The sequence below is a fragment of the Vitis vinifera genome, chromosome 12 (genome assembly GCF_030704535.1).
Source record: "Vitis vinifera cultivar Pinot Noir 40024 chromosome 12, ASM3070453v1".
In the NCBI taxonomy this organism is placed as follows: Eukaryota; Viridiplantae; Streptophyta; class Magnoliopsida; order Vitales; family Vitaceae; genus Vitis; species Vitis vinifera.
Window position 1 is genome coordinate 450,558 of NC_081816.1, and position 278,118 is coordinate 728,675.

Genomic DNA, 278,118 nt, shown 5'->3' on the forward strand with positions numbered 1-278,118 from the left:
TGAAAAATTAATAGACTTGTCCATGTTTTCTAGCTTTTCAGATCCAAATTAATATCTTTAATTTGGTCATAATGAGGTAACCTTAGATAATGACCAAACGAGGGTTTATTTGATTCTCTAGCTTTGCCCTAGACTAGGCCATATGTAGATCATGGAGGGTTTTCCATGATAAGAAAATTGCCTCTTCCAGTAACGGCTAGATTGCAGTTTTCCACATTTGTAAATTCCTTTCCATAGTTTTGAAGAGTCTTGTAGCTTATGATCTCCAGAAACTCAGTTCTGAGTGTCAAAATGTTTAATCTGGCAAGATTTGGGTAAGAGGATTTTTTGAAGAATCTTGCCCTAGCCTTTCAATAATGTTATTTCTCTTTGAATCCAAGTGCCCAACTACTCCAACATGGCTATTGACATAGAAAGTATTCCATTTGTTATAGAAATTTCAGACTTAAATTCTGACAGTAAACCCTCTTCAATGCATTAAAATGCTGTCCCTACACATCCTGGATGGTAATGAGGATTCTAGCACTTAGGAGTTTATGCATTCATAGAGATGGGCCAAGATAATTCATGAAGTAGGAGATAGCACTGTTGGATTTCTTATTACACAGTTTTCCTGAGCACAGAATCGTAATCCATAGCCTGCATTTGTATAGTGGTGGCAAAAATTAGCCAGGTTCAGTCTTACTCAGTGGCAGTATGCCTATATCTCATGTGCATCCAGACCCAGAAATATTGGATTTCAGACCCAACCTTATTTTCGTAGCCATCTCCAATGTGAAAAACTGGGTTCAAACAAATGAAGTATCACCATCTTTTATAACTAAACCTGTAGTTTTTTGACAATAATCTTTTGTTGGAACCGGCTTTTCCTGTATTCTTTTCGGTCTTTTACTAAAATTATTCATACAGACACTGTGCTACATGTATGTTTGGTGAATAATTTGAAATCTTCTTAACTGGTGGAAACCAACTAGAAAATCATGGTTTTCCACCATTTTGATGACGATTCAAATGTTCTCTCATTGTTCTTAAACATGAAAAAGGCCAAAATTTGACATGCTTCATTACTTCAATTAGTGTAACGGCAGCAAGCAGACAAAGATTGTGTTGACCATTGCCTTAATTTTTTAGCATCCGTAGACTACATAAACTGCCCTATAAGGCCAGCGCTTAGGATTCTCAAAGAGCTGTGGGAACCTATATAGAAGTATATGGACAATTAAATAACTGGCATGGACATGGCTGCAGAGTGGATCATAAATCTTTTGGTGTTGAATGCTATTGCACCTAGCACAAAGTTTTTGAAAAACATTTAAAAAGAAAAAAAAATGGGAAAAACCTTTTGGTTTTTTTTTATTTTTATTTTTGGCTTCTTCATCGAGCACACACCATATTTTCTTGGGCTCAGTTAAAATCCTAAAGAGAGAAGTGTATTGAGCCTCAGAAAGAAAACAAAAATAAAAGTGATTTTGCTACATGATGATTTCCTAAGACTGTGCATGTGTTAATTGAAGTGCAATACTCTAACATTATTACTTCTACACATACATCAACCTCAGTTTTACCAGCAAGAAGCCTCCAAATTGCGCCGTCAAATCAGGGATATACAGAATTTGAACAGGTAAAGTTCATGAGATGTTATGTTTAGGCTCTTATGTGATACTTCTGAAATTGGAAATTTTGATTGGAAGAAATTGTTATATATTTTCAGGCATATTCTGGGTGAGGCTCTTAGCTCTCTGAACTTTAAGGAACTCAAGAATCTGGAGACCAGGTTGGAGAAAGGTATCAGCAGAATCAGATCCAAAAAGGTACCTACTATATGTTTCCTTTGTGACTATGTTTTCTACTGTCAAGTCTTTTCATCAGTTCAATGCCCTTTTCCTGTGTTCTAACTTGCTCTTATTCTGCCAGAATGAATTGCTGTTTGCTGAAATCGAGTATATGCAAAAGAGGGTAAATAATGCTTCCTACTTCATTTGTTTGTTTGGGTTTTTTTTTTTTTTTCTCCTTCTTGTTCTGAGAGTAATATTTGCATTTCAACACACTCAGCTGCAGCTGTCTTCAAATTAGAGCTGTTTTTGACTTGAAGTATTGGCTCCATTTGGATTTTTAAAAATTTGGGCAAAGTAGAAGGAAAGAAAACTTTTAATGTAATTCAAATCAGAATTTATATTTCCAAGTTTAGGAAGCTAAACCATACTTATAATGCTAATTAATTCCAAACCTATATCACTCAAAATTAAAAATATTCATCCTGAATCTGATTTGTTAATATTCAAGTAAACTTTAGTCAGAACCTACTTTATTATGCCCTAGCAGAACCCATCTAAAACCCTAGCAGAACTATGAATGTTTTTGCCAAAAAACAAAGAACAAAAGACACTTTCAGTACTGGCAATATGAAATAGGACTGGTTCGAACTTAATTTGACAACCCAGAATCCATGCCAGTTCCGGTTGTAATTAAACTCACAGAATTTTCAAGTACAGATATTTACATGTTACTCACAAAGTTGATGTTTAGTGAAAGTTGAAACTGTGGTTGATGAAAACAAAATGTTGGTTACCTTGTGCAGGAGATTGAGCTCCAAAACAGTAACTTATTTCTGCGAGCACAGGTCTCTCTCTCTCTCTCCCCCTCCCTCTTAGAGCAAATATGCATGTGAACTAAGCATATTCTTTTTTGGTTGTAGATTAATGGTAATAATAGAAATAAGTTTTGATGATACAGATAGCTGAGAATGAGAGAGCCCAACAGCAAATGAACCTGATGCCAGGGTCTCAGTACGAGAGCGTGCCGCAGCAGCCATACGACTCTCAAAACTTGCTCCCTGTTAACCTCCTGGACCCTAATCACCATTACTCTCGCCACGACCAAACAGCTCTCCAACTAGTGTAAGATTTCTATATTCCATTCACAGCTCTCACCAATTTTTTTGTTTTGGATGCATATTAAACATATATATACTTACCATATCTTACTAGCTACTCCTAGAGAAAGAAACCTACGTGAATAAGACTTCGTTTTTTGGAACATGAGAAGCATATAAAAATACTTTGTATGTTTGTTGCACAAGAAATCACAATTCAACCCTTAAACCAAAAGAAATAACAAGTTTGGCACGCTACTACTTATAAGAGTAAGCGGATGTTTTGTAAAATTTAATACTTATTATTTAATGACTTAAACTAAATTTAGGTCAAATTGTTATTTAGTGGGTGTTTAGTAAAACTTAATAATTATTATTTAACAACTTAAGTCAAATTTAAGTTATTAAAATAATATTTTTTACTTAATTTGATAAAGTTTACCTAAAATTTATTTTAAGTTATCAAAGTGACATATTTATCATTATTAGTTGTAATCAATATTTATCATCATTAATTTTAATGAATATTTATTTTCATTAATATTAACTAACAAATTTGTTTATTAAACATCCATATCTAAAGTATTGTTGATATATAATATAACTTTAAAATGCATTTACTTATATATATTATTGATGTGAAGTTATGTTTCTTAAATATTCTCTCATCAGATGAGGGCAACTAACAAAAAAAAAATTTGAAATGAAGAATAAGTTAACTATTTTAACTTTATACTTAATTATTTTTAATTTGAAATTGTAATATTAAGTTATTTTATCAAACATCTTAATCTTTTTAATAACTTAAATTAAATTATTAAGTCACTTTAAGTCATTAAATTGATTTACTGAACATTCTCTAAGGACTATTTGTCTACTTTATTTATATCTAAAAACTTATTTTTCCTCAATCTTAAAAATTAATAAATTAATGAAATATCATTTTATTGTTGCTTTATCTTATAATGGATTAGTTATTATCATATAAATATCCTTGTTTGTTATTTCTTGACTTGATAATACTCTTTCCATTTTGTTGTTTTACTATCTACTCATTTATCTCTATATCATATTTATTATTTCTCTGTTTCATAGGAAAACTCATTTGTCTCATTAATAGAATTACTTCAATAAATTACCTATTACTCATCTACTTAATATTAAAAATCTATACATATCAATAAAAAATCATTTTATTATTTTGTTTAATTTATAAAATCTATACATACCTATTTATAAAATTTTCTTTATTTTATTCATTTTTATTTGCTTATTTATTTTTCTATTTTTCAATCTATTTTATTCTTATTTATATTTGCATAATTTGAAAAAGAAAATTTGATACTCTATCATGTCCAAAGACCCACTTTAAGGGTGTAGATTACCCGTTACTAAATTTTTGTGTAAAGTACTAAAACATACTATAATCCTCAAAAATTAATTTTTTTAAAAAAAAAAACCAACACATCAAATCAATATGATATCATCCAAACAACTTCAAACTTAAATTAATATTTTTATGTTGTTTTTGTGATCCAAAAGTTATTTAAATGACATAAATAATTATAATTATTTTATTTTATTTTTTGTAACCGAGGAACTAAGTCATTAGGACTTTCCATGGGGACCCAAACCTCGAGGTGTTGATTGTTATAAATAATAATAATAACAATAATCGGGTTATATATAAATGAAGAAGAATTGATAAAGTAGTGTGTTGTCTTGAACAATGGGTGCAGGTGAGAAGTGGTGCTGTATTTGTGGGTCTCTTCGTGGAGTAGAATGGGAATGAAGAGATATGTTTTCCTGCAGATTGTAAGTGTAGTTAACTTTATGTGAAGTGATGGTGAGAAGCAGTGTGTCCAAGTAGAGAAACAAGTGAGAGAGCCCTTTCCCATTTTCTCATAAAACTCTCTTTTTAAATAACTCTGTTGCCTGCCACAAATTAAGAAGATGTATTAATTCATCTTGTATGACTGAAACACTGAAACTGAAGATGAAACTGGAAACTACCTACATTGCTTCAATCCACTTGCTCCAAATGCTTTATTAATTAATTTAGTAGGTGATGCTGCTGCTGAGCTGATTTGAAGATCACTAGAGACTAGAGTAGTGATCTACTTCTCTCATCTACCAACCACATATACTCCATCTTCACACTTGCTCTTACTTCCATTTTCATCAACATTCACTCTTTTCATGCATTTCTGCATCCTCCCATCAACAACAACATTTTTTTTTAATTTTATTATTATTATTATTATTATTATTATTATTATTTCCAAAACCCAATTTTATAAAAAGAAGGTGTTTAGCAAGTTGTTTTTAATAACATGTTTCAAAAAATAAAAACCAAAAAACTTGTCTGGATAAGTTATTTTTTAAAAAAAAAAATTCTATTCTGATTTTATAAAACATTGTAAATTCAATTTATACAATATTATTTGAATTTAGTTAACTCTTATAATTAAAATAAAAATAGTTTTGTAATTAAAAATTAAATAGTTTTTGGTAAAATATGAATAATAATTAATATTTTAATAAAAAAACATAAATTATATTTTTTTTTATAAAAAAATACTATTTTAATATATGTTAGAAAAATATGGATATTAACATCTTTGTAAAAGCATAATTATTTTAAAAAAAATATGAATAATAATTGTTGATATTATTTTATTTTAAAATGAATAAAGTTTAACTTTTTAACATGTAAATGAACCAAGTTTTTCATTACATACACATATTTAGTACTCAATTATAGATACAATACTATGAAATGGTTTGATTTATTATGCAATTAAATTGATTTTTTTATTACAAGTTATTCTTAAAAATTAGAAGATTCTTTAAATTAAGTACATCTCACTTAATTTAGTACTTATTTACCTAGTGAGAAAATTTAGAAAGAATCCTTGTATTCATATGAGAAATGGTAAAATCATGACTCCTAATATATAAATTTTAGTCAATTATTTTTTGTAGTGATTAGATCTATTTTTTGAGTTCCAAATGATTTTAAAAAAAATTATTAAACTCATTAATGAATTCAATGCAAAGTGGTTTGAAGTTCAATTCTTGTGAAAAAATTTATAAAAATATCATTATGTGCCAAAAATAATAATAATAATAATAGAGCTATTGTGAACCAATTTTTATCCATAAACTTTTAGTATTAATTTGGTCACTATTTAAGTTTTAAATTATTTTAAAAAGTTATTAGACTTGTTAATGAATCTAACTCATTAAGTCTTGTTTGAAGTTTATTTGTCTAGTGAAAAAAAAAAAAAAAGTATGGTTCTATATAATTAGAAATTAAAACAACAATCATTTTAGATCATTTTTTTTTTCTATTTGAGTTTCAAGTTATTTTTAAAAAATTATTGGACTTGTTAATAAATCCACTGCATTAAATCTTGTTTGATTTGAAGTTTATGCTTAGTGAAAAAAATATAATTATATTCAAAGAGAAAACTAGTTAAATCATTTAAAATGAATTTGGTCTGTCTTTCTAATGTTATTGAGTCCCATAGGTTTCTAGTACTAATTAAATTGGTTTTTTAGTTTTAAATTATTTTTAAAAAGTAATAAATTTTATGTATCAAATTATAGTTTGGTTTGGAATTTATTTTCTTAATGAGAAATTTTAGAGAAATTCAAGAAAAATAAGAAAAACACATGTAATTTAAAAGATCGTATTTAAGGATCTTTTGTATGAGCATTGATTATAGAAAAAAAATTATATCATGTTCAATTTTATTTACTTTTTATGACCTCGTAATTTTCATGTGCATTCCCATTGGTGAGACTCGTTTTTATTTATGAAAAAATGATTTTTGAAAATTGGAGTCATCATTTATTTTTGTTGTTTTTAAAAGAGGAAACAAAATAAAAAATGAAACTCTAAAGTGACTCATTTGTAGGAAAAAAAAAATATCTACAAGAAAATCTGAGTTCAAAGCCCTAGATCAAGTTATTTATTGAAAAGGTACAATAGAATAACACTCCTCTAAACCCTTAAAAGGTATGTACTAAACAAGTAAAGAAAACTTTAACAATTAATTAATTAATTAATTTTGGGTACCAATAAAAGAATAACATAAGTAAATACAACAAAGTTCCGTATAAAATAAATGATAAGAGAATTGCACAAATTGATCTATTAAATTGATTAAAAAATAATTTGATTATTTTAAACATTGTAACACATTTTTAAGAAATTTCAAAATTAATTTATTTACAAACAAAATGTTTCAATTTATTTACCACAAATGATTTCATTCAATTTGGTTTTATTTATAAGCAAAATGATTTTTATTTGTTTTTGTTAGAAAAATTATTTTTATAAATTACATAGAAAAGAAAAAAATTACAAATTTATTCGAAAAAGTATTACAATCCAATTTTTATTTAAAAGAGAATGAATTTTATAAATTTATCTAAAAAGGTGTTTAACTCGAAATTTTTATTTAGGAGAAGTGATTTTTATAAAAGGATATTTCAATCCTTTTATTTTACAAATGTATCTACAAAAGGTGTTTTGTTCCAGTTTTTATTTAGGAAAAGTGATTTTCACAAAATTATTTATAAAAGATAATTCAATCCCTTTTTATTTGCAAGCAAAATGATTTTTGTTATTTTTACAAGACTTTTATAATTTTATTTACAAAAGAATGTTTCAACTCAATTTTATTAATAAAAATGATTTTTAGTAGGAAAAAGACTTTTTACAAAGTGATTTACAAAAATACTTCAATCTTTTTTTTTATTTACCAAAAATCAAATAAAAAAGATTTTTTCTTTGTTTGGTTTAAGGAAAGGTACTTTTTCAATTTTATTAAAAGAACTTTACAAATTACTATAATTCTATAAAAATGATTTTAAATTTATTATTTAAAAAAACCAAAAAAAAAGTTTCAAATTTATTTTATAAATAATTAGAAGAATGATTTTCATAATTTCATTCACAAAATGTATTCCAATTTTATTTTTATTTAAAAATGAATTTTACAATATTATATAGAATTATGTTTTTTAAAAAATGAAAATTTCACAATATTATATAGAATAAAGAATTTTACTTATATTTTATTGAAAAAATATTTTTTACAATTTTTTTTAAAAAAAAAAAAATCTTTTACAAATTTATTTACAAAAAAGGATTTCAATTCAATTTGTTTGTACAAAAATTATTTTTACCATTTTTATTTTATAAAAATTATTTTGATAATTTTATTTTAAAAAAAATTCATTCATCTTCTATTTACGCAAAAAATATTTTTTAATTAAAAAAAATGTGAATTTCACAATTTTATAAAATAAAAAAAAATTTACTTCCATTAAAAAAATTGATTTTTCTGTCACTATATATTTAATAACTTGAACTTATTTATTAATTAAAAAAATTGTGATTTATTAAAAAACAAAATTAAATAGTGATTTTGTTAGAAAATATGAGAATTTATCGGATTATGGGAACTTGTGGATGATCATATGTATATCTCTTTGTGACTCTCTATAAAAATGAGATACTTCTAATAAAAATTTATTCTATTCTTTTCCTATATTCTAATTTCTCTTTCTTGTTTTCTTCTCCTTTCACTTTATATTTTTAGAACATGTTATCGGCATTACTAGTCTCTACAAGAGAAATAAAAAGATTCTTCTCTTCAGAGAAATAGAAAGATTCTTCTCTTATGAGAAATAGAAATATTCTTCTCTCTTCTTTCTCATAAAAAGGTATGTGATAAACTTATATCATGATTTTTTATTTTATTACCCTTTGATCTCTATTTTCATTTATTTTATTTGAATGCATAAATATTACAATCCCTATAACCAGAAGTTATGGGATAAATAAAAATTATAGGGTAAATTCATAACCAGAAGTTATGAAAAATATGTGCAATCCTTATAACTAGAAATTATGAAAAATATGTACAATCCCTATAACCAAAAGTTATGGGGAAAATTATAAAATTACAAATACATGACCAGAAGTTATGTATATGATCTCTGATTATTTATTTTTAATTATACGGTATAACTAGAAGTTATACCAAACAATATTATAGTCAGAAGCTATAAAATAAATAAATGTTCATAGCCCGAAGCTATGTACAAATCTACATAATGAAAGTTCATAACCTGAAGTTATACACAAATCTATCCAATGAATAGTTCATAGCCTGAAGCTATGTACAAATTTTCATATTTTCTTGTTTTGACAAAATGATCATAATTCAAAGTTATGAAAAATATTGGCTTTTAATTTTTATTTTGTACTCACTTATTTTTTGCAACTGGAATTATGGAAAACAATTTTTATTAACAATAGTTTCATAGCCATAAGCTATACATACAATTTCTAATTCTCTTGTATAACCAGAAGTTATTTAAAACAAAATTGCCAATGAATCTTGGAGCTATGATCAAAGAAGAAAATCAAGCATCCTTATAGGATCGCGCAAAAACACTGATTTTCCTTCATCATCATCTTCCTCAAGGTTTAACAAAAAAATGAGCTTTTAATGAGAAATCACCAATCTCGTCGAACTAGATTTGAATCATTCCCTAAAGTGAATGCAATATTGTCCCAAACACCTAGACGATGACGAGGATGTGGTCGTGATCGTGGAAGAAATCCCCAATACCATGTTTTTTATAGTATTAATTCACCAAATTCTTAGAAAAGGAAAGTCTCATTGCACCACCAAAAGTGGAATAATACTGAGGTAAAACAAGAAAATGCGAAGTGTTTACAAGATAAACCTCCTAAGAACCATGAGAATAATTGTTATAGATGTGGTATGAAGGGGCATTGGTCGTGTACCTGTAGTATGCCCAAACATTTGGTCAACCTTTACCAAGTATCAATAAAAGGAAAGGAAGTTGAAATGAACTTCATCGATAATGATGGCACAATGGATCTAACCCATTTAGATGTTTTAGATTTCTTTGAGAATCCTAATGGGAAAATTTATCATCTAATTTGCGATGGAAATGTTTGTTATGATTAAACGTTATGTTTTTATTTAGTTCTTTGCAAATAGGTTTATTTTATTATCATCTTTGAACACATTGTTTATTATTCATCTTTTATAATTTATTCCACATTTTATTTAAATTATTTTCTTTATTTATACTTGATGATACATGGATCTCTTTCATACCTTAATCCATCACTACAATTAGTTTGATTATTGAAATACTTTCTAGTTATTTCATGTATAAATTGTTCCACACTTACAAAATCAAATGTGTGAGATACTTATGAAATATATAACTTTAAATTATCTTTTCATATTTGTTTTATTGTGTTATATGTCCTCTCATTGCTTTTACACAACTTATTAAGTTATCATCGATGACTAATATTTTTACATTGATTTTAACTTTTTCTCTATGATAATATTTATTCAACTCTATAAAAACGAAGTCTTTATGATAATGTTTTATGACTTGTTAATTTGATGAAACTCTTGTCTCATTAATTGCACAACATTGATGACAAACAATGATAATACTATATCAAATGATAGAAACCTAATTAAAGGCTCCAGAAGAGCTTATACTATGTCACTAGTAGTATTTGATTTCATGTCAATGACACTTTATACGATACTAGAACCAAAAGAATCTTGTAAGACCAACTTGGTTCCCCGGGGTAAAAGGTCATATGGATGTACATTACAAAACCAGAAGTTTTTATTTAGTGACTAGTCTACTTATACACTTAAAAAGTAGAATGACATGTGCAGATTATCATTTTAATGAGACAATTTTCCCATCATTAGGGGGAGAAGAGCCAGTTCTAGAATAATGGCGTCAAATTATTTGGAATTGGAATGCATTGACTTTGACTCATCTTGATCCTCGTACAAATCAATGTGAACTAGAAGTTCAAAGGATCATTCATTTGCAAAATCTTACAAATCAATTACCAGATGCATTCATTGATACAAAAAAAGTGACAAAGTCATATATCCCAGCTACAAATAATTCAACACAGATTGATGTCCCTGTAAAACAGTTAACAAATTAATCTAAGATACGCCTGAAGCATGGTAAACCTATCGGCTCAAATTATGTAACTCCTTGGAAGAGGAGAACCCAAGAAAAATTTGGCACTCTAAAAGAGGCCATAAAAAATAACTGATCAGTTTAAAATTGATAAATCTATAGTCACAGAAGAGGCACAAATAATGTAGAAAGCCCCTGAAGAGGCACATATTGAACAAGAAGCCCCTAAAGAGGCACATATATTGAACAAGAAGCCCTTGAAGAGGCACATATTGAAAGAGAAGCCCCCGAAGAGGCACAGGTACCTGAAAATTTTGAGATCTCAGTAAGCTATGTATACACGGGAGAAAATTTGGATCAAAATAATATTTTCACTTTCCAAGTGGCCTCTATAAGAAATGGTGAAGATCCTGAACCATGAAATGTGGAAGAATGCTGACATAAAAATGATTGGCCAAAATGGAAAGAAGCTATATAGGCAAAGTTAAACTCATTAAAAAATGAGAAGTTTTTGGACATGTAGTCCAAACACCTGAAGATGTAAAGCCTATTGGGTACAAATGGGTATTTGTACGAAAACGCAATGAGAATAATGAGATCATAAGATATAAAGTGTGATTAGTAGTACAAAATTTCTCGCAAAGACCTGGTATTAACTACGAGGAAACATTCTCTCCCATCATGGATGCAATCATATTTCATTTCTTAATTAATTTGGCAATCCCAGAAAGACTAGATACGCGTCTCATGAATGTTATTACAGCATATTTATATGGATCCATGGATAATGATATATACATGAAAATCCCCGAAGAATTTAAATTGCCTGAAGCAAATTGTACAAAGCCTCGTAGCATGTACTCAATAAAGCTACAACGATCATTGTATGGATTAAAGCAATCCGGACGCATGTGGTACAATCGCCTTAGCAAATACTTGCTAAAAGAAGGGTATATGAATAACCCTATATGCTCATGCATCTTCATTAAGGAATCAGAAACCGGATTTGCAATTATTGTAGTGTGTGTTGATGACTTAAAACTTGTTGGAACTCCTGAAGAGCTCACAAGAACAACAAATTACTTGAAAAGAAAATTTGAGATGAAAGATCTTGAAAAAAAAAACAAAATTTTGTCTCGGCTTACAGATCGAGCATTTTCCAAATGGAGTTTTAATACATCAATCAACATATAGTAAGAAAGTTTTGAAGCGTTTTTATATGGATAAAGCGCATCATTTAAGTTCTCCAATTGTTGTCTGATCACTTGAAGTGAAAAATGACCCATTTCGTCCTTGCGAAAAATGATGAAGAATTACTTGGTCCTGAAGTACCATATCTTAGTGCTATTGATGCATTTATGTATCTTGCCAATTGTATACGTCCAAACATTGCTTTTTCTGTCAATTTATTAGCAAGATATAGTTCCGTTCCAACTCGAAGACATTGGAATGGTATCAAACATCTATTGCGTTATCTTCGTGGAACTACTAATATGGGTCTATTTTACTCAAAGGAATCAAAGCAACAATTACTTGAATATTCAGATGTAGGATATCTTTCATATCCACATAAAGGTAAGTCACAAACAAGGTATGTGTTTAATTCAATGTTTTCAAAACCGGACTAGTGATTGAACCGGAAAAGTTATCTGTTCACAGTTCACTGGTCGGACCGGCGGTCAAGCCGGTGACGTCATAAATATATAATTTATATATTATTAAAATTAAAAATAATTATAAAAATTTTAAAATATGTATGAATAAATTAAAAATCAATAATATTATCAAATTAAATCATATTAATATTTTTAATTTTATTAAATGAAATATGTAAAATATTTAAACTAATTTTATAATTTTTAAAAATATTATACTATTTTTATTTAATATTAAAAAAAATTAAATCCAATATATATTATTTTGTTTGGCATATTAGATAACAAAAGTTGTGTAGCTGAGTGGTGTCCTAGGATGGCTATAGATCTGGGGTCCAAGTTCAAATCATCTTGGGTGAGATTAGTTTTTTTTTTTTTTCATTGATTAAGTTGGTTAGCAATCCCACATCGGATTCTAAGAGAAATGAGAATGCAAAGGATGCCTATAAAAGCTATCCACATAGAGGGTCAATGCATTACATCATTTGGTGGGCTCAAGACTTAGCCCACAATATGGTTGAGTGGGGTGTGGGCTTTGTCATTATGAGACAAGGCCCAACATGGGCTTTTGCCAAAGCTTTTTATACAATGGAGCCTTTAAGATGGTGGTTCGATTAGAACCGTTTGGTTCGATTAGAACTGTCCGGTTCCACCTGCTCACCGGCCCAACCGTCGGTTTAGGCAGTTCGTGACTGGTTTAATTCTTAAACAGTTCAATAGGGTAAACCGGACCGGAATTGTTACCGATCGATGGTTGAACCAGTTGGACCGGCCGATCCGATCCGGTTTTTAAAACATTGGTTTAATTACAATGTTACTGCTATTTTATGGAGATCTGTTAAACAAACAATGGTGGTCACGTCATCATATCATTCAGAAATACTAGCAATTCATGAAGCAAGTCGTGCATGTATATGGCTAAGGTCAATGATCCAACATATTCAAGAAACATGTGGACTACATTTCATCAGAGGCAATGCAACCATATTACATGAAGATAATACTACTTGTATTGCACAAATTAAAGGAGAATTCATAAAAAGTGACAGAACTAAGCATATCTCCCTAAATTTTTCTATACTCATGAGCTCCAAAAGAAAAGTGAGATTGATGTTCAACAAATTCGACCATGCAATAATCTAGCAGATCTATTCACAAAGGTGTTACCTTCGACCACATTGAAAAAGTTAAGATATGACATTAGAATGCGAAGATTGAGAGATCTACCATTTGAAATGTTGAAGAAATCATAATTATGTTTACATGAAGGGGAAAATGTTGATATGGATATATTGCACTCTTTTTTCCTTTGTCCAGGTTTTGTCCCACTGGATTTTACTGGCAAGGTTTTTAATGAGGCAGTTACCATATTCTTATGATCATCCAAGGGAGAGTGTTAGAAAATATGAGAATTTATCGGATTATAAGAACTTGTGGATGATCATCTATATTGATGTACATCTCTTTGTGACTCCCTATAAAAGGAAGATACCTCTAATGAAAATCTATTATATTCTCTTCCTATATTCTAATTTCTCTTTCTTGTTTTCTTCTCCTTTCACTTTATATTTTTACAACAATTTCACCAATTTCAATTTTATAAAAAAAGTGATTCCCATTTATTAGAAAAAAAAAAAAGTGTGATTCATTATTAAAAGGATAATTTCATACTTACCAAAAATATATATAATTTAGTTTTTAAGAAAAAAGGTTTTCCAATTTGTGAAAAAAAAAAGTTTATTCAATAAAAAATATTTTGGTTTCAATTTATCTATTTATTTATAAAAAAATGATTTCAGATTAATTAAAAAAAATGTGATTTCATACTTTAAGGAAATTGGTTCTAGACTTGTTAAAAAAGAATATTTTAGTCTATTAAAATTATGAATTTCCTTTCATCTTAAAAAAAATAATTATAAATGATTAAATCTTTATAAATAAATAAAAAAAAGTTCTAATTTAATTACTATTACAAAAAAAATTTAAAAAAAAATCCGTTCATTAAAAGGATTTTGCAAACAAAAGGATAATTATTAGTTTATCACCAAATTTTTACATAACAGTCAAAAGGAAACAATAATAAGTAAAACTCATGCTCACCAATAAAGCAAGAAAAAAAACCTAACAGAAAAGTAAAATATTTATAAGAATAATGAACAAAAATGAATCAAATATAAATAACTCAAAACTAATATTTACATGCATGACAAACAAAATCAAACCAATATATACAAAAAATAAATAAAGAGGACGAGGATGAAGAGCAAGTATATTCTCTTCATATCACGTTTACATGAGTACATTCTATATTGAAATGGTTCACAAAACAACAGAGAACTAGTAAAGGAAAAAGAAAATTTTTATATTGGAACAAATATAAAAATTTTATATGGTTCACAAAAATATTTTGTCTTGAGGAATCCTACCTGAGGTTAAGATATGATACTAGGAAACAAATATGTCTAGATGGACTTCTGTATCTTTGATTCATTCATTTTTTATCTTCGTTTTTTCTATTCAAATCATTCACATATATTTCCAAAATTATAAAATTTTGTGTTCTTCAACCATTATAAGGTTTGAATAATCAATTACCAATAAATTTCATTTGAATGTCATGGAATTAGCTAATCAAATCTCTATGGAGATAACCTAATTGTTTTAATTAGTTGTTAATTACTTTTTTACTAAATTCCTTTTTGGTTCTAGGAACCAAAACTAGATCAATCAAGGATCAAAGACAAATGTGAAATGTAATTGTGAAAGCAATTAAACCTTGAGTAAGGAACTATAATTGGAAATAATCATTGGAATATGTGGAATTGTCTTCTAATATTATGATAATATTGTTCAAAGTAAAAGCAAAACTATATAAGAACAACAAATAACATTATGTGCCTTCTTCAAAAATTCATCATGCTCTTTATCAAACATCACTGCTAATAGAGCCTCTTCACCTTTCATTGTTTTAGACAATTCGAATTGAACCAAAAAGGAACACATCTTATCACACTATAAACTAAAATCATTTCTGCCATAAAACTCTCCATGCTTGAACTTTTTCATCATTTCAAGTCTTAATAACCTTAATTTTCATATTAGTTTATTGTGAAAAATAATCTTAGAAAAATAAGAAGAAGAAGAAAATAGGAGAATGAAAAATGCACACATACAAACCATACAATGATTTGCATGATTCAGCTTAAAACCTACATTAATGGATAAAGAAGAACTTTCATTGTTTGTTTAAGGAAATCACACTTATAAAATTTTCACTTCCCAACATATTTTTTAATTTTTCTCAAATGCCTATCTAAATTTACAATAATGAAAGAAATTAAAAAAGAATTGGTAAAACAAATCAAAAGAAAATTCACTTTATTTCAATTATAAAAAGGTTAAGTGGTGTTTATTTTTTTGCTAAATAGAAAAAACCAAATATTTTGATTTTTTCTATTTAGTTAAAAGTAACTCGTTGACATCATCTAATATAATTAAAGTGAACTTATTGATAACAAGTTCACAACAGGTTACTTTTAACTAAATAAGAAAAGTCAAATATTTTGATTTTTTATATTCAGTCAAAAAACAAATATCGCCTTAGTTTCTAATATTAGTAATAAGAGTTTATATATTTTTTGTAACCTATCCTCCTTGTCACAAGCATATGTATTTTATAAATTATCACAAACTCAACTTGTATAAATTAAAAATCTATGTTATATTTTAATTGTGTTATTATGTTTTTTAATAATTAAATACAAAAGAGATAAAAATTTATAAATAAAATTATCAATATTTTTAAATAAAAAATTAATTATACATATATCACCATTTTTTTATACCTTTTAATATATCCAAATTAAATATATTTTAATTTTAAAATATTAATGGGTTTTCAAATTCTATATATTACCACAAAATTTTTAAAAATACTTGAATATGTATATTATTTCTTGAAGTTCTATAGATATTTTTATGAGTTTTCATTAATTTTTGTCTCACCAATTTTTTTGATAGGCATAAAGTTTTTACAATTTTATTGTTGAAGTGTGATTAAAAAGAATAAAAGTTCTAACTAGATAAAAATAAATAAAAAATTTACTTCAATGAAGTACATATTTTTCGTTTCAATTTTTTCTAGTTAGATATATAATTTAATTTAATTGTATATATAATATATTATTTATCATTTGTATAATTCAATAACTTTAATTTAGTTCAATTTAAATATTGCCTCATTTAAATGCTAGTTTGATATTTAATATAATTTAATTAGCTCAGTTTAAATATTAGTTTCCTATTTAAATAATTTAATTTAATTGTTATATAAGTTGATTATTTTTTTAATTATGATTGTTCATCCATTATTATAATTCTTTTTTTCTTCAATATTTTCATTAGTTTTGATCAATTTTGTTCATACCAATTTTTATTTTTTTCATTTTTTTTATTTTTGTCTAACATTTCTGGTATTTTCTTCAATTTCAACCATTAATATTCCATTGACATTTGATACTTTTATTATTAGTGATACAATGTTCCAAATGAGCTACAACCTACAAGCATGTGAGAAGTCGAACATTATCTTTGCAAGCAAAATTATGAATTGGGAAGAAACGACATGAGATGAGATCAAGCATGGAGATAGTTACTAACCTTTGAATGGCGGAGAAATCCATTCTCAATTCCCAAACAAGATATCCTGGTAGGGAGAGGCTCCTTCGTGGAACTAATGCATGACCAATGCCACCGAAAAAGTAAAATAAAATATTAGGGGGAATAGGCTTGGGTAAAATGAGTAAAATCAAATAGAGCATACGCCCCTCGCACCATTCCATCACTCTTTCAACGTCCCTACTCCATGGTTTACAGTCCCTTCTTTCATTTCCATTCTCTGTCAAATTGAATGCTCTACTGGGTTTATCAGTATCATTGCATAATCAAATCAAACCAAACATAAATCATCATTAAAGGGACTGCTTAGATCTTCGTGCTTAAAATTCCTCCAAATAGTTTAAGCTTTTGCTTAATTGTGGTCTAGATAATGGAATGTTCAAGAAAAATACCTAAGGAAAAGTGAAAACAAAATAATGTATATTTAATTTCAATAAAATCTGTTCTTCCCTTGGACTAGTTCTAGTTTTAGGGCAAATAAGATTTTGATTGGTTGGATTGGGTGTCTCTATGCATATATTCTCAACAAGATTAGGACATTCTTTTTGAAGTTTCCAGTTTTGAAAAAAGAAACCATTTATGTCCTTTGGCACATGAGTGGTGTCCTTCCACAATCATGTGAAGAGCTATGTTAACAAGATGAGCAACTAGCGTCGAAATTTGAAAACATCCCCCCTTAATCCCCTAAACACACGTACCCACACAATGGAAGCCAAATCCACAAAATACATCATCAACAGTGAACAATAAAACCTCCCACCTTCTGGGGTCTTTGTTTTTTCATCAGAAACAATAACTAAATAAAACTGATTGCAGAAATAGAGGAAGGGGGGGGAGGGCGGGGGGGCATCTCGATTCTAGACTGATTGAGAATCATATCAAAATCCACTTTCTGGTCTATTTGCACCAACAGACATAATTCCATTAATCCAATCTCAATTCTTTACCAGGTCTGGGTTTGAGCATTGCTATCTTGGAAAAGCCTAGAGGTCTCGCCTCATCTTTCATCACCTATCTAGAGGGGTACTGAAGCAGACCTAAGAAGTTGGGTTTGCCTATTGTCTCCACATTTACCACCAAAATCAGGAGAAAACTAGCACTTAGCATCTACCAGTCATAACAACCTGATGGCTGGAGTGTGGGAGTTTGGCTGGCTGAATTCCCTATTACACCAGGAGAAGCAACATCAATGAGCCCAAATAAACATCACAGTTCCACGGTCTGTGTCCCCTGCTTGTCTGCAACGACATAAAGGGAGTGAAGACCCATTAATCCAACCCTAACCCCAACTAACCACAAAATGGTAAGACCTTCAACTCAACCCCAATCCAGCATAACTGTCAAAACCAACCCCACTTAAAAATCAACACCTTACAGCTAGTTTCAGCACAAGGCATAAAAAGACTAGCCCAATTGTATGCCTAACCTTAAATCCAACCCATTGCCAGAACCTAGCCCCTTGTGAAAGGTCGACCAGCCTAGAGATTACTCCTCCTCTTTCATCTAGTCATATGAGATGCTTTTCTATCATTCAATTTCTACAAACAAATTTCACATATTCTAAAGTTAACCCTAAATAAATATGATTGTGATTCAAGGAGAAAGTAAAGAGTTTAAAAGATTAGTTTGTAAAAACTGCAAGTAGGCTTGGCACTACTCTTGTCCTTGAAGCATCAGAATGCAAAACATTCCATTTCCATGGAAGACCATAAAAGATGAACCACCAAGTAGTCCTTTCTGTAGGCAAAATAATTGATCAGAACCTCCAGCCACTCCAAATTGAATTGCACAACAATAAGACCATGAACCAAAATAGGAACCAAATCCTCATAAAAATAGAATCATTAAACTGCTTTCATTATTGAGTTAAGTAATTTGGATTGCCATAGTAAAAGTGATATACAATAGTGCTATATCTAGCTTCATCATTATCCTTATATATCTTGAAGATCGACAATACAAACTCCATTGTGTGAATCTTGGTACCTTCATCTATTTTCTATTTGTGGACATGAAATAACCATGTCATACCATTCAGAGGTAATGCGAGCAGAGACTGAAGGCAAAACCTTCTTCCCTCTGTATCATTATATACCTCTGTTTCGGTCCCAAAATTAATATAAGATGTGAGGGTACTTTGTCCTCCTCACCCCTTGATTCTACATTTCCTAATAAATTTGTTTGAGAAATTTACATGACTAGTCCATAAACTTCGTACCTCAGGGAACCCAATCTCAAGCCACGGCTTTGCAGGGCCACTGAAATGTACAACAGCAGCAGCTTCTAATCTCTCTCGGCTAACTTCTGAAGCTTGACAACCTAACCCAGCCACATGCCATGAAGAATCAATAGGATGCACATGACCCTTAAAAGCCATCAAGGCTGGTGGAAGTGCTCCTGGATACCATAGTCCCAACCCAGAATTGAGGTTCTGCAAAATAGTATCATTTCATTATGATTGAAAACAAAGATGAAATCTATACTTTTGCATTTAATAATTGCAGCACTGAATCACAAGACCCCAGAAAACACCAAATAATATTTCTGATACCACATCTTGATGAGGATGGTATTATAAAACACAAGACATGCAGTTTTTAGTGTGTAATTCATTATCCATGATTCTGTGGGATAATTTTTCTTTTCCATATGTTCTACTAGGAGAAAATGCCTTAAATTTTATTCCCTAGCCTTTGTTCATTTCTGCATTATATCACCCTGGTGCATTAGAAAGGACGGGGTTCACCATCTCTTATTAGAAAAGACAGGGCCCTACAGTCATTTCCTTTTCGAAAACACTAAAATATATTCCTTTTAACTACCATTCATTACCAGCTTTCTAAGTCAAATGAAGAATTCACTCACAAGTTCAAGCCATCGATGGTAAGCTTTTGTGATGTTGGACCTCCTCCAAGCTTTAAGGTCAAAAACATTCATCCCATACAGCCATGCACAATGATCATAATGGAAGTTGGATGATATAAGTGGGTTTGAAAAATTCAAATAGTCCTTCAATTTTCTTCCTGGGCAACAGTTAGATCCACACCATGAATCAAAAACAGCACCAACAACTTTTCCATTGAGATCTAATTCCCACAGAGATGATAAGTCATGTTGTACTACAATATCATCATCCAAGAACACTATCTTGTCAAGATCTGGAAACAGCTGCATAGCCCACAAAAGTCAGATAATAAATCAATCTTCACTAAAGATGCATAGGCAACAATATCCGCCCAATTAATCAATCCAGTTGAGAAATTTATTAGGAAAGTCAGGGGTATTAACCTCAGGAATATAAATCCGTAGATGATTCATAAGGGAGAGGCAGCTGGGGCTTAGAGCCTCTAACTTCCTTTTATGCTGTCCATCAAATTCAAAGTTGTCTTCTTTTAAATTGTTGTAGTAATGACTCCAAATTAAGCGGTGAATCTCTAACATCTCCTTAACCCCAACATTCACTTCCTGGGACCAATCGTATTGATGCAGTCCCTTGACTTCCACCACCGCTGATTCAATAGAATTGGTAGCAAACCATGCATGCATTGGAGTGTACGTTTTCTTGTCTGTGACTATATGAAACACCAATTTTTCAGGGTTGGCTGCACTTTGGACCGCAGAGGAGATGACAACAGAGGCAGCAAGTACATTATCAGTTAGGAGAACAAGGTGGTGGAAGGAAGAGTCAGCAAGGCGGGAAACAGATTCAGGCGGAGGTAAACGAGATCGGGCCATGGCATTTACCGCATACTCTTCAGCCAGTTTGAGACAAAGGCAATGTACACTTTTGGGAACACCATGCGAAGCTAAATGCCAGTAAATTGACTCACGCTGTCTGGCTGATTGAACCTTACGCTCCATCTTCAAAATCTGCATATTCAGAAAATAAATGGAGGATTGGTGCTTTGACATTGTAATGCTAGCACAACAAAAGTTCTTTGCTTAAAAAGCAAACTAATGGCTGAATAGAGCTTAAAAATTCATGCTGTCATCCTCTCCAGTTCAGTGTTCTCAGTTCAATTCCATTAGAACACACAGGAGGTCTAAGCTATTCTCCATATTTGTTCTCTGGGCCAAATAATTTATTCCAATGAACCACATTAGCTAGGTAAGATAGGCTAATTAGCATCAGAAGAAAAGTCAGGTATAATGTTGGTTAACATTTTTCAAGACAATATGAAATTTATTTTTGCAAGAAAGGAAAGATAAATACTTTTGACAAATGATCTTGCCCTGGTAGTAATTTGTGGCTACAGTAGAGTGGACAACATGCATTCAGACCAATGCTAAAAGATATGCAGACAAAACAATGCCAAAATGCCCTTGGATCATTTTAAATTTAGAGTTCTCTCACCTCTCCATTCACATTATAATACAGGATATCTGAATCAGAAACACATCCTTTAGGTTGCAGGGTGCGTCAGACTTCATGAGTGGAAAAAAAAAACACCTCTTTTGACCAAAAATTGCATTTCTAAGATATTGCTACAACATGGTGGTTCAGAACCTATTAGCATCCTATATGCTGGTATCATCATTAAGATATTTAAGACAAGGGTAATATTAGCATACGTTACCATCGGTATTCTCCAAGGAACTATTGTTTTACTATCAATTTTCTCCTACATTCATGACAAAAATATCAATCAGCAATGTAAAACACGAGTAAATACTTTAGCGCCACCAACAAATTTTTTAATAAAAATGATAGGTTAAAAGATGAAGTAAATACGTTAGCAATAAGGTGCATCTGCTAAGAACTGAATTCCCCAACTTGTTATCACAACCAACAATTCAAGTGTTTGTGAGAACATAGATAAGCGATACCATTCATAATCAATGTTGTTCATGTGCCCAAACCGAAGAAACTTAAAACTCCTTGATACCATAAAGAAACTGATTAGAATAAGGAATTCTAGTGAATCTGGATCACCTTTATATTATAGTATTGTGTCTTATATAGGATTCTATACAGCAGATGACTTGAGAACTGGTGCAGTTGTTGGAAAGTAGTTGCATTTAGCAGGAGATATACAAGACTTAGTCCTTGGAGTTAATCTTTTAGTCCAGATATTTGTATTTGTCTCTCATTGCAAATCACGTGGGCAAAAAAATTACAAGAGTTGAAAAAAATAATTGAAGGTGTCAAGATCTTTTAAAACCAGGAAGTAATGGAGAAGAGAACAGTGAGAATTGAGAAAGTGTTACATATAAATTGAGTAAAACAATGGAAGAGTGGTGAATGCTCAATTGGACAAGGAAAAACAGAAACAAGTTATTGAATTCGAGGGAAGCACATAGGAATGTTGTTCAAATCATGACTTGTTGTGTTGTCAACAGCCCCACTCTCAACCATCTTTCCCAAAGTAACATAGGAAATGAATATCATTACCAACAGCCCCAAATGTCCAACAATACATCAGTATTTTTATGCTTTTCAATACTTAATATTAATTAACTTACCAACATGTGTGCAAAATCATAGTTCAATCCGGCAAAATTAGGATCAAAGACAACTCTGGTAGCTAATCTAGATTTTGATCGTTAAAATTTTGAAATTTCCATTTTTCTTTGTGGTATCTTCAAAGGCTCAATTAAAAGTTCATTCTTAATAAGAATAATCCAAATCTAGATGATCAAAATAAACACCCAAAATATAGGCCAGCTTTTTGAGTCTAACAACTTAAATCACTAGGAATGGCATAATAAAATAACTGGTAATATCAGGAAATTGGTTTATGTCAATTGAAATTGAATTAAATTTTTTGCGGGAAGATTGTAAAAGAAACGCCATATTATTTCAATTCAGTGCAGCCCCCTGACACCACATCCAAATTTTCCCACTAGTAGCAACTTGCAATTAGTTTACAAATTTTAAGACCATCAATCGATCCACCCATGTTGAAGGCGTTTTAATCCTTGTGGTCCTAGCAGATGTCTTAAAAAGATAAGAGTCATAGCAGGACATGGAAAGTAAAAGTATTGATGAACAAGACGGTGTCACTGTGTCAGGAACCACAAATGTAACTACAATTTCTACCATGCCAGCAGAACACACAGTCATTGATGAAAAATAATGAAATGTACCAACATTCAAATGCGTGTATAGGCCGTAATCGTGAGAGGGGACCTTCCCTCATTTATTCACACAAACAACCAACAAACAGAGTGATAATTAGATCTGACAACAGTCCGGCTTCAATGGGGTGAATATAAAGCAAAGTTCAGCTACTAAATTCATAATTAAGTCACAATTATACTCCATGGGAAGATTACCATCAAATTAAGATTCTTGGTTTTGCCTTTTTGAGCAAATGGCCCCACATTAGACTTAGGTCACGTTCAGTTTGGTACAAGAGGCAGACCCTGACCCACAACCAGAAGTGTTTTTTGGTATTGATCTAGACTTCGCTGACTTGATGACAGATAATAATGCAACTTTACCTAGGCGGGTAGTGGGTGAAAAGACAAGGAGAAAAAATGAAGTTAGAAAGTGAGAGTAGAGTGTTTGTAGTACCATAGCCTTGGTCTTGAAAGCAAAGGCCTTAATGTCATGTCCATTTGACGTCATATCCTCCACTAGTTGATTGAATGACGCGGGTGAAGTCGTCTCTATTCTTCCCCCATCTTCTCCTTGACTTGCCTCCACTAGTGCTCTCGTCAGTTCATCTCTTAGCTTCTTCACATGTGCCCCCGTCACCACAGTTTCAACAAAAACAATCTCCACATTATCAAAACCGTGTTGACGACATCATCACATCACAGTGCCATAGGCAATTCAATAGAAAGAAAAAAAAAACACCAAGTGGACTAGAATAATATGATTGCAGTGCAACTGACCACGAGTCAAATAATGGAATGGCTCGCAGTAGATTACCGACAGTTCCCCAAAATGCTCTCATCCATGGACTGTACCGGATGCAATGCAAAATGCAACGTCGAAAGTGACACCAATAAATTTATTGAAGGACGAAAATACCCTCCCTCAGATAAAATCATAAAATAGCAAGTGGGGACGTCTGACGTGCGATGGGTGCGAAGGAGACAAAACGTGGGGACACTAGCCCAAAAAGAAAGAAAGAAAGCAGGTGGGTGCCACCAACTTCGTTATGAAAATGGAGAGAAGTCGTAGAATTTTTTGAAACTAGTACAGGAGAAATCAGCAGGATAGTCTTGACTTTAATAATAATAATAATAAAAAATTTGTGCTTATCAAATTTCGTTTCCATCGATTATGACTTTTTACAAACCAAAATCTTTATGCATAAATTCTAGAAATTTTAATATGAAAAACAGTTATAGGGCATTGCTACATGACTAATGATGGAAAAAGAGTGACCTAGTTGCCCCAACTCATAGTAACTATGAACTGTTACCAAATTATTCATAGAATGTATGAAAAGTTCTACCCAAACCAGAGCCCCACTTAGAAAAAAAGAAAGTACAAAAACGAAAAAAACATGACCAAAGGTATGAAATGAAACCACCATGGAGCAGAGGGTATAACTTGGTGTCGCCTTTAGATCGTGACTATCTGATGGGTGGTGGTAAAGACATGTTTTACAGAGGCATATTTTTGTCCATGGACACGTGGCAGTCTACTACTACTACTAGTACATCTTATTCCACTGCGTCCAGCAACACTTAAAATTCCCGTGTCGTCCCACCTCAACTCCGATGAACCACTAAAATATCCTACAATTTAAATATTAAAGGGTGTTTTCGTCATTGAAGGTAAAAAAAAAAATACTCACCGCAGATAAATCACTCCCGCCGAAAACCCTCAACCCTATGCAATCTGCTGCCATGGAACAAAACAAAATCATATCATTACGATTAATAATTATATTTACCAAAAAAAATTAAAATGTCAATAAAAGTTCATGAAAAACAGTTTCCCTAAGAAACATAGGGTGCAGGCGCTTAATCAAACTGGTGAGACTCTCACCACACATCCTAGCTAAGAACTCCTTTTTATTTTAATAATTTATATAGAAATAATCCAAAAATAAATCAACTTTTCAATCGAGCAAGAAATTACCGAGGGAAGAACAAAGAGTGGCAGATTCGAGTACAAGAAAAGCAATTCTAACGAACAGAAAGGGCAAACAAATTGCTAGCAACAGAACCACCGGCAAGAACGTCCGATTAGAGAATCGGCGATTGGCGGCTGCCGAGGATCCCTTGCCGGAGCCGGAGTTGGGTATGGCGACTTTCTTTATTCCGGCGGAGGATATGTAAAACTTCATCTCCTTCAGATTCTTCCGATTCCCCCTCCCAACACTCGACACTCCGTTTCATTCCATCAACTCCGATCCAAGATGCTCCGATTCCCGCTTCTGCTTCCTGAACAAAGCTCCCATCTCAGATCCCCACTTGCTGAGTCCGTACACATATTTAGCGAAGCTTTGATCTTGAAAAACCACATTGAATTCAGAGATCAGTAGTGCAAAGTCACGCATTGAATTTGAGTTGTCAATTTACCTGATTTGAAGAGTTTGGGGTTCAAATTCGCTAACTGATTCTCAATGATGAAGATCACGCTCTTGTGCTGTGTTTTTCATTCGAAGCTCGGTTTGGATAGAGACGGATAGAAAGACATTTAGAGAGAGAGAGGAAAAGCCAAAACTAATGCCGCGTTCGCTCCGCGGGAAATATATCGAGTATAATAATAACAGCTTTCCATTTGAGCCCTATTTCTTTATCTTAATTACGGACCTAACCCTTATATATCTTCTTTTATCACCGACAAATCGTGAATGTGACCGCCTCTTTGCCCTTATGCACACTCAATTAGCGCAACCCTCGGACCTAACATGTCTGTCAGTTATTACTTATTTGGGATCTTTGGTTGAAGAGCTAAAATAACCCAATAATAAAAATATTTTATGTCAAATGGATATAAAAAATTTGATAACGGGTATTTTGATCATTTCAACCAAATATATATTAAAATTTATAAAAATGAGTCATCATTTTCAAAATCAAAAACAAAGGATAGTTGCCCCTTTCAAAGTAAAATCAAACAAAAAAATATATATTTTCAAATAACAATTTTTAATTGTTTTTAATTTATTTTTACTAACGGTTTAAAAAAATAATTATATAAACATATATAATTATTAAAAATAAAATTATGAACATAAAAATTATTTTTAAAATATATTTAAAAATATTAAAAACATTTTAAATTCTTAAATAGATTTTTATTTTATAAAATATAACAGTTTTCAAAAACAGTTACTAAACAAAGCCTAAGGTACTCATAGAAAGTAAAGAATTTATCTTTATGATGACTACGGGTGCATTTGTTTTGTAATATTTAGGATTTCAATGTGTTGCTTATTAAGTATTTTGTCATAAGTTCATGTTGTTTATCTATCATGTATTTTGACTATTAATCAAATATTTCTCCAATGAACTAAGATTAAATTCTACTATTTTTATTTTGAGTAATTGTTGAAATACTTAAGAATTGGAATATGTGAATTGAACAAGGGTTGAGTTTTGCTCTATTACATTGTCAGCCATATTTTTCGAACATTTTTTTGAAATAGCTAGGAATTTAATGTGTTGAAATTGTGTTGTGGAGTGTGATTAAATCAGGGTTAAGTTCTTTTGTGTCTTTTTGTGATCCATGTTTAGGAATATTTGATGATTTCAAAATATTCACTTAACTTGTTTTGGAGTTAAGCTTCTTTGAGAATATCAATCTATGTTTAGGATTTGTATTAAAAGCGCAATTTGGGTGAGTTAGTTTGATTTGATTGGCATAAGTCTTGTTAATCATTTTTAATACTTAAATTTAACTTGAATTAAGTTTTTTTTCAACTCAAACTCAATTTAGGTTTGGTTTGTATGAAGTTTTGGACAACCGGAGTCTAGCCCAAATTTGATTTAATGTTTTTATGATATTTATAATGTATATATTATCCTATATAGTATGAAATTATATTATATCATCTACTTTTCATTTTTTTTTATCTATAATTATTGTTACGATCTTAAAATTTTATTCTATTTATTATTTAAATTTTCATATAAATATATAAAAATAAGTTTTTTTAAAAACATGGATTTTGAATTATTTTACTCAATTAATTCAACCAATCTGAGTTTAACCCGATCAACTTGAATTTAAAGAAATGAGGATGAGTTAGGCATGAGTTAAGTATCTTAAATTAGAGGTTAGATTGAATTGGATTTAAATTAATTGTTTTTTAATTCGGTTTAGACGGGAATTAGTCATCAATCCAATCAACTCACCTTAAGTTGTAACCATAATTTGTATGTTAAAGTTGTTAAGTAAACTTTATGAAAAAATAATTATTTTGGATACATAAAACATAATAAAAATAAATATTAAAAAAATGATAAAATAATGATCATATTATTATTTTGATTTATGATACCAATAATACTTTTAAAATAAGTTTAAGTCATCTTGTGAATTGTTTTAGTCAAGGTCTTCAACTCACTACTCTCATATGGTAGATGAGTCACTTGTGTGATTACCAACTTGAATGCACTCATATAATTACATAAGTTATACTTATTCATTTTATTCCACCACTCATAAACATTATGTACAAATTGAATTTGATAATGATGGGGGTTTCATAAGTAACATCATATTTATATAAATGAAATTATTTCTAACTCCCTATTTATAATTTGACTCTTTCATAATAAGACTTTTAGATGCTCAATTAATTGATTCACTTACCTAATATATGATCACACATTATTGGAAAAAAGCTACGAGAAGTTGGAATGGAAACCTAATGTAAAATGGAGATATCAATGGTGGCTATCACACCAATACATGGAAATGTTGACAAATAACACAAACATGGAAATCCAATGGGAGATTACTTGAATGGGTATTTATTTATTTTATTATTTTTTGCGTGATTGGTTGAATGAGTAGAAAATTTCTCTCACACAATATTTGGATTAAGAATGCTTTAATTCATGATTTTTAAGTTAATTGTCAACCTTTTATTTTCTTTTATTAATTTACTTGTTCGTCCTCGTCTTAGTATATTAGTTTGTGTGGTAGTATATTTTTATACGAATGCATTACCTCTAATTTTACTTTGTGACTACCTGAATTTAGACTTAAGGTTTTTATTTATTTATTTATTTTTGCTTCAAAATTATTTGAAATAAATTTGTTAATTCAAAAAGTCTATTTTATTTTTATTTTTAACATAAAAAATAATTTTTTGTAATATATCAAATAAATTATGTTCTAGTATTTTGATTAAAATGTTAATACGACTTACATAATATTGTTCTATTAAAGATTTTACATCCTTGGTGACCCGTAAAGGGTAAAGACACTTAGGTCTTATTTGGCAACTGTTTTCGTTTTCAAGAACATTTTTTTGTTCTTCAAAAAGAAAAAAAACAATAAAAACACATTTTACAACTAGAAAACGGTTTTTTTATTTTCTTATTAAAAAAAATAGGGTGTTTTCAGAAAACAACTTTTAGTTTTTTTAACTTCTTTTTTTGTTTTAAAAATAATTATACTAACATGGTGAATGACTAAAAATAAAGGACAAGATATAAAAATTATTTTTAAAATATACTTAAGAACATTAAAAATAAATTACAAATATTTTAGGTTTCAAACAAACTTTTGTTTTATAAAATATCATAAAAAAGTGTTTAAAATTTGTTCTCAAAAATTTTTTTTCACAATTATTTTTTAAAAGAGTTACTAAACACAACCTTAATATTCTATGTTTATAAATAATGTACTCTCAAGAAAGTTTTGACATCATCAACAAGAAGAAATAATAATAATAATAATAATAATAAATAATCATGTAGGTTTTCATCAAAAGGAACTTATTCTTATAACATCTTTGAAAAAAAAAATGCTTTAACAAGACTTTTTTTAAAAAACAAAATAATAAGTTACTAATCTCTAAAAAAAATTGTTTTTGAATTAAGGGATAGTAGCCTATAAAATGCCTTTAAATATATATATAAATTTGATGATTTTTTTTATTAAGTAAAACAATTTTAGTCTTGAAAAAGTAAACATTTTTTTAGTGATATCTAGGTTATGTTAGTTCCTAAAAAGTATTAAGGAAATAAAAAAAATGTTAAGAAAAATTATTTTCTCATGTTTGATTTTATTATAAAAAAATATAAAAAAAAATTAAATATAATTAAAATTAGTTGAAACTTATATACTTTTTTAATTATTTAGTCTTTATATAAAAGAGATAAAATAAGTAAAATGAGTTTAAAATGGTATATAAAAATAGTTTATTGATTTTAAATCTATTTTTATTTTTCTCTACTTTTGCTTTCCTTCTTATTTTCATCTTCATTTTCTTTCCATCACATTTTCCCCTATATTTTCTAAGAACTAAACATAGCCATAGGGGTTTAAATATGTTGTAATGGTGTTTACCCATTACCTTTTTTTCTCTTTTAACCAAATACTCTTAATAATGTTTGTAATGGTGTTTAGAGTGTAATTAGAGTACGAATAAGTTTTATTATCTTTATTTTGATTAATTTTAGGCTATTGCATAATTGAAATATGTTCAATTGAACTATAGTGGAATTAAGATTCTTTTAAAAATAACTTAACTAAGTTAAATTGTTAATTAAAATGTTTATCTAAACTATTCTACAATTATGTTTTACTTTATCAAGAACTTAGCTATGATTTTTAGTCAAAAGATTCATCTAACATATTTTTAATGAATATTTTGACCTTTTCAATCAAATATATCTTAAAATATATGAAAATGAGTCATCGACCAAATTACCCCAAATAAATTAAAAAATAATAATAATAAAAATAAAGAATTCAAAATCTTCCTAAAAGAAGTAAAGGTGAAGGATTCAAAACCGAAAACAAAGAATAGTTCCTCTCTTTTAAAGTAAAATCAAACTAAATATGAAAAACTAAAGTACTCATAAAAAGTAAAGAATTTATCTTTTATTGAAATAATGAGAATGTGTACATTTGTTTTATAATATTTGGGATTTCAATGTGTTGCTCATTAAGTATTTTGTCCTAATGTCATGTTGTTTATCTATTATGTATTTTGAATATTAATTAATATTTCTCCAATGAACTAAGATTAAATTCTACTATTTTTATTTTGAGCAATTTTTGAAATATTTAAGAATTGGAATATGTGAATTGAACAAGGGTTGAGTTTTGCTCTATTATATTGTAAGTCATATTTTTCGAACATTTTTTTGAAATATCTAGGAATTCAATGTGTTGAAATTATGTTGTGGAGTGTGATTAAATTAGGGTTAAGTTATTTTCTGTCTTTTTGTGATTTATGTTTAGGAATATTTGATGATTTTAAAATATTCACTTAAATTGTTTTGGAGTTAAGTTTCTTTGCCAATATCAATTCATGTTTAGGATTTGTGTTAGAAGTGCAATTTGGGTGAGTTAGCCCAATTCAACTAAATATTTCGATAATCATTTCCAATACTTCAATTTAATTTGAATTAAGTTTTTTTCAACTCAAACTCAATTTAGGTTGGATTTGTATCAAGTTTTGGAAAACTGGAGTCTAGCCCAAATCTAATTTAATGTTTTTATAATATTTATAATATATATTATTCTATATAATATGAAATTAAATTATATCATATCCTTTTCATTTTTTTAGAAAGATATATAAAATTATTTATATTTTTTTGTTTCTATCTTGAAATTTTGTTCTATTTATTATTTAAATTTTCATATAAATATATACATATATATATATATATATATATATATAAAAGGTTTTTTAAAAAACATGGATTTTGAATTTTGCGACTTGATTAATTCAACCAATCCGAGTTTGACCTCATCAACTTAAACTCAACTTGAATTTGGAGAAATGAGATTGAGTTGGGTATGAATTTAGTATCTTAAATTAGAGGCCAGATTGAGTTGGATTCAAATTGATTGTTTCTTAACTCGATTTAAACTCGAATTAGCCATCAATCCAATCAACTCACCTTAAGTTGTAACCATAATTTGTATGTTGAAGTTGTTAACTAAACTTTATGCAAAAATAATTATTTTAGAAAATCAATTTTGGATGCATAAGACATAATAAAAATAAGTATTAAAACAATGATAAAATAATTATCATATTTTTATCTTAATTCATGGTATCGATAACACTTCTGAAGTGAGTTTGAGTCACTTTGTGAATTATTTTGGACAAGGTCTTCAACTCACTACTCTCATATGGTGGATGAGTCACTTGTGTGATGTATGTTGTTAAAAGTAAAACAACAAGATGTAAGAATGAGATGTGACTTGGGACTTTAACTTTATATAAAAGATTTATATCTTTTAATCTTCCCATAAAAAATTACATGGGAGGTAGGCTCATTATCTACAAATTAATGGGTGATAGTGGATTACCAACTTGAATGCACTCATATAATTGCATAGGTTATACTTATCCATTTTCCTTCACTACTCATAAACATTATGTTTAAATTAAATTTGATAATGATGAGGTTACAAAAGTAACATCATATTTATATAAATGAAATTCTTTCTAACTCTCTAATTATAATTTGAGTCTTTCATAATAAGACTATTGGATGCTCAATCAATTGATTCACCTACCTAATATATGGCCACACATTATCGGAGAAAAGCTAAGAGAAGTTGGAATGGAAACCTAATGTAAAATGGAGATATCGATGGTGGTCATCACAAATATACATTGAAATGTTGACAAATAACACAAACATGGAAATCCAATGGGAGATTACTTGAATGGGTATTTTTTTATTTTTTTATTTTTTGCGTTTTGGATTAAGACTGCTTTAATTCATTATTTTTAAGTTAATTGTCAACCTTTTATCTTCTTTTATTAATTTACTTGTTTAGCCTCATATTAGTATATTAGCTTGTGTGTTAGTATATTTTTATATGAATGCATTACCTCTGATTTTGCTTTGTAACTACTTGAATTTAAACTAAAGGTTTTTATTTATTTATTTATTTATTTATTTTTGCTTCAAATTTATTTGAAATATTTTTTTTTTAATCCAAAACCTTTGTTTTATTTTTATTTTTAACATAAAAAAGAAAAACTTTTAATATATCAAATAAATTATATTCTAGTATTTTGATTAAAATGTTAATACAACTTACATAATATTGTTCTATTAAAGATTTGATATTAAAAGGAACTTATTCTTATAACATCTTTGAAAAAAAAAATACACCTTAACAAGACTTTTTAAAATAATAATAATAAGTTACTAATCTCTAAAAAAAATGGTTTTTGAAATGCCTTTATATATATATATATATATATTTGATGAATTTTCTTATTAAGTAAAACAATTTTAGTCCAGAAAAAGTATTTTTTTGGTAATATCTAGGTTATGTTTAGTTTCTAAAAAGTATTAAGAAAATAAAAAAAAATGTCAAAGAAATTATTTTCTCGTGTTTGGTTTTATTATAATAAAATACAAAATATGATATTTTATCGGATTATGGGAACTTGTGGATGATCGTCCATATTGATGTATATCTCTTTTGTGACTCTCTAAAAGGGAGATGCTTTAATGAAAATGAATTCCAGTTTCTTCCTACATTCTAATTTCTTCTTTTCGTTTTCTTCTCCTTCAATTTTATTATTTTACAACATGTCATTATGACGGTTTGAGTACATAAAAAAAGAGAAGAATACTTGAGGTAGAAAAGAAAAATAGAAAAATGCTCAAGATAGAAAAAGAGAAGAATTCATCCACAAAATTTCTTATAGGTATGTAGCTTTATTCTCTTTGAATGAAATATGAATAGTATGCATTGTATTATTATAATTTTTATTTACTTTATCTCGTAGCCAGAAGCTATGTGAATCATATTTCATATAATTATAGATTTTAATTATTTAATAACTAGAAGTTATATAGAAAAAATTTCATAACCAGAAGTTATAAAAAATATGCACAATCTTCATAATTACTTTTTAATTATATTATATAACTGGAAGTTATATAAAACAACATTATATGACCATAAACTATATAATGAATAGTTCATAGCTTGAAACTATATATAAATCCAAAATTACAAATACATAGCTAGAAGCTATGTATATAACTCATAATTATTTGTTTTTAAATATACAGTATAATTGGAAGTTATGCAAAATAATATTATATAGCTAGAAGCTATAAATGAATAGTTCATTACTTAAAGTTATGCACAAATCTACAAAATGAATAATTTATTACTTAAAGCTATGCACAAATTTACATAAAAAATAGTTCATAACTTGAAGCTATATACAAATTTAAATATTTTCTTGTTTTAACAAAATAATCATAGCATGAAGCTATGAAAGATATTAAATTTTAATTTCTTTTAATTATATTGTGTAACTGAAAATTATACATGAATAATTTATAACCTGAAGTTATATACAAATTTACATATTTTCCTATTTTGATAAAATAATCATAACCTGAAGTTATAAAAAATATTGATTTTTAATTTTTATTTCATAACTAAGAATTATTGAAACAATTTTTATTAATAATTGTTTCATAGTCAGAAGTTGTGCACTCAATTTCTAATTCTCTTATATCCAAAAGTTATACAAAACAAAATTGATAACAAACAACTATGTAGCTAGAAGTTACAAAAAAAAAAAAAAAAAAAAAATTGTTGTATAACTAGAAGTTATATTATAACATAATTGTCAATTGTGTAATGTTATTATAATATTACTTAAATTTTAATTATTCATAGCCTTAAACTATGAAGAAAAAGTTAGTAAATTAATAATTGTTAAACTTGTATAGTTAGAAGCTATATATATATATAAAATTATTTTATTATAAACTTATATTGTATAGCCAAAAGTTATATAAATATTATTATTTATAACTAGAAGTTATGAAAATGTGATTGTACTAATAAAAAATTATGTCAAAGTTGTTAATATGTACTTTCTTATAGCTAAAAGTTATAGAGAACTAACAATTTTGTACAACTTTATGAAATTCATATAACCAAAAATTATAATGAAATATATTATAAATATTTCTATCAAATAAGTATATTTATTTGAAATTAGAAAGTTAATGAAATAGGAAAAGTTTTTTATGGAAAAGATTTTATGAAATAGCTAAGAACAATTTTTCCTTTTATAAAATATTATTTGTAGAGATTTTATTCTAAAAAATATATCGAAATTTTAACAATAAAATTTTTTCTTTCTTTTCTTTGATTAATTAAATAATAAAATATTAGATTATTTTTTATTATTTTAATATTTTAAAAAAAAATTAAAACTATATAAACTACTTCACATTAGTTATGTCTTTTAACTTTATATAAGAGTATCATAATAAAAGTACTTTAATCATTATATGGAAAGAACAACAATTAAATTTTTTTTTATATGAAATAAGATATGATTTAATTTTTTAAAATTTAAAAAATGAAAAGTTAGTCACACTTTTTTTAAACATTTTCCAAGGTTTGAACGTGCATAAAGGGTCCTTATTGACTTGTTACTATTGATTCGGCCTTGAGTATTATATCAAACAAGGATTGAAGTTCCACTTTGATTCTACGTTTGAATTTTTGCCATGTCATGGAGCCATGACTCTTACCAAGACACGTGACGCATGTCATCACCCATACCATAACGCATGCCAAGGCTCTTACATGATGTCACGACTTATGCCAAGACACATGACACATGCTATTGCTCGTGCCACATATTTCGGGCCTCGAGGCTTAGAAAATGTTAGCACATTAATCTTAAAAAGGTGTGCATGTTACATGTAAGAGAAAATAAAGGAAATCAGAGACAATATATTTCAAAGGCGAATATCATGTTTCGTTACTCCACAATAGTTAATGCTTCTTGTATGACTCACATTTTTTTAAGGCATTTTGAAGACTTTGATTAAGGGTTGATTTGGTCCTTCATTGTGACGCTTGGCAACCCCCTAAGATTACACCTTATCAGGATTTGGATTTATAGAAGACATGGGAAATGAATTTCAATTACTAATACGAATGGTATTTGTTTTTTGTGCATCTATTGATTTTTAACACAACTATTATATGTCTTTCTTATTTTAATAAAATTTGTGATGTTTGAAATAATAGTTTACAAATTTTTTTAAAAAAAATGTAAGAAAAAACTATACATTAAAAAAAAAACTAACAAGAAAATTTACAAACAAAAATTTAGAATTTTTTTATTCAAAAAAATTATAAAACTTTTAAAAATTATGACCTAAACCATTCAAAAGATTAAATTAATTATTGGGAGAATTATCTTTTGGGGGTAGATAGGCCCCCAAATTAACAAAAGGTACATATAACTCTTCAAATTGAGTTGAAGGATATGAAATAGTAACGGATAAATATACCCTTTAAGAACACATATAAAATATTTTATAAAATTAAGTTAAATAATTTTTTTTCAATATTTTTCTTTCAAAAATATTAAATTAAATAATTTTTTTTAAAAATATTAAATTAAATAATTTTTTTTCAAAAATATTAAATTAAATTTTTTTTCACAAATATTAAATTAAATTAAAGTATTTAAAAAAATATTAAATAAATTTATTTTAAAAAATATTAAATTAAATAAATTTATTTTAAAAAATATTAAATTAAATAAATATATTTTTCAAAAATATTAATTTTTTTTCTCAAAATCAACAAAGGGTATTTTTGGAAATACTGAAGGATGATATCCTTCAACTCAATTTTCATACTTTCATTGGGTTTTAGACTCAATTTAAAGAGTTACATAAATCTTTTGTTAATTTGAGGGCTCATCTACCCCAAAACATAATTCTCCCTTAATTATTTGTGTGATGATTTGTCTAAACAATAATTTAGGTAACATTAAATATTTATGGACTGACAGTAAAATAATTTTATATGGTAAACAATTGTAATACTTTAGAAATGAAAATGGGGAATTTAAGTCTGAAGTGACGTCTCAAAGTTGGAATGAGAGAAGAAGTCAAAGGTGGAATCGACGGGGAAATTGATTGATTGCACATGGTAAGGGCTAAAAATTAGGAATCATAAATATGGGCCATGGAGGCTTTCAAACTTATGGGCCTAGTAACATGAAGGGCTAGGGCCCACCACGTACGAAAATCACAACCAGATGGCCCAATTCATCTGGACACGTTGCAAGTGTTTTTCTCATCCACGCAGCTGATATCACTCACTTACAACCCATCTGGGTGGACACTCAAGTACTAGAAATATTAAAGTAAAATAAATATTTTTTTTTAAAAAAAAATGTAAATAAAGATATCTTTATACTATAAAATTCAACATGCCCGTTTCTTTGTAACTTTTTAAAATTTTTTTTTCTCCTTATCTTCTTCTAATATTTGTCAAATTATAATTTCTTGATAAATATTTGAAGGCAATAATATGTTTGGTATGCGAGGATGACAAGTGGAGAGCATATTTTTTTCTCATTCATTTTTATATTCATTTTTATACTTGGATAACTCAATAGATGATAAGAGTTCATTTGTTAGTTATTTTAAAATGTATTAATAATATTTTTAACACTTTAAATTTTTTATAATTTAAATATTAAAAATATAAAAACGTTTTCTAAAATTAATGTGAAATACACTTTAAAAATAGAATAAAAAATTATTTTAATAAAAATAAAATTTCACTTATAAGTGAATTTGAATTTATCTCTAATAAAAGGTATTTTGACTCTTTTGTATGCAAATTGTTTTAAAAATCATTTTTAAAGAATAAAAAACCCAAAAACTTGTTTGGATTATAAATTCAATTATTTAATTCTATTTTATTAAAAAAATTATAATTACAAATAAATTAAAAAATAAATAACTTTTAATAAAATATAAACAGTAATATTATAATAAAATCATAAATTATATATTTTTAAATATTAACATCCTCACAAAAGCATAATTGATTTTTTTTAAGTAAATAATAATAATTTAAAATTATGTTAATACTATTTTATTTTAAATGAATTTAAAAATAAATAAAATTTATTATTTTTAAGATATAAATAAATCAAAAATTTTATCATATGCATATATTTAGTAATAGTTATAAACATTGTATTCTGTAATTTTGAAATGTCTGAGTGACAAGGAAGGGAACTGTCAAGTGATTTGAGTCCCCCTCCTAATCGTTGTCCTCAAGTCAGTGGGCTTGACCCTCAGTGCCCCTCCGTTGGTGAATGCCACGTTGCCAACTTGATATTCAAGTTTTTGGACAGCCATCCTCCTTCTCTGTGATGTTCAGGCTTGTATGACCATTTCTAGCATTGTCGGTCGTGCTGATCAGGACCGGCTTGTGGCCATGGGGAGGCAGTCGAGCAACTTCGACGGGTCCCCGAATGAGGTTTTTGGCTTGTAGTTAAAAGCTTGGTATTAAATATATTTTGTACTTTGTTTATACAAGACATGTGCATAGGTGGCAAATGAAAACCAAAAAAAGGACAGTTATTTAATGTGTTAAAAATAATATAATTCAAGTGTAAAAATTGATATAAATATATGATTAATACAAAAACCGATATACGATTTCTTTTGTTTTTCTTCGTCTTTTTTTTTTTTACTTTATTATTATTTTTTTTGATAAAATTTAATATTTATTACTTAATTACTTAAATTAATTTTAAGTTAAGTTATACTTAAATTGTTAACTTAAGACTTATTACTTAATTTTTACTTTAAGTATTAAGGTTGTTTAATAAAATTCATTTTAAATCATTAAATTAACACATTTATCCTTATAAATTATAATTAAGACAAAAGAGGTTAAAAAATAATAGAAATCGTGGTAAAAGAGTAAAAAATATCATAAAAGTAATTAAGTCAAATAAAAATTAAAAAAGTAAAATAAAAATATAGACTTAAGACTCATTTAATTATTTTTATTTAATAACTTAAATTAAATTATTAAGTAACTTTAAGTTATTAAATTGGTTTACTAAACATTCGTTAAATTATTTTATCAACATACTTAATTTATTTAATAACTTAAATAAAGTTATTAAGTTATTTTAAATCATTAAGTTAGTTTACCATACCCTCACTTTTTTCCCTTTTTTCAATATTATTTATCCTTATTATTTAATATTATTGTTAATGTTAATATTAAAAATAGCAGTTTTGATATAAAATAGTATTTTAATATAAAATAAGTATTATTAATTAACAACAATAACACTAATGATAATATTTTAGTGAATTAGAAAAAGAAATAAAAATATACAAATAATATATATTTATATTTTTTTTAAATACCTTGTCAATTTAATTTCTTTTCCCTTATCTTTAATAAAGAATAAAAGAGTTAAAAATAAATTATTGTATTTATTTTTAGATTTTATATTATAAATCAAATAAAAAGATTTTTCTTCCCTTTTATAGTACTTGAATGGGACATTCAGCATATTCACCCATATGCCTTGTTGCATGGATAGAGTACGACTGGAGTAGGGGCTGAAGGAGGCCCAGCCAACGTGCACACACTGCATTGGGCATCTTAACAATTATTACGAAATAAGTGGAATACAGCAATGCATGTGATGTAAATCAGTAAATGCCACTTCTCAATTATTGAGATTCCATTAATGTTGTAATCACTTCCAAAGACCAATCACCTTTCCCCTACTTTTTGTAATCCGATTAGGTATTTTAGGGTCCATTTAATATTCATTGCTTAAAGAAAATAAAAGAGGGGCCATCAAGAAGTCAATTCCATTTTTGTTTTTTATGTACTTTTGTAATAAATATTCCTTTACAAAAATTATATTCCAAGGAATTATTTTACATGTCATAGATTTATAAAACATTCATAGAATAAGAATATTGTCCATACAAAATAAATAAATAAAACAATGGTACCATACAAAATATTCGTTTTAACTTTTTTCCAAAAACATCCTAAAGATCAACTAATTCCCTACACAAAATTTAGATCGAAAAATTTTATTTCTATTGTTGGTATTGGAATTTATCTCTTGCAATTATTCTTTTGTCTATTCATGTGGAAAGTCTCTTAATTATGAGTTGTCAGTTGTCTATTCAACTTTATCAATCCCTTCTATCATAATTAGTATAGATATTTGTTATTGGCATAAGATTTTCACATTATTAGGACTCTTGATCCAATGAAGTTATGGAGTCCGTCAAATCTTAATCCATAATGCCTCTTTGTTATTCAAAAAGAGCAAATAAAACTAAGTTACCACAACCTTAATCATGGTTTAAAATCATGGTATTGGTCATCGACTCGACAGGTCTCGACATCTCATATCAATATTCGATGATACACAAAAGATTATAGTTTAAAAACAAAAGTTACACCAAACGAAGGTCTAAGTCTTCAAATAAGCATTTTTACATAAGTATACCCATCACATCATCCATGGGCCTAGAAAGCAACCCGAACCTTGAGTTTAGTTTTAGGGTTGAATTTGGCCCAGCCCAAGATTGGATCATCCAAGGTGCGCCATGTGCGATTAAGGAGCCGAAATATCACACGATCACAAGGTCATTATCGAAAAAAAGAAAAAAATTGTCTGATATTTTCATAACCCTAATAATTGCTTTAAGATTTAAAAGGGATGATTACCTCCTCTATATTCTTATTTTGGATAATTTATTTACTAGGCAAAAAAACCTATAAGTCATACACAATTGTCTGATATTTTTATAACCCTAATAATTGCTTTAAGACTCAGTGGGATGATGATCTCTTCTCTATTCTTATTTTGGATCATATATTTACTAGGCCAAAAAAAAAACCTATAAGTCATACCCAATTGAATGTCTTATCACATCATCCCAACAATGCTTCTCATAATACAAAACTAACCATCATTACAAGCATTTCAATTTGAAATTTTTGTTGGTCACTAAATGGATTATTATTAATACATTGTGGTTTACCAAATTTTGAGGGTTTTGCATTCTTTTTCCATTTCAGTACAATTACTAGATGCAATATGCAAAGTATTACCTTTAGTTGTTATGATATTTGGAAGAGTTGGCTCTGACACACTGATCCACTACAAGTATAGAGGGTTATGAGGTGTAATTATGGAGGAAACGATATTTAAATAAATTTTCATGTATGCAAAAAAATTAATTCGAAAACTCTTAGAATTTTTCTAGCTTGCATTATTGAACCAGTGTTGTTTTTATTTAATTTTACCCACTTTAGTTCTTGCAATTGCAATCCTTTGGATATCAATAATCTGCTATACATTCTATTTACCTATGACTTGATAAGCATTGGTTAATGCTCAACATGCATCGCACGTGGACACTCATTAGTATATATAAAATACCTAATTACATATAATTATATAAAAATACATTTTCTTTTATTTTTTCTCAATTTTAATATATATAAAAAAAATTAAAAAAATTACCACTGCTTTCTCGAATTAAACATATGATCAATTGAAAAAAAAAATGGTCTGAAATGTCTATGTAATATCATAAATGTATAGCATTAAAAACTTTCATTATCAACCCAAATACAAAACATAAATCTCATGTTTCTATCATATAAAAAAATCATGTCGAACATTTTAGAGAATGTGTACAAACCTGAATCCATTATGGGTGTTGAAGAAGTATGGTTCTTCTAAAGTGATAGAGGAAGAAACCACCTTATAGTTTTTTCTCTGTGATGAGAGTCAGGAGAGGAAAACATTCTGTATTTTCAAAAGGGTTGAGTTCACACCAAACCCCCTTTTTGAATCCTTATATATTAATTTCATCTATACCTTGGGGCCATACCCATTGGGTTGTTGGATCATATGTGTTTTAGGCTCATCATGTAAGACATATGTGACTTGGACTCTATACACAAGGTGGTCCATATTTTATAACAAATATAAATTAAATATATATATATATATATTAATAACTTAATCATAAACAAATATTAAATATATGTGAGTCCAGAATTATTCTAATATATAATTTATAAGTTATTAAAATTTAAAATAATTCTAATAAATTAAATTATATATAAATAATTAAAAACACTCTAAAGATTTCATCTTAGTTATTATAATTTATATAAAAATTATTATTATTCTCATATTTTTAAAACATAAAATGAAGAGTATATTTAAATGAGACTTAATAATTTTAAAAACATAAAAACAAACTTTAGTGCAGCAATTAACTTGGAACCTGTAGACAATTTTTCTATATCCACACTCAAAATACAGGATATGTATATCTAAAATTACATTTTTTTTTTCAATGTAATTGCTCTCTATGAAGAAACCTCTTCTTTCTTTCACAAAAACAATATAATTGTTCTCAAGGAAGAAAAATTAGTCAGGGAAAACCCTCTTCTCTCTTCCACCATCTTTCACTTAGACTATATTTGTTTCCGAAAAGTACATGGAAAAAAATGTTAAGAAAAATAATTTTTTTATTTTCAATTTTATTATGAAAAATACGAAAAAAAGTAAAATATAATTAGAATTATTAAAAATTTTGTATATTTTTAAACTATCTAAGATTTATATAGAAGAGTTAAATAAGTGAAAAAGTTTAAAATAATATATAAAAATAATTTATTGACTTTAAATTTATTTTTTTATTTTTCATTCACTTTTTATTTTCTTTCACTTTTCTTTTCTATTTTATTTTCCTTCAAAGTTTTTGGGAACAAACATAGCCTTAATCTTTTCATATTTTGAGGTTCCATACTTTGCACATAATTTTACAAATTTTTTTATTAAATATTAAACAATATTTGGATGAAAATTGTGAAGCAAATAAGTGAAAACGGGAAGAAAAATGGTTTAAAAAGAAACAAAAAATGGTGTGGGGAGGTATGACCCCATGAAAAGTGTTCAAATCTCATGATTGAACATCTTTTGTGGTGTCCTAATTTTTTATGTTTAAATAATATAAAGCCTTTTGAACTTATAGATGTAGAAACCATTGGATAACTCGATCGCTTATAGATGATTTTTTATTTTTCATTGCTTGAAAACAATAATTTTATTCGATTTTTGCTTGAAGATAAATAACTTCGGTATATAGTGGCATAGGATTTTCACATTATTAAGACTCTTGATCTAATGAAGCTATGGAGTCCGACAAATCTAGTCCATAATGCCTCATTGTTATTCAGAAGGAGAGTGAAGCTAAGTTACCCCAACCCCAATCATGGTTAAAAATCGTGGTATCAATAATCGACTAAATAAGTTTCGAGGCACATCGATTTCGACTTCTCAAATCGGTATTCGGTGATACACAAAAGATTATAGTTTAAAAACAAAAGTTACACCAAACGGTAGCATTAGTCTTGAAATAAGCATTTTTATATAAGAATAGCCATCACATCATCCATGGGCCTATAAAGCAGCCCGGACATTCAGTTCAGTTTCAGGGCTGAATTCGGCCCAGCCCAAGATTGGATCATGCAAGATGCGCCATGTCCGGTTAAGGAGCCCACTGGCTATTATCGGGAAAAAAATGATGAAAAAAGAATTGCCTGTGATTCCCACCGGCTAATTTGGCCTCAAACCTCAGACCCGTCGCCACTAATATCAGTTGGTTGCTTCAATCTCCCTCTGTATTAGCCAGCATCAGCATCAGGTTCATCCCTCAGCTCTCTTCGCTGTGGCACTATAATTAGGGTTTATGGGCAGTCTTTTATCTATTTCGTTTCCTGCTCGTTCCGTTTGCTTGATAATTGGGTTTGTGATATTCTTTTGTATTTTATTTTTTCCATGTTCGTAATTAGGGTTTTTGATTTGATTGTTTGTGTGAAAATTATCAAATCTATGTCGAACAGATAAATTGGTTCAACTTTCAAATGCAAATCTGTGGCGTGTATGGTAATGAATAGTGTGGAGTTGGACAGAAAGTATATCGCCATATGGGTATGCCAATGTCGAGTGGTTTAAATTTGATAATTTACCCGACACCCAGGTTTCAAAAAGTGAGGGCATTTTTGTGGCTAAAAAGCTCTGTTGTCGGGTTTGTCCGCAGCACTCTCGTCACACTTTCTTTTCTTCTGCGGCTTCCCAAAATATTTCTTATCGTTTCCAGTTTTCAGTTTGCAATTTTATCCACAACGCAAAATCGAAAAATTCCTTTTCAAGGTAACTGTTCAATTTTCAGTTTGCTCACTTTCTTACCAAAGTTAAACAATTTCTACAGAGATTTGAATGACATTGCGAAATGGAATTATTCGGTTTGGTGATATGGTAGATTGATTAGACAGAAGCCCAGTCAATTGGATATTCTGTGCATTGATTTTGGGTCTTGGTTTCATGGAAATGGGTTTTCTGTGTGAAGCCCTTTACTTGTATAAAAGGGTTTTGTTCGTAAAACAAATTCAAGAAGAATCCATGTTCTATTTGCTCTGGGGATGGGTGAATTGGGGTTGGGGTAACTCAGTTTCACTTGCCCTTTTGGAATGCTTGAAGGTATCACAACTTTTGCTCTGTTTGCTCTTAATGGAGTATTTCATCTTTTCAGGGGTATATGTTAGTTCATCAACTCCTTGTGTGTGTGTGTGTGAGAGAGAGAGATTAACCAGGTCATTGACTCTATGTGTGCTTTTCTTAGTCTATGTTTCCATTATTGTTGCCCATGAGGCCATGGTAGATTTCAATTTGTATTGTCACAAAACTGAGACATCCTGCATGAAAATATGTTAGTTTTTTCTAATAAAGAAGTATTTAAAGAAAAAGAAAATGTTATTTTGCAGGAGAATCTCTTTTGGGACATTATCAAACAAATTGCTTTGTTACAATACAATAGAGCGATGGCACTAGTACCACGGTTTGTACAATCCTCTCCACTCTACCTTAGTCCAAACTTTATATGCCATCTCAAACCTTCCTTTCTATTGAGGGAGAACCCTGAAAAGGTCCCTAAATCTAATTTCACTAGAAGAATAGGAGCTATAGCAACAATGGCTAAAGTACTATTAGCAAGGGAAGCAATTTTCAATGTAAAAATTGCAAATGGATTTGATTTCAAAATGGTAGCTCCTGGTCAGACACTTGAAGAGGCAGAGAGTGGAATCAGAGGCCACGCGCTAGCTCTGCTACAAGTAAAAGCTCTGATAGAGTCTGAGGCATGGAAAGATATGCAGAAGGCACTACGAAAGAGCTCCTCATTACTTAAACAGGATATCTACACCATAATCCAAAGCAAACCTGGAAGTATGAGGCCTCAGCTAAGGAAGCTCTATTCAAATCTATTCAATAACGTGACCAGAGTAAGCAGTGCTTATTATATCTTCTTTATACTCCAAGGGGAGAGCCTTAATCTACATGAGGGAAGCTCTAGTCCTTCTGAGTTGGTCTTCCCACGCATTAAATGGTTTATAGAGCCATGCTCTTTAGTCACTCTTCACTCTAAATTTAGTGTTTAGCAGTTACATATTCATAGGTGTCATTGATTGAAATCAATAATCATATTTCCAGGTGGGGGAGTCTATAGATTGAGGGTTGATTATTAATCCTTGGTTAAGAAATGATTTTAAATGCTTTGTGTTTAATTGGTATTAAAGTTTTGATTGCAAGTACTGGAAATTTTAAATAGGAGTTTGAATAACTACATTATTGAATACGTAATTGTGTCACGAATTCTTGTTTGCTAAAAAGACAATGGGGGCCCTCCAATCTTAAAGTATTTGAAATTAGAAGGGGAGTTATCCTTACAGTTAGTTTGATTCTTCTTTCAACATGCATTTTGCAAGATTGCAGGGCCTCAGGAGAGGTGATTCATCCTAATCTACTATGTGGTGTCTCTGTTTAGGAATAATTTCAGTGTTAAAAAACCATTCTTGAGAATTAACCTCGTTTGGTATGTTGACATTGCAGCTAGATTATGCAGCCAGAGACAATGATGCAACGCAAGTTTGGGAGTACTATGAAAAAATTGCGATAACCCTTGATGACATTTTGTCTAGAATTTAGTAATCAGAGTTTTCAGTTTTTCCCCAACTGCTGAAAAAGGAAGCCTCACACAGTTGGTGCCACAATCACCCGTGGGATCCCATTCATTTAGAAATGCAGTTGATGGCTGCATTCTCAAGTCAGGTCTCGTGCGAAGTTTTGGTTATGAAAATGAAAGCTCGGCCGGGGAAGGGAGGAAAAAACTCAGAAAGGTCCTTGTGGGTGAAAGGTGGGTGGCCCATCAAATTGCTCGCCGAACCCCTGATTATTCTGATGTTGTCCAGCCAAGTAACGCGATCAGGTAGGCAGATAGGCAGATAGGATGGAACCTTGCGCTTATTTTGCAATTTGAAAATGTGGAACATATACACCATGTGCTTAAAATTCTTTTCTTTCTAATTTTTTTTCCTTACAATTCTTTGATGAGATTTGTTGATTTGTTGATTGGATAAGAAACAGTAGCTTTTGTAGGTTCAAATGTTATTGAAAACATAGTGGTCTGACCACATCTCCACGAAGTTCCAAAATGCATGGCATGCCTTACAGGAACTGGTAATAACCCCAGGAATACATCAACAAAAGGAGGGTCGTGGACTGACTGATTGTAATTTTTGTAGAGATGGTTGGTAATTGCTAGTTTTCTTTTTCATGGAAATTGGCCCTCCTAAGTCCTAACCAACAATGGAACAATAGGGAAAGAAGCTTTATGTGTTAGGCCCCCATTCAGAGGGAGAGAGAAAGAGAGACAGAAAGATGGACTGACTGATTGTAATTCATGTAAATATGGTTGGTAACTGTTAGTCTTCTTTCCATAGAATTAACCCTCCTATCAATGTACAGAAAAGGGAATCAAGTTTTATGTGTTTTTTTTTCATGGAATTGGCCCTCCTATCTATCAATGGCACAAAATGGGAGAGAGAGGGAAAGAGGGAGAGAGAGGGAGAGGAAGAGAGAGAGAGAAGGGGGGGGGGGGGGGGAGAGGGAGTGGGAGAGGGAGGTCACAATGGACGAGGAAAAGACAAGTTATGAACCCCATCTATTTATTTTTATTTTATAAAAATAAAAAAAGAAAAGAATTCATCCAAAATTAGTTGTATAAATATGAACTTCGGATCTATCAAGATTGTCTCAATATAAACCTTATTGGCATCGCTAACCATCCTTAAATCACATCTGAAATAACCACATTGTCAGTTTTATTTTAATTATATATATATAAATAAAAAAAAAACCAATAATGAAGCCATAACCATAAAGAAACCTACCTAAAATCATGGGCAGCTTTAATGGCTGCCAGGATTCTTGGATTCAATGGGACCTTTTTCAAACACTTCTCAATTTCCTCAATCGTTCTCCCCTATGAGTGTAGCTCGTCCAACATCCTATCCTATCAATATTTACAACCCCATTGGTCAATAAGGATCCGTTTGGTTGCCAAGAAAAAAACCAACCATTTTCTTTTTTCTCGCCTTTGGTCAATCCAAACGGAGGGTAAACACAAATGATTTAATAAAATGAAGGACAACAAGCAATATAAACAAACAAGCCAAAATGAAAAGAGAACAGAATTACTAGAAACTTGTAGAAAGATTGAGAAGGAGAATCATCAGAGAACAAACCATGAGAGAGTTACAATGCAAGATGGAGAGGAGCTGCTGGAACGATAGGGTCAGACCCATCTCCACTACCACATAATTGTCGCTGTTCCAGTCATTTTTTACAGCCAGAGATATTTTCCGGCAGCAGCCACGCCTCTCATTCGAAGATCTTTTCAATTCGACTGGGAAGAGGTTGTATCGTGACCAGTCCATGGGTTGATATCATGGTACCAAGTCATCATAGCCGTTGAATCTGATCAAAGTTCAGGGGTGTTCGGTAAATTAATCATTTCACGTTTTTTTTTTCTTAAATAAAAATAAATGATAATTTAATTTAAGTCTTTTTCATTGTAAATTTATCTTTAATTAAATTAATATAAATAAAATTTAATTATGTTAGGTATTAAATTATTTGTTTTTATTAATATTTAAAGATTGTATATTGTTATATGTTAAATAAATTATTTCTTCCTTACAAAAAATAAACATTTCTTCAATTCTAATTTTATATAGTTATGATATGATATTTAAAATATATAAAAAAAACCTAAATTTTATAAATTAATTTTATCTTCGTCCATTTAAAAATATTTTAATTTATTTTTCATAAGTTAGATCATTATTTCCTAAAACAACCTTTTTTATTTATTAGGTTAATAACATCCATTGACAATTTTTTTTTTTTTTTACTATGAGAACTATTTAATATCAATAAAATAAGAAATTTAAATTAAAAAAAAATTTAAGCTAAAAGATATAAAAATAAACTATTATATAGATATATAGAAAAAGCCAAAAATACAATGAGAATCCATATTTTATTTCTTTTATTTTTAAGTTTTTTGGTTTAATTATATTTAATTTTTAAGCAGTTTAGTTTTAATTATATTTAAAAAATTTAAATTTCTTACTTTATTGTTGATGTCAATTAACAAAATTTGTATTCAATTTCATTAAAAAAAAAAACTGAGAATATGAGTAAATTTATATAATAAATGATATAAAATCATTATTAATTTAAAAATTAGAAAGATTTTATTTATCCTTAAGGGTCATGTAGAATTTTTCCATAATGATTTGTATTTCATATTACATGATAAAAAATTTATAATATATTTATTTATGAGATGTTTTTATCAAATTAAAATAATAATTGATTTTTTGATAATTTTATTTTTAATATTATCAAGTAAAGGGTATTTCAAGAAATAATTATTTTACTTATGAAAAAATACATATATTTTAAAAATAAATGGATAAAGATAAATATGTAATTAGTTAGAAAATTAGATTTTTAATTGAGTTTGGTGACTAAGAAAATATTAGAAAAATTTTAAATTAAATTCCATGGGTTAGTCTCTAATTTATATATATAGTGCATATTTAAATTTATGATTTTTAATTGAATAATTTTCAGATTTTTAATTTGAAAAATTAAGAATATTAAATTCTATATTTTCAATTTTCAAAATTAGAAGAATTAATTCTAGTAAATATTTAGATGAGTTGAGTTATATTTTGAAGAAATAATTCAAGATATTTTAATAAATTGATGATAATTAATTTAGTTTGGTTTATTTTGGTCGAAACTTCGAAAAAAAAATAGTAAATTTATTTCTAACCCAAATTTTATATGCTTTTGTATTATCTTTTTCAATTTTGAATAAAAGATCAAATTATAATGAAGGAGCCACTATAGCCTAGTCAACCCCACTAATACTCCATAATCAGACCCCATATTTTCTGCTTGATATTGGGTACCATTGTATGACCTTTTGTGTTTAGATCAATCCCAAAATTCCCTCTTATAAGACAGTTTTGTTGTTGAATTTTAATGTTTTGCACATTCCGGAATTTCACCTTTTATAAAAACCTTAATGTTGCATTTCTTGCATGCATTATACCAAAGTTCTTCCATATTTGGAATATCAATTATTGTTGTTTTGAATGAATAATATCAATTATTTCAACTTAACACTTCTTGCATGCCCCGATCTTTCCTTTCTTTGAAGCACCATCAAATATATTATTTTTCTTAAAGAATTTTCTATTACGCTTAAAGTCGGATCTTTTGCGTGAACTGGATTCAACTACATAAATTTGTTCATTAGATTGAACAACCACAAGTCACTCAACTTCCAATTCAAGATGACAAACTATATCATCAAAGGTCTTGACACTCTCATTATGTGTCATGTTTACCACTATGTGTCCCCAACTCTTTGGTAGAAGATTTGATGATTGCCTCAACTTGTTGTTCGTCAGTGAGAATATGTTCAAATGTCTTAAGCTTTCTTATCATTCTTTTCATCTCCCTAAGATGTTGTTTCATTGTATGGTTCGATTGCATCTTGTAATTTCCAATTTTCATTACAAGTTCTATCAATTTGTAGTTGAAAGTCCACCATACTTTTCCTTTAGAACTTCTCACATCTCATGAGTAGTTTGATATACTTCATACTCAATCAAGAGATCATCTTCCATATAGCTTAACAACATAATGTTAGCTAAAAAATTCTTTTTCTTCTGGGCCACATAAGCCTCCTGATCCATTCTATGTTAGGCAAAGTTCCCATGTACAAGTTCTTGCATGACGTGATTCAGTGTTTCAAGAGCCTCTTTCTCTTTATGGATATATCGAACTTTGCGATGCCAAATCTCATAATTATCACCATTCAATTTCTCAGTCTTATTTAGTTCGGTTATGATGTTCTTTGTTGCAATCGACATATTTAACTAAATAGAGATATAACACAAATTTTATTAATTGATACTTTTATGGATATTGATACTCATACTTATTCTAATTATCTTCTAATATGTAAAAATTTTAACTTGTAATAGAAACAAAAGTTCAATATGTTCCCAATCAGATCCTATATACAATTTTATTTATTACAAATTATAAATAATATATACAAGTATTACTAATTTTAGGTTAGAAATTACGTAAATTCCTTTAACCTAAAACCTCCCACTCCATAAAATAATATTGTACAACTAGCATGTGTGGACAATATATTTACAAAGAATGGAAGACATGTGAATAAAGAAGGTGTACTAATTTATCAAAAAGATAAATATACATGTAATGTCTTGCATATAAAAATATTTATATTTTATATACAAAACATGAAAAAAAAAATGTAAATATTGAAGAAAAACCAATCTTCTCCTTTAGAGCTAAAAGGAATAATATTTGGATTATACACAGTGTCTTTTATAACTCTACAAGTTGTTTTCAATAACCATAACCTTTAAGACTTTTATGCTTGATAGAATTTGAAAAACTCACACTTCCAAAGTTATGAGAAATAGAAAGCATTGTCATTTGTCTAATGACATTCTTCACAAAGTATATTTGTCAATGTTCCTTAAAAGGGCTACTAAGTCATCAAAAGACTTATGTGTGAAACCTTGAGGCCCTTCTTGAATGAATTCTCATATATGTTCTAAAACTTTAACCTTGGTTTTTGTTAATGACATTTGTAAAAATTGCTTTTTATAGCCTAACAAAAAATATATTCCACTTCCAAACTCTTGATCATATTAACAACATGATCCACACGTTTATATTATAAAATGACTAGGGTCTCTCTTGTAGTTCATAAGCATATCCAAAATGACCAATGTCCTCTACTCCTTAGTACTTAGGGATGGCAATTTTCTAGGCTAATCGGGTAACCCGCCCTGTCCCGCCCCTATTGGAACGGGTGTAAAATATAATAAACGAGTATAGGTCGGGTATGAGAATATTTTTAAAACCCGAATCGGGTTTGGGACGGGTATGGATTTTGTTCCAACCCACCTCGCCCCAAATATACATTTACAAAATTACCCTTCAACTACTACTAAAATGTCAAAAAACTCCTCATATATATATATATATACTTCATTCTTTGCCATTTGCCCTAATTCTGACGGCCACTCCTTCTTCTTCTTCTACCTCTGATACAATGGTCTTTCATTCTTCCCATTTGCCCTAATTCCAATCGCCGCTTCTTCTTCTTCTTCCTCTAATGCACTGCTTGAAACCCTATATCAAGGATCAATACTACTTTTTCTTCCTCCCTCACACCAACTAAAATACTCTGAAATCAATTCCATCTTGTTCTTAGTTTAGCCTCAAAGCCCAAAACTCCTTTTTCGCAACATCAAACTAGTCACAAACTTCGATCTCCTTGCCTTAAATATGTGCAACACAATCATTTAGAGCATCACCTTGAAGTCTTTGTCTGAGAGCACAACACAAAAGGAACGCAAATGCCTTTGAAGTAGTGGATTTGATGAAGTCTTGGCTCAAAGATTGGCTTAAGGAGGGATTCACATCCATGGCTGATATTGACCCATTTTCTCATTTGGTTTAGTTTTCATTCTGTTCTCTTGTAAATGGTTCAGATGATTTTTTGTTTTTTGTTTTTTTTTTCTTGTGTGTTTTGCATTAATTTTGAATCATTTAAGCTAACTATGGGCTTAAAATTATTAATTGTTATGTTGTTAATTTCAACTTTGATATTATTTTTTCATATTTGGTATATTATCATAATCAGTGAAAGGAAAGTGCATTTGGGTATGAGATTTGCTCATCGCCAATTAGGGTTAGGGCTCAATGGACATTCGGGACGGGCGGGGATGCAGTTATTAATTCTTTTGTTAACGGGGATGGGAACCAATCAACCTGCCCCGACATGGGTTTGTGTCGAGGATGGGAAATAATTGTATAATCGGGTGCAGGAATGGAATGGGAATGACCCATCCCAAACCCGCCCTATTGCCATTCCTATTAGTACTCTCCTAGTTTTCTTCATTCATACCATTTTAAACCTGATCAAAATGATTTAATTTTATTTTAATGAGTAACATATACTCATATTTTTATTAAATATTTGAACAAATAAAAAAAATTAATTAGAAGGACCCAATTATTATTAAAAAAGACATTTGTGTTTTATTGGCCTTTTTATTATTATTATTGTTTTATGAACATATCAACATTCATCATTTGACTAAAGAAATCATGTTAGATACCAAGTCTTCGGTCATAGTCTAACCATATCAAAAGGTAGTCAACATACTTGAAATTAACAATATAATACCCATAAATAACATCGATATCACATTAGGCACCGGTACTATATAGTAGTAATAGGGGACTTTATATATGGGAGAGACTTAGGTTTGAATTGTGGGTGTTGCATCATATTTCAATTTTTTTTTAAATTATTATTATTATTATTACCCAAGGAGTCCCTCTCTTAAAAGACAGCCTGTACTGGTATGGTGGGGGTGGACTTTTGATATATATGTATATATCCCATCATTTTATTTTGATATTATCCACTTTTCACTGCATTTTTTTATATGTTATCCACTTTTTTTCTATATATTTTCCACTTTCCACGGGATATTATTCAATTTTCACAGCATTTTTTTTTTGGATTCTCAACTTTTCATTGCTAGATATTATTTGCTTTTTATTGCATCCACTTTTCTTTGTTTCGATCTCATTTTATTTATGAGAATACAAATCATGAAAACATTTTTATGGATTAGGTGTTCTTTTTCTTTCTCTTATTTATGTCATATTTGTTGAAGTATTGAATGTTTTAAGATTCATTTTATCAACTTATAACAATTAAGAAGAATAATGTTAGGACTTTTTTTTTTCTTCTTCTTCTTCTTCTTTGATATTTTTGAGATATTTTAACAAACACCTTTTATTCAATATTTTACATTAAAAAAAAAAACTAAAGATATAAATAAAGTCTTTTATGATTTATAATAGATGATTTATTACTCTCAAAACCCATATTTATTTGTTTTACTTTTCTTTTTTTCTTTTTATAGTCATTTAATTTTTATAACACTTAAAATTTGAAAACTAAGATTCGATTTCCATTTTTCTTCATCAAATCTTCTAACTTCTCAATATCTACCTCTTGTTCCAATTGTATAGATTTTTTTTTCTCGAATTTGTTGTGTTTCTTTTAAAATATGAGCCTACCATAATATAATGATCAAATGCCAAAATTAAAAGAATGACATCTTGAATTTGTTGAATTACCAATTTTCCTAAAAGATTAAACTTATAGGATTTGGATTCAATAGGCATATTATGCTCCTTTTAACACCCTCCTTTATCTGTGTGCTCATACTTGTATTATCTCTAAAAATAGAGGAAATGTAAATTGTAAATTCGAGGGAAAGATACCAAAAAATTGCAAAGGGGATGAGAAACAAATGAGGAAAACAAACGTTTAAATTATGGAGAGGCGGTTCAAAACTCAGATACCATATTAAATTATTTATTTTCTTAAAAACTTAAACTTGATAAAATTTTGATTCAACATGCATATCATGCTTTTTAAGAGACTTTTTATTACTTTTCTTTGGTGGCAATGCCAGTGAGAAGAGACTAGTAGTTTGGATACTAGTCTTTCATGATAGTAGCAGCTCTAGTGAGTAGACCATGTTTACATAATTTGTAAATATCACATGTTTTCATCCATATTTTGTAAATAGTACATGTTTACATAATTTTCCCTTTTCATATTTACCATTTTTTTTTAATTTTATATGTATTAGAAAATAAAAAATTAAATTAAATTATTATATATTTAGAGAATGGTGGGATAAAATAATACTTGAGACAATACTTGAATACATTTTGAACTTTTGTTATTTAAAAAAAAAGAAAATTAATTCATCTATAATTAGGAATTTCTTAGACCCATTTTATAAAGGCCAAGGGCAGTAAGTACTTGAAAAAAAATGTCTTATTAAAATTTATATATTTTATTATCATCTCCAATACTAAATAGTCGTTAATTATTAATTAAATTTCTATTATAATATTACGTGAAAATAAGATGAATATTAACTTGATAACAATTATGTGGAATTGGGTTTGTTTTAATTATTCCATGTTCATGTTCCTTGTTTTCTAGATAATTTACTAAAATTATTCATTGCTTTAGATTTTGAATTGTGAGTTTCGGATGGAACTTGGAGGAAAGTTGAGGGCAAGAGAATAAATAAAATACAAAGAAAAAATAAAAGAAAAAAAAATAATCATATTCTGCAATTAATAAAATATTTTTACATTTTTGTCCAAATCTAATTTTTATTTTAATATAAAAATTAATAAAGCTGTAAATAGATAAACTTGAGGGTGTTTGGTAAATCAATTTAATGACTTAAAGTAATTTAATTTAAATTATTAAGTAGATTAAACATGTTTTATAAAAAACTTAATACTACAACTTAAAGTTAAAAGTGACTTTAAGTATTTAATTAAATTATTTTTAATCTCATTTTTAAAATTTTTTTTTTATCTTATTTGTCCACATCTAATGAGAGCATATTTAACAACTATAACTTATTCTATGATACTTTAAATATGATTATTGATACTTAAAATAATTAACTTATTCTTAAGTGTTTTTTTTCTTTCAAAATTCTTTTTTTTTTCTTTTTAACATATTACTTATTTTTTAATTTAATAAAAAAGTTATAATATTTGACTGGTTTTTTATAAAAAAAATATTAAAAAAACAAACAACTTAATATTTAATACTATAAAATACTAATTAATTTTAAGTTTTATTTAGAATTAAGACAGGAAAAATGACAAATACCAAGTCCAATATATGCTTTGTTATGTCACTATAAAACATTAAGTCTTCAACAACAATGTAAACTTAGGGTAGTACGTAGAGTTAGATCTAAGAAATAAATTTATCAAGCTAAACTAATTGACTTAGCTCATCAAAAAAATTTTCTATAATTATTAATTATGTAATTGTTAGAAAATAGGTAATTAGATAGTAATTAGTGTTTAAAATATTTGAAAGTTTTCTAAGTTAACATTTGTTTGTACATATTTTATTTTCGGATTTATATATTTGTGAATGAAATTATATTTTTTTGAAAAAAGAAGAGAGAAAAAGGACAAAACATAACCTATTTAAATCATATTCGGTTTTTTTTTTATGACAACTTTGCTAATTTATAATAAATTCATTTCTCATTGAAATCTGATAAACTTAAGATGGTTTAATTTTTTTTCTTTAAAGACAAGAATTATCCAATTTTCTTTTTTAATCATTTTGATTTGAATTTGTATAAGAATTGGGTTAAGTATGATAACAAAGTTGAAGGTTGAAAAAAATGACTTTTTCCCCTTAAGACAAAAAGGTCTTAAACATTAAGAACAGTAATCCCGCCAAAATTGATAATGAATTCAAAAATAGTTATTGGACCATAGGGTAATGTTGGGATGGGCTTGGCATGGAGGGAGTTGCAGTCCTTTTAACTAAATGGGCCGAAACGGTGACATAAGACGCTGCCGCTAAACTTTTGGCGGTCCAAACAAAATTTGAATTTCGCAAAAAAAGTTTCTAGATTGAAATTTCGAAACCTGAAAAGAAATCCAAAACCTCTTTCTCGCTTCATCTCTATCTCTCTCTCTCTCTCTCTCTCTCTTCTATGCCAGATGGGCAGTAGTGGCTGGCTCAGGGGACTTGGTTCTTCCTTCTGTAATGGTGACTGCCTCAGGTACTTTCATTTCTATCCTTCTCATTGTGCTTCTCTTCCCCCCTCCCCCCGTTTGGTGACCGAGAAAATGAAGGAAAAAGGGTAAGTGGATTTTCTCTGTTTGCAAACGTAGCTCTCTGGTCTTCTTGTCATGGGTTCGTTTGACTGGGGAGAAAGGCAGCATAAAGGATGAGTCAATTTTTTTTTTCTCCTTTTGCTTTGCTGTTCTTTCATTTGATTCCAATTTATCAGAAAAAATTGCATGGGAATGTGTGATTGGAAGCTCATTTTGTGATTGTTTTCTCTCTCAGGTTCTATCTGTAGATTGGATCAACAATGACTGTTTCTTTGGCTAATTCGGAGGTTCTAGATCTGTAATGTACTCCAAATTTCGGAAAAGAAAAAGATCATACACTTCATCAAATTTGTGAACCCAATTGAGTAATTATGGTGAGGGAGCAAAGGGTCGAGTCTTTCTACACTCGGCTACGCGAATCTGTTTCGGCTTCTTCTTCCTCTCCTCTGCTTGTGTTCCCGTCTACATCGGATGTCGATTCGTTGTGTGCCCTGAAAGTAATTTTCCACGTCCTTGAGTCAGATTCTGTTCGATATGCATGCTATCCAGTTTCATCGTTCAAGGAGATCCATAAATATGCGGGGCCTAGTTTATGCTCATCGGATCAGCCTGTTTCGATCCTCCTTTTAAACTGGGGATGTCAACGGGATTTGCGAAGGGTTCTGAATTTGGGGCCTGCTGCTCGTGTGTTTGTGGTTGACAGTCATAGACCAATCCATCTCCATAATTTGAGCGATCAGAATGACCAGGTGGTTATTCTTTATACTCAGGATGATGAAAACCAGACTGATTTGGCTTATGATTTTGATGTTTCGGCTTTGGCAAGTGTCAGTGATTTAAACAAAGAGGATGAGGTTGAAGGTAATTCTGATAGCGATGATGAAAATGAAAGTGATAGTGAGGAGGAAGATGGGGGTGGATCTCGGAAACGGAGGAGGGTTTCAGAAGAAAGTGAAGCTGATCCAGTTCAGCTCCTTAGGAAGCTGACAAGGGAGTACTATAATATGGGTACTTTCCATGGTAAGCCTTCTGGGTGTTTGATGTTTGAATTGGCCCATTCTCTGAGAAAGAACACAAATGAATTGCTATGGTTGGCTTGTGTTTCCTTAACCGATCAGTTTGTTCACGAGAGGCTAACAGATGAGAGATACCAAGCTGGGGTTATGGAGCTTGAGCAACATATCAACAGCTCAGGTAATTTGGACACTATTACTTCGGTGACTCTTAAAGATGGAACAAAGATTCGAGCACCTGATTCATCTAGAATTGCCTATGAAGATGAACCAAGACTAATGTTGTTACAAGAGTGGAATTTGTTTGATTCTATGTTGTGTTCTTCCTACATTGCCACTAAATTGAAAACTTGGAGTGACAATGGGATGAAAAAGCTCAAGCTGCTTCTTGCTCGAATGGGATTTGCCCTGGTGGATTGCCAGCAGAAATTTCAATACATGAATCTGGAAGTAAAAAGGAAGATGAAAGATGAGTTTGAACGATTCCTACCTGAGTATGGACTCACAGATTTCTACTACAGAAGTTTCTTGCGGCTACATGGGTATAGTTCAAGGGTTTCTGCAGCAGATGTGGTATATGGGGTTACTGCATTGCTCGAGTCATTCGTGAAATCAGATGGCTCTTCTGCTTCCAAGCAGTTTGGGGTGGCTTTTGATGCATTGTCCTTGAGCAATCTAGATAAATTGAGAAATGGGATGCAGTATGCAATTAGGATACAGAGGGCGATTCTTCGACAAGGAAGTGCAGCAATAACTAAGAGTGGTGCTATAAGGAGTGGAAGAAAATTCAGGTGGGTGAAGCTTGAGGATTCAGCAGATACAAAGCTTTTAGGGTACCCACAAGCATTAACCAAATTCTGTTACTTTCTGATGGATGCCTTGCGAGAGAAGGGAGCAAAAATGAAGCCTTTGCTTTGTGCTTGCTTATCACAAGAACCAAATAAGGTATTAATAGTGGGAGTTTGTGGGAAGCCACGACTTGGGGCAGTTCAAGGAAATGCATTTGGGATTGCATTTAGAAATGCAGCTGAAGAGATCGGAGCTGATTTCTTCCATGAGTTGTTTGAATCTTCATGGATTGTTTTGGATGCAGTTGCAGTTAATTCCTTTATGATCAGGTTAACCGAGAAGCTTTGATGTAGAACTAATATCCAAACTTTGCCTAACTAAATTTCCCTTGTTTGGTTAGTTACTTCAAGCAAGTGCGTTTTCTTGAATTTGGAATGTTTAAAATAATTCTCTAAGGAGAAATCATAGTTGATTTGTTCAACCATAGGTGGTTGGCTTCTTTCTTCTTACTTCTGTTGTACTGTGATTTTCTTGTACCATCAACCGAAGTTGGATTTCTCCAATTGCGCGATACATATTTATGTAGTTTCTCTTGAAAGAGTTTATCATTTGCAGTAATTTTTTCTGTTCATTATCTTTGTGTGCTGCTTTTCTATCTTCTGTCATGAGCAAGAACATAGTATTTTTTATTGCCTTAGTATTTGACACGGATAAACCATATATTCATACCCCAAGTTTTTGGGATCAAGATTTTTGTTGAGTTCAGTTCGGTTTATGGGATCTGGTATTGAAAATAATGATGTTAGCATTAAACAATTAATGATGGTTATCACAAAATTTAATGGATGGCTGCCCATGTAAAATGTATTCCACATTAACATAGATATGAAACATTTGAAAACCTGAAGAATGTTAAGCAGTTGGTGGTTTCTGTTCAATGCAGGGAATTGTTCACATGATAACTAAATTGATCAAGGGTCTACTTTTGAAGCAGGTTAAATGCGGAGTAACTCTATTTTGACTTTCAGTAAAAAAAAAAAAAAAAAAAAAAGAAGGAAAACTACAGCCTTTCTTGCTTATACCTAGATCATGCTAAGAATTTAGGATTTAATAGTTTAAGTAATTGTAATGTAAAAAAGTAATTCCTGGAAGAGGAGGTACGCCCCCCCACTTCCATGGTGGAGGCAGTGAGGATCAATCTGGAGAATTGAAGATTAAGTATCCTGTCAAATTAGATGTCCAATCATTTATCATAACTTCTGATACAAGTTGCTTGTGCAGCACTAGAAAACTTGTTAACTATTATGTACTTGGTCCACTTAAGCAAATAATATGATAGCTAATCTCTTTGATTAAAACAATATTAGTAATGACAGGTTGTATGCTATTCTATGATTTAGTAGGTTATTCCCTTTCCTTGAGTCAAATTTCTAGCCAAGAGGCTTCCATGTTGTGGCAAAAAGCAAAAGATTTTCATGCCAAGTCTAACACAAAGGAGCTTCAAAAAGAACCCTCAACCAATATTATTTACATGGTATTGTGGATTATCCAGTTTAGTGCTTAATTTATAGGCAACCTATATTCTTTTGCAAGGAAGTTATTGGTAGAACCTGCAATGGTATATGTGCTATCTTTCCTTCTAAATCAGTATTTTGTGGTGGCCTAACATTTTTTTTTCATTTAATTCAGTTTTTCTCTTGTTCTTTCTTATGTGAAGCTTATCATTCCATAACTAAAAACCACAATATTTTGTTGTAACATGTGATCATGGTTGCAGGTCATTAGCTTGCCATGCGGAGTTTCTTTTCTCTATCTTTAATTTCATTTCTATTTTGTTCACTTAAACTATATATTATGTGTTCTTTAATTGCAACTTTTGATGCATATTTCTTATAATCTCGAATTTAATGTTTGAAAGTCAAACATGGGTTGACTTCTCTAAGGACGTGGACAAAAAAAAAAAAGAAACATCAAGTTGATGTTCCCATACCAATCTTATCTCAGAACAGTCATTAAGCTTGAATGGTTGGTTGTTTCTCTCCTTCAAAACCTCTAATGATATTATCTGCTATTGGTTTTATTCTATTTCTCAATGTCAGTGATGCATTTCCTATGTGCTCTTCCCACATCTGCATGTGAAATAAGCAAATACATCTTGCACAACACTTTCTTAGACAGATTTAAGGTTATCTTTTGCAGAACCAGAGACTTACAAAAGGTTGGCTGGGTAAGAGAGGTTTCCATGTTCATTTGGGAGTTGAGATCTGAAAAGCGAGATATTGAATATGACATTATAGTGGTACAGCAGTGTTAATGCCTGCACAGTTAAGTGGCTTTTAATCGTGTTCCAATTGATAAAATCATAAATGTGGATGCATTTGTCCTGCAATATATTTTAAGTTTAACTATTTTGTTGATCATTGAGAACAACTGACTGCAGGTGTGTGTTTAGTATGTTGGAATTTTGATATTACTTTTGTGTCTGATCAAACAAATGGCATCTTATTCCCTAAAAATTTGGTCGTTCTGCATATAATTATAGCTTACTGATCTGCAGAGTTAAATTTAAACTTCTTGGCTTTTGTAGTGGTGTGTATTTCAAAATCTAAGTATTTGAACTCTTGGTTTTCCCCTTTCTTCTCTCTTTCCACTTTTATTGCTTTTTTCTTAAAAAAAACAAGGTGAATCAAATGTCCCTTGTTGATTAGGAGATTAAAATATGCATGACCAGTATATGTAAGTCTACCCAAGCTATGGTAAAGCTCATTCGGACACAATGCTCGGTGAGTGGAGGTGACCGATCCAAGAATTGGCTGATTGGGCACAATCATTGCACACAAATTGGACACAATTTTTGCCATTTATTATGTTGCAACCTATTTTCAGTCTTGCAGATCACTATTTTTTTTCCCTTTCTTGGTTGTTCATCCCTCCTAATATGAAACCCTGGTTGTGGCAAAGCATGGCAAACATGAACAATAGTCTTCTTGTTGCTCTCGCCTTCTGTCTTTGCTGCACAACCTCTGCACTTATTTCTGGTATCACAGGAACAATTATGAGTTGCTTCTCATCGTGGGACATTGAATGAACCTTGTAGGATGATGCAGTTGTTTTGACTTGGAGGGCAAGGTACCATCAGCATTCTTAGCCAAGTTAATAATTGAGAAGTGGATCCACCCCTAGGGCAGTATTTTCACATGCCTGATAGCTTTTCATTTTGCTTATGTTGAATCTTGTTGTCTATGTTTCGTCCATTAGCACCCTTCATTAATTTTCCAACAGAAGATACACATATCTGTTTGGTTCCCTTTCAGCCATTAGTACCCTTCACTAATTTTCCAACAGAAGATACTCATATTTGTTTGGTTCCTGGATATGATTCTGTATCTTTTGTTTTACGCCTCAGATGTCTTTTCCTATTATATTGGCCCATGTTTTGAATGCAGGTAGAAGAGGATGAATGGTCCTGGTTGATGAGAATTCAACTGTGTGGAAATTAAGTAAACTGTATTCTGTAGAAAACAAGCACGAGTTAGCTACTTAACAAGTTGGCCTTGATCCATGAGATTAGTAAGTTGGAACTTTTCCTTCTATGATCATTTTCCTCTATCTGTGTTTTTCCCTATTCATTTTTATGAATGGAAAATAAACTGGAACTAAAGTGATTCTGGGTAGATTCTAATAGTTCTTGTTGAGCACAGCAAAATGCATGCGTATACTCATTGATGTTGCTGTTTGTGTGAAATCTTAATTTGTGCTTTTGTATGGAATGCTTGCAATGTTGGATAAAATCTGTCTTTTTTCCCTTGAAAGAATTGCTAATTGTTATTTGAGCAGCCCTTTTTTCAGGATCATATGTTCAATAGATGTTCTTTGTCAAGGCAAAGATAGTCTCCCTTAGCCAAGGTTATTAGTTCTTATTAAGCTTGAACAGACAGACTTTGTTTCAGTTAACAATGTTAAAGTAGAAAACTAGCTCCAAATTCTCTATGGGCTTTTCACTAAGTGTTACTCCTTTTTTTTTTTTTCTCCTCTATTCTTGTCTGATTCTAATCTAACCTAAGATTATGCAAAGGTATATTATTAGTAGAAATGAAGGATACATTTGAATGTTTATGGAATGATTTGATGTTAGGAACTGATTATATGATATGCTAATGCAGTAAGTTAACTAGATATGTAACTGAATTATGAATTGCCTTTGGTGAAACAACTAGGTAATAGTATGGTGTCGCCTTGCTCTAGTGTGACTAAGATTGGGTGTCGTTAGGTATTCTTTGAGCTTGGAAAAGGCATCTTTGCAAGCACTATTCTAGCCATGCTTCGATTCTTTGATGATTTCTAGCTCATAGTTGAAGTCATGAGGTATTTTGAGGCACAGGGCCCAACCATGGAAAAATGCTTAAAAAAGATTTGGGAAATAGTGCAACAATTTAGTTATGTCACCACATCCCAAAATCCCTTAGACCCTTGACCAAAAATCAGCCTCCTTAGCCATTGCTACTTCTAATGAAATGACCCTTCATGAATCTACTAAGAAATTAGTGATGACCCGGGCCTTGAGAGTTAGAGGTGGTGTATATTTAATGGCAAATTTGTTATGATAAAGCCCTTAAAAACAAAGATATGGTGTAACATTTGATTTTATCGTATATAATATTAATTTCCTTTTCTATCCTATTCACTATTATGACATTTTAAGCATTCAAGCCTAATTATTTGTATATGACTTGAGTGCATTAAGAATTTCATGGAAAATTCAAGTAATGAGTTCCTTAAAAATTAATAAGTTTGTTCACGGTTAGTTCATGGATTTAGATAATCCATTAGAAGTCATAGTGCATTATCTCCCAATGGTTATCAAGATGGTTGTCCTATGATGAGTGCATTAGTGTTTATGATTACACATTAAACAAGATTGAGTCCATGACCATTGGGTTATCATGATTATTTTAAGTTACTATGTTGCATGAGTTCTCAACCTGGAGAGAATATTGTGATAGTGTTGAGGTCATCGGTGATTTTGGACTTACGAGTGAGATCTTAGAGTTATGGATTGAGTGATTAGCAGTTTAGGCAAGTGATAACAAATATTTTCAATGATGACATCATAATATCTCATGAGTTTGGGATAAAATGTCCTTTTGAGTGATTCTAAGCATTTGTGATTATGAATGAATGATTTTTAAGTGAAATTTAACATATGCCCTTAGTAGATGAAAGTGTTAGTTGATAATAACGTAGGTGGATTTGAAACTCATGAATTGAAGAGACAATCCTAAGAGGTTGATAGCTACAACCTTGTTGGATTACAAACATTAGTTTATGGGGAACTTGCATGAAATAGATGGTAGGTCACATATTTAATTTAATGTTACAAGATATTGAAGTGCAATTCATTCTCTTTAGTAGAGTGTTAATTTAACTTAAGAATTTGATTATGAGGGAGCTAATGTTTTCCTATAAGTTTTAGTAGTCCTCACTCGATCTCACATTCTTAGTGGCACGTGGTTTGAAGGAAATTTCTATTTAATTATAAGTGTGTATAAGGATGTATAAGCATAAGCATATAACTGCTTTTGCATAAGCAGAAGTTTGCATAAAGTGCTTATAATTAAGTGACTTATGGTTTCTACTTAGACTATTTAACTAGTTGAAGTCTATTAGGTTAATTAATTAAATAGGAACTATTAAGGTTAGATTAAGTAACCTAAGCCTATGAAATGACCTTAGTCATTTAAGTTCAATTAGTATATACCTTTTTAGGGTTTGGACTAACTAAGACATTTTGTTATCTTCCATTCTAAAGAAAAAAAAAAAACTAGCTACCTTTATTTCTTAAGGAAGAGAAGGCTATACCTTCTTGTGCCTAGGTATGAAGAGAGGACCATTGGGTGGAAGACTCTAATTGCTATACATCAACTTTAGAAAAGGGATTTGAAAAGCAACAAGTCGTTCTCTTGTGTGAGGATCATCATCTATTAGACATGCAACGAGTGTTCTAATGGATCACCTATCATATTGAACATGATGAATTTGGGGGATTACAAATCCCATGGATGCCTCCTCCTTGAGGACAACCTTGGTGAATAATGTGGTGGTGATACCATGTACTACTTGTAAGATAAGGGGTTTGATGGGTATGATAGATGTGTGGGTTGTATCAATTAGGGTTTGGTGGGCGTTTTTTTTTCTCTTATGGAATGGGACTACTTCGTGCTCACTTGGCCTTGGTAGACTCTTGCTCAAGTAAGTGGCTTCTTTGATGTCCTGTTTCCTTGACTTTTTCATGATGGTTGTGGATCAATGAGGAGCTTGGACGCTACTGATTTCTCGTAGTTCTCCCCTTAGTTGACCATTTTCATTGATAAGTTCTTTATCACACTTGTTTTGTTCCATGAGCTAACGTGTTATTTCTTTTCTTTCTCTTTGAAATCTACACTCCATTTCTTCCATTTGTTCCTAGATATATGATAACAAAGGATCATTATGAGGACACCTATTATTGGTTGATGGTTGGACCATGACTAAGTTGATTAAGTGAGGACTTTTATGTTTCATTCCCATTGATGACATCGGTGTGTTATGTCCTCCTTCAAGTAAGGTCAAACTAGGCATCACTTGCCTTCTACGGATCAAAGAGATAGATAAGTAAACAATGGCTAATTAAACCAACCTTTCTTTGATGGTCAAGTCAATCATGAAGTGATGTAAAAGGAAACATATAAAAAGATACATTGTTTGTGTACTTTTTTCTAAAACTGAGGTCTCCTTTGATGAATGCCTTTTGGTGGTTTGATTATAGCAAGTTGATAAAAGGAGACATTAATTGCGTATCACTTTAAATGATTTCTATTATGTTTGTCTTTAAGGCTTTGATCATCATGCAATGATGATAGAATGACCTTTATGATTTTGATTGTTATGTGATTAATGCAAGGTCATGACCATTATGCAATTAATGCGATAGTCTTCTTTTATGTGAGGTCACGTATCGCAAGTGGTTAGTACCATACGATTGGTGGTCACCCCTTATGCATGGATAACCTTGATTGTGGTGTAATGATGACAATAGTATAGTCATACTTATTGTGTTATAGTATCATGGCTTCATGATAGACGATGCATGGAAGTAACACTTTGTACACTTTGGCTGTAGTGGATTATTTTTGTGTCTGTGCAAGTGTTGAGATATTAGGAATGCTTTCCTTATATCATTCTTTCTTTATATCATTTAGTATTGAGATATTATGAATGTTTAGATATTAGGAAAGTTGAGATATTAGGAATATTGAGATATTAGGATATTAGTTGTTATTTCCTTATATCATTCTTTCCTTGTATCATTCTTTCCTATTCTTAGAATGGCGATTATCCTCTATATATACTCTGTACATGAACGAATGAAAGGGTGAATGAAAAAAAACTACCATTTATCAATTTGAAGATGGTATCAGAGCCATGGAACTGAAATCCTAGATATTTTGTCGCTATGGTAGTCCGACAGTGATCAACCATCCTAAGACAAACCCTAATATTGATAAGTCAACCTTCAAATGCACTCACTGCAATAAGACTAGTCCCACCAGTCTGGATATCCCACAATTTCAAAGCAACAACTCTTGGTATGACTAGGAAAACAATGAGAAACCGAGGGTTTGAACCGTGGACCTTTAGATCATGTTTATGCTATCAATACTTTGTTATTAATGATAATAATCGTGATCAACGGAAGAAGGATTCCAAGAAAAACTTGACTGCAACTATTGCCAAAATAAAAACAGAGGCTAATGTTGTTGAGAAAGCCTTTGCATTGGTAGTCGCTACTGATTATGGTGGTAAGTTTTTAAATACTTTTTACACCTGTTATTAATAGTGCATAGATAATTGATTCTGGTGTTATAGATCATATGACTTTTGATTCTAGATAGGTTTCACCTCTTAGACCTTTCTCACAAAAAATTGTTTCCACAACCAATGGTAACACAACCCCAGTCATTGGGGAAAGATCCTTAACTCTTACTGAAACTTTGAATTTGAATTCTGTTTTAGTTGTTCCATCTTTAAATTACAATCTTTTGTCAGTTTCTCAAATCACTACAACCTTATCTTGTATTGTCATTTTTTGGCCTGAATTTTGTGTGATTAAGGACATCCAAACAAGATAAACGATTGGTTATGGTATTAAGCGAGGAAAACTCTATTACTTGGACTTGCAGTCAAATGATTCAAGTAAGTTGCAACAAGCCTTGATGGCAGATGGATCTGAGGAGGAGAAGAAAAAGTCTGAAATTTGGTTGTGGCATCGACGTCTGGGACATGCTTCCTTTGGTTATTTAAAAAAATTGTTTCCTAATTTGTTTGCAAAGAGTGATATTTCTAGTTTCCGTTATGATATTTGTGAATTGTCTAAAAGCTATCATACTTCGTTTTTGTTAATTTTGAATAAAAATTCGTTTTCTTTTATGGTTATACATTCTGATGTTTGGGGCCCATCCAAAGTCCCAACTTTGAGTGGCTCACATTGGTTTGTTACTTTTATTGATGATTGTACCAAAATGACATGGTTATGCTTGATGAAGATCAAAGATGAAGTGAACTTGTTGTTTCAAAAATTTCATAAAATGACTGATACTCAGTACAATGCAAAAATTCGGGTTCTACGTAGTGATAATGGTGGAGAATATCAAAGTTCTGATCTTCAAAAGTATTTGGAAGAACATGACATCATTCATTAGACTACTTGTTCCAATACACCCCAACAAAATGGAGTCTCTGAACGAAAAAATCGGCACTTGTTAGAGGTTGTTCGTGCTTCCTTGATAGCAACAAAAACACTGATATCTTATTGGGGAGAAGTAATCACATCTGTCGCATACTTGATCAATCGGGTACTTTCTAGCTCAATTAACTTTCAAACACCTCTCCAAGCTCTTACTAATGTCGTAGTTGCCCTAACCGTCCCAAATCTACTTCCTCATGTTTTTGGTTGCGTGGCATTTGTGCATCTACATAAGCACCAACGCACCAAGTTAACTTCCCATGCATTTGAATGTGTGTTTGTTGGATATGCATTGCACAAAAAGGGATATCGATGTTACCATCCTCCAACTCGACAAATGTATATTACAATGGATGTGGTGTTTCATGAAGATTCGATGTATTTTTCATATGAGTCTGAACTTCAAGGGGAGTACCATAAGGAAATTCAGACTCTCGATTATGATTATCATATCTCTGAGGAAGATGAATTTAGACAATCTGAACTAGTGAACCAGAAAGTGGGTGAGTTGGATATGAGTGGTCAACAATTTGGGTTCGAAGATGTCTTCACTGAAATACCAAACCAATCTTCGTATGTTAAGGGTGTTCTTAATTTGGAACTTGATCCATTCATGAAACGGTTACCACACCGTCATAATAGAGGTATTTCTAAACCTACATATGAACCTGAATGGTCTACCAAAATCAAATATCCTATGAGCAACTATGTGTCTAACCATCGTTTGTCTGAATCAAATAAGTCATTTGTAAATCAATTATCTACTGTAACTATTTCTAATAGTGTGCAGGAAGCCTTAGTTGATCCAAGGTGGAAAGCAGCCATGAATGAAGAGATGAAATCATTGTAGAATAATGAAACATGAGAACTCGTAGAATGTCCATTAGGAAAGAAGCCAGTTGGGTGTCGTTAGATCTATACTGTGAAGTACAAGGCAGATGGTAGTATTGAACGATTTAAAGCAAGATTGGTAGCAAAAGGGTACACTCAAACTTATGGAATTGATTACACAGAGACATTTGCACCTATAGCTAAGGTCAACACAGTTTGAGTATTATTGTCTTTAATTGCAAACCTAGATTGGCCATTACAACAATTTGATGTGAAAAATGCCTTTCTGCATGGCGAGTTATTTGAAGAAGTATATATGGATCTTCCACCAGGATGCATGGTGTAAAAAAAACAATGTCAGAAGGTGTGCAAATTGAAAAAGTCATTGTATGGATTGAAGCAATCCCCGAGAGCATGGTTGGAAGGTTCACAAAGTCAATGAGAGCTTTTGGCTATCGTCAAAGTAATTCAGATCACACTTTGTTCCTAAAAAAGCAACATGGTAAGATTACGACACTCATCGTATATGTGGATGACATGGTAGTTGCAGGAAATGATCTTGAAGAAAGAAAAACTCTGCAAAATTATCTATCTAAAGAATTCGAAATGAAAGATCTAGGTCCTCTGAAATACTTTCTTGGGATTGAAGTTTCTTGATCAAGTGAAGAAATTTTTCTGTCTCAAAGAAAGTATGCCTTAGATCTTTTACAGGAGACTGGAATGTCGGGATGTCAACCTGTTAATACACCAATAGAAGAAGGTCTGAAATTGTGTGTTGAGCCTAATTAAGTATCAATCGATAAGGGAAGATACCAGAGACTTGTGAGGAGATTAATGTACTTAGCTCATACAAGACCAAATCTTGTTTATGCATTGAGTGTAGTGAGTCAATACATGCATAATCCTGAAGAGCAACATATGAATGCAGTCATGCGTATTTTGAGGTATTTGAAGAATGCTCTTGGGAAGGGAATTTTGTTCGCTAAAAATGTTGATCATCAGAGTATAGAATTATATACTGATGCTGATTGGACCGGTGCAGTGGAAGATAAGCGATCTACATCTGGTTACTTTACCTTTGTAGGTGGTAATCTTGTGACATGGAAAAGTAAGAAGCAGAATGTCGTCGCTCATTCAAGTACAGAAGCGGAATTTAGAGGTATGACTCTAGGACTTTGTGAGGCATTATGGCTGACACTCCTTTTACATGATTTAGGTTACCTATCTAAGCAACCAATCCGATTGTTTTGTGACAATAAAGCCACATGTGACATTGCTCATAATCCAGTACAACATGATCGTACAAAGCATGTCGATGTGGATAGATTCTTCATTAAGGAAAAGTTGGATGATAAGATTGTGGAATTGCTTAAGATTTGATCAGAAGATCAATTGACCGATATCCTTACCAAAGCTGTTTTAAGTCAAGTGTTCTCAAAATTTTTAAACAAGTTGGGGCATGTGTGACATCTATGCACCAACTTGAGGGGGAGTGTTAAGATATTAGGAATGCTTTACTTATATCATTCTTTTCTTATATCATTTAGTGTTGAGATATTAGGAATGTTTAGATATTAGGAAAGTTGAAATATTATGAATATTGAGATATTAGGAATATTGAGATATTAGGAAAGTTAAGATTTTAAGATATTAGTTGTTATTTCCTTATATCATTCTTTCCTTGTATCATTCTTTCCTATTCTTAGAATGACGATTACCCTCTATATATACTCTGTACAGGAACGAATGAAAGGATGAATGAAAAAAACTACCATTTATCAATTTGAAGATGTACCGAGCATCCTGAAGGGTATAGTGTTGGACACCTTTAAGTATGTCCTAAGGTATAGTGTTTGACACCCCTTAGGTTATGTTTGGTTGGCTAGGATATCATATCCTATTGGATATGATATGTATATCCTAAAAATGATATCCTTAGACGTAATATTTAATGAACATAATATCCTAAGTTATTACATCCAATGAGATGTGTTATGCCATGCCTATTTTTGGTCTATAAATAAATTAGAAACATTGACTCAATTGACTTTATCTTTTAATTTACTCCACTAAATCAAAACATAACATCCCATTTACAACATTAAATCAAATCTCCTATATATTTTATGATTTTCTACACAGTCTTAAAACATTCTTAAACATGTTGGAAGGTAAAGAGTTAGACATTTTGATGATGGATGTGTATTGTTGTGTAAGAATATTTTTATCACTAACAAAAATTTTAACATAAAAAAATTTATAATTCAATGGATGTGTGTAGAATTTAGTTGATTTAAAAATATGAACTCTCAAAACTATAACTTATGTAGGGAGATTACATTTGCATCCACCAAATTGATCTTTGCATTTACCCTATTTATACATCCACCGACAATTTTAAAAATACCTAGAACACCTTTCTGATTCTTCTCTTCCATAACCATCTTCTTCTTTTTTCTCTTAAGTTATTTCTTCTCAACCACCAACCCTAAGAGAAGATCATCGTCTATGAAGTTCATTTGATAACGTAAGAGTCTACAAAGCACATTCATAACTAATTTTAATTTGTTTTATACATTTTGTTTGAAGCCACATAACATACCACATGAATATCTTTTAGGCTTATTCTTTATTTGTTTTTTTTTTTTTTAAATTTTTTTAAATTTTTTATGAAACATTGAGTGAGAAGTCAATAGAAATATAAATGAAAAAAGAACACTTATTTTGTGTTGTTTAAACCTAGAAGGTCAAAAATTGTGGAAATGTTTATACTTGAAAGGCTAGACATAATAGAAATATCTAGACATGTATGACTATACAGAGTTCAATTGTTTGGCAGATAAGATGTCCAAAGGTACAATTCATAGCACCTATAAGAGTGTTCAAATGTACACTTCTAAGTATTTTAAGTCTGTTTTGAATTGGACATTTATAAAACATTTGACTTTGCATTACCAAACTCCAAAAATGTGGAAAAATTATTAAAACCATATGTCTATAGTTGTACCATCATTCAAAATGATCATTTGCTCATCCATTTGTGAAAAACATGACTTTCTTGATAAATTTTGTTAGGGTTATGAAGAGATTAGAAGAGAAAAACCAAAGGAAGTTGGGGATTTCATCAATGGACTTTTTTGTGTTAAAATATTTATTAAAAGGGTGGTTGTGAATATCAATTTGGTTGATGGAAATATAATTGGGAAATTATATTTGTAACTATCAAAACTCTTCTTGCATCCGCATTATTTTCTTCTTCTCAACCAAAAACCTAAAAAAAATTATTTTCTTATATTTGGTTGTACTACGGAAAATTTCAAAGAAAATCATGTTCTTTCAAATCATTTAATCTTTATTTTTGAAGAATTAAAATTAGTATGAAGTAATAGATAAAAATAATTTATTGATTTTAAATTTATTTTTATTTTTCTTTTCTATTTTATTTCTCTTACATTTTCTTTGAATTTTTTTTCAGTAACCAAATAGAACCTAAGAGAAAATTATCTTATCTAAAACTTATTTGATAACATAAGATTATTTGTAGGACGGTTCATAGTTGATTGTAATTTTTTTATTTTATTTTATACATTTTGTTTAAATTCATATAACATACCACATAAATATGTATCTTTTAGTGCTTACCTTTTATATAATTTTTTATAAAAATTTATTGTAAAAATAATTGAAAAACAATTAGGAAGGATTTAGAAGTGAGAAATTATAAATAAAAAAGTGCAATATAAAAATAAAAAACTTATTTTTTTATGTTTGGACTTAAAAGGCCAAACACTATGAAAAGGTTTTGACTTGAAAATCCGAATAATAAAGAAATGTTCAAAACCAAAAGGTTAGGCACAACAAAAATGTCTAATGTATAAGACCACGTAAAATTCAATTATTTCGTGATATTTCCTTTTTTTCAATATATATATATATATATATATACTTGTATTATTATTGGATATGATTATTTTTTTATACATTGATCATAAACATAATTTGCTTGATAAATTTAATTAAGGTTATAAAGAGATTAGAAGATAAGAAACGAAAGACGGAAGAAGAAAAAGGTAGGTTTGGGTCTGTTTGGTAACTATTTTTGAAAAAAAATTTTAAAAATAGTTTTTAAAAATGATTTTTGAAAATTGTTCTATGATGTTTTGTAAAACAAAGTCTATTTGGAAGCTTAAAATGTTTTTAATATTTTTAAATATGTTTTTAAAATAATTTTTATATCTAATATTTTATTTTTAATCATTTTATATGTTTGTATAATTATTTTTTAAAATAATCATTCAAAAATAATTAAAAATAATTAAAAAATATTATTTAAAAACAACATGTTTTCGGTTATAAAGAACAAAAAATAAAATATAGTTTTTTTTTATTATCAAATGTATTTTTCTGTTCTTTTATTTTGAAAAATCTAAAACTATTCTTAAAAACAATTACCAAATAAACCGTTAGGATTTCATCAAGCACATTTTTCTACAAAAAAAACTATTTCATTAAAAGGGTGGATGTATATCCATATATATAATTAACGCTTATAATAAATTTGGATGTTAGTCGGGCCGGGTAAGGTAGGCTGGTGTGAAGCCCATTTGCAGCATGGCGCGTGTCATCACGCGGTCTCTCCATCGTCAAGCCAAAGCAACACTCTTCCAACTGATCTAGGGCCTTGGATATCTTTATCGGATCGACAATCCAGGTATTTTTTTTCCTTAATCAGATTCTGAAGCTGGTTTTTTTTTTTTTTGTGTTTTTAATTCTGAATTTCTTTGTTTATGTTTGGTTGCTGAGAAAGTTAAGAAAATTAGAAAAAAAAAAAAAAACAGAATTTTGGATGTCGCGTTTCTTCTTGTTGTGCTTTCTCGCAAGCTGAGTGAATGTTATTATTTTTTTGAGCTTCAAGGCCATGAAGCATCTATGATTCCAGATATCAATTTCTTTGAGACGAATATTCACTTCCAAAAATCATTTTTTTTTTTTAGTTAATTAAAACTCTGTACCTAAGATTGCGGGAAATGAAGGTAATTAATTTCATCATCCACAAACAAGCAGGTGAATGTTTTTTGGAATCAACTGATCCTCATTTCAGGTAATGCTACAAAGAGCAGACGCAGTGAAAAAAAGAATGCCCCATTTTTCATCAAATTATATGGCATATGGCTCTGAATTTGTTGACTGAAAACAAACCATTTTATCTGTCTTCATAGTCTGCAAAATGGCTGCGTAGGGAAGACATTTTTGTTCTCAACATTGAACTTGCTTAACTCACCATTTTTCTTTAACAATTTTGTACTATTTTCGAGATGGAGAACTTATGCATCTAAAGGTTGACACCGATTGATGGAGTGTGTGGTTATTGAAAAATTAAAGTGGAAGAAGACAATAGAATTTTGAAATTTTGAATTTATGCTATTTTGGTTTTCTAAAAAAAATTAAGAACATATCTCAAAGAAGTCAAACAGTTGTCTAAGGTTTGGCTTGATGAAGGTCTGTGTCTTCTTGGGTTTGAGACAGTGAAACATTTAGGTTATGTTTGGTTTTTGAAAAGTTTGAGGGAAAGAAAATAGAGAGAAAAAAATTTAAGGAAAGAAAAATTTTGTAAAATTATTCTCTAATTTGGTTGTCCATGGAAAATTTAATGTAAATAAAATTAAATTATTGAAGAATGCACTTTCTCCAGGTTTTCCTCACCTTTGTCTATGGAAAATGAGGAGGAAAATCTTTTAGCACTTTTCCTCATTTTTTCCTTATATGTTATATGTGTGTGTGCATTTTCCTCACCTTTTCCCATAGTATTCAAATATAAGAAAATCATTTTCTTTAACATTTTTTGACCTTTTCTTAGTGATTTCTAAGAGCCAAACATAGCCTTAAGACAAGAACTTTTAATTCTAACGTTTTCCTATATTTTCCATGGCCATCTAACGGAACATTGTGGAAATGCAGATAGACCTGTCATATTTATCTTTTCCTTTGTACAACTATTGCAAAATGAATTGAAAAGTTTTGTTGCTTTGCTTTTCTTTTCTTTTGTGTTTGCAGCCATCATAACATGTTCCTTCTGTTTTGTTTTTTGGAGTAGTGTAGGCTTAAATTCCTTCCTTTGATCAGATTTTGCACAGCTGATTGTATGCTTGGTGGAAGGATTTCTCATTCTTCTTTGTACTTACTACTTCATTGCAACGGAATATTTGTCTGATAAACAAGTTATCTTTGCTTTCAGCAATGTTGAAGCACAGCAATAAATCATTGAAGCCATGGCACAGATCGCATAAATGTCCTGTGCCGGTTCTGATTGTACTTCTGATTCTAATAATTGTAGTTTTAATGTTGTCATTTCACAACAATGGAAAACAGCCCAGTTCTTCAATTGGAGTTATGACACAAAGCAGTGATCCTCTGGTCCAATTCCACCCCACCATAGAGTTCAGGAATGGAACAGATGTTATATGGCAAATACCCGATTCACCTAAGGCTGTTCTCTTTCTGGCCCATGGGTGTAATGGCCAAGCGGTTAACTTTTGGGACAGATCCCCCAGCTGTCCGGATTGTGTTGGTCTTCCTGAAGAAAGGTTAATAGTTCTTCACTCTCTCAATCGAAAATTTGCTGTTCTTACCATTTCAAGTGCTGGGAAATGCTGGTCATTTGGGAAGGAAAGTTTAATTGTTAAAGGAATCATCCAATGGTGGATTGAGAAAAACAAGCTTGAAAAGCTTCCTCTTGTGGCTTTGGGGGCCTCCTCTGGTGGGTACTTTGTTTCTGTGCTTGCCACTAATTTGAGATTTAGTAGTGTTACACTGATGATTGCTGAAGGGCTGTTTCATAAAATAGATATTATGAAGGATTATCCACCCACCCTTTTTGTTCACATGCCCAAAGATCAAGCTAGGAAACAGAGAATAGCTGAAAATATGGAGATTTTGAGGAATAAAGGCATTGATGTTGCAGAGGTTAAATGCATGGAATTCCCCCTGTCGCCATACTTTTTGGCTGACAGAATCCCAGGTGTTGATAAGAACATTTCTGCCAAGTTGTTTGGGCTCTTGCGTGACAAGGGCTTTATCAATGTGAATGGATATATGAGGAACGATGGGCGTGCAACAAATTGGAAAAAAGTTCTCAGTGAGAGTAATATTATTTTTCCAGATTGGGATATATTTGTCCACCACATTCAGGAAGAACTGAATCTGGCATTTGCATATCATGAAATGACAAGCTTGCAGTCAGAGCAGATTTTTAACTGGTTTGAATCTCATATGACTTGACCAGGACTCTCTCATGTCACATTCTTCCTTTTTGGCCTTGGAAGAACACTATGAGCTGTATGCCTTCAAGAAAGTCCATGAAATCTAACAAGTAAAATGTACAACTTATTACCAGTGTTTACCCAAAAAACACTTAAATTGGGAGCAGATTTAGAAAATTTGCCCGTCAAAATCATTCTCATGAACAAACAGATCTGCAGTGTCACAGGAAGAAAATGTATTGTATCATCACATAAGGTAAGCTGAACTACAAGTTCTTTATTTATTGGAAGAGTAAGTGTATTGCATGAACCTTCGATTTCAAGTACACTTGGGTATCCATGGAAATGAAAACAATAGTAATTAATGAAATTGTACTTGAATCTCTTTTGTCATACTTATACCTTCGCATGGTTTCTCTGATTAAGTTGTTAATGTTGTTCATCTTTCTCTTTAGCCTTTCAGCTTGAGTTGACAGATTACCGATTAAGTGTGATAGCTTAATTTATGTGTAGTTCTGCATACATCTAATTAGATGGCTTGAATTAAATATGTTAATTGATGGGCCTGGTTTGTCATTTGGTTTCACCTGTTTCAAAGAGATGTTAGAATGTAATTTCCCAGTTGCCACAGATGGACCTGTTTATCTGAAACTGAATATCGTTTGTGAAAAATTATTTGGAGAATGAACTAGTTTTAGGTAGTGATCTATTATCAATGCTATCTTTCTCTGTATTTCTTTTTAATGTAATTGGGTCTCTTAAATATAAGAATTTAAGTTATAATATACTGGTTAGGGAGGAGAATAGGATCTTCAGGAGGGTGACTAAGAGAATAAATTGTGTCAAGATCATAGTCATTGATGCATTATTTTGCCAAGTACAATTGGCCCAGTCATTGCATGCCACGTGTCCAACTTAGGCATAATTGTGGCTTGGATAATCATAGCATGCCATGTGTCTTGGATTTAGAGTCACATGATGAAGACAGTTCTCCACTAACATGAAACTGGATGCATCCTATTTCGAGGCTCTAATGCATGAATATCCATACTCCTATACTCACTATCTCTATATTTCTCCTTGTGCCATAGAGTTACAAGATTTGTATACAAATGCCTATTTCCAATCATTGTCTCAAAAGGCTATTGAAGCTTTCACATTGAGGCTCGCCTCAAGGTGAGGCTATGCAAGTTACCCTTGAAGCTATAGACTTGGTATAGGGTAATTGAGGCTTAAGCCTTTGTTGAGGCTTAGAGTCTTGAGGTTATAGCATTGAGGCTATTGAGGCTTAAGCCTCATATATTCAAAAGGTTATAATGGGTTTGGGGTCTTTCTATGCTTTTTATATACATTTTATAAGAGGTTTAAGCCTTAGTTTGTTCTTTTATGGATTTTTAGTATAGATTTATAAGTTTTATCTTGCATCCAAGACTAGGGTTAAACCTTCTAAAAATTAAGGGCTTAGTTGGCTACCTATTAAGCCTATAAATGGAAAGGAAAGGAAGAGATTAAGAAGAAGAAAGTAATGAATTGTTGGTCTTTGTAGTGATTGAGCTTGTATATAATCATTATATTATTATTAATAGATTAAGGAAAAAGGATCACTATAATTAACGGATTGGAAAGAAAAATGGGTTGACATTAACACTCATGGAGATGATAATAAAACAATTGGATATAATTATAATTCATTAGAGATCCTACTAGTGATGGTGATGGCAATTTTGAAGATTATTTGATAAAGGCATGAGAGAGACTTGGATTTTAGAAGGGACAAGGAGGAATTAAATTAGAAATTTTTGAAAATGCTGGAAAATTAATTTGATTATTTTGAATTGTATGATTTTATTATTATCTAATTTTCTTGAATTAAGAAAAAACAACGAAGGTACCTATCTTAAATAACTAATGGGGTTTGCTGTTTTACAGTTAATTAAATAAATTAAAAGAAACTCTCCAACCAATAAAACTTAAAAGTTACTTCTGAACTTCTGAATATATCGAAGTAATATGATGTATGTGAATGTCATTATGCAGAAGAGCAGTTGCAAGTTATGGTCACAGATATGGACTTGAATATGTTTGGATTAACTTTATTAAATATGTTCCAAATATTTTTGAAGTTTTAAGCAATATTTGGATCTTCCATGTACCTCTTATTATTTTTCAATGCTCACATTTTACCTGTGAGGAATTGAAACATAAGTATTTGTGAGAAAAGAAGGTTACAGTTAAATACAGACATTGTACCAGTGAGAAACTGAAACATAAGTATTGTAGGAAAGGAAGTGAATGAGAGAAAAGATAAAGGGAAAAAAAATCCAACATGATAAAAGTAGGAAGAGCTCATCAACATATTAAATGAAACTTCTTTTGAGCCCATTACTTGTTAGTATCTGTAAAGGATTCAAGTTCATTATGAAATATGAAAGGACATTTTTATAGGATCTGTATTGACATGCATTGTTTTATTTAAGAGCCAATTCAGCTTAATGAGCAGCTATTGGACATTGTAACCAACAACGCATTAAGATGGTAAAGCATGAATTTGAACCAGTAGAAATCAATTGCTCAGAATGATACTTGATTTTCTGGTAAGGAAAAAAATAATGGAACAGAAATTCAACATCTCCTCAAAGCTTAAGAAGGCAGACATTGTTTTGGGAAGGAAAATCTAGTCTAAGAAAAGCTAATGACATCAACTTTATTTAAAGACTTTTGCAGTGCTTTCTGGTCGGAGTATAGTTGGGCCTCCGGATGAGGTAGGCCAATGTCCTAGCCAAAAGAGGGTCTATCATGTATGAGAACTGTTGGAAAATCTGCCAGTTGGAAATTCTGGCAGATTGTGTGGCAGATTATTGAATATTTTTACAGCCCATATGAGCTGTAATAATTCTATAGTTGTATATAGAATCTCTTAGGATTTTTTCCTTTCTTAGCATTCTTCACTTATCTTATTTATCTTTGATAGCATGATCGTAGGCATTATTTCCTAGGCTATTTTTATACAATTATTCTGTATATATTCATATGTAATCCTATACAAAAAAAGGTAGTAGAAAGCATTTTACAAAAAGGTTCTAGATCTGAATGAGAACATGGTATCAGAGCTAGAACCCGTTCTCATTTAGTTTGATTCATATGGATGCTTGGGAACCTACTAAAGTTCATAGCATTTCTAGAGTAAGCTGGTTTGTTTTGTTTGTTGATAATTGTACTCGATTTATTTGGGTATATCTCATGAAACAAAAATTTGAGGTTAGCACAATCTTCCCCATTTTTCATAACATGCTAAAAAATCAGTTTGATGCCAAGGTCTTAGGAATAAGGTCAGACAATGGAAACTCTACTGTGACAAGAAGTCAGCCATCGGCGTTGCACTGATCCAGTGCAACATGATCAAACTAAGCACTTGGAAGTGGACCGACATTTTATAGAAGAGAAACTTGAAGATGGGCTGATTTGCACTCCTTATATTCCTACAAAGGGGCAGTTGGCTGATACTCCAACAAAGGCGTAGCTGACTGATATTCTAACAAAGGGGCTTCCTACTTGACAGTTTCAAACTATCTTAAGCAAGCTAGGAATGAGAAATATTTATTCCTCAGCTTGAGGGGAGTGTTGGAAAATCTGTCAGTTGGAAATTCTAGCAGATTGTGTGGCAGATTATTGAATATTTTTCCAGTCCATACGAGCTGTAATAATTGTATAACCGTACATAGAATCTCCTAGGATTTTTCCTTTCTTAGCATTCTTCACTTATCTTATTTATCTTTGATATCATGATCGTAGGCATTATTTCCTAGGCTATTTTTATACAGTTATTCTGTATATATTCATATGTAATCCTATACAAAAAAGGTAATAGAAAGCATTTCACAAAAAGGTTCTAGATCTGAATGAGAACAAGAACTTTAGTTGAGCTAAGGGTGTTCTAGATTATTTTGATGTCTGATGGTGACTCAATGAAAAGCTCCTGGCTTAGAGCCCTTGTACTTAGTGACTAGTTCAAGCCATAGAAGTATGCAAAGGGATAGGTCTGGAATAAGCCTTTTATGAGTCCTTTAATCCCCATTTCTTCTTTAAGAGGTGCTTTCTGGTAGCAGGGTTTGATTATCCTTTTACAATTACCATATAAGTCTTAAATTTCTTTTGCCTCTCCATTCCTTTATCAAAGTCTAGTATTTTTTCACAAGTCAGTTTCTTCAAGTGCAAGCATCTTATGGGTCTGAGGTAAGCATCTGTGTTCTTGGTAGGCAAAGGGGTAAGCAAACATGGTTGTCTTTGTCAATAAGAAAGTTAGAACATGCATGGTAAGAAATATTATTATTGTTCTTATTGAAAGGTTAAAATGTGATTGTGTTTGTTGATATAGAGTGTTACTTATAAAATATTTTTTTGCAGTATTCTTCTGTTGTAAAGAGTAAAAACCATTTTTCTTGTAAATTGTGCCTTAAATTTATTTGTGTGTTTTCTTAACTGGACATGAGAGGCATGTGTAGTGGTGGCCAACACTGCATTGGCAATACAAAGAGTTTGTTTAGACTTTAATTGGCTTGATCAGATTTTTTAGAAGAAAGATGTTTCTTAGTTCCTCAGACAGTCACTAAAATAGCTTTCTAAATAAAGAGTCTGAGATGATTCACAACCTCAATTGTGATGTGAATGTGGAATGTTCTGGAGCATAATTGGAAATCAAGTAGGTGGTATCATAGAAAATAGATGAACATGTTATAGTTCCATGAAGTTGCAGCTTGCATGTATTTGGTGGGTTAACAAACTCAATAGCAATAATTAAATCATTTCTAACATCCTTTTCTGGTAGACTTTGGTGGTCATTTGAATCAACTTGAATCTGAAAGGCTTGCCTCCCACCCACAAACTGCAGAGGACACGGACTTAATGAAACTGATTCCTACAGCTATGCTGTTGACTGTATCTATAATTGAGTTTGAATATTGTACTTGGTACACTTCAACCAGAATCTGACTAGCAAGCTACTGCTGGACAGGCTGTCCATTTGTTTCTGATTTCATTTCTACTAAATTTTGGTTCATCAAAGGCTGGGATAGCACCATGAGTTTGATCTTTGTGGCTGTGGCTTCTCTGAAAATTTCTCAAATTACTTAAGTGATTCTCTGAACCCACTCTTGAGTTTGTTGTACTTTCTGTTTTTACCAATGATATACACGAAAATACTTTGGTAGGTTTACATTGACTGTTAGTTATGGAAACATATTTTGTTTAACTGGTACCTCTGTATATATATATATATATTTTACTTGTTATTAGCATATAGAGTGAACCTGATATTTCCCAAATCTCCAGTCTAATCCTTTGCCAACAAAAAAAAAAAATGAAAAAAGAAAAAAAGAATTATTAGTTAATCACTACAAATTTCCAAATTACCCTTGTCATTCTTTGGCCACCAACTTGAGGTTATTTTTCTCCCCCTCTTTTCTTTTGATGTCTCAAACCAGATACAGGGGCTTCTATCTCTTTATAGGCTTATTTTAATTGTTATGTGGCGTGAAACCATGAAATTCAAACTCTATGATAGTATGACCACATCACTATTAATCTGAATGTTGTCCTGAAGGGAACCAAAATTGTATTGAACCTGATTTCCAATTTTCTTAAATGAAGTGTCACATTCAGCATTAGAAGTACCAAAAACTGGGACTACTTTTAGCACACAACATGTGAAGATCTGCCAAACAAAAATCAAATTGGGCAAAAAACTGAAATAAATCTCAACTGATTTCAGCTTTATGCTACCTCTTATTACAGATTGAGGAGCCAAGCATCAGGTATCATTTAACTTCTTGTGGTAGGCCAAAACCCAAATGCAACTTCACACAGCGACTTGAAACGAGTTAGAAATGGAGGCTCAGTTAAAATTCCATCGTCTAACGATCTCTATTCATGGAATTATATAGTTGTGGTTACTAGGTAGAGAACATAGCATAGTTATTCTGTTCTAAGGTGCCCTTTTATTTTTCATTCTTACATTTTACTTCAGAGTAACTCAATGGGGGGAAAACACTATTGTAATTTTGTTGGTGTGGAGTAATTGTTAGGTGCTTCAATTCATTGTTATTTTGTATATATGTTCGTTGGATGACTTGGATGGAGAAGCCATCTGTCTAGTTGCAAACACTTCTAATTCAAGGAGATTTCTCTTGCCAAAATTTTTCATTCGAGGAGGTAAAAGTGATTCATTGGACAGTTAATACCAATCTTTCTTTATACTTGTTCCTTGTTTGGTCATGAAGTTGAATCGTCAAGAAGTTAAGATAGATTTGGTGAATAATGTTTTCATGCAGTTGGAAGGTTTTGGAGAATCTTGGTGTGCTTTCACTCTAAAGGTTATAATTGGTTGCTAAACCCCATGCCATTTATAGTTATTTTTACTTGGAAATTTGTTTGGTAAGTTGTGTTTGAATGAAAAAACTTGTGTTTAGTTTGGTAAGTTGGTTGTATTTTGGTTGGACATCTATGGGATAACAAGTATGGTTACCCTGACAGAACCTATTTCATGTCTGTTTACTCCTTTTTCTTGTATTAAAAACAGTCTCTGATAAGTTGTGAATGCTTTGAGCATTGGATGGTGGCATGGGGCTGCTTGATGTTTTCTTAACCAAGGTGGGTGGGGTACAGAGAGATTATCATCATCATAAAAATCATCCTGAAATCATATGTAAACCAAAAATTGTTGGCAGGGTACCAATGACTTGATTTCTTGATAGGCTTATATTATGTACCTTCCACTAGGATAAGCTTTAGGCTTTATGATATTTCTGTGAGCTTTGAACACTGTATAAACTGATGTTTTTCTTCAAATATTTTCTGAACTTCCACAAGGACTACTACATTTCATCTCAAGTGTAATTTAAATTTTCTTTTCTATTCTTTAATTGCCATCTACTTCAATACTTGTTTGCTTTCTTGGACAGCAATGTTTGATCTTCTTACCCAAAAACAAAGTAATTCAACAACTCAGCAACCTTTACCCGAAATCAATGCATTCTCCTTTATGATGTCAGGAGCTTGTGGAGAATGAATGGTGCCAAAGCACTAGATGGTGGACCTCATGGTTCTCAACAAGAGCTAAAGTTCACTACTTGAATTTTAGGATCTTTGAATCATGGAAAACAATAACACATCCAGTACTAGGTAACTTGAATTTAGGATCTTTCAAAATCTCCTTCTATTGAGATAGGCAACACACCATTTGAAAAGGGGTGTAGGTGTATCCCTGTATGAACTACAATCTGGTGCATGCTCTTTCCCTATCTTGTACTCTTGCCCACTATGCAAAACTCTTTAGATTTTCATAAAAGTTTAATCCCATTTCTTTGCATTGGTTTCAGCCAATCTAACAATAATGCTTCCTCTAATTGCCAAGAAGTGTAGGAGGGGACATGAGAGAACAGGCCATTTTAAAGATCCCTATTTATTGCATTAACCTGCCTTGTAAAATGAAGTGTGGATGGGAGTAAGCTACAAGAAGAATCCGATAAACTATATGTTTGACGCCTGGGATATATATGGGCATCAAGGAGTCATAGGCAATGGCATAAAAATTTAGCAGGTTAGTGAGACCATTCTTAATGGCAGTTATTGGTGCCTTTTAGCTTGCATTTGATGAGTTTGAATACTCTGACAGCCTTATCACCAGTCTGCACTGTGTATTTAATATTGTATGCCCTAGAAGTAGTGTTATTAACTATGAAATATTGGTGATTGTGTATTTATTTCTTCCTGCTGTGCATTATGGTCTTATACTTACAGATTCACATGTATACTCCTTGGGGCTAGGTCGTAGTTGGCATGACAGTAGGATTTCATTCCTTAGAATGATAGCTAAACCATGATCATGCATTATATTGCAAATCAATTAAGCAAGTTCATCTCTTTACCAAGTGGAATTGTGTGCTTTTCTGCATATTCCAGCTGTCATGCTAGCATTATTGGTGTTTACTTCATCTACAGCACCAAACCTACACTATGCACTGACTCAACACAGGTCTTATTTATTGTTCATTTAATGGTAGTAAAGTCTGATTTACTGGTGGCTACCATTGCTCCCAGTGCTTGATTTTGGCATCCGTGGTAAACCAGCAACACCTATTAATTGAACGCTATTGAGTGAAATTACCTGAAGCCACTTGTGCTTTATATTCTTTAGAATTTTGCCCTTGATATTTGCTTCTAAAACTGTCCTTTAAATTATATGCATACTTCTTTTCCTGTTATATTTGCATGATGATATGGGAACCCAACTGTTAATCTTATTTGAAGCTTAGAAGAAGCATGAACTTACTATTAAAACAAAAAGGTAACATGGTAATCCATTTCAATATTCTGTAACATCACAGATATCATAAGAAACTAGAAACACAAAATCTCAAATAAGACACTAACATCCAAATAACACACTAACAAATAAAATGCACGCAGAAACCCATAAACTAAATCTCATAGGCGCATATTCAGATCAAGAAGAAATTGAGGGTAACTAGACCTAAGTCATTTTCAGGCTCTAGGCTTGAGTTTGCCCTCATTAGCCAACTTGAAGAGGTGGGCCTGTGCTGCTGCAGCCTTGTTTGAGCTGAGTGCTGCAGCAAAACGGTCCCTAACTTGCTTGGTTGTGAAAGGGAACCTCTTATTCACCATGGAGTTCAGCAAGGAAGCAGTCCCTTCCCGGTATAGTTCCCCCAGCCCATCAGTACGTGTGTTTGAAAGTGCTTGCTGCAAGCTGATATTTGCCCCAAATCCTGGAACGCTAGCTACGCCAAATGCTCCACCCAGAGTCCCCCACCAGCCCAACAGACCCCATATCGCACCCGGGTGTGTACTCCAATAACTACAAAATAGATTTAACAGAGTTATTTATGACAGAAAACACATTCCCTTCTTTTGATTTGCATTTCACAATTAATCTTCGTTCAAGTTACTGTAACTTACTTGCATGTACCAGTGAAGGGTGAGTTTGGATCAGGAAGAAATGGAGGTGTGGGTATGGAGATACCAGGTGTACCCGGGTCAATAGATATTGGAGTGGTTGGTGGGCTTAAGACAAGCGGTGGCGAACCACCAACACCACCACCAGTAGTTGGAGGAGAGTGGTAGTATCCACCACCACCGCCACCTGTAGGAGTTGATGGAGTTGGATCATGTGTTGGGGTTCCATAACTTCCTCCGCCACCTGTAGAAGGTGTGGGGTTGTAGCTTCCATGTGAGGGTGTGGGGTTGTAGCTTCCGTGTGAAGGTGTGGTACCTCCATGTCTTGGTGAAGTTCCAGAAGGAGGAGTCCTGTGTGAACCTGCAATCAGCATAAGAAGCATTAGTGGTCCAAATTTCCCGGTGAAGAGGAAAACACTTGATTTAACGACATGGTTGTGGTAGTGGTCGCCTGGTAGGTGGTCTGATCATTACATCTTTTCATATGTTGTCAAACACGGTACAACTCCCATAAAGCATGGAAGCTACTGATTCCTAGTTAGTAATAAAATAATTTTGTTTCTCAAAAGACAGTTGATATAACAGTTAAAAAGAAATCTCATAGCACAGTTGGTTTGAGTGACCTAGGTTGATTCTTGTTGAAATGTGTATATGATGTACAAAGGAACACCAAAAGAGCATGCAAGAGTTGGGACTTTCCTAGAAAAGAGTACAATATAACTGGAGTAACTCATCATACAAAGTGTGTAGCTCAAGCATCAAGATTGTGTGTATGTGTGCGTGCTATGTTAAAAGTGTTTGAAAGAGAGAGGGATAGAAGAAAGAGACCACTGGGGGGTCTTCCAGCATGTGGGTCTGGAGAGTAATAGTTCTTTTGATCTTCAACACTGGTAGCGATTACAGGAATGAGCAAGTTTTGAGAAAGCAGTGCAGCAACCAAAATGGTGATGAATGGGGAAGCCTGTTTGTTTCTTTCCCTCTCCATCTCTGTGTGGTTCCAAGAAAAACCAAGAAGAAGAAAGGAGTGAGAGTGGGATGAGCAGCTTCTGAGGAAGAAGCGGTGAATATAAAGGATAGACGAGTGCAGTAAATATGAGCAGGTGAAGGAGTATGTGGTTAGTTGATGTGCTGCAGGTGCATTTATATGTACCATTAATTACTCCCATCTTTGCAATTTTGGTTGAAAATTTGAACACATTTACCTTTGATACAGAAGCTCATCTACTCACTTAAATTTCTGCTCAACCTCCCTATTTAGTCACTCCTCTGGAATGTGGGTTTTATTTATTTATTTATTGGGATTTACATATTTGAAAAACATTGAAATCGGAAATATTCTGCAATAAAACTAGTCTCAGTCTCACCTTGTGACCAAAGGATTGCATTCTTGAATAGATACTTTCAGCCTCTAGGACATGACACCACACACCACTCAAGATTGATTCCTTAAAAATAAGGCTGCAAACACCTCAATGGCCCTGTTTGTCTAATAGATAGACACCCTTAACATTATAGACCTTGGTGATTTCTCTGTTGTACATAAAATAATAATCATAATAATTAAAATTATATATATATTTTTTAGGAGACTTGGATGAAGGAACAATCTTGTTTAAAAAGTTAAAATACTTTCAAAATACATTCTCAAGAATTTTTACAAGTTTATAATAATAATAATAATAAACAATCAAGAAGTGTGAGGGTAGTCTGGTTTAAACAAATAGATTTTTCATGTTTAATTTATTTTTTATTTTTAAAAAATTGCCATTCTATCTCAAATGATAATATAGAGAGATAAGTAGTGAGGCAAACTGACCTAAATGGGACCATTAATTGTGACATATTTCATATGCCAACTTTTGGGACATGACCCTAAATCCAAATCTACCATGTGAAGTGGTCCAAGCCAAGCCCATTCCCCTAATTTTGGGTGCCCATGTTCGGGCTGGGTTTGGGTGGACCCATGTCAACCAGGTGTTTGGCCACCGGCCCATTGCCTGGTATGCTCTACCCACACCAACCCTAATTTCATTTGTATATTTGTATACACAGCTTTAAAGGATGCATCCATTATGAAAAAGCTTTCTTCAATTGCTTGGCATAAATGGGACAATACATGAGGGTTTGCTATGGATACTTAATTCTACTATATACAAATAGCAAAGGAAAAAAAATTGCGTAGAATGGGAGTGAATGGTGAAGAGTTAACGAGGATGAGGACACTTGGAGCAGATCCACAATTGACAAGAGTGAGAAGAAGAAGAAGAAGATGGGGAGGAGTAAGGGTGGTTTTTTAATTAAATGAGGGTGACAGAGAAGTAGTTGTGGTAGCACAAAAATGATAGGTAGCAGTAAATATCAGAGCAAAAGCCGTGTCATCTCTGGGATGTGTTGGTTTTATCTGCAAACCCTTCCCTTTTGACTTCAATTCTATCATATATGACTGTATGAGAGAGAGAGAGAGAGAGAGAGAGCTGGCCCATGCATGTACTCTCACAGTCACACCCCACTGGCATCAGTAAATGTAATGAGCGACGCTAATCAAAATCATCTCATCCCCTGCTGCAGGTCCATTAACATGGAGAATGGAGGACGGGGGATGGAGCCCTAGGGCTCTACAATTGTTGTCCCATGATGGCTTGGTTTCATATGCATTAGATGTAGATGGTTGAACTTGTTGACATTGTTGTATCATATTAATTGGTGCATGAGCTAGCCTTGTATTTTTTTTGAGATCTTGATGACGTTGATCACAAGAGATGATTGAAGGCCTTTCAATTTGTTATAAACAAGGTTTCTTGTTCAAAATTCATCTTCAGATCTCATTTAGAAATCGATTCAATTATCTCTTGAAGTGGAACCTCATCTTTGACAATTATACTCGCAGGAATGTTAAAATCCATTTTTTATTTATTATACAAAGTGGGAGAGTTTGGAACTTATTGTTAAGTTCATTTCAACTTCTCTAATGATGTTGGTATGACCGTCGAGTTGGATTTAATAGATGACTAATCTAAATCCAACTAGAATAAAGAAATAATCAATTTAAATCCAATTTAATCCGATCGCCAACCTAGAGGCATTCAATACAAACTCAATCCAACCTCGTTTTTCTAAATACGGATTGCTTGAATTAGGTTGGTCCGTTGTTAGATTGTATAATTCAAAATAATATTTAAAAAAATTTCTTTTTTATATTTATTGAAATTTAAATAATAGAACAAAATTTTAAGATAATAATAAAAAAGAATAAATAAATTTATATATATTTCTAAAATATTATAAAATATATGATGAGATTATAATTTAATATTTTTAAAAAAAAAATCTGAAAGGAAAATGAATATTATTATATAAGATAATATACATCATTTATATTATAAAAATATTAAATCTAATTGGGGTTATTGAATTGTTTTTGGTGTGGTTCATTTATCGGTTACTTAACATCATTCATCTACTCTAGTGAGTTGCCCTTTCCAGCCAAGTTGTCTCTCAAATAACCATTGTTATTCAGTCAATCCATTTTCTCTCCATTTGTCAATCAAGCCTTCGAAGATTTGAGGATCAAACCTTTGAAGATATGAAGATAAACCTTTAAAGATTCAAAGATCAAGTTCAAAGCTTCAAAGATTAGGTTCAAGATGTTCGCTGCAAGATACAAAGATTAAGTTCAAAACTTTAAATAGTCTCATTAACAGAGTAGTGAGAGAGGGTTTTCTATCAGGCTACAAGATAAGGGGAAGAGAAAGCATTGGGATCAAAGTTTCGCACCTGCTGTTCGCTGATGATATGCTGGTTTTTTGTGAAGATTCCCAAGAGCAATTGACTTTTTTAAGTTGGTTATTACTGTGGTTTGAAGCCACTTCTGGTTTGTGCATTAATTTGAACAAAAGTGAAATTTTGCCAGTGGGTAGAGTGGAGAATGTTAAGTTATTGACTGCTGAGCTTGGCTGCAAAGTGGGATCTCTCTCCACCACTTTTTTGGGGCTCCCTTTGGGTGCTTTGCATAAATCGGTGATGGTTTGGGATGGAGTGGAAGAGAGGATGCGGAAGAGACTTGCTTTGTGGAAGAGGCAGTTCATTTCTAAGGGTAGAAGAATCACTCTCATTCTGAGCACTTTGGCAAGCATGCCAACCTACCTTATGTCCTTATTACGTATGCCAAGAGTGGTTAAATTAAGACTTGAGAAAATTCAAAGGGATTTTCTTTGGGAAGGGGGAGCATTGGAGAAGAGGCCCTATCTTGTAAAGTGGGCTATTGTTTGCTCTCACAAAAAGAAGGGAGGATTGGGGATTAGAAATCTTCCTACTCTCAATAGGGCCCTCTTGTGCAAATGGAGTTGGCGTTTTTTGGTTGAAAGGGATTCCTTTTGGAAGCTTATAATTAGTACGAAGTTTGGGGTTATAAGAGGAGGGTGGAGTACTCGCAGGGTTAGGGAGGGTTATGGGGTGGGACTTTAGAAGGAAATCGGTAAGAAAGGTTTGTTGCTACTCAACAATGTTTCATTCTTTGTGGCGGATGATAAAAGGGTGAGGTTTTGGAAAGATATTTGGTACGGGAACTCTTCCCTTTACGAGGTATTTCCCTCCTTGTTTGATTTAGCGGTTTCTAAAGATGCGTGGGTAACGGACTGTCTGGATTCAATAGGGGAAGAGGAAGGGTGGATTCCCTGCTTCCTTAGACCTTTCAATGATTAGGAGGTGGAGGAGGTGGAAAGATTCCTTTCGACCATTCAAGGAAAGAGACTAAATGCTGATGTGGAGGATAGGATGGTGTGGAAAGAGACGAAAAATGAGATTTTCACTGTAAAGCCCCTTTACAATTCTCTTAATCATAGCTGTGCAGTCCCGTTTCCGTGGAACATTATTTGGAGTCCGTATGTTCCTACAAATGTGGGTTTTTTTTTGCTTGGGAAGCTTCATGGGGGAAGGTTCTCACTTAAGATCAATTCAAGAGGAGGGGCTAGACTTTAGCAAACAGATGTTCATTGTGTTGTACTGAAGAGGAGACGATAAATCACATCCTTGTTCATTGTTCTAAGGCAAAGGTTTTGTGGGATCTCATGTTTTCTTTATTTGGTGTTAATTGGGTCCTTCTGTTTACGGTTAGAGACACTCTTTTAAGTTGGTATGCTTCCTTTAAGGACAAGAAGCATAGTAAGGTTTGGCGGGCAGCTCCTCTTTGCTTATTTTGGACGGTTTGGAAGGAAAAAAATAAGATAGTTTTTGATAATGAGATCCTGTCGATTCAAAGATTGAAAAATTCCTTTGTAATCTCTTTTTCTGGGCTAAATCTTCTATAGTTGTAAGCTCCTTAACTTTGTTTAACTTTGTGGACTGGTTGGGTTCTTGTTGAGGACCGGTGAGTGCTTGTCCCTTTTGTTTCCTGTTTTTTAGGTGACGCTTGTATACTCCCTGTATGCTTTGGGTCGCCTTTCAAGCACCCTTTATCTAATATGTCCTTGTGCATTTATCTATCAAAAAAAAGATTAGGTTCAAGATGTCCTCAATCCAAGATCAAACATTCATACCCTCAATAAATGTGAACTACACCAAAGTCCAAATTTGAATCACGACGTGCCAAATCTAAGTCCAAGTTGAATACAAGTTAAAGCCCAAGCTTAAGCCCAAGACAAGCCAAAGTCCAGACCCAAGCCTAATCTTGAGACAAGTCAAAGTTCAAGCTCGGTCCAAGACACATTAAAATCTAAGCCTAAGTTGAAGACAAGCTAAAGTTCAAGCCTGGCCAAGACAAGTCAAAGTGTATGCCTAAGACTAAGATGCTCCAAGGTCAAACCAAACCAAAGCCCAAGTCAAGCTTCTTCAAAGAAGAATTAGAGGAAAAATTAAAGATTGTACCCCACTCTTCAAATCCATAAATTTCTATTTCGAGAAAAATTCATATGTACACCAAGTATTATGAATATTTTCATAGGAATTGCTTATGAAACATTTCAAAAATAGTCGCATATTATTTATGTGGCTTCATTTTAATAAGATTTTCGATCATTAAGAAAAATAAACTACAAGGTCTATTTGGTAATTGTTCTTAAAAAAAAAATTGTTATTCTTACAAACAAAAAAAAAATGGTTAAAAAGCACATTTGAAAGACTTTTGACAAAGAATAGGTTTTCCATAATTTGTTATGAAAACAAATTTCAAGTGCTTTTAGTTATTTTTTGTAAAATGTTCTAGGCAACAATTGAAAGAAGAAAAATATTTTGAAAACTTTTGCATTATACATAGATGTATAGAAACTTTTTGGAAAATAAGTCAAAAAAATAGTTTTCCATAATCAAATGTTATCTCCATGCACCGCCCACATGCGGTTCCACCACCAATCATGCTTGTTTCGATGCCCCAGAATCCGGTGATCTTTCTCAAAAGTCAACTCCGGGCAGGAGGATTGGAGGCCATAGATTAGATTTCTTGATTGCTTATAATAGAAGAATAATGGGTTAGATGAGAAGATTATGACCTTCTAATTGGTTGACTTTCTTAGAATCTCAACTGGGTTTGACTTGGTGATGTTGGGGATGAGATCACAGTTGACTTATTCCTCCACTATATATGAATATAACCCCTACCTGGCTGGTACCAGTATATATGCCTGAAAGTATGAGTTCTGGGTCAATTTTCTCCATTCCATTAATGGCTATGGAAATGACCTTTGTTTTTGCTTTGGCAGTCTCTCATGTTCCTCCAGAGGAGAAACAACAACCTAAGCAAGAAGAAACTACCTCCAGGGGAAATGGGACTTCCTTGGATCGGAGAGACGGTGGAATTCTACAAAGCACAACGTAGATATCGATTGTATGAGGAGTTCATTCAACCTAGGATTGCAAAATATGGAAAAATCTTTAAAACAAGCCTAATGGGATCACCAACAGTAGTGGTGAACGGAGAGGAAGCTAACCGCTTCTTTTTGTCAAACGAGTTCAAGTTGGTGATAAGCTCATGGACTTCTGCATCGGTGCAGCTCATGGGCAAGGACTCCATCATGGAGAAACAAGGGGAGTTCGTCGGATTATAGCTACAAGTCTCAGCTTTGCTGGGCTGGAGACTCTAGTGCCCAAGATATGCAACTCAGTTCAGTACCACCTAGATACAAAATAGCATGGCCAGGACACCATTAGCCTCTACCATTCAACCAAAGTTTTGACGTTTACCATTGTGTTTTGAGTGCTTGTTAGGGATCAATGTAGAGCCGGAAATGATACAAGTTTTTTAGAGGGTGTTGGAGGGGGTATTTTCTCCACCCGTTAAGTTTCCTGGCTCTAGGTTCTCGAGGGCAAAGAGAGCAAGGCAGGAGATAGAAAAGATGTTGGTTGAGATAGTGAGAAAGAAGAGGCAAGAGAAGAAGAAAAGGGTAGAGGAAGGTGAGGAGGGAGGGATTTTACTATCAAGGTTAGTGGCTGGACTGATTCGAGGGGAGATCAAGGAGGAGGTTGTGGATAATGTGGTATTGCTAGTATTTGCAGCTCATGACACAATTTCATTCACTATTGCCATGACATTTAGAATGTTGGCTCACCACCCAACCTGCTATGCTCTCCTCTATCAAGTTATAATCTCTTATCATCAAAACTAAAACATGTATTTGTTTTCAAAAATTTCTGATGATCATCTTCTTCTGCCAGAACATGCTGCTTTGATGAACAACAAAGGACCGGGCCAGAATCTAGCATTGGAAGACAGAGAGAAGATGAAGTATACCTGGCAATTAAGTTGCTCGTGAAAGCATGCGACTGTTCCCTCCAATCTTGGCTCCTTCAGAAAGGCAATTGTCGACATTGAATATGAAGGATACACCATTCCCAGAGGATGGAAGGTAATGGCACTCTTGAATGATCAATTGAGCATCAAGTCCAAATACCATATAAGTAACAACTCCCAAATTGGCTCGCTGCAGGTTCTATGGACAGCCTATGGAACGCATTACAATCCCAAGTATTTCGGAGATCCTTCCACTTTTGATCCAAGCAGATTTGAAGACGCCGTGCCACCATATGTTTTTGTTCCATTTGAGGGAGGACCAAGGGTGTGTGCAGGGTACCAACTTGCTAAGCTAAATATCCTCATCTTCCTGCATTTCGTTGTCACTCACTATGATTGGTCCTTACGCTATCTTGATGAACCAATCACCATGGATCCCCTCCCATTCCCTTTCCAAGAAATGCCCATCAAAATTTCTCCTAAGCCAATAATATAAAGCAACAAACAAGATTGCAGTTTGTACACTTTGTACTTGTACCTACTTCAAAATGTATATTAGCTACTTTCACTAATCAATCACTAACACCCTTCACAGCAGATATTTCATGTAATTCAAATGAAGATTGAAATGTGATTCATACTCCATGTCACAACTGACAACAGAAAAGAAGTTCTGAATGGGCCAAGGGTAGAGTTTGAGTCATCACATCCATCAACTATTAGATTCTAGTTCTGCAGAAGTCATGGTTTTTAAATCATGATGCTGTCTTTTATTACCTGTGAAGTGTTTTGGAAGACCACAACTAAGAATAAACGCATGTATTTGAATACTTGTCATGGCCCCCAAAGGACCAAATCAGCCTTATCATGTGTGTTATTCGTAACAGTAAACAAGGGTTGGCACTAAGGAGAATGAGGCACCTGTCCTGAAAAAGTTTACTTAGCATACCCAAGTAGCTTGGAGATAAAGCTTAGTATACAATTAGACTTGGTATAACTGTTGGTGTGGCCTTTTACTTTCTGTCAGAGTACCACAAAAATTGAACTAAATATGCCTGTGGCATGATGACAAAACCTTGCCTAAGAATTCTCTTTTAATGCTTTAACTGATCAAAGTTGTGATTTTTGAATGGAGGAGAGCTTTTTGGGCCATGCCTAAGAGGCCAGTGTGGCAATGTGGAAAAGGTATGCCACTGATGTAGGTTCAAGATTGGAAAGAGAGAACTGATACATCATAGATTGAACTAGATCTGGGGTTTATGAGTAAAAAATGGGATGAAAATTACAAACTACCATCCTTGGAAAATGGAATCAATGTCATTGTTTGCCCATATTAACCAGCTACAGATGAAGAATATTGAAGCATGCTTAAGAAACATTCATCCGTTCCCTCCCATGGAAGTCTCTTTTGAGAAAGCATTCTCGAGATTGAGTAAAAAGGGTCAATAAACCCAAGAGATAAGAGTGCTCATCCGTCATCATATTTATTCTTCCTAATCCATCACAAAACTGTCTGCACCTCCGACTTTGAGGGGTTAGCTTTCATCCAACCTTTTTTTCTTTTAAATCTTTATACATAGTTTTTCATTCATGTTCTAACTTGGCAAGAAGGTTCATCAACCCAAAGAAGATGATTGTGAGAAAGGATTAGATTTTTTTATGCATGTTTCCACAATTTCCCAAGTCTATTAAGGGAACTCAAAATTCAGTAGACTGCCTTATGTCACAACCTGCTCCATCGGGAGCTTAGAAAAAGCCTAAGTCCGTAACACTTAGTTGACCTGATGAATTCAAGTTTCCAGCTATGATCTTGCAACACAGACTTCAAGTAGCCTGAGATTAATACCTTTAATACAAAGTCAGACAAAAATAACATAGTTTGACAAAAAACAAAATTGGCATCTAATCTGAGCCTTTTTATGATGCACTATGATTCCAAAGAAGCCTCGTATTGACCTTATGCACGTACAGTGAAGAAACCATAAAAGGAGCCTTGTTTTCATTCAATTTAAAGTGGATCTGAGGAGCCCCATTCAACCAAATATATTGGTATTCCACTTGGAAGTTCTCGGGCTAATGCAATGTACCAAGTGGCTTAAGTTAAACATCTTCACTATCAAAGCCATTTCATGGTAACTTCCACACCCATTCCCATAAAATGGAAGGCCATGAAAAGTTTCTTTCTAAACAGTTAAACAAAAGCAAAGAATGTCGGTATTTATACACCTACACATTCAGCTTTGCAGGGGATGCATGACAGGCATTTAATTTAAGTAAAAATGCAGGCAAACCGGCAAGCATCCAAGTTTATTTATTTCTCATTTGTGTTGGTAGGGGAGCATCCATGTTCAGAAATAACAAGCTGCCTTAACATAAGTCATATTCTTTGCTAAATTAGACAAATCAACAAGTTTCACGAGTACACATTGGTTCAAAATGAATTAGAATTGAACCTTCTAGATATCGAGTTCTTTCTCTTAAATTTTATCTTGTGGACGGTTCAAAAATGAACCTTAAGTACAAATTCACAGGGGAGTTTATAATCTATTCTGATTCCTAAGAACTCTTGAAGCACCCTACTATGGTGTTTGGTACTGCATCTCCAAATAAGCACTAGTTCATAAAGCAAAAGAACCCACCATGTGAAGATCATACAAAAGAATACCAAACCAACCAGAATACTAGGAAATGAAAACAATCCCTATCAGGAAAAACCTACTTCTAATTGAAGGCTAACAGAGCAATCCAAATTTAATGCAAGTCTAATCCCAGAAAGAACAGCATTTACTCTTCATAATTTTTCTAGCCACCTTTGCACGGGGGTGGGGTCATTCATCAATAGCATATCTTCTTAGATTTCCTTTTCCTTTCTTCTCGCCTTTCCTTTTGAAGCTGTCAACTTAGATTTTAGTCAATATTAGAGAATCACCAGTGCATAATAATTATTTTTACGTGCGATTCCCATAACTGAATGATGATATAAGTCAAAATGGGTTGCAGGAAGATAAAAGAATAATTGAATTTGTATATATCCACAATATCTCTTAAAGAGGTGGTGGATTTTTCACACACTCCTGTGCATCTGGCAGTAGACTGTGATTGGTTGGCTTCAACCCTCTCTTATAACACCGGTTCACAACAAAAGCTTCCAGTTTCCTTACCTGTAAATGTTTTATTCCATTGCAATAAATCAAGAGAGAAAGAAGAAACAGAAACCTACACTTCTAATGCCAAAAAAGTAGAAGCAAATAATTTAGGAAGGAGGGAAACAACTCTTAGGCAACATAAAAACCATAAGTCTTGCTTTTACAAACAGTTTTATGCACCATTTATGAGTTTCTCGAGTATCGATCGACATGATGTGAATATATGTATTCTGCATGATATACCAGATAAATAAATTACTCAGATACTAGTACATGATATGTTTTGGAGTCCTAAGGAAATGCAATCTCTCCATTTTTTTTTTTCCATGGATTTTTAAGGCAAATACCATCCACCAAAATAGTCATTGCAATTTACAAAATATAAATGGAACATCACAGGAAATTTGACTCGATCACTCATAATTAAAGAAAACAATCCAGTTCTCAACATCCTAGTGGTCCTACCCTGAATTTAACCAGTGCTGGTTGTTATGGGGCGGTCAACACCCTAAGGTTTGGGTCCCCACGGAGGACTTATGGGCTTGGTCATAGAAGGTTCCTCGGTTATTAAAAAATAAAAAATAAATGTATCTCTTATTGGTTAATATAAACATGGAATGCATAACATTTATTGGGGGAAGTTTATCTAAAAATCTTATATCCTCATCTAACATTTTAGACCAAGTGTCATTCAAATATCCCTGATTGGTTACTTTCTCACCTTTTTATGGCAAATAACTTCAATTTCAAGCAACCATTCCAAATATCCGTCACTTATTAATTACAAGCACCAAGGATTTAGATCCAAATATCATTTTAAAACCTTTTAGGAACATATTTTTATTGTTCCAAAAACAACACTAAGGTTTCCAAGTCACTTATCCTAAAGTTACTCGGACTGGCGGTTGCGGAATCTTCAATGTGTAAGGGAAAGGCAACCAAGTTATCTAAGCCTTTAGAGGATTGCATTGGATGGGATTCAACTTAGGTACAGAGTTTTGGTATGGAATTTGGTAACACAATTTGACACTCAAATTTCTAGTACAAATTCTTGCTCTAATTATGACTGAAAGAATGTTCATGGTGAATTTCCAAAACATCTAACCTCTTGGGCACTAGCCACGGAAGGCATCCTTTGAGGCCAGGAAAACCCAAGAAATGAGAAATCCTGAGCCAAAAGCAAACTATACCATATAACAGCCACAAACTGACAGAGAGTAAACAAGAGGCTGGGTGAATATTCAGAACACAAACAAATCAGACACCAATTAGGGAGTGGAAACACTTATGTTCAACTGATCAATGGTAAGGAACCATATAAAATAGTAGACCAAATTAAGAAAGTTGTCTTAGATGACATAAGCAGAACACTGTTTCTTAACCAGGAAAGAGCCGTAAAACAGGCAATTAATGAGGTTGAAAAAAGATCTGAAGGAATTTCCTCAAATCCAGAAACCAACAATAAGCACCTCTAACCCCATCCTCAGAAACATGGAGGAAAGAAACTTCAACAAAACCAAACATCCATGGGGATAGCTTGGCTTGTTGCAGGCAAACCTTGTACATGTTGGTGCTAGTATTGTGGTGTTTTGTGTATACAGCCTGTATACATAGGGTGCACCCCCTCTTTTTTGGCACTTTTTAATACATGCTCTTGTTATCTATCAAAAAACAAAAAGAACATCCATGATCTCCCAACCATCTAAGTTGTGCTTCATATAGAAGGCCTGAATCCCACAAACAATCCTTGGTGCAAAATTAAAGTCTCATCCACTTCACAAATAGCAACCAAAATGGGAAAGGCATCCTTCAAAGAACATTTTCCACACCTCCAATGAGCCCTAAAGCAATGTTTTCTCCACAACAAGCCCAAACATGGTAAGTTTCTTGAAATTTTCACGAAAGAGCCCTTCCAAGGAGTAAGGCTGCAAGAAAGTATTCGTTCTATACTAACTGCTTTGCTAGTATAATACCCCTCCACAAGGAGGAAGTCCATTGTTACCATGTCCTATTTCCTAAAGAGACACATGTAAACTACGACTAAAGCTTTTAAAGGTCAAAGCGTTAGGTGAGGAGTAAGCCGCAAAGTGTTGAGGTGTAAGCCTTTTGGAACTCTAATTTTCATAATTAATAAATATTTAATATAATTTAAAATATATGGAAAATAAAATAAAATAAATGAGAAACCACATAATAAGTCAATTTAAGTCAAAGAACCATACTAATAATTCCATATTTTTGCTTAAGTCTTAAAATAAGAAACATAATTCAAACACATATAGGAAACCCTATCAACTTAAGTCCTCTACAATGTTGTTATCTTCACTAAAATACAAGTGACATCCATTCTGTAAAAAAAAATCTATAAAAAAATAAATTAAATAAAATAAAAGACATCTATTTTGGCAATTTTGCCATTTATGAAAAGGAAATAAAAGACACTGAGAGAGAGAGAAGCAGAGCACATTGAAAGAGAGAGAAAGTCCCACATAAATGGAAAGAGAATAAAGAAACAAGAGAAAGAAACAGGGAAGAAACAAAAGAATGAAACAAAGGAAGCGAAACACCTAATAGCACAAAATACTAATGAGAGAGATCAAAGAGGATGTCAACAATGCAGACGAGAGAGAGCTATGATGGAAATGCCAATGAGAGAGAGTTGGGATGGTAACATCAATGAGAGCACTGGAAAGGATAGGGTTTTCTCTCATTTGATTTGTGTGTGTGTGTAAATTTGGGTCATATCAAAAACTCCAAGGCCTCTGTCTCACACCTCAAGGTGTGAAAAGCACATCTGAGATGCTTCTCAACTAAGCCTCAATATATATATATATATATATTTGGGTCACATCAAAAACTCCATCAAGGCCTCTGTCTCACACCACAAGGTGTGAAAAGCTCACCTGAGATGCTTCTCAACTAACCCTCAACCCCTAAGGCATGTACCTTTGGCTTCCCTTTTTTTGTCCTCTGCTTCATCATGTTTTGAACCACTTTGCCCCATAACACACCTAAAGAACGCCTTTGAAAAAAGTGATAGCAACATTGTCATTCATCAAAGGGATGTTTCATTTCCAAGAACTTATGCATCTTAAAGTTCAATATCAATGCAAACTTTATTTTATGGCCATTATGTAAAGTGAAGATAACACCCAAAATGGGCAGAAAATTTTTTCCATTCAGAAGGACTACCATGGTAAATATAACGCTTTTCCATCAGAAGGATTTCATATGTTTCTTGAATCAAGCATGGTAGTTGATATAGATGCTATGAGGAGAGCTAGGAAACATCTACCATTATGTGAAAATGTTGAAACAAAACCAAGTATAAATGGAAGGAATACACATTGAGGTGTGACCAAATCATGCCTCACAACATGGATAAGCAAAAAAAATAGAAACTTCATAAGAAAAATAAAATTGTGAAGAACAAATAATATCCCAAATAAAGAATATGTGCATTTCTAAATGGTGTAAATTCAAGAGACATAAATAAATATAAGTGGTTGACTCAAATTTTTTTATTAGCACAAAAACATGAGAACATGATCTACTGTAACCAGAATGGATCGATGCAGTATCTAATACTTGAGATTTGAAAGATTCAGTTGAGAAGAGAAAAATATTGCTTACCTAACAAACTTTTCAAAACAAATGACTAGCTATCCACATCATAAATTTGGACAAGCAGCTTACATATTGCTGTTAGTCCGGTAAAGTTACTTTATCAAAGTTTATAATAAATTTTAATATTAAATGAATCAGCAAACCAAAGAGAAAGTTTTTAGAAATCCTCAAAATCTTATGTGATAAACTGATGTGATATGGAATTGGTTGTAATTAGTAGTTTTAAAATGCCCAAGAAACAAGAAATACTAGATTTCAGAATGATTCAAGGAATCTTATGAAAGGGTTAAAATGGGATGGGGATTTTAGTGTTTCTGATAAATGCACAGCAAGTTCTCTTTTCAAGAATATGGATGCTTTGCGGCAACAGGTAACTAAAAAAATGAAAGTAAGGAAAGACCAACCTGCTTAACAAGAAAAGGCTCCTCCGCAAGACTCAATGGTTCTGTTAAAATGGTGAGAAAACCATTTCGGTTCCCAAAAACAATGTCAGTGAATGGCCGATCACCCACCTGCCATAGATATGATTATGAATCCATATAATGCAAAATGAGAAACTAACTGAACAACTTGATCAGTTTTCTTAATTCATGTCTACCATGATAAGCAAAGAGGATGCACAACCAAAATGTTTCTCAATCTCTTCAGCTGTTCCAGCAGGCTTCTTCACCCCTAGTTCAACATACAGTGGACAGGAATTAATGCTAATTTATTCTATTAAATTGAAACATGCATCTTTTTCATTATTGAGAAGTCCAAGGAAACAAAAGAAATTTCACTTAACTGAATTTAATATAACTGTTTTGCCTGAGTTGAGTTGAATTTTTACTTCTTTTTTTTTTTTCAAAGAAGCAAAGAACAAAGGCCATGGCACACACTTCTTTTTTTCTTTTTCTTTTTCTTTTGGTTTCTGTTTATTTATTTTCCATTTTTTTTCTTAGCAAAGGAAGAAGCAGTGAACAAAGCAACTTACTATGCCTTATTACTTCAATTCCAATGGCCCCCTCGAGCACCCTGGCTTTTGATCCATCTGGGTCATACTCGTATAGCCCTGATTCACCAAATCAATAATATAAAACACTGCATTGGGAGAACAGCACCACCAACAACAAGAAAAACAAGAAAAAAAAATGTGAAGGATCGGGCTAAAAGACCAATAAAGTTATTGAAAACGTCACCAACAACAAAAAGAAGGAAAATTGACAAATGGGTCAGGCCAAAACCATCAATGCAGTACTGAACTCCATCACACGATCAAGAAACAACATCATTAAGAACAACGACGGGAAATTTGCAAGTGAATCCTTCTAGAATTACCAGCCGAGTTACTGAATACGCCAATATCGTGTCCGAACACCGATTTGCACTGTTGCAGAGAAGACCCAATAGGTTCCCAAAGTGTTAGAGAGTAAGGTTTAGTAAGGGTGTTGTCCTTGTCAAACACCACACCCTTGAAACCCCTTCTATGCAACTCAGCCCAATCAATGTACCTAATATCAGGGACGGCAACGTGTGGCAGTGCTAAATGGCGGTCTTTGGCGAGCACGACCGCCGAGCAAATGATTCCCTCAAAATTGAACCTTTGGCCCAATGCTGCTTTCAAATCCGCCCACCACATGTTTGTGAAAATGACCCGACTGCTGTTGATTTTCCTCTCTTCAGGGTCCTGGGTCGTCTTGCTTTGGTTGAAATTTTCAGTAGAAGAGTACAATTCATGTAAGAAAATATTGGTCTGGCTGGGGGTGTGACTGGGTTGTGAATTGCTCTTGTTTCTTTTTATTTCTTGTTCTTTCCTGCAACTGTTTGTGGGATGGAGAGTGAGGGCGCAGATCTTTGTGAGGTGGGTTTGGTGCTTGCAAGGCCAGGAAGGTAGATTACGATGATAAAGACGAGGACATAGGTAACGATGATTGTGAAATTGGTTAGGGATGGGGAATTTGCAAATGTGCCATGGAGCACAAGAGCAGGACTGCATCTCCAATGTTTTTCCTTTTTTTTTGTTTCCTTTTAACTTTGCCCTCTGTTATTATTATTTTATTTGTTTGCTTAAGTTAGGGTTTTGAGCCTTTTGACAGTTGACACCACTCACTCGAGACTCTATGCCTTGGAGTCGCCTTTCTCCTGAAATTTCATGGCTTAAGTACCGTATGTCATGTAAAAGAAAAATTCACCATAGAATTGACCGTTTTTGAATGCGATGATGGTTAAAAGTATGGTTGTGGGGATATGTGGTTACAAAACCGATTCGGTGTGTACCAAAAATTAAGAACAATTACTTCATATTACATGTATTATTAAGTACAATCCCATTACTTTGTATATTAATTTCATGAATTGTATATGTATATGATCTATTCGCATTGTATATATTTTCATCCAATAATTTAGATTTTATAATATATTTTTAAAAGTCGGGTTTTTTATAAATCGATTCGCATTATTTTTGTTTTTTCTGACAATTTAGATTTTATAATATATTTTTAATAATGAAGATAAAAAGTTTAATAGATACCTCTTTAATACCTTAAACTTTTATAAAAATTAATTCAAGTGAAAGAGGGAAATAGAAAAATCCCTGCTAATTCACGTTTTCTAGATTTTTATTGAATTTTAGGGTGAAGAAAATGGATGGTTGTAAGAAGGAGAGGTTGAGCATTAAAAAAAGATTAAATAAAAAAAAATGTTTTTGCTTCCCCTATTCATGACTTCTCTAGTGGCTGCCTCAGCTGGCAATTTCCACCAGGCCTTCCATATTACTTGGAGCAAATGCCAAGATACTTAACCTCTCTGGACAAGGCTTCTGGGTCTAGGTTTCAATCTAAGAATGAGTATCTACTTGGAAGGGATCCACTTGTACCTGGCACAGTCACTGCATGTTATGTGATAATTAACCAACACTACCCCCTGCCATCGTCGATTTGTCATTTCTAACAATTGAGATTTCATAGCTAACTTGTATATCCATTCCAGTTATCTTCTCTAGGACCAAATCATGATGAGCTCGATTACAAGGTCTTGGGCAACCTCTCAGGAGACCCATATATACTTCATACCAATGTGTGCTGTTCACCCAGGAAAGAAAACAGGGAACAGCTGTTCTATCTCTGGTTTGACCCCACGGCGACCTTCACACATAACTCTCATCTGCAACCCTCATTGCAACATGTTAGGAGCACTCACTTTGAATCTCTTAAAATTTACTTGCTTGCATCCTATCTAAAATGGCAGTATTCCACCTTTACCTTACAGTTTCTTGGTGGATAGCACCCCAATAAGAGTATTCAACAACAGAGAATCCATAGATGTTCCATTCCCCAACAAACAACTCATAAGAATTTACTCAAGCCTCTGGAGTGCTGATGACCGGGCAACAAGAGGAGGGCTTGTGAAAACTGACTGGACAAAAGCTCCTTTTCACTGCCTCCTACAGGAACTTTAAAGCTAATGCCTGTGTTTGATCATCCGAGTCATCTTGTGTCCCTAAGTCCACCAGTTCATTGCATTTAATGCATGGAAGGATCAAGAGCTTGATGCTATAGACCATAAGAAACTTTGATGCATGGTTTACAAACACTGCACTAACTTGAAATGGTCTCATCAAGGTCTGTCTCCCACCTGAATGCCAACCATTGAGGTTTCCCTGATAGACTAAATCACCCTGCAGTAATTTCTGTGATTAATTAATTTTTGCAATAAAATTCTTTGTGCTCTGTGAAATACATCCATGTAACAACAATCAAATAAATTAACTATCTAAATCTCTTTTTTTTTCCACCCTCTCTCCACTGCCTAAATCTATTGTCAACTGTAACAAAATCTCAAGTTCATGGTACCACATGGGAGCGTGTCAAATTGTCAACTTTTATCAGAAGCCCTAGCATAGTGTCACAAGCTGATTCAGCTGATTAAACATACTCTATAACCCTAATAACATGTTTTTTGACTCCTCAAGCACTCGGCCAAAACCCAAATGCATCTTCATGTGCTACTTTTCCTCTACTTAACCAGGAAGTCCTGGTAGAATATAATGTGCTACTTTTTAAACATCACTACAGATGACACTTGTGCACAAAGTAAGATAGATATATATGCCCTCTGTGCATGCTCAATAGCAGGACTGCCAAAATCCAACCAAGATTTTTAACCTGTAATACGAAAAACAACATTTAAAACATCTTCGTACCAAGATGTGTACAAGAATGTTGACCAGTTTCCCATTCAGAAAATTTTCATGTTTATTCTACTGTAGACCTACTGGTTATAGAACTGGGTTCTTTCATCTCAATTTCCCTCAAAATGTCTATATATACATACTTCTACTGTAGATCTACAGATTATACAACTGGGTTCTTTCATCTCAATTTCTCCAATGACCAACCCCACCACCTGCTTTTTGCTCCCGCATATCTGACCCCCATGACTTCTTTGATTTGATAGTGGCAAAAAAAGCATAGAAAGAGGCTTTTGGTACAGCATCACCACACCACTTATCCAACCAAAATTTAACTTTCCTCCCATTCCCTACAATGAAATGCCCTTTGCTTTTAAAAACCTCCCTTTTTTTCCTAATAGCCTTCCAAAAACTGACCTCATACCCCTCCCCTAGCACCCATAACATCAACCCACCCCACTCTCTCCACACCCCCCCTCCCACCCCACCCCACCTTCCCCCCCAACCTTCTCAGCTATCTCCTGCTTCCACATAGACTCACTTTGCAAGGCAAATCTCCAACCCTACTTGATGAACAAAGCTTCATTTAGAGCAGAAAGCTTCCTGATGCCAAGACCCCTCTTTTCTTAGCCATTCATACAATAGACAAGCTGACTAGATGAGGTTTTCTCTCTAAAGCTCTACCAACCCATAGGAAATCCCTTTGGATCCTCAAGTCTTAAGTTCACCCTTATAGACATCACTGGTAATGACATGGGGTAAATAGGCAAGCTAGGCAGCATACTTTCAATAAGAGTGAGTCTCCTCGCTTTCTATAAATATTGTCTCTTCCACAAGGCCGGCCTTTTCTGGAATCTCTCCTCCACCACGTCCCACAGTGTCACTGATTTAAAAGGGGCTCCCAAAGGAAGGCCAGGTAAGTAGAAGGAAGCCCCCCCACCTTACATCCCAATTCAACAGCAAACTCATTTGAGTTTTCTACCCTTCCAAATGGAATCAATTCACTCTTCTCCATATTGACTTTTAACCCAAAAACTGCCTCAAAGTGTCCAATTCAGATACTTCAGCTGCTCTACCTTGGCCTCACAGAAAAAATAAAAAAGGGAACAATTGATAGAATCATCAACATATAAAATATTAGACATCTCAACTCCCCCTTGTCCAACCCTGCCCATCGAGAAACCAGAACTGACCTCCTTCCCTTGCTTTTATCAACTGGCGACTGAAAGCCTCAATAGCCAAAACAAATCAATACAGAGAGGTGTTTCCCTTGTCTTAGGCCCCTAGAACTCCAAAAAAAATCAGTAGGCCAAAAAGGAGGCCAATGACATACACCACCTCATCCATCCATCCCACCCACTTTTGCCCCAAGCCCATTTTCTCCACAACTTCTCGCAAGAAATTCCAATTCATAAGCCATAAGTTTTTCATTTTAGATAGTTCTCCAAGTGACAACCATGATTTTGACATACAAAAACAAAAAACAAAAACAAATTGTAAAATATTAAGATGCACAACTATCTCGTACTTCATATTGCTTGTGCTCAATCAAGCATATGCTTCCCAGAAAAGATGGTTAGAAGGCTATAACTGATTCTGTTAGGTGTGCAGAGCATAAAGTTGTGGCCCTTGCAGTAAACAAGCTAAGTCAAGCTGTATATACAGATTTTGCCTTCACAAAATCCAAATTCATCCAAACAGAGAAAGCTTTGCCCCTATGCCCAGAGATCTACACTATAGTTGCAGAAAGGAAGCAGATCGGTAAAATTCAAAAATAAACAGCACAGATGCATTAAAATGGCACCTAATATGAAAAGGGAAGCACACAGAATCATGGGATTCAGGACAATATAAGACCAATTACAATGTTTATATTAAAAAGATGATTAAAAATTGTTCTACTTTTATACTTCATTGAAAATACAAAGGACAATTTCTTTCCCCAATATCCATATATATACAAATATATTCTCTGAAGAAACAAACATAAGATGAGAATACAAAAGGAAGAGTGAGCATCCTACTTTTATACTTTATATTGCTGCCATGCTTAAGAATCTAACTGTGGCAGACCTAATATTGTACTATATGATATTGGTTAAACAACTAAAAGGAAAAGGACTAACAGTATGGGAAGGCACTTCATTGATGATTGTTTTGAAGGTTTGGCAGTGTTGTGAAAAAATGGCATGACAGCAACAGATAAGGAGATGAAGACTACAAATAAAAAATTAAAAAAAAAAAAAAATCATTTTATAGGTTATAAATAACAAAATTCTTACAAATAAAAGGGTTTATTGATCAAGCAATGAAAGAATCCAGCATTTTTCTCATAAGCAAAATGACTTCATGGGGCCCATGGCACTAGTTTTAGGTTTCCACAGGGGAAATTTCCTTTTTCTTTTCTTTTCCTCTTTTTTTTTTTTCTTTTTTTTTTCTTCTTTTTTTTTTTTTTTCTTTTTTTTTTTTTTTTTTTTTGTTGAACTAAGAGAAACTAGGTCCTCTTCAACTCTTCTACCTTACCAGGAAACCTTCTTCCCCTTCTTAATGCTAAAAGCTAGTTGCCGACCCTAACCAGTCACCCTAGCAACAAAACGAATCCTTTGTTCTCTTAACCACCAACATATCCCAACCATCGAACTTTTCCCCATAGATAGATACACTAGACAAAGATGTTATGAAATGAATAAGTAATAAGCCTGTTTAGTAGCAAAAATGAAAACAATTTTGCAAATTCATATTCCAAATTGTTTTTTTATTGCCACAGTATTTTTCAGAATGCTATAAGAAAGACTTCCCATGTCTTCAGGGTAATTTATTTTCAGGACATACATTTGAAGACAGTTCTTTGGAAACATATCATCAATCCCTGTTTTCTGTGTGGTCTTTATTATTTCTATTCATGGAAAGGGAAAAAGGTTCTTCTTTCCACAACCAAACAGGCACTATTTTTTGAATAACACCTAGCCTTGTTTATTACTATTTTATTCTATTGTTAAGAAGCAAACGCTTCCAGGATTAGAAACTGTTCAAATTGCTAAGACTGCTCATAAAATTCACAAATCTTTCTAGCAACTCCTGAGTCACAAAATAGAAAACCAACAGAGACCATCCAATCTCTCAAGTATGCCATAGCATGTGCAACAAACAACTATGTTGTTTATGTTCATGATAGAAGTGATATATCAAAAAGCTAAAATTCATTAATTTTTCTGCAACATGTTTGGATTGAAGCATGGAATATAAGAAAGATTTAAGTTAAAAGTGGAAGGAATCAGGAAGATAGAATAAATAGATTTTAATACATAATAAGCATTGTTCAGCTCTCATTTCTTCATTACCCAGCCTTCACAAGATTACTTCTTTCATGTTTACACACCTCCACTGTTTGCAAATATGTCTAAGTGTTTCAAAAATAACTACCACAACAACAACTAAGAATCAGCAGAAACCTAATAGAAACTTCTAAGATTAACTGTAACAACCTTATCACCAACAGCAAGAAAGAAAGGAAGCATTGAGGACAAAGAAACAAAAAGATCATTGAGGAAATTCAGACATCATTGTATCTCGAGGTTTTATATTCATTCCATTAAAATATAGAAATTGCTCCAAGAAAAGGTTTACAAAACTTTTCCTCTTAAATTCCAAAATTAAAACCGATGAAAATTTAGTTCTTCCATAACTGAAATACAAAATAAGTGACCTTCTAGAATATTCACAAAGCAATAACAAGATCAGAACATAAATGAAAGCAATAAAAAGATTAGAACATAAATGAAAAACTGAATAATAAAACACAAATCTACTATCTCAAGAAAACAACCATACTTGGTTATAACGCAATGCTGAATTTAAAATTCCGGAAGATCAATCTGTTACAAAAAGAAGTTCAACAGCATGATATTTCTTACTTATTAACTCTATCCTTCTTCTTATTTCCACCAGATTTTTCTCCAGATTTCACATTCAACCTATCTTTCTTTTTCTTTTGTTTCTCCTCATCTTCCTTCTTCACCTTTTTTGATTTCTTCAATGGTTTCTCACCATTTAAATCGCTAAGGGCCTGTTCTTTCTTGGTTTTTTCTTTCTTTCTCTTCTTACCGACAATTTCACCACCACCCAACTCATCATCTGCACTCTTGTCACCCTCATCATCATCTTCGTCCCCATCACCGTCCAACTCATCCTCTTCCAACAGTCCACCAACATCACCATCCATGTAGCGAACCTCATGAATCCTCCCTTTCTTTCCCACCTTCTTCTTTTCTCCTTTCTCAACTCTCCCACTCTCCTCTTCCTCCTTCACCTCCTCGCTCTCCTTCTCCAAAACTCCTTCAATTTTCAATCTCATATCTGGCACCGCCTGATAAACAGGCAAAGCCAGAGACTCCAACAACTTCAAATGCAGCGACCGAACCCCAGCCAACTTCTTTGGCACCAACTCAACAACCCCATCAATGGCGGCAACCACATTCTCCACAATTTGCTCCTTCTCCATAGACAGCTTCCCCACCCTCACTACACTACAAGTCCCGGTCCTCAAATATAACAAAGCCGACCCGCAAGCCCTGTCAATCTGCTCCTTCCAGTTCTTGTGACCCAAATCCACCGCCACCGGAATCTTTCTCTTCTTGAAAAAATGCTTCCCCAACAGCTTGGGGAGCAAAGGCACAATCCGTTTATCCGCCAAAAAGAAATCATAGGAATCACAGAGCTTCCGCTTGGCCTCAAAAGGCCTGAAGTTGGACTTAAGCTTGGAGAGACTCAGAACCTTCGAAACAGGTATGTTTTCAGATTTCACTTTGGTTTTTGCTGCTTGGGAGGTGAGATGGGAGTTTGGTCTGTCGTCGACGATGAGGCACAGCTCGGAATTTGGGGGGGTGTGAAGTGGATGCGGAAGTGGGATTTTGTGGGGGTTTGTGCGGCCTTTTGGTGGTATTTTCTTGAGGGTGAGGATGAGGTAGATGAATCGATCTTCGTCTTGATTCAGGAGTTGGGGCTTTTGGCCATTTGATTTCGAAGCTTGCCACTTGAGAAGCGCTGTTGTGGCTTTCTCGATCGTCTCTGCTGCTACTGCTGGCGGAGAAGCCATTGAAGAGAAAAGAGAGGCGCTCTCTAAAAACCTGAAAACCTAAAACTCCACCCCGGAAACCTTTACTTAAACCTGGAAAAAGTAGGGTTTTAGTAACGTAGGGTTTTAGTGGCCTCCTCTCCCAGCCGTTGATCTCGTCTGTTAAAAATATATTATTATAAAAATTATTTGAAAGATATTTTGAAAAATATTATAAAATAGTGAAAGAAAAAATTATTAAATAAAGTATTAATATTTATTAACGTTATTGAAAAATATATATATACTTGATATTTAATTAGTAATAAATTAAAAAAATAAATTTTGATAAATAATATTACACCATAAAAATAGATTCATATATAAGATTTTTTTTTTTTTTTTTAATATATTAACGTCATGGTGATGATTATATAAAAAAATAAAATTTATTAATATTATAAAATTTTGAAATTTAGTTCATAATAATAAAAATTTTAGGAGGGTAATATTTTATTTCACCAATTCATTTTAAAATTAATTGATTAAAATGATAAAATAATCTTTATATTTATGAATTTAACCTCTTTTATATTTTATTACAAAAATAATTCATTTTTTATATAAATACTTTTAATTATTTCAAAATGATTCATGTATATTTTAAAAGAAAATATTAATTTTATAAAAATTAAAAAAAAACAAAATTATGAAGGGTTAGATTTTTAAAATTAGATTTTTAATTATCCTTTTAATCAAATAATCTTCAAGTAAACAAAATCCATTCATATGGGGCAACACATTCCAATTAAGTTTCCAATTAAGTTTTATATGCATACAATGTGAACTTCCAGAACATAAAATAATGACAAGATTAGAACATAAATAAAAAGCTGAATAATAAAATCCAAATCTACTAACCGCACCTAATATTTATACAACGGAGGCTAAATAAAACCCTAAAACTCTAAAATCAATTCGGTAAAGGTTTTGGTAACATAAGATTTTAATTTACACCAATATCTCACACCAAAATATCTTAAATATCCTAATGGTTGGAAAAAAGATGGGATAGTTAGGGTTAGGTTTTAATGATTCGTGTGGAAAGAGTGAATTTATTTATAAGTTATCACCACCAACATTTTGTGTTAAAAATATATTATTATAAAAATTATTTTCTGGAAAAATTATCTAATCTTGTCATTATCTTTCAAATAATTTTTATAAAAATTATTTTATGTTCTGGAAAAATTATCTAATCTTGTCATTATCTTTCAAATAATTTTTAAAATAATATATTTTTAACTAAATATATTTAAGAAAGAAAACTATATAGATGAAAAAGGAAAAACAAATATGATATTTTTACTTCAGTTTTCTTAAAGCAACGGCATGACGGATCAACGGGTGGGAGAGGAGGCCTACTTTTTCCAGGTTTAAGTGAAGGTTTCCGGGTTGAAGAGCAGAGACGATCGAGAAAGCCACAACAGCGCTTCTCAAGTGGCAAGCTTCGAAATCAACAAGCCAAAAGCCCCAACTCTAGTATGAGACCTTGATGAGACCATTTCAAGTTGCATACAATGTGAACTTCCAGAACATAAAATAATGACAAGATTAAAACATAAATAAAAAGCTGAATAATAAAACACAAATCTACTAATTGCAATTTTGCTACCTAATATTTATACAACGGAGGCTAAATAAAACCCTGAAACTCTAAAATCAAGTCGGTAAAGGTTTTGGTGAATTTATTTATAAGTTATCATCACCAACATTTTGTGTTAGATGTATTTTTAGTTTTTCTCATTCTTAACAAGTTGTGAGGGATCGTCACTAAAGTTGTGATTGAAGTCTTTTTGTGTGAGAAATGCAATCAACTTAACAACTTCGAAATTGCAAATGGAGAAATGAATTGACCCGCCCTAATCCATCTTGATGACAGTGAGTCCGGACCCAACTTCTACTCGACTTGAAGGGTTGAACCCAACCAATAGCCTAAGAATCTGTATTTTTTATTCATTAATGGTAGTTATAAATATTCTAAATATAACTGTTAGAAAAAAAAAAAAAATATCATGCAATCATTATTCTAATTTATTTTTCTTATTCATAATGATATTTTATTATAAAAATGATTTTTTTTAATTTGATATTTGATGTTTTATTAAATAAGTTTCTCAAATTTGAAAATTTTAAATAAATTTTTTAAAAAAAAAAATTTGTGCTATTTAATTTTTTATAAATTTAATCTTATTTAATTATATATATTAAAGAAGTTTTTGCTTAGTTTTTATCACACTAGACCATATGATTTAAAAAATTCTTAGTATATAAAGTATAGTTTCCTAACCCTGTGGTTCCGCCATTGAAAACAATAATTTATGAAATCACATGTTAAATGATATTGATTCGAAAATGGGAGGTTGAATAGACGTTTTGAAATTAGATTCTTTAGAAGAAAGCTTCGCTTATATCTTTTCAAGAAATAAAGTTGCTCATCTACATACTAGTCCATAAATTGGGGTATGCATTAAGATTAAGATTAGGGTTGGTTCGAAAAGTAATAATATTTTCTTATATTTGATTGTATTATAAAAAATAAAAAGTTTAGTTAAAATTTTATATATTTTTAAGTATTTAATTTTTATATTAAAAATTTAATATAACTAAAATAGGTTTGAAGTTACACATAAAAATGATTTGTTGAATTTAAATCTATTTTTTATTTTTTTCTATTTTTTTCTTTATAATTCTTTTTTCCTTACACTTTCTTTTAAATTTTCTGAACCGAACATAAGTAAAAACACTAAAAATTGCATTTGTAGTCTTTTCATATTTTGCCCCTCCAAGCTACAGGCTGCAAAGGAAGGAAAACAAATATTGCATTTCCTATTCTATAAATATTAAATACACACTTCCATATGTAAAATAAATATTGCATTTCCTATCCTGTAAATACACACTTCCATATGTGAAATATACATAGTGTATATTAAGACTTGCTAATCAAATGAAAATACCATGACTTCATACATTCCTTGTTTGAATTTTCGAGCCATCATCGGCAAATCAAAAAAGAAGAATTTATCATTCCTTGGTAATAGTATCCCTTCCAAGGCTTAATTTGCAATATCATTTTATCATTTTGCTAACACTTGGTATAATTTTTGTTAATAATATAACATTTGATATCACATTGATAAGATTGGCATAATTGTTAAATCAATGTTTGGATTAAAAATAAGATTTTTTTTAAATATACCTAGGTAAAATTGAATGATCAATTGTATGCTCTAATAGTATTATCCAATGCATGTTATATATATTTTTAAATGCATATGTTCTCCTATATATCTTTTCCAAATCATGCTTTAAATTGGGAATGCTCTAAGATTGAGTAACCTTTTATTTGGAAAATATTCTTAAATGGAAAAGGAGGAGATTCATTTTCATGAGAAATTATATTATGTTTATTTTTTATTTTTTTAACTTTTGATATTATGTGATTCCCCTTATATACCTTATTGAAACTTTTTGTTGATGACAAAAGGGAAGAGAAGTAATGGTAGGTTGTTAACTTGGGAAAAAATGTCAATATTGCTTTAACAATTCTATTCGTATTGATGTTATATGCTATAATTGCATGCATCATATTTAATAATAATATCTTATCAATTGTTAAATTGCTCTTTATGCTCTTTATGTTTGATTATATCATTTTGAGCACCCTTAATATACTCTTTGAAGTTTCTAACATTGGAATATTTTATAAATTCAAAGAAGCATATATTGAGGAGGAGCTTTTTAGCAACTTTGGTTTTGTCATCATAAAAAATGGGGAGATTGTGAAACCAAGGTTTGGTTAAATCTCGGTTTTTATGATAACAAAATAAGGTTTAGAACTAATGATTATATTTCAAGTGTGATTAGACAAAATGATTTCCAAAGTGGCAATCACAAAAACAAATCAAGCCAAAGAGAAACCATGAAGAAGAAAAAGACCTCAAAGAGAAGTGTTTTTCAAAACTCAAGCTTCATAAGATCCATTTGTAAGGTTGTTGGTGCACTAGGATTTTCATGCATTACATTATTTACTTATGCACCAAAATCATCCAAGAGTTTTTTCATTTTAAATCCTTTAAAATTGGATGATTTCATGTTTTCAACTAAAACTTTGTATCAAATGTTTTCCAAAATTGTTTAAAAGGTTTTAAGTTTTTTTTTTAAAAAAAATAGTTGTTGAGCCAAAAATGGTTCAATCGATTGAACCGGAAGAGGAACCGATCGACTCCCAACTTAACCGGTCGAACTCTAACTCAACCGATCAAGGGGTGCAAAAAAAACCTTCTCTCTCTTCCAGAACGGCTGTTCAATCGGTTAAGGTAGAACCTCAACATGTTGACTCCCGCCTCAATCGGTCGAGGTTCGGTCAAGGGGTGGTTGAGGTCCAACAACAACCTACCAAGTATTAAATGTTAACGGTCAGTCAATCGGTCGACCCCTAACTCGACCGGTCAAACCTCTAACGACTAGTTTGGCTTTTTTCTCTTATATGAGCTTAACATTCTTAAACCTTTCTTGAATATATTTGAGTCTTGAGAAAGTATTTTTTAATGCACCATTGTTCTAAAACTTACATGTCATTAGTGCACCTTTCAATCCTAGTTTTCTTGTATCATTTGAGCCTAAAGTTTTGTATTATGATGTTGTGAAATCATTTTTAAATCTTTGAGAAGAAAAGTCCAAGTGTGAGGTCTCACTTAGGGATTCTCGAGTGTGAAGTATCACTTGAGGGGTTGTTCAAGAGTGAGGTATCTCTTAAGAAGTGTAAAGGGTGTTTTGAGCCAAAAGTCCAAGAGGGTAGATTGGAATCATAATCCAATTGTATTGCTTGAAGGCTTGGTTTGAAAGCCTTGAATTAGTTGAACCTCAAGCTTGGGATTGAAGCTAAAGGAGAGTGGATGTAGGCTGGGTTGCGCCAAACCACTATAAAATCTTGTGTTTGCATTCTATCTTCCCTACTCTTTTACTTTATATGCAATTGTTTTTATATTGTTTTATTATATATTTGCATATAATTATCTCTTACATTAATTTTGTAAAAATATATCATCACATTATTCACCCCTCCCCCTCTAGGGTGATTACCTTCTATTGGATTAGTCTAATTTTTCTAACAATGAAATAGGCTCCAAAGCCCAGCCCAAAAGTCAATCTAATTCAACCTAGCCCATTGTTGAAGAATTAGGAAATTACAAAAAATAGAAAGTTACAACTAATTACAAAAATGTGAAAATAGAAAGAAAATCTATTATAATGAATTCTCTAATACCCATTACATGTGTTTGTGATAGTTCACAAAGCAATTAGTTTTAAAAGCTTGTTTCTGAGTGTTATGGTTGTTGATGTGACAATTTTTTTTTATAGGAAACAACAATGAATTATATTGAAACATGAATTAAAAAAATACAAAAGATGAGGAATCCCTCCACAAATGAAAGCAAAAGCAAAAAGTATTTAGTAATTACAAAAAACAACATTTCCTTACTAACCCACACCCCTAGAGCTATACACGGTTGACATAGCATTTCAATTTTTTATCTTAAAAAAAATTAAATTGAAGTGGAGGGAAAGGATTGAACCAGGATCTCGTGCATGGAAGGACATGTTATTTATTATTAAGTTTGTTACACTAAGTAAGGTATTTGCACAGTTAGATAATAAAGTTAAATATTATATAAATTTTAAATTATTTAATAAAAATGATGAAAAAATAATAATTTAATAAAAAATCAAATAAATTTATTAAACTTTTAGGTATTTGTGTTTAAAGATATATTGTAATATATTGACCTACATTTTCCACATACATTCCTACTTATTGATGTGACTCATTTTTTATTTATGAAAAAATAATTTTTAAAAAAGTTTTTGGATTCGCCACTTATTTTTATTTTATTTTGAAAGGGAAAAACAAAATAAAATAAAATAAAAACTCTAAGTGTGACTCCTAAAAAGAAAAAGCAAGTTCGTGAAAATTAGAATTTGAGTTCGAAATCAGGTTACCTATCAAGAAAGTACAACTATACACCCCTCTAATCATTAAAATTAAGTCTTTACTAAACAAGTTAAGGCAGGTATGACAATTGATCGGGAAATCGATGGATACCAAGGATTAAGACATAGAATAAAGCAAATCCTATACGATCATAAATGAACAAGATAAAGACAAAAGTGTACTTTAACAATGAGCTATAACAAATCAAAATCAATATGTACTATTTTATATATATATATATATATATAGTTAGTGCAAATTGCATAAAAACACCAAAAGGGGTGCAGTAAAGTACATATGGTGTATACAACATAATGCCTAATAGCACTAAAACGGATAGGAAAAACAAAAATACTCTCTCCCTCAATCTGACCTCAACTAATCAATAAAATCAACTAAGGACATAGAAGTATGTTTTATAAACAAGTTTGTCAAAGAAAATAAGCTGCACAAAAACAAAAGCTTCAACCTTTGAATAGAAAGTTTCATATTTTCAAAAGATCGTCTATTTCTCTCATTCCAAATTGTCCATAAAAGGCACAAAGGCTTTGATCTCCACATTTTCTTCTTTTTTTCTTCCAATAAACGAGCTCTGTCACCTTAAAAAACTAAAGCATGAATCACCCAACACACCCTAAATAGAGATAATAAGAGCTCCCACAACAACCTTGTCTTTCCCCAATGCAAGAGAATATGGTCAATTGACTCCTCATGAGCATAACAAAGGGAACATTTATGGGATAAAGACCACCCTCTTCTTTGCAATTGGTCTAAAGTCAAAACTTTCCCCCATGTTGCCTCCCAAACAAAAAAAATTATGGTTTTAAAAACCGGACCGGACCGGCCGGTCCGACCGATCGAACCGTCAACCAGTGAACTATCCGATTCGGTCCGCTCAATGAATTGTTTTGCCTCTTGAGGGTTGGATGCACGGAACTTTGATTTTATTTCCAAATTTTATCATATAAAATCTTTAAAAAAATGTAAATATTTAAATTCTTGTTTATTTTTATAATAATTATAAAAAATAATATTTAATTAATAGAATAATTTAAAAACAATAAAATACAAAGACAAAAGGATAAAATTAAATATTATAAATTTTTTCATTTTAAATATATCTTCTTTCTTAAATATTACATATTTCTATTTAATAAAATATTAAACTTTATCATTTAATTTAATATACCAAATATAAAAATCAAACATTATTAAAATTTGTAATTTTATATACATTTAATTTTATAATTATTTTTAATTTTATATAATAAATAAATTATATATTTAATTATTTATTACATCACCGGTTCGACCGCGGTTCGACCGGCAGTCCGACCAGTGAACCGTGAATCGGTAATTTTTCCGATTCGATCACCGGTCCAATTTTTAAAACATTGAAAAAAACCAACCTTAAAACATCTATGAGCATAACAAATGTACACTTATATAAATTTTATAAATGTACAGTTGTTATTAAGTTGTATTATATATTATTTTACAATAATAGTATGATAATATGATTAATTTTAAAATATATTTAATAGTAAAATTATGATCCATTTTAATTTAAATGTATTTAATGATATCAAATAAATAATAATATATATATATATATATATATATATATATATATATATATAATTTTTTAATATTTATATATTTTTATATTTAATAAATGTATAAATTATATAAAAAGACCTATTAAGAAAATTATGTTTTTTATATTTTTGGTAATAAATTAAATAAAAATAAAATAATTAGAATTAATTTATTTAAGAATTGAAAAATGGAAAAAATCTAAAAAGTAATATTATAAGTTGAAACGTGAAAAAATGACGTGGGAATCTTAAGGGTCTCCAACGGGCCGAGCGGAGGAGTAAGGGCCATGGCCCAACCCGGGGCAGGCCACTGAGCCCGTTGACTGGTCAACGGGCCAGGCCAGGCCGGGCCGTTCGTATATCTAAGGCCCGTGGCCCAGCCCGTGGGCCCTCAAGCTGGGCGAGCTGGGCGGGCTTGGGTAAAAATTAAAATAGTTTTCAATTTTGAAGGGAGGGTTCAAAAACCCCTTCCCTTATGGATCCATAAGGGAGCTAGCCACCAATTGAGCTAGCCCTCTTTTGTGTAAGTATTTTGCATTAGTTATATATATATTACAAATATTGTATGATTTTTGAAAAAAAATAAAAGTGAGCTGGCATGCCTGCCACTCATAATTCAATATTATGACCGTTGAACGGTCTTGAAATTTAAAAAAAAAAAAATTTCATCTTTGTAACAAAAAAAAATAAAAGTGATAGTAACATAATTCTGAGTTGACATTGGTGGTTCAAAGAGTTCAAATTTGAAGGAATTTCTGCTTCGGTTTTCCAATTTAGTAACATACTTCACCTTTACTTTTATTTATTTGTTACATTTTAATTTTACATTTATTATTTTTAGCATAATATTTTATCAATAATTATAATTATGGCAAGTGGTTCTTGTTCTTCATCTAATGCATGTGATAGCAAAAAATTTACTTCAAATATATGGAATTTTTTTTATAGAATATAAATAAATTTAGAAAATAATAAAAAAGAAATAAAATCAAAATGTAAAATTTGTAAAAAACTTCTTAGTGGTGGCTCAAATGCAGGTACAAGTCATTTAAAAAGGCATCATGAAAATTGTAAAACTAAAAATAATGTAGATATTAGAAATTATATGCAATTAGGTAAAGATGAAAGTGGAAATTTAAAAACATTTTCTTATGATGAATCTTATTGTCGTGAAGAAATGATTGGTTATATAATAAGAGCAGAACAACCTTTCAATTTCATGGAAACTCATGATTTTACGGGAACAATGCAACAAGCTGTTAATCCTCAGTTTCAAGGTTGTTCTGGAAATACAGTTAAAAGAATTCTTATAAAAAATTTTGAAACACAAAAAGAAAATTTTAAAATTTTTTTTTGCAAATTTTGAAGGAAGAATTTGTTTAACATCTGATATTTGGACATCTTTAACTCACAGTGGTTTTTTATGTATAACTGCTCATTATATTGATAATGAATGGAAATTAAATAAAAGAATTATTTCATTTAAAATAATAAATCCCCATAGCATCTTTAATAAATGATGAAATTATAGATTTTGGCATTCGTGATAAAATATTTACAATAACATTAGATAATGCTTCTAATAATGATGCAGCAGTATCTAGATTAAAACGATATTGGCAAATAAAAGAAGATCAATGTAAAATATTTCATGTGCGTTGTTGTGCACATATTTTAAATTTAATTGTAAAAGATGGATTAAAACACGTTGATGATACATTATAAAAATTTAGAGGCATTGCTACGGGTCTTAATAGTTCTCAAGCAAAACATGAATTATTTTTTTATTGTTGCAAAATGTTAAATATGAAAAAAAGAAATATAAATTTGGATATGCCCACTAGATGGAATTCCACTTATAAACTTTTACAAACTATTATAAAATATAGAAAAGTAGTAGAACTATATGAAATACAATTAATTAATAATGATTGTGAAGCAGATATTGATGTATTAAATGATTATGATTGACATATTGCAGATCTTTTAAGAGATCATTTTGAAGTATTTGATACTTCAACAAAAAATTTTTGTGGTGTATGTTATCCATCTTCAAACCGAGTTGTCATGCAAATAACTAATATTTTTATTGTACTTCAAAAATATTTAAATTTGGATATATTTAATGATGTAATATTTGCAATGATAGAAAAATTTAGAAAATATTGGGGAGAAATACCTTTAATTTTTTATCTTGGTTTAATTGTGGACCCTAGATTGAAATTTGAAGCTTTGGATGAATGGTTAACAATTATTTATTTTAATGACCAAATAAAAATTGAAGAAATTAAAAATGAAATAAATTCATTATTATATCATTTATATAAATATTATAAAGAAAAATATGGTGATGATATTAGTTCTATTAAATTACCACCTACATCTACAAGTTCTTCATCTTTTTATAAAGGAGCTCTAGAAATGTTAAAAAGTCGAAAGAAGACAACAAATAGTTCTCCAAACAACACAACTGATTTAGATAGATATCTTAATATTGATTTAATTTCATTTGAAGATGATGAAGATTTTGATATTTTAATATGGTGGAAATCACAACAACACAAATATTCTGTGCTTTCTATCATTGCTCGTGATGTACTAACAGTTCCTGTGAGTACAGTTGCATCAGAAGTTGCTTTTAGTGCAGGTGGAAGAGTAGTTAGTGATAAACGATACAGCTTAGCACCGGATTCTATTGAAGTAAATATATGTGTGAAAGATTGGGCAATAGCAGATAAAAGAATATTTGATTCTATTCAAGAAGAAAATATGCTTGTCGATATGGAAAAACTAAAATCATCAAGATCTTCATGGATTTGCGACAGTTTGCCATCACCGCCAAGAGATAATGATTAAAATATTTTACTAAATGTATGTCATATTTTTATTTTTATTTTTGGGTTGAAAAGTACAAATGATTGACAAATAAGTAGGTGTCAACCTAGTTGAGATGTATTTATTTTGTAGTGATGTAAACTTTTCCCACATTTTCAAATGTAATGTATATATTCAATGAATAAAATAGTTAGCAATGAATATTTTTATTAATGTAGCATTTTCTATTTCTTGAATATATTTTTATATATATATATATATATATTTTTAAGTGGTGGGCCTACGGGCGGGTCAGCTTGCCGGGCCGGGCCTAAATTGGGGCTCATGGCCTGGCCCATCCATAAATGGGCTCGGGCCGGGCCTGGGTCGGCCCGCGGGCTTTTTGGAGACCCTTGTGGGATACTGATAAAATATTTGGAAATAGCGGTTGATAATTTGATATGGGATGCAATTGGATATATCGAGGATATTTGGGCCGGATATTTTAAACCTTACTTCCAAGTTCCAAGTACAAAATAGAAAATGACGTGAATCGGGAAGGACAAAAGCCCTCCTTAAACCCAAGGAGGCAAAGGACACAGCAGGGCAGAGGGGGGAAGCAAAACCCACAGTAGTCGTGACGGAAGGCCAACGCTTTGCTGCATTTTTCTAGGGTTTCTCTTTCACATGGCTTCGATGCTCATTCCTACGGAAGAGTTTTTTCTTGCAAAATGGTCACTTCCCTTAAGGTAATACTCACAAACTAACCACTCTTCATTTCGTTTCTTCATTTTCTTTCTTTTCCCTACTTGGAGAGAAGGAAGGAAAATAAAAGAAAATGAAAAGCACCCAACTCAAATGTGCCGGATGTTTTGTAAATTTCTTGGGTTTTACACTTGATTAAGGATGAACTATTCTCTTGTCTCAAGCATTGAGTTCTTCTTTTAAATTTGTTTTCTTTAATATGTATTCTTGCTTCTGGTGTGTGTTGGGTTTTCTATGTTTCTGGTGAAGTTTCATTCATATGTTATATACATACCTAAGTCAAATAAGAAATTTTTGTGTGGGAAGTGGCATAGTCTACCTATTAATTAATTTAAGAAGCTCCGATGACTGCAGTGGGCTGATTTTTTCTTGACATTGAGGTGAATAATCATGTGTGGAAGTAGAAGATCTAAGAACCTCAAATCTCTTATCTCTTTTAGATATAGTATTGTTGGAACTTGGAATTCAAAAAGAAAAAAAAATGTCAGAAAATTGGGCCTAGACACATGACATCAGTGTATATAGGACATTTGTATTTCACTCAGGTGCTCTGCTGTGAATATCTGTTTGACTCTTTATATATATGTATGTAAATATGCACGTATCTATATATCAAGTGGATGAAATTAGACACTAAATTCTTCTTAGAATGATTTTTAATGAATTTTTAGTCTGATGTGATGATAGAAGTGGAATATTAATGTTGGTGCTGTCCAAGAGAGTGCTTTAATGCTGATTTTCCAAAGCTGCTTCACAAAAAAACAGATCTCCATTTTGTGAATGGAGAGTTCGTTCATATCAATACTATATCAACATTTTGTCTTCCTGTTTGAGTCTTCCCTGTTGAGAAGTTAGCTCCTGAATGCATGGTTTTTGAATGCCACAATGTAAATAGAATTTACTGTCTACAGGTTTGGCAGAAGTTGGTGCACATTAAACCTTTTGTGGTGTGAGTTTTACCTTTTTGAACTTGAACCGGTGCTCAAAAGAACTTTCTTTTATGCTGATATTCTGATACTAAATGGAAAATTCCCTTTATCCTTTTCTTAATGCCAGATTTGAAGATAGAGGTGATGCCTGCTCTATCAGCTTTCAACTGTTCAAGCTTTATACATGAGTGAATATTCTATCCCTTACACCACTACTGGAATATGTGAACTTATAAGTATATAGTGTGTGGAATGGGGGAATGAAGCCATTGGTCCGTGGAGCTCATTTTTTTGGTTGTTTCATGTTCACATCACCTGTAATGGTATTTACAGATCAAATTTTTTTTGTATCCCTGCTGTGCTGACAATGTTACTTCTCATTTTGTTTTATCTTATGAACTTCCGAACTGGATCTACTGCTGTAGTTGGAAACCTAACATATTAGTTCATCAAATGAAATATCACCTATCATTTATATGAGTTTGATAATTGCCAGAATATAAGAGATTTTTATTTGCACTATGCTATTATTCATTTTTACTGCTTACCATGGAGCCATGGATGGCTTACTGCAGGGTTTTAGCATTTTCTATACTTTGTGTCCTTTAAAGTGGATGCTCTTACATTATAACATAAACTAGATCTTGCATGCATGGAGCTTGTCATATCAATCTATGCTTTCTTTGACAGTGTCTTGCCTTCAAGAATTTTTCAAAGAAGAGGTTGTGATAGGTAACCAGGGTTAACATCTGAATTGTTCATGCAGATGAAATGACATTATCCATTGGAGAATATTAGTAAGTTTTACTTGGTTGTGAAGGACCCTAATTGAGTTATGATGAATCTGGTCTTGGGCTTAGTGATTTATTATTGACGACAATGTCTGCAATTTTGCATTCCCTTTTCTCATCCCAGTGAAATTGAGAACTGGTTTTCCCCAATTCAAGTAATTGAAGAGGAACACCCTCAACATGTTTCTACAATCATAATTATTGATGATGGGTTCTTGTTCATGGTATGATAGGCAACTTTCCGTTCTGATTTGGCTTCCATTTTTTCATTATAAGACTCTCCTCCTAAGCAAAATCTCAAAGTGGAGATTTTTACTTCTACAATATGCATACATCCATATGAAGTTAAAAAAATACGTGAAAACCAACTATAAAAACTTGAAGATCAAAACGTCCCTAATGAACTTGTAAGGAGAGAATGCTAGAGAGTGGAAGTATGATTTGTTGAGGAAACTCAATCACCATAACACACCATGAGATCATTTCCATATGTCATTTAGAGTCCGTTTAAGGAGGAAATTTCAAGAGAAATAAGTAGCATAGAGAAAGATTTAAGAGGGTTCTCTGGAGAAATAGAACCTTCATTGGCGCATTTCTTGCACAAACAAATCATTTGTTTTGAGACTCTTGCCATAGAAAAAATTGAGAGAATTTTTAAGGAGAGAAATAAAACTTATGAGGAGAAGTTTTAAGAGAGAAGAATCTTACAAAAAGGGAGAGAATAAAGGGGTGTGGGTAGGGAGGGAATATGATCATGAAAACAGTATGGAAGTCAGCAAGAAGAGGAACACTTTGAATACAGAATGGATAATAAAGAAATTAAAAACAAATGGTCACTTTTTATTTTTTAAAATTTTATCTCATAATATTCCTCTATGCTCCCTAATGTTTTTTACTTAATCTGCCAGATCTTTTTTGATTTATTTCCAGACTATTGATTTAATGGCCTTCCAATTCCATCATACTGATAGAGCCTTAGTCTTGGTTTGTTGCAAGGCATTTCAAATAGGAAATGGTATTAGAAGTTGGGAATAGAAGCAATAATCATAGTACATGAAATATATGTGAAATTTAATCTATGCTTAAAAAATTGGAGTTGAATAGGAATTATAGAAAAAAGATGCAATGAAACTCACGTAAAATAATTGGAAGGATTAAGAAAATATAAAAAATAATTAAGAAATTATAGAGGACCCTGCTGGAAATTTTTATAAAATCCTTCCATGGTTCAGAAAATGTTAAGAAAAAGAAGAAGGAGAAGAAAAAACAAACAGATTGATATGGTAACATTATTGCATGAGTTCTGGAAACAAAGATTGTAAGGTTATATCAATATTTTTTAAGGTAATTCTTGAGTGCTTCCCAACTTTTTCTCGGGTGTTTTCCAGGCTGGTTTGAAAATGTTTTCCATGAAGCATTCTTAGAAGTTTTCTCTATTTCAACAATGCAACCAAGGAAACACATTACCTATTGGAACTAACTCTTTTGCCCCTCATGTGCTATAAAATATGTTATATTGACAATTCGAAGTATGTGAAGTATTTATGTTAGATATGATTGTGTTTATGATGTGTATCAAACACCCTAGATTTCTTGGCCCTACACAGTCATCACCAAGCGTAGTGAATACTGCAGGGCCTGACCTAAAGGTGATAAATTTGGTAAAGGTTCTAGAAGAGAATTGACATGACAAGCAATCATTGCTATCATTGTGGCACAAGGCGCTTTCTGACCTAATTCTAGCATTTAGGGTTCCAAAATCACGGTTTTACCTTGTTTGGTGATTTTTGCTTCGATCACGTCTTCACTTAGAGATTTCAGAATTAGAATTCGTTATGTCTGCCATGATCCAATGGGTCAATTATTTTTGTGTTCTAGTTATAGGTTTTTTTCCCCATTTTTAGGAAAATTTCACTCTCCTTTTTTTGCTCTTTCGAATTCTTTTACCCTATTTTGGAGAGATTTTTGGTATTAAGAAAGAAAACTTTTGGCAATTTTCTTGTTCTTTTCTTTGTTTTTGCTATTTTTATGCAAAATCAACAAGCTCATATCCCTATTCTTGGTGTTCATGCACAAATCAAGAGGTTCAGGCAAACTTCTCTTCTATCCCGTAGCATTGATTTACGTATGGGATATGGATCAGATATTGCGTATTGGCTAGATGTGTACCTTATGTTCTTAAATTCACATTGGACATCCTATCTTAGTTATAACATTCTCATTGGCGACCCTGTCTTATAACATTCATATTGGATGTGCTATCCTAGTTATATACTTAAATTGGCCTAGAATATAAAATGAGAAAAAATGAAAAAATTTTGGATATAGGAATTGAACAAACTTAACACCTAGATATGCACAAACACCCTACACTTGTACCTGAATTCATAACAGGAGCAAGAGATAAGGTGGGTCTTAAGGCATGCATTGTGCACCTCATATACATGCCATATTTGCCTCGAGGCACTTACATTAAGCATTTTCTTGAGGTGGCCTCTTAGGTTTCTTCATTGGCTCCTATAGCTTTTGAAACAGTCCTAGTATTGTATTATCATTTGCATTAGGAAATACAAAACTACAAATTCTGAACTCATCATACATTGACATAGTACTATAATTGTATGAAAAATGAATACTTAATCCCTTGGAGCAGTTGCTAAATTTTGAAAAAGGATATATGAATAAGTCTTAATGGGTCATACCACCATAGGTCCATCTTCTCATTATTTGCTATATGATTAAGCTGAAAAATGACTATTTATTCTTGAACCATTGCCTATTAATTTGATCAGCTTAGGAGGGGGTTGTTTCTGTATTTAAGAGTTTGGTGCTCTTCTTTTTCTGCTGAAGTGTCTGTCTTCATGTGGATGGGAGTGTGGGATAAATGCCTCACAGTGAATATTTGAAGAGTAGGGAGTGGTCAATAGGAATAGGTGTGTGGAGTGCAAGAAGGAATTGAAACCGGTTGATCACCTTCTGCTTTATTGTGCATGTCTAAAATAGGAAGCTCTTGAATTGGTTATTCTCAGTGTTAGATCTTCCTAATGGTTGGTACTTTGGAGTAGCGGATGCAGCTAGAAAGCTACTTGGAAAGTAGCACCTATAGGGTGGGATCCTTTGGTGCATTTGGAAGGAGTATAAATGAATAACTTTGAAAATGAGGAGTTTTCTGGTTGTTGAACTTAAAGAAAGACTTATTTATCCATCTTCTTTTGGTGCTGCTATTCATGCCTTTTCTTAGATCTTCTTTTTTGCAAGCTTTGGGTTGTTTTTCTTTGTTTGAAACCTCATGAGGGCCCTTCTATGCTTCATTTTTGTGCTAGGCTTGTAAATTTTTCTTTAATAATATGACCATTTGTCAAAAAATAATTCTACCATTCAAAAGCAAAAAGGTTCATGTACTTTAACTTAAATCAGTGCCCTACTGCTTTTATTAAAATATTTGAAAAATTTTAGCTGCTAAATCTTTCTGCATTGCTTCTCTGTTGCTAAAGCTTCTCCTTTTATTCTCAAGTTAGAATTACTGAATATCTAGTTTGTTTCTCCAACATTGAAGAACTAATCCCCTGCTTTTCCAATCATAAAGCACACAAGAATACTAACATTACAAATCATAATGTCTTTTTACCTTCCAAGGTGATTTCTTTGAGTACTGGATGTACAGCTGATGACTAAGAACATCTCAATGTGTTGAAGTTAGAACAAGTCTCTTACTTAAGTTGCTTGTCCCCAAACAGTTTCCAGGTGGTTGTTTCTTGGGAAAGTTTTCATGTCTGATAAATTCCCTAAAATGTCTAGGAAACTGCTGCTTCCTTTTTATTATTATTATTATTATTATTATCTTGTTCTCACAGGGAGAACTTGGAATGTCAAGGTTAAAATCATTGTACCCAAAACGTTTAACAAGTGGTATTTTAATAATAAAATTCTACATAAATAGCTCAATTGCATTTGTGATGGACCTTCTTGTTAAAGAAATGAGTTTGATTATAATCAGTAGAACAATTTTTAATCATCTTTTTAATATAAACATTGTAATTGGTCTTATATGCTCCTGAATCCCATGATTCCGTGTGCTTCCCTTTTCATATTAGGTGCCGTTTTAATGCATCTGTGCTGTTTATTTTTTAATTTTACCAGTCTGCTTCCTTTCTGCAACTATAGTGTAGATCTCTGGGCATAGGGGCAATATGTCCAATGTCCAATGTCCAATATAAGCTTTCTCTGTTTGGATGAATTTGGATTTTGTGTAGGCAAAAGCTGTATATACAGCTTGAACTAGCTTGTTCACTGCAAGGGCCACAACTTTATGCTTTGCACACCTAACAGAATCAGTTATAGTCTTCTAACCATCTTTTCTGGGAAGCATATGCTTGATTGAGCACAAGCAATATGGAATATAAAGTATGAGATTTTTGTGCATCTTAATGTTTTGTAATTTGTTTTTGTCATCATGTTTTGTTTTTGTATGTCAAAATCATGGTTATCACTTGGAGAACTATCTAAAATGAAAGACTTTAAGGCTTATGAATTGGAATTTCTTGCTAGTATTTAATGAGAAAATGGGCTTGGGGCAAAAGTGGGTGGGATGGATGAGGTGGTGCATGTCATTGGCCTCCTTTTTGGCCTACTGATTTCTTTTGGAGTTCCAGGGGCCTAAGACAAGGGAATCCCTTCTCTCTGCATTTATTTACTTTGGCTATTGAGACTTTCTGTCGCCTGTTAATAAAGGCAAGGGAAGGAGGTTTTGTTTCTGGTTTCTTGATGGGCAGGGTTGGACAAGGGGGAGTTGAGATGTCTCATCTTTTATATGTTGATGATACTACCATTTTTTTTTCTGTGAGGCTAGGGTAGAGCAGCTGAAGTATCTGAATTGGACTAGTTGAGGCAATTTTTGGGTTAGAAGTCAATATGGAGAAAGAGTGAATTCATTCCATTTGGAAGGGTAGAAAACTTGAATGAGTTTGCAGTGGGGTGTGGGGGGGGAATCCCTTCTCTCTGCATTTATTTACTTTGGCTATTGAGACTTTCTGTCGCCTGTTAATAAAGGCAAGGGAAGGAGGTTTTGTTTCTGGTTTCTTGATGGGCAGGGTTGGACAAGGGGGAGTTGAGATGTCTCATCTTTTATATGTTGATGATACTACCATTTTTTTTTCTGTGAGGCTAGGGTAGAGCAGCTGAAGTATCTGAATTGGACTAGTTGAGGCAATTTTTGGGTTAGAAGTCAATATGGAGAAAGAGTGAACTCATTCCATTTGGAAGGGTAGAAAACTTGAATGAGTTTGCAGTGGGGTGTGGGGGGGCGGGGGCTGTGGGGGTGGGTGTTGGGTTTCCTTCTACTTACCCGGCCTTCCTTTGGGAGTCCCTTTGAAATCAGTGACAGTGTAGGATGTGGTGGAGGAGAGATTCCAGAAAAAGGTTGGCCTTGTGGAAGAGATAATATTTGTAGAAAGCGGGGAGACCCACTCTTATTAAAAGTATGCTGCCTAGCTTTGCCTATTTACCCCATGTCATTACTAGTGATGCCTGTAAGGGTGAACTTGAGACTTGAGGATCCAAAGGGATTTCCTATGAGGTGGTAGAGCTTTAGGGAGAAAACCTCATCTAGTCAGCTGGTCTATCGTATGAATGGCTAAGAGAAGAGGGGTCTTGGCATCAGGAAGCTTTCTGCTCTCAATGAAGCTTTGTTGGGCTTTCTGCTCTCAATGAAGCTTTGTTGGGCAAGTAGGGTTGGAGATTTGCCTTGGTAAGTGAGTCTATGTGGAAGCAGGCGATAGTTGAGAAGTTTGGGGAGGAAGGGGGAGGTTGATGTTATGGGGTGCCAAGGGAGGGGTATGAGTATAAGTTTTTACTCCTATCAGGTCTTTTAAGCTTGCATGAGTCCTGACCAAGGTGGAATGGTGTACTTGGGGCTGTATCCTAACACTTTCTCATATTCAAGTTAAAATGTGCCATTCTTCGATACTAATTAAGAGCAAGAAAGAAAAATTGAACATGTTCATGGCTTTGGTTATAAAAAAATGAAAGCCTTGTAATAAATATGTCCACATTTGCTACCAAACTAATGTCTGAATCTGCTCTTAAAGAGTATGGGAAGGGTTGACGATTTGGTGGTTGGGGGTTACCGACTAAGCATTTAGCATGAGCAGTTGAATTCAAGTACGTGGCACCCATGATTGCCTAAGAAAAAGTAGAGTTGGATTCTTTAATTGCTATATGGTTGGAATGTATTTATTAATGTAGGCTATGTTTGGTTCCCTGGGAAAAATTACATTACTAATTTTGATTTTATTAAGAAAAATACAAAAGAAAGTTGAATATAATTAAAATTATTAAAAAATTTATTAATTTTAAATTATTTAATCTTTATATAAAAGAGTCAAATAAATTATTTAAATGATTTAATTTTTAAATAAAAGATTCCAACAAGTAAAAAAGGTTTTAAATAATATATGAAAATAATTTATTAATTTTAAATTTATTTTTTATTTTTTTATTTTTTTCTCTATTTTTTTCCTTGTATTTTCCTTCAAATTTTCTAAGAACCAAACATAATCTTAAGTTATGTATGATTTACAAAAAAGTATTAAGGAAATAAAAAAATGTAAAAAAAAAATATTTTCTCATGTTAGTTTTACTATGAAAAATAGTAAAAAAAGAAAAAATAGAAAAAAAAGAAAAAGGTAAAAGTAATTAAAATTAGTAAAATTTTAAATTATTTAATCTGTCTATGGAAGTGTTATATAAGTAAAATGAGTTTAATGTAAGATATTAGATTTATATTTTCCCTTCGGATAAAATGGAGTATGTTGTACATTTGTATCGGTGCCAAAGCAACTCGATTTTTGGCTCTGGTGCCAAAGTGGCCTCCCCAAAATTCGAAATACAAATGTACAACACATTTGATTGATCCTCAATATTATTACGTGGGGATGGGAATGATGGGAATGAAAATAAAATGGTGGAAATGGAGATGTAGAGGAGGAAATAAAAAGGGCATATCCTCTCCGTCCATTCTCCTTCGTATTGTTGTTTTTTGTTTTCAATTTCAATCATAAGAGGTGGAAACAGGTTGCAGCCCAAAGTCAAACCCTCGTTCACATTTGTTAATGGATTCTAATAAGTACTTTTAATATTTGTAATATTTTAAAATTTTTTATCATTCAAGCATTATAAATGTTAGAAACGTTTTTTAAAATTACTGTCAAACTCATTCTTTAGAATACGTTTGGTAGTCTTTTTAATACTTTAAAGATAAAAAAACTTTAGTGTTAAAAAGATTAAAAATGCTTTTTGGAATCATTGCCAAATGTATAATTAGAACATGTTTGACAGTAATTTTAAGAAAAGTTTCTACTTTTTTTTAATACTTGAATGATAAATTTTTTTGAAATTTTAGAAAGATTAAAAATGCTTTTTAGAATTACTATCAAGCTCTTAAAATGTATTTGATAATGATTATTGGAAGCGCTTCCTAAATTCATTATGAAACAAACTATTAGTCATTATTATTAAAATTTCATTAAATAACTCCTCTATTTTGAGCAAAAAGGAAAATAAGTGAAATTAATAAATGAATAGGATAAAGAAAAATATTAAATAAAATTCAAATGATGGATATATATTTAACTTAAACTTTAAGGGTGACGAGTGAATTAATTCTATAAAGTAAATTTATTTTTTCGTTTTACTTAAAATTTATAATTATTTTTTGTGATATTTGAAATATAATTATTTTTTATATTTTAAAAATTCAAATTCAAATTTAAATTTATAGGGGTTTGTTTTATTTTTTTAAATATTTAAAACAATGTATAATTTTTTTTCTTTAATTCTCTTCCTAGATCCGCCCCTGATGAAGAAAGTAGGATCAATTAAATGATTTTGATTTTCAAAAAAAGATAATATGACCAATATTTTTAAAATGAGCCAAAAATGTTTTTATGTTGCAATTTACGTGACATAATGACATATAAAGGAAAGGAAAAGAATATTTATGTACACAATATTTATGAATAATGGAAAGGAAAAATGTATTTTCATACACACCTATAAATAAATAAACCCATAAAATATAATCTTAAGTTTATTAAATATGAATTTCAAGTGGTTATACAAAAAAATTAATATTTTTTACATATTTTTTATTAAATGTATTATCTTTTACCATTTAGGTATTATATTTTAATGATATAAACATTATTTTATACTATTTTACATACTACATTGATTTGATCTACGAGTGTTTGATTATATTAAATATTATTTTTGATCCGTGAGTAAATAAAATTTGAATTGTTTTTAAAGGGCTTCTATTTATAATTATTTTTACATGTGTATGAAAACTTACTTTTTTCCTATAAACAAACCCCTCTTGCACAAGTCATTTACAATTAGACCCCCATAATTTGGTAACAACTTGAATTATAGTTTATATAAAGGAAATTAAAAAAGATATAGACATTATTTTTTCGCCCTCTTAGAATTTTTGTCTCCCACATTATGTTTATAATATTCTTATAAAAACAATTTTTTTTAAGAAATGAAAAATAAAAATAAATAGTTCCATTTATTTATAAATAAATCTTTTTCTTTCTAAACATTTATTTAAAGAATTGTTTTACAAGCCGACATATATCTCAGCAACTCCTAAGATAATGAATTCGGAATCCTAGGCTTCTATAAATATCAAGACACCACCTTAATTAATTAATTAATTAAGCAAAAAAAACCACAAAGCAATTCGTTACGGATTAGAAGTATCAAGATACCACCTTAATTAATAAATTAATTTTATCTCATTATTATTAAATAAAATGATAATGCAAATTTAAATTCTGTTCGATTGTATGATTTAAAAAGAATTTTTTGTTTTTAAAATTAAAAAATTGTTTTTAAAAATTTATAATACTGTGTGGTGATTGTTATGTGGAAATAATTTTTAAAAATAAAGTGAAATAAATAATAATTTTTTAAAAATAAGTAAAAATTATTTTCAATCATTTTTTAAAATAAAAAGAAAACATTGAAACATTTGAGCATGTTTTTTTTTTCTTGAACTTTTCAGAAAGCATGACCGAACCCTTATTTGATGGTTGGTTATTCTTCCGGTAAAATCCAAAAGTCACATGATGAGATTACTAATGACAAGAAAGGAAAAAGTAAGGAGATGAATGGTGCAAATTCCTGAGTTTCTGCACTCAATTCAAAATCACTACTCCCTGAAGGCTAAAGGGTGCACTGTAACATCCTCCCTCCAATGTTGTTTCATTTTGAAAATTTGTCTTTGACTCTACATATCTCTCTCTTTTCACTTTCCATATTCCCTCGAGATTGAATACAAACACCAAACCTTTCACAATCGAGATCTCGCTCCAACAACCAGTCATGCCTTCAGGTCCAAAGAGAAGAAAAGCAGCCAAGAAAAAGAAGCAACAGACACCCATCTTCCGTTCATCACCTACTATTCAAGGTAATTCCTAACTTTCCTCTCTCATTTATGTTTTCGGCTTCTACAGTGCATTTTGCCTCCTGGGTGTCTCTAGATTTTTTTTCTTAATAGTTGTGAGTGTCTTGATCCTTAGGAAATGTTTCTCAAAACCATCATAAACTAGATTCAGAAGTTGAGGCAAGAGAGACTGATTCTTCAGCTTTTGAAGTCAATTGTACCCACATGGAAGAAGAATCTGCAAACTACATAGTGGAGGACATCCAGAAAGAAGAATTTCAACTTGATAATGAGATTGTGAAAGAGGTTGGTGTTCATGAAACTGAAAACTCTGAATATGTGAAGGAAATCGATATTGGGGATGATTCAAGTAGCAGTAGTTCCGAGGAGGAGTCCAAACAAGAAGAGAAGAGCCCTGAGTTTGTGGAACAAGAGAAATTGGAGGAGAAGCAGGAGGAGGTTTCTGACTCATTTGTTGCCTCACTTGGTGAGCCTGAAGATCTGCTTCAAGCAGTGGAAAACCCAGTTGAGAACTCATTAGTGCCTGATGTGCCTGGGGTGGAATCAGAAACAATTGAGGAGAAACTATTACAGTCTCTTGATGACTGTAATGGGATTTCTTCAGTTGGAGCAGAGATGGTGGCAAATGGTACCAAAGAAACCGAATTAGCAGCTGCAGAGGAGAAGAATGGAGAGTCTGCAGGCGTTAATGATTTGGCGTCCAAAGAAAAAATTGATGATTTGTTGCAAGAGGCAGTGGTCGTTCCTGCTGTGGAACCCAGTGCCGCCGAGTCCCAGATTCCTGAAAGCACAGCATATCAGGTTGCTGCAGTTGATACCAGTAATGTGGGTGAGCACCACAATCAGCCTGAGATTCCAGAAAGCACAGGATATCAGGTTAGTGGATTAGATTCGTAGTGCATAATTGTTCCTCAAACATATTTCTTTTTACTCCTAAGTTTGATTCTTCCTGTTAGCCCCTGCTACATCAAATCCAACTAATGACTGCTTTTCTTCTGTTTTGAATCTTTGAATAGCCGCCCATCATATCTGTGACTCAGCGCACCCTGCACCCCACATCTTGGAGGAGTTGCTGCGGCCTGTTTGATGTTCTGCGACGCTCTGATAGATAATTCTAGGTGAATTGACTCTCTTTGGAGATGTAATCTCCTTTGCCTGTTTGATTATTTAGAGAATTTATATGCATTTATTTTGATCATGGGGATGATATTTAGCTACCTATTGTGTGAGATTGATTGGGCAGTTTGTATGATTTTCGGGGTATCCTTGCCTATATGGTAATTACCTCAGTACTATCTAGTTTTCTCTGGTTCTGAGGTGTGTGATAAACAGTTATTATAAGTTATAACTGGGATTTGTGAACATTTATGAGATAGAAAGAAAAATAAAGAACATGGGAAGAAAATTAATGATATATTTTTCATAGATTTGTGTGATTAATCAGCATTGTTTGTGCACCGTGTTTTAAGTTTTTAACACAAGTGTAAGGAGCATTGGACCCTTATTTCCTTTATAAGATGGGTTTCTAGTTTCCTGACTGACGAGAAAAGGAGAGTAGAACAAAAGCCAGTTTTCATCTGGCAGAATGGGCTGGAGAAAGCACTTTTTCCTCAGGATAGAATGAATTCTCTGAAACTTTTTTTGCACTCCATAACACTTGACAGGCTTTAGATGTCATACTTTTCAAGCTTTTGCTTATAAGCTTGAGGAGACAGCAATTGAATTCCAGGACATTCCTTTGACAAAAAGACTTGTCTAAGGTAGAATTTGTGCTCCCACTGTGTTTTTATTGATTCAAGTTGGAAAACGATGAGTTGCGTGGGCTTTAGGCAAATGGCTGAATTGAGTGGGATCAGTAAGTTATGGCACATCTGTCCGGAGTCCAGGCTTATCATCCCTTTCACAGATTTTGCAGTGGCCTTTGTGTATAACAGAAGACACATCTCACATCTTTTTTCTCCTCAGTTTTGGCAAGAACTAGTGGGTGTTATAGAGGAGATTAATAGTTCCCCCGTGAAATACGAGGATATTTTGCAAGTCAGGATAGGAGGAAACCGTGAAAATTGCGCAAAAAGCCCCGCGGCAAAAATGTCCCATATTGTTACATTAGAATCTTTTCACCTTCATGCGGGCATACATATTAATGAGGGTTCAAGTGATAGGAAAAGGTTGCATGAATTGTACCGCCATTTAGTATGGTATGAATGAGGAATCATGGAAGTAATGGCATGTTTAAGTTGGAAGGAAGGAGTTCAAGGACCTTTTTTTGGGTCGTCTAATCTCTTAATGGAGGTGGGGTGTTGGATTAATGGACCCTCATTTTGGAGGGATGAGGACACGGGGGTTCCAAAAGGACATGAAGCATTGGGGGTGTAATACAAGTTTGTAAAACATGTAGGGATTGAAATCTTGGCCACCATGTGGAAGTTGTCTCCATATCTCAGAGACTGTCAGCAGTCAGCTATTGTCTATCATCTCCATACCAATTGCCATCAGATCTTACTTGATTTCAAACTGTGTTTGATGGAGTAGGGTTCTAAAGAATTGGGTTTGGCAACAGAGATCCAAGAGGTTTCCTTTATCAAAAGGGATTCCAATAAAGCATATGGAGAATGCTTCACTCTTACTATCATTTACAACACCTGTTCCACAACAATACTTTGACAAGAGAATTTTGGTTACAGCATCATCAACATGCCCTTCAAATATTGCTCGCAAGATTATTTTTCATTTTCCTTATCTTTCTCTGTTTGAAATATCTCAATAGCTGAGATTTCAAAACAAAGAGGAAAGGGAACTTAAACAAAAAGAGGATTCTGATATACATTTCTTTTGATCTTTTTCTCTTTCAACTCATTCTTTTTGAACATGCTTTAAAGCTTTAAATTGCTGTAGGGCACATGTGGATGGGGGAAAAGCAACTTTCGGTGGACAGCATATGCATATCTTATGATGAATACACGCACTTTCCCACACATTTATCAAATTGCTGAAATTACTTTATTCTTTAATTTAAATTTCATAATAAAATTAATGGAATATAAGAAAATATAAGCAAAACATTCCCTATTTATTTATTTATTTGAAAATAAAACAGGAAAATGGGTCTAAAAAACACTCCAAGGATTAAAGCTATATCATTCACCTATCATTTCAAGAGAGAATAAACGATAAATATGGTCATATCTATAAATTTAAATGAGAGAGACAGGACATGAACAATGTCTTCCTACATGTGGGATGTGACCATGTCCATTTACATATCTACCCATTGCATGTGAAAGCTTCAATGGCTCAAAATTAATATTTTAAAATAATTAAAAAAACACAAGATCATCCAAATTACTTTAATAAATTTTTTTAAATAGTCTTTAAAGCTGTTATTTTTTCAATCCAACTGCGAGTTTAGTCATCAATGTAAGTGTATTTTTGTATCTTATGTAAAAGTACCTATTATTTTCTGATTTTGGAAACAGAAAATAGGAGGCGTGTGCACTAACAATTAGCTTTCAGTGTTTGAAAGAAAGAATATGCATGCTTAAACACATGTTTCATTGTTGCTCTTTGTGTGCAATAAAGAAGAATTAGGACTTTGAACCAAACAACATCCATAAATCAGTGAACGAGTGCCTCTAGCCATCATTGGTAAGAAAGAGTACGATATGTATCTAAAACCATTACAAGATGGCAATAATTTAGAGAAGTGTAACATCCAGCAACTGCAATTCTGAGGTATGACAAACATATGGTACTTAGTTCGATGATTGTCAGAAGAATGAGCAGTATCAACAGTTGTAAGTCTAAGTCCCAACACGATGACTATTGACTATTCAACCCTGTTTGTGAGCTTCAATTTCACAGGATACTAGACAAAATATACCGCCATTTGCCCATCACCCATAAGAGTTTAAGCCTTGTAAAAAGTTGATTAAACACCAATTCAGCAGTATAAATGGACTCCCATTATCTTTAGCTTCCACCATGGGAAGGATACAAGTTTTCAAAATCAAGCCATCCTCCATTATTTATTTATTTATTTTTTGATAACCGTGGATGTCCGGGCCAGCTTACACGCACCTCGACTAACCCCATGGGCCTTGAAGTTAACAACCGGGTAAACCTCCAATGGCCATGAGGGGACTCGAACTGGTGACCATTGGGGAGTCAAGGCTGGACCAACTGAGTTACCCCTCAGGGTTAAAGCCATCCTCCATTATTTATAAGCTCATTCTTTTAAGAAATTCCGGTAGTCTAGGACTAAATCTTTGACCAATCTCATGGAGCCACTTCCATTGAAGAGGTTTTCAAGACAAGCATCCAAAAGTTTTAGTTGAGAAAAACATGTTCATGCAACAAACCAGGCCTAAATGGCACTATATTTGGCAATAAGTTTTCTACTTAGGTAGAGGATGATCTTCCAAAATCCTATCAACATTCCTGATACATGGGCTACAAACAAATTGTACCACAAAATAACCATGCAATTTCAACACTTTGCCACAAGCAATTAAACCAGCCAATGAACAGTATGCTAAATGGAGGATTGAAAAGGCAAAAGAGAAAAAAAAGAAGGCTCTCCCACATTGAGAGCATACAACAGGATATTGGTTCAGTAAGACATATTGCAGTAGCAGTACTTCATATTATTGAAAAAAAAGGTTTATATCTAGCACCAATCAAGTCTACAAGCAAACACGTAACAACCCAGACCAAAATTAGAGTCCAGCAAGATCCACAGGCTCAAACGAACAAAAAAAAAAAAACCACGTAGGCAGTTCAAAAAATCCTAACCTTAAATCTTTCTTCATCTTGCCCTTTGCTTTGCTTTCTACCAACCAATCTCACCTTTGCCTTCTATAGCGGAGATAGCACACCGCAGCTGCAGCAGTAATAGCCCCGGTGAATATTGCCACTTGCCACTTGAACCCCAAAGGTCTCTCCTCCACGTCCCCTGTATCAGAATCCGATGCAATCCCATTAACTCCTTCATATTGTGTGTCCTGTAGTGTCTTGGACGCCACCTTTAATTCCCTTGCTTCTTCCAGCGCTTGATCCAGTGCTGATTCCGTATATTGCGCTTTCTCATTGCATTTTCTCAGAGCTTCCTTCAATTCATTGCTCCTCATCTCCTCATCCTGTTTCTGCTGCATCTTTAAATGCTCAATCGATGCTTTCAATTCCTCAATATCTGACTTCAGATTAGATATTTCCCTCTCTTTCTCATCAATTTTCTCTTTGGTCTCTTGTTCTATCTTGATTTTCTCCTCATTTGTCTTACTTTCTTTCACCTCCATAACTCTAATTTTCTCCTCCAAATCCCTAAGTCTGCTTTCATTCTCACCTTTCTCTTTCTCGATCAATCCCTTCTCTTTCTCAAGATTCTCCACTCTCAGTTCCTTCTCCTCGAGAATTCTCTTTAATTGCATAACCTCTGCATTTGCTTCGTCTGCTTCGCTCGATGCCGATATCAGATCGTGCTGCAATCGCGACACCTCAGTCTCCAGCTCCACTGCTCTTGCCCCGATCACATCCAAAGCCTTCTTGTCCGATTCTGATCGTTCGATCTCTCTCATCATTTCCTCCAACTTCTTTTCCATCTCATCCTTATCGCTTTTCATTTCTTCACTTTCCGCCGTTAATTTTTCGACTCTCTGCTTCACTCCATCATATTCACGAATCAGGTCGGCCTTCTCTTGCTCAAGAACTCCAACCTTTCGAGTCAACTCCGCAATCTTGATATCGTTCTCGCGATCAAGATCGTAAAAATTCTCGTTCGTTTGATCGTCGCCGTTGATTGCTCCGCTGATGAACACCTCATCTGCCATTGTTAATCCTGCAGAAATAAACAGAACAGAAAATGAGACCAAATCCATTTGATCTCCGATAAAATCATAGAGAAATAAAATAAAACATCAAAAGTCGGGATTGGAAGTTGTTATCCTGAGCATGGCAGTAGAGCTTAAACACGAAGTTCGTTTTCTCACCCTAAAGATTTTCTCGAGAAAAGGCTACGGAAACTTTCCGAGAAAATTAAGAATGCAAAGATAAAATGAACGGAGCAAAAGAACCTCTACCTTTCTTTTAGAGATTGATTCGATTAGGGTTTCGAACTTTCACTTTTCGTTTTCAAGCGTCGGAATATTTTCTGATGAAAAAAAATGGACGGTCCAAGAGCCCAACACACTGTTTATTACTTCATCTGAACGTGTAATTGGGGATTTTATTTGGGAAATCTAACCAATTATTATATTTTTCTTTTCTTTTTTTCTATTTTTTTTATTATCATCATATTCTTTTTGGAACGTATTAAAATTTGCTTATATAGTGTTTTGATTTTATAAAATAAAAAGTTTTCTAATATAAGGTCAAAAATGTAATTTTAAGTGATGAATCTCCTTATATTAAATAAAATGTTTTAAAAGTTTTTTAAATACTTTTATGAGTTAATCGATTAAAATGATGAAAATATCTCAAATTTCTAAAATTAACTTTCACCATTTTTTAATCCGAAGAGTAACCCATTTTTTATATAAATATCTTTCAATATTTTCATTATTTACATATGTGTTTTAAAAAAAAATGTTATTTTTGTAAGAAAATGATGATGGTATTTTTGTCCAATTTTATATTTTTTAAGTTGAAAAATCTTATAACCTATTTGGTAATGTTTTTTAAAACAGTTATGAAAAACAGTTTTTGAAAACCATTTTTTTAAATTGTTTAATAATGTTTTATAAAACAAAAATTTGTTTAAAAACTTAAAATATTTTTAATCTATTTTAATATTTTAAAAATATTTTTTATGTCTATTATTTTATTTTTAATCATTTAAAATATTTATATAATTATTTTTTAAAACCGTCATTTAATCAATTAATTTTAGTAAATTCTTTTAATTGTTTTATTCTTTTATTTTAGGATAAATTAAATATGTATAGTATTTAAATGTAACTATATTGAAACGTAAGTTAAATTGTTTAATTTTAACTGATTTTATAATTTTAAAAATATTACATTATTTTATTTAATATTATAAAATTTTCAGAAAAAAATATGTTTTTTATTGTTTGCTTTATTTAGTGTAAAGACCTATGTCGGTGAGTGGTTCTCTCTAGCATTTCTTAAGATCCAGGTCTTAGTTCAAGTCCTGTGGGTGGAATTGTTAAATTTATTTTATTGATTCCTTCAACTTTAATGTCATAAGCATCAATCCCACATCGGATTTAAATAAGAATGAGAAGGCTGTTAACATAATCCCTCCGTAACAACAAATGGGGCCAAGAGCGAGCCCAGCAAATGGTACTAGAGACTGGGCTTTTGAATTGGGCCCTTTAAAAAGGGCAAATTAGGCCTGTGTTAGTGGGCTTTTGAGTGAAAAAAAACCAAGGTTCAATGAATTGTTGGGTTATTCAAAAGCCAGTTTTTCTAAAGGGGTTAATTCCTATTAATCAATTAAAAGAATTTATCCTTGAAGCTCTAAGGAGTAAAGATGAAGGTAGTGTTTTATCTTCTCATACTTATTCTAAGCCTTATTTCTAGAGGATTGAGAAATTGAGAATGTTTATAGACTTTCAATTACCTAATTTCAAACAATTTGATGGCAAAAGGAACCCGAGACAACATGTCACTAATTTTGTGGAAACCTATAACAATGCGGGCACTCAAGGGGATCTCCTAGTCAAACAATTTGTTCACTCATCAAATAATACATTGACCTCGAGTCTGGCTCAATAGACAATTGGAAACAACTTGAACAAAAGTTCCTAATTATGAACATGATAGAACTCATAAATACTCGCTAATGGAAGGATGAACTTGTTATTGACCATGCACTTCTCTAAGTGTGCCATTTAGATTAGTGTCAATGCACTAATCTAAATGTTACTAAGGCTATTTTTTGTATATGGGAATGGAGAATGTGAATGAGTATTTTGTTTTCATTCTGTGTTTCAATACACCTAGAAATATAAGGTTGGAATGGGTATTTACTTACATTTTAATGTTAGACAACAATAAGAATGGAAAAAGAAATAAATTGACAATAATATTGATACATATACTTTAAAATATTTTTTATATTCATTTATGAAAAAAAACTCTCAAACTATACATTTTAAAATTATTTGGATGTTGTTGTCTTGAATTGGTTTTTAGAAATAAAGGGGAATCATTTTTAAAGAACTTGTTTTTTAAAACAAAAGGAGGACATAGAGAAATAAAGAAAAATAATAATAATAATTAAGTGAGATATAATTAATATTTCAAATTCTTTAATTATTTTTCTAATTTTTAAGAATAATTTGAAAATATTATATTCATAATTGAGCATTAAATATATGTTGTTATTTATTTTAAAATTTATTTAAAATAAAACAATATTAACAATTATTATTTAATTTTTAACAAAAGAAACAATTATGTTGTTGCGAGAAGGTTAATATTGAGATTTTTATAATATTTATAAAAATATATATAATTTTTTATTTTATTAAAATATTACTACTCATATTTATTAAAAACTATATATTTTTAAATTTCTTTATAATTAATTTTTTTTTTTTAATAAAAATTTAATTAAATTTAGTTTACAATATATAAATTGAATTTTTTTTTACAAAATTAAATTAAAAAATAATATTAAAAATAACTTATCCAAATTAAGGTTTTGGGTTCTTAGGGCCGTTTCGCAGTGTGGTTTACAAACAATATTCTAGAAATAATTTTTAAAAACAAAGTAAATTAGTGAAAAATATTTAAAGAATAAATACGAGTTGTTTTTATCGGTTTCAAAAACAAAATGAAAAATATGAGCTTAAAAATTAAAAACAGTTTTTAAAACCACGTTTCAAAAAACATGCTCTTATTTTTTTAAATGTATTTTTAAAGACAACTCATATTAAAGGAATCAAAATATTTTCTATTAAAATCTTAATTACAAGTGAAATTTTATTTTTATTTGAATCAATTTTTATCCTGTTCTCATTATCATTTTTATTCTCTTCTATATAAAAAGGAATTAAAATTAGTAAAATAAATTTAAAGTAAATATAAAAATAATTTATTAATTTTTCCATTTCCCCTCCCTATTTCTTTTCCTTCTTGTTTTCGAGATATTCTAAATATGACCTAAACCATATAAAAACGAACCATTTGGTACCTACCAATCTTTTAATGGGCTGTATATTTCCATATCTTCCAAAGCTAGATATGGTTGCAGCCAATTTGAACTTCTAAAATCAAAATAAGTAGCATATTCTCCGTTAATAACAATGTCACAAAAATGAACAGTAATGTACTTCTTCAAAAAGCCAACCTTATGATCAGATTTAGAATTTCCTACCTGCACATGATATTGGCTGAAAATCCATTGCCAAACCACAACAATGGTGCTCACCAACCTCAACCTCTCTTCCTTTTCATCGGAAAACCAAGAAATTTCTCTTTTTTTTAAAAAAAAAAAAAAAAATTACAGAGGAAAGGGGGAAAAAATTAAGGAAAGGATGAAAGTTGAAAGCAATGGAGAAGAAAGAGAAGGGCGATTGTTTTGTTTAACCTCCGAGCTTCCTCTTCTCCATGTCCAGACCTTCAAGAAAGGAAGCCACAGCATTCATGGCTTTCACCTGACACTGCAAGGCCAATATATAACTAGCGGTTTGTTCAAACAAATTTTCAATCCCAACCCACTCTCCTCCTGGTACAATCCTCTGCAACTCCATGATCTTCTTCTCCACCTCTAGCTCTACCTCTTCATCCTCTTCATCACCTCCACCACCGCCGCCGTCGTCCTTGTGTTCAGTCTTCAGATGTTCCCTCTTTCTCCTGATCACGCCCTTGACTGATTTTGGCTTCTGTCTCCTCTCTCTCCTCTGAAATGTGCCTATGGCTAATGGGTGGTTGTCCGCTGTGTCCTCCATACAAAGCTGAAGACACAACTTTGAGAGAGAGTAGAGAGAGACGGCGGAGGTAGAGGCGGAGGTGGTGTGTATGACCTTGCGAATGTGCATTGCGGGGGTGTTAAATTATTGTTCAGTTCTGGAAATGTCAATGCCAAGTTGCCAACTATGCTGGGCCCACCAAGTTTTGGCTTCCCCAAGCCCTGATTATCAACCAAAACAATACACTCACGAGCCGCCGTGAGCGCGTGGAGAGATCATTGGCACTGATAAAAAATCAGTGAGATGTACCATCTTTATCCCTATTATTTGGTTATTAATTGGGTGGAGAATGGGCGGTGAAAAGTAGTAGTAAAATGCAGATAGATGGCAGAGCATTGGTTAATATGATTGTTGGGGTTTAAACGCCCACGCTCAAGTGGGGGAACGTGGGGTGAAACACAAGTTGTAGGAGGTGGAAAAGAAAGGGGGGAAAATACTTGGGCCCACAAAATACAAATGCAAACAAAAGGAAAGGGAGGCACATGTGATCACATGATTTTCTTGAACCTACCACCACCCATGTGCCTCCCCCTCCTTCCTATGATGGACATCACCACACTACCAAACATGAGTGTCCACGTGTCAATTTCCCCAGGGTCCACCTAGAGCCCACAAAACAACCCTTTTCTTTTTTTTTTTGGCCCCTGAGTTTTGGGTGGTGGAAGGTGGCGGTGGGCGGTGGTGGCGGTGATGTTTCCAAGAAGGAAACCAAACGGCGGTTCGGCATCGGGATTGAGCGAGAGATTGTGCTGGGCAAATGGGTCTCCATCTCATCAGAGCCACCCGATTCCCTGTTGCTCCAACGCCCTACACCCCCTTTTATTTTAATCAATTATTTTTTCTGCCTTCTCTTCCATTTTCTCACCTGCCGTACATGTTCAACGTACCAAACTCAAACCGAATTTTATCATCGAAACACACCCAATTCAAATTTCCTTCCAATACCAAAAATTTTAAAGCATCAAATTTGAAATTTGACTTGAATTTCACCTAATTTGTGGAGAGGGTCAATAGTCCTATCTTCAAGTCCATGACCATTAAAGAGTGATGACTCACTCTGAAAATTGTGGTGATCATTAAAGAGTATGTGATGATAAATGGGGAAGAGAGAGATTTGGATGGTATGGCTGAAAAGCCAAATGAATGAGATGATTTTCATCTTTTAGGAGCATAATTGAGAGGAGGAATTGATTAGAAAAGGTGAAGAGGAGAATGGAAGTGGGGTCCTCATTTGATGGAGGGGAGCTGGGAGGGACATATATTAATTAAAATATATGATGTACAAGAGAGAAGCAGTGTGGTGTATTGAATAATGATGGGGCATGGAATTATGTGCACCCATAAAATATAATCACAAGAGGAATGGTGTGAGTCAGACCATGTTTCCACTGCTCAGCTTCCTGCCTGCCTTTTGGGCTCCCTACTCATATGCCCCACACTCGGGAGATTAAATAGGGAAACTTGTGTTTTGATGCCACCATTTAATAAATATATGATTTTTGATATCCAATTTTATGAAATATGAGAACTAGATTTTAATATGAAAAGTAATATTGTTTTCATGCATTTTGAGCCGGCTCCATTTTTTGTGCCAAGATTACCCTTTCGGGTCTTCATTACTGATCAAAAATAGGTTACAGTGGTGGTGGTGGTGGCGATGGATTGATGTGGAGCTGCGGTGACCTTGGCACCTTCAGATTTTTCTTCCATAGCAGCATCCAAGCCTTCATGTCAATACCGATCAAAATTTGAAGAGGTTTCCTCGCTCATCTTTTCGATTTCCTCTCTTCATCATCTTCTGGGTTTTTCCACTAAAAAAAAAGAGTTGAAGTAGAGTCACCATGTGATCGCCGCACGGGGTGAGCGTCGACCACTGTTGCCATTAATCACCACCGACTTCCCCTCAATCGCGATCATAACCCACCATCATCGTTGCAGCTTCTTCACATCTCTAGTTCCGACGACTTCCAACTCTAAAACCATCTCCATCTTCACCACACCAAATTCCAATCCTTCAATACCTATTCATCGCTGATCCACCTCCATCTTAACAATAGCCGTAGCAGTTGAAGGAAAAGAAAAATCCAGAGGTGCCAAGGTCATTGCCACTGCAACTTAATCCATCGGTGCCACAGCTCAGTCCATCATCGCCGCCACCACTGAAGTTAAACCCATCTTCGGACATGGAGGCTTGGATGCTGCTATGGAAGAAAAATCCGGAGGTGCCAAGGTCGTCGGTCCACATCAGTCCATCGCCGCCACCACCACTGTAACCTATTTCTTTTATTAGCAATGGAGATCGGAAGGGCAATCTTGGCACAAAAAAAAAAAGGCGGCTCAAAGTGCATGAAAACAATATTACTTTCCATATTAAAATCTAGTTCTCATATTTCATAAAATTGTGTTTCAAAAATCATATATTTATCAAATGGCCCCATCAAAACACAAGTTTCCCAATTAAATAAGGATTAATAGATTAAAAAAAAAAAAATGAAAACATCCAAATTTGTAAAACTAACCTTTCCCATTTTTAAACTTGAAGATTAACCCATTTTTTTACATAAATACCCTTCAACATTTTCATTATTTACATGTGTGTTTTAAAAGAAATTATTACTTTTGCAAGAAACACATTAGGGCATTTTTGTTAAAAATTGATATTTTTTTAGGTTAAAAAAATGTGAAAAGTTAGTTTTCCAAAGTGAAAAAGATTTCATCCCTTTTAATCTATTATCCGATTAAATAATAACTAGGGTGAGAGTCCTTATTTCATGGGTGGATTTTTTACTTTCAAAATTCATGCTTATTTTGTTGAAGGAAAAAAAAATGAGTAGAAGGAAGAACAATTTTGGGTATTTGATAATAATGGAGGGGATTGGAAAGAAAATGAGCATACATGTACACATACATCATATTTAGTACATCAAAAATAAAGAATTAGATTATAAAAAAAAAATTATTTATTCTCTCATCCATTCTAGTATTTGAATAACTTAATTAATAATAAAAAATTATTTTAATAAAAATAAAATTTTAATTATAAATTAAATTTCAATTTATCTCTAATAAAATGTATTTTGATTTCTTTGATACAAATTATTTTTCAAACACTTTTCAAAAAAATTTAAAAAATTATATAGTATAAACTAAATTGTTTAAATTATTTTGATTTAAACAAGTTATTTTTAAAAATATTTTTTATTTTAATTTTATAAAAATTGTAAATTTCAATTTATGTAATATAAATTAAATCTAAGTCAGATCTTATTAAAAATAAAAATAATTTATGTAATTAAAAATAATTTAATTTATTTTTAATAAAATATGAATACTAATATTATAATAAAATCATAAATTATATTTTTTATAAATATTATAAAAATATGTATATTAACATCCTCAATATCATAATTGATTTATTTTTTAAGGACATATATTTTCAATAAAGGCACCATAATATCTCATGCTATTAAGACAATGCGTTCCTTTGGGTGATCCAAATGACAAGTGATCTAAAAGACTATGGCTATAACATTTCACTTAATGAAATTTGACATATGTTTCTTAGAGGTAGAGTGTGTCAATTGATCATATAATAAGGAGAATTTATAACTTAAGGATTAAAGAGATAATCTTGATAGGTGATAGTACTATCATGTTAGATTACAGACACTAGTTCATGAGGAGTCTACATGTAGTGGATAGTATGTCACAAACTTGAGTTTCATCGTGTTATTATTTATATAGGGTACTAAAGTGCAATTAATTCTCAATAGTAGAATGTTGAATCAACTTTATAATTGAATTCTAAGGAAACTAATATTGTCTTATAGATCTTAGTGGTCCCCATTCAAGTTCATATACCTTGATAGCACGATTTATAGGGGTTGATAAGCTCTAGGTTCAATTGTGTGCATAAGGATGTTTTAGTAATTACGTAAGATTGCACAAGGGTTAGTGAACGATATCTCTAGATATGGTTAACTAATTAATTGGACCACACTATTGGGTTAATTAATTTATTAGAACCCTTTTAGGCTAAATTAAGTAACCCAAGTCTTTGTAGACTCAAGTCACTTAAGTTTAATGAGAAACCTTATAAATACCCTTTTAAGAGTTAGGGTTTCTAGTTAGTTGTCTTCCAACATTAGAAAGGAGAGAGAGCTTTAGCCTCCACCCTCCCAAGTACCCCACCGTTTAGAGTGTCAAGGTTCAAGGTTGAGTAATTAGGTAGAAGATCATAGGTTTACGAGATTTTTGATGACATTGTATTTGATATTTTCTAAACGGATTTGATTTAGGAATATACAAATCAAAGGTAAAGTTTTCTAAAAGCTTTTCTTATAGATCCTTTAATGCTAAATTGTGTTTATTTTTTATTCTTATTTTTATTTATTTATTTGTTTGCTTTTATTACATTGATTTGGAAGCCTTAGGGAGTTTTCATGCACCTAACCTAAGTTTGGGATAAGAAATGATGAGATTTGAGATTCCCTGCACTATCACAACAATGGAATGATATAATGATGAAAATTAGATAACTAATAATCTAGATGTAAAATCCACTACAAAATATGTTTTTCTTTTAGGAAGTGCTATTATTTCTTAGGTATCTAAGGAACAAGCTATACTATTGAGAAGTACAATGGAATATGAATTGGTTGCACTAGATGTAACATGCATTGAGACTAAATGGATTAATAACTTGTTATTAGATATCTCTCACTATATTCATTCTTTATGATAGTTTTCAATATTTGTGCATTATTATGGTAGTAAAGTTATAATAGATTTGGTGAATCAATCTCATACAAACAAGAATATCAATAGACACATACAATTGAGACACAAGTTAGTGGCAAACCTTTTGACTAAAAATATGGTATCCTTAGATTTTGTAAGATCTTAAGAGAATATCGTTGATTAGTTGACAAAGGGTCTTTATGAGAATATTATATTAGAAAAATCAAGGGGATGAGGCTTAAGCCCTTGAGGGAGTCAACTCTGGAGGTAACCTAACCTTTGTGATTAGAAATCCCATGAAGAAGGTTCAATGGATACAAACAATCTACACTAGTTACATAATAGCACTACTTTTCATAAAAGTCTCTCCTCCTTATCTCTTATAGTGATAGTGCTTTTGATGTAATGTTAAGAAGGGTATTTGTGAATGAGCCCAATGTGGGAAATCTTGTAAAGTATAGATCACATGTACCCTTAGAGGACTCACCTAAATGAGAGTCTTTGTGAGGTCTCGACTATGGGAATAGGGTTATTCCCTAGTAACTCTCATAGGAATCAAGATACTAGTGCAGGGTCATTAATAGAACTAGCCTACTTAAAATCAAGTCTTACATGAATGTTATATGTGTAATATGTTAAAGTTTAGCTCAAGGACCTAGTTTAAAACATAGTTCATTATGGATCCTCAAATGAAAGCTATCAACACTAATTGTAGGTTCAAGTCTAGAAGACAAATATACATGAATTGTGTAAAATTGCTCATTATTTATTTATTTTTGTTATTATTTTGAAGTTTAAAACCTTGTGGGGAATGCATGTATGTATGAGTATATATATTGCTTGGAACTTTGAATTATTTTGTTCCCTAGCTCTGGATCTCGTAGGGTGCTTACATTTATTTTAGTCTTCTCTAAATCTAATGCAATAGAAAATAATGGTTTCAAAAACCATAACACATATTAGATCTAGAGATTAAAATTCTATATCTACAATATGGATGTTCTCAAATTGCTTTCCATTCAATGAGAACTCTGAAACTGTGATGGTTATCGTAGAAATCCTCTACCTAACAATATTTCACCCGATCTCTCCCTCTGTGGGTCTTGGCAGGAGAAAAAAAATGGGTTTCTCTCTCTCTCTCTCTCTCTAGAGGGTGGCTCGGGTTCCTCTCTTAGGAATTTCATAAAACTGAATTATAAGACTGAATCCCTAACCCTTAAAAGGGTTTATGTAGGCTTCCTTGAGTGACTTAAGCTCAAATTAGGCTTGGGTCACCTAATCTAGCCCAGTTGGGTCCAAATTAAGTAATTAACCCTAATGGGCTTCAATCAATTAATTAGCTCATTCTAGAAAGCCAATTCATAAAATCTAGTGTGACCTTATGTTTTTACCAAGACATCATTATGCAAGCTTATGAATTACATACCCAAAATACCCTCAAAGTATGTGCTACCATGAACTTGTAGCTCAAATAGGGACTACTAGGACCCATAGAAAAATATTAGCTCCCTCATAATCCAATTTTGAAGTTGACTTATCATTCAACTAAAAAAGTAGTGTTATAAACTCATCAAGATTTCATCTCTAATTCTTGAAATTACAAATCCCCCTATTATATGATCAACTAACATACTCTACCTCCAAAGAGCATATGTCAAATTCCACTAAAGAAATTACTATGGTCATAGATTTCATAATGACAAGCATTTTCACAGAATTTGAAAAGTGGGTGATAGAGGGTGCACCTAGGCAGCAAGCTAAGCGCTTCATGGAGAAACAAGGTTAGATATAAAAACAAACTCAAATATATCACGAAGAGGAATCAAATCTAATCAAATATCAAAACGATCACCTTATTAGAATCAATGTCGAAGGAGAAATAAAAAATGTCGGACACCCCCCCCCCCCCCCCCCCCCCCCGCGACACCAAGGTCCAAATTACTCTTGCATGAATTGGTTCAAAGAAAATATGCATACTGGAAGGATATGTGGCAGCAAAAAAAGTTTATTGAAAATGAGGATTTTTACAGCCTAGAAGAAGAAGTCTAAAGAGGGATTTTCAAACTGGAATTATTCAGTTGAAAATCAATTCAAAACTGTAAGTTCTCAATCAAAGAAACAAAAGGAGGAAGAGGAAGAGGTGTGCACCAAGGCGGCCATGCTGGAGTAGAGTCTGGGGTGCAACTGAGACTGCACCATGGGTGTTGTGAATTCTGACCTTCAATATTCAGGTTAGGAAGTGAGGAATGGAAAGATAATATTTGATTCCAAGCATCACTTAAGTGACCCAATCACCTTCTTAAGAATACAACAAACAGACTGTCCAGATAGACTTCAATACTCCATTAAGGCAGTTTCGGTTCAGGACAGTGGTACGAGCAAGTCTTCATAAGAATCATTTTCAAATACCGAGGAAGAATCCGTTTCAGCATTATCCTTACTAGTTCGCACAGTCATGAAAAGGCTTTTCCGAAGTTCTTCACTGTAAGGGACATGTCCTGCTAGAGTAACAAATGCATATATGCCCTGTCTTCATAGGGTTTGAGGCAATCCAGCAACCGTATCAATAATATCTTTCACTGGATATTCAGCTGATGTTTCTAGTTGGGCTTCTAACGCCCATCACCTTTAGCTGTAGCTAGATTTCTGCTCACAGTTCTACTTTTTAGTGAAATCCTTGAATTCTAGATCGCTTACTTCAAGATAATCAGTTTACCCTTTTGCCAAAGGTTTCACATTGCTGTCATTCATTAGAACATGAATAGGTTCGAGGGCCCTTTTCATAATTGAAACATCTGAGTCTTTTATTCATTCCTAAGTTGTTGCCTGATGTGTCCGCACTATTTGCACGTCTACCATGATAACCTTTAACCACTCTGTTGTACAATCAGAGATTGGCCATCTCTGACCATCAGTTGAGAATAGCCCAATGCTTTTGGGATTTAACTTGCCCCTGGTAACAATGTGGATGTTATGGATTCCTGATCATTCCCTGGTTGTTGCAAAATATTGGAGTGATCTTCAAGTTTCTGCACCTCATCTTCTATCAGTAAACAGAGACCAATTCCCTTATAAGCTCCCCTGTACCTCTGTTCCCAAGACGGGCGTTTTTCCAAAGGGTTCATTTTGCGAAAATCTTGATTCTTATTTAATAGTGCCATTTTCACAGAGCGCCAAGTTGACCAATCTGCTCATTAGCAACCCGATATCTTTATTTTCCTTAAGAGCTTTTAAGAAGTACGAAGTTCCATTCTGGGCTGCAAGGCTCCGGCTCGAATAAAATATCACAAACAAACTTCCTGTGTCCAATATCACCAGAAACTGAAATCCCAATGAGTAGTGAACTCTGAACTTTTTGGCACAGCCTTCCACCTTCCAATGCAAGGAACGGCTCATTTCCTAGTTCATACTCTCTCTGGCACGACAGGTCATTCCGACATATCATCATCAACCCCTCATTTTCCTCTGAAATACCCTGTAATTCAGTTTCTTTTTCTATCGAGTTTGCCTTCAACTCTTCAATATCGGTCTTCATCTTCTCTGGTTCCACCTGTAGTCCAGCTTGTCTTGAACTGGGTCCAGATTTCACGTGCTCTGTATGCTCATAAGTACTTCCAGGCTGCACCGTGCTCTGAATACATTCTTTCTGGTGTCTGATCTCGGCATCAAGAGTAGATTTTAAATGTCCCATTTCGAACTTCAGAGGAATAAGCTCTGCTTTGAGTTGATTCGACTCTTCCATAATTCCATTTCCCCAGGTTCCAAAGCTTACTGCCCATCAGGATTATCATCACCTGCATAATCTAGGGAACTATCACTAGCTTCGGTGAGATCGGTCTCCATGTATATCATTGCAACAAGTCCCAAAAGAATTGAGAGCCTTAGCAATCTGGTCTACCAAAAAAATCATTCAACGGAAAGTGTGGGTTCATTAAAGTTTCTATGGATTTCAGTGTATGCTTCATTGCTCTTTCTGAAATGGTTGTTTGAAGGTTCTTGAGATGGAGTTTCTAGTGCAATCCTGCCATTAGAAATAGCGTCCTTGAGTTTCAATGATTTGCACGGGGTTTTTGCCAAGTAAGTTTAGTGGTTTATCAGAATCAGTCATCTCTTTCAGCACTGAACAGGAACAGGTTGAAGGACAGGTTCCATCTTGGCCTGGTAGGTGGCTCTTAGCTAGGTCTATTCTCTTGTCATTATCATCTGCTGCTGTTGAACTTGACTTCTGAACCCGCACTTATTTCTATCTTCGTAACCTCATCCTATCTGTCTACTTTGTTCAATAAAGTAATGGAGAAGCATCAAGGTGATCATATCTTGTTTAGTAATGGTCAAGCTCTGTGCCTCCACGCGACTGCTGCAGTTCCTTCTCAAAATGTTCATCAATTCTAACTTCTCATTCCATGTTAGTGGAGATGAAAGAGAACCAATGAAGCGAGCGGAGCAAAAGCAGAGTAAACACCACGACCACCTATTGTAGTTACAATTATCTGACCTTAAAATTAATCTTTCTGAACTGCAGGCACGCCACTGCTCATCGCCCTGTTAGACCCAATCATACGTTTTCTCTTTGAAAATCTTTAAGTAACTTGAACCCAAATTGGGCTTAGTCACCTAATCCAACCCACTTGAGTCATAATTAATTAATTAGCTTTAACAGTTAATTAATTAGTTCTTCTAGAAAGTCAATTCATAAGATCTAATGTAATCTTGTGTTTTTACCAAAACACCATTATGCACACTTATGAATTACATACCCAAAATACCCTCAAAGTATATGTCACCATGAACTAAGAACTTGAGCAAGGACCACCAGGACCCATAGGAAAATACTAGTTCCCTCAAAATCCAATTCTAAAGTTAATTCAATATTCTACTAAAAAAAGTTAACTATACTCCAGTATCCTATAAAATTATAATAAAACAAAGCTCAGGTCTATGACCTACTATTCATTAAGTGCAAACTCCCCATGAACTGATACCCCTAATTTAACAAAATAGTGTTATCAACCCATTAAGATTATATCTCTAATCCTTGAATTACAGATCATCCTATTATATGATCAACCAACATACTCAAAACTTCAAGGAGTATATATCAAATTCCATTAAAGGAATTATTACTACAACAAATTTCATGATCACATGTCCTTTAGATCACTCAAGGAAACACACTATCTTAATCCAATGAAATATCATAGTGCCTCTATTGAAAGTACATGTTACGACCAACTTCCATCAATAGTGACCTAATTTGTAGGGAATATATGACCACTTTAAGGTCTCACCTATAGGTTAAAAGTCTTTTATTAATTTCAACATAGGTTCAATATCTTCTCAAGATTGAAAATCCATACAATATAGTAACATGGTGAATCATGACTATTTGATAGCCTTACATCATGATTTATCATAGGTTCTGTCTAATATGTAACCATACACACTAGTGCACTCACTATGGGAACCTCATCCCAACAACCAAGACAAGTCATTCCTCCAATTAAAAGATAGTGCGCTATAGTTTCTACTAGAATGCCCAAATCTATGAACCAACCGTAAACAACTTATCATCTTATATGAAACTCATGACTCATATCATCTGTGCAATTCTTATTATACTCGAGTCATATACAATGCAAGTGATATATATTGAATGCTCAAATCAATATCAATGCATAAAAGGGATAACAAGGATAATGAAAAGTGTATCTTTGTTACATTATGCCTTACTTTTAAAGGCTTATATATATATAGTTACAAAGATCATTCTCTTCTTCTAGACCTCTTTTCAACCTTGAATCTTCATATTTTCTAGATGACTAGATCATGGGGAATTCCATAGTCTTCCTATGAATGTGTCCACAAAGAAGACATTTTTGCAAGCTAACAATTAGGGTTTTATCTTGGAATCCCTACCATTCATTAACATCGCACATTATGTGGCAATAGTAGTTTTAAGACAAGATGTGATCACATGTCTCACTAAACTAGGTAAGCTCTCCTTAACTTTGTTTCAATTATTTTCTTACATTTTCATATTTTAAATTTCAGTGAACAAAAAGAAAGAAAGAAAAAAAGAAAGCATAGATGAATGTATTCAATTTCCATCACAAGCGAAACATCCTCAATTCTCAACCATGGCTTGGTTACCAAATGTTAGAAACTTCAAGATGTTCAACACCATCCAAGAATTTGAAATCTGAATAAAGGACTGCATACCTTAACTCGTAAAAGATGAATATGATTAATGCCATTAGAATATATGATTGTGAACCCAAAAAAATGCATTTATTAATCCATGAATCAATAAATATAGTATCAATTACATGCATGAAGAAACCAAAGCTGTGGTTTTACCAAAGATAAAAACTTAATATGGTCCCTAATAAACCGTCTGAATGCCATTCAACAACATCCACATCCACAAAATAAGAGAAGTGGCTATCATCTCACCTAGATGAAATCAAGCCAATACCCATGGCCTATCAAGCAATGGGAATCAAGAACATACATTGTAGGCAAACTGAAAACTTACAGTCCATAATCACCCTGAAGAGAGCAATGAAAGAAAATCAATCAAATGGAATGCTTCTTGTAAAGAAGATGGTTAAACGTTTACATTGTAGGCAACACTATAGTACCAAAGAAAAAGAAACTATGGTTTCTTGCTTGCTTATTTCTCTAATTTCTTCAGGCTAAAAGTGAGCACCCCACACCCACACACACAATGAAATTTTCTTTTATGAAATGGAATGTATAATTTCACTACTATGTAGTTTCTCATGAACACAATTAATTAGTGTCTAACACAACTTGAGAAAGACCCCCTCGCCCCCTTCCTCCCTCCCTCCCTCATCTTGTTCTTTTTACACAATTCCTAGACAACTCTCCTCTAAGTGGTTCCCATCCCATCCCCAACTGTAAAGAGCTCTACCACACTTGGGGTTTCTCCATTTACCCAATATTATCGGCAACTCCACTAACCTTTTCTCCCCACCCCCCCATCTAATACATTCTTGACATACCAAACTGAACTGTCCCAACTTTTCTGTGAGCAGCCGCTGTTGCAGCCGCTGCAGCAGCAGCACCAATCCCACCGAACTGAGCTTTGGCTTGCAGCAAGTTTGCATCAATAGTAATTCGGTCATCAACATGGTCCACCTTGGTCACTCCCGCCCTTGTCATATAGAATGGATTGGTGTCAATATTGATGGCTATGTCTGGGGCTAACTTGGCTGTCATGCCACATTGAGGGACTTGTTTTGCTTGTGATGATAAGTCCCTCTCTGCTTCTCCCACACATCTTTCTTGCTTTCCTGCACTAGTTCTGCGATAACAATACGCAGGAGGAAGAGCCTGGGAAGGAAGGACTGCATTTCTGATTAATGTCCTGTGATCATATGCATCTTTAATGGCACTTCCATTCTCGGGTGGTGCCAATGGCCCCACAACCTTTCCTGGTTTGGCTGAACAGCAAAACAAATTTAGCTTTAACTTTATGAATATATGAAACAAATAAAACACCCATTAGAATGAATAAAGTGATCCTTTTTTTAGGAAAAGAAAGTTCTGAAGGAACAATCAGCATTGAGAGGGTACCCATTGGGATCCGTTGGGATGCCTGCAAGCTCCTTGACAGATTTCCAGGAATTCCATCTGTGTCTCTAGAACTCCTACTGCATGACTCTTCTGCAATTTGACGATCCTTGAAGGCTATGATATGTGGTTCTTTTGCAGGGATTGTATTTGAATGTACAACAGTAGACCTGAATTTATTAACAGTTTGGTTTGTCATCACGATCACTATGAATAGCAATAAACATTCAATTGTGTTGAAACAAAAATGGTGGTATAAAGATATGTCAATGTTAACCATACCAACAATGATGTGTTCATGTCAACTGTATCTCAAAAATGTAGATAACTGTTTTTGAAAATTTGCAAGAATATCTCTAGGATATCATAGATTTGGAATCACCAAAAAATGTAGAGAACACTTTTTTTTATCGTTTAGTGTTTGTCCTACTTTTATTTAAATCCAGACTAAAGTTCTCAGACAATTGATCATCTGATACTACAAGATACCAAAAAATACCAACATACAAATGTATATCTCAGCCAACTGCACATTTACAAAGTTAGTGCTAATGGGACTTTTTCACAGTTCTTCCCAACTAATCCAATGGTGAGACTGAAAATAGATTGATTAATATATTTTACCTGGGAAGTGACACATGCTTTCTCTCAAGTGGAATTACTGGCCCAGTTTTACCACTGTTTTCCTCTAGATGTGCAAATTGCTTTCTGAATTGATCAACAGCACTGAGTACAAACCATGCACAAAAAAGGAAAAAGAATCAGGGAAAGTGGAGAATAATAAAGATCTAATAACTCATTCTCTAAAAGCCAGAAATGTTGGAACTCAAAAACTAAATAAATGAATAAACAAAATGAATGAGAGGAGGTCAGCACCTTGGATAGAGAAAATTAGTCCTTTCAGTTCCATTCACGTAGTCTTTGAGTAGTTGAGGATGGTATTCTAGTATCTCCCGGAAAATTAGCTCCCGTATGTCCTCCTTTGTAACCCTTCTCCTCTCAAACTCAAATTCCATCTTTGTAATTGGTTGGCAAGAAGGTTCCCTCTCAACCTTTGCCAGACCCTTAAAGTAGGGATCAGCCAATGCCTGAGAAAATACCATTTTTAAAAAAATCAGCACATTATCATATTTGAAGCAAAGAAATCAAGTTATGAATTTTGAAGGAAGGTAGAGCCAAAGGTCATATCAAGGTTCACATGCATATGGCCCACAACTTGGTAGAACTGAAGTAGAGGATCTAGTGGGCTAACACTAAGACAAACCTCTTCAGCAGTTGGCCGATCCTTTGGATCAAAAGCAAGAAGCCTTTCCAATAGCCGTAGTGCCAAAGGATCAGCATTTGGAAACTTCTGTGCAAATATTACAGGCTGCTTCTTCCTCATGCTAGTAAGGTATCGCCTTGCCTTCTCATTTCGAACCTGGATCCAAGAAAGAAGAAAGTGATATTGGTGAGAAAAATTCAAAACTGTGTAAATAGAATCCAACACTAAAGGAGTACATTTTGTTTACCCGAGAAATGGTATCTAAAGATGGTGTCCCAAGCAGATCAGTCATCAAATCCAGCTGGTGCACAACATTTTTTCCAGGAAATAATGGCTTCCCTGTTAATACCTCAGCAAAAATGCAGCCTATACTCCATATATCAATCGCAGGTGTATACTGCATCCAGAAGGAATCATAAATCAAAATAAATTAGAATTAGAGGATTAGATTGCACTAATGAATATTAGACCCAATACATCTACCAGAACCACAAATATTACAAAATGGTTACAAATATTTGAAGACACGGCAATGCATCCACAATAGGTTACCATACCTAGAAAACTGTTGATAAATTATCTATAAGAATTCTAATTTATATAAATATACATGATATCTTGCATGTCACATAGTATCCCAATATTAACCTCAAAATATTATTTTACCACTATCTTATGGCAATCCATATTAATTTGGGGACAAAAACAAGTAAATACTATTTAAAACATCTACTCAAAATACATGGTCAACTAAGAATGAGGTCTCATCTAAACTCCTGCAGGGTTGCACCTCCTATATTAGGTATGCAATTAGCTTCCTTCTGGTTGTATCTAGTAATCCACTTTGCCTGATCATCAAGCATACTAGATGTTTCTAATCCACCTCATCAAATTCCGATACCTTTCCAAGCACAAGCCCTTTTTCATTTATGAAATGACAACAAAAAAGGCCATCCTCAATCAGACACCAAACAGAACCTCCAAGGTTTGCATTCCTAGTTCCCATGTACTTTCCCCCCAACTGCAATGAGCCTCAATCATAGAGCTGATCCATGCAGCTTAAACAACGAGAAAATAACACTACCAATGTAATCCCTCTGATCACTCTGGACACAGCTGCTGAACTTCCTAAACAAGCTTCCATTAAACTCTATTTTCATCTTGTCATATTTTTTGCCAACAAATAACTGAAAATCAAAATTGTCAACATAAATCATCTACATTATAAAACAAAATGACACTCAGCATCATCATCAAACAAATTAAGAAATTAAAAGTCACCACAAAACCAAATCAAAACAAGAAAATAAAAGGGAACAAATTCAAGAATATATCAGTTAAACCCAAAAAAAAAAAATAGAACATATAAATAGCAAAATTATGTCATTTGACATAAAAATAAATAAATAAATAAATAAAAATAAAAATAAAAAAATAAGTAGAAATGGACAATAATCAGCAAAGTCACATGAATCATTGGAATTAGGATGAAGATATTTGAAGAAGATGGAGTTCTTTAAGGGTCAATGAAGAGATAAGTCATGACTTCAGGATTTCATATTAGAAACTTGGTAGATAATATCACAAGGTTAATTAGTTATTGCTTGACATGGCAATTCTTACAAACAAATTTTCTTAATATCCCATGCAACTTTTAGCAACTAGGCTCCTCGTATGAAATAAAATCTGTTTTAGTCTTTTTAAAATAAAAAAGTGAAAAGTTAAATCACATTTTTCCAAATATTTTCATCTTGTTACAATTTATCTTAATTTTCCTACAATGTTTGTTGTACTAATCAAAATTTTATTGGTCTTATAAGCTTGATAATCTTGTCAAACAAAAAGAGTATTAAATGAATACTAGAATAGAAATAGTGGGGGAGAAAATAAGGAAATCAGTTTTTAATGAGTTAAAATTGTATGATTTTGCATATACTTTCTAAAAAAAAATTAAGTATTTTATGTTGTACAAAGAATGTATCAAAATTTAATGATTAATCATCATCAAATCAAGATGCCTTTTATACCATTGACCCACAAAATGGTCAGTGTTAGGATTTTGGTCCAAAAATATATTCACCAAATACCAATAAAAAACAGGGTTCATGTTAATGAAAGCTGAGTCAATACACAACCAAATCTCATTAAGAAAAGATTCAAAAATCGTCCTGGAATTCCATGTTGAAAACTTCCATGCATAAGCTTTTCAAGCAATCTTAGGTATGGTGACTTAGAGACATTAAAATTTTAGGTGGACTAGATTTCTTCACATACATTTTTTCTCAAACTAGCAAATATCTCTAATAGAATACAGTACAATAAGAACATCCAAATTGTGGACTCTAGAATCTCCAAATTCATGTATGGATCAAGAGAAGCTTCTAAATGGATTAAAGTACATGAAATTAGTTCCAAACTAGAACTACTCATTGATTCAGATTGTCTCAATTCAAGGATTCATGGTTGTGAAATTAAGTTTTTAGAAGACAACAGTTGAGGTCCATGGATTCAAATTGGGTAAGCAGGATGACCACATTCAACTATTTGATTTGGACAAGGTCATTTGATCATTCCAAAAAGGGTATTCTACATGAAAAATATTTGTCACTTATTTTGATTAATGTTAAGGATTAGACTGAACAAACCGGCCCTAAAAATATTTTGTATTATCATATTAATCCTAAATTGGTTAATCTTAGATTATTAATATTGGTAGAATTGGCTAAGCAGTGGTCGGTATAAAAAAAAAAAAAGCAAGTTTGAATTAGACCTATTCCTCCCCATCCTACTAGGTCATAGGAATCCCAACTACCAGCAATCTTTCAGGCCCAACATATCATATGGGGACAGAGAGATCTATGTTCCTTACTGGACCCTGAGTATCGTCTAAATCTATTAACATGATGTTTTGATCCTTAAAAATCAGACAAACATGCTTCCTATGATGTGTTCTGCATTTAACAATAACATCAAAGCCTCTAAGTCTACAAAAACCAATAGACCAAATTATGACATCAAGAAAAAATACAGTTTTCCATATACATTCCCACTCCAAACCTTCCATTTGATGACAAAAGTTTCTGCAAGCGGAGCAAAGCAAAATTACAAAAAATTCCACATGGCTCTATGCGTGGTTACCTAAATCTAAGGATGCAAGTGAGAGTATTTACATTTCATTCATAAGTCATAAGCTTTGATTAAGATCATTCTCTTCCAAGAACAAGGAATTATAATAATTTGAGTAAATGGTCTGGTAAAACATGGCAAAGGTTCCAAACCCATGAATGGATGCAATATGCATCTAGAAGCTACACTTGTCCAATATAAGCACACAGATGCAATAAATGAAATTCAGATCTAAGAAATAATGGACCATGGCATATTGATGTTATAATTGAATTTAAAAGATCTTTAAAGTAAAACACGCCATATTATACCTTGGAGAAAAATGATCCACATAACTCTGGAGCTCTATACCATCTTGTAGCAACATAATCCTGTAAATGGCTCATAAGAATAGCAAAAGGCATCAGCTTCACATATCCTACATTAGTATCATTACAGGAAAAGAAAATTGAGCCCTTTAAATGATAGTAAAAAACATCACATATCCAGAGTTTTAGAATTACATACCGTCCAAAATATTGTTGTAGGTGTATCACTGAATGCAACTCTTGCTAACCCAAAATCACATATTTTGAGTTTACAATTTGCATTTGCCAATATATTCTTTGGTTTTAAATCCCGGTGATAGACATTTGCTGCAGCCAAGTAGTTTAATATCAGAAATGTTTGTCAATTAACCTTATCACAACCTGTAGCCCAAAAACACCCTTCCAAAGAAAACCAACCCCCTAAATCATATCCACCCCAGAAAAAAGGGAAGAAAAAAAATAACAAGAAGTCAACAACAGAATAGCAGCCAGAAATTCAGGGTACAAATATATCAAAAGAGAAATGTGTTTATAAATTTTAGGATAAAAAGGAATCAGATGGCTGTAAACAGATTGTTGCCAACTCAAATATAGTTGGAAAGTACAGAAATATCATGAAGATCTTTTTTATAAGCAAATATCAGTCAAATGCATATCACTTTATATTATTTCAACCCAGGCAACACAACCAAACGAACAGAGTGGCTCATACCTGTGTGAATGTACTTCAATGCCCGTAGCAATTGGTAAAGAAAAAATTGATAGTGCTCTCTCGTCAAATCATCATTAGCTTTGATGACTTGGTGTAGATCCGACTCCATAAGTTCAAAAACGACGTAAATATCTTTAAAGTCTCTTCTTGAAGGTGGTAGCATAATGTGTTTAATTTCAACAATATCGGGATGCCGTAGAAGCCTGAGCAGCTTTATCTCACGGAGAATTCGAGCAGCATCAGAGATATGTTCAAAGATATCATGTATTTTCTTTATTGCCACTTTTTCACCAGTAAGAGTATCAACTGCTGAACAAACAACACCATAACTTCCTTTTCCAACAACTTCCTGAATCTTGTATCTATTGGCATCACCATACTCAGAGAAGAAGTCCATCTCTGCAGAATTCTGTGGGAAAGAAAAATCATCAAATTATATTACAAGATGATACACCAACAACAGTTATGGGCTATGGCAAGTAGCTCATACCCAGAAGAAAAAAAAAAATCATAAATGCAAAATAATAATAAAACTATTAATTCATTTATCATTATTACAAATTTATATTAAACATTCTCATCCATATTGCTAGCTGTTTCTCCTCAGTCCTCAAATAGAGTCTCTAACTTTTCATATGCACCAAAGGAATAGCACCTTTTTCTTAATAGGATATGCTCCAAAGAAAGAGCACTATATGGTAAAAGAGAAACAAAGATATACTTACAAATATTTAAAAATAAAAATTTAAAAGAATAATCATTAACTTGAATTCAAATATCAATTGTTCATTCATATGGGAAGCTCTTCCACCAGGAAGAGATTTTCATTAATATACAAGTGCTCCCAAAGACTGACTGCTTCATGTTAAGAAAATGCATGAAAATAATTTTCAGACCACATATACAACTAACAAAAATATAAACATCAAATGGGGAAGGCCACATGCACAAGTTAAAGAAAAAAATGAAACAAAAGAATTCAAATACTACTTTATTATGGCCTCAACCAAAATAGAAAGATACCGTGTACCTAAAGCAACTAAATATATCCAATACACATTGCACCAAGTCTGAATTTGGATCTGCCACCTTGAAACCAAATCATTTCACCTACAATACTTCTACCATAGCAAAACCCAACAACCTTTTCTCAGCTTAAAGAACACGGCATATGTGGGATTAGGATAAAAATGAAAATAAAAAGTTGGATTCCTTTTCACTTTTCCTCTTTTCCCCAGGTTAGATCATCGAGTAGAGAATGGGTTGAGACAATATTCTACTTCTGCACCAGTAATGGAAAATGACCCAGATTATAATTGTTCTCGAAAAGAGCTGCAATTCATGAAATAGCAGCAAGCACTTAAAATTCCCTAGTTATAACCAATATTTCAAACCCTAGAATTGAGATCAATTCATGCCCACATCTAAATAAAAGCCAAAAATGAGAGGATTTTCGACAAATGGATGGAGAAACGGATGCCAGAAAATTCCACCCAAAACCAAGAAAAATGACAAAGAAGAACAAACAAGGAAACCCAGAAGAAAAAATATCATGTTAGGGAACAGAATCAGGTTCTTGTGGGAAAAATAGAACAAAAAATGACATCTAAGAAGAGCCAGCAAGCATTCATTTCATGGCACAGCGTTTCAAGAATCGGAACCAAACCCACTTTCTTTAACGACAGAACCCACAATCAAAACCCAAAAGGAGAAAAACAAAACCAACACAATCCAGAAATCACATGGAACCACCAGAAGCATTGAAGCCTCAGACCCCAAAATGGAAAAGAAAAAAAGAGGCACCTTTTTTGGCTGATCTGAGAGCATAATTAAGAAATGTAGCAGCAAGAAGTGGGGGAGCTGAAAGAGAATTGTGGGAAGTGAAAAGAGTGATGAGAGCAAAGAAAAATCAGCCACATTTGCCCCACCTACCCCTGCTTCTGATCACAAGCCCACAATCCCACCTCGTTCTTCTCTTGTAATCCTTCACGAAAAAGCATTGAAATAAACCACTTCCCAGATCCCTCATACACACCAAACCCTTTGAACAAACACTCCTTATCATAGAGATCTCAAGCCCTCATGCTAAAAAATAAAAAGTAGAAAACACACACCATTCACCACCAATCCTCCCAAGATCTACACCCTAACCCAACACCGACACTAGAGAGAGAAAGTGGAGATTTTGGCATGAATATAGGGCAATATAGGTGGGTGTGGGGGGATTTTCTTTTTTTCTTTTCTTTTCTTTTCTTATTTCTTTTTTTGGTTTTTTATTGCTGTTGTTTCTTATCCAAACCGTATTTTCACACGGATATGGTTAGATACGGTAGCGGCTGTTTCGTAATTTACGGGAGTTTTCGAGGGCTTTAAGATAGGTGCGTTCGGCTGATGGACTCAGAATATACCTTGCCGCTCTTATATTCCTTTCCAGTCCACTCCTACTTTATTTTTAAATTTATTCTTTTTCTATTTTATGTCATAATTACTTAATTCATGTCTCTTATTAATAGAGTTCAAAAAAGGAATTGTATTTTTCAAAAAAATAAAAAGTAAAATTACTTAATGATTTATTTCAAAAACATCAAGATCTCTTTGATAACTATTTTTTTAAATAATTTTTTGTTTTAAAAAATAAACATTTCGACAACAAAAAATAAAAAACTATTTTGAACTTAAAAATAGAAAATAATATATTTTTAGATAACAATTTTTATGACGTATTTATTAACCTTAAAAACAGTATTTTATTCTCCAAAACAAAAAGCAAGAAAACGTATTTAACAATCAAAAATTGTTTTCTATTTTTTGTTTTTTAAAAAATATATATATTTTCATATAACATTTTTTAGTTATTTTTACTTATTTTCTAATGACTAATTTAAAACATAAGGTTAAAAACATTTTAAATCTTCAAATAGATTTTTTGTTTTACAAAATATTAAAAAATATTTTTAAAAGTTATCTTCCAAAACTGTTTACATACTCTAATGGTTATTTTCACTTTTTTTAGCACTATTTTGAAAAATAATTTTAAAATTAAAAAATAATTAAAAATAAAGTATCACTTATAAAAATTATTTTTAAAACATAAAAAATAAATTAAAAATATTTCAGACTCTAAAAATATATTTATTTTATAAAATATTAAAAAATAATTTTTAAAAACTATTTTAAAAAACAATTACCAACAAACCTAAATTTTATTCCTTAAAAATTAAAAAGTGGCCCTTAACAAAAATTATAAAAAAAAAAATTGCATAATAATTATTATGTTCTTAAGAAATGAAATTTTATTTTTTATTCTTGAAAAATGAGAAAAAAGAATTTGTGGTTTTTTTAACAATAAAAATTGGAAATTAAGTAAATGAAACCCAACATCTAAAACTAAAAATTTTTATGATTTAAAGTTGTAAAACTAAATAAAAATTGAAAATAATAATAATAAGTGGAGTCATATCAAAAGAAAAATGGAATTAGTGGGTGTTTCCCAAGGGAGGTACAAGTATATTGAGAAGATACGAGAAATGTTCAAAGACAAGGCCTTTGCCCACTCGTTGCGTGGATTCTCCAATAAAAAATATAAAAAAAAATCAACACCTTATACTCAATAAATAAATAATAATCATATCATCAAGGACTTTTTAATTTCTAATTTTTGTTTTCGCCATCCTTATTAGAGATTTCCCCAAAAAAAATTCCCAAATTGCTTAGAGTTCCATATTGGTCCTATTCAATATGATATAAATATTTTTAATAAATATTCAAAAGTATTGCAGGATTTATGGGAAGACAATATATATAACATAAATTATAAATTTAACAATTTTTATTGAAATGCAAAATTTTAAAATAGTTTACAAATATATGTGGTTTTGATTAATTACATACATTTTTTATATAGTAAAACATTTAATATGAATATTATTGTAATAAAAATAAAGTTTTAAAATAAATTATTTTTTGTTATTTTATGTTTATTAAATTATTCAATTTAGTATTTGAGACTGTAAAGGAAAATCTTTTAAGGCCTATTCATAACTTTTCCGAAAACAATTTTTAAAAAATAGTTTTTAATAATAATTTTTTAAATTTTTTTTTAAATTTTATAAAATAAAAGTTTATTTAAAAATTTAAAATAATTTTACTTATTTTTTATATATAATTATTTCTTTAAATAACTTTTAGAAAATAAGTAAAAACAACATAAAACAAATAAAAAATATTTTTTGAAAACACTTTGTTTTCTATTTTCAAGAAGAGACAATAGAAAACAATTTTTATTTTTCAAACATATTTTATGTGTTTTTTATTCTCAAGAACATAAAATTATTCTCAAAAATAGTTTTAAAATAAAAGCTTAACTTTTATAAATTTTTTGTTTCAAGGCTTTTATAACTCACTATTGGCTTTTTCATTGCCATATCTATTATTTTTTGCTTACAATTTTGGAAAAAATGAGTTTTCATGTACTAATATAAAAATAATTATAAAATAAGAACCATTTATAAATAATTTAAGTTTAATATACTCATCCATTAAAGGTAATATTTGAATGGTTAAAGATAATACCATTGATAAAAAAGTATATGAAATTTTAATTATTTTTAAATAAATACTTGAAATTTATATTTTATAAACCTAGTTTATATTTTCCGATTTTCCTTAAAAGATTTAAATAAAAAAAACATTTTCTTTAAAGAATTATTATTATTTTCTAAAATATTTTTAAAAAATACGACACTTTTTACCAAGTTACACATTGTTCATTTAATCAAGATATTGAACTCAACCTTTAAAAATAACGAATTCACTTTTTAACACAAACAAATTTCACACAAACAATCATTTTAGAACTATTCTTGATAATTTTTTTTATTTTTTATTTTTTAAAATCATTGTATTCATGAAAAAGGCCCCTAGAGCTAAGTGTTAAATGTAGTATTAGATATGGACTTGTTATTAATTTAAATTTATAAAATCTTATATCTGATAACCCAAATGCAATATATAATATTTTAATGTTGAAGCTTTGTACTCACATACATATAAAGTACACGTAAGCAAAAACACGTTATCTTAATAACCTAAACATCTCAATTTATTGTGCGTGTCCTTGTCCAGGGACCAGGACAATATTAATTACATTATAAATCGTGTCTTATTCTCATTCACATAAATTAAAATTAAAATTAAAAATTAAAAATAAAGGAAGATAAATATTAAGGGATGTGGGCACCCTTTTACTTGATGTTATTGCTTTCTTCGCTTTCACACCACACCCACCTTTTTTTAAAAAACGATTATTTAAAAAGTAAATATAAAAATAGGACACTTTTTATTATTATTTTTATTTTTACACTAAATTAGAGACGAATTTGCTTTTTATATTGAACTCATTTTTTCAATGGGCGAGTTCATTTTTGTACTGAATTTATCTTTTTAAAATATGAGTTTCATTTTTATCTTAAAATTTATTATATTAAATTCATCTTTTTAAAACACGAGTTCACCTTTTTCTGTTCATTGAACTTGTTATTTATAAAAGTAAACTCATCTTTTAAAAGACAAATTCTACTCAAATTTGGAAAGTACCGTAATTTTAAAATTCTTTTTTATGTTACGATTTTTAAAATATACTACAACCCATCAGCCTGGTGAATCCGTCAAAAAAGAAAATAAAGAAGGAAAACAAAATAATAAATAAATAAACATAAAAGGGAAAAAAAGACAAAACTGAGTTTTGTGAAGCAAAAATTTCCTTAAAACATATTTGTCTTCTTCGCTAGTACCTTGAAAATTGCAAGACGTTTGTCTTCCAATATAAAATGGTATTCAAATGATAGTAACAACACCTTGCAACCACTCCCTATGAATTGAATTGTGTCTGACTATATCAGTACGGAAAGAGGGAATGAAGGTTATTCAAAAACTTCAACGTCAAACTTCAAAAACTTAACAACTCTCAAAAAGAGTCAAAATCTCTCTTTATGTAGAAAAAAAATAAAAATAGACTGCTTAACCTCAAGAAACCAAAATATTTTGACTTTTTAAGGCTTTTAGGTTTCTAGAAAGGGTTAAATTCATTCACTAGTCTAACTTTCATAATTTCAAATACTCATAATATGTCCAAACTACCTTTTATTTTTCGGTTTTTTTCAATGTTGAAAAGCATTTATTATTTTTAAAATCCACTTTTCTAAATTCAAAAATGTTTTCAAAAAAGCAGGTTTTGTTAAATCTTCTTTATATGGATTATTTTTGTTTTTTATTCTTTAAAAAATATTTAAAAAATTAGAGTCCTACACTGATTCTCAAATTTTTATTTATGCTCTCTTTCTTTTATTGGATCCTTCAAGAATGCTCTAATTATTTACCCCCACACAAGAAGAAAGTATACTTACTTTCTCAATTATGTAAGAAAAATTATTTTGTAAATTTATGATCCCTTTAAAATCCCTTTTAGTTTTCCTTTATCCTTAACTAATTAAAAAAATAAAAAAGAAGGTAAATTATAAAAGACCTTTATATACTTTACTAATATCTTAATTTAGTTTTTAAATTTCTTTAAAGTTCTCGAAAAGATATTGCGAATTTAAATTTCTTAACTACAAAGAGATTATGAGGGTATTTGGTAAAATCAACTTAATGACATAATTTATATCAATTTCAAAATTTTTGGTAAATGTAATTTTAAATTTAAGTAAAAATAAATTAATTATTTTGGCTTAATATTTAAAATCATTTTTAACTTTAAGTTATAATATTAGGTTATTTTAACAAACACTTTTAATCCATTTAATAATTTAAATTAAACTATTAAATCACTTTAAGCCATTAAATTGATTTACCAAACACCCTTAAAAAATAGCATATTTATAAATTTTACTGAAAAATTGATAATAATAATCTTCAAATTTAAATTTTATAATATCTCCGACAAATTTTGAATTTCAAAGCATAACTTTACATTACAAATATCTTTCTTACATAGATAGCTATATGTATTACCTAAATACCTATTTGCAATAATTTTATAATTCCATTCAAAGGTTCACGCATCTTAAAACACTATTATTCCATAGTTTTCATCCGTCAAAATTTAGTTTGAACCTCTTTTTAGTCAGAGAAATCTATTCAATCAATTTTCTATCTATTCACTCACAAAATGCAATACCCTTCATTTTGAAGAAAAATAGTTGATTACACATTTCTTATTTAAAAGTTCAGTGTAAAGTAATATTTATTTCTTAATTGAATAGAAAAAACTAAGATATTTAACATTTTCTATTTAATTAAAAGTAACCTCTTAATATCAATCAACATATTGATTCAGTTTAATTATATTAGTTAAAAAAATCAAATATTTTAATTTTTTGCTATTAAGCTAAAAAACAAACATCATCTTAACTTTCAATAACAAAAAAAGGATTTAGATAATTTTTTTTTGAATGTTATCTGATTTCTATATACTCATATATATTTTGCTTAATAATGATAATTTTTTGTAAAATAGTTGAAAATTTTATAATTTTTATACAATGAAGATAAAAAAAAAAATAAAAAAATCCCCTTCATATATGATAGAGGCATAGGAGAATTCAATTTGACTCGATCTTAAATTTTTCTATCTTATAAATAACCTTTACTTGTAGTTGAATAATAATCTCAACTTAGAACATTGCTTGAAAAAGAAAAAGAAAGTCACAAATAACACTTTGGTCATTTACTAATTCTAGAAGCATTCTTCATATCTTATAGCGAGTAAACTTAGTGAATGAGAAAAGTATCCTCCTCTGAGGTGGGAGTGTCAGTGATTAATGGAGAAAGAGTGGATGCCAAGCCAAATACACACAAAATAAAAATTCATATATACGTTGAAAGTTGATTTTAAAAATGAAAAGAGCACGTGGAGCAAATGGTGTATGTGTGATGACTGATGGGCCAACAAGGTTTCTAGGGATTGTGAATACTATAATTTATGATTTAAGTAATGGTGGGTTGTGTGAAAACCAGCTGGGCACCAACCCTGGGTTTTGGTTAAAAGGTCGTGCCCACACAACATCGACACTTTATCCAACTTCCCTTTTTCAACAAATATTCAATAATTTTTTTTTTAAGAAATATATTGTTTACTAAAATTTTATTTTCAAGTTTAGAACACATACTTCCTTTTAAGTAAGAAAAAAAAAAATTTTTATTAAAGAATATGATATGCATATTAAGTTAAAACCTCGTGAATTAAAGTTTGAAAATCGTTAATTTAACATGGTATTAGAGTTTGATTTGATAAAAGTTCATGTTTTTTTTTATTGCATTTTTTTTTTAATTTGCATGTTATGACAAACTAACAAACCAAGCATATAAAATTCCAAGTCTTTGCAACCAAAAAGAAGTTCTTTATTGTTTAGTGGCTCCTCAAGGCCCACGCAGTGATGCTTTAAAGAAAAACCACTTTAACAAGAATGTCATAAATGATTTGTACCTTCATCTCTCCCTTTTTCTTTTCCAATTTCAAATAATTATTATTTGTTTTATTTTTAAAAAACATCAATGTCATATTTTTTAAGCAAGACCTACCAACACAATTAATTAGCAAATTTACAAGTAAATTTGTACATATATATATATATATTTTAAAATTATATAAAATTTATATTTAGAAATTAATCCAAAAATGTTAAATTTATTATTTTGATTTTAATATATTGCTTCAAACCCACATTTTCTAACCATTCCCCACAATGATAATTCCAAGGGTAGTTTTCCTATTTATCTCATTATGAATTTGAAAGGGAAAAAGAAAAAAAAAAATTAAGATTTTGGTGGGTAATTGACTTGGGATTGTTAAATGTATTAAAGATCTCTTGTCTAATATGTTTCATTTAAGAAATAATTTTATGAGCTTATATTAGATCCTACCATAATTTCTTGGATTTTGTCTCATAATGGTATCAAATTCATTTCATTTGCACAAAGAGCTTTGGAAAGTGGGACATTTTTAAATGGTTTTAGAAATTTGTATTTGTACTATATTATAAAGTCATACTTTTTTTTATAAGTCAATAATTCTATATTCGGACATACTTTTAACTCCGTATTTTATTGGATAGGAAACAAATATTGATATAAATTTCAATGGAATATGATATTCTTAAATATTTTATCTAACTGATATAATATCGTAAAGTAACAAATCCAATGAGATATGTTAAATTATGTTATATTTATATTAGCTCATAAAATGAATAAAAAATAACATGAAATATGTATTATTTAAAATAAAAATTATATTGTATTCTAATGTTTTCTATTTAAAAAAATATGAAAATTTTCTTACACTTAAAAATATTAAGGATTAAAATATTTAAACTTTATAAATAAAAAAATATATTGTGTTTGTATTAGTATTATTTAACAATAGATTCTATAAAAATAAAAGTTAGTTGTTATTTTTTAACCACAAAATTAATTTTATAGTAAAAAAATTTATTTTGTAAAATAACTAATATGAAAAAATGATTAAAAAATAAATTTGTGATACATTGCATATATATCCTACATCTTATTTTAGGATTAACATTTCCTATGTAGAGGGATATAAAAATGAAAATAGAAAATATATTTTATTATTTATCTTATCTTATATTTGAACATAAAATAGGATAAATGATGAGATAATTTTTCCTATCTCATCACCAATTGTATATGAGATAGGATATGTTATCATCTCTTTTATTTTATTTTATGTCATGCTTTATTTAACCAATCTTTAAGTTATATTTAGCTAGCGAGAAGAAATATGATAAAATATGTATATCTTAATATATCCTATCACATTGGATAAACAATATATGTCTTAATATATGATTTTTAATTAGATATGATATTCTTGGATATTATATTCAATGAACATAATATGTTAAGGTAACATATCCAATGAAATATATTATATTATGTATGTTTATATTTAATTTGTAAAATTAATAAAAAAAATAACATGGAATATATATTATTTATCAATGTTTAAAATAAAAATTATATTACATTTCTATATTTTCTATTAAAAAAATGAAATTTCTCTTATGTTTAATAATATTTATGATTAAAATATTTAAAATTTATAAATACAAATTTCTTATATTATGTTATTCAATATATATATTAAATAATACATATATTAATATTATTTTAATCATAAATTTAATTTATAATATAAAAATTATTTTACAAATGGAGTATATTAAAGAATAAAAAAATTGATAAATTTATAATATATTACATATCTTAGCATATTAACATATAGGGAAATAAAAAAGAGGAGAATAATGTATTTAGCTACTTATTATATCTTATGAAATAAAAGTAATTAAATAACTTATTATATCTCCCAATCAACTAAATATAATATCATTCCTTTCATCATATTCCATGTCATATACTACCAATAAAACATAGCCTTAATCTGATCTTATAAATTTGAATATTATGATTTTTTTTTTTATCTTCAAAATTTCTTACTTCTTAAATACTTCTTAATTATTCCTAAATATTTTTTTAAAATTGCCTTTCCAACAATTATTTTACCAAAATTTACATAAATCATAAAACTTAAAATATATTCATAGGGTGTAAACATGATATATGTAAGTGGGTTAAAAAAATAAGGTTTAAAACGGGTAGAATTAATTTTCAATTTTTATCTCGAATACTTTTTTGTTAACAAAAAAAATAAAATTGAAGAAATGATTTTGCTTTTTGAAAATCAAAATAGATTTGGAAGAGAATAATAAGATGGATATTTTAATGTACGACATGGAGACTTTTTATTATAGCTTTAGTTCGATTATTTTATTTCAAAATATAATGTAAGTTTATTACAAAAACGTGGACTAATAGGAGTCGCCTTTTTCTAACAACAATATTGTCGTTGTCAACAGCAAGACTTTTTATTTAGGCACGTGAAAAATAATGTGGGTCTAGTAATTTCCATTAGTGAATTATTTAATTTAATTTTTTAATTTTAATTTTTGTCTTAGTTGGCTTTGATGGCAAAGGACAAACCTTATGGTCATGGGTAAAATAATATTATTTATATAATCCCTTTAAAAAGGACAAAAGAATTGAAGGAATTAGTTGGGAGTCCAAGAGGATGAAGCAATAAAATTGAATCTCCAATAGGCAATGACACGTATAAAAGCAGATCCCTCGTCGCTTTCTATTCAATCATTCACCTTCCTTTGTTTGAAAAATGTGTGTGAAAAGGCTCCCCCTTCTTTAATTTTCACATGTTGTATTTATTTTCCAGGCCCCAATTCGAATCTTTCTCTTTTTCCATTCCGGCTCTATCTTGCATGGTTTTAATTCCACACCTCAAATCATGAAGAAAAAAAAAAAAAAATTCCACTAATTATTTGAGGGTATTTGCACAATTCATATACGTATTTGAATAATAAAAATAAACATAAAATTTTCTTAATTATAGAAAATATTTCAGTGTTTGATAAAACTTAATATTTAATAATTAATTTGACTTTTAAATTAAATTATATTCAAATTATTGATTTAAAATTTATTATTTAATTCTTATATTAAGTGTTAAGATTGTTTAATAAAATAATTTTAAAACTTATTTTAAATTATTAAATTTATATATTTAGTTTTATAAATTTTAATTAAAACAAAAGAAGTCGACAGCAAAGGAGATTGTGAAGGTAAATAGCACACATAAGAGTAAAACAGTAAAATGAAGATGTAAACTTAAAGATAGATTAATTATTTTTAATTATTACTTAAAATTATTTTTGACTATAAATGATACCATTAAATTATTTTATCAAATATATTTGATTTCTTTAATTATTTAAATCAAATTATTAAGTCACTTTAAGTTATTAAATTAATCTATCACGTACCCACTAATAATTAAATTTTTTTATTAGTAATAAATAATATAAATTAAAAATCAGCTTTTTTTTTCGAAGTTTTTAGTCATTTCAGTTTTATTATAATTTTCTTCAAGAAGAAGATGGATCAAAATGAAAAGAATAGTTTATTGTATGTAACTTTTGTAAAGTGCTTTTTACTTCATTAATCTTTTGCACCGACAATCGAAACATAAAATAAAAGATATGACCTATATTTCTAATAATTATAAAAATTAATTTCTTAATCCAATCATTAAGTTTTTAGACAGGCGATTAAATCTAGATTAGCCTAAATTAAATCCCATGAAATTTCAAACAACCAGAGAAAAAAAAAAAAAAAAAAAAAAACCACGAGTCAAACCCCAATTTAAACTAAAAATTCATTTATTTATTAATAAGATTGTAATTATGATATTTGTGTTGTACAGTCTGTCTTTTTTATAAATAAAGCTGTTGAGTGCAGCTTGGGGTCAGGCTGCCATGCCGACACTTTCTGAGCCATGCATTTTCGTAGCTGTGGGCCTTTGAGTTTAGAAATTTGTATTTTCTTGATTATGAAAAGGTTTGACTCTCGAATTTTAAAAATACTGAGAAGAAGAGAGAGGAAACAAATAATCACTCTGGGATCAGTTTTAAAATTTTAAAAATAATTTCGAATTTTTATATTTATATATGTATATATTGGTTTTTGGTCAACATCTATATAGTGGGGAGCAACAATATTCTCATGCCTAGGGGTTGATGCGCCAGGATGTGGGAGGAGAAGTGGATGAGATAAGACTGAAATCCCCATGTGTTGGAGTGTGTGGGTGTGAGAGTGAGGGTGAGAGTGATGGGTTGGAATTGGGACCCCAACGCAGCAGCTCATGTGGGAGAGGAAGTCTCTCATGTGTGTTCACTTTTTTCTGGGCGGACAAAGGAGGTCTTGTCAATGTTATTGTGCGGGGAGATGGCATGATGGATGGAGGAGATGTCTTTTCTCCCAGTCTGGATATAAAATAAAATGATATTTGGCATCTCTCCTCCTCTCACATCCTGCTTCCGCCCTTCTTATCCTTTTCTTGACTTCAAAACATACATAACCGTAGAAATAATTTTTGTTTTTTTTGTTTTTTTTGTTTTTCTATATTTATCCTCTCACATCCTATTCCTTTTTTCCTTTTGGATAAGTGAAATGATAATGAAATTAAAGGTAATTTCAATGAAAATGACATTTCAGTGGGACTTCAATTCATCTCAATTAGAAAATATTTTAAAGAGAAAAGATTCTTAACAATGCAATTAAATTAAGCATGATGGTGCTGACCAAGCACCACTCAGTATGGATATGTCATGTGAAGACAAACAGTGCATTGCAATAGCTTCAACCATGTCATCCCCTCCAAAAGCTTCTGTCATGTCAACTGTTGAAGCTTAGAATAATTAAAGATTTGTTAGACTCTGTTTTAATCACTTAGCATTAATAGATTAGTTGGCAAATAAAACAGAACACTCTGTTCTTTGTGTATATAAAAGGGTATAACCTCTGTTCAAAGATGAGAAAAATAAACTTCAGTTCATCCAATATTGGTTTCTTAGCTCCATTTTCTTCCATTTTCTTTTCTTAGTCACCAAACACATGGTATCAGAGCCTTCATTTTTCTCTCTTCAAGCAAGAGAATATCTCAGTCATAGCCTGACATTGTTTCCACTGCACCAAGCTTGAACGTGTTGCAAAAGACAAATGTGTCTTCTTCATTCACAACCACCCTTAGCACAACACTCTCAATCAAACTCGATGGAGATAATTTTCTCTTATGGAAATCTCAAGTATTACATGTAGCTAGAGTTCATGGCATTGAAGGCTACTTGTTTGGCACAAAGTCACAACCACCATAATTTCTGGAATCTCAAGATGAAGATGGAAATAATATCAGGATTATCAATCCTGAATTTGAACGACGGGACAAAGAAGATCAGTTATTGCTGAGTTGGTTGCTAATACCATAACCAATCAAGATTGCCTTGTTTGGATGTCATTGAACACATAAAATTCAGGCTAAAAAATTACAACACAAGATAAGGTTGTGGTTATTTGGAAATATTGACAAAAGGTTACAATCCAAAAATGTAAAAACTAAAATAAAATCTAAATTCAAAGTATCAATAAGGGTCAAGGATCCTTCCCCAATAATTAGAGTTGAAATATCATTGGCAATAGAAACAAATTTTAGTGAGGACAAGTTAAGAGTTGAAACCTATCTAGAATTAAATGTCATGTGATCTGTAGCATTAAAATCAATTATCCATGTATTATCAGAAACAAGTATGGACATATTTAAAACCTTACCACCATTGTCTATAATTGTTACTAATATCGAGGCTTTTCAGCAATTTCATACTTTGTCATTATTTCAACAACTACAGTACTAGAGATTCCTTTGGAATTTCACTTTTGTGGATCATGACTATGATCTCACCATTCTAGATATCCCATAAGCTCAAAACATTGACCTTTGGTATGACCAGTTTGATTGCAATGAGTGCGTTTGTAGGTAGATTTGTCAATAACATTAGGGGTTTTAAGATGATTATGCCTCATTTAATCTTATTGGTTTTGAGAGTATTTTTGGTTAGACCGATTTCTAGTCACCATAGAGGAAGCTTCAGAGTTTTCAAACTCACATTTTAGAGAGGTGCAATGTGTGACCTCATGATGAACCAGAAATAACATTTCTCCAAATTTGGAATTGGTTCTTTATGTGAAATTTCTCCATAAATTTGTTTAAAAACACCATCCAATCTGACTATAAATATGTTTTCTGTTAGCTGTTAAATGAATTTCCTATATGTTATAATATAATCAACATCCTTCATGACCACTTTATCATGATGGTCCAATTCTTAAAAAATTTTAGTATACTCTCTATAATATTTAGAGAGAGAGATTTTCCACTTTGTTTGGTGATGAAAGTTTTTTTGTTCAAGAAAACTTGTAATTCGTCACTTCCATTGTAAATGGCTTTGGACAAAACACTCTAGATTTCGTGGGTAGTGGGTAAGCGTAATAACCCTATAATTTCTTATCATTTCTAGAGTCATGGACAGAAACAATAACTTCTTGACTTTATGATTTTTAGCATAGCACTTTTCGTATCCATCTTCTGCTTCTGTTGGTGACTTTGTCTTGTTACAAATATAAGAAAGTTTCTCCTTCCTAACAATATGCATTTCCATCACCTATGATCGAACATCATAATTTGACTCACTAAGAATGATTCCTACATTAAAAACACCTTAAGATTGAACAACAATGGGAACTTATTTCATTCCAAACAATTCAATATTTTTTTCACTCATCTTTGATTTGATTGAGAAAGAAATTTTTTTAAAGGTTTCAAATCTTGCTTTAATACTAGTTTAAAAAAAATATATAGGGAAGAGTATTTGCCATTCTTATTTGAGATGAATTTTCACAATATTTTATGATAAATTTATATAATATTATATAGAGAGGAATTACAATTAGGAAACGTACAACCAATCCTAATTGATCTATTCACACCTATTGTGTACCTATATTTCATCTAAATTAGGAAAGAATTACGGAGGAAATTATAAGGATCATTGAGATTCTGAGAATCTCAACAACTTCTCATGATTTTAATGCCCCCATTGTTAAGTGGAGACGAGCCTAGTCCTCAATTCAAAGTAAAGGGGAGTAGCGATAAGAGATGCTCTCAATAGGCCCACTACCTAACAACTTGCATTTTAGGAATCCATGAGCAAGAACAACTTAGATCGATCGCAGGCAAAGAAGGCTAGTACAGGCCCTACATCATGCTACCCACTCAAAGACTTGTTCCTAGGTCTACTTCGAAATTTGCTGCTTGGCACAATAATTATTCATTTTAATCTTAGTTAAACCATACAAATGTACACCATTCCATACACGATCAATTTATCTACTCACCATGTTTTATCAATTTAAGGTGCCTTAACGGGTTTGTGTGAGTTTTATGAGAAATTAGTGTTGGAAAATTGGTGAATGAAAATCAAAGAACATGTCTAATGAAGGAGACACAACCTTTGGAGGAGACACAACACTTGGTTTGCAAGGATATAAATAGGAGATTGCCTATGATATTATAATATGTGAATTTTTCAAGATTTTGAATACTTCTATAAGGTAAGGGAAATTAATACAGATTTTGTAAAAAGAAATAATTTTCTTTTTATATTGTATTTTGAAATGTGTAAAAATAATATTTTTATTTTTATACATGAATCAAATATATGTTTTGGATGAAAAATATGTTGGTATTTTATTTGTTTATAAAAAAAATGAAATTTGTGGAGATATGATAATGTTTTGTTTTGTAAGTTTGAATTAATGAAATAAAGTATTTTGACTTTGGATTATATAACCTTAGTCAATGAGTTATAATTGTTGACATTTTCGGTTATAGTCAATGTCTTATAATTATTGACATTTTTTGTCTTAGTCAACAAGTTACATTTGTTGACCTTTGGTTTCGTTCACCTTAAAAAAACAAATTTAAGGCTAACTACTCATTTGTAAAGTCCCACGGGCACCATTTGATTGATGTGTTACTACTTTTAAAGTTGACAATTAAGGATTATAAAATTTATTTATTTTATTACTCTGAACAAAAATTTAATAATTAGAAACCATCAAGTTATAAGATAAATGTTTGTGTCATTTTCATTACGAGTCTTCGGGTTTAAGATGTGAAATGACCATAACACCCTTGGAGTGGGTTTTGGGGGATGGCAATAAACTTTGAGCATGAATCTACGGGAAGATCAATCATTCTTCCCTGATCATCCATGTACACGTATAAATTCAAAAGACTATTGATTATTCTTGCATCAATGTGCTGCATACTTGAACATTATCATTGCCATATAATTCTCATTGCATACCATCATCTATTGAACAGATCAAATGGAAAAAAGAAAATCTCAGTAGCAGCTTACAGCTGCTAATCCAACCAAAAGGAGAGCAGTAGGCTCTTCTTCCCATGCTAATGCTGAACACCCTTCCCTACTGAAAATCAAGTGGAAAGAAGTGTGCCTAATGAAAGAGTTTCAGAGCAAAAGGAGAAAACTTATGACCTGGTAGGTTTTTCTGCTTTGGAAGATCCTGATGAAAGACAATCTGAGGCACTTGTTGATCAACCCCCACAAATTTTACAACCCAAGACTGGTAAAGCTTACCTATCAGACACTGAAAGTCCAAAATTTATTGCAACATGACAGGCTTATCAAAAGTTTAAGACAGATAGCATTGAGTTCAGTTTGACCATTGCAGATATTGGGGACGCAAGACAAAGAGCTAGTATACATCTTCATGTGGGCTGGCTGAGCCTAAAGAATTACCAGGGGAGATCCTAGAGGGGTGCTCTATCATGAAGAACGAGAAAGTGTACACAATGAGGAACCGGTCCCCTGAACGTTTGAAATTAGCAAACCATGTTGTGTGCCCTGTGGGCCAGTAACAAAAGAGAAAAGGCTCTTGAAGCTCCAAGAGATTATTCAAGATGTATAAGGGGGAGTTTGTGAATATTCCAGCTTTAATTGAAGAAAAATTTAGCAGATTTTATGAAAAGGACATGCTCCAGAGGTTGGCAAAAAAGGAAAGTAGATGGAATTGAAGATGCCCAGATATATCACGGCCTTATAATGAGCTTAGAAGTGGAGGGTTTGGACGTTTTCTCTACTAAGGATTGGGGAAGGAACACCTCAAAAAATGGAGGCTTAGAATCCAGTGGCAGAGAGTAGAGTTGAATCAGAGGCTAATGAGGCTGGAAAGTCTGAATTAAAGACGATGTGCTAGTTGAAGAAGTTGTCTCTAGCCCTGAGCATTCAGATGAGAGAACCGGTATTCAGCACCCTATGAAGAGCAAAGATGTATCTAAACTTCCATTGGTGATCAAAACAAGCAGGGGTCTTTTCCAGCAACTCAAGGAGCCTGAACCTATTGAAGATCAAGTCAGAGTGGCAGATGCCTCCACATCCTCTGAGTCAGAAAATAAGTCACCAAGGCACTCTTATCCGCTGGAGCCTATTGATCCAACTCCACTGCATCTAGTAATATACCAAGGAAAATTTCCTAAACCAGTTGAACTTGAGGAAGTAGTGGCAGAGTATGCCTCCACCAGTTCAGAATCTGAACAAGGCTCACCAAGGCAAAGTTACCCTATAGAACCCGTTGATTTGAGCAAATTGCAAATGGTACTATACCAAAAAACAAGTGTTTTGACATCAAAGTACTGGTTGAAGACGCATCAATGGTAGAAATTTTAATGTTGACATCAAGATGTTGGCTTTTTGAATCCTGGAGTATGCCAAGAGAATGATTGAGGGATAATCAACTTTTCACCCTTGGATTCTATTAGATACCCTTTTGTTCCTTCATACACTCTGCACACTACACTTTTGTTCTACATTGCTTATTTGAAACTAATGAATTGGAAAAAAAAAACTTATCACTTAACTTTTATTGTAAGTATTAATATTGTTTGTTAGTAAATGATGTAAAAAAGATTTGAGATTAAGATTACTTAACTATTTTAACTTAATACTAAAAGTTATTTTTAATTTTAAGTTGTGATATTAAGTTGTTTTATCAAACATACTTAATCTAATTAATCTACTTAATGACTTAAATTAAATCAATAAATCATATTAAATCATTAAGTTGATTTACCAAATACCCTCGAAGTATTATGATCTATTCTCTTAAGGCAAGACTCAAGATTTCCATTCAAAGGGGAGAGTTTTGATTATGTTGAATTGGTATGTTTATCAATTGTGTATTCTTCAAAGGCCAGGCCACCATGGGTGTTTCATCACCTAGTACTTAAAGGCAAACTAGTCTAGGAGTCATATATCGAAAGTCGTTACATAAGCTACGATTGAATACTATGCATTGACTACCTTTTTTTTAAAAAAAAAAAAGGAAAGGAAAGCAAGTTAAAACTAAATGCAACAAAAAAAGTTCCAAGTACCATGAAATAGGGTGGTAAACTTAGGAATAATAAATTTAGTAAACTCGGGAATAATAAGTTAGAAGGTATTCCAAATTGATACAAAGAACAATGAAAAAGTCTTTATGAGAGAAGAGAATTGGATAAGAAAATTAGCAAGCCTCATAACTTGATTTTCATGGTTTAATAAGGGGAGCTACAAGGGAAACTTGAATTGAGGTAAGTTGGCCGAGTAGGGAATCCTATGTTGAATGTTGAAGCTAACTTAAGAGTTCACTAACATGCTCAAGGGACTTTTGTTTCATTTTCATCCTAGAGTTTGAACTCTCTCTCTCTCTTAAATCATTTTGATTGCTAAGGGACTAGCAATAAGATAGGGCAGATTGTGCTAAGAACTCAAATATATTTTTCTTAACAATTCTTTAGAAGCCTTTTGAATGGTTTGAATCCTAATAACTAACCCCTTATCTCATGTTTGATGCTAATACCTTAATTTTGGCATTTAATGCAATTTCTTGTTGTTTAGTGTCTCAACATTAAAGTGAGCAAAAAAAAGCAAGCAAAGCATATGGAACCTTAAGCATGAGTGTGAAGAAAAAGGGAAAAGATCCAAAAAATTTAAATGTGAAAGTATAGAGCTAAAAAATCAACTAAAGCATGGCGATCAATCATTCTATAAGAAATAATTAATCTCAATCAACCTTCATGTGTCATTGTTCTAACTTGGAATAGTAAATTGATCACTTAAGCAAGAGACAAATTGGGAGCAAAAGACGAGAACAATCATGATCACAATTGATCATCTTAGGAGCCTTACGATCATTTATGATATGGAGGCAATAGTCAATCACCTTGTACAATTAAGCCTTTGATCATTCTAGTATATGAAAGCAACGATTAATCATTATGTCTATCAACCTTTAATAATTATAAAGCCTTACTAAAAGATCAAACAAGACATAAAGAGATGACAACTTTAGAGTACCTTCCACACACATGAGGGAATCTTGCGGTGACTCATTGAGATTGATGCAAGGATAAATGTAACATGTTGATTCAAATTGCCATGTGATCCATTGAGCCTTGCTTGTGATGGAAACAATGTCAAAAATAAAATGGAGTCGTCTCAAAGAAAAGGAGATCACATTCTAGATTATGAATCTATCTATTTCTTATCTTCTTCATCCTTTTGTTTTTGCTTTACTTTTATTTTCTATTAGCCATTTAGTACTTTAATTATTTCTATTGAGGCATTATAATTTAAAGTTCTTGCACTTGGGGTTGGACCATTGGAGGTCGTCAAGGCACCATAACGAGCAACCACCTTGTTTCCAAACAAATATAGTTGCATGCCTAATCTTGTTGCTTATCTTGTAAACCAAGCATGATCTAAGTAGACATGCATGTAATGGCTATGTTCAGTTAGGATGTGACTCCTATCATTCATCACCAATCCACTTAAAATTAATATTACATTTTTTTGTAAGACATGCAATGACCAAGTTGAGTTGGGATGTGACTCCCATCATTCATCACGAATCCACTTAAAATTAATATTACATTCTTCTCCTTCTTGCCTAATCTTGTTGCTTATCCTATGAACCAAGCACGATCTAAGTAGACATGCAATGTCTATGTTGAGTTGGGATGTGATTCCCACCATTCATCACGAATCCTCGAATCCAACATGATCTAAGTAGACATGAAATGACCAAGTTGAGTTGGGATGTGACTCCCATCATTCATCATGAGTCCAAGAATCCACTTAAAATTAATATTGCATTCTTCTTCTTCTTTACTATATTTTTAACTTTTAAAATATTAAACATATTTAATGATTGTAGTTTTACTTCTTATTTTTAAAATTAAAACATGTTTAATAATCTTATAATTAAGTACAATTTTTTCAATAATTTTTTACGTAAGAAACAACATCAATGTTACTGATCTGATAAAAATAAATAAATAAATAAAATATGAATGAGTTCTCATTTTAAATTTATTTTAAATAATTAGAAATCAACATATAATATTCTTTTTTAAAAGAAAAAAAAATCATCTTTCAAATTAAACATGAAATATCCATTTAAATACATTCCTATTTTCTATTTTGAAAATTAGAATATAACAATAGTTTTAAAAAATTAAGGTGTTAAAAAAATTAATATTTAAAGTGATTTTTAAAACCACAAGATAAATCTATACTCTTGGAAGAACTATTTTTATAAACAGGTTTCTAATTTTAAAAATTATATATATATATATATATATATATATATATATATATATATATATATATATATATATATATATATATATCCATATGAACATTAAATTAAATATTTAATAAATTTCTTCAAGTTAGATATATTTGGATAAAATTTTTATAGTCAATTTTTATTTAATTAAAAAAATATAGAAGCAATATTAATATTCATGTTTGTAATATATTTTTACTTTCTATATTTTAAATTTAATAATAAAAATATCAAAAGTTTTTGCTTTTAATATTTAAAAATTAGACATAACAATTAGGTAAAAAATTGCGGAAGCTATTAACCTAATACCAAACTATCAGTCAAAATTCAAAACTGGCGTTTAAAGTAATTTACAGTTATACCCCTACCATTTGAAAATTCCTTATACGTATAGAGAACAGTAGGAATACGAGCGGGTACGAAGTAGAAATAAATCCCAAACGTCCACACAAGTGTATTCAATTCTGGTGGCCACCACGTGGCACGTGAAGATTTGTTTGGGAGTTAAAACCCCACCGTCCAACTTCCACTCCCACCACCGTCGGCTCTACCAACTTTCAGAATATGCCAGCGCGACTCCTTCAATATCCTTCCTGTCTTCTCTTCCTTTTATTAAAATATAATTTCTTTTTTAAAATTATTTCTTATAGTTGTTAATTTGTGGGCGGACAGTTCTAGTTAAAAAGGAGAGCTCTCTCAAAACGCGTAGTTTTCAATATATTCTGCGTCTTAATTATCAATTCAATATTTTAGATTTTTTTATTACATCTTATTAATTAAAAAATTAATTTATGATGTCATAAATGTTTTTAATTAAAATATTAAGTTTAATCTTTTAACAAAATTGACACTTTAACGTGATATCAAATCTTATTTATGATTGTTTTTGCTTGCATAGGCTTCGAGCTTATATTTTTATTTTCTTTACCACTCTTTTTTTTCTTTTTAATTTCATTTTATTATTAATGACCCTTTTTAGTTCTTTAGAATAAATATGGTTTTTTTTTTTTTAATTTTAAAAACATATTGGGGTGATTAGACTTGCTAAGAAGTACAGTAGTAATATGGGTCCGGCTGAGATGGGCCAACCGGCCCATTAAGAAACACAACCCAAATCTAGGACCTCACCGCTGAAGCCCAAAAAATGCACAGGCAGAGTGGGCTCATTTGCTGGGATTAAAATGGGCTGCAAAGCTCTAAAGCTGCTTCAGTGTCTTCAGGTCTTCTTATGCTGGGAAATTAATATTTTTGTTATTTAGAAATATAGTAAAGATTAGGTTTTTAAGAGAAAGTATACCATTTTTTTAATTTTTTTTTAAAAGAATATTGCTATTAAAGATTATGTGTTTTTTTTTTCAAAGATATTAATTTAGATAATATTCCTCTTTAAAAAAGTTACCATAATTTATTTAAAATTCTTTTAACATGAAAGTCAAATATTATTACCAAAACTTCTGAAGGAAATAAATGGATGATTTTTTTTTTCTATTTCTAATAAACATATAAGACAGCCTAGAAATTTTATTTAGATAATATTTTTTTTTAAATTTAATTAAAAATAATAATATTTCACAACTAATCTATTTAATAAATTCTTCATGTATTTATATATTTGTTATTGTAGATTTTTTTTTTAATTGCACTTGTCTTTTCATTGATACCCACTTACCGACTTACATCCTTCAATTGACTTTTCTTTCTTATAATGACTCGTTGTCATTTTGATTAATTTATTCAATAAAAAATGGATTTAGATAATGTTTCTCCATTTTCTAAAAAAAATAAAAAATAATAATAATAAACATGATAATAATGTGAGTTTTCATATTAATTTTTCAATAAAAATTAATTTAGATCACATTTCAATAAAAATAAAAGTTAAATCATATTCAGAAAATTTCCCCATAAAAAAAAAAAAAAGAGAAGTGCATTGTAAAATAAAATATGTTGATAAAAAATGAGAAATGTATTGACTAAAAAGAAAAACAAATACGATTAAAATTTAATTTGTATTACATCTAGAAACGAGTACTATTGGTATTACGAAAGGCTTTTTAATTTTTTTTAAATAACTAATATATTAATTCATTTTAATTAATTTATTCAATAAAAAAACCTTTCAATAAAATGTAATGTCTTTCTAATTCATCTAATCTTTTCAATGGACATCTAAATCTTTCTCATTTACAATTGAGAATAATTTTCAATTCACATATGTTCAATTGATTTTTTGCTTTATCATGGATTGGTGATCATCATTGGTTCATTATTGATAGTCTTTAACATTGTGCATGGATTAGTGATCATCATTGGTCCATTAGTGATTGTCATACCATCATAAATGGATTGTTGTTAACATTGTGCATGGATGGGTGATCATCATTGGTTCATTAGTGATCGTCATACCATCATGAATGGATTGTCGTTAACATTGTGTATGGATTGGTGATCATCATTGGTTCATTAGTGATTGTTTTATCATCATGAATGGATTGTTGTTAACATTGTGCATGGATTGGTGATCATCATTGGTTCATTAGTGATTGTCTTACCATCATGAATGAATTATTGATTATCCTTGGTACTCGTCTTTGTAGTTACAAACGTGAATTGATTATGGATTGGTTCTCATATTTTATCTTTGAAATTATGATCTCCTCTAAGACTTTTTTTTGCTATCGTCTCAGTCAATGGATAAAACTATCCATGCATCTCTCTAGAACTACTCGTCAATGGATAATACCATCCATACATCTTTAGAACTACAAGACTACCTCATCCATGTAACTCTTTTGGAATTATTATTACTTCTATGATCGCTACTTCTTTGGTTTTTTTCTTCAATATCAATATTATTTTTATGGATTAATTTTGCAAAGGAATTGAGGATTGTATTATACTTTATTGAGAATTATATTGGATTTGTTCATGATTCTCATTATATTATATCCAAATTTATTTTAAAATTTTTATTTTTATTTAATTATTTTATTCTTGATTTTTTTTTTTTTAGAAAACTCTCTTTAGTCTAGGTTCTAATGGAGAAGAAGTTGGAGATAATTGTGATAAGAGTTATTTATATCATTTTATATATTTTTGTTATTTTAGTTAGTTTTAAAATATTTAAATGCAATAATATATAGAAAATTTTCATATTGAATTTAAATTATCTCATTAAATATGATAAAAAAATCACAAAAACTCATCTTAGTCATCTATGTGACAAGAAAATTTGATACAAATCATTATACCTTACTAAAAATTAATAGCATTTCATTATATCAAATATATTATAATAATATAAGATTATTCTTCACTATTCTTTAAATTATTTTATATTTTTTAATCAAATCAATTTTTATTCGTATATATGTTGAATTGTATCATCTTGTAGATTATATATATATATATATATATATATATATATATATATATATATATATATTTTATAATATATACATTTTTTATAGTGATCCAAACTTTTAGTTTTTGGGTAATTACTATTTCAAATAATTTTTTTAAATCAAAATTTATTAAGGTAACTATAGAGAGCTACAATGTTTGAAAATTAATTTTAATAATCAAAAAGTAATTAATAATTTTTTTAAGAAATGAATTTATTATTATAGATAGAGAAAGCTTGTGTTTATTTTTGTTCATATAACATTATCCATTATTCTTTTTTATTTGACAAATTTTCATAAAAAAATATATTCCAAGTATATATATACCTTTTTTCTTATCTATTCTATAATTAGAAAATATTAAAAAGAAAAAAATACATTAAAAATTATATAAAAGTTATATGTTGTCTTCTATCATTCATGTAGAACAAATTTTTTAATGATATATGTAGGTGAAAATATTTTTTAAATCTATTTTTTAACATAATATTTTATTTTACTAATTTATTTTATCAAATAAGTAAAAAAAATTCCAGTTGATTATATCTTTATCATGATAAATAAATTTTAATTTTCATATTTTTATAAATGAAATAAATATTTTGTAAATTTTATTTTCTTAATATTGTAGTTCCCATTCAAATATATTTCTTATTTTCTATTTTTAAAAATAAAAAACAATAAAATAAGAATTACAAATTACATTATATTTTTAAAGTTTATTTAATTTTTTTTTAAAATGATAATCTTAAAAGTTATTATATATATATATTCCATGTCACATGACGCGTAAATATTCCCCAGGATTGTCTCTATGCACAGATCAGTAGCTCACGTGCCTTACCCGTGATGCCACTGGATGGGGCCGCAATAATTGGTCGTAATCCTATCGTGGCAGTATTTGATTGGCCAGGGATATTCAATGAACTTAACCCGACCCGCGTAAAGTGGAGCGCTAATCAAGTGCTGCGAAGCTCACGTGACCCCTGAACGCCTCCCTCGAGACTCGACAATTTATTTATTTTCTTTCTTTTTCTGGGAAAATTATTAAAATAATTTTTTCTTATCCAATCATAATTCTTCTGTCAATGACTTCTGGGCCAGTGAAAGACAAAAATTTAAAAAGATTTCTCTCATTATTAAACAACTTTACTCATTATTTAATTATATCCCAAGTTTTATTTTAAGATACTTATTTGTCCTTTTCTTATCCACGCGCCGCAGCTTAAATTAGTGCTATTCAGTATTCATACCTTTTCTTTAAATGAGGATAATTTTATTTTTTATTTATCATTTTTTATTTTTTTATTACTAATTTTTCTTTCACGGTTAAAATGATTATTCGAGAAAATCTGAAAAATTACTTATAACATTAAAAAATAATGTTAGTGTTCTTCGAAGAAATGAGTTTGTTTACTGTGATTCTAGATTTTTTTTTTAGTTTAAAAAATGTTTTTGAAAAAAAATTAAATGTTTGATAAAATTTAAAAAATATTTTTAAAAATTCAAAAATCCAATCCACTTAAAGTTTTGGAAAATCAATTATAATATATTTTTTAAATAATGATTTGATAGGGAATAAATTTCATTGACCTAATCTGAGGATATTTCGATAGATTTTGACTTTATCTATCTTACAAATATATCAAAATAAATAAATAATACGAACTAGTTCTTATATTAATTTATGCTCTAGAGCGTATAAAAGTGAAAATCTCATATATAATTCTATAATAACAACGAGAGCAAAAATGTTATCATCAACTATGATTATCTAATAGTTTAAACACAATTGATATAGTTGATGAACATTTAAAATATGACGTTTGGATGGAATCTGTGACATCGACCTATAGGGTTTATGGTTTTTTAATTTTTTTTAGTCAAATGCGAAAGATTGCTTTCTGATCCTAATTTTTTATTTTTTATTTTTTATTTTTTTGTTTTACTAAAAGCACTTTAAGTAATTGTTGAAGTGATTTTCCTAAAAATACTTTTACAAAAACACTTCAAATTAATAAAGTGCTTCCTAAAAATACTTAAAAAACAAAAAAAACACTTCAATTTAACACAAGGCCAAAATCACTCTTTAACTCATGGAGTGTGTGGGTGAAATCCTAGTCAACATTTTCAAAAATGGTTACTAAAAATAAATTTTTGAGAATAATTTTAAAAATCAATTTTTGTATATTTTTTTTAATTATTTTCTATATTTGTATAATTTTTTAGAAATGTATTTTCAAAAAGTAACTTATTTTAAAAAGAAATTCTATAAAAAGATTATTAAATATATTTTCGAATTTAGAAAAAATATATATATTATTTAAAAAAAAAACAATTCCATAATAGGTTCTTTAACATTTGAAGGCATGCACACGTGTGTGTGTAATATTTGAAGTGAAAAAAAGAGGAGATAAGAAATGAATCATAAGAAGTAGAGTATTTACGTGAGATGTGCTTAAAGGTGGAAAGTGGGAATGGGGATATTTTGTGGGAGGGGAGTTGTGTCAACGGACGCCAAATAGAAATGAAATAGAGCGAAATGTGAGTGTGGAGAGAAACAGAGGAGAGAGGAGAGAGAATAGAGAAGAGAGAGAGTGTCTGTATCTCGCAATTATTTTTACTCCTTCCCTCCAATCATTTTCTCTCTCTGCCTTCGCTCTGTTTTCCCGGCGACACAAAAGGAAGTAGAAGAGTAGAAGAAACAAAAATCTCTGCTTCTACGAAACTCTCTCTCCCCTTTCTCTTCCATTTTCTCTTCTTCTTTCTTCGCTCTATGCGATCTTAGCACCTCCTCTTTCCAAGGTACTTCTTTTCTCTCTATTTTGTTTTTGGTTTCTTGGGGTTTTCTTTTGATCGTTTGGTGTGGGGTGCGCGCTCCTGGTTTCGCACATGGTTTTATTGTTTTTTTGGGTGGAGAGGGAGTGTTTCTGGGGGAATTGGGGCTTGGACTTGGTGGGTCTTTGGGGGTTTGGAGGACTTTGACTTCTTTTGCTTGAATTTCTTTGATTTTGATTTTGATTTTTTTTGTTTATTTTGGCAACTGGATTGAGTGGAGGCTGAGTGATTCTGCGAGCTGTTTGATATGTCTTTCTGGGTTTCGTTTTGACTTTGATTGAAATTTTATTTGGATTTTGTGTGCTTCAGTTTCATGTCAATTCCTCTGAATTTCTTCCATTTTCCATTTGTTTGCCGAGAAAACACAGGAAAACAATAGAGAAGGCGTGTGACATGTGCTTTATGTTGTTTTATGTTCTGGTGTCCGAGAAAGTGAAAGGCTGACCTCAGCTAAGCCAAATGGTTGCATTAGGCCTAGTTGGGTGGCGGGTTCTGTTTTTTTTTCTTTTTTTTCGGTTTCCAAATTATGTAAAAGTAAAGATTCTGAAATCTGATTTATTTTCTTTTCTTACATTTCTATGCAACCAAACAGGGCTACTAGAATTAATTACAACTTGTATTAATCCATCGATGGAATCAAAATGTGGAAGACAGCCCACGCCTCATCTTGAATAGACGCTAGAGCTATAATAATCAATTCTGAACTATTATAGTGGGTTTGTTTTGTTGCAGGAATTGTTAGTCGAGAAATTCAGATGAACTATTCAAACACAATTTGTCAATGGATGATTCTGTGTCGTTATTGTGTCCCTATTCTACTTTTTCCATATTTTCCAAGTCACCTTCTCCATGATGTTATGTCGAATCCACAGCCCAGGTCTGCGTCTACTTAGCTTTTTCAAAAGAAGTGATTCTCTTTTTCCATGGTGTTGAAGCTCCATTTGTAATGCCCATTGGATGGTTTGATTCTATACATGGTCAGAGAAGCAATATTCAGACTTTACTGCTTTCAACCGTTCCCATTCTCTTCGCTTGTGCCCCCCGCCCTTATTTTTTTCCTGAAAAACTCCATTGTAGAAACTTCTGAAATTTCCACCAAAACCCTGATCCCTCTCTCTTTTTTCTTTCTTTCTTGTATTTGTTCCCACCCTTTTCCTTGGCATTTAAAATTCTATACTCCTTTTGTGGAATTTCTTCTTAGTAATTTGGCTCTGCATCACAATATTAACAGTTAAAATTGTCAATATAACTGTTATGTAAAGTAGATGAGAAGTAGATTAACTATCCAATCGTTAATTTATAGAAATGAAATGCTCGGTTGTTTCTTCTGGTGCCTTAGGTACAGTTGAAATCTTTTGTCCATTTTCAAGAAAACTTCCTTAAATGTTGCTGGAATTCAATAAATCAAGTAGTTAGAACTGTGGGAAATTTTTTTCCTTTCATTCTGATTGCTGCAGTCCTATTTGTTTACTGAAGCACATGCTGGATTCTATAAAGTCCATGTGCCCTTTTAATTGCCTTAACAATCTTCTACCAGAGTTGATAATTTTATGGTAGGTTAACTTTCAGTTTTTTTTCACTTCACTTGTCTTTGCAGGAAGTGGTTGAATGGAGCAGCATGCAAAGGGTTCAATTTCAGGTTGTTCTGAGGGTTCCCTTTTTTTTCTTCAACTGATGAAGCCTAAAATGCATAGACGTGTGCATTTGTCAAACAAGTATATGGTAATTTACATATATGTCATGAATCTCCTGAATAGCTATATTTGTTTTGTAGGTCCGTTCAAGATTCCATCTCTAAATGTTCCTAAGAAAATAGGAAGTGGTGCATGGGGGATCCCACATGGAACTGATGCTTATCATACATCAAGTGATGTTAGCTTGTTTTCAAGCTCGTTACCTGTTCTGCCACATGAAAAGTGTACGCATGAGCGCTTGCATTATAGATCCTTCTTGCTGAAAATTGTTTTTGAAACCTAATTTTTTCTTTCTTTGTTAAAATCCAGTGCACTTTAATGATTCAGAGCATTGTGGTCACTCTGTTGATGATGGCTCACCTAGCTTGAATAAACTTCAGCAAGATGAAGAAAGTAAGGATCCACTTGAAGATGTTGATCTGAATGCAATTGGAAGCTTGCTTCCTGATGATGAGGATGAGCTTTTAGCTGGCATCATGGACGATTTTGATCTTAGTGGGTTGCCTACCCAAGTGGAAGATTTGGAAGATGATCTCTTTGGCAGTGGAGGAGGAATGGAGTTGGATTTTGATATTGGTATTTCAAAGTTAAGCCTATCTGATGGTGTTGCTGGAAATGGGATTGGACATTATGGCCTTCCAAATGGTGTGGCGACAGTTGCTGGGGAGCATCCATATGGGGAGCATCCTTCAAGGACATTATTTGTTAGGAATATCAATAGCAATGTTGAGGACTCAGAGCTGAAAACTCTCTTTGAGGTATTTCACACATTTCAGATTCTATGCCATTAAATCTATTAGTATCCATTGCAAATTACCCAACTATGCGCCTTATTTTCATTTATTTTTATTCCTAAGTATTTCTATCTTTTGGCTAATAATTCTCTTTTGGTTATGTTATGTACTTGATAAGTATATTGACTTGTGAAATGTGTTATTTCTCAAATCTCACTTTTGCCAAAATGCAAAACGGTGATACTGAATGTGGATCTCAAATCCCTTTCCAGTTTTAGTTTGGTCTCCAATTTTTCTTCCTAAAATCTCTTTGTGAAATATGCAACTACAAGTTGATTGATTTCACTTAACATCCGTGGAACTAAGTAAAACTTTTTGGAAGTTTTTCTATCTTGAAATGGTATGTGGTAGTTATTTCTTGGTAAAACCTTTTTGCTTCACTTTGGTTTGGATGTTGTGTTTGCTTTGCTTGGAACTCCAAAATAATTTTTAAGTTGGGGGGGGATGAATTTTTGAACTTTTCAAAATAATGTAGCAATGTTCCACTGAATCATTTGGGAGCTCCAATGAAACATGTTTAACATATTTTCTTGGTGATAGTGGAATCCAATACTTTCCTCCACATAAATTTAGTCCGTAACAGTATTAAGTCCATAAGATGATGTCAGGCTTTTATTCAGGTTGAGCATGTGTCATGTTTTGGGTACTGTTTCATAAAAATAGTTTCTACCTTGTTAAGATACTTTCTTATTAAACTATAATTTTTCTGTACTCTTCATCCTAAATTACTCAGTTTAGATAAATCCTCTGCTGTACCAACATTATTCTCATTGAGAAAATTAGTTCATTTGATATCTAATGTTGTGGATGAGTATTTTCTGGAAGAAAGAAGTCCATTTATTACAAAAGGTGGGGAAAAGAGGGATTAGCAAAAACATGGAATGAAAGAAGAAATTTTATGAAGGCTGAGAATTCCCTTCAGTTGGATGGTCAAAGTATTGTTATCTAATACCTGCTTCGAAACAGACCCTAATCAGTAATCCCTCAAACAATAAAAAATGCCACAGACACATGGTATCCAAGCAAAACTCCCTTGAAAACACAGTATTGCTCATACCTTTCTGCTGGCACTTCTTCAGAAAACTTTCATTATCAGTGAGGCCATCTCTCTCTCTCTCTCTAGGTTTCTATTAGAAAACCAACTCCTAAACCTGAAAATAGTCTTTAAACCCACAATCTGGGAACCTTGAGTCTACCTGACTTCTCCATTATATACGTTCTTCTTAAAGATAGTTTTCAAGTCTTCAATTGAGATTTTCATTTGTTGTCATTGACCTTTTTTTATTTTATTTTACATTTTTCTGTTCTTGTTTGTTCATATCTAAATGCTTAGGGATTAGTTTTTTGGCTAGCCTTGTCAGACAAATGGGGGATTGGGTTTTCTTCCTGTTAGAGGTTTGCTTGTTTGATTAGAAAGTGCTAGGAAGCAGGTATAGGATTATGGTGCTTAGGTTAACTACCTTCTAGCTGAAGGGGATATTCTGCATTCACAAAAATATATTGTTTTTCTATTTTTGTTCTTGCACTTCAAGGCTTTTTTCAAATCTATCTTTTCTGCAAGATTTGTAACTAAGAGACTTCCTCTGTTTATAAAAATCCCATTTCTGTAAGCTATTTTTGGATATGATTATGCAATTTAATGAAAGGATTAGTTTTGTATCATTTTGAGGAACAATCACCTTTTTTTTTTTTTAATTAGAAGAGGAATAATAACTCATTTATGCAAATGATTATAAATATGACTCATATCACACAATGTGAGGATGACTTAGAGCTAATAATTTCTACCCTGGAGTTCACATAGTTGAACTTAGATATGTATCGTCAGTTACAATTATTTTCCGTTTTTTTGGTAAATATGTAAAATAAGCTACATCTACTGCAGTTCTTTTTGACCTGCTGGGGCTACTTGGTTCCTGGGCTGGTCTATTCTTATAATCTTGTTCATCTGCCACTCTACTTGTTATCCATGTTGGCATTCTGGAAAACATGGCCTTCTTCTGTCCATTAGGGGAGATGAGCTTTGGTTTCTCAAAGAAAATGCAGATAATTCCCCATCAGATTTGCTTAAAATTTGAACTTAAGAAGCATTAAGAGGAATAACAGATTTGATGAAAAGGATATTAAGAAATTTTTTTTGTTACTTTTAAGAGTGGTAGGAAGTTTGAGGCATTTGAAGTACAACAGGCATTCTTGTAAGCAGCAGAAGGGTTTTGCCACCTTCTCAACTTGATAACATAGTCTTGTTATTCTATTCTCTACAACTATATTATAATATTCCAATGGGCTAATTATGTGTGTTTAGGTTTGGTTGGGTTGTCTAACACTGCAACCCCAGCCAACCAAACTTGAGACAGCGTTACCAAATTTCTATTCAAGCTATCAAAAGCCTGCTCAAAACAGCCAAAGTTTCAGGTTATGCTGGGTTAGGGTTGGCATGTATTACATATAACATGTCTGGTGTGGCTGGTTCATTAATTAGGTCATCTGCCAGGAAAGAATGAGGTGACCTATGGGTGAAAAATTAGTGACATCTTCATCCTGCAGACATGATAATCCCTTTTGATGGCTCTATTTTCTGACTTGGGCTGAGAATGATCCTAATGAGGTTTTACAGCTTTATTTTCTTACATAAACATAAACAGATATCAGTTATTTATTTATAATCGCTAGTGCTAATGCTTAATAATCATAAAACTGGTTCCTTTTCTTGTAGCAATATGGGGACATCAGAACTCTGTATACAGCATGCAAGCATAGGGGCTTTGTGATGATATCTTACTATGACATTCGGGCAGCTCGAACTGCTATGCGTGCACTGCAGAATAAGCCCTTAAGACGAAGGAAACTTGACATTCATTTTTCAATTCCCAAGGTTTGAACTAAGGGCTGAACTGCATTGAGTAAAGTCCACGCATTGCAGGACGCAGTGCTTTTTTAATTTAGTTTGGTGCTGTTGATCCACTAACATCTAGTCATGCATTTTTGTTCCTTATGATATTCCAGGATAACCCATCAGAGAAGGACATTAACCAAGGGACTCTTGTTGTGTTTAATTTGGATGCATCGGTATCAAATGATGACCTTCGTCAAATATTCGGTGCTTATGGAGAGGTCAAAGAGGTGTAATTCTTTTTCCCTTTTAATAGCTGTTTTATTTATTTATTTTTTCTAGTCATTCCTCTACTTATCATCCTTTTTTCTAACCTGTTTGACTTGTGAATTTTCTTGTATGCAAAATGCAGATCAGGGAAACACCACACAAGCGACACCATAAGTTCATTGAATTTTATGATGTTAGAGCTGCAGAGGCTGCTCTCAGAGCATTAAATAGGAGTGACATAGCTGGAAAACGCATAAAGCTAGAACCTAGTCGCCCTGGTGGGGCACGTCGGAAGTAAGTATCAATACACTAACATTTTGGCTATTTACAGAGAACTGCTTAGGCCATATTCTCATTCACATGGCTCTTGCTTTTTTTGAATTCCTCTACCTGACTTCATTGTTGTTGCCTGGATATCATTTTTTTTTTTTTGGTGAATTTGAATGCTTATTGCCTTGCTCTTTTGTTGTTATTTTTTATCTTTTGATGTTTTATTTCTGAAAAAGGGATCTTCGATAGTATTTGATGTTAATCTTTCTCCCGTGGCTTTAGAAATGCATTCAAACTGTCTTCTTGACCAACTTTAGAAACTTCTTGATCACTGTTAAAGGTGTCAAAATCTGTCTTTTTTGCTCAGATAGTGATTTTGAGAAACTACTCCATCTGTAAAAATTTACCTTCAACCAAAATCTTTATGGCTCAACACCTTTCTCATTGATCTGGCATCAAATGAAAGCCATGTTGAAATGTCCCTTTATTTGCTTATCCTGCTAATTTATTTTACCTTTGTTCTTTACTAGGTAGTTACAATTTCAATTCCTCATAGATGCAATACACACTTCAGTTTGTTTCTTATGCTTGACGATTGCTTGGGATAGATGAGTTTTGCCATGTTTTATTTTCATGGCACTTAGTATGTGCATATTTGGGTGTAAATTTGGTCTAATGGTCCAAAACTCAGTCTGAACTCCCTTATGTCAGGCCTGGGCCTAGCTGTTGCAGCAAAACATTGGGGTTTTCTTTCATTTTTATTTGTGAATTAGTTTCTTCTTACCAAAAAAATTCTAGTTTTCTAGATTTCTTTGGTTATAAGTAGTTAAGGTGGTTAGTAAAATAAATTGGTTGTGCTTTTTGTGTTTAGCTTGATGCAGCAACTGAGCCAAGAGCTGGAACAAGATGAAGCTCGAAGTTTTCGACATCATGTAGGTTCACCAGTTACCAACTCTCCTCCAGGTGAGTATCTTTAGATACTTGGATAATTTGAGATCTCATGTATTTTTGTGCTTATATTATGAGTTTGTGGTCCTGCTCTGGTGAGAAAAGTGTTGGTTATGGGCTGACATTAATGGTATAATATGACAGGTAACTGGGCAGCATTCAGCCCAGTTGAACATAATCCTTTGCAAGCTTATAGTCATTCCCCTGGTTTGGGAAATATCAGCCCTATAAACAGCAACCATTTGCCTGGGTTAGCTTCAATTCTTCCCCCTCATATATCAAACTCTGTGAAGATTGCACCTATTGGTAAAGACCAAGGAAGGGTTAACCATGTGAATCAGGTGTTTACTAATGCGAAACCAACACAAGGAGCAGCCTATCAGATTTCTCATTCTGTTCCTGAGCAAAAATTAAGTGCTAGCCCTGGACCCATTTCTTCTCTTGGTGAATCAAATTCTAATTCATCTGGTATTGGGACATTGTCTGGCCCTCAGTTTCTCTGGGGAAGCCCCACTCCTTACTCTGAGCGCCCCAATTCTTCTGCCTGGCCAACATCATCTGTGGGGCACCCATTTGTGTCCAGTGGACAAGGACAAGGTTTTCCCTATTCTAATCAGCATGGTTCTTTCCTTGGTTCCCATCAACACCATCATGTGGGATCTGCTCCATCTGGTGTTCCTCTTGATAGGCATTTTGGCTACTTCCCTGAGTCACCAGAAACATCCTTCATGAGCCCTGTTACATTTGGGGGCATGGGCTTAAGTCGCAGCAATGGAAATTTTGCAATGAATGTGGGTGCTCGGGCAGCTATTAACACTGGTGTTGCTCTTCCAGGAAACATGACCGAAAATGGTTTGCCTAGTTTCAGAATGTTATCATTACCGAGGCATGGTCCTCCATTCCTTGGGAATGGTACTTATCCAGTATCAGGAGTGACCAGCAATGAGGTATTGGCTGAACGTGGTCGAACTCGTCGAGTTGAGAACAGTGGGAATCAGATAGACAGCAAGAAGCAGTATCAGCTTGATTTGGATAAAATCATTAGTGGGGAGGATACTAGGACTACTTTAATGATTAAAAACATTCCAAATAAGTAAGAAAAATCTGTAAATGTCCTTATGAAATAATTGTGACACCAGTAAGTTTTCAGCCCAGATGCCAAATTCTTTGATGATTTATGCCTTCTATTTTCCTTTCAGGTACACCTCAAAGATGTTACTGGCTGCTATTGATGAAAATCATAGGGGTACCTATGATTTTCTATACTTGCCAATTGATTTTAAGGTAATTATGTTTTGCAAATCTTTGATAGTGTTATATAGGTTCCTCTTTGAACTGAAACTAATGGTTGTTTTGTTTGGTTGCAGAATAAATGTAATGTGGGTTATGCCTTTATCAACATGGTGTCTCCTTCGCACATTATCCCCTTTTATGAGGTTCTATTTTCTTTCCCCTGTTATGAAGTCTCATTAGTCAAACTACTATCAATTCGTTGGATTTTCTTTTCACATCATCAATATGCTAAAGTATGAACTTTAAGGTGCTTGTGGATTTGTAAACACAACTGGTTGTGTATGGTGCTTTCTTTATCCATGTGAATGTACTGTACCCTCAAAGGAAATTTGACTTGCCAATGTGTTGGATATTACCTTAATACTTGTTAAGGAAGAATAATGGGAGTTCTATCATATTTTGGAAAGACTTATAATGCGGAATTTGTGCAGGCATTTAATGGAAAGAAGTGGGAAAAGTTCAACAGTGAAAAAGTTGCTTCATTGGCATATGCGCGAATACAAGGCAAGGCAGCCCTTGTTACACACTTCCAGAATTCAAGCCTTATGAATGAAGATAAGCGATGCCGACCTATTCTCTTCCATTCAGAGGGCCAAGAGACTGTTGATCAGGTAACATAGCTGAGTTATTATAGTCTCCTCTTCTTTTCTATATCACCTGACAGGAGTAGTGCAAGTTTCATGTTCCAATGGCACAAAACATCCAAGTACTCATTCTTAGCCTTTTGTAACTTTGCAACTTCTGATTCTTTAATTGAATAGTTTTGAACTGGATTATACATGTGTTTTTGTCAAAAGTGAGACAATGGGGGATAACAGAGGAGAATGAGAGCTTTGCATTAGTTGGGACCTGCTCTATTGATAGCATTGAAATAGTAAGAAGACAATATTTTCTCTAATACAATAGTAGTACACTTCTACTCTCCCCCTTAAGCTGGAACAACGATATTTTATCATGCCCGACATGTTACATAATTCTAGAAAATGACTTCCACCCAAAGCTTTAGTAAACACATAGCCAAATTGCTTCCAATATTTAGATATGAAGTGGCTATTGTTGCCTCATAACCTTATCCCAAATAATATAGTGATCCTGTTGAATTTGTTTTCTTATGAAAATACTGGATTACCTGCAGTATACCTGGTAGTATTGCCAATAATTATCTTCCCTCAAGTCCCAATAGTATGAGCCATTGATCCATGCCTCTCACATGTGATCTACACACAGTATCAGAAAGGTAAAATAACTGGAAAAAAATCAGAGATCAAGAAAATAACTTAATCAGTTGTGGCTATACTGCAAGTAAACATTCCTGATTGAATCCATCATTAGCTAAAAATTGACATATAGCAGAACAAATGAGAATTTATTAGAGATCAAGAAAGAAAAAGAAAACAAGAGGGACAATGTGTCCTTCAAGAAAGCTAGATGAAATACAGCAAAAAGAGAACCAAAATCACAGGGCACCCTACCAAAAGAAGCAATGGAACATGAAACTCCTTGTCTTGTCTCTCAAATATGTTAATTCATTAGTCAAAGGGTGATATTATTCCATTTATCTATCATCCCTCTAAAGGTTCTTAGTAGTTCTCCCAGACTCCCGTCATTCTACCAAAGGACATACATCTTGCAAATTGCATACTAAATCTTCTTTGTTGTGTTTAGGAACATCATGTTAGCACTCAAAGTTAGCACCATATTGTTCCATAACCAAGTCATGGCATAGTTACCAAGTTTTCATTCAGCAAACCTTTTCTCACTCATCTCTGATAGACTAGATTAGGTGCTCAAGTGCACCAAAAAGGACTTGAAAATTGAGCCTGAGATGATTCCAGGGAGAGAAAACCAGTATGTTGAGATGACCTGAGGGCGGGTGGGAGTTTTTATGGTCTATTAATAAAAACGTCTAAAAGTGGCATGTCTGGAAGCCAATATTTTGTGTTTGTTTTGGTTTGCCTCTTTTATTTATTTATTTTGTTGTGGTTAGATTAGCTTTCTAATGGCTCCATCAGATGATTTTTAATGGCAAATTTTAGAAATCTCTTCCAAAATTAAACTAGGGAAGAAAATATTCCTTTTTTTCCTTTTGGGTAGGCAAATCAAATGTTATGGATAAATGCCTAACAAAAAAATAGGCAAATAGAACATTATAGATAAATGCCTAATCGAAAGGGCTGTGCTCGCACTGAGAGTAAGAAGCACACCACAACACAGAATAAAAGAGAAAAACCTGAATAGACTGAAATGCAGTCTACCTTGAACCTATACAATCAATGAAATCCACAGAAGAGGAATGAAATCCCTCTCTACCTTCCCCTCTCAACCGAAAGAAAAATGTTTTGATTAGTAGTCTCTGACTACCCATTCTGATGGTTCAATAACTTCAGAATTCCTAGTTTTCTCAGAACCGTACACACCAAAATAAGCATAAAGAAGCCATCTTCCATAAATTTTTGCATTCTTTTCCACAAAACTATGTGCCATCCAAGTAAGAGCTCCTTGAATGTTTTGAGAAGAATCAACCTCATACTGAAAAGCTAGAGAAGAAGATTAGGTGTATTATTGCAACTTAATACTTCTTTCCCAACCTTGAAAATGACCCCCTAATTTTCCTATTGAAAGCTGATGACACCCCATTATGTTGCAATTCTTTTAAAAAGTGTTTATAAAACCAAACCAGAGGTCCCTTTTGACTCTTTGTTCCCCTGGTCATTGAGAAGCTTTACAAGATTGAGCCTCAAAATACAGATGTTTTGGAAACCCTTTTTTCCTTGGGTTTTTTCTCTTTTTTCTTTTTTTCTGTTTTCCTGTTACAAGAAAAGAAAGAACAAGTTTCTGATGCTAGATGAGGAAAAATTAGAAAGACCTAGATGAAAAAAGAAATGGTTTTACATGTAAAATGTTCCATTCTTTCAGGTAGCAAGCACCAGGACCAACTTTTGGTGGCCCACTTGTCCATCTAATCGAGTTTTCACACAGGTTTATTATTGGAATTGCTTCACACTGAAACCTGATTTAGAGCTTACTAAGAAGCTTGTTGTTTGAGTTTATTCTAGAAGCTAATTGGATGCCATGTTGTTGTGAAGTTGACTTGCAGGCATATTGTAAATCATCAAATAAATTTTTCTGACCAAATAGGATGCTATTTTGTGGATGATACAGGAACCTTTTGCTTCCGGCAATTTGAACATCTGTATCCGACAGCCAGATGGGTCTTACTCTGGGGATTCATTGGAGAGCCCAAAGGGTAATTTGGAAGATTAGCCAGAGAAGTATTAACCATTCATTGAAATAGCTTACTCTCAACTTTCAGATATGGTGGCTCCAAGTGCTAACTGGTACATAGGTATAATAGGTATATAAACTTAAAATGAGAAATCAAAGAATTGCCGCATTATTGCTTGTATGATAGGCAGTATCGGCTTTTGAGTGATGGATATCGTCATATTTCGCAAGAGAGCAAGGAAAAGATGCAGAGGGTTTTTGTTTATATGTAGAGCAGGAAATTGTTATTTGACCAAGGGAGAAGAATAAGGTGAAGAGGCATACACAACTGAAAAGGGAAGTCTCTGCTGCCAAATGCATTGATCACCAGCTTGTTCATGATCCTCCTTTGGGGGTTTTCCTTTTCTGTTGTCTTTAAGTTTTATGTGTTGGGTCTTTTGTCTATTTGCAAATATTCCATGGTTGTGTCATGTGTACATGTGTATGGGACTTGGAACAGGTTAAGGGCTGTTAGCAAATTGTATAGAGAGAAGACAGCAGACCCTGCATCCTGTTTGTCATGTGTTCTTTCTTGTTGACAAAATAGCTATGAACAATATGTATTTTATGCTATTGTATAGATATTTCATTGTGCCTAAATGATTCTGAAGTTGAATTCATAAGCAGATGACAGTTGCAATTATCCATTTAGAGAATGACAGTATATGTATTTATGTATGCCACCGTTTAGATTATACAACATTTTGGTAGAATAGACCTGAATTTGACTTATCTAAATAGACTTTGGATGTCTTTTGAGTGTTGAGGTTCTCTGTTTTCTGTTAGTGTCTGAATCCTACAATTAATTGTTAAAGTTGTTTATTTTAATGTATATATATTTTATTATATTTTTTTCTAATTTTAATTTGAAGACTAATAATTAGAAAAAGTGGTAATTTAACATATTTACAAATGTCCTAAAATAACAAAAGTTGTCAACATAATAAAGATTTTATGTTGTTTAATTACATAATTAGTTAAAAGATAAGATGATAATTGAGGTTTTTAATTATGCTTGGTTGATAAGAAAATGTTGGAATTTTCTTTTTCAAGTTAACACTTGTTTTATATCATGTATTTTTCAATTTGAGATTAAAATATGTGTTTTATTATTACAATTAATTAATTTGTTTTTATATTTTTAATTAGGAAAAGGGTATGCAACTCTAAATTTTTATTTTTCAAAAAATAATTAAAATTATTTATTATAGTAAATATCTAGATGATTGTGCATCTTTTGGAGATTGAATTAAAAAAAATTATTAGAATTAATGATAAGTTATTTTTGCATAGTAAGAGGTTGGATTTTAAAAATTTGTAGTAATTGCATTTATAATCCAAATTTTATGATTTTAGAATTTCATTGGAATTTATGACATTTTTGGTTTTATTGTATTGTAAGAGGTTGAATTTTAAGAATTTATAGTAAATACATTTGTAATTCAAATTTTATGATTTTAGTATTATTATTTTCATTTTTGAAAAAAATCTACAAATACTAATAAAATTTGATTTCATTGAGAATTGAATGAATTATGAGTAAAAATAATGGTTGCACATGGTAAAATTTCTATTGTAGTTTTGAAATTTTACCTGATGGAGAAAGCGTTATAGAACTCGTCTATTTAGTATTCTTCACCCAATCTCTCCCTTCATTATTTTTGACGCAAGAGAATGGTGGATTTCTCTCTTCAATGAGGGTGACTAAGGTTCTTTTTTCTGAAATCTTAAAAAATTCAACAGGAAGAATGAAACCTTAACCCCTAAAAGAGGTTTATATAGGGTTTCTTGTGGGCTTAAGTGATTTGAGGTTTGGGTTACCTAATATAGTCCACTTGAGTCCTAATTAATTAGTTAGTCTTAATAAGCTCCAATTAATTAATTAGTCAATTCTAGAAAATCAATTCATAAGATCTAGTGTAACCTTACATTTTTACTAAAATGCCCTTATGCACACTTACAAAATTACATACCCAAAATACTCTCAAAACATACCACCATGAACTAGGAGCTCGAATGTGGACCATTGGAACCCATAGGAGAATATTGACTCTCTCATAATCTAATTCTAAAGTGGACTCAACACTACTAAAGAGAGTTGATTATACTCCAGTATCTTAAGAAATTACAATGAGATAAGGTTCAAGTCCGTGACTTATAATTCGTTGTATGTAGACTCTTTATGAATTGATGTCCATAATATAACAAAATAGTGTTATCAACCCATCAAGATTGCCTTTCTAATATTTGAATTACAAATCTTCCTATTATGTGATTGACATACTCTACCTCTAAGGAACATATATCAAATTTCACTAAAAGAATTATTAGGATAATAAATTTAATGATCACATGTTTTTTGGATCACCCATTGAGACACATCATCTCAATCACATAAGATATCATGGTGTCTCTATTGAGAATACCTATTGTCACTAACTTTCATTAATAGTAATCCAATCCATAGGGATACATGATTACATTAGAGTCTTACCTATAAGTTAAAACCTCCTATTGATTTTAGCACAGACTCAGTGTCCTCTCAAGGTTGAGAGCTCATACAATATAGTAGTTTAGTGAATTATAATTATCTGATAGCCTTACGCTATGATTCACTGCAAGTCCTATCTATTAAGAATAATTCTAGAAGCATCCCTTAGCCTCACATGTAGAGCATCAACTCACTAGTTCCACATCAGATGTAGTTATAATAGAAGGAATTTGGTTGTATGCTCTCATATATAAATATATGTAAAAGAAATAAGAGGAGTATTCTTGGCATTATTTTCACTTTGTTCTTCTTTGCTCTACTACTCTCTGTTTCTCTCTCAAAACACTTCTTTGTTTTATTTTTGAATTTAATCACCATCCAATATGAGACTATACATACTAGTACACTTACCATGGGAACTCCATCCTGATGACCAAGACAAGTCATCCCTCAAATTATGAGGTAGTGTACTACAGTCTCTACTTGTCAAAATCTATGAACCGATTATAAACTACTTATCATCTTGCAAGAAACTCATAACTTGTATCTTCTATATAATTCCTAATGCACTCAAGTTATGTATGATGCAAGTGATATGAGCTGAATATTCAAAACAATATCAATGAATAAAAGGGATAGCTAGAGGATAGTAAAGTCTAACTTTGTTATATCATGTCTTGTTTTTAGGGGCTTAATCTTAACACCATCATCCTCAAAGTTCAACAAAGTTATTGGGAAACAAGTCACTCTAAGCTCTTGATTGAACTTCAACCAAGAAAATACTCTCATTGTCATTTTTCAAATTGTAATCAAAAGCGATTGAAAAAGAGGAAAATATTCCTTTATAAAAAATATTATCACAGAAAATTGTATTTTGTATGTGTATATATATATATACCTACATAGATATTAGTTTTGCTTTTTTTTGTAGGACTTCCAAAATTTGTGCGTATAGAGGCACCTATAGCTAAATGGTGGTATAATACTTCCTATTTGTCCACTCGAATGACTCTTGTTTGAGATAGTTTATGGCATGTAGCATTCTATGTTTAATGCTTATACTTCAAGAGGCTCATGAGTGGCTATTGTAGATCAACAATTACTGTATAGAGATGCGATGCCAAGGTTGTTAAAGGAGAACTTATGTCGGCCGCAAAATAGAGAATAAAGCAACAAGCTGATAAGAGGCAATCATAAGTCGTCTTTGTAGCCAGTTGGGACAATAGCTTAAGAGATAGAGTTAACTTAAAATAACTTAAAAGATTGTTTTATGCTAGTATGTTATTCTCAAGGCCATGTGGATGTAAACTTAAAATATTTCTTATCTGATCTCTTCCTTTGCACATTCTAATTTGAGTTGGATTAGTGTATAATTCTTGTAGAATAGTGATAGAGGTGTTGGAAATAATCAAGCATAACTTAGCTCTAGACATGTTGGATCACCCACTTAATTTGTAGCTGATTTAAAGCTAATAACTTCACCTACCAACCACCATGAATAAATTTCTTCAGCGGATATTAGTGAGTGTTGAAGAAATTTCCCTAGTTAAGATCACCCAATCATCTTACTGGCCTGTTATCCCCACTTGTCTAATGTGGGAATTATATCCAAGGAAAATCTTCTCCTTGAAAAACGTAAATTTTAAATTTAAGGAAATATTTTTATGAATTGATGCAAAAACACTTTCTTATTTAATAAATGGTACCATCCTTTATCATATTCAATTCCTACCTACCTACCATGTAAAATCAGATGATACCCATCAAGATAGATAGGGGTTTTTAAATGGAAAAAGGAAATCAAAATATTGTTCAGTGAGCAATTTTCTATCTAAACAAACGGAGATTAGGGAAAGTGGGATTCTAGTTGAAGCTCATCTGCTGACCAAGATTTAGCACTAAATAAAAAATTAAGTACTCTTATAGCTAAATACTCTTTTAGCCTCTGGTTGTCACTGGCCATTTTATTTAATGTGAAGATCATTATAGATGATTTCCTATAAACTGAGCAAGATGGAGGAGCAAGACCAATGCCTCTCCTGGTTGATTGGATTGGTAAAGACTTCTAAGTTCTAATTTTCACTTGGGCCTCTCTGTCATCAATATAAAAACATTGCTCAGTGTTTGATTCTCTATTTGAGGATGCCAATAGAAATAATGTGGCTTCAAGCACCAGTCTATTTACTCAGACAGCAGGCGTGCGAGGGAAATTTGTCCTTGTTTAGCTTATTGCCCGACTTCTTCTCTAGATGTTTGCAATACCGTTCAGTTCAGTAGGGAATTTGAAGTAAACCCCCAACCATTCCTTTCACAGTTGTCCCTGTGGGACTCCCAAGTTCTTATTAAGATAATGCTACAAGACCTTTTTGGTGTTTTTATGCAGATAATTTTTGGGTAAAAAATTAAGAGCAAGCTTCCAAGCAGATTTCAAAATGGAAGAATTCGGACTGTCGATCAAAATGCGGGCATGCCGCCCATAACCTGCCGATCATTATTACCAGAATACCAACATCAAACCCCTATGGCTTATCATGCATTATTTTTGGATCGCCTGGGTGCGTGATTTTTGGGCTCTTAACTCAGAAAATAGAGTGCCGCCGATCACTACCACACGATTATCACCAACTATTGTCCAGGTTCTTTCGAGTCTCAAGAACAAAGAAGAAATTGACACAGCAGGCTTCTTTGAGTAACCAAACATTTTAAATTAAGTTGCTGAAAATTTTGGTTAACTTATTAGTAAGTCAAGTATTCAAGTCTCTCTCGGGAGCAGGGTTAAGCAGTCCAAGTTTATTGAAGGATAAGATCCCTGAAAAGGGCTTCTTTAAGTTACAGGTTTCCTGTTAGCATCTGAACCCCATGCAATTTACTATGGGACTTCCAGAATAGAAACCCCATCAAATTGCATTTCAGATTTGAAGAGCATCTGCAATGGATCCTGCAAGACTCAAAATCTCAAAAGGAGCTCTATTTCCTATTGCTTTCACAGTGAGAGGGCAAGAATCCGTGGTCCAAAAGTAGGTAAATGCCTTCTCCGAACCTTTTGAAAGTTGAGCATCAAAGCCAAATAGAAATTAAGAACAAGTTAGTAATGTATCCGTAAAAGGAAGATAGATAAGGCAATGCGGATAATTACCATCGTTTTTGTGAATGAATCGCTCCCAGGATCGCTTAGGAAACACAGAATGAGTGACATAAGCACTCACCTTGGAAGCACCATGAGCTGCCAAAACTTTCTGGTAGACCCAAACAAGGAAAGAGAGGGGAAAAGACAATTTTAAGTTCCATAAGCAGTATAAATATTTTAAGTTCAATACTGATGCATGATACAAGCTACTTGTTGTTCTTACATGCCCAATCATGTACGTCCATCCTATCAAACTATATGACAGTTCCACATGAGGTAAGAAAAGGGGAAAAAAAGTCTTAATCTTCTCTAATCAAATGTGCATTATAAGGGCCAAAAATTCATAGGGCAATCTCCATTTTACAACGTTTTTGAGTTACTGATGAGCACATTATCTAATGGTTATTAATGGGTGAAACCATGCCATTTGAAGATACAAATCCATCCTCTATGATGGAGTCATCACAGATAAAATTAGGATAAACTATCACTGGAAATGACAACCAGAACATGGAAATGATGTCATTGCTCAAAATTCTCAAAATATCCATCTGATACCTCATATAAGATGACATGGAAAAGAAAATGGGTTTGCTCCTCAACATGCAAAGTACTGCAAAATGACTTCATTTCCAAGGGAAAAAGGATTTTCCCTGTTGACATAGCCAAGTCAATACTAGGAGACGGACAATACTAAGCTGTTTATTTTGCAAAAAAAAAAAAAAAAAAAAAAATCAAATGAGAGGAAACAAAATAATTTGTAACTAGTCACCATATTATATAGTCTCTCACCAAACCAAATGTTCATAACTTCCAATACAATCCCTCTTTGGCCTTCTATATGCATCTTCTAACGGTTTATATATATATATATATATATATATATATATATATATTTTTCTAATTTTTAATTGAATTACATTTTTTTTTGTTCCTCCATGACTACCCATCTACTAGACCTTCCCACTCACCAAGAAAATATTATTTTGAAATTCATGGTGTTGTTTTCCCATTTTTCTAGTAGGAAATAAACATTCATTAATTAAGGTAATTAGGATGAGCTCTCTTTGAATCAAACCAAAAAAAATGTATATATAAAGGCTCAAACATTTTATAGAAGGATCAGAAAAAAAACATGGGTCTGGATCTCCTGTGGAAATAATCTTTTTTTTATAGGCAAATAAGTAGGATATATTAAAAGCACTTGCCAAAAGGCACAACAAAGTACACACGGAGTATACAATTAGACCTGATCGGCAAGCAGGAGAAAAGAGAAGAAAAACCCACCACCCTAACAACAAACAGCCACAAAGGAAACTGAGACACAAGAGAAAAAAGAAACCCCTACTGCAACCCCAAAAAAGAGACTCCTACTGGGCACTAAAGTTTCCTGAGCCCAAGACCAACCCCTTTCCTAAATTCTGGCATCCATCCCCTTTCCCCTTATGGATGGAGAGCAATCGTAGTTGACTTAACTCTCTAGCTTTCAGAGTTCCCTCCTACTAGGCACTAAAAGAAACCCCAAGACATGAGAAAAAAGAAACCCCTACTACAACCCCAAAAAAGAGACTCCTACTGGGCACTAAAGCTTCCTGAGCCAAGATCAACCCCTTCCCTAAATTCTGGCACCCCTCCCCTTTCCCCTTATGGATGGAGAGCAATCGTAGTTGACTGAACTCTCTAGCTTTCGGAGTTCCCTCTCAGAACGGAAAGAAGGCAAAAAATTCTTTTTCTCCCTGACCCCTTTACCCCCCTCCCTTTTCTCGAATCCAGTTTCTTAAGATCCAAAACCAAAACCAAATAGTGGTATTTGCTAGCAACAACCCAAAAAGATTCCATAAACAATATAGAGGAAGAATAAAGGAAATATTTTATCTAGGTAATCATATTTGTTTTGGTAGAAATGCTCTTCAAGCACTTGAACCTGGATCACATCTAGACAAATAGAAGCAGAACGCTGTGAACATGATAGAAAGCCTAAGACATGATATAAATAAATAAAAACCATCAACCAAAGAAATCACTCCAGAGGAAGGAAATCCCAATGGACCTGTCAAGCATAGAGGCTCCTCAGTTAGCAAGCTATCCATTACCTAATCTGTAGACTTGAATGTCCAGGAGTAACAGCCACAGAGTGGATTGAGAAATCAGTAAATCTTATGGGCAATCTCCATATCCTATCTCCCTATCATATTTTGTTGCTTAGCCCTATGACTATCTTAATCCAATACCAGGAAGTCAGTCTGTTCCATGAATTCAATCAAGCAAGCTAGAGAGCCAGGTGAGCTAGGTGATTGTGATGATCAAGCTGACTGCAGAGAAGGTTTCATCCAAGAGGATTGGATGTAGAAATTAAATGGTAAAGGCCTTATTTAAAAAACAACCTCAATGAGAGACCTCCAACCAAATAAAGGAGTGCTTTTGTAGTGACTGTAAGCCCGTAGCCATATTAAACCTTTGCTCTAACATTGCAAATCCAACAGATTGTACCTTTAAATTGCACATGATTCAGAATGTTGAGTAATCAAGAAGCAGTATGCTCATTAAAAACTGATATAAGGATATCGGAATAGTGAATTGCAAGACGAGAAAGGGCATAACTAGAAACAGATGAGCAATTGAAATATTGGTACAGTTTAAATTAAAGGAACCATAAGAAGGGCAGAACCAAAGAAATGCGGATTTAATTAGTTTTTTTTATAGATAAACTTAAAAATGCGGGTTTAATAAGTGAGAAAACCAAATGATCTAAATAATGGGTTAAGCTTTGTTCATGAGTGGGCCAAGTTAATTGATGCGCAAGCTAACACTGTCAAGTGGACTTGTTGTCAAAAGAGAAACTGACAAGAAAAAGAATAAGAACCTACCTAGTTAGTAGCACTATTGTTTCATCATCACCTTAAGCATTTCTTTCCTGTTTTCTTATAAACAAGCAATAGATCAAAGTTCATCTTGAAAAAACATAACTAAATAACTGAAGATTCATTCATGCACAATAGATTAGTTTAACTTTTGAATAATTTATTTTTGCATCATGAAAACAATTATCCCACAGCTTAAACAGTGACGATGGAGCAATTCAGGATTCAGGAATTAATATTTCATATGCTATGAAAAAAAAAAAAATCCAAAAGAGAATTGAGAAGGAAAAAACGATCAAGAGAAATTTCAGCCACATATTTTCATTGAAAAAATATTTGGGTTGTAAATGCAATGTGAATGAGTCAGGACTTCAAACAAAAATTGGAGGATTTTGCTCTATGCAACTAAGTGATTGCAATCTGATCACAAACAAATATGCATTCTCCAAGTTCTGAAGCACATACTTGAAAAACCTATGAAGAGTAGGGGTACGTAATTACTAGATAACAATTACCTGACACTCGATAAGGGTGCCTCCTGATTGCACCAAATCATCAACAATAACTACATGACAGCCAGCAGGATTGCCCTCCTTAAGTCGAACTATCCTCTTATCGCCTTCACGGACCTTAGCGCACACCACCTATCATTTGATGTCAACATCCAAAATGATTCAAAAGATTAATGACAAAAAGAAATTTGTGAATGTAGTTGAGCATAAATTCAACTAACCATCGGGAAATGATCCAACTGCTTGTGGAATCGCTTCCAAGCTCCATCATCTGGAAATGCAACAACTACCTGGAAGATAAAAATCATCAAACTGAAGCTCATAGAAAAATAATTAAGAGGATTTTGGGAAGAAGCCCACAGCATTATTGCTTTTCCTTATTACTCGAAGCCCACAGCATTATTGCTTTTCCTTATTACTCATTAAATAATGGTTGGAATTCTTTCTTGGTTAATACCTTGCAAGTATTTGGGCCATGGATGCAAGACTTGACCATTTTTCTTTCTATTGGTGTTTTTCTTTTTCTTATTTATCACGGTGAAATTACATGAGTATACTTACATTGTCAGTATCAGGAAGCTGGTGAAGACGTTGCTTCAACAGAGGAATCCCAGTTTCAAATAGAGGCAAAACATGGTCACTAAAATAAAATCTTTCCTGCAAGAAGTTAAGAAGAGATAAAGATCCAGTTGTCCCACATGATAGAAATAGAGAATAAAAGTCCAACTTTCTATGGATGCTCCACAGCTGCATGTCATTAAGACAGATGTCATGCTTATATACAGGACAAATGAACAGAATCTTCGTAAGTATAGTGGAATACTTTGCATAATAAAAATCCATTATGAACAAAATGGAAACAAACTAAACCTGTTTGGGAGAGCTTCTCAAATGCTAAAAGCAGCATTTGAAGGTCTGAATGCAATTTGGATAGAACTCTCAATCATGGTCCCCACCTATCAATGTGATTTGCTATGTTTTGAAAAAGCATGGAGCCCATGCTTTTTCTAAAACATGATAAGATAAGCAGATTTTTATTTCATTAAAATTTTAAAGAAATATTATAATTATTCTTATTTATAATAAAACTTTTTAAATTACAATTCCCAAGCATAAAATTCAATCAAACCACAATAGTAACTACTTCTACTTCTGCTGTTAGACATAGGAGTTAAATGCTATCATGAACTGGGTTTATGGTTAGTGGCTCAATCAAACAAAAAATTGAATATTTCTAAGCTTAAATAAAGAGAATCTAGATGATAATGCAGGTAGATTGTTTATCATCCAAAACACAAACAAGACAATATTTGTGGATTAGGGAAGGAACAATACACCCAACTACAGTTGGAAAACAAATATTAAGGATGAGGTAGGCATAGGATGCACCACTCCTACTCTTCATTCATGAATTAATAAATTGGGAGAAATGCTTCACTAGTAATTGCTTACAAGAAGTTGGAATTGGAGTAAATAATGCATTCCATTTACTCATTTCAATATATTTAAAAAATTCTTAAGATGGTGCTCTCTTAAAATAGAGCTTGGATCATAACAAGAAAAAGTTTACCTAAGGCTGAAAGTTGAAACAAGATCATTTATTTCATCATGTTTTTGACTCCTTTGTATATTTAATAAATTTTTTAGTTAGACGGCTTATATGCACACATAAATATATCATAAACAGAGAAACGCACATGTAGGCATGCTTAAACATTGTTATACAAGCAAAGTTTGCTAATTTCAGGCATACACACACATATAGGTGCTTTGAATCATAAAGTATTTCTGTAATTGTCAGTCTCATGCTCTCCCTATCTCACTTCTTCACACGCCACTCCAGGCTTAGGTTACCTATAATAGTGAGCTCACAACCAAGGCTTTGGTCAAATATATGATATACGCCATGGATTCAAATCCTAACAGCTTCAGTTTTTAGGAATGCTGATAACTTAACATGGTATCAGGTCTGTCTCTTCTTAAATGGAGGTCTTGATTTCGGGTCCTCCCACATCTATATCTACAATCAGAAATTATTATTACAACCCATTGGAAATGAATATCCTTGAAAATTCTTAACTAAATGAAAAGACATCCTCATACTTAATTTCGAAATTTATCCCAATTTAGATAGTCTTTTAAACCTTTTGAAATACCAAGTAAATAAATTCAAATTGGGAAAAAAAGGAAAAACAAAATTTTTTTCAGTTATACTACATGGCAAGGAATTTTCCTAACCCTTTAAAATCCCCTAGTTCATGAACCAAAAGAAGGGTATAGAACGAAGGAATGGGTATGTAAATATGGCAGAATCAAAGTGATTACAACAATGGCACATAAATTGAGCAATCTAAAAAAGTTGCATTATTAAAGAAGCAAACAATTAAAAAGAAGCATCAATGATCATTTTCAGTGCAAGAAAAAACAACCTGCAAAGCATGTATATCATAGATGACTAGACTGGTTGGACCTCCCCTTGATATCGGAATATTTGACAATATCCTTGCCATGGTGAATGCAGTAGCTACATCCCCTTCCTCTTCCATTCGCTCAAAGGAGCCAGTTGGGAAGAAGGGTAAAACCAATGTGAACGAAGCAACAAACAGTCTTGGAAGGGCAAATATGACAGAAAGCTGTTCAAAGATGACTGCTGGAGAGCTGAAGGATGCCAAAAAGGCAACATGTTGGCCCCGGATATATTGTGCATTGTTTATGAATAGATTGGGGAATCCATCATCAAAACTCCTGACATATGCATAAAATTTTATCATTATCGCTTTTCAGATAAAAAAAAGTCATCACTTAGACTAAATGACAACATTCTTGCTAAAAAACAGATTAAACCCAACTGTGACTTAACTCTAGATATATTTTTGTGACACATAAAAACAAAAATTCATAAAATGAATTTTTCCAAGAGAAAATATGTATCATATCATCTACGCTTACTCCATTATTTTGGGTAATCCAAACCATGAAAGAAAACAGAAATTAGTGCTCTCCTTGTCGGCCTTAAAATGGAAAAAAATTTGTAATGAAGGTGATAGATTACTTATATCACAAGATAGAAAGGTGATCATTGGAAATGGGGATACTTGCTTAAAGAGCAACTTTCTGGATTTTTAATTAATTAATCAAATAATTATATATATATATATATATATATATATATATATCTGGTGTGTGTGTGTGTGTATGTGTTTGGCTTGGACACCTTGGGCTACTGCTTGCAGAGAGGGGTGCTCTGTCTTTCGTAAATTTTGAGGTGAGTACATGCCAAGTTAGTTTGGTGGTTTTCTTTGGCTTTATTCCTCATTGGACTCTCATGCTTCATTTACAATTTAGCTGGTCATTTGTATAATATGCCTCTAATTTCTGTTTCAATGAGGTCAAGAAATTTTTTTTTCAACATGTTTAGTAATACAATTCTTGGTAACATGAACTGCTTTGTCAAACTGTGACAGTGACAAAGATCATATAAGATGGCACAAAAATGTATGTTCTTTTTATTTTTATTAATATACAGATAATCAGAGAACCACTTGGTAAAAGGCAGCATACCCATTTCAAATTCATGAGAGAAAAACAATAGTAAATGCACAAATAACCAAAAAGAAAAAAAGGGGAAAAAAAGGTCTAGAGAACTAAATGGTGAAAAGCAACATGCTCACTTCAAATATCAAGAGAGAAATATAAATATAACTTAAAGCATTTATGAAATAGTCCAGCGAAGCAAATAGTGAAAAGCAACATACCCACTTCACATTCAACAGATAAGAAATATAAAATGCAACAATAAGAAAACAAACTAATCCCAGGAAAAACTACATGCAGAAAAGGAAAAACACCTGCTACATAATCATTAGAAAAAAGAAAAGCAAAATAAAATGCATAAAATTTCAAAACAAGCCAAGCCCAGGGAGAACTAAATGGAAAAACAAGGGAAAATACACACTCCAAATTCATGAGAAAAAAGCAACATATAGTGCAGAAAATAACAAAATTTGAACTACACAACAGTGAAAAAGCAGGGATATCCACTTCAAATTAATGAAAGAAAGGGAATATAAAGTGCAGAAATAACAGAAAGAACAAAGTGAAGATTAATGAGTTAATAGTGTTGAAAAATCAAAGATAATAAAAAAGAATTGGGAGTAGATATGGACAGAGAAGGAGAGAAAGGACCTCCAGTTAATGGATTGAAGCTGAATAAGGGGGGATTGTTCAGCCACTTTGCGAGCAAGGTCCTCCGACTCCATGCAATAGAATAAGAGTATTTGCTTCTCGTTTGGCTTCTCCATCACTCTCAGAACCCCTTCTTCCATTCCTCAAACTAACCTAAATAACATTCTCAAATGGGTCCCATGGAAATCTTATATTATAAATCGCAAACCAACCTATTTTAATTAAAATAGATTATCATCCAATGATGTGTTATGATTTTGAAATTTTACCCTATCCCCGTATATAAATACATATTATCTATATCTATATCTATAGTATGTACTATAGTATATACAAAAGTACGAGGAGTTTGTAGACTTTTTTCTTTCCAAGGCACCCCTATTATAACATGTATTTCCCTTCAGATTCCCCATATTTATTAATGGGTTATTTGATTAAAAGGAAGAAATAACTCCAATTAGTTATTTAACTATAACAATCATAATAAATTCACCCATAAGATCACAAAAAATTCAATCCAAATCGTTTTTTGATACCATCATCCAAGATATTGTTCTCTGATTGTTAATTTTATAAAAATTCTAGCTTGAGCCATGGTCCAAAATGAAATCCTAGGATTCAAAACATTAAACAATAGCAATAACAAGTTAAAGGCATTCAAAGACAACCCCTAACACTGTTTGGTTTCCAAGAGAATAGAGCAAAAAAAAAATTAAAACAACATTTCCCTGTATCTAAATGAAATAGTTTTTATACAAGAAAACATTCCCTAATAACAAAGACCGTAATCAAACAAAATTTTCAGTCTGAGCTGTAATCGAATCTGGAAATGGTTCCACGGCAGTAAAGAGAAACCCTAGAATTCAAAACATCCAGCAATAGCATTTCCAAATTATAAAGCACTCGAAGTAAAGAAAAATAAAGGAAAACCACATTTTGATCACTATATTATCCCTCTCACTTTCGTTGCTGCCAACATTCCAAAGAAAAAAAAGACCCAAATCAACTAACCCAGACTCGAGTCTTACTGATGAAAAAATTCACGATTTCAAAACATCATTTTTCTCATTATTTTTCTCAGCATCCAAACGTTTGTATCTAAGCTAGAAGTCGATTCTGAAAAGGAAAATGAGATTGCAAGAGTACCTTGAACTCGGGGAACGACGTAAACGCAGCGCTTGGAGAAGGAATGATCGAAGGCTTCTGGGTAAAAGCAGAGACCGAATACTTTCGTCCTCGACAGAAAAGCAGCGTTTTGTTCAAAGGTAAAGTGGGGATACATGAAATCAGTGGGCTAATAATGGGCTGGACAGGCCCAGTTTTTGAATGATAGGGCATTTGGGCTGTAACTGGTCCGATACGCAATTTTTGTCATAGAATTAGATCAAGCGGTTTATAAGATGGTTTGATCTATACGAAACCTTTTTAAGATTTTCAATGTTCAATTTATTAAAGTTTAAGTTCTTTTCAGCTTTTCAAAATTTGATAAATAATTTTAATTTTTTAATTTATATAGTTTATATTCATTAATATATTAATTTTATAATTAATTATCCATCAAGATAATTTAAATTGATATTATATTAATATCATCTTAAAATAATAATGTAACAATAGAGGTGCAACTTGGATGATGGATTGAATAAACCCAACCCCACGTTTGGTCAAACTTAATTTTTTCAACTTGAACTAAAATTGAGTTGACCTCAAACCAAGGTTTGAATAATTGAAGCCTGACCTAAACATTATTTAATATTTTGATAATATTTATAATTTATATCATCATATATAATAATATTTATTTTAATTATTTTTTTTAGATTGCTAAGAAATTTTTTCAAATTATAATTATATCATATACTTTTTTTTTTTTTTTTTTTACAAAGACATAAAATTTATTTGATATTTTTTTGTTATTGTTTTACAATTTTGTCTTATTTTTTATTTGAATTTTGATATAAATATATAGAAAAATAAAACCTGACCAACCTCACCTTAATCTCAGACTAAGAAAAATGAAATTGGATTGAATATTTTGAGTTAGAAGTTGAGTCAAATTCAACTTGAATTGGTTATTTGTTAATTAAAGTATTAACCACAATACCAATTGTTTAGCAGCCAAAGCAAGCAGTAAGTTGAGAGGTGTAGATATTTAGATCCTATTTGGTAAACTTTTTCTATCAAAGAAATCCTTACAACAACTTTTATTCTTTGTTATATCAATAAATATTAATAGTATATAACACATAAATTTACTTAGTTTATTTAATTGTAAATGATATAATATGAATATCCATAATACACAAATATGAATTTGTTATTAATTTATTGGTACTAAAAGAAAACTTTTATTTCAAATTCTTTCTTTATAAAATATTAAAAAATTGTAGTAACATAAATTTAGTATTAATTTATTTATTATCAACAATACATGAATATAAATTTTTTATTAATTAATTAACTTTTTTTTTAATATGTGAAACAGGTAAACAAATGAAAGTCATTAATTTTAAACAGAACTTGTATTTTTAGATTCTTTAAAAAATGTATGAATATAAATTTTAAAAATACGAGATAATACTTATTATGTGATCTAACAAGGAAGTGTTATCACCTATCAAGATTACCTCTCAAATCCTTGAGTTACAAATCCCACTTATCAGGTGATCAATTGACATATTTGAACTCTAAGGAACATACGTTAAATTCCACTAAAAGAATTACTGTGACCACAAAATTTTATGATTGCATGTCCTTTGGATCACCCAAGAGGATACACTGTCTCAATCCCATGAGATATCATGGTGCCTATATTGAGAATACCTATTGCCATTAGCCTCCATCAATAGTAACCCAACTCATAGGGATATATGACCACTTTAAGGTTTCACCCATATGTTAAAACCTTTTGTTGATTTTGGCACAAACTCAATATCCTCTCAAAATTGAGAATCCATATAGTATAGTAGCTTGGTGAATCATGACAATTGATAGCATTGCGTCATGATTCAATATAGGTCCTATCCAATGTGCATCATATATACTAGTGCACTCACCAAGGGAAACCCATCCCAATCGCCTAAACAAGCTATCCCTTCAATTAGGAGGTGGTACAATACAGTTTCTACTGGATTGCCCAAATCTATGAACCAACTGTGAACAACTCATCTACTTACAAGGAACTCATGATTTGTATCTTCTGTGCAACTCGTAATGCACCAAAGTCATGTACAATATAGTAAACATGGGTTGCTCAAATAAATGTTAATACACCAAAAGGATAGTAAGGTGATAGTTAAGTCTAACTTTGTTACATCATGTTTTGCTTTTAGGGGCTCAATCCTAACATGGGTCACTATTGATGGAAGCTGATGATAATAAGTATTCTCAATAGAGGCACCATGATATTTTCTAGAGTTTGAGTTACCTAAGAAAGTGTGTTTTGGAAATGTATGGTCATAGTAGTTCTTTGATTGAAACTTGACATATTCTCTTTATGAGCTAAAGTAAAGTTGATCACACAATAAGAGGATTTGAAACTAATGACGATAAAGGTAATATTGAGATGTTGATAGCATTCACCTTATTAGATTGAGGACACCCGTTCATGAGGAAGCTACATACAGTGGATAGTAGGTTATAGATTGAACACTTATGTCTCGTTGTAAGATACATAAAGCATTGGAAACTCATAGTGGGATGTTGAGTCAGCTTTAGAATTAGATAATGAGAGAGTCAGTATTTTCCTATGGGTCTCTATTATCTTCGCTTAAACTCATATTCCTTGATAAGGGTTATATGAGTTCTTAGTTCACTTGTATACAAAGGGCATTTTGGTAAATATGTAAGATTACATAAGAACTTGCAAACGATCTTTTTGGATTGATCTAATTGGTTAATTGGTGCTGAATTGGATTAATTAATCAATTATAACTCTTTTTAGACTAGAGTAAGTGATCCAAGCCCAAGGTGCACTCTAGTCACTAAAGCCCATGGGAAACCTATAAATACCACTTTTAAGGGGTTAGAGCTTTACTCTTGCTTCTTGTTCATTAGCGCGAGAGAACCACAACCTTGACCCTATGTGAGATTTCGACCATTTGAGTAATTGGAATAAAAAAGGAGCTATTGGGCAAAATATTGCTTTGTTTATAAGATTCCCTATGGATTTAACATATTTTTCATTGATAGGAATTGATATGAGAACATCCAAATATGAGGTAAAACATTGAACTTTAGATTTTAGGAAAAGTTTTGATATCTATGCTTCCATTGCTAGGATCTAAAAGCCCTAGGAAAGTTGCATGTACCTTAACTGGTCTTGGGTATAGGGAACAAAGTAATCTGGGTTATCCCTATAGTACCATCCAGTTAAAGATTCATGACAAATCGATTAAAATTCGACAAATGTTCTGTATGTTTATAGTATGAAGAAGCATCCCATCTCATTAGAATATTAGAATCCATAAGGTTCACTATTACTATGAAAAATAAGATTTTGAAAGTTATGTTAGATAAAATTATGGTAATGAACGGAACAAGGAAGAATAATTCATACTACTTTCAAAGCAGTATGATTGTTGGATCAACAATTACAACTACTAATGATGATAAAGAGCTAGAAACTACAAGGCTATGACATATGCATTTAGGACATGCAGTTGAAAATACTTTACAAAATTTAGTGAAAAAAAGTAAATTGAAGGGTGTGAAAACTTGCAAACTAGGATTTTGTGAGCATTGTTTTTTTCGAATACAAATAAGAGTTAAATTTGGTATTGCAACCCATCTTACTAAAAGTATCTTACATTATATTTGGGCTAACTAAAATAGCTTCCTTGGGAGGTATTCACTATTTTGTTACTTTCATTGATGACTTCTCTAAGGGTTTGGGTGTATGTCATGAAAAATAAGGATGAAATCTTGAGAATGTTTTTGAAATGGAAAAAAATGATCAAAACTCATAAGAAGATCAAATATTGAGATCAGATAATGATGGTGAATACAAATGATCCATTTTCCTATGTCCCAATGAGGGTATTATTCGACACTTCATAGTTAGAAATACCACCCACACCCACCCACCCACCCACCCATACTCAAAAGTTGGATTGAGCAATTTTTTTTTTTTAAATTAAGATAGTTGTTTACGCATGTATCGATCATGTCCTATCCAGTACAACTAAGGGTAAAACTTCTATTAAGGTATAGTAGAAAAAACCTATAAATGATTATGATTCCTTACACATTTTTGGTTCCACTGCTTCCTTTCATGTGGAAGAATCTAAATTATATTTGAGAGACAAGATCAGAACAATATTCATGGCGCTTAGTATAAACGTGAAAAGATATTGCCTTTGGTGTTTAGATTAGGCATGAAAAAAATATTGACTTGGGTTCAAATTTGAAAAAAGTAATTTTTTGCAAGAATGTGACTTTTGATGAATCTGCCAAGCTAAAGGAAGAATACCATGACTACTTCAGAATAGGTAGAGCTTGAGATAATAACAATTGATCCAAAACAAATGTCAATAAGACAGATAATGACCTACAGATGATAGATGAAGAAGATGTTTGAATTAAGGTACTTCAACAATAGTAAAATTTAGTTGCAGTTAGTAGACTAAAAATGAAGCTTCAAATGCCTACTTAATTTGTTGACATAATGGTATGAATTTGAGCAACTTTAGATGCATGGCGTTTGGAGGAGCTTGGAGGAGATGATGGTTACTTGTTGATTTTTTCTTTTTGGAATTGTAGAAGTTGGTAGTGGCAACAATTCCACAAGGTGGAGTTTTGTTGGTTTTTACTCATTTAGGAGTTTGTTATATTTTATAATCCTTGTCTAACATGGATAATGATTTGATTTTTCTAAGGCTTGAGAGCTTATAAATAAGTCCAAGTTCTTCAACTAAAAAATAGAGTGACTTTAGTCAATCTTTGTGGTTTGAGCCAATCTTAATGGCTTTAGCCAATTTTATATCGAGAAAGCTCTTTACTAAGTAAGATCTTCTCAATTTGGTTTTTTTATTTTCCAATATGAAGATTATTAGATTGATCATCATTGCCCAAGAATGTAGGTAAGAAATTCTTATCAAACCTCGTAAATATTATATCCCCTATTTTATCTCTATTTCTCTTATTATTTTTCTTTATATTATGAGTTAATTTAATTTACGGTTTACTATATATGTTTGGTGCTATTAGAAACATATAAATAAACATAAAAATCCATAATCTATAGTATATATAGTCACATTAGAAATCGAGTATAATCAAATCTTGCTAATTTCAAGTCTCATCAATCCATTTATTTTTATTTATTTATATTTTTTTTATTGTCTTTTTAAAAAAAGTAAAGGTGTTCAATTTTTTAAGCATTAGCTAATCAGGCTTATATATCATGTGAACAATATTTATTATTTTCTTTAGTTGTTGAATTTTATTTCATAATTTATTGAACCATATTTATTTCTTTTTGTTGACTTGTTGTATTTAACTTATTATTGGATACCCTTATATAGAATTGAATCTCAACTAATGACATGTTTATTTATTTATTTTATTGATTTCATGGTAATCAAGCTATTTGACTCTATTTAGCTTGAGTTTGAGTAGATTTTAATTAGGTAGAAGTAAATTTAGGGTAAATTGAAAAACTTGACATAGATTTGGTGGAGGAGATGATGGTTAGCTTACTTTCAGGGTGGAATTTTTTTTTTGGTTTTTACTCAATTAAGAATTTGTTATATTTTAGAATACTTGTCCCACATCGATAACAATTTGGTTTTGTTAGGGGTCAAGGGCTTATAAATAAGTCCAAGTCATTCAGCCAAATATAAAGGGGCTTGAGTCAATCTTTGTGGTTTGGGTCAATCTTAGTGGCTTTAGCCAAATTTGTGTGGAGAAAGCTCTTCACCAAGTAAGCTCTTAGTTTGATTTTGTAATTTTCTAATATGAAGATTAGTAGATTGATCAGCATTGTCGGAAGATGTAGGTAAGACATGTCCCATTTTTTATCTTTATTTCTCTTGTTATTTTTTATTATATCATGGGCTAGTTTAATTTGCATTTTATTGTATATAGTTGGTGCTATTAGAATTGTGTGGGATTAAGCTAAAGCACAATGGTGTGTAGATATGACAATATTTCACTTTGAATACTATATGTGTGTATGTGTATCCAAGTCATTTTGGTCACAAAATAAAAAAAAACTTGATTTAGTTGGATTTGAATTAGTGATGATATACATAGAAATCTATTATTTATAATAAATATAATCATATTAAAAATCAAATATAATCAAATCTTGCTAATTTATTAAGTTTCATAGATGCACCTTTTATTTTATTTTATTTTTAAAAGTAAAGATGTTCACCTTTTTAACCATTAGCTAATCGTTCTTATGTATCATGTAAACAATAGATGTAATTTTTATTTTCTTTAGTTTCTGAGTTGTATTTCATAATTTATTAAATGATATTTATTTCTTTTTGTTGACTTGTCATATATAATTTATTATTGGAAACTCTTATCTAGTATTGGACCTTAACTAAAGATATCTTTTGTCTTGATTTCATGGTAATAAGATAATCTCACTCTTATTAGCTTGGGTTTGAATAGTTTTAATAAAGTAGGAGTAAATTTAGGATCAATTGAAAAACTTGACATAAATTTGGCCGCTAAGATGCTAGCCATCTAACCCTAGCTCACTCTATACTATAGTTTTGTCTTAGTTCTCTTAAGAATAGCTCTAATTTTGGATTCAAATGGAAGTTAAAGTAAAAAAATAAAGCCATAATTTTCAAAGGAGAACATTGGTACTATAAGACTTTCATAAAACATTAAATAGTTTTATATGCTTTTTGTTTTAAGTCATAAGCTATTTAATTGGTCAAGCAAGAACAAAATAATTTTTTTTTTTTAAAGTTTTTTGTTTCTTAGAAGTCAATTCAAATAGGGTTTTACCATAAGCTCTAAATATGTTTTTTTTTTTGCTTTTCCACTGTTGCTGCCTACATTAATAATACTAATGTTGTCATTCCTAACAAAATCACATCAACATTTTTTCATATCTTTATCTCTAAGCAACCTTTGCTCATCTATCCAAAAAATCACCATTAAAATACTTTGTCATAGCCACCCACAACCCCATGTTTATCTAACATCTCATCACAATCATTATTAACCATTATAATATTCACCAACCTCTTTCCATCACAACTAACCATCACCTCATTTACCACCATTTGCTTTTTTTCTTTTTTTCTTTTTCACCAATTGAACAATATTATTTTTAGTCACTATCATTTTCATCATTTCTGTGTCTAGTGACCATTATCGTCATCTTTGAGCCAACCCTTTTGCAATCCACTCACTAGCAAACTATATCTTTGTGATATATTTCTAGAGATCAATCACTTATTAGTTAATGGGATTATTATCAAGATAACCCTATTGAACAAAACAAGTTCATGTTCATTGTCGTCTTTTTGTGATTTCAATTTTTTCCATTTGGTATTTCCTTTATTTAATTATTGAAAAAAAATCATGTGAATGTTTTCATGATTTTGGTATTTAATTTCCTTCTTGTTATTTTTTCTTTGTTTGGATATTGAGAAATTTAGTACTTGATTTGTAATTGCTCCTTCTTCATATTTTAGGTTTTTTATTTTCTTTATTTATTTGCTAAGTAGTGCATGTGGAAAAGATTGGATTTCATTAATTTTATTGATGGGTTAGAAAATATTGGCATGCTTCATGCCAACTTTAGTGAGAATGTTGGGTATACGATTTTCCTTTAGGGTTGAGCTTGGAAGAAAGGTATCCTTGATCTCAACTGCGAGAGTTATAATGGTATGGTGGAATAACATAGAAAAAATTAACTATTTTAAGCAATCTTTTGTTAATAGAAGACAAAGAACAAAAAGAAAAATCTCAATAGAGATAGAAACTTGTTCCTATTTAGAGTTAAATTGATTTTCCCTAGTTTGGAGATTTGACTTTTAAATATTCCTATGATTTAAATTTTGTGAGAAGAGAAAGTAATTACAAATGAGGGAAGTATAGATGACAATTGGTCATGCTATTTTGTGTTTGTGTCATATGTTGAGATAAATAATATTAAAAATTTACTCAATTTGAACAAAACCAATTTAACCCTTATGTTAGGATGAATTAAGATGAAGACAACATGTTTGTTATACAAGCAATATGATGCAACCTATATAACTTTAATAAATGGTTAGATTTGATTATGTATAAACTAACACTGCTAACCCATTAACATGACTATAACTTATTAAGCTTGTAAATATGATTTTGACTTATTTTACTTGTTTAAGATTTTAAATGTATCTATCTATCTATCTATCTATCTATCTAGATATATATATATATATATATATATATATTATTTTGCTTAAGTTTAAACTCTAATTTTTAATTTATGTTTAGATCTTAACTAATCTAGCTATCTTATTTTTAAATTTCAATATGTTTGCAAGATGGAAGATAAAGTAAACCTTTAGCCTTTAGTTTTTCTTATAAAATATTTTGAAATTTACGGTTTTTAAATTTACTTTAATTGGTTTAATTATTTAAATTTTGAGTAATTAAGGATGCTTATAAGCTAAAAATTATCATTTATTCTTATAACTTGTTTAAATAGATAAAATTTAATAAATTTTTATAGATTAAAGATACCTTAAATGAATTAGGTTATAATTGTGTCTTTATGACACAATTAATGAAATGGGTTAAAATGGATTAAGTAGATTAAGCAATCAAAATTCAACATGACTTTTTTGTTGAATAGGTTACAAGGCTTGACATGAATATAATTATGCCCAATCTAAACTTGCTAAATTCATGTGATTTTTGGATTATGTTAATTGGTCATGTAAAGTTCGATACTCTAGAAGGAAGTTAGTTATATATTATTTTTGTTTATTTTTCATTTTGGAAGACTTAGTGATTAACCTCTCTAAGAGGGTTGAATGATTTTCTCCTCATGTACAAATTATTTCTTGAAGTGTCCTTTAAGAATTGCATGATTTTAGACCCTTTCGGGCAAAGCTTTCAAATCTTTCCCAATATTAATTTCTTTTAGCAGCTATTTTAGGTCTCTCATTGACAATAATTTTTTTTTTTTGTTCTATCCTAATGCTTTACTTTCTTTTTCCCATCATCACCTACTTTCTTTTGATTAAAGCATGTATTTTTCATAAAAAAATGTTTTCAAGTCTAAGTCATCGTTGAATACAAAATATCATTCTTGGAAATTATGTAGATTCCTCCTAAAGTTGAGGAAATCTTCTGTATATTTATATTTATTTTACTCTTTCATAATTTTTTTTGGCAATTTTATTCATTTTTAGTTAAATGTAAAAATAAATAAAATTTAGAGGCATATGCCCTATCCCTTGAAATTAGGGCATGTTATTGTGAGAGTAAATTGACTTTTCTTATATTGACTTTTGAATACATTGAGTTTAATCAAACATGAATAATTAAGGTGAAGATAATATACTTTTCTTGGTATTCAAAAAATTGAAATGCTTGTCTAGGTTTAAGCTAAATTGATACTATTTTTTAGTGCATATGCAATTGATTAAAAAAAAAGGCACTGGCATTAATTTGATATAAAAGTTATAAGATTTTCTCTAATAAAATACTTCTCTCTTAGGTTTTAACACTTACTTTCTAAAATAATTTATCATAATACAAGGTTGAGGTAAAGTTAACTTCTCTGTTGCCATTTGATATTGAAATGTCGTATATTTCTTATATCTTTAAAATCATTTTTTACAAAGAATTTTTTTTTTACAAGGCATAGAGAATGCTTCCATTCTAGATGCAATTTAATGAATAGGAAGTCAAATACATGATGAAATTTGTACTAGTTACTATTTTATATTGTTATGGTTGCAGTGTCTAACATGACTAGATTTATGTTTTGTTTTATTTTTTTGGTATCTACTATATTAGCATAGGATTTCTTATCAAATAATTTACTTTTGTTGGTTTTCTATGGATTTCTAAGGTTCCTTGAAGAAGAATATATGCTTCCCTTGAAATTAGTATGTATAGTGATGAAGAAATGAGAGTTTTGGATCGAATCAAAGATTTAGCAGAAATTAAGGTGTGTATATTTTTTTATCTTCGAGCTATTAAATTTCATCATTGTATTGAAATGTTTTGTACATATTACCACTTAAAAGTTGTAGAAAATAAGAAAAGCACAAAATAAAAATTTGTACAATCAATATTTGGAGAAGTTGGCTTAGAATTGTATTTCATAATGCATTTATCCATCTAAATTTTCACTATATGCTTTCTTCCTCTTTTTTTCTTTAAATATTTGCTTATATGGCATAAAACCATGTATTAACAAACTATTGATCTTTTTGTCAACTTACTACAGTTTAAAGTAATTAGTACTTGGCATCTACTACATGGATGCCTAGTAACTGGGATGAAAATGACTTTGATGAAGAAGAGGACAAAAAAGAAGATAACCACAAAGAAATGCATCTCAATGTGGAGAACATATGTTATAAGGTAGTACCATCAGAAACTTAAAATGAAAAAAGTTACTTGGCAATATATTCTCTATCCTTTTTATGTAAACTAGTACTAAGTAACAATTCTGGACTTTGAAATCACCAACACCTGAGGATCATATTGACAGGGTTACCACAAAATTGAGTAAGGAAGCTGTAATGGCAAAGCTGAAGCAAAGGAAGTATAGTTCCTTCATCATAGTTGTATTTGTCAAGTAAGAAACACTAGTTCCTCTAATAGCTAAATTAAACTTAATTTATCTTGTTTAGTTTTGTATTTAATTTTTTTTTTTTAATTTCAAACTCAATTGCAGGTGGAGTATGCATTAGACAAAAAAAAAAAAAAAAAAAGAAGCAAGGGAAAAAGAAAAACTCAAATGCCTTCTACAATGGCTTGTCTTGGGGAACTTATCCCTCATAAGCATAGTCATGTGGCTTCCATGATTGAGAGAGACATTATTGACTTCCTAGTTTTCTTGCCATCTTTGCCATTCATTTCTTCTATGTGAATTTTACTTCAGTGGCTTATGAAAACACAAGGAAGTATTGTAATAGTAGTTTAATGAACTATGTTGGCATTTGTTGACTTGTTACTTATTTCTTAAAATTTTCAACTGAATAGAAAAAAACCAAACTATTTGAATTTTTTTAATGCTAAAAGTAACATATTGATTTTTTTCCTTCTTTATAATAAAATATTTAAAAAAACAAACAGCTTAATAATTAACACTATTAAGTACTATTTAGTTTTAAGTTTTATTTAGAATCAAATAAAAAAAAATACACCACCTATGTTTTTTAAGCGTTGTTATTTTAAAAGTTCATCGTACAAGAACTAAATATATAAATAAACTACTATTCTTATCAAATTATTGAAGTTTTGCTTCTTCAGTGGGGTCTCCCAAGGAGAGTCTCCAAAGGGAGTTCAAATACTCTTTGCATTATGAAAATATAAGGAACTCGTTAATGAAAAAATTGCTTTTCGATAAGAAAACCTCTTTTCTATAAATTTTTCCTATATATATATATATACAATGTACTATGAAACTTTTGGTTATGAAAAAACGAATACAAGAACATAATAGAGTTTTGTTATTTTTTTTAATAATAAAACATTTTTATTTAATTAATTTTGTTTGATGTGTTATCTTATTTCCTCTTCCTCTTATTGGGCATGAGAACAAGTAGAGCTTTGTACCCATGGAGACTACACTGAAGGGGCCTCAAATTAGTGGAAGAGTCTAGCTACAAATATCTTTTCCTAAAGCTCCTTCATAGATGGACCTCTAAGCCTTACAACCTACAAAAATCATAAAGAAATAAGAAAAAAGCCAAACCTAAAACAAAGTTTTTCTAAAGGAAAATGAGCACTAAAAAGAGGAAGATGCCTCAATGAGTTGTAAAATGAGGGTTTTTCTACCATCCAAACAATCAAGAATGAAAATGTCGCGTTATATCGTGTATTGGCAGCCTCTGACATGACACATGCAAGAAAAATATCGAAGGCACGGTATTTCCATAAAATCAGCTGTTTTTTGCTGATATATTGGTGATATGTTGATATTTTCACGATTCGGTTGGCGTATTGATATTTCAGTGCCACATCATCCATTAAAAAAAAAAAAAAAAAAATCTTGCTATGGGCCCAATCTCCAACCCAACCCACATTCTTGTGCCAACCAACCCAAGCCAACCTAGCACGCTTGGCATGCTTGGGAATCTCCTCATACTCCCGTGGTTAAATACACCTTTTTGATGTCATTAGGTGTTAATGTGGGATTGCGGGGATTGCATTTTAAAAAGGTAATGTAAATTTGAAGAGAATTGGAACACTCACAAAAAAACCCCACCACCAACCGACTAACCATGCTTAACAATATAAATTGAACATATTTTATATATATGTACATTATCAATATTAAATATATATATATATATATATATATATATATATATTATAAATAAATTAATTTTGGTTATTGTGTTTTTTATATAATAACTAAATACAAAATAAATATAAATTTATGAATAAAATTATCAAAATTTTAAAATGAAAAATACTTATACAAATTATCATAATTTCTTTTATATCATTAAATACATCAAAATTAGATGAATATACATAAAGTATGTTTTCAAGTTATAAACATTATATTACAACTTATATTATACATATATCAATTTTTTTAAACTAAACAACCTCAATATTTCTATTATTATTTTGTATATCATTTTTTGGAAATTTTCATAATATTTTCATGAGCTAAGGAAGGCTAAAAGTACACTAAATAGTATTGATTCGACAAGATGTACAAAGAGTGTCAAAATAAGATAACATGTTAGTGTGTGAAAGATGGATTTATTTAACAAGATTAGAGGTAAAATAAAAATTAGGGAAAAAATTCTCTAACATATGCAAGATATCTAAAATGCATTTGATAAGCCAAAGCAGCCCAACTAAACACCAAATGGTATAGATTTCAATGAAAGTTCCATAACTCAAAAATAGGACAACATACAAGCACACAGAATATTAATTTATTCCAGAAGCATAGCAATAAATTTTTCAAGGCCAAAGCTCCTAAGTTTATTTAAGATGTCTAGATCAAAGTTCAAGCCTGAAAAATAATTAAAAATGAAAGAATCGGGGCTTATTTACAAAAACAATTTGGTATACCAAATACATCCCAACTTCTAAATAATTTAAAACATGCAAAATAGTCTAGATTTATAAAAACAATTTGTGATTCAAAAACAAGGCAACAAGTAATTAACACTTAGCTAGCATGACATGTAAGCTTAAACACTAACCTAAGTTATTTTACATAGATAATCCAACATTTCATCCCTCTAACAAGCATAACAAGAGTCCATAAGGGATAAGAATAATCCATTCATCTCATATTTCAAGGATAATCTATATTTAAAAAAAAAATTTTTAAATCAAATTATGAAAATGAGTGATGTTGGCTAAGGATATGGATCATAGTTCAACTATAGGGCTCCTACACTTTCTCAACTCCCAAATGAACATGAAATTAAGTCCACAAAAGGCATGAAATGTCTTATTACACTTAGATTTGAGGAAAGGGGATTGAAATGCACATAAAAGCATCCATAAAGGGGTATGCTTTCATGTAAATTCAAGCTATACATGATAAGACAAGTGGCAGATAATAATAAACATAAATTAGTTAAAAATTCAAGGCCTTAATGATCATAGAATGATATTCAAAAGGGCTAGAAAATAACTCACAAAACTCAAATTTACAAATCTTTGAAAAAAAGGCAAAATGCTAACAACAACTAGTCATGTTTTCAACCAAAATGACAAGGGGTGTTTGGTACGTCGGAATAGGGAATGGAAATAATATTTTGTTTCCTTTCCTATTTCTTAGTGGAATGGAATGAATTTGATGATTCCATTTCTAGCATTTGGATGAACTTAGGAATGCAAGATTGGAATGATTATTTGTTTCCATTCCAATGTTTGATAATGATAGGAATGGAAATGAAAAAGAAATAAATTTACAATAATATTCTTACATATAATTTAAAATATTTTTTTATTTTTACTTTTATGTTAAAAAAATAAAATTTGAGAGGTTTTTTGTTATTAAATAATAAGACTAAAAAATATATATATACTCAATAAATAAATATTTAACCATAAAAAATCATATAACCCTAATGCACAAATATTCAATTATTATTTTTATTAAAAATTTGAATAATTTGTCATGCTTAAGTAGTTATAAAATTATATATTTTTTTTAAAAATTATTTATTATAATATTTAAATTCGGAAACGCAGCAGATTTTCTGTGAGACGGTAGAATCCATAGTTTTAACTAGGAAAGGAAGACGCCGATAATAATAAACAAAGGGGAAAAAAAACCAAAAGTTTTGTTTTTGTTTGTTTTTTTATTTTTATTTTTTTCCTAACCATTAAAAATTTTCAATATTGTAAACATGTGAAATCGAAAAATCTTTTTCCAACCATTTCAATTTTTCTCTCCAGTTTCCATTAATACAAGATAAAGAAACATCAAAGATTCCAAACATAAATTAATAAAAAAAAAATTAATCGATTTATAGAGAAGAAGAAACACATATAAAGAAGTAGAAGAAGAAAGAGAAAATAAGGTAAACCTGATCGAAGATGTAGAAGGGAGTTTTCAGAACCTAGTTGCAGCAAACAATGACGAATCCTAGATCTAACAATAAAAATGAACATCCAAAACCCTATAAATTAGAAATTGATTTTTTTTTTTTTAAAATATCGTGGAAGGTTTAATTGATTCAATTTGGAAGAATCACTTGTTGCAGAGAATTGGATGATGAGTGGGTCTCTAGCTTTGCAAAGAAGATAAAAAGTGGATGATGAATGGATCTCTACCTTTGTAAAGAAGATAAACATCGGGTTTGAAGAACAAGATAAGAGGGTAAAATAGTAATTTAGGTTATTTTATTTTATCAAATAGGTTTAATGAATCAGAATACCACCTACTTTTAATGAATGCAAATCCGACTTATAAGTTGGATTTGATTTCTGCCGGAATAATTTTTTATTTCATTTCCGCCTTCTTAACATTTATCCAAACATAGGAATAAGAGAGAAAAGGAATGAGATGTCTATTCTCACTCCCTATTCCCGTGTACCAAACTCCCCCTTAGATTTGAGGAAAGGAGATTGAAATGCACATAAAAGCATCCATAAAGGGGTATGCTTTCATGTAAATTCAAGCTATACATGATAAGACAAGTGGTAGATAATAATAAACATAAATTAGTTAAAAATTCAAGGCCTTAATGATCATAGAATGATATTCAAAAGGGCTAGAAAATAACTCACAAAACTCAAATTTACAAATCTTTGAAAAAAAGGCAAAATGCTAACAACAACTAGTCATGTTTTCAACCAAAATGACAAGGCTAAAGCCTATGACTATGGACCTAACCTTTTGCCAAAAAATTGGATATCAAATGGAGCTCGAAGTTCAACTAAAAAAATATTGAAATTAAGAGTTAACAATCGATTTTGAAAAGGAAAAAAAAAATAGCAAAAGGTATCTAAAAGCATTTTTTTTAGGGGAAAATTATTTTGGCAAAATAACAAACATATGGGGCTCTCAATCTTCCTTTTGAAATTAGTTGAAGATAACTCCAAAAACCACTAAACTAGAGAAAATTTGAAACCCACAATGGGTAAACAAAAAAATCCCATAGATCACAAATCAAGACAAGACCTATATCTGTTCTTATCATATGCAAAATATTAAGTTTTTTTTTATTGTTAAAATATGTAAATGATATTTACGTATTTGTTTACATCATAAATCATTTTACGATGAGTTGCCCTGAGTCTTATGGGCTTATCGGACAACAACTAGAAAACAAACATGAACCACTCCTTTCGCCCTTGCTTATGGGATGAAAGCAATCATTCCAACCAAAACTAGCATGCTTACTGCCAAAATAGTCATGCAAAATCAAAGGGACAATGATGAAGAACTCATAAGACAATTGGATTGGGCAGATGAAATGCGAGGAGATATTAAGTTTTATTAAACACATACTTAGTCTAATTTTGGTTTTGAATATTAGTAATTAACATCCCTATTAAATTTTTTAGAGAGATTTTAGGTAGCTATATTAATTCAAGGGGAAAAGGGAAAGGTGTTTAGATCTTCTTATGGAAAGGGAACCACTCAGTGTGTGTGAATAGTATGATATAGGTGGTTGGATGTTGTTCTATCCTCACCTTGGAACATGCTATTGCTAATAGCATAGGTCTACTTTATTGTGCTATTATCAACCCACATTTTTCATCCACATCTGATTACTACCCAAAAAGTGCTATTTTGCGCCTTTAATTCATTATGTTTTAAGCACTTTTGTGTAGTAGTTCTCCATTTTTATTCCAATTGGCATGTTAAGGACCTAGCAATGACTTCTAATCATATTTGTGGCTAGTTTTAGTGTTTTGACAGCTTTTTGGATCATTAAGACAAGCCAAGTAAAGGAGAAAAGCAAAGAGGAAAAACAGAGGAAAGAAGCAGTTTTTGTAGCCGTGCACTGTCACTTTGGGAGGCTCTATTTTGTTCATCGTGCAAAATCACCTTTCAAGAATCCCATATTCGAAACTGGCTCGGAATTGCTGACAAATCAAGTACCTATAGTTATATATTGCCATTCGTATAAGGAGCTCAAAATGGCAAATTTCGCACCAGCCCATGCGAGTGCAAATTTTGCACCTTGTATTGTTCATGCGACTTTGGTGCGAAATCTCCTCTGTTCTGACCACTCCACATGAGATCTTTTCTTTTGTATTTTTTGATGTAAATTCCTTTCTTATCCCTGTAATTAGCCAATCACAGGCTTTGCTTTGTAAAGACTATAAGAGGGGTGGAAATCATCTCTCAGAGGGGACTTTTTGTATATTTTTACACAGAGTGAAATTTTCCTCTTGGGGGAGAAATACAGAGCTCTTTTTGCTTTCATTTTCTCTCTTCTATTTTCTTTTTCTTGAAAGCCAAACAACCTCTGAGGATGTTTTTCCAGAGGATGAGAGGCTAAACCTTTGGTTTCTTGGAGTGAAGGAAGTTAGGTGAAAAGTCTAGATGCAAAAGTGGAAAACTCTCGTGCCTTAAATACAGGTAGTTGGAGTTCATAAATGACTTTTAAATCTAAAGTTTTGCTTTAAATCCCTTAGAATCACTTTGAATGGCCAATACATGATAAGCTTTTAGGTCTCTGTGGATACTTATTGCTAGATCCACATAAGACCATTAGTTATCATGTACGAGCCATTGGAAAGTGGCTCAAGGTGAAGACCCATAGTGTCTAAAGCCATTAATGGAACTTGACTACCATTACTATTGACTTTTTATGGATCAAATCTTCATTGTTAAACCTATACCGGTTCGAGAAACAAGCATCCTTTATGTTGTTGTCCCCAATACGAGGAGAAAAATTCGGAATTTCCCACTTTGCATTCTGAACTTGATCCTAGCAACCTTTAGCTCCGGGAGACTTTCTTTCTTCAATTTTTACCTAGTTCTATGTTAGTTTAGTTCCAAACACCACTTTCAAAACAAATTTTATTTTCTTTTAAACTTTAAGTTTTTGACAAAGGAAATCATCAGATTCAATTTCTAATCTTGAGTCTATCACTGGTAGAGTGAAAACCCATCCTAGAGTTCGACCCTAGAGCTGCTATACTATAGTAGCTTTGCTACGCTAGTATAAGGTCATAGGATTTATAAACATTTTTGATTAAAATACCCAACTAGGCACGAATCAAAATGGCGCCGTTGCCGGGGATGGTGCCACGATACAGTGATACAACTTTTTAGAGGCTACTTGTGATTGCCATCACAAGTTTGGTGAATTCCTTTTTCACTAACTTCATTTCCTTTCTTTTAATTGTAGAATTCCTTTTGTTAAGTTTACTTTCATTTTCTTTCTAACCTTAACTTTTTTCTAGTTTTCTTTTGTTTTTGTTGTCTTTGTTTTGTTTTCAGGGAAGTTGTAACTTGTGCATGCCCTATTGGATTCGGGACCAAGAGGGAAGACTAGTAAGGATAGAGAATCCTCAAGACACAGAGTTGGATATCTGTGTAAACATCATGGACCCTCCACAAGAGGATCAGAATTCTCAACACGGTCAAGGGGATAATCCAAATGCATATCTATCCATGAGGGATAGAATGCACCCACCAAGGATGAGTGCACCCTCATGCATCGTACCTCCTCTTGAGCAGCTGATTATAAGGCCCCATATTGTGCCCCTCCTACCAAATTTCCATGGAATGGAGAGTGAGAACCCATATGCCCACATCAAGGAGTTTGAGGAGGTGTGCAATACTTTTAGAGAGGGAGGAGCTTCAATAGACTTGATGAGACTCAAGCTATTCCCTTTTACTTTGAAGGACAAGGAAAAAATATGGCTTAACTCTTTAAGGCCAAGGAGCATAAGGAATTGGGTTGATCTTCAGGCCGAATTTTTGAAGAAATTTTTCCCCACTCATAGGACCAATGGGTTGAAGAGACAAATCTCAAACTTTTCTGCACAAGAAAATGAGAAGTTCTATGAATGTTGGGAAAGGTATATGGAGGCCATCAATGCTTGTCCTCATCATGGCTTTGATTCATGGCTCTTGGTGAGCTATTTTTATGATGGGATGTCTTCCTCCATGAAGCAATTCTTGAAACCATGTGTGGGGGAGATTTTATGAGTAAGAATCCGGAAGAAGCCATGAACTTTTTAAGTTATGTATCTGAGGTATCAAGAGGATGGGATGAACCCAACTCAAGAGAAATGGGAAGGATGAAAGCTCCTGTAAATCCAAAGGGTGGAATGTACATGTTAAGTGAAGACATGGACATGAAAGCTAAGGTGGCAACAATGGCAAGGAGGTTGGAAGAACTTGAGTTGAAAAAAATGCATGAAGTCCAAGCCATTTCCGAGACACAAGCCCATGTCATGCCATGCACCATTTGCCAATCATGTGATCATGTGGTAGATGAGTGCCTAACCATCCCAGTTGTGAGAGAGATGTTAGGTGATCAAGCCAATGTTGTGGGGCAATTTAGGCCCAACAACAATGCACCTTATGGAAACACCTATAATTCAAGCTGGAGAAACCATCCAAATTTTTCTTAGAAACCAAGGCCACCTCCATACCAACCACAAGCCCAAACCCAAGCACCTCAACAAACCTCTTTAGTGTAGCAAGCCATTGTGAACCTAAGTAAAGTCATGGGTGACTTTGTGGGTGAACAAAAGGCAATCAACTCCCAATTGCACCAAAAGATTGAAAATGTTGAGAGTTCTCAAATTAAGAGAATGGATGGGATGCAAAATGATCTATCTCAGAAGATAGATAATATTCAATACTCCATCTCTAGGCTTACCAACCTCAACACAGTTAATGAGAAAGGAAAATTTCCCTCTCAATCAAGCCAAAATCCAAAGGGTGTTCATGAAGTTGAAACCCAAGATGGGGAGTCTTCAAAGTTGAGGGAGGTCAAAGCTGTGATCACCTTGAGGAATGGGAAGGAGGTTGATCAACCCTTGCCTAAGGTGAGGCAAGATGAAGAACTCATGTTAAGGAGAACCTTGGTTAAAGAGAACAATAACCAAGAAGAGAAGAGTGAGAAGAAAAATGCATCTAAATCAAGCATTGAAGAAGAGCCAAGGATAGTGATTAAAGAGGATATGATGAAGAAACATATGCCTCCTCCTTTTCCTCAAGCTTTACATGGAAAGAAGGGAATCAAGAATTCATCAGAAATTCTTGAAGTTTTGAGACAAGTGAAGGTGAATATACCCTTACTTGATATGATCAAGCAAGTCCCCACATATGCAAAATTTTTAAAGGACTTGTGCACGGTCAAGAGAGGGTTAAATGTGACAAAGAAGGCATTCCTCACTGAGCAAGTAAGTGCCTCAACCTATAATAAGAGTTGTCAAAGCATTCACTTGATCATAGAGTACAAAGAATGGATATTATGCAAGTTTAAGCATCAAAAGAATTTCCACTCTCAAAAGATCCAAATCAAATTCTTCCACTAAAAGCTAAGTGTTAATGTGATTAGCTTCCGAGTATAGTATGGATAACTATCATCTCCCCCCAACCTAAGTCTTTCTTTAAGCTTAGCAAAATTAACCATCTCTTGATAGGCTAGGAACGCACCTTTTATTCACAATTCTTTTTCACTTACTAAACTTAACCAATTCACCCATGTAACAAGCAGAGGATCGGTGACTCCCAACCAATAAAGGCTTAGGGCACCAGGCTTTAAAGGCTTTCGCCACCCCTTCGGACCATGCTCAGGTTTCAAGGAAAGCAAAGAAGTTTATTCTATTTTTTTTTTCTTTTTTTTTTCTTTTTCTTTTTTCTATTTTTTCAAAGACTCATTGGTCTTTATGAGGTGTCCCAACACTATTAAAGAGAGGTTAAAGGTGTCAAATTATGATTTCTCAAGCTTAGAGGGTGAGATAGTTTCACATCTTATAATTGGAACCTATTGTGCACGGTGTGTGATAAGCTTAAAGTGGAAGAGATAAGTTTGCATGCAATGGGAGTTTCAACAATTCATCAACTTTTAGAAAAGCATAATACAAACTCTAAGACTCATGTAATCAAGTTGAAACTCGACTTCTCTCATTTAATTTTGAGAGTTAATCCTTAATATCCATGGAGTTTAAAGCAAAAATTTTTAAAAATTAAACAAAAAGTAGCTAATTTAACTAAGTATGATAAAAATTTAAACTAATACTTACTTCCTCATCTCTCCCCCCAACCGAGATGAACATTGTCCTCAATGTTTGAATCGAAAATAAGGAGGAAGGAAGTGGTACCTCATGTGATGTGGACTTGGAGTTGAGAAGGTAAAACCACCTGTTTCAAAATTCAAAAATTGAATGAGAGAGGAATTTATACTAAATATTTACAAAAATGATGAGTGGGCCCCACTTTGAGCAGCTGAGGACAAGGCTCAAAGGCTCCATGCCATGATGGTATACTGATATAAGTTGCAATGACATTTGAATGTAGCTTGCAGGGGTGTTAAAATTGGAGATTTTTGGCTAAAACAAGGTAAGCTTAAAAATTCGCACAAGGGGGATGTTATGCGAAAATTTCGCACAAGGGGGGGTGTTATGCGAAAATTTCGCACAAGCACTATTCACTCGCCCAAATGCAAAATTGGATTCTTTCAAATGGTCATAACTTCTTCGTTTCAAATCCAAATCGCACACCGTTTGAAGCACTGGACTCCTGACTTCCTAAGCTTCAAAAAGAGATATGGTATGCATAATTTGAGCTCTAGAAAGTGCTCCAAAAACGTGTCCAACAGTAGCAAAATGAGGTGCAGCTGCAACATTCCCTTTCAGCTTTGCACAGTCATCTTCAAACGGCCATAACTTCTTCGTTTCAACTCCAAATCGAGCACTGTTTGAAGCTATGGACTCCTGACTTCCCAAGCTTTGAAACGAGATATAGTATGCATGAAATGAACTTCGGGAAGTGATCGAAATGTGCCCAACAGTTGCCGAAATGGGGTGGTGCGAATTGCTCTGTTTTGGCTTTTCTCCCATGTTTTCCCTTGTTTTCACCATAACTTCGATTTTTGCAAGCATCATACCTGCATGAACACTTCAAAACTCATCTTAAAAACATATTAAAACTAAATTTAAGCTAAGAATTCAAACTAAAACATGCATAAATTTAAAGAAAGCATAGAATTTAAATGAAGCTGATAGCATGTACCCCAAAAAGAAGATGAACTATTTAGCTCATCCTCACTCACACACCCACTTCATGCTGAATTCCCCCTGGATCCCAAACAAAATTGGCATCTTTCCCATTTGGTCCAAGGGAATTCGTTTCTCTTCTCTTCCCTTGAGAAGTGGATGCTTTAAAGGGTTCAAGTAACCCTTTATCATCTTGAACCTTATGATTTTCAATGGAAGGTTGGTCCATAGAGTTGTCATAGCAATCCCCCACCAAAGTGTCGATCATCAACACTTTCCTTGATCTTTTTGCATTGGTTCCTTGAAGGTTATGGTGGGGTTGAGGAGGAAGCTTCCTTTTCCCCCTTGCTATGTCGAGATTGGTGAGCTTCTCAATGGAGTCTTGAACTTTTTCTATCCTTAGTGATAGATCATTATAAACCCCCTCCATTCTTACATTTATTGAACTCTCTATATTATCAATCTTTTCATTAAGATGAGAGTTGATCTTTTGTTGCTCACCTACAAAGTCCTCCATGACTTTGCTTATCTTCAAAATGGCTTGCTCCAATGAAGATGTACTCATTGATGGTTGAGGTTGAGGTTGGGTTGGTAGGTTGGGATGGTTTATATACTCAAATGAAGTTGGCATGGCTTGTGGTTGTGCTTCAGTATGCACATTCCTCAATTCAAACTCTTCTATCCTTCTAGCCATAGATGCTAGCTTTGCCTTCATGCTCATGTCTTCATTCAAAGCATACTTACTACCCCATTGGCTTTGTTGAACTTGCCTTTTCCCTAATTCAATTCGATCCCTCATGGATAAGTATGCAAATTTGTCATTCTCATGATCATAATGAGAGCTTTGATCTTCATGTGGAATTTCCATTTCTAAAAAAAATGATATTCAACTAAGGCTCTTTTCTTCAACTTGTACCAGGATTCCCTCTTGGTCTCGAATCCAACAAGGAATGCACAAATTGAAATTAAAACAAAAATAAAAGAAAAGAGAATAAAAAAAAAAATAAATAAAAACTAAACTAAAAAAATTATAAGAAAACTCACCAAACTTGTGATGAAGATCACAAGTTACCCTTAATGGTTGCTTCACTGTGCTTGTGGCACCTTCCCCGGCAACGGCGCCATTTGATGCGACTCTTGGTCGATCCCCGGCAACGGCGCCATTTGATGCGACTCATGGTAGCTTAGCTTTAAAGGCGTATCAACAAAATTTATACCTTGAATACTATTACTAAAGTAGCCAAGCTACTATAGCATAGTGGTTCTAGGATCGTTCACTAGGAAGGGTTTTCGCAAACACAAGTGATATTCAAATTAGGAAAATAGGTGATTTTCTTGTGGATGTTAGCTTTAAAAGAAGATGTAAATGTTTTAGAAAGATTTAAACTAATTTAAGCTAACATTAAAGACTAAAATGAAAGGGTGTAAAAACAAGTTTCTCAAAGATAGGATAGCTATGCTCTGGCTCTTATGCAAATTGGAAATCTCAGGATAGGCTCCTCGCGTTGGGGTTGCAACTATGGTGATGCTTGCTTCCCGAACTGGTATGGATTTAGCAAATCAAGTTTTAATCCTTTAAAATGGCAAAACAGATGGTAGTGAATTTCATCAATGGTTATTCGCCTCAGACTTCCTTTGAATGGCTCGTAAGAGATAACTAATGGTCTAAAGCCAAAAGCTTACCAAATATTGGCAACTCAAAGTCATTCCAGGTGATAAACTCACATTTCAATGGCCCTTGAAATTGGTTCTAACGGATTAATGCAAAAATTGGAATTGAAAACCTCACCTTCCAATAGCTCGTAGGAAATAACTAATGGATAGAAATGCAAAAGCTTATCAAGTATTGGCCGTTGGAAGTTGTCCAAAGGAAATAAAAACCAAACTTTGCATTAATGAACCTTTAATGAAAAACGACTACTTTACCTTCCGGGTGCGAGAAATTTCCATGGGATTGCATCCAAGCCATCACATAACATCCATACTTTGAGAAACTAAAAGTTTTAGCCAATCATCCTCTGAGGAAAAGCCCTTAGAGGCTGTTTGGCTACTAAGAAAATAGAAACGGGAGAGCTCTGTAAATCCGTCTAAGTGTAAAACGTAATATATCTTCTATATATTCTATATTCTATCAAGAGGTGATTTCCACCCCTTATATAGTCTTTACAAAAGCAAAAGCTTGTGATTGGTTAGTTACAAGGATAAGAAAGGAAATTACATCACAAAATACAAAGGAAAATATCTAAAGTGGAGTCGGCAAAAACAGAGCAAAATTCGCAACACGCATGGGTTATGCGAATGTTATGCGAATTTCGCATAACACCTTGTGGAATGCGAAATTTTCGCATAACCTGGAGCAGTTTGCTTCCGAAGGCCATATCTTCCTCATTTCAGCTCCAAATCGTGTACGGTTTGAAGCGTTGGATTCTTGACTTCCAGAGCTTTGAAATGGTATATAGCATGTAAAAAATGGACTTCGGGAAGTGCTCCAAAAGTGCGAAAGAAGAATGCAGCTGCTGTCCTCTTTGCTTCTCTTCACTTTGCTTGCTTTTCCTCTTAACCATTGTTCTTTCCTTGCATACTTTGAACGACTTTGGCAAAGGGCTATGGAGCTCCAAAGCTTGGTTCTTCATGAATTTGAGCTTCCAAAAGCTTTGCCATAACTTGTCCAAGTAGCTCCTCCATCATTTGGCATGCTTGAATTGATTCATAAGCTGATAAAAACATGTAAACTTGCCACAAAATGGTTAAAACCAATTACTAAGGACCTTAATGAATTAATTGGGTTAAATGAATATGATTACTACTCAAAGGTGCTTAAAACCATTATAATTAGGTCTACAAAATAGCACTTTTTGGTAGTAATCAGTGCCATCATTCAGTGTAAGTCTCCAGTTAAGTACAAAGATCCGGGATGTCCCACCATTTCAGTCAACATTGGAGGGACACATGTGGAGAAGACTTTACTAGACTTGGGGGTAAGTGTGAATTTGCTCCCATACTCTGTGTATAAGCAACTGGGACTTGGAGGATTGAAGCCCACAACCATCACTCTCTCCTTAGCTGATAGGTCAGTCAAAATCCCAAGGGGGGTGATAGAGGATGTTCTAGTTCAAGTGGACAAATTCTACTATCCCGTGGATTTTATAGTGCTTGATACTGATCCCACTGTTAAGGAAGCAAATTATGTGCCAATCATCCTTGGGAGACCTTTCCTAGCTACCTCCAATGCCATCATCAATTGTAGGAATGGGGTGATGCAGCTCACATTTGGAAACATGACCTTGGAACTAAACATATTCCACCTATGCAAGAGACATCTTCACCCCGAAGAGGAGGAAGGATTGGAGGAGGTGTGCTTGATCAACACTTTGGTTGAAGAGCATTGTGACAAGAATTTAGAAGAGAGCTTGAACGAAAGCCTTGGAGTGCTTGAAGAAGGGTTACTTGAACCCTCTGATGTGTTAGCCATCATGTCTCCTTGGAGGAGAAGGGAAGAGATCTTACCCTTGTTCAATAAGGAGGACTCACAAGGAGCAGCTAGGGAGGACCCTCCAAAGCTAGTTTTGAAGCCACTTCCTGTTGATTTGAAGTATGCATATTTGGAGGAAGATGAGAAATGTCCAGTGGTGGTTTCTTCAACTCTCACAAGTGATCAAGAGGATAGTCTTTTGGGAGTCCTCAGAAAATGCAAAAAAGCCATTGGATGACAAATTTCTGATCTGAAAGGGATTAGCCCTTTGGTATGCACCCACCATATCTACATGGAGGAAGATGCAAAACCAGTGAGACAGCCCCAGAGGAGGTTGAATCCTCACATGCAAGAGGTGGTAAGGGGTGAAGTTCTGAAGCTACTTTAAGCAGTGATCATATATCCCATTTCAGATAGCTTGTGGGTGAGCCCAACCCAAGTAGTCCCAAAAAAATCTGGAATTATTGTGATTCAGAATGAGAAATGGGAGGAAGTCTCTACACGTCTTACCTCAGGATGGAGGGTATGTATAGACTACAGGAGGTTGAATTCAGTGACTAGGAAGGACCATTTCCCATTGCCTTTCATGGACCAAGTCCTTGAGAGAGTCTCAGGGCATCCTTTCTACTATTTTTTGGATGGTTACTCGGGGTACTTCCAAATAGAGATTGATTTGGAAGATCAAGAAAAGACAACCTTCACTTGCCCCTTTGGTACTTTTGCCTATAGGAGGATGCCCTTTGGTCTATGTAATGCACCTACAACTTTCCAAAGATGTATGCTAAGTATCTTCAGTGATATGGTGGAGCGCATCATGGAAGTCTTCATGGATGACATCACTGTATATGGAGGTTCTTATAAGGAGTGTTTGTTGCATTTAGAAGCTGTTTTCCAAAGATGTATTGAGAAAGACCTAGTGCTAAATTGGGAGAAGTGCCATTTTATGGTACAACAAGGAATTGTCTTAGGACATATAATCTCCAAGAATGACATTGAGGTAGATAAGGCAAATGTGGAGCTAATTGTTAAGTTGCCACCTCCCACAAATGTTAAAGGAATTAGGCAATTCCTAGGACATGCCGGGTTCTATAGGAGGTTCATTAAGGATTTCTCAAAAATCTCAAAACCTCTTTGTGAACTCTTGGAAAAGGATGCCAAGTTTGTGTGGGATGAGAAATGTCAGAAGAGTTTTGAGGAACTGAAGCAATTCCTCACAACTGCACCAATAGTGAGAGCCCCAAATTGGAAATTACCTTTTGAGGTAATGTGTGATGCAAGTGATCTTGCTATGGGGGCTGTTTTGGGCAAAGAGAAGATGGAAAGCCCTATGTGATTTATTATGCAAGCAAAACTTTGAATGAGGCTCAAAGGAACTACACAACTATTGAGAAGGAGTTGTTGGCAGTAGTTTTTGCCTTGGATAAGTTTCGTGCCTATTTGGTAGGGTCCTTTATAGTGCTGTCCACTGACCATTCTGCTTTGAAGTACTTGCTAACCAAGCAAGATGCCAAGGCAAGATTGATAAGATGGATCCTTTTGCTTCAAGAATTCAATCTCCAAATTCGGGATAAAAAGGGAGTAGAAAATGTGGTAGCTGATCACTTGTCAAGACTTGTGATAGCACATGACTCACATGGTCTACCTATCAATGATGACTTCCTTGAGGAGTCTCTCATGTCAATAGAGGTAGCTCCATGGTATTCTCACATTGCAAATTACTTGGTTACTGGAGAAGTTCCAAGTGAGTGGAGTGCCCAAGACAAGAAACATTTTTTTTGCTAAGATCCATGCCTATTATTGGGAGAAGCCTTTTCTCTTCAAATATTGTGCGGATCAAATCATAAGGAAATGTGTTCCTGAACAAGAGCAATCAGGAATTCTATCCCATTGTCATGATAGTGCATGTGGAGGTCATTTTGCTTCCCAGAAAACAACCATGAGAGTGGTCCAATCAGGTTTTTGGTGGCCCTCTCTTTTCAAGGATGCCTACTCTATGTGCAAGGGATGTGATCGGTGTCAAAAGCTAGTGAAGCTAACACGTCGGAATATGATGCCCTTGAACCCCATCTTGATAGTGGATGTCTTTGATGTTTGGGGGGTAGACTTCATGAGACCATTTCCAATGTCATTTGGACACTCCTACATTTTGGTGGGAGTGGATTATGTCTCTAAGTGGGTAGAAGCAATCCCATGTAGGAGCAATGATCATAAGGTGGTTTTCAAATTTCTCAAGGAGAACATCTTTTCAAGATTTGGAGTGCCTAAGGCCATTATCAGTGATGGAGGAACCCACTTTTGCAACAAGCCTTTTGAGACTCTTCTAGCCAAATATGGGGTCAAGCACAAGGTAGCTACACCTTATCACCCTCAAACATGTGGCTAAGTTGAGTTAGCCAATCGGGAAATCAAGAATATACTAATAAAGGTGGTGAATGTGAATAGGAAGGATTGGTCTATTAAGCTCCTGGATTCATTATGGGCTTATAGGACCTCTTATAAGACCATTTTTGGAATGTCTCCTTATCGCCTTATTTATGGCAAAGCGTGTCATCTCCCAGTGGAGGTTGAATATAAAGCATGGTGGGCAATCAAGAAGCTCAACATGGATTTGACAAGAGCCGAGTTAAAGAGATGTTTGGATTTGAACGAATTGGAGGAAATGAGGAATGATGCTTACCTCAATTCAAAAATTGCAAAAGAGAGGTTGAAGAAATGACATGATCAGTTGGTAAATCAGAAGAATTTTACCAAGGGACAAAGAGTCTTGCTTTATGACTCTAAACTTCATCTTTTTCCAGGAAAATTGAAATTAAGGTGGACGGGTCCTTTCATAATTCATGACGTGCAATCAAATGGAGTAGTGGAACTACTCAACTTCAAGAGCACTAGAACTTTCAAAGTGAATGGGCATCGTCTCAAGCCCTATATGGAATCATTTTCCTGAGACAAGGAGGAATTCATCCTCCTTGATCCACCTCTAACATGAAAACACTCAGTTCATGGTTGAACTTAGTCGCTTCAAAGACTAAAAAGTTCATCCTCTTTTTGTTTCCTTTTGCGTTGATTTTAGTTTAATCTAGTGTTTTTTCTTGTGTATATGCATGTTTTGATTTTTATTTTTGACCTTAATTTCATTCTAATGTGGTTTGAATTGGTTTTTGTGTTAACATGCAGGTAGGAAAGCTTGAAGAATGAAGTCAAAGGGAAAACAGGGGAAAACAGGGGAGAAAAGCCAAGACACAGGGAATTTCGCACAACTCAATTCTCTGGTGCGAAATTTGCACCACCCTACCCCCTTGTGAGAAATTGCCTCTGTGACCATTTTCTAGAAAGCATGCTCTCGGTCTTCGAAAATGCACAGGAATGCGAACCTTGTGCGAAATTGCCTTTATGACCATTTTCTAGAAAGCATGCTCTCGGTCTTCGAAAATCTCAGGAATGCGAAAATTTTTGCATTTCACTATTCACTTAGTGCGAAATTGAAGAACATGAACAAACCCATTTTTGTAACTTTAAAAGCCGATTTCTCTTCTTAAAGTCTAAACTTGTTCTTTTTCAATCCTCTCAACACCTCTTTTCCGATCACTCCTTTCCATCCACAAGGTCCTCTCCTTTATCATCTCCCATCCTCAATCCCACTATGGTAGGCCATCTCAAGAGCTTCATCCCATAGCTGTGGCACCACACTATTCATAACAGTCCGTGACTTCCATTTTTAGCTCTTTCTCTTTCTTCCACCATAAAAAACCTTTCATTTCTTCACTCAACATTCCAAATCCATCCCTAAACAAAACCCAACCTTGATTTTTCAAAACCAAAACCTCAAGCTAAGGATTCAAAGCCACGGTTTCTTCAAAAGAAACCCATTTCTGCGGCTATGGGAGCTTCAAAATCCTTCATTCTCTTCTTGTAAAACTCCCATTTCCAAGCTTTCCCACCATGAAAAACCCCTTTCCTACCTCAACCCGCATTTCCCACCCTCAAAAACCAAAAATTTTTGCCATTTGAAATAATCACAAATTTCGCATCTTGCACAAGTGAATAGTGCATTGTGCGAAATTCGCACAACACTATCCACTTGTGCGAAATTCGCACCACCCTACCCCCTTGTGCGAATTTTTGGGATTTTTCACCCCTACCCTCCCCAATCCCAAGCCTCTGAGCCTCATTTCTTTGCTCCCTTATGCCTAAGACTCGAGGAGGCTCTGTCTTAGCTCCCCAGAGCAGTCATAGAGCTGTCCTTGTGCGGGCCCCGCTAGATGCACCCCCACATTTACCTGATTCTACCCTCCAGCGCAGATACCATACAAGGAGAGCAGCTGCCACGCCTGTGGCCCCTACTCAGATTCCAGCTAGGAGTCCTACAAAGAAGGCCAAGACTTCAGAGCCAGGAGAGTCCTCCAGAGCAGCTCGAGATTCACAGTCTCAGCCTCCTCCCACCAGACGCCCTATCCTCACTAGCTCGCCCATTGAGGGCAACTTCGATTGCCGAGCGAGAGCATTCCATGATGAGGCATATTTTGATCACTATGTTTTGCGACAGCAGCCTGAGTTGGGGGATTCATACCGCCTACTTGAGAGGTACCATCTTGTACCCTTTATGACTCCACCACAGTTCTTTTATCTTCAAGTAGCTTTAGACTTTTACCAGTCTATGACTACTCATGGTGTCCCGACACCCGACTTGATCCTTTTTACCATTGATGGACGCCAGGGTATTTTGGGGGCTAGACAGATTGCTGAGGCTTTCCATATCCCTTATGCACCAGTAGATTCAGCTGCATTTAGACGATGAGCCCCACTTTCTGAGTAGGACATGGTTAGTATACTATCTCGAGGGACATCTTCAGATAGGATCATTATGAGGAAGGAGCTTCTCCCTAGGATGCTCCTAGTTGATGTGGTGCTTCGCACCAATCTTTTTTCTCTTCAGCATAAAGTGTAGAGGCAAGAAGGGCCATTCTAGAGGCGTTATTCCGTATCTCTGAGGGCTACTACTTTGGCCCCCATCATTTGATTATGGCTTCCTTCCTCCATTTTGAGGAGAAGGTGCATAAGAGGCGTCTTACGAGGGCAGACACCATTCTTTTACTTTTCCCTCGGCTGCTATGCCATGTTCTGGCGCATATGGGTTTCCCTGTAGACCCTCATTCTGAGACCCGCCGCCATTGTCGAGAGAGCTTCTCTCTTGACCAATGGAATCATGTATTGCACCATCAGCATTCCCTAGAACTTCCCTAGCCAAGGGAAGTTCCTCCACAACCCTTACCATCTATATTTGCTCCGTCCACTTCAGCTCTCTCGGAGCCCGTACCAGAGGCAGCATCGTCTGATGCCCCACCTGCTGTTCCTCCTACCCTAGAGCCGCCCATTACTATCCCTGGTGTAGAGTATCGTGACTTGCTCGCTTCTTTCCAGACTTTGACCACTACTCAGACGACCATTATGGAGCGGATGGACCACCTCCAGCTTCGGCAGGACCAGCAGACTCTCATTCTCTGTGAGATTCAGCATCACCTCAGTCTTTTGCCACCAGCTCCACCTGTTTCTCCTGTGCCCTCAGAGCCTTTTGCTCCAGCTGATGATTTTGATCCAGCTGATGATGCTACACCTGTAGTGTACCTTCCACAGTTGCAGCTGAGGACCCCTCCTATCCACCAGAGGAGCCTACTACTTGATCATACGATCACTCCTCTTTTTTTTTTTTTTTTTTTTTGTTTTGTATCTATATTCTATGTTTTTGGATGTGATATATATTTTGGACCACTTTTATACTGGGATTGGATGTATTCCATGTTTATCTTGTATATTGTACTCTATCAGTTTATATAGATATCTTCCTTTTTGTGTATATTAGCTATTCCTTTTTATTTCATCTACTCATCACTCTTATGATTTTTTTTTTCTTTTGCAACATGTGGTTTCTCCTGTCCATTCAGAGTCCCTTACTATCAGGAGGTATCACTTCCTCCCTTTTATTATCACTTGCTTTTGGAACATTGGGGACAATGTTCATCCTAGTTGAGGGGAGAGTTGAGGAAGTAATTTGTTGGATTTTTGGTTAGGTTATTTTGCTAACAAATTTTTGCAAACTCTCTTTGTTTCTCAAAGATAAATTCTCAAAAGTAAATGGGAGAAATTAAATTCTTATCTTATTGCCATAGTCTCAGAGTTTGTATTATGCTTATTAAAATTGATAAATTGTTGAAGCTCCTTTTGATTTCAATCTTAAGTCTTCCACTCTAATCTTTTCACACACTGAACACATTAGATTTCAGTTTTAAGATGGAAAACTTTCTCACCCCCTAAACTTAGGAAATTTTCGACTTGGTGCCTTTGACCTCATTCTATTAGTGTTGGGACACCTTATAAAAGGCCAATGTGTCTTATGCAAAAAAAAAAAAAAAAAAAAAAATTGCTTCACTTGCTTTGAAACCCGAGCAGGGTCGGAGGGGTATATGGTGAAAATCTTTGAAGCCTGGTGCCTTAAGCCTTTATTGGTTGGGAGTCACCGACCTCACTACTCATTACATGGGTGGATGGTTGGAGTTTTTTTTTTTTTTTAAAAAAAAAAAGAGGTGCGTTCTTAGCCTTTTATATGGGGGTTAGTGTTGCTAAAGTTAGAGAAAAACCTTAGTTGGGGGGAGAATATAGTTTGACATACTATAACTGGAAACTAAACACCTTAACACTTATATTTTTGTGGAAAATTAAGAGTTGGTCCTTTGGGAGTGGAAATTATTTTGATACTCAAATTTGCATAATACCCACTCTTTGTATGTTGTGATAGGTAAGTTATTTGATGACTCTTGTTGATGATTGAGTTTTATATCCTTGACTTGCCATGTGAGAGTTTGATCCAATCATGCCACTTGATTATTTTTTGGAGTGATCAGCATGATTTTGTAAATTATTATATTATCTATTTTTCTTTCTTTTTCTCCCCTTCATTGCTAAGGGACTAGCAATGTGTCAGTTGGGGGGGGGGGGGGGGGGGGTGATTACTACCCAAAATGTGCTATTTTGCGCCTTTAATTCATTATGTTTTAAGCACTTTTGTATAGTAGTTCTCCATTTTTATTCCAATTGGCATGTTAAGGACCTATCAATGACTTCATATTTGTGGCTAGTTTTAGTGTTTTGATAGCTTTTTGGATCATTAAGACAAGCCAAGTAAAGGAGAGAAGCAAAGAGGAAAAACAAAGGAAAGAAGCAGTTTTTGTAGCCGTGCACTGTCACTTTGGGAGGCTCTATTTTGTTCATCGTGCAAAATCACCTTTCAAGAATCCCATATTCGGAACCGGCTCGGAACTGCTGACAAATCAAGTAACTATAGTGGTATATTTCCATTCGTATAAGGAGCTCAAAATGGCAAATTTCGCACTTTGTACTGTTCATGCAAGTGCGAATTTCGCACCTTGTATTGTTCATGCGACTTTGGTGCGAAATCTCCTCTGTTCTGACGACTCCACATGAGATCTTTTCTTTTGTATTTTTTGATGTAAATTCCTTTCTTATCCCTGTAATTAGCCAATCACAGGCTTTGCTTTGTAAAGACTATAAGAGGGGTGGAAATCATCTCTCGGAGGGGACTTTTTGTATATTTTTACACTAAGTGAAAATTTTCTCTTGGGGGAGAAATACAGAGCTCTCTTTGCTTTCATTTTCTTTCTTCTATTTTCTTTTTCTTGGAATCCAAACAACCTCTGAGGATGTTTTCTGATAACCCGACTCTTGGTAGCTTGGCATGTAAGGGTATCAACAAAATTTATACCTAAGGTCCTTACACTAAAGTAGCAAAGCTACTATAGCATAGTGGCTCTAGGATCGAACACTGGGAAGGGTTTTTACTTTAACTGGTGAAGTTTGGAGGATGAAGTGAACTTTTCTTAATAAAAATTAGGTTAAGATGAAAACATAAAAAGATAAAGGTGTTGTAAACTAAACTAACATGAAAATAGGTTAAAAGATGGAAAAAGAAGTTTCTCAAAGCTTTGGATAGCCATGCTTAACTCACTGTGTAAAAATAGAGATTTTGGAACTTTTCACCTCGAGTTGGGGAAGCAACTAAGGTGATGCTTACTTCTCGAACCGGTATGTGTTTAACAACTGAGTTTTAGTCCTTGAAAACTTACAAAAAGGGTAGCTGAACCTCATAAATGCTCTTTTAATGATATAGGTCATCTCCTCGACTTGCAATACAATGGCTCGTAGGAGATAACTAATGAACGTCAGTGGATCTAACAATAAGAATCCACTGAGACCAAAAGGTTATCAAGTATTGGCCATTCAAAGCAAGTCAGAGGGATTAAAAGCTTTACTTTGAATGAAAACATTTATGACGCTCAGCTACTTACATTCATGGCTTGGAAATCTCCATCCTGACACGGAGCTTCACATGACATCCATTACTTCAAGAAACTAAAAGGTTTTAGCCTCTCATCCTTGGGGATTTCATCCTCCAAGGATGTTTGGCTACTAAGAAAATGAGAAAGAAAAGAGAAAAGAAACGTATGAACAAAAGTGATCTTATAACTTATAAAGTTACAGGTTACAAGATTTTTGATGTCTGAGGCTCTTCACCTCTATTTAAAGACAATAAAAAGCTAAATTACAAGAGCTATTACAAAAGCAACCTATTCATTGGTTGATTACAAGGGTAAAATAGGTATTTACAAAGCTAAAAATCAAGCAAAATATCTTGGAGAACCGGTAGTGGAATAACATCAATAACGTCTCAAAACAAGGGATTCAAAGGAATTTCGCAATGTGCCTAAATCCACCTTGCGAAATTTTCGCAAGGTGTTCTTCATGGTGCGAAGTGGCAAAATTTCGCACCATGAAGAAAATCTCCTTGCGAAATTTTCGCAATGTGAAATTCACCTTGCGAAATTGGTCATTTGACATGATGCAGTTGCCTTCCGAAGGCCATATCTTCCTCATTTCAGCTCCAAATCATACACGGTTTGAAGCGTTGGATTCTTGACTTCCTAAGATTTCAAATGGTATATAGCATGCAAAAAATGGACTTCAGAAAATGCTTCAAAAGTGCGAAATAAGACTGCAGCTATTTTCTTCACTCTGTTTTCCTCTTCTCCATTGCTTGTGCTCGTGTTTCCACTTGAAATTCAAGCCTGTAATCATCCAAAATCCTTGCTTAACTCGGCCAAATAGCTCCTCCATCAATTGGCATGCTTGAATTGGTTCATAAGCTGATAAAAACATGTAAACTTGCCACAAAATGGTTAAAACCAATTACTAAGGACCTTAATGAATTAATTGGGTTAAATGAATATGATTACTACTCAAAGGTGCTTAAAACCATTATTATTAGGTCTACAAAATAGTACTTTTTGGTAGTAATCACACCCCCCAACCGACTCATTGCTAGTCCCTTAGCAATGGAGGAGATAAAAACTAAGTAAACTATAATAATATACATAAAAGGGATCATGCAAATCACTCCAAAAAATGACATGAGTGGCATGATGGACATCCATGGATCAATAAAGATGTGAAACTCAACCTATAATAAGAGTTGTCAAAGCATTCACTTGATCATAGAGTACAAAGAATGGATATTATGCAAGTTTAAGCATCAAAAGAATTTCCACTCTTAAAAGATCCAAATCAAATTCTTCCACTAAAAGCTAAGTGTTAATGTGATTAGCTTCCGAGTATAGTATGGACACTATCATCTCCCCCCAACCTAAGTCTTTCTTTAAGCTTAGCAAAATTAACCATCTCTTGATAGGCTAGGAACGCACCTCTTATTCACAATTCTTTTCACTTACTAAACTTAACCAATTCACCCATGTAACAAGCAGAGGATCGATGACTCCCAACCAATAAAGGCTTAGGGCACCAGGCTTTAAAGGCTTTCGCCACCCCTTCGGACCATGCTCAGGTTTCAAGGCAAGCAAAAAAGTTTATTCTATTTTCTTTTTCTTTTTTTTTTTCTTTTTTTTTCTATTTTTTCAAAGACTCATTGGTCTTTCTGAGGTGTCCCAACACTATTAAAGAGAAGTTAAAGGTGTCAAATTATGATTTCTCAAGCTTAGAGGGTGAGATAGTTTCACATCTTATAATCGGAATCTAATGTATGTGTGTGCGAATAACTTAAGGTGGAAGAGATAATTTTGCATGTAATGGGAGTTTCAACCATTCATCAACTTTTAGAAGAGCATAATACAAACTTTAAGACTCATGTAATCAAGTTGAAACTCGACTTCTCTCATTTAATTTTGAGAGTTAATCCTTAATATCCATGGAGTTTAAAGCAAAAATTTTAAAAATTTAAACAAAAAGTAGCTAATTTAACTAAGTATGATAAAAATTTAAACTAATACTTACTTCCTCATCTCTCCCCCCAACCGAGATGAACATTGTCCTCAATGTTTGAATCGAAAATAAGGAGGAAGGAAGTGGTACCTCATGTGATGTGGACTTGGAGTTGGGAAGGTTGAACCACCTGTTTCAAAATTCAAAAATTGAATGAGAGAGGAATTTATACTAAATATTTACAAAAATGATGAGTGGGCCCCACTTTGAGCAGCTGAGGACAAGGCTCAAAGGGTCCATGCCATGATGGTATACTCATATAAGTTGCAATGACATTTGAATGTAGCTTGCAGGGTGTTAAAATTGGAGATTTTTGGCTCAAACAGGGGAAAACAAAGGAGGAGTGAACAGTGAGTGCCAAAATTGGCACAGTCACTGTTTACCTCCTTTGAAGCCCGACTGTGCGTTTTCCAAGTTTTGGGAAAAAATTCAAAAATGGTTTTTTAAAAGGTATGGTTAGGCTCTAAACAAGATTCCTAAGGTGTTTGGGTAGTTTTTAAATGATGAAAAACAAAATTAAATGATGGAAAATGAAAATCAAAGTGGACGGCCATGCATGGAATGGTTTTGAAATTTGATTTTTAAAAAGTTTTGGATGGATGGGATTTGAAAACAAAAGGTTTGGAAATGCATTCATGAATTTTTAAACTTGGAAAAACATGGAATTCAAGAAAAAGGCCTTCCCAAAATGTATAGAAATTCCTTTTCGCACCATGCACTGTCACTGTGCGAAAAATTCGCACTGAGTGTGTTCATGGTGCGAAATTCCACTGAGAGCTTTGCTTATGCATTTTGGCTCCCCTGTTTCCTCTGTTTCACCTCCATTTCGATTTTTGCAAGCATCGTACCTGCATGAACACTTCAAAACTCATCTTAAAAACATATTAAAACTAAATTAAAGCTAAGAATTCAAACTAAAACATGCATAAATTTAAAGAAATGATAGAATTTAAATGAAGCTAATAGCATGTACCCCAAAAAAGAAGATGAACTATTTAGCTCATCCTCACTCACACACCCACTTCATGCTGAATTCCCCCTGGATCCCAAACAAAATTGGCATCCTTCCCATTTGGTCCAAGGGAATTCGTTTTTCTTCTCTTCCCTGGAGAAGTGGATGCTTTAAAGGGTTCATGTAACCCTTTATCATTTTGAACCTTGTGATTTTCAATGGAAGGTTGGTCCATAGAGTTGTCATAGCAATCCCCCACCAAAGTGTCGATCATCAACACTTTCCTTGATTTTTTTGCATTGGTTCCTTGAAGGTTATGGTGGGGTTGAGGAGGAAGCTTCCTTTTTCCCCTTGCTATGTCGAGATTGGTGAGCTTCTCAATGGAGTCTTGAACTTTTTCTATCCTTAGTGATAGATCATTGTAAACCCCCTCCATTCTTACATTTATTGAACTCTCCAAATTATCAATCTTTTCATTAAGGTGAGAGTTGATCTTTTGTTGCTTACCTACAAAGTCCTCCATGACTTTGCTTATCTTCAAAATGGCTTGCTCCAATGAAGATGTACTCATTGATGGTTGAGGTTGAGGTTGGGTTGCAAGGTTGGGATGGTTTATATACTCAAATGAAGTTGGCATGGCTTGTGGTTGTGCTTCAGTATGCACATTCCTCAATTCAAACTCTTCTATCCTTCTAGCCATAGATGCTAGCTTTGCCTTCATGCTTATGTCTTCATTCAAAGCATACTTACTACCCCATTGGCTTTGTTGAACTTGCCTTTTCCCTAATTCAATCTGATCCCTCATGGATAAGTATGCAAATTTGTCCTTCTCATGATCATAATGAGAGCTTTGATCTTCATGTGGAATTTCCATTTCTAAAAAAAATGATATTCAACTAAGGCTCTTTTCTTCAACTTGTACCAGGGTTCCCTCTTGGTCTCGAATCCAATAGGGCATGCATGGATTCAGTTGGAACAAAACAAATAAATAAAACAAAGAAAAAGAAAAAAAAACAGAGCATGCGGAAGGAAAAACAGAGTATGAAAAATAAACTAAAAATGAAAGTTAAAAGCTAAAAGAAACTTATCTAAACTAAGTTAAAAATGTTCTAAAATTAAAATAAAAAGTTAGTAAATAAAAAAAAATGAGATAGAATTCACCTTACTCATGAGAAGTCTCACAAGTTACCTCCGGCTGATATATTCACAGTGAAGTAGCACCTTCCCCGGCAACGGCGCCATTTGATAACCTGACTCTTGGTAGCTTGGCATGTAAGGGTATCAACAAAATTTATACCTAAGGTCCTTACACTAAAGTAGCAAAGCTACTATAGCATAGTGGCTCTAGGATCGAATACTGGGAAGGGTTTTTACTTTAACTGGTGAAGTTCGGAGGATGGAGTGAACTTTTCTTAATAAAAATTAGGTTAAGATGAAAACATAAAAAGATAAAGGTGTTGTAAACTAAACTAACATGAAAATAGGTTAAAAGATGGAAAAAGAAGTTTCTCAAAGCTTTGGATAGCCATGCTTAACTCACTGTGTAAAAATGGAGATTTTGGAACTTTTCACCTCGAGTTGGGGAAGCAACTAAGGTGATGCTTACTTCTCGAACCGGTATGTGTTTAACAACTGAGTTTTAGTCCTTGAAAACTTACAAAAAGGGTAGCTGAACCTCATAAATGCTCTTTTAATGATATAGGTCATCTCCTCGACTTGCAATACAATGGCTCGTAGGAGATAACTAATGAACGTCAGTGGATCTAACAATAAGAATCCACTGAGACCAAAAGGTTATCAAGTATTGGCCATTCAAAGCAAGTAAGAGGGATTAAAAGCTTTACTTTGAATGAAAACATTTATGACGCTCAGCTACTTACATTCATGGCTTGGAAATCTCCATCCTGACACGGAGCTTCACATGACATCCATTACTTCAAGAAACTAAAAGGTTTTAGCCTCTCATCCTTGGGGATTTCATCCTCCAAGGATGTTTGGCTACTAAGAAAATGAGAAAGAAAAGAGAAAAGAAACGTATGAACAAAAGTGATCTTATAACTTATAAAGTTACAGGTTACAAGATTTTTGATGTCTGAGGCTCTTCACCTCTATTTAAAGACAATAAAAAGCTAAATTACAAGAGCTATTACAAAAGCAACCTATTCATTGGTTGATTACAAGGGTAAAATAGGTATTTACAAAGCTAAAAATCAAGCAAAATATCTTGGAGAACCGGTAGTGGAATAACATCAACAACGTCTCAAAACAGGGGATTCAAAGGAATTTCGCAATGTGCCTAAATCCACCTTGCGAAATTTTCGCAAGGTGTTCTTCATGGTGCGAAGTGGCAAAATTTCGCACCATGAAGAAAATCTCCTTGCGAAATTTTCGCAATGTGAAATTCACCTTGCGAAATTGGTCATTTGACATGATGCAGTTGCCTTCCGAAGGCCATATCTTCCTCATTTCAGCTCCAAATCATACACGGTTTGAAGCGTTGGATTTTTGACTTCCTAAGCTTTCAAATGGTATATAGCATGCAAAAAATGGACTTCGGGAAGTGCTTCAAAAGTGCGAAATAAGACTGCAGCTGTTTTCTTCACTCTGTTTTCCTCTTCTCCATTGCTTGTGCTCTTGTTTCCACTTGAAATTCAAGCCTGTAATCATCCAAAATCCTTGCTTAACTCGGCCAAATAGCTCCTCCATCAATTGGCATGCTTGAATTGGTTCATAAGCTGATAAAAACATGTAAACTTGCCACAAAATGGTTAAAACCAATTACTAAGGACCTTAATGAATTAATTGGGTTAAATGAATATGATTACTACTCAAAGGTGCTTAAAACCATTATTATTAGGTCTACAAAATAGCACTTTTTGGTAGTAATCATTTTCCCAGAGGATGAGAGGCTAAACCTTTGGTTTCTTGGAGTGAAGGAAGTTAGGTGAAAAGTCCAGATGCAAAAGTGGAAAACTCTCGTGCCTTAAATATAGGTAGTTGGAGTTCATAAATGGCTTTTAAATCTAAAGTTTTGCTTTAAATCCCTTAGAATCACTTTGAATGACCAATACATGATAAGCTTTTAGGTCTCTGTGGATACTTATTGCTAGATCCACATAAGACCATTAGTTATCATGTACGAGCCATTGGAAAGTGGCTCAAGGTGAAGACTCGTAGTGTCTAAAGCCATTAATGGAACTTGACTACCATTTCTATTGAATTTTTATGGATTAAATCTTCATTGTTAAACCTATACCGGTTCGGGAAACAACCATCCTTTATGTTGTTGTCCCCAATACGAGGAGAAAAATCTGGAATTTCCTACTTTGCATTCTGAACTTGATCCTAGCAACCTTTAGCTCCGGGAGACTTTCTTTCTTCCATTTTTACCTAGTTCTATGTTAGTTTAGTTCCAAACACCACTTTCAAAACAAATTTTATTTTCTTTTAAACTTTAAGTTTTTGACAAAGGAAATCATCAGATTCAATTTCTAATCTTGAGTCTATCACTGGTAGAGTGAAAACCCATCCCAGAGTTCGACCCTAGAGCTGCTATACTATAGTAGCTTTGCTACGCTAGTATAAGGTCATAGGATTTATAAACATTTTTGATTAAAATACCCAACTGGGCACGAATCAACATCCCTAAGTAATAACTAAATCTCTTTTCATTTTAACAATGCTTTTTATTTTATTTTTGATAATAATTTCTCATAACTTATTTTGTTTTATTTTAAAAGGTAAAACTAAAACCTTAATATTCGAGGAAAAATACGAAAAAAAAGAAAAAAAAGAGGAAAAATAGAATGAAAGAAAAAGTAAAGGAAAATAAAAAATAAATAAATTATTTTTATATTATACTTTAAAGGCATGTCACTTATTTAATTCTTCTACATAAAAAGTAAATAATTTAAAAATATATTAGTTTCTTACTAGGTTTAAGTATATTTAACGTTCTTTTGTATTTTTTTTATTTTCTATTTTTTATAGTAAAACGAGTTATGAGAATACCATTTTTCTTAACATTTTTTTCTTTCTTTGATATTTTCCAAGATCCAAACATGACTTAAATGATTCCTAAAAGGAAAAATAAGGTAATAATTTAGGATGACATTACTTCTTGGAAAGATACAAGAACATTGATTTAAGCCTAAATTAAATTTAGTTTCTACTAATGATTTAAGAGAAAGATGATATTCAATTAACTAACTAGTGATTTCCTTATAAAAAATTGTATCTTTCCAATAAGAACATAAAAACATATCTCAACTTGTATTTATTATCGTATGATAATATATGATGGACTTGGGGTATGGGGATAGTATGTTTTCTTCGAGTAGTTTGACGATGTTCATATTACTTTTGAATCAATTGATTAGGAGGAAGGAGGGTCCCCCTTGAGAGGGAAGAGTCTTATCAACTAAATAATACCATAATAACATATATCAACTCATATTTATTGTGCTACGAAAATCGACTGATTAGGGTATGTGGATAGTATGTTGTCTTCGATTGGTTCGACATTGCTATTAATTTTGAATCAATTAAATGGGAGGGAGGGTCCCTTAGAGAGGGGAGGGTCCTATCAACTTAATAATAATATAATAACATATATCAACTTATATTTATTGTCTTATGATAATACAAGATCTATTACTCTTGGATCAATCAAGGGGGGATGTGAGTGGTGTTTAGATCTTCTTATGGAAAGGGAATCACTCAGTGTGTGTGGATAGTATGATGTAGGTGGTCTAATGTTGTTGTATCTTCACTTGTGAAACATTCTATTGCTAATAGCATATGTCTACCTCACATTTATTATCCTATTATCAACTCACATTTTTCATCCACACCCCTAAGTAATAACTAAATCTCTTTTTACTTTTAAAATGCTTTTTATTTTATTTTTGATAATAATTTTCTATCACTTATTTTTTTTTATTTTAAAAGGTAAAATTAAAACCCTAAGATTTGAGGAAAAATACAAAAAGAAAAAAGAAAATATAGAGGAAAAATAGAATGAAAGAAAAAGTAAAGGAAAATAAAATATAGATTTAAAATCAATAAATTATTGTTATATTATACTTTAAATGCATGTCACTTATTTAATTCTACTACATAAAAAGTAAATAATTTAAAAATATATTAGTTTCTTACTAATTTTAATTATATTTAACTTTCTTTTGTATTTTTCTTTTATAGTAAAACCAGTTATGTGAATATCATTTTTCTTAACACTTTTATCTTTCTTTGATATTTTCTAAGAGCCAAACATGACTTAAATGATTCCTAAAAGGAAAGATAAGGTAATAATTTATGATGAAATTACTTATTGGAAAGATACAAGAACATTGATTCAAGCCCAAATTAAATTCAGTTTCTACTAATGATTTAAGAGAAAGATGATATTCAATTAACTAACTAGTGATTTCCTTATAAAAAATTGTATCTTTCCAATAAGAACATAAAAACATATCTCAACTTGTATTTATTATCGTATGATAATATAAGATGGATTTGGGGTATGTGGATAGTATGTTGTATTTGAGTAGTTTGACGGTGTTGATATTACTTTTGAATCAATTGATTGGGAGGAAGGAGGGTCCCCTTTGAGAGGGAAGTGTCTTATCAACTTAATAATACCATAATAACATATATCAACTCATATTTATTGTTCTATGATGATACAAAATCGACTTGGGGTATGTGGATAGTATGTTGTCTTCGAATGGTTAGACATTGCTGTTACTTTTGAATCAATTAAATGGGAGGGAGGGTCCCTTAGAGAGAGGAGGGTCCTATCAACTTAATAATAATATAATAACATATATCAACTTATATTTATTGTCTTATGATAATACAAGATCTATTACTCTTGGATTAATCAAGGGGGGATGAGATTGGTGTTTAGATCTTCTTATGAAAAGGGAATCACTCAGTGTGTGTGGATAGTATGATGTAGGTGGTCTGATATTGTATCTTCACTTGCGGAACATTCTATTGCAAATAGCATAGGTCTACCTCACATTTATTATCCTATTATCAACTCACATTTTTCATCCACACCCCTAAGTAATAACTAAATCTCTTTTTACTTTTAAAATGCTTTTTATTTTATTTTTGATAATAATTTCTAATCACTTATTTTGTTTTATTTTAAAAGATAAAATTAAAACCCTAAGATTTGAGGAAAAATACGAAAAAAATAAAATATAGAGGAAAAATAGAATGAAAGAAAAAGTATTGGAAAATAAAAAATAAATTTAAAATTAATAAATTATTTTTATATTATACTTTAAAGGCATGTCACTTATTTAATTCTTCTACATAAAAAGTAAATAATTTAAAAATATATTAGTTTCTTGCTAATTTTAATTATATTTAACTTTCTTTTGTATTTTTTTTTCTTTTTATAGTAAAACCAATTATGTGAATATCATTTTTCTTAACATTTTTTTTTTTTTGATATTTTGCAAGAACCAAACATGACTTAAATGATTCCAAAAAGGAAAAGGAATCACTCAGTGTGTCTGAATAGTATGATGTAGGTGGTCTGATGTTGTTGTATCTTCACTTGTGAAATATTCTATTGCAAATAGCATAGGTCTACCTCACATTTATTATCCTATTATCAACTCACATTTTTCATCCACACCCCTAAGTAATAACTAAATCTCTTCTTACTTTTAAAATGCTTTTTATTTTATTTTTGATAATAACTTTTCATCACTTATTTGTTTTATTTTAAAAGGTAAAATTAAAACCCTAAGATTGGAGGAAAATATGAAAAAAAAATAGAGAGGAAAAATAGAATGAAAGAAAAAGTAAAGGAAAATAAAAAATAAATTTAAAATCAATAAATTATTATTATATTATACTTTAAAGGCATGTCACTTATTTAATTCTACTACATAAAAAGTAAATAATTTAAAAATATATTAGTTTCTTACTAATTTTAATTATATATACTTTCTTTTGTATTTTTCTTTTATAGTAAAACAAGTTATGTGAATATCATTTTTCTTAACACTTTTATCTTTCTTTGATATTTTCTAAGAGCCAAAGATGACTTAAATAATTCCTAAAAGGAAAGATAAGGTAATAATTTATGAAGAAATTACTTATTGGAAAGATACAAGAACACTGATTTAAGCCCAAATTAAATTCAGTTTCTACTAATGATTTAAGAGAAAGATGATATTCAATTAACTAACTAGTGATTTCCTTATACAAAATTGTATCTTTCCAATAAGACCATAAAAACATATCTCAACTTGTATTTATTATCGTATGATAATATAAAATGTACTTGGGGTATGTGGATAGTATGTTGTCTTGGAGTAGTTTGACGATGTTGATATTACTTTTGAATCAATTGATTGGGAGGAAAGAGGGTCCTCCTTGAGAGGGAAGAGTCTTATCAACTTAATAATACCATAATAACATATATCAACTCATATTTATTATTCTATGATAATACAAAATCGACTTAGGGTATGTGGATAGTATGTTGTTTTCGAATGGTTAGACATTGCTGTTGCTTTTGAATCAATTAAATGGAAGGGAGGGTCCCTTAGAGAGGGGAGGGTCCTATCAACTTAATAATAATATAATAACATATATCAACTTATATTTATTGTCTTACGATAATACAAGATCTATTACTCTTGGATTAATCAAGGGGGGATGGGATTGGTGTTTATATCTTCTTATGAAAAGGGAATCACTCAGTGTGTGTGGATAGTATGATGTAGGTGGTATGATATTGTATCTTCACTTGCGGAACATTCTATTGCAAATAGCATAGGTCTACCTCACATTTATTATCCTATTATCAACTCACATTTTTCATCCACACCCCTAAGTAATAACTAAATCTCTTTTTACTTTTAAAATGCTTTTTATTTTATTTTTGATAATAATTTCTCATCACTTATTTTGTTTTATTTTAAAAGATAAAATTAAAACCCTAAGATTTGAGGAAAAATACGAAAAAAAAGAAAATATAGAGGAAAAATAAAATGAAAGAAAAAATATTGGAAAATAAAAAATAAATTTAAAATCAATAAATTATTTTTATATTATACTTTAAAGGCATGTCACTTATTTAATTCTTCTACATAAAAAGTAAATAATTTAAAAATATATTAGTTTCTTGCTAATTTTAATTATATTTAACTTTCTTTTGTATTTTTTTTCTTTTTATAGTAAAACCAGTTATGTGAATATCATTTTTCTTAACATTTTTTTTTCTTTGATATTTTGCAAGAACCAAACATGACTTAAATGATTCCAAAAAGGAAAAGGAATCACTCAGTGTGTGTGGATAGTATGATGTAGGTGGTCTGATGTTGTTGTATCTTCATTTGTGAAACATTCTATTGCTAATAGCATAAGTCTACCTCACATTTATTATCCTATTATCAACTCACATTTTTCATCCACACCCCTAAGTAATAACTAAATCTCTTCTTACTTTTAAAATGCTTTTTATTTTATTTTTGATAATAACTTTTCATCACTTATTTTGTTTTATTTTAAAAGGTAAAATTAAAACCCTAAGATTGGAGGAAAAATATGAAAAAAAAAAATAGAGAGGAAAAATAGAATGAAAGAAAAAGTAAAGGAAAATAAAAAATAAATTTAAAATCAATAAATTATTATTATATTATACTTTAAAGGCATGTCACTTATTTAATTCTACTACATAAATAGTAAATAATTTAAAAATATATTAGTTTCTTACTAATTTTAATTATATATAACTTTCTTTTGTATTTTTCTTTTATAGTAAAACCAGTTATGTGAATATCATTTTTCTTAACACTTTTATCTTTCTTTGATATTTTCTAAGAACCAGACATGACTTAAATGATTCCTAAAAGGAAAGATAAGGCAATAATTTATGATGAAATTACTTATTGGAAAGATACAAGAACATTGATTTAATCCCAAATTAAATTCAGTTTCTACTAATGATTTAAGAGAAAGATGATATTCAATTAACTAACTAGTGATTTCCTTATAAAAAATTGTATCTTTCCAATAAGAACATAAAAACATATCTCAACTTGTATTTATTATCGTATGATAATATAAAATGTACTTGGGGTATGTGGATAGTATGTTGTCTTGGAGTAGTTTGACGATGTTGATATTACTTTTGAATCAACTGATTGGGAGGAAAGAGGGTCCTCTTTGAGAGGGAAGAGTCTTATCAACTTAATAATACCATAATAACATATATCAACTCATATTTATTATTCTATGATAATACAAAATCGACTTGGGGTATGTGGATAGTATGTTGTTTTCGAATGGTTAGACATTGCTGTTACTTTTGAATCAATTAAATGGGAGGGAGGGTCCCTTAGAGAGGGGAGGGTCCTATCAACTTAATAATAATATAATAACATATATCAACTTATATTTATTGTCTTACGATAATACAAGATCTATTACTCTTGGATTAATCAAGGGGGGATGGGATTGGTGTTTAGATCTTCTTATGAAAAGGGAATCACTCAGTGTGTGTGGATAGTATGATGTAGGTGGTATGATATTGTATCTTCACTTGCGGAACATTCTATTGCAAATAGCATAGGTCTACCTCACATTTATTATCCTATTATCAACTCACATTTTTCATCCACACCCCTAAGTAATAGCTAAATCTCTTTTTACTTTTAAAATGTTTTTTATTTTATTTTTTATAATAATTTTTCATCACTTATTTTGTTTTATTTTAAAAGGTAAAATTAAAACCTTAAGATTTGAGGAAAAATACAAAAAAAAAAATATATATATATAGAGGAAAAATAGAATGAAAGAAAAAGTATTGGAAAATAAAAAATAAATTTAAAATCAATAAATTATTTTTATATTATACTTTAAAGGCATGTCACTTATTTAATTCTTCTACATAAAAAGTAAATAATTTAAAAATATATTAGTTTCTTAATAATTTTAATTATATTTAACTTTCTTTTGTATTTTTCTTTTATAGTAAAACCAGTTATGTGAATATCATTTTTCTTAACACTTTTATCTTTCTTTGATATTTTTCAAGAACCAAACATAACTTAAATGATTCCTAAAAGGAAAGATAAGGTAATACTTTATGATGAAATTACTTATTGGAAAGAGACAAGAACACTGATTTAAGCCCAAATTAAATTCAGTTTCTACTAATGATTTAAGAGAAAGATGATATTCAATTAATTAACTAATGAATTCCTTATAAAAAATTGCAAACAACTCAAATATACAAATAAAAGCATGGTAAATTTTAATAAAAAGAAGATTATATACAATGTTAAATAATAATGAATGGATGAAATCAAATTTTTTTGTTATGTTCTATTAATTTATAGAATTTATGCTTGAAAAGTGATATACATTTTACTTCAATATAATTTTTAATATGAAATTTTAATTATAGAAAATATTTTATTTAAATCAAAGTATTTTTATTTTTATATTTTTAAAAATCTTAAATGAATTTCATTAAAATCAAATAAAATAGCAATTTATTAAACAAAAAAAAATATATTTTAAATTATTCAAAATAGTTTAGAAACTTACACATGAGATTATTACATATATCAAGTTATTTACAAATAAAGGGTAGAAAATTGGATTTGATGAATGGTGATTTTTTAAGAATATATATATATTTTAAGGAATCATTTATTTTATCACAATAAACCTAATTAAGCAATATTTAGTCATAAAAAAAATTATTTTATAATGATTTTAGCATGTTTATTCATTTAAAAATTTTATAAAATTTAACACAAAATTTAAAGGGAAAAAAAAGAAAAAAGTTATTTTAGGCAATTAAAAAAAGAAAATGAATATTATTATATATGATAATATGTATTATAAATATTATGAAAACATTCAATTGAGTTCATGCTAGATTCGGGTTGTTCAAGCTTTAATTTGAACCCAACCCAAATTGAATTTAGCTTCAAAAAACCTAATCCAAGCCAATCTGAGCATTACAAATGATGGCTTAAACCTGTCTAAACGTTGGGTTAGATTCAGTTGGATTAGATCAACCGGTGTAGGTTACACTCCTACTTCTAAATTACTTAAACAAGATTTTCCTTTATAATAAATATATCATAATTTTACTCTTGTGAAATTTTAAAAATGTAGTCTGTCCTCTGTGGCTCGTATAAATTATAAGGATACAACTTTTAAAAAACTATGATCTTTAGAATAAAAATTTGGTTATACTGAATCTTCATCCAACAAATTTGTGAAATAAATTATAACCTTGTGTTCTATTTAGAAAATAAGTGGTAATTTTCACTTAAAAAAAAAAAAGAAAAGAAAAAGGAAGTGAGACCACAGAATTGAAGGAAGTGTCACACCACAGAATTGAATTAGATGCACATTTATGGTGTCACTGAATGCATGTACAGAAGCTTTGAGTGCACCAACCCACAGTTAACAGTGCACATCTCAATGCAGCTTCGAAAATGAAAGGTCCCATAAAACTTGAGATTAAAGAAATCAAGATGGCTTTTACGATTAATATTTTGAAAGTGCTTTTAAAAATAGTTATTATTTATTTTTAGGAATATTTTTTAATTTTATATTATATAATATAAAAAATTTTAATTATTACTTCCAATATTTGAAAAAAATAATCATGACCCAACTTAAATTTGTTAAAAAAAATATTTTAAAATTACTTTTTTTTTAAAAAAAATGTCAAATATATTTATTAAATTAAAAGATTATTTTATATTATGAAAAACAAAAAATAAAAATAGAAATTTAAGAACAATTTCTTAATAAACCCTAAAATCACCCCTTTCAAATTCCAATAGATAATATTAAATATTTCCAATATCAAATAAAAAAGAAAAAGAAAAAAGGGTCCCCTAACCTATGGGGAATAGGGCTACCTTCTTCAATTTAACAGCTGTCTAGCAAATTTAATAAGACTAAATCAGAACTTGTACTTGCAATACTCTTGGCAAAATTTTAATTCAATTGTCTTATCATAAGAAATTTGAAATTCCACGAAAGAAATATTTTGTCATGATTTTTTTCTCTTAAGGTATGCATAGCAAAAAAAAAAAAGATTTTTATTTAATATAGAAACAACTTTAATTTTTTTTTTAAAATATTTTCATCATTTTTTATTCCTAAATTTTATTGGAGTTTTTATATTTTAAACTCTCGAGAGAAAGAAAATGCCAAAGGTACTAGACTACTAGTGACTGTCAATACACATATAGAGTCATAGACAATGCTCCAAGCCAATATCAAAGGAGGCAGGAGGAAGAAAACAAATGCACACCAATTCCAAAAAGAAATTTACAATATCCATGGCTTCTCTTGTGATGCAACTTGCAGGAAGAGAAGAGACTAGAGTCCACAGTAATTAAATGATATTACTGCAAACATCAGCAATCAATCAATACCACGTACACAGACCCATGCCATATTGCACTGTCCATCTTAATGATAAAAAGTCAAAAAAAGGAAAAAATAAAAATAAAAAGACCCTTCATTATGGAGATTGTACCCTTTTGCTACACATATGTATATACTAAGAAATATCATCTAAGATTTTCCCCCATATATCATTGAGAAACAACAGTTATAATAACAAAAATTTGCCCATGGAAAAAAAGAAAAAAGAAAAAGGAAAGTAAAATGGGAAGGCCATTAGTGGGAAGGTGATATATTTGGTGGGGTAGCTAGTAGGTATTTTTTCCTTTCACTTGTTCTGGACCACCCCTTCATTCCCAGCAAGCATCATGTATTTGTCCCTTCTTGTAAGAGTGGTGCACTCAAAGCCCAAAGCATCAGCCAGTTGTCTTTGAATGTAGTTCGCCACTTCACAGCTAGGTCTCCCTCCAGCGCATGTGAGTTCCTTGGGCAATTTCCCAAGGACGTGAACATGGTAGCTTGGCCTAGGGTTCATGAGGAAGAAGATGGGGTCTAGGCATTTCAAACCACTTGCAGTTGTGCCATAGAACATGGTCACATGTGTGTACATGGCAACAGGAACAATCTCATCAGCTAACTCGGCAAACAAAGAGCTAAACCTCAAGAGATAAGGCTCTCTGCATGTGGTTCCTTCAGGGCAAACCACCAAGTCACCCTCACTCAGCAACCTCTGCATGGTTTCTCCATCTTTTTTTCTGTCCCTTGTCAACCTAACTGTTCTTATTGGAGCTATAATCTCAGACGTCTTGCTTAGGCTGTATGTGACTGCAGTCAAGGGCTTCCCCAGGGTTGTACACAGAAAAACAGGATCCAAGAGTGTCCTATGTGAGCAAACATAGAGAACCCCTTTTCTATTATTATACTTTGAAGGGTTAATGTCATTCCCTTTGAGCCTTATGTCAATACCACTCCAAACACCCAACAAATTGGCCATCTTGTAGGGAAGGAAGATGCCAATACAAACCCTATAGATGGCTAGGACTATGCCTAGAGGAAGCCACAAGAACATGGAAAGAGTTGCCCAAGGGGTGGGCAAGAAAGCTAACCTTCCATCATGAAACACCAGAGGCTTTGGGTATTTGTCCCTTGTCATCACTGAACTTGCGCTGCTCTTACTGTCCTCATTGGTCACCACATAACTTTCCTGTCACAGTCACATACATTCAATCCAAGCAAACATCAATTAAAAGATATCCATATACAGATATATACAATATATAAATCTCATATTTGCTGTAAAAAAAGGTTATCAGCTTTTGTAATTGCACGTGTAAGAAACCATACTTTTTGTGGCCACTGCAATTGAATATTGGAAAGAAAAGAAAAAAGTTTTCGCCTACCCTTACTTAGCTGGAAAAGTTGATTTTAATGCAAATTGGTTAAAAACCCAATTGACCCCACAGGGGGAGTCCTAGATATGCATGGGCTAGTTGGAGTAACAAGAAAATGGAAAGATGTTAGTTATGTAGCAGAAAATTTTCTCATATCGCCCTCCTGCCTTTAGTTTTTCTTGGTAATTACTGAGAGTGATTTCAGAAGAATTTATGCACAGAAATATAGCTACTAAAAATACCTTGCACAAGGAGATGAAATGGTGGTCATGGAGGCTTGAACTTCCAAGGCCAATATCAGGCTTTTTCTCTCCAAAGAATTCCTTGAGAGCACTGCACTTTACAAGCAAACCAGAACCAGACAGCAAACCAGTAAAATATTGCCCAACAGTCTGCAACTCAGTTCCTATAACATGGTTAACACTCAAATATTCCTTGAGAAAGCCTTCAACCATCACTCTAGGGACACTTGTGAAGACAACCCTAGAGCCAGTTGAAGCCCATAACTCATAGACCTGAAGGTTGAGGTTCTCAAGATAAAACTTAGGCAAAACAGACCTACCAACACTCTCCATGTCCTTCAACCTAAGCCCACAAAAGGAAATGAAAATCATTACCCTGAATCTGAGCTCAGAGTCAAGCACCCACAAAAAGGGCCAAGATAGCAGCAAGAGAAATGCTCTGAAAATGCTACCACCTTCAAAAGCAACCAACATGAAATAAGGAAAGAAAGACTGGGATCTTAACAAAGCTCCATCAATGTCACAGACCAAAGTATGAGACCCTCTGCCCTCCAAACAACATTTGGTCACACTAGGGAACGAGGGATATTGTTGTGATGTTCTAAGAGAAGGGTTCCTCAGAAAGAAACCATAGTTCCTCATCTTCCTTGCAGCTCTATAACATGAGTTGGCCAATAGTTGGTACACAACCCAGTCCATAATCTTGAGAAAAACCATTGGAAACACCATGCTTCCAGTTTCAATGTTAATGAATATGCGCCCCCCAATAGAGCTGACGAAGGAAAGCAGGAGAAATTTTACACAAAAAGAGAGATAGCAAGGAAAGCTAGTAAATGAGGAAGGGTGTGGAGAAGCCGAAGGGTTGCAGAGAATATTTATAGGGGTCATTTAAGGCTGCAGAAGGAGGTTGACCATGTCATTTGGTGAGCCACACCGCCAGCATTAATTGTAGACTCAACATTTTCTCTAGTTCTTCAAAGTTTTTTTTTCTCCTTTCGAAACCAGAACATGGTTTTGGGTTTTCTAACCTGGCTGGCAACAATTATGGTAGGTTGGAGTGTTGGTCACCAGACTCACCACCCTTTGCAGTGCGGTTTTGTCTTTGAAAATCACTCTCTTTTTCTACCATTTTTCCTTATGTGTTGGAATGTGTGCACAAATGTTTAAGGATACCATTGGGCCCCTTCTGCTTATTGAAGATAAGAATACATGCCCTTCATCAATGGCCTTCCACCCATCACAGATCTGGAAAATAAAGTCAAAACTTTAAAGTTAGATGAGCTAAAAACCATCCGATCATTCGACTTTTTAAAAAGCATTTCAATTTTCAAGAACTAAGCAGGTCAAACCCTTCTGTTATTCAATTTCAACCACTATTTGCATTGACTTTTCTTGATTAAATGTTTATAGTCTTAGTAAGACGCGTATAGATGATTTCAGCCAACCCCTTTCGCAGATGTGGTTGAAAATTTATCTTTAAGACCTAGAAAATGCCCTTGATCGGTCACATTTAAGCTATGGGCTATGTTATGGGTCAATGTTGCAGAGGGGGTTATCCACACACGATCATTTCCATCTCAAGCCTAAAGGAGTTTGTTGAGATCTCAACAGTATCTCACCGAAAAAATTCAAGTCTTTTTAGCCATCATGCCAACTTCGTTAGGGTAAGACCATGAAATGGGTTGAATTCACATTTTGAAATTTTCATTGGATTTTTGTTGATATGGGTAGTTAAATTCATGCATTTTTTATTTATGGTTTGGTGAAGTTTCAATCATTAACTTTGAATGTTTATTTTTTCATGAATGCAACAGTATAACACTTCAAATTCATGCTGAAATGGTGACATAAACAGAACTTGAAAATGTATGTATGGTAATTGATCTTAATTTCAAATTTTACTTTGGGGTTTTTTTTTTTTTTTTTGAAAAAAATAAGATATTTGACAAAAAATACCTTCAAATAATTAAAACTTTTCGAAAAAAAGATTTGACAGATGATTCTTCTACTAAAATATTCTTATAATAAAAGACGTTCCAATACATTTTTAATAAAGATAGTACAAGATATCAATTTATGTGCAGGGTGCTTAAGAACTGGTGAGTGGAATTATATATATGCATTTAAGTTCGAATTTAATGGATTTGTATCAGTAGACATCAGTGTAGCTGGGTTTTCTTCAAAGAAGTAAATGATCTAAATATGATGGGTGCATTTATAAGAGCCAAATTAAACTACTTCAGTTGCACATCTTTATGTATAGTACTATCAATTCTGTCAGTATTTCCGTACAAAATGCTATAAAGTGTCAGCTTCGCAATATTAGCAAAGTAAGTTTTAGGTAGTGTTTATTTTTTTGGCTTTTTGCTGAAAACCATTTAGTTTTAGAATTTAGGTTGTTTGTTTTTTTAATTTTTCATGACTTATTATAAACTTTTTACTAAATAGAAAAAGCCAAAATATGTGGCTTTTTCTAAATAGAAAAAATAACACAATGATTTTTTTTACTTTTTAATACTTAATAGAAATAAAATACTACAAAAACAAACAACCTAATATTTAATACTATTAAGTATTAAGGTTCTATTTAGAATTAAGTAAAAAAACAAACACCACCTTAATTATTTTGTGATTATTAACAAAAACTTGACTTTCCTTTAAGCAAATGAAAATAGAGTGAAAATAACTTAACCATATTTAAGGAGGGTTGTAGCCTTGTAGGGCAAAACTACCACTCCACTTACCTTTGAGCTTATGAAAAAATATGAATAATGCAATAGAATAAGATGGATCACAAAATTACCTTTTTTGATGTTGCATTTAAAAATAGGGATAAGGGATTAAAAGGGAAAAATTACCATGAAATTACAAATCTAACCTCACTCTTAATAGCCAAAAATATATAATCCATTTTAGGCCAAAGTATTCTTGCAGCCCATTTTTCCTTTAATTCTAACTTTTCCTCCTTTTACCTTTCTAATTCTTTTTTCCCCTTTCTCTTTCCTTTTTTCATTTCCCCTAGTTATTCCGGTTTCTCTCTTCTTCATCACATTTCTTTAAATTTTACATACTAATTCTCTTCCGGTTTCTTCACTTAAAATGCTTACAGTTATGGTTAGATAAATAATGTATGTTTATTTTCTCTGTTTTCATATATTTTTCTTTCATTTTTTATTTATTCAATATTTTCAACTTAGTGAGATGTAGTAAATATGTAAATAAGTTTCAAATTGCTACATATTTTTTTAATGTCATTTATAGCTATGAAAAGGGAGTTAAAAGAAGTAAACAACCAATATAAAAAGTAACAGAGGCACATTATTCACATGGCAAAATCAAATGATGATAAGTAATGAAACATAATTATGGAATTTTATTATGGTTTTGGTGTTGTTTGTATATTTGTTTTTTTATACAGATGTGAATATATGTGGTAATAGAGTTTTGACATAATAGATAAAGTTGCATTTTTTTAGTTGAATATCAAAACTTTACCGATGTTAAGTTGAATTTGAAGTAGGTTAAGTTTATATATAGTTATTTTATAGTAACATTATATTATTATCCATATGTTTTTTAGTTATATTCAACTCGAGTTGAATCATTTGCAAATTACCCTTGACATTAATGAATTACAGTGTAACTAATCTTTTATTGAATACATATGTATTGTTTTGTTAAAAATAGTTGAGAGTTGCAATATTTAAAATTATTTAGTAACTAGAAACATTGTATTTCTATAGCATTATTGATATTAATTTTTGGTAGTAAAGATGATTAATAGTCTTTTTTATTTGTTATTTATTAAAAAATAAATATGTCTAATGAGATAATATGTATTTAATAATGAATAAATTTATTAAAATGAATACCTACTAATTAATGGTAATGCTACATTATAACTAAAAAAAAAATATTCTACTATTGTATGTTGGTACACCAATATTGGGATTATTTTGTTTGTTTTGGTGGTTGATGAAGTAGGAATAACGTTTCTATATGAAGGAGGAGGCTAGGTACAAGATGAAAATACTTTCTATTTTGAAGAAAGTAAATGTAAAGACATTAAGATCCCGAAGACTATATCATATGAAAAATTATTAGGGATTGTTTATCATATATTGAAACTAGATCTAACATATTATTCTCTTTCAATGTTTTAGACCAAAAAATTCATGGTACTATTATTGATATATTTACTTATTTTGATAATCAATTCAAATACTTTCTTTTGTTTATTGTGTTGGGAAATCCTATACTACTCCATTCCTAGGCCTGGGACCATTAGGGTGTATGAAATCTATCATAGGCTCTTTGGATCTAAGCATAGTAGAAAACTTGGTATTCAAAAATTAAAAACAAACCATAGATCTAGAGAATAATGTCATACTTGTGATCTAGATGTTCTCAAATCGATTCCTATCGATGTAGAAAACTCCAAATCTATAGAACCATCATTATGACCTCTAGGTTATATTTTGTCTATTATAACAAAGGGCCAAAAAAAGAACCCCCACATAAAAGAAGAATAGATATAATTTATTTACCTACATACTATAATTTTCAGTATGTCATTCACTAATATGGCTAATTGCGCCTAAAAATTATTAAAATAGAAAAGCTAATTATCTAGTAAATTACTTTGAATGATTAATTTCAAAAAATGAAAATAGGCTGGTATCAACTCCAATTGTTTCAATAAAAGAAAAAAAAGACAAAAATAAAAAGAAAGAAAGAAAATAGGATGAGCTCATGCAAATCACCAATTTCTTTGGCATTGTAATGTAATGCTATAGAACATATAATTAATTTAAACTGTGGTGGACTGATTTTGGTTCCATTCAATGTCAAGACCCCTTTGTATCATTATAATTTAATCCCAATAACAAAATGGTCCCAAAAAACGCATTAACAAACTATAGGAAAGAAAATTTGAAACTATAATTGAATAACAAATGGTAATACATAGAATTAAAGATAAAAAAAAAAAACCTGACCAATTCTCTTATCAAGCTTTTTAATCAAATAAACCCTATTCTTAGAATCCAACCATAGCCTACCAATAACAAAATTCCATAAAAAAAATTCTTTTAAATAAATGGACTAATTATATTTAAAATCAAACAATCACAAAACAAAACCTAAATTAGCGAAATTAACCAAACCATAAGCTCTGTTACAGCTAAGAAATGAAAATCAATTCACAACACGAAACAATGGGAGAACTCATTGGTTGACGATGTAAATCGATGCCATGGTGGCGAACATGAGAACCAAAACTTGCTATTTGAAAATCAATCAAGATAGCCAATTATTAGATCCCTAGTTATGCATTTCCTCACTGTGAAGCAAAAAAGACAACGATCTTCAGAGACTTTTCACTAATTAATTTGAAATACGCAAGAGTATTTGGGAGAAGAAAAACGAGAATCAGAGCCGGGCATTGATCTAGGCCTCGTCAATGATGAGAATGTTGGTGATGGTAGCAATCTAGTCGGAGAAACAATTCTTTTCGACACCTTAGAAAAAAAAAAATCACTAGACATACAGAAGGGTTTTATGGATTTAGAAGCTAGAGTCTTAGAGATGAGGGCTTAGAAGAGTGAATGAAAGAAAAATGTCAAAAAATTAGAGAGAAAAATTTTCATAAGTGTTTGAAGATTCTCACAAAAAAATTAATGACAAAAGAAATAGCTCTCAGTAGGTTCGTGCTCCGAAGTGAGTGGGAAAGGCAGCGCTCATACAATGGCTTTATGGCCGTGGGCAAGCCCATGTGGTTGTGTCTATTGGGCCATATATGGTAGCGACTCATTCATTACCCTAGCTATAAGGGCATTTCTAGCAGTAACCCGTTACTACTCCAACTATAATGTTAGCAAAAATCTTTTATAAGTTACAACTCAAGTAAGTATAATGCTATATATATGCTTTGGTTGTGGATTTTGTTGGCCCTAACTAAAACTATGTCACTATATCTCACTTTTTCTTATAGTGGTTGTTGCTAATAAGAATGCTATTCCTTTTGGAACTATCCACTTGGTTTTGGGATAGGTGGTTCTCTAGGTTCTCCCCCATGAGAGAAGGAGAACTACACTTATATGGTCCTCCAAGCTCTCCAATCCCTGAGTGAAGGAGGAAACCGTTCTATTTGGATATGGATAGTTCAAGGGTAAGGAGTAAGAAAGTAATTCTTTTAGCACAGGAGTCCCAATTTGAAAAATAAATAACAAATTTGGAAAATGTCATGATAAAGAATTTATAATAAGAAAGGTTGCCAAAATATTTTTGGAAACTTTTAGTAATTGAATGGAGATATAAAATATTTTGAAAATACTTTCCAAAATAGATTGTTTAATTCCTTTTAAGAAAATAGACCTTTTTGGAAGTTTTTGATAGAGAATATTTTATCCATTACGAAATTACTAAAATGTTATGTTTTTGGTAGTATTTAATGGAATAATTATTATGAAATTTCCATGAGAATATTTCTGAGATTGGAAAAGTGTAAGAATAAAGAAAGTAAATTTGTGAGGAATTTTGATATGAGAAGCTAAAGTTCTTTTATTGGATAAGGTGCTCTCAAGATTTTCAAAATCTCATAAATTGGTAATTTCCTTATTACACTAGTATTTTCAATTTGGAAAATAAATATTATGAAAATTTTCATTAGAGATAATTTATTATTGAAATATTATTACCAAAAGCCTTAATATTTTGATGGAGATAAATTTGAAAACATTTTCTAAATAAAATATTTATTAATTGGATTAATTGTGTATAGAAGGAGAATTTTATGAAAATGGTTTTAAATTTTGAGAGTTGATATTTTTTTCAAAATTCTTTTGAAAAATACTCTCATGAAAATTTTAAATTTTTCATTTTGATATTCTACTATTCCACTAGATTTCCAATTAAGAAATAAATATTTTTGAAAATTCTTGGAGTAGATAATTTATTCATCAAGATAATTACTAAGAATTTAAAATACTCTTATCTATCTTAAAAGAGTAAGTGGGAGAGAGCCTTAGGCAAGTCCATGGTCTATATTGTTGAGCCATCTTGATTTGGGTTCATCACTACCTCCATGGTGGGTTAACCCTAAGAATAAGGAGATATGGACTTTCTAAATGGACGAGACGAGATATGTCTGTAGTAGGAGCAACCACCCCCACAATGAGTTTCTTTACTTGGTGACATTGATAGTTCAAGGACAATGGTTATATAGTTAAAATTAGATATAAAATGGTAGAATTGTCTCATACAATCCCACTTGCATAGTTTATGAGCCAAATAAAAGGCATGTTGATCTTGCCTTTAGATACCTTTATGGTTAAGACGGGAAGATCAATCTAAGAGGGTCTCTAACTAATAATAAGGTCATGACTTGCCCCACGTAGGCTTGATTATTATGATATTAGAATACCTTGCAAAAAGACATGAAATTTGAGAGCACTACATTTTTGATAAATTAATTACCAATTGCCTTGAATGCTCAATTATGTCATATGCTTGGTTATTCTATTTATTACAGATATCATGTTGGTTTTATTATCACTATCTTTCTCATAATAGACCAAACCCAACTAATCATTTGGATTAATTTTATTCTGGATATAGTAACTAATTGTATAGAAGCTAGTTTTAGTATAGTTAGTTATTTCTTATGAACTAACCTAGCAGAAAGAAAGAGTGGTACATCAAAGGTGGCATTAGATGAATCAGAAGACCAAGTGTCTTTGGAAAATGTTTTGCAATAGCAACATATGTCCATTACTAGAGACTTTGATATTCTCTTTCTAGTTTGCAAGGTTTATTTGGTGATAAGGGTATGTCAACTTTGACAAGCTACCCTTAGGATTATTATGAACATTGGTATTCATACGATTTTAGAGACCTTACCATTTTCTTTCGAGATGACTAAAGGAATTCTTAAAGATTATAGGGTGTTCATATGGAAGTTAAAAGTTCTTTAGGTTTTTCTACCAAGAAAAAGAAGAACAACACTAAATAAGGAAAGTTTAGGAAAATAATAAGAGAGCAAGCTCAGGGGTAGGTGATTCCTTTGTGAACTTTTAGGACACTAGAAAAGGAATTCCCGGTTTACATAAGGAAAAAGAAAAATATACATCATTTTCTCATTATTGAATATTTATTGGTGAATTTCATCATTTATGGTGGATAGATTCCAAGCTCATTATCTACAGGTCCTTATAGGGTATTCAACAAGTAAGAAAGTTAAATGATGGAATTATACTTGCCTTAACTTCAATTGCAAGGATAGTTGTGCAGGCTAGTGGGAGGTAATATCTTTCTCTTTTATATATATATATATATATATTTCATTATCACTTTGCCAAGCGATGAGAATAGTCAGATCTTAGGATTAAACTTAACCCTAATTGACCATTTGGTATCCAGGCCTAGGTCATATTAATCTAAATAGGATCCAAAAACTGGTCCAGTCTAGACTCTTTGATTCCTAAAAATCTTCCAGTTTGTGAATCTTGTATAGATGATAAAATGACCAAAAAGACTAGAGCCAAGGAATGTTTAGAGTTAGTTCATACTTGTCTATGCATGAAGAGGGTATGGGTAGTTAATCACTTTTAGTTATGATTACTCTAGGTTTGGACATGTACATAAGAAATTTGATGCATTGGATAAATTCTTTGAATTTAAGGCATGATCAGATAACCTATTGGGTACACATACCAAGTCACTTAGATTAGATATATTGTGGTGATATGCCTAGTAAGTTTGATTATTTCAATTTGAGCATGGAATTATATCCCAACTATGTGCACCAGGGACTCCATTGCAAAATGGAGAAGTGAAAAGAAGATATCAAACTTAGATAGACATAGTGAGATTAATGATTGTTTTCTTATCACTTCTCATAATCTTTTAGAGATATGTCTTAGAGACTATGTTATACCTTCTTTACCTTAAGAGGTATATTAATTTATAAGATATTTAAGAGGATTTTTGGGTTATTACCTTTATAGTCAAGATCAACAAAAGATATTTGTTGACACAAATGTTAAATTTCTGATGAAGATTATATGTTAAGGAAGAAGATAAAGAGTTTGGAGGATACATTAGAAGATAGTTCCATTTTTTGCATAAGATACTATACATTAGAAGAGTTTGAAGCACTTGAAGGGATAAAACCTATAGGTGTAAGTTGGTTTACAAGAGGAACATAAGAGTAGATGGATAGGTTAAGACTTATGTGACTAAGACTATAGACAAAGGTTATAGTTTGAAACTTTATTTCAATTATAGAAAACCTTTTCAATAGTAGTCATACTCAAATCCATTAGATTACCCCTATCTATTGCAATGTGTCTTATTTATGAGATACAACAACCAAACATTTTCATAGCGAAGACCTTGTGTGTACAAGAAGGTATAGGGAATCATGGTGATGCTCTAAGATCTTGTAGGTAAATGGAAATCTACTCATTATATATGATATAGGGATGTTGTCATCAGTTAAGATCTAGTAGTATACTTAGTTTTAGATGAAAATCTAGAGGGAGGCATAATATAATCTTGGGGTTTAGGTCTTTTACGACTACAAGAATAAGAAAATTGCATTATGTCTCTTATACTAAAAAGCATTTGGTTAAGTACATGATGTAGAACTCCAAGAAGAGTTTATTACCCTTTGGGTTTAAAGTTTTCTTTCTCAGAATCAATGTCCTTAGACATCTAAGGAGAAATATTGCATTAAGGTGATATCCTATGTTTCTATAATGGATAGCCTTAAGTATACGATGTTATATGATAGACTAGATATTTGCTTTGTTGTATGAATTATGAGTGGATATTAGTCTATTTCCCGATTAGAGTTTTGGGTGGATGTTAAACATATACTTAAGTGTCTTTGGAGAATGATGAATTATATGTTTCTTTACAATGAGTTAGTACTCCTTTCGTACTAAGAATTGGACTTTCAATTTGATGAGGACTCTTATAGGTTTACCTCCTGGTATGTGTACACTTTAAGTGGTTTTTGTTACTTCAATAGCAACAAAGGAAGCCTTTTGGCTTATGGGTAGTTCCCTTGGCTATATTGTCTAAAATCTTGTTATGTAATAATAGTGGGACGGTGATAGTTTAAAGAACTGAAGTACCATTAGAAAATAAAATGTATAAAGATGAAGTCTTACCTCATTATGAGATAGTACAAGGAAGTGATGCGACTGTGGAACAAAATCTTTCTGTGGTGCCCAATCTACTTTTGGGGTTAGTTAGAGTTTATTGGGATTAAACCCTTAAAAGTAAGACATGATGTAACAAAGTTAGACTTAATTGTCCCCTTACTATTCATTTGGTGTATTGACATTGATTTGAACATTTAACTCATATTTCTTATATTGTACATGACTTAGGTGCACTAGGAGTTGCATAAAAGATATAAGTTATGAGTTCTTTGTAAGTAGATAAGTTGTTCACAGTCAGTTCATGAATTTGAGCAATCTAGTAGAGACTATAGAACACCATCTCCTAATTGGAGGGATGACTTGTCTTGGTTGTCGAGACGAGTTTCTCATGGTGAGTGCACTAATGTATGTGATGCACACTGGATAAAACCTAAGGTGGATCATGACACAAGGTTATCAATTGTCATGATTCACCAAACTACTATACTACATGAATTCTCAACCTTAAGAGGATATTAAGTCAATGTCAAAATTAATAGGAGATGAGGCTTTGACCTATGGGTGAGATCCTAAAGTGATCATATATCCCAATGGATCGGGTCACTATTAAGAGAGGTTGGTGGCAATAGGTATTCTCAATAGAGGCATCATGATATCTCATGGATTGAGACATTGTGTTCCCTTAGGTAATCTAAAGGACACGTGATCATGAAATTTGTGGTCGTAGTAATTCATTTAGTGGAATTTGATATATGCTTATTAGAGTTAGAGTATGTCAGTTAATCACAGAATAAGTTAGATTTGTAACTTAAGGATTTGAGAGGTAATTTTGATAGCTAATAGCACCACCTTGTTAGATTGTAAACACTAGTTCATAAGGAGTTTACATGTAGTGGATAGTAGGTCACGAACCCGAATTTTGTTTCGTTATTTACTTAGGGTACTTAAGTGTAGTTGATTCTCTTTAGTGGAATGTTGAATCAACTTCAAAATTGAATTCTGAGAGAGCTAATACTCCTATGGGTCCTAGTGGTCCCTCATTTGAGCTTATGTACCATATGACAATTTATGAGGGTTGGATTGACTTTAGGTTTACTCTTGTGCATAAGGGTGTGTTGATAATTCTGCAATGTTGCATAGAGGATAGTGAATAAGGCCTTTCGATTGGGCTAATTAATTAATTAAATGACCTTATGTGGTTAATTAATTAATTAGGACTCATTTTAGGTTAGATTAACTAACCCAAGTCTTGGTTGGCTTAAGTCACTTAAGCCTAGTAAGAGAAGCCTATACATATCTTCTTAGGGGTTCGGGTTTCTATCACTTTTTTGAGATTCGACTTTCACCTTCAAAGAGAGAGAGAGAGAGAGAAAAGTCATGATAGCTTCTTTCCTTCCAAAGCCCATACTTTGGATTACTAAGATTATGGTTCAAGTCATTAGGCGGAAGATCTTAGGTGTACAAGACCTCCAGACTCTTCAAGCTTCATCTTTATTGAATGAATTTTGATATGGGAATATCCAAATCCAGGTGTGAGTTTTAAATCTCTATATCATTAGTCTGAAATGGTTTTGAAGCCATTATTTTCCACTATGATAGATTTAGAGATGCTTAAGGATAGATGCATACACCCTATAAGATCTAGGGCATGGAAACAAAGTAATTTGAGGTTCCCAACATAATTAGTGTTAGGTTCTTTTCTTTTTAATGAGATTTGAAAAATCTAATTACTTGCAAAAATGGTAATAGAGTGATACATGAAAGAGGTAATACCCCCCACTAGCTTACACTACTAATCTTTTAATTGAAGTTAAGATAAGTACATCCCCGTTATGCAACCTTCTCTTATTGAAAATAAAGATTTACAAACAATGGACTTGAAATTTATCCATGACTATATATTCAATGATGAAAATATGATGTGTACTTTCATTTTCTTTGAGTAATCTAGGCATTCTTCTTTTGATGTCTCAAAAGACTATAAAAGAATCACTTGCCTTTGAGCTTGCTATTTCCATTCACTCTTTTAAACTTTCCCCATTCAGTGTTGTTCTTCTTCTTGATAAAAAAAACCTAAAGAATCTTTAACTCTCATATGAAAACCTTTTTGATCTTTGAGATCAATCTTCTTAATTAGATGAATTCTACAAGGTTTCTAAGATCATATAAACCTTAGTGTTTATAATAGTCCTAAAGGCAATCTGTCTAGTTGACTTATCCTTATTATGAGGCAATTAGTCTCATGATTTGCCTTATGTTTCTTTTGATATACCCCTCTTTCTTCTTGCTATGATTGTTCATAAGGAATAGTTTCCTCTAAGAGTTACTGATTTTAGCTTCTATGCTATTATTACTATATCGAATTTACTTCCCAATTCATACAGTTGAGCTTGGTTTATTAATTAATGTGAGAATGAAAGTGATAGGAATATATGACATGATTTCCATAACAAAATTAAATACATGCATTAAATATTGAGCATTTAGCAAATGTAGAGCTCTTAGGACTACATATCCTTTGTTAGATATCCTAATATCACGAGTATCAAGCTTACATTAGACAGGTCATGAACTTATTATTAGGTAGAGACCCTTTTAAATTAATCTTCTGACCTTAAACTTGAAAAGTTTGTAAGACAAACATACTTAACCCTTAGTGCATGAAAGTCTCTAGGTTGGGTAGACCACTTTCATATTCTCTGTCTTCTTTGCTATTTCTCATTTTGAATTATTTTTAAAAATAAATTCACCTAGTACTTGAGACATTACACAAAGTATTTTCTAATATTTCTTTGGGAAATCTTTCAACAAAATTTTCTACTCCTTTAACAATACCTTAATTGTTTTGAATTTTTCACTTTGGTATAACGATTATTCACTAGGTACTACCAAATCTTTAGATCTAAACAAAACTTATACTTGAGTACCAATTATCAACATTGTTGCCCAAGAATTTTAGGATTTATTGTTGAATTGAATTTTATTTGTAGTCATGATTAAGTCACGATTAATTTTCTTCATATCATGCATATTTCTCGATATTCTAGTTCTAATACCGTGTCATATGATACGTTGGAGCCTACACATTTTGGCTATTGGCTACTTTATTTAAAAAAAAAAATTCTATTTTGTCCTACTTACTAATCAATGTTATAAAGGATTAAAAACTTTAATTTGAAATCAAACTAGGAGTTCTAAATAGAAAAATAACTTATTCCTAGTACTTATCAAATTTTAAATATCGTAAAATTCTTCTAATTTAATTTTAAGTCAAATTAATTTTCTACATTTTTAATAGGGGAATTTATGTAACCATACACCAAGGGGCAAAATTTTGCCTTTTGGAAACTTAACTTTTTACTTTTCAAATTCAATGGATTTTGTGAAAAATAAATCACATTTCATACACTGTAATAGTGATATTGAGGAGCCTTCCAAAAATACCCTCATACACTTTGACATAATCAATTACTCAGCAAAGTCTTGTTCCACTTAAGCCAGTGACATGGCTCATATGACATGTAGACACTCCATGTGGCAATATTTTTTTAAAAATATTTACTAAAATATAATAGTGAGTTACCCGAAATCATTTCTTCTATGTTGAATCAAAACCCTAAATCCCTTCTTCTCTCTTTCAACCAAACCCCCCAAATCCCTTCTTCTCTCCTGAACCAAACCCTAACTCCAAAAACCCATATTTTTTCACTTTCTTTCACAGCCACAATTCGCGAGGGGAGCTTGCAGTGAAAATAGAGAGAAGTGGTCCGAGCTGAGAGGAGCTTTCCCAGGTACGAATGTAATGGATTTATGAGTTAATTTGGGTTGGTATTGATGCTTGTTGAGATCTTTGACAGAAAATTCGGTAATTTTTTAAAAATATCACACACGCACATAGATCCACAATTTGAGGGCAAAGGTTGTGGTTTTCAGCGTGGCTAAAAAATCATGGATTTAGGGTTTGTAGAATTTAAATCCAACCCGCCGCACACGCACACAGATCCACAATTTGAGGGCAAAGGTTGTGGTTTTCAACGTGGCTCAAAAATCGTGGATTTAGGGTTTGTAGAATTTAAATCCAATGGCACAAAAACAAATAAAACCTTAGAACAGATGCAGAAAACACAGGGAGCAACAAAATAAAAGCATTTTTTTTTTTTGGTTTTCCTTGGGAGTTTTGATGGATTTCTCTCGGAAATCAAACATGGATGAATTTTCCCGGAAATCGAATGGGGGATGGATTTTCTTGGGAAGCAAATTGGGGTTGAAAATAAATATTAATAAAATGATTAGATTAGCACCTGCGAGGATTGAGAGTGGCAGAGGAAAATAAGGCATGATGCTTGCCTGGAGAAGAATTCAACAAAGGGGTTTCTTGATGGCTCACGCGTGGTGGCCGGACCCATCAAAATCTGAAGCATCAACCACCATTAGAACCACAGACTGAGTTCCAGAGGTTGAAACCAATCTTCTGTGCTCAAAATCAACCTCCGGCAACAAATTCTCCACCGTTGGGTCCTTCACCTTCCCATAATGCCTCAACGAATGGCAACGAGCATGTTTGTTTTTTAGATATAGTATAAAAATAAAAAGGAAACAAATCACAAGAACAATATTATAAATCAAAATTATTAATTATTAATTATAAATAATTAATTATCCATCTTTATTTTGGTTAAATCAAAATTTCAGTTTTTATCAGTAATATTTTATAAATTAAAATTAATTTGATAAGATAAATTATTAATAATATTAATTATTTAAATAAATTAATGTTAATAGAAAATTTTGTTACCATATATTTTTAATACAAATGTAGAAAATTTTTAAATGGTAGGTTACTCTTTTCTTTAAGTAGTTTTGTAACTTCATTAATTTTGTAAACATTGGTCTTGTTGTTGTTTGATGGATATTGTAGTTTAAAATGTGAAATGGTCTCTATTTGTTTATGTAGATTTGTTTCAATTATGACAATTCATCGTGATGGCGCTAACTTCATGAGTCATATGAAGTGAATTGTAGGATTACGTACCTGAAACTGAGGTTTGAGGACTATGATTTTTATTGAATTGGATTTTGATATGCCATATTTTCTTTTATAGCTATTTTTGTAACCATATCAATGTTGGGGCCACCGATCTTGTTGTTTGTTGAATAAAGTAGTTTAAAACAATATGACTTTTATTTATCAATATAAAAAAATATTATATTTTAATTTTAAAAAAAATCAAAATTTACATGAACTGTTATATATATATATATTATATATATATATATATACAAAAACTAACCTCCTGGAGCTTATCCGTTACAAGAACATTTTTTCTCAAAACTGATTGGTTGACAAAGAAAATTCCAATATTATCTTCATTTATTTAAAAATAATTTAAAATGCATGCACTTTTTAATTTATGATTTAATTATTCCCAAAAATAGCCCTTTACTTGTCATGTCATCCTAATCCATTGACAATTAGAATCCTTTGTATAAATATTTCCATTCTTTTTAGATATTTTATTATTATTATTACTTTATTATTTTATTATTTTATTATTTGGGAATTTTTGTTCTCTAGAAACATTATAAAGTAAGAATTTGAAAAAAAAAAAACAGAATTTATTATAGTATTAATAAGTTAAAAATAGATTCGTATTCTTGATAATAAATAAACCAATAATAAATTTCTATTTATTATATAATATTAATAATTGTTTAATATAATAATGAATAAAATTTGTTATTAGAGTTTTTCAATAATAAATTTGTTATAATATTAAAATAATTATATATTACGAAGTTTATTCTTTATTATTTAATAAACAATCTTATTACTTTTTGAATTCATAATTATGATTAAATATGATTTGTTTGACAATATTTCCTAAACTTTTAGAAAACTAAAATAAGAATCCTATAAGGTGTTTGTTTCTAGAGGAAAAAAAATCTTAAATAAAAAAATAATAAAATAAAATAAAAATCTAAAATAATAAGGAAACATTTATATGGAGGAGTGTAGTTGTCAATAATCTTAAATTATTATTATTATTATTATTATTATTATTACTTTATTATTTTATTATTTTATTATTTGGGAATTTTTTTTCTCTAGAAACATTATAAAGTAAGAATTTGAAAAAAAAAATACAGAATTTATTATAGTATTAATAAGTTAAAAATAGATTCGTATTCTTGATAATAAATAAACCAATAATAAATTTCTATTTATTATATAATATTAATAATTGTTTAATATAATAATGAATAAAATTTGTTATTAGAGTTTTTCAATAATAAATTTGTTATAATATTAAAATAATTATATATTACGAAGTTTATTCTTTATTATTTAATAAACAATCTTATTACTTTTTGAATTCGTAATTATGATTAAATATGATTTATTTGACAATATTTCCTAAACTTTTAGAAAACTAAAATAAGAATCCTATAAGGTGTTTGTTTCTAGAGGAAAAAAAATCTTAAATAATAAAATAATAAAATAAAATAAAAATCTAAAATAATAAGGAAACATTTATATGGAGGAGTGTAGTTGTCAATAATCTTAAATTATTATTATTATTATTATTATTATTATTATTACTTTATTATTTTATTATTTTATTATTTGGGAATTTTTTTTCTCTAGAAACATTATAAAGTAATAATTTGAAAAAAAAAAACAGAATTTATTATAGTATTAATAAGTTAAAAATAGATTCATATTCTTGATAATAAATAAACCAATAATAAATTTCTATTTATTATATAATATTAATAATTGTTTAATATAATAATGAATAAAATTTGTTATTAGAGTTTTTCAATAATAAATTTGTTATAATATTAAAAGAATTATATATTACGAGTTTATTCTTTATTATTTAATAAACAATCTTATTACTTTTTGAATTCGTAATTATGATTAAATATGATTTGTTTGACAATATTTCCTAAACTTTTAGAAAACTAAAATAAGAATCCTATAAGGTGTTTTTTTCTAGAGGAAAAAAAATCTTAAATAATAAAATAATAATAAAAAAATCTAAAATAATAAGGAAACATTTATATGGAGGAGTGTAGTTGTCAATAATCTTAAATTATTATTATTATTATTATTATTATTATTATTATTATTATTACTTTATTATTTTATTATTTTATTATTTGGGAATTTTTTTTCTCTAAAAACATTATAAAGTAATAATTTGAAAAAAAAAAACAGAATTTATTATAGTATTAATAAGTTAAAAATAGATTTGTATTCTTGATAATAAATAAACCAATAATAAATTTCTATTTATTATATAATATTAATAATTGTTTAATATAATAATGAATAAAATTTGTTATTAGAGTTTTTCAATAATAAATTTGTTATAATATTAAAATAATTATATATTACAAAGTTTATTCTTTATTATTTAATAAACAATCTTATTACTTCTTGAATTCGTAATTATGATTAAATATGATTTGTTTG

The 278,118-nt window shown here is 32.0% G+C and overlaps 16 protein-coding genes and 3 long non-coding RNA genes across 31 annotated transcripts in view; 9 read left to right on the top strand and 10 right to left on the bottom strand.

Moving 5' to 3' along the window:
- The window catches only part of MADS1 (MAD-box transcripion factor), a 12,788-nt gene extending 7,889 nt beyond the window's left edge, over positions 1 to 4,899 (top strand). Inside the window, exons 4-9 of one of the 2 annotated variants that reach the window (XM_059740888.1) lie at positions 1,555 to 1,621; positions 1,712 to 1,811; positions 1,915 to 1,956; positions 2,579 to 2,620; positions 2,734 to 2,897; positions 4,612 to 4,899. In XM_059740888.1, the coding sequence (XP_059596871.1) occupies positions 1,555 to 1,621; positions 1,712 to 1,811; positions 1,915 to 1,956; positions 2,579 to 2,620; positions 2,734 to 2,897; positions 4,612 to 4,615 (419 nt within the window). In that variant the 3' untranslated portion in view covers positions 4,616 to 4,899. 2 annotated transcript variants of the gene reach the window in all.
- Positions 4,900 to 19,056: 14,157 nt separating this feature from the next.
- Positions 19,057 to 25,869, bottom strand: LOC100259182 (probable galacturonosyltransferase 15). 8 transcript variants are annotated; one of them, XM_059741029.1, is made up of 7 exons: positions 25,711 to 25,869; positions 25,268 to 25,639; positions 24,981 to 25,024; positions 23,744 to 23,902; positions 20,515 to 21,096; positions 20,092 to 20,394; positions 19,057 to 19,657 (listed from the first exon to the last, which is right to left on the bottom strand). In XM_059741029.1, exons 2-7 carry the CDS (start codon positions 25,473 to 25,475, stop codon positions 19,373 to 19,375), a joined length of 1,581 nt encoding a protein of 526 aa, XP_059597012.1. In that variant the 5' UTR covers positions 25,476 to 25,639; positions 25,711 to 25,869; the 3' UTR covers positions 19,057 to 19,372. The 8 variants fall into 8 exon arrangements, with proteins under 8 accessions (XP_059597012.1, XP_059597009.1, XP_059597011.1 ...); XM_059741026.1 differs by having other exon boundaries at positions 23,744 to 23,905; XM_059741028.1 differs by having other exon boundaries at positions 24,981 to 25,027.
- Positions 25,870 to 42,654: 16,785 nt separating this feature from the next.
- Positions 42,655 to 45,593, top strand: LOC100248901 (psbQ-like protein 3, chloroplastic). The gene is made up of 3 exons (XM_002283861.4): positions 42,655 to 42,876; positions 43,997 to 44,512; positions 45,120 to 45,593. Exons 2-3 carry the CDS (start codon positions 44,054 to 44,056, stop codon positions 45,213 to 45,215), a joined length of 555 nt encoding a protein of 184 aa, XP_002283897.1. The 5' UTR covers positions 42,655 to 42,876; positions 43,997 to 44,053; the 3' UTR covers positions 45,216 to 45,593.
- Positions 45,594 to 46,270: 677 nt separating this feature from the next.
- On the bottom strand, positions 46,271 to 46,960 carry LOC109123525 (uncharacterized). The gene is made up of 2 exons (XR_002031225.1): positions 46,814 to 46,960; positions 46,271 to 46,581 (listed from the first exon to the last, which is right to left on the bottom strand). It is a non-coding gene; the product is annotated as an uncharacterized LOC109123525 (long non-coding RNA).
- An 8,182-nt stretch (positions 46,961 to 55,142) lies between these two features.
- On the top strand, positions 55,143 to 57,823 carry LOC100253995 (uncharacterized). The gene is made up of 2 exons (XM_002283857.4): positions 55,143 to 55,348; positions 55,639 to 57,823. The coding sequence occupies exon 2, from the start codon at positions 55,775 to 55,777 to the stop codon at positions 57,551 to 57,553; it is 1,779 nt and encodes a 592-aa protein (XP_002283893.1). The 5' UTR covers positions 55,143 to 55,348; positions 55,639 to 55,774; the 3' UTR covers positions 57,554 to 57,823.
- A 13,552-nt stretch (positions 57,824 to 71,375) lies between these two features.
- Positions 71,376 to 74,470, top strand: LOC100242074 (uncharacterized). The gene is made up of 2 exons (XM_002279835.4): positions 71,376 to 71,529; positions 73,054 to 74,470. Exon 2 carries the CDS (start codon positions 73,056 to 73,058, stop codon positions 74,094 to 74,096), a length of 1,041 nt encoding a protein of 346 aa, XP_002279871.1. The 5' UTR covers positions 71,376 to 71,529; positions 73,054 to 73,055; the 3' UTR covers positions 74,097 to 74,470.
- A 7,935-nt stretch (positions 74,471 to 82,405) lies between these two features.
- On the bottom strand, positions 82,406 to 84,092 carry LOC100259123 (protodermal factor 1). Its single transcript, XM_002283847.5, has 3 exons — positions 83,873 to 84,092; positions 83,048 to 83,405; positions 82,406 to 82,946 (listed from the first exon to the last, which is right to left on the bottom strand). The coding sequence occupies exons 1-3, from the start codon at positions 84,027 to 84,029 to the stop codon at positions 82,616 to 82,618; spliced, it is 846 nt and encodes a 281-aa protein (XP_002283883.1). The 5' UTR covers positions 84,030 to 84,092; the 3' UTR covers positions 82,406 to 82,615.
- Positions 84,093 to 85,227: 1,135 nt separating this feature from the next.
- LOC100247213 (taxadiene 5-alpha hydroxylase) lies at positions 85,228 to 91,302 on the top strand. Its single transcript, XM_003633175.2, is given in 8 exon segments — positions 85,228 to 85,293; positions 89,737 to 90,064; positions 90,067 to 90,224; positions 90,226 to 90,598; positions 90,674 to 90,771; positions 90,773 to 90,809; positions 90,812 to 90,879; positions 90,961 to 91,302. Coding segments are annotated over 8 exon segments (1,428 nt in total). The 3' UTR covers positions 91,261 to 91,302.
- Positions 91,303 to 93,194: 1,892 nt separating this feature from the next.
- Positions 93,195 to 99,587, bottom strand: LOC100252338 (phosphatidylglycerophosphate phosphatase 1, chloroplastic/mitochondrial). 2 transcript variants are annotated; one of them, XM_002283823.5, is made up of 5 exons: positions 98,855 to 99,580; positions 98,511 to 98,588; positions 98,136 to 98,209; positions 97,942 to 98,049; positions 93,195 to 93,925 (listed from the first exon to the last, which is right to left on the bottom strand). In XM_002283823.5, the coding sequence occupies exons 1-5, from the start codon at positions 99,510 to 99,512 to the stop codon at positions 93,809 to 93,811; spliced, it is 1,035 nt and encodes a 344-aa protein (XP_002283859.3). In that variant the 5' UTR covers positions 99,513 to 99,580; the 3' UTR covers positions 93,195 to 93,808. The 2 variants fall into 2 exon arrangements, with proteins under 2 accessions (XP_002283859.3, XP_059596958.1); XM_059740975.1 differs by lacking the exon at positions 93,195 to 93,925 and adding an exon at positions 96,770 to 96,932 and having other exon boundaries at positions 98,855 to 99,587.
- A 5,934-nt stretch (positions 99,588 to 105,521) lies between these two features.
- On the bottom strand, positions 105,522 to 106,924 carry LOC100264299 (uncharacterized). Its single transcript, XM_002283814.4, has one exon. It carries the CDS (start codon positions 106,801 to 106,803, stop codon positions 105,619 to 105,621), a length of 1,185 nt encoding a protein of 394 aa, XP_002283850.1. The 5' UTR covers positions 106,804 to 106,924; the 3' UTR covers positions 105,522 to 105,618.
- Positions 106,925 to 117,711: 10,787 nt separating this feature from the next.
- LOC100854169 (uncharacterized) lies at positions 117,712 to 119,405 on the top strand. The gene is made up of 2 exons (XR_786939.3): positions 117,712 to 117,980; positions 119,053 to 119,405. It is a non-coding gene; the product is annotated as an uncharacterized LOC100854169 (long non-coding RNA).
- Positions 119,406 to 128,951: 9,546 nt separating this feature from the next.
- On the top strand, positions 128,952 to 130,608 carry LOC100242015 (uncharacterized). The gene is made up of 3 exons (XM_003633172.4): positions 128,952 to 129,188; positions 129,301 to 130,061; positions 130,202 to 130,608. Exons 1-3 carry the CDS (start codon positions 129,104 to 129,106, stop codon positions 130,295 to 130,297), a joined length of 942 nt encoding a protein of 313 aa, XP_003633220.1. The 5' UTR covers positions 128,952 to 129,103; the 3' UTR covers positions 130,298 to 130,608.
- Positions 130,609 to 133,789: 3,181 nt separating this feature from the next.
- Positions 133,790 to 135,482, bottom strand: LOC100247157 (peroxisomal and mitochondrial division factor 2). 2 transcript variants are annotated; one of them, XM_010658634.3, is made up of 2 exons: positions 135,260 to 135,482; positions 133,790 to 135,018 (listed from the first exon to the last, which is right to left on the bottom strand). In XM_010658634.3, the coding sequence occupies exon 2, from the start codon at positions 135,008 to 135,010 to the stop codon at positions 134,027 to 134,029; it is 984 nt and encodes a 327-aa protein (XP_010656936.1). In that variant the 5' UTR covers positions 135,011 to 135,018; positions 135,260 to 135,482; the 3' UTR covers positions 133,790 to 134,026. The 2 variants fall into 2 exon arrangements, with proteins under 2 accessions (XP_010656936.1, XP_002283816.1); XM_002283780.5 differs by having other exon boundaries at positions 135,170 to 135,415.
- A 2,996-nt stretch (positions 135,483 to 138,478) lies between these two features.
- On the bottom strand, positions 138,479 to 139,512 carry LOC100257469 (transcription factor bHLH149). Its single transcript, XM_002279802.5, has one exon. It carries the CDS (start codon positions 139,187 to 139,189, stop codon positions 138,734 to 138,736), a length of 456 nt encoding a protein of 151 aa, XP_002279838.3. The 5' UTR covers positions 139,190 to 139,512; the 3' UTR covers positions 138,479 to 138,733.
- A 10,913-nt stretch (positions 139,513 to 150,425) lies between these two features.
- Positions 150,426 to 159,089, bottom strand: LOC100252272 (mitogen-activated protein kinase 20). Of its 2 annotated transcripts, none has more exons than XM_010658632.3 (10): positions 158,802 to 159,089; positions 156,870 to 157,278; positions 156,357 to 156,484; positions 156,161 to 156,220; positions 152,971 to 153,120; positions 152,724 to 152,879; positions 152,336 to 152,547; positions 152,084 to 152,185; positions 151,463 to 151,629; positions 150,426 to 151,329 (listed from the first exon to the last, which is right to left on the bottom strand). In XM_010658632.3, the coding sequence occupies exons 2-10, from the start codon at positions 157,264 to 157,266 to the stop codon at positions 150,869 to 150,871; spliced, it is 1,833 nt and encodes a 610-aa protein (XP_010656934.1). In that variant the 5' UTR covers positions 157,267 to 157,278; positions 158,802 to 159,089; the 3' UTR covers positions 150,426 to 150,868. The 2 variants fall into 2 exon arrangements, with proteins under 2 accessions (XP_010656934.1, XP_010656933.1); XM_010658631.3 differs by having other exon boundaries at positions 158,673 to 159,088.
- Positions 159,090 to 183,945: 24,856 nt separating this feature from the next.
- Positions 183,946 to 196,254, top strand: LOC100245436 (protein MEI2-like 2). The gene is made up of 13 exons (XM_002279756.5): positions 183,946 to 184,255; positions 185,886 to 185,927; positions 186,063 to 186,206; positions 186,292 to 186,740; positions 189,493 to 189,651; positions 189,783 to 189,899; positions 190,022 to 190,173; positions 191,021 to 191,112; positions 191,242 to 192,190; positions 192,297 to 192,381; positions 192,465 to 192,533; positions 192,822 to 193,001; positions 195,553 to 196,254. The coding sequence occupies exons 2-13, from the start codon at positions 185,897 to 185,899 to the stop codon at positions 195,652 to 195,654; spliced, it is 2,529 nt and encodes an 842-aa protein (XP_002279792.2). The 5' UTR covers positions 183,946 to 184,255; positions 185,886 to 185,896; the 3' UTR covers positions 195,655 to 196,254.
- Positions 196,255 to 200,829: 4,575 nt separating this feature from the next.
- On the bottom strand, positions 200,830 to 210,142 carry LOC100250562 (ribose-phosphate pyrophosphokinase 4). 2 transcript variants are annotated; one of them, XM_002279739.5, is made up of 8 exons: positions 209,977 to 210,142; positions 208,831 to 208,978; positions 207,075 to 207,390; positions 205,207 to 205,302; positions 204,867 to 204,935; positions 204,649 to 204,777; positions 201,282 to 201,381; positions 200,830 to 201,185 (listed from the first exon to the last, which is right to left on the bottom strand). In XM_002279739.5, the coding sequence occupies exons 2-8, from the start codon at positions 208,968 to 208,970 to the stop codon at positions 201,055 to 201,057; spliced, it is 981 nt and encodes a 326-aa protein (XP_002279775.2). In that variant the 5' UTR covers positions 208,971 to 208,978; positions 209,977 to 210,142; the 3' UTR covers positions 200,830 to 201,054. The 2 variants fall into 2 exon arrangements, with proteins under 2 accessions (XP_002279775.2, XP_010656932.1); XM_010658630.3 differs by having other exon boundaries at positions 208,831 to 208,983; positions 209,977 to 210,124.
- A 5,543-nt stretch (positions 210,143 to 215,685) lies between these two features.
- LOC132254806 (uncharacterized) lies at positions 215,686 to 221,046 on the top strand. Its single transcript, XR_009467187.1, has 5 exons — positions 215,686 to 215,827; positions 219,875 to 219,973; positions 220,256 to 220,392; positions 220,523 to 220,609; positions 220,709 to 221,046. It is a non-coding gene; the product is annotated as an uncharacterized LOC132254806 (long non-coding RNA).
- A 37,887-nt stretch (positions 221,047 to 258,933) lies between these two features.
- On the bottom strand, positions 258,934 to 262,100 carry LOC100260818 (glycerol-3-phosphate acyltransferase 1). The gene is made up of 3 exons (XM_059741327.1): positions 261,819 to 262,100; positions 260,470 to 261,714; positions 258,934 to 260,040 (listed from the first exon to the last, which is right to left on the bottom strand). Exons 2-3 carry the CDS (start codon positions 261,355 to 261,357, stop codon positions 259,165 to 259,167), a joined length of 1,764 nt encoding a protein of 587 aa, XP_059597310.1. The 5' UTR covers positions 261,358 to 261,714; positions 261,819 to 262,100; the 3' UTR covers positions 258,934 to 259,164.
- Between the last annotated feature and the right edge of the window lie 16,018 nt (positions 262,101 to 278,118).

Coding starts and splice junctions, on each gene's coding strand:
- LOC100260818 (XM_059741327.1), bottom strand. CDS start 261,357: ATGACCCCTATAAATATTCTCTGCAACCCTTCGGCTTCTCCACACCCT. Junction 260,041..260,469: donor ATTTCATCTCCTTGTGCAAG/GTATTTTTAGTA, acceptor TGACTGTGACAG/GAAAGTTATGTGGTGACCAA.
- LOC100242074 (XM_002279835.4), top strand. CDS start 73,056: ATGTTGAAGCACAGCAATAAATCATTGAAGCCATGGCACAGATCGCAT.
- LOC100250562 (XM_002279739.5), bottom strand. CDS start 208,970: ATGGAAGAAGGGGTTCTGAGAGTGATGGAGAAGCCAAACGAGAAGCAA. Junction 205,303..207,074: donor ATGATATACATGCTTTGCAG/GTTGTTTTTTCT, acceptor AACTTCTTGCAG/GAAAGATTTTATTTTAGTGA. Junction 201,186..201,281: donor ATTCATTCACAAAAACGATG/GTAATTATCCGC, acceptor AACTTTCAAAAG/GTTCGGAGAAGGCATTTACC.
- LOC100245436 (XM_002279756.5), top strand. CDS start 185,897: ATGGAGCAGCATGCAAAGGGTTCAATTTCAG. Junction 186,741..189,492: donor AGCTGAAAACTCTCTTTGAG/GTATTTCACACA, acceptor CTTTTCTTGTAG/CAATATGGGGACATCAGAAC. Junction 192,534..192,821: donor ACATTATCCCCTTTTATGAG/GTTCTATTTTCT, acceptor GAATTTGTGCAG/GCATTTAATGGAAAGAAGTG.
- LOC100257469 (XM_002279802.5), bottom strand. CDS start 139,189: ATGCACATTCGCAAGGTCATACACACCACCTCCGCCTCTACCTCCGCC.
- LOC100253995 (XM_002283857.4), top strand. CDS start 55,775: ATGGTGAGGGAGCAAAGGGTCGAGTCTTTCTACACTCGGCTACGCGAA.
- LOC100247157 (XM_010658634.3), bottom strand. CDS start 135,010: ATGGCAGATGAGGTGTTCATCAGCGGAGCAATCAACGGCGACGATCAA.
- LOC100242015 (XM_003633172.4), top strand. CDS start 129,104: ATGCCTTCAGGTCCAAAGAGAAGAAAAGCAGCCAAGAAAAAGAAGCAA. Junction 129,189..129,300: donor TTCATCACCTACTATTCAAG/GTAATTCCTAAC, acceptor CTTGATCCTTAG/GAAATGTTTCTCAAAACCAT. Junction 130,062..130,201: donor CAGAAAGCACAGGATATCAG/GTTAGTGGATTA, acceptor ATCTTTGAATAG/CCGCCCATCATATCTGTGAC.
- LOC100264299 (XM_002283814.4), bottom strand. CDS start 106,803: ATGGCTTCTCCGCCAGCAGTAGCAGCAGAGACGATCGAGAAAGCCACA.
- LOC100259182 (XM_010658635.3), bottom strand. CDS start 25,475: ATGAAGTTTTACATATCCTCCGCCGGAATAAAGAAAGTCGCCATACCC. Junction 25,028..25,267: donor CACTCTTTGTTCTTCCCTCG/GTAATTTCTTGC, acceptor GTTCCATGGCAG/CAGATTGCATAGGGTTGAGG. Junction 20,395..20,514: donor TACGGATTTATATTCCTGAG/GTTAATACCCCT, acceptor TGGGCTATGCAG/CTGTTTCCAGATCTTGACAA.
- LOC100248901 (XM_002283861.4), top strand. CDS start 44,054: ATGGCACTAGTACCACGGTTTGTACAATCCTCTCCACTCTACCTTAGT. Junction 44,513..45,119: donor TATTCAATAACGTGACCAGA/GTAAGCAGTGCT, acceptor TTGACATTGCAG/CTAGATTATGCAGCCAGAGA.
- LOC100252338 (XM_002283823.5), bottom strand. CDS start 99,512: ATGCAGTCCTGCTCTTGTGCTCCATGGCACATTTGCAAATTCCCCATC. Junction 98,210..98,510: donor AATTGAAGTAATAAGGCATA/GTAAGTTGCTTT, acceptor ATGTTGAACTAG/GGGTGAAGAAGCCTGCTGGA. Junction 98,050..98,135: donor CATCCTCTTTGCTTATCATG/GTAGACATGAAT, acceptor TATCTATGGCAG/GTGGGTGATCGGCCATTCAC.
- LOC100252272 (XM_010658631.3), bottom strand. CDS start 158,696: ATGCTCTCAGATCAGCCAAAAAAG. Junction 156,485..156,869: donor ATTGAAGTACATTCACACAG/GTATGAGCCACT, acceptor ACTTGGCTGCAG/CAAATGTCTATCACCGGGAT. Junction 152,186..152,335: donor ACTAATTTTCTCTATCCAAG/GTGCTGACCTCC, acceptor GTTTGTACTCAG/TGCTGTTGATCAATTCAGAA.
- LOC100259123 (XM_002283847.5), bottom strand. CDS start 84,029: ATGGAGAGGGAAAGAAACAAACAGGCTTCCCCATTCATCACCATTTTG. Junction 83,406..83,872: donor TGCTGGAAGACCCCCCAGTG/GTCTCTTTCTTC, acceptor TGCTGATTGCAG/GTTCACACAGGACTCCTCCT. Junction 82,947..83,047: donor CCCTTCACTGGTACATGCAA/GTAAGTTACAGT, acceptor TCTATTTTGTAG/TTATTGGAGTACACACCCGG.